The sequence below is a fragment of the Pararge aegeria genome, chromosome 13, assembly GCF_905163445.1.
Source record: "Pararge aegeria chromosome 13, ilParAegt1.1, whole genome shotgun sequence".
NCBI classification, from domain to species: Eukaryota; Metazoa; Arthropoda; class Insecta; order Lepidoptera; family Nymphalidae; genus Pararge; species Pararge aegeria.
The window spans coordinates 5,486,127-5,774,484 of NC_053192.1; the positions used below are offsets into that span (position 1 = coordinate 5,486,127).

At 36.3% G+C, this 288,358-nt stretch overlaps 15 protein-coding genes across 21 annotated transcripts; 5 read left to right on the forward strand and 10 right to left on the reverse strand.

Annotated features, from left to right (window-relative positions):
• Nucleotides 1-2,880: 2,880 nt before the first annotated feature.
• Nucleotides 2,881-4,354, forward strand: LOC120628910 (high mobility group protein D-like). Of its 2 annotated transcripts, none has more exons than XM_039897576.1 (3): nt 2,881-3,030; nt 3,130-3,270; nt 3,434-4,354. In XM_039897576.1, exons 1-3 carry the CDS (start codon nt 2,881-2,883, stop codon nt 3,503-3,505), a joined length of 363 nt encoding a protein of 120 aa, XP_039753510.1. In that variant the 3' UTR covers nt 3,506-4,354. The 2 variants fall into 2 exon arrangements, with proteins under 2 accessions (XP_039753510.1, XP_039753511.1); XM_039897577.1 differs by having other exon boundaries at nt 3,437-4,346.
• An 864-nt stretch (nt 4,355-5,218) lies between these two features.
• LOC120628995 (target of rapamycin complex subunit lst8) lies at nt 5,219-15,021 on the forward strand. 2 transcript variants are annotated; one of them, XM_039897705.1, is made up of 8 exons: nt 5,219-5,369; nt 5,454-5,530; nt 6,960-7,112; nt 7,902-7,963; nt 9,417-9,570; nt 11,068-11,258; nt 12,876-13,018; nt 13,925-15,021. In XM_039897705.1, the coding sequence occupies exons 2-8, from the start codon at nt 5,513-5,515 to the stop codon at nt 14,038-14,040; spliced, it is 837 nt and encodes a 278-aa protein (XP_039753639.1). In that variant the 5' UTR covers nt 5,219-5,369; nt 5,454-5,512; the 3' UTR covers nt 14,041-15,021. The 2 variants fall into 2 exon arrangements, with proteins under 2 accessions (XP_039753639.1, XP_039753638.1); XM_039897704.1 differs by having other exon boundaries at nt 5,219-5,530.
• Nucleotides 15,022-16,899: 1,878 nt separating this feature from the next.
• On the reverse strand, nt 16,900-31,758 carry LOC120628763 (ADP-ribosylation factor-binding protein GGA2). Its single transcript, XM_039897374.1, has 9 exons — nt 31,639-31,758; nt 31,264-31,562; nt 29,363-29,632; nt 28,282-28,492; nt 27,245-27,517; nt 26,177-26,303; nt 24,615-25,035; nt 22,930-23,091; nt 16,900-19,412 (listed from the first exon to the last, which is right to left on the reverse strand). The coding sequence occupies exons 1-9, from the start codon at nt 31,673-31,675 to the stop codon at nt 19,200-19,202; spliced, it is 2,013 nt and encodes a 670-aa protein (XP_039753308.1). The 5' UTR covers nt 31,676-31,758; the 3' UTR covers nt 16,900-19,199.
• Nucleotides 31,759-32,381: 623 nt separating this feature from the next.
• On the forward strand, nt 32,382-33,680 carry LOC120628873 (essential MCU regulator, mitochondrial). The gene has a single exon (XM_039897525.1). It carries the CDS (start codon nt 32,490-32,492, stop codon nt 32,754-32,756), a length of 267 nt encoding a protein of 88 aa, XP_039753459.1. The 5' UTR covers nt 32,382-32,489; the 3' UTR covers nt 32,757-33,680.
• LOC120628872 (protein flightless-1) lies at nt 33,100-58,894 on the reverse strand. Its single transcript, XM_039897524.1, has 23 exons — nt 58,782-58,894; nt 58,578-58,688; nt 57,931-58,169; nt 56,759-56,920; nt 55,935-56,149; nt 53,941-54,163; nt 53,431-53,672; nt 52,621-52,783; nt 49,907-50,039; nt 49,599-49,712; nt 49,034-49,216; nt 48,437-48,570; nt 47,923-48,097; nt 46,164-46,327; nt 45,201-45,327; nt 44,044-44,165; nt 41,710-41,923; nt 40,683-40,952; nt 39,890-40,002; nt 38,141-38,291; nt 37,667-37,831; nt 36,382-36,495; nt 33,100-35,571 (listed from the first exon to the last, which is right to left on the reverse strand). The coding sequence occupies exons 1-23, from the start codon at nt 58,842-58,844 to the stop codon at nt 35,437-35,439; spliced, it is 3,732 nt and encodes a 1,243-aa protein (XP_039753458.1). The 5' UTR covers nt 58,845-58,894; the 3' UTR covers nt 33,100-35,436.
• A 599-nt stretch (nt 58,895-59,493) lies between these two features.
• On the reverse strand, nt 59,494-63,268 carry LOC120628702 (mitochondrial import receptor subunit TOM22 homolog). The gene is made up of 5 exons (XM_039897271.1): nt 62,981-63,268; nt 62,681-62,740; nt 62,153-62,250; nt 60,530-60,671; nt 59,494-59,863 (listed from the first exon to the last, which is right to left on the reverse strand). The coding sequence occupies exons 1-5, from the start codon at nt 63,095-63,097 to the stop codon at nt 59,798-59,800; spliced, it is 483 nt and encodes a 160-aa protein (XP_039753205.1). The 5' UTR covers nt 63,098-63,268; the 3' UTR covers nt 59,494-59,797.
• Nucleotides 63,269-65,895: 2,627 nt separating this feature from the next.
• On the forward strand, nt 65,896-132,164 carry LOC120628621 (inositol hexakisphosphate kinase 2). Of its 3 annotated transcripts, none has more exons than XM_039897087.1 (8): nt 65,896-66,254; nt 115,445-115,615; nt 123,702-123,828; nt 125,999-126,122; nt 126,498-126,574; nt 128,039-128,214; nt 129,335-129,540; nt 130,255-132,164. In XM_039897087.1, exons 2-8 carry the CDS (start codon nt 115,478-115,480, stop codon nt 130,883-130,885), a joined length of 1,479 nt encoding a protein of 492 aa, XP_039753021.1. In that variant the 5' UTR covers nt 65,896-66,254; nt 115,445-115,477; the 3' UTR covers nt 130,886-132,164. The 3 variants fall into 3 exon arrangements, with proteins under 3 accessions (XP_039753021.1, XP_039753019.1, XP_039753020.1); XM_039897085.1 differs by lacking the exon at nt 65,896-66,254 and adding an exon at nt 98,936-99,051; XM_039897086.1 differs by lacking the exon at nt 65,896-66,254 and adding an exon at nt 100,591-100,980.
• Nucleotides 132,165-132,957: 793 nt separating this feature from the next.
• LOC120629017 (transmembrane protein 203-like) lies at nt 132,958-135,021 on the reverse strand. Of its 3 annotated transcripts, none has more exons than XM_039897741.1 (3): nt 134,793-135,021; nt 134,547-134,715; nt 133,257-133,496 (listed from the first exon to the last, which is right to left on the reverse strand). In XM_039897741.1, the coding sequence occupies exons 1-3, from the start codon at nt 134,937-134,939 to the stop codon at nt 133,387-133,389; spliced, it is 426 nt and encodes a 141-aa protein (XP_039753675.1). In that variant the 5' UTR covers nt 134,940-135,021; the 3' UTR covers nt 133,257-133,386. The 3 variants fall into 3 exon arrangements, with proteins under 3 accessions (XP_039753676.1, XP_039753675.1, XP_039753677.1); XM_039897743.1 differs by lacking the exon at nt 133,257-133,496 and adding an exon at nt 133,979-134,099; XM_039897742.1 differs by lacking the exon at nt 134,793-135,021 and having other exon boundaries at nt 132,958-133,496; nt 134,547-134,684.
• Nucleotides 135,022-135,918: 897 nt separating this feature from the next.
• Nucleotides 135,919-139,870, reverse strand: LOC120628929. Its single transcript, XM_039897610.1, has 5 exons — nt 139,816-139,870; nt 139,176-139,300; nt 138,190-138,312; nt 137,440-137,518; nt 135,919-136,644 (listed from the first exon to the last, which is right to left on the reverse strand). The coding sequence occupies exons 1-5, from the start codon at nt 139,863-139,865 to the stop codon at nt 136,491-136,493; spliced, it is 531 nt and encodes a 176-aa protein (XP_039753544.1). The 5' UTR covers nt 139,866-139,870; the 3' UTR covers nt 135,919-136,490.
• Nucleotides 139,871-145,425: 5,555 nt separating this feature from the next.
• LOC120628961 lies at nt 145,426-157,341 on the reverse strand. Its single transcript, XM_039897664.1, has 10 exons — nt 157,121-157,341; nt 156,671-156,768; nt 155,911-156,096; nt 154,487-154,601; nt 153,212-153,284; nt 150,797-150,944; nt 149,364-149,499; nt 148,326-148,478; nt 147,227-147,387; nt 145,426-146,273 (listed from the first exon to the last, which is right to left on the reverse strand). Exons 1-10 carry the CDS (start codon nt 157,208-157,210, stop codon nt 146,090-146,092), a joined length of 1,344 nt encoding a protein of 447 aa, XP_039753598.1. The 5' UTR covers nt 157,211-157,341; the 3' UTR covers nt 145,426-146,089.
• Nucleotides 157,342-159,439: 2,098 nt separating this feature from the next.
• Nucleotides 159,440-169,326, reverse strand: LOC120628871. The gene is made up of 12 exons (XM_039897523.1): nt 169,138-169,326; nt 168,183-168,256; nt 167,175-167,299; nt 165,691-165,882; nt 164,932-165,046; nt 164,413-164,464; nt 163,733-163,835; nt 162,411-162,549; nt 161,722-161,847; nt 160,312-160,469; nt 160,013-160,152; nt 159,440-159,914 (listed from the first exon to the last, which is right to left on the reverse strand). Exons 1-12 carry the CDS (start codon nt 169,280-169,282, stop codon nt 159,445-159,447), a joined length of 1,839 nt encoding a protein of 612 aa, XP_039753457.1. The 5' UTR covers nt 169,283-169,326; the 3' UTR covers nt 159,440-159,444.
• Nucleotides 169,327-169,541: 215 nt separating this feature from the next.
• Nucleotides 169,542-182,039, forward strand: LOC120628897. The gene is made up of 11 exons (XM_039897562.1): nt 169,542-169,649; nt 171,886-171,953; nt 172,582-172,691; nt 173,978-174,208; nt 176,602-176,716; nt 177,068-177,122; nt 177,878-178,001; nt 179,154-179,289; nt 179,876-180,022; nt 180,827-180,963; nt 181,808-182,039. Exons 1-11 carry the CDS (start codon nt 169,556-169,558, stop codon nt 182,019-182,021), a joined length of 1,431 nt encoding a protein of 476 aa, XP_039753496.1. The 5' UTR covers nt 169,542-169,555; the 3' UTR covers nt 182,022-182,039.
• A 1,084-nt stretch (nt 182,040-183,123) lies between these two features.
• On the reverse strand, nt 183,124-191,840 carry LOC120628783. The gene is made up of 6 exons (XM_039897402.1): nt 191,720-191,840; nt 189,036-189,160; nt 188,277-188,372; nt 187,291-187,562; nt 184,980-185,269; nt 183,124-183,226 (listed from the first exon to the last, which is right to left on the reverse strand). The coding sequence occupies exons 1-6, from the start codon at nt 191,767-191,769 to the stop codon at nt 183,124-183,126; spliced, it is 936 nt and encodes a 311-aa protein (XP_039753336.1). The 5' UTR covers nt 191,770-191,840.
• A 45,304-nt stretch (nt 191,841-237,144) lies between these two features.
• On the reverse strand, nt 237,145-237,862 carry LOC120628856 (pyrroline-5-carboxylate reductase-like). Its single transcript, XM_039897504.1, has one exon. It carries the CDS (start codon nt 237,826-237,828, stop codon nt 237,295-237,297), a length of 534 nt encoding a protein of 177 aa, XP_039753438.1. The 5' UTR covers nt 237,829-237,862; the 3' UTR covers nt 237,145-237,294.
• A 13,146-nt stretch (nt 237,863-251,008) lies between these two features.
• LOC120628784 lies at nt 251,009-253,614 on the reverse strand. The gene is made up of 2 exons (XM_039897403.1): nt 253,570-253,614; nt 251,009-252,139 (listed from the first exon to the last, which is right to left on the reverse strand). Exons 1-2 carry the CDS (start codon nt 253,612-253,614, stop codon nt 251,009-251,011), a joined length of 1,176 nt encoding a protein of 391 aa, XP_039753337.1.
• Between the last annotated feature and the right edge of the window lie 34,744 nt (nt 253,615-288,358).

Below are 288,358 nucleotides of genomic sequence, written 5' to 3' on the forward strand. Positions count from 1 at the left end.
GAAATTTTATGTTAAAAATGTTACGTAATTTTAACCTTTTTTAACCTACCATGCTTAGCTAAAAGCTGTCATTGTAAAGCTTTCAAGCATAATTGTCTCGTTACCTTAAAAAATGAGAACAACCGAATAAAATCTAAAGTATACAGAAGTATATACTATGACAAAAGTAACAACCCTAAATGATTGCAATTGCATTAACACGTGTACGTGTGTGCGTTTTAAAGAGTTTGTTCATTATTATTTTGATATCATCCACAATCTTTTTGCTGTTGCCATATTAATCTCAATAAGTTCATAGTTTATGTAAAACCTAAGCTTATAGAAAAATCCTATAAAATATTAAGGATTGAGTAAGGATTATATGTATGATAAAAAAGCTTGGATGTGAATTGCTCTAACTTAAGGCTCTTAGACCAGGGCGCGTGTGGAACCCTCCTAACTTTAGTTTTAAGTTAATGAATGCAGTTATCACCATCACTAACATTAGTTTTAACATGTTAAACGTATGAACGCTTCATAAGTGCATGTTATAAAGTCTGCAGGAATTAAAAAAAATTGAATTTGAATTTGTAATCGGTAACCCCAAATGGGGTAACAAATCTGATGTTATGGTTGACATTACATTATTTTTATGACAACTGTATACAAAAAGTTGGGGACCCAGTGTTTTATTATTATACAAATATACCGTACTATACATAGCTCAACCAGCCATTATTATTATTCGTCACCGCTTAACAATTTAGGCCCACGGATTCAACCAGACTCTGGGTCAGATAGGTTGACGTAGAGCCAGTGGTTCTAGGGCAGTATAATATCTCATTGTTTATAAACATACTCAAATATATACTTAACTTTAATAAAACATATCTTAGAGCTACGTGCGTACTTTTATTTCAAACAGTAATTTTAATATTACGTACGAATAAATTTCGATCTAAATTTGACCCTTTGGCTCATTTTATTTTAACCAAACAAATAAATTCGTTTTGTATTTTAGTCGAAAGTAATTTCAATGTCAAATAACGCTCTGTTCGAATCCACTACCCCGTTAAGGATCGATGCACTTTAGCCGCTAGGCTTGCACGGGTCTTTGACATCTAGGTGTGACGTGACGACAAACAAAAGTCAAAAACTATGCCCGCTATAGACGCACCTGAACTGAAATGTATTGTTCATGATGTCACTTTCCTACCACAGCAACCCAATTCATTATTAATTAAATTACTTTTTTATTTATTGTCAACATTAAAATGTTATCTAAGTATAACCGCAACCTGCTTTATCAGCTAACAGTAAGTATAACCTAAAACTCCAATTATGCTCTATCCTAAACAATATCATCTAACTCATTACGAGTTTATAAGTCATGGTACCTATGACTGATGTTATCTAAGAAGTAGGCAGGTAGGTACCTACCTAACGTCAGTAGATACCTAATATCTGTAAAGTCTGCGTCTAGTCAAAATCTGGATTCGTTGTCCTAACACCGTGGCATCTTCTAAACATTTATTTTGTGGTTCAATGAAGATCTAGAATGTATTTTATTGCTAACATCTTAAGTACTACACCCTTATTTATCAAGAAATAAAAACTATTTCCCAAGCTCCTCAAAATATCAAATCGTAAACAAACGCGCTCACAAACGTTGTTTTATTGGCGTCCCTTTCTCACTTCGTTTGCCGCGCTTTTTACATTTTCGAAGTAAACGTTGGCGGCATTTGAAATCTGGCGCGATTTATTTTGTGAGTCTCTCATAAGGGAAACCTAAAAGAGGCTTAAACCACGTTTTGAGATACTTCTTTAAATTAATATATGAAAAGTTGTTATGAAAAATATTGATTTGTTCATAAAGTATCATACTATGATGTTATTTTGTAGGATACAATGTTCTTTTCCTAATATTTCAATAAATAAATTTATTAAGCACAATGTACGGGGCAAAAATGCTCATTCAAACGTAAACCGTATCATAAACAGATAAGGTTGCTTATCTAATACAGATTAAAAACTACACTTTACGGATATACGTAGTACAAGATGCTTCCGTGAAATGGTGTAGTTGGTAGAATTGTGCTCGTCAGCCAATCACAGGCGACATAGATGTCGCTGTAGTAGCGACGCGAGCCGACCCCAAGCTAGCTTGCTCTGGGAACATTACTTCGAGCTCCATACATTTTCTTCTGGTTCTCTACGTCTGCAGTTTGGTTGTGTACCAGTTCAAAAATCATTTCAAAATTTTTGCCATCAGGTAAGTCTAATCAATATTCTAATATAACTAAAGTGTTTTAATAAGCTTAATTGTGATTATTAGTATGTGATTCGTGATAATATGTTTCAATCCACGTTGGAATTTTGAGTCAAACATGGCTATACGCTTCGTCTTACTTTTCATAGTACGCGTGGGTATGGGAAAGGACGCCCTATTTTAAATAATTAATTTCTCTACTCTTTTCCATTGGACGACTGAAACAGTTCTTCTACGACTTATTGTTAAATACTTTTAGATTGATTTGGTAATTATGTCATCTAAAGATAATGCGTATTTTCAACACAATATGAGAAAACAAAATGGCTCGTTCGATTGAAGCATAGGCCAGTGAACTCGTATGGGGCGATAACTAATTTCATCGATTATTATAATAAAACTAAGTTGAATTAGTGTCTTTTAGCGCATTAAAGGTTAATTATTTGTCCTGATTCATTATTTTCCTAAAATAAAGCGATAAAAACGTTTCCCGCCAAAACGCTTCTCGTGGGAAAGCTTATGGTAGCGTGGTCGCATGTTAGCTCGAAATATAATCTCCGTTGAGCTTCCTAACCTGTTGCCACGCTTTTATTAACTTAAACCATTTATTTTGTTGCAGGAAAAAAGTTAAAATGACGGACAAGCCGAAACGTCCTATGTCAGCTTACATGATTTGGCTAAACAGTGCAAGAGAACAGATCAAGTCTGAGCATCCCGGTCTCAAAGTCACCGAAATAGCCAAAAAGGGAGGTGAAATATGGAGGTCAATGAAAGACAAGAGTGTAAGTTTTATATTTATCATGATTAATATTAAACGTTTTCTCTTTCCGCTCTTTGTCCAATTTCTTTACGGGTTCATTGTTTGTGTTTTATTTATACAGGTGTGGGAAGAAAAAGCGGCAAAAGCAAAGGAGCAGTACACTAAAGACCTAGAATCATATAATGCCAATGGAGGAGGTGGTGAAGGTGGTGGCAAGAAGCCACAAAAGCGAGGAAAGAAGGGCAAGAAAGCACCTGCACCCGTGAGTATATCTCTTGTTCACCCTTTATATACAACTTAAATTTAATTTCCATTAATGGAATGAAACTTATCTTGCGCTAAGTGATACATCACTTATACCTTATCAGCCATAGATATCACTTAAGTGTAATAAACAGGTAATATGATCATCCACTTTGTTCCAGAAGGCCAAAAAGAAGAAGGAGGAGTCAGACGATGAGGATGGCGCAGAAGAGGAGGAGGAGGAAAGCGAATGATCTCCTAAACATAGGCATTTCTGTTCATATTGAATAAATTTACTGGATTTAATTTATTAACAAAGTAAAATCGGACTGACTTTCCAAAGTCTGTAATTGCATATGTTCTTAATTTTTATACGAGTATTACAGATTATTAATTCAAAGAAAATGTTTAATTAACAATTTGTATTTATGAGGATTTTGGTCGATATGATGAAATTGTTGATTATTTGACAGGTGTTATTTACTACTTATGTCTTTTGTCGTAGTATTTTATAGTGTTTAGGTTTAAGTGTGCAGAGTTTGGAAAGTTTCACCGCAGGCTAGGGTCTTTAGGGTTACCGAGCCTAAAAAAAAATAATGTTTAAGTGTTAGCATGTATACACTGGGGAATTGTACAGTTAGCCCTCCCTCGTTAAGTTCGCTGTGACTCTGGATGCTCACCTTTAAAATGTACCTTGAATGGTTTTATCAAAACTATGTCTACTACAATCCTTTTGCCGTAAAGCTGTGCTTTAAATTTGGTATGCCATAAGTATAATTTACGTCATAGATTTATTTTGCCCCACAAAGACAATAGTTTTGGTCAGACTATATCAACATGTAAAATTAGAGACAATTCCATTTGGATGTGACGGCTTATTGTTAATTAAACCTACCTCTCTCTCATTGTAAATTTCAATGCTTATAATGGTACTGTTAGGAAATTGATGTATGTTGTATTTTTAGTTATAGGTAGGTTTCAATGTGATTAGTCTCTGAAATTTTACATTTGTGTTATTTTATAAATGAGTTTTAGCATTCCTCATGTCAATACGGATTTTACATGTTCAATAAAGTAATTTCATATAAGATTCTATTTTTCAATTTGTCTTTTCATTCTTCTTTACCTTTCTATTGACTTAAAACTTAAAACACGACAAACAGCCCTCGTGTTCATGATAGCTAGTACCGATTTATTCGAAAATTATCTATTTAGGATGGTACGTAGTTATGTAAGTACTACTAATCATTGGTAAGGTATCCTTTGTTTACCTAATTGAGGTAGATATATAATTCCTGTAATCCTAATTGAAGACTTGCTATGGTCAGTTTCGGGCGGTTTTCATGACCAATCTGTACCCACGCCATTTTGTTTACGTTAAGATGATCGATACATGTACTTTTAACGTTTGATAAAGCTTCGAGTTCTAGCCTTTTTAAAATGATCGACTTATGTGCCATAGCTATTGAGAGTAATGTCCCTTCAGATTACTTACTGTGCCGTAACTTAGAGCATCGAAACACTGTCAGACGTTCTCCTCATTTTCATCGACGGAAGCTCTGTAGATTCAGATCACAGGATGCTATAGTACGTAATAGTAAGTATTGATGCTACTTATTTGTATTAAAATAAATAAAAGTAGGTATCAAAATTATTGTCTTAAGTCCTACTTGCTAAAATTAAGATAGGTGTATAATGTTGGCACTTTTTTATCGGTTACTTTATACTCTTTTTTGGCAGGTCGGCTGTAGCAAATGGAGTTAGAGGTTAAATACAATTTATTTTTGTCACAAATGTTTGTTTAAAAATAGATGTTAAAGTAAATAGAACCCAGATCTAAAATGATACTTAATAACAAAAAAAATATAAAACTTACATTGACAAAAAGTATCTTTTTGTTATTCTTAGGTTCTTAGAGTATCAACTATCATCCTCAGTGACACTAACATTTTATCTGGGGCATGGGTCTGTGATTGGCTAGTGAATGTGAAGATATCAACAAAGTCTCTGATGAAAAATTTACGAAACGGCGAAGTTTATTTTATAAAATAAAATAGCTATTAATACGCTGACTGACGCTATAAATTTACGAGACACTCGCTACGGGACTCTTTAAACGTAATTTCTTAATTAAAAAGCGAATTAATAAAATGGCTGGTGATGGAGCCGACAGTAGTGGGTCACAAGTTGCGTTGGTTACAGGAGGATATGACCATACTATAAAGTTATGGCAGGCACACAGTGGCGTTTGCTTAAGGACGATGCAGCACCCAGATTCGGTAACCTAAATATATTTAAATATTTTTAATAGTAAGTTCTGTTACCTGAAATTTTGTCAGTCTCTTTCTTTTATGGGACGCAATTAGCGTTGACACGACCGTATCGAAACTGGGAGCTACAACTGAGTTTGCTGGAACTGGTACAGGGTGCAAGTATTCCCTAAATTCAAATTTAAATTCAAATTTAAATTCAAATTTAAATTCAAATTCATTTATTTCAAGGCCTACTTTATAAGCACTTTTGAGACGTCAAGTATGTATGTTTGTAGTGACTCTACCACCAGTTCGGAAAGCAGATTCTACCGAGAAGAGCCGGCAAGAAACTCAGTAGTTGCTCTTTTCCAACATCAACATTTACAACCATTTTACTATCTTGCGGGAGATGAGAGCTCGCTGCCTCCAATCTACCTTGTCATTGAGAAATTCATCAAAAGTATAATAACCTTGCTGTACTAGATGCGTTTTTACACATTTTTTAAATGTATGCATTGGTAGGTCAAGTATTTTCTTAGGAATCATGTTGTAAAAGCGTATACTCAACCCCACAAAGGAGTTCTGCACCTTTTCGCAGACAATATGCAGATATTACTAATTTATGTTCATTTCTGGTAAGTCGATTGCCTATCACAGAGTATAAGAATTACATTAACATAGAGACCCTGGACTCAGGAACTACTCGTTGTTACCAACTAAGATCACATGGTTTAGACAATGCAATTGATTCATAGCAAAGTACAAGTTGATATCCAACAATCAATAGAAGCTTTTGAAATAAGATTTCCAACATTTTATGGAGACTAACAAGTCAGGCAGAGGAGATCTTTACCAAAAGACAGACTAAAGCCAGACACAATTATTCATTGTTATTTGTGTCTATTTTAGTTTTCAATCATTGATTTAAAAAATAATTGAAATTTCATATTTGAAATTATATATTCATATCATTATATATATATTTCTTGTGTGCGTGTGTATGCCACTTAACTCCTCCTAGACGGCTGGACTGATTTGTTGGATGGTTTAGATTCACAAATCAGCCCGACAGATGGCACTGGGGTCAGCTAGTATTCAAATACAAATATTTGAAAATTTGTAATAATAATAAATAATTTTTTATTTATGTATAATAATATTTATGTATAACAAAAAAAGGTGGGAAGATGACCTGCCAAAAGGATGGTGCAGAATAGCCAGAGACAGAGCACACTGGAGTATTCTAGAGGAGGCCTATGTCCAAGGACAGCCTGACTAAGCGAGCTGGTGTTACAATTTTTTTTAGGAATAAATATAACTAAATTAAATAATAAATTTAGTAACTAGTAGTGTATAAGCAAAAATGTATTTAGTCAGAGAATAAAGGCTATTTTTATTTTTATTTTATTTTATAATAATATAATTTTTTAATAACTTTTTTTTATCTTATTTACAGCAAGTAAACGATTTAGAAATAAATCCAAACAGCCAAATGGTTGCAGCGTGTGGGTACCAACACATCAGGATGTACGACCTTGCAAGTGCTAATCCAGATCCTGTTATGAACTTTGAGGGTGTCATTAAAAATGTGTCCAGAGTTGGATTCCAGGTAAACAGTTGCCAACAAAATTATTTTTAAATAAAAAAAAAAACCCACTTAAAAATACACCCAGGAACTAAAAAGTTACATTATTGTTGATTTTTTAATAACAGCTTAACCAATTTCGATAAAATTTAATTGGGACCACCTGGAAAGTATGCCATTTAAAACAAAAAAAGAATTTTTAAAATTTTTTCAGGCATCATCGAGCATCAGGTAACATATATAAAAAAAAAAAAAAGATTCCAACGAATTGAAAATCTCCTCCTTTTGAAGTCGGTTAAAAAAGGGAATTGATGGAAACAAACTTTAACATTATATGTATATGCAATAGAGTAGTATGTATTGTTTCCTGAGTTTGTTTCATAGACATGGAGATGGAATGATCATTACATAAGACTAGTTGTTGATGTATATGATATTCTCTGACCCTTAAGGGTCAGGGTCAGGGACAATACAAAAAACAGGACAATCTCTGAAAAATAAAAACAAAACTATTAACGTAGGAAAATTGTTGGGATAAAAAGTAGCCTATGTGCTAATCCATACTAAAATCTATCTCTGCTAAATTTCATCGAGATCTGTTTGAGTGTGAGTAACAAACATCCATCCAATTTTTTTATAATATTAGTAATGATTGATCATTCATCTGATAATGGCAGGTCTCACCTCAAAGAGTATGTATGATACTTTTTACGTTCACTATATAATAGTAAAATACGTAAATAGCCTATTTTGCATGTATATGCTCTGATTTGCATATCTACAAGTAATATAATCTAGACTTAAAAATTTTAGGAAAATGGTCAATGGATGTACACAGGCGGAGAAGATTGCACTGCAAGAATATGGGACTTAAGGTTAGTATTTATTAATTGAATAGCAGTTAACCAAGATTTTGTTCACAGGATTTCCATACACATTTTCCCTTGGTAACATATTTAGTTTAATACATTTCTTGCGAAGTCCTCTTCTTGCATAAATAAACACTGACACACACTCAAATTTGATCAAAATTGATTCAGTCTTTCTCACATTAAAAAAGGCTAGAAAACCCTATACTGAACTGTAATTCCTACAGACCTACCAAAAACAGAACAGAATTTTCAAATGCGGATTTTTGGAATGCTTTGTTTAAATAATCATTTATGTAAATTTAAAAAGATGTTCTTTAGTTATGGAAAGACACCTTAATTTTCTCAATATGTATGAATTATTATAGGTACATTTCTTATACCTAAATCAGCCCTTATGTTTTGAATATAGGGATTAACTTAGGGTGCTAGTAGAATTAATATTCATAGATACGCAATGTAGGCAAATGTCAAAATCAAATACTGGCAGTTTATTGAACCTATACTTCGGTTATAATGAGGGGCTATTTTTTTCCTTTAATAAATTATTTTATATATTTTAATATTAGATTTATAGTTGAAGCTGTGCTGTTGTTAGTTGTTGCTCTGCGAAGTTTTGCAGTATACTTAGTATTAACGCATAATAACTTCTGTTCAGACAAGGCCAAGCAATCGTTCCCGGCCTAGCCCATGCCCATTCTCGTTATACAATTAGATCATAAAGGAAGCAGTAGTTTAAAAAAAAAAAAACTTTTCCACTACAATCGTTTTTTGCTGTTGCTATCCTCTCAGGCCTCATAAACTGCATGTTATGCAGTTTTCATTATTATATAGAAAGCACTAAAAGTAGCCTTAAAAACAGCCCTTTACATATGTGGGAAAATGATGACAATACTTTTAGACCCTCCACTTTAGTAGTTAAGTAAAATAGCATCAATTGAGTCACAAAATAAAAAGGACCAGATTCACCTTATAGTGATATTATATTTGCAGATGAATGGACCAAATAATAGTTGATTGCAATTATGCGAAAATTTATAGCATATTTTCCTATGTATTTTATATGTATGAATAAGTAGCACGGCTAGCAAAGTAACAATAGATATGATTTTCGGACGGCAAATGTTATACAGATGACCTACCTGAAAAACATTAAGTTTAGCTCATTGAATTTTGAATTTTTTGAATTTTTAAGTCTTCTTTATTGGCCATCTTCTTTATTCTTTAATTAGTTATAAAATTGTTAATCAATGTTGTTTTTAGCTTATATGAATCTAAAGGTATAGAACATAGAATTAAAGTATTTAATGTATATATTTCTGTGCATTGTAAATTATTATAAATTATTGATAATCTTGAAGTAATTTTAACTTATTTATTTTGGTTATTTTCACTAGAAAGGTGTTTTGTTATTTTCTATGAAATAAAAAGAAAAGTACTTTATTTATATTATCTGTAGAGCAGGTCGGCCGTTCCAGTGCCAGCAGATATTCCAAGTGCCTGCGCCTGTAAATGCTGTAGTCCTCCACCCAGACCAGTCGCAGATCATGGTTGGGGGTCAGAGCGGCATCATACACATTTGGGATCTGAAGACCGACCACAATGAACAATTGGTACGCAATAAACAGAACATTTCGTATTTATGCATGTTGCCCAGATTTACATTACTTTAGCGTTTAGCCTTTACATTACTTCAGATTACTTTAGCAGGGCTAAAATTATATCCCCCGATTATATCCCCTGAATATCCCCTGAATATCCCTTGTCAGGGGATATAATTAATGTGTCCACCTGCAGGGCTAGCATATGCAGGAGACAAAAGTTATATCCCCCGATAATATCCCCTGATATAATTAATGTGTTTTAAGTAAGAAGCTTATCCCCGTTTATTATTACACATATATTATTATTATTTCCACTTGTGCTCTGAGAGTTGATAAAGCTGTGGGAGAAGATACATTATCCTTTCCCGGGGAGACAATTGTCTCCCACCCATGCTAGCCCGCATGTGGCTTGAGGGGGACAATGGGGGTAAACTTTTCCTTTGTCAGGTGAATACATAAATATTTTCCCTTGTCAAGGGATATAATTTTTGCTTCCTGCCTAATGTCATCAACCCATTACCAGCCCACTATAAGGCAACGGTCTCCTCTTAGAATGCAGAGGTCCACCACGCTGGCCAAGTGCGGTTTGGTAGAATTAACACGCCTTTGAGAACATTATGAACATGCAGATTTCCTCACAATATGTTCCTTTACTGTTAAATCGGCTTCTAGTTTGAATTGCTTCAATTAAAAAAATAAAGAAACTTACATACATTTAGTGCTTATTTTATCCGTCGATATTCTATAAGCTCTATTATATCCCTTTATTCTTCGAGGAGGAGGGTGCCCAGGGTTTAGTTTTCAGTTTACGAATAAGAGTTTTATTCATTAGGCTATCATATCAAAACCATGTACATATTATATATGTACGTGCCTTTATGAAAAAACAAAAAAGGATGTTTGTTACTCTAACGCAAAAATACTGCCATAAATACAACGCAATTTGACTGTAATTTAGATTGCAGAAATATTCTTCTCTAGAAAAACACAGGCTACTGTAATCCCAGAAAAAAATACGTATGTGTCTTGATGAATAACCAAAAAAGGATGTTTGTTACTCTAACGCAAAAATACTGCCATAAATACAACGCAATTTGACTGGAATTTAGATTGCAGATATATTAAACCCTGGATTAACACATAGGCTAAGTGTTATCCCGGAAAAATATATGCATGGGTTATTATGAAAAACCAAAAAAGGGCGTTTGTTACTCTTTAACGCAAACACACCTACAAAAATACTACGAAGTTTTACTGAAATTTAGAAAGCAGATAGATTATTAGATTAAAAATGTGTTTTTGTAATGGAATAGCGAGATCTTATGGAACAGGTTTTAAACTTAACAGATTTTCTCCGCCTTATCTGCTATTGTTTTATGTGAACAAATCAATTTTTATTACTACTCTTATCCCGGAAAGATTTATGAATGTTTATGAAAAACCAAAAAAACGGATCTGATTTTGACAGGTGTCGGTTTAGGAAGACGTTAAAGATGATTGAATCAGATTCCAGAAGCGGAGAGCAGTATCCAGGATATCGCGATCGACCCCGAGGGCAAGATGATGGCGGCGGTCAACAACAAAGGAAACTGCTACGTGTGGTCGCTGGGCGGTTCCCCACCACGCCCCGTGCCTCGCAAACACTTGCGGGCGCACGACAAGTATGCGCTGCGCTGCAAGTTCAGCTACGACTCCACGTGAGTGAGACTCTGGCACCGGCGTAGGCACGGTATATCTTACTCACATCCTGGGGTAGCTGGAAGAGATCTCTTATAGAGATGAGCCTTCCTTTGGTACACTTCATGTATCGTATGTTCGCAATCACAATTCATCTATATATATATAAAAGAGAAAGTGTGTGGGTATGTTCCGTATAGGCTCCGAAACGGCTGGACCGATTTCAATGAAACTTTCAAAGATTGACCTGGCGGGTAATCCTGTAAAGTTTGGTGACGATCGGAGTACTCCCATTTTTTTAACTGTCAAACTGTCAAATATAATTTTTATTTACTATGATGATATTCTATTGTTGGGTGTACATGGGTGTAGATAATGATCTTCACCCGCTCGAGAAGAGAATAGAAGAGAATAAATGATTTAATATATTGTGAGACTTAAATTAAAAATTTAATGATGTAAGTTTATTGTTTAAATAAAATAAAGCAAAATCTAGCCCGGCGAAGCGGGCTGGGTACGCTTGTGGTATATCCCTACTAATATTATAAATGTGAATGTAAGTTTGTTTGTTACGATTTCACTCAAAAACTACTTAACCGATCCTAATGAAACTTTGTACACATATTCTTGGAAGTGTTAGGTTAATATAGGAAGTAATATAGGTTACTTTTTAGCCCGACATTAAGCTTGGTTCCTTTGGGAGAGGGGATGAGTGTTTGAAGATTTTACACCATAACTCCGACAAATTATAACCCATTTAAATAATTATTTTTCTACTATAGAGTGTGTGTTTAATTAAATATAATATGTGTTTAATTTTGCCCAAACTGTGGTTGGAGATAGAGGACAGAACTCCTCAGCGGACAGCAGCAAACTTCTCATTTAAGGTTATATATATATTATATAATATTGCGATATTGAATACTATATTTTTTTTAGATCTACAACTAAATTGAATGCCACATCAAAAGCAAAATCAAACGCAGACGAAGTCGCGGGCAACAGCTAGTAAATAATAAATAAACACGGTTAAAATGAAATGAAAATACACGTTATTGTACACGAAATATAACACACAGGTACAATGGGCGGCATTATCGCTAAAAAGCGATCTCACGGTTCTAAAGGCGTGACCTTGAATCATAGTCTCGGGTCAGATTGGCAAACCGAAGAGGCTAACCCACAATACAGAATCCTCATTCAGCCATTATTGCATACAGTGAATTGTGTCCGAAAACAGAAAAGACGTCCCGAGCATGTCTCACTTCACACCCGCGGAATGTTGCTAGCTTATACTATTTTCCTTATTTTTTGGTAAACGTTTGGAACATTAGTGGTATATTAATTACCGTCAACTGATAAATGAATATAATCTATATAACATTGTTATGGAATTATTATTGAATAAATAAATAAAGAACCTTTAAACTTCAATACCAAATATGCCAAATTCTCCTGCCGATGTAGGGATGCGATACGACAAAATGCGGCACGGGCAAAAACGGCACGGCACAAAGACGACCGTTTCTAAGCGAATGAACTTTACCACCAGAAATAAAAAACCCTGGTACAGTCCTCTCAGAGACCGGGACTTAGAGCCGTTGTCGAAAACTGTAGGAATGTGCTATTCGTGGCAGGATGTTGGTGACGACCTCTGGTGACTGCTCGGCGCGTGTTTGGCGCACCAGTGACTGGACGTTGATGCGCGAGCTCCGCCATGAGAACCAGCGCTGGGTGTGGGACGCGGCCTTCACACTGGACTCCCGGTACCTCTTCACAGGTACCAATATCATATTGTACTAGATAGGTTTGTTAGAACGTGACATAACATATGCTATGCGCTGTCTTGTATAGGATGATAATTTTGGCATGTGCATGCCCGCCAAGTTTCGTATTTTTTTCGGCAAAATTTAATACAGATAATGTCGTACTTTATTAATGGGTCTACGCATCTAGAACAACCAACTATCGAAAGTCGGTTTTGAAATAAAACACATAAAACATTCAAATTTATCTAACTGTATTAATATGTATGTTTATATTAAAGTTATTTTGAATTATTTAACACGCAATTATTTGTTAAAAGAACGCATTATTTATTACATAGATGACAAATTATTTTAGTTTAAAAATAATTAGAAATCATTACACATGATGAATATTGCCCGTTGCAAATTCATAGATAGGAATCATTTAATAAAAGAAAAATGAAATATCAAATATTTTGTATCATAAATAATATTTTGACCATTCATATTATAACAACAAATGTCGTCATTACTAAATATTGGATAGAAGCAGGCGTTACGCGGTATTCCAGAATATATATTTATGCTTAATTTGCTATACTTCTCGAAAAGCAAAAAGGTTCAAATCTATGTGTAAATTATAATTTCTTCAATATTTATTTTCCACACCAAACAGATTTTCCGCTATGTACTCTCCACGCACGTTTCGCTCTGACACCGAAACATCCTCCGGAGAATAATGGTTAAAACAATTATTCATTGTAAAGTCAACATCTCAAGATCTGTTTCATGTGTAGTATAAAGATTGAAGACATTATAAATTATAAGATGCAGATTCCCTTGCTTTTCGCGGAGTATAGCAAATTAAGCTTAATTTTCATAATCTTAATTCCAAGTTTCTTTTATGCTTCTAATATCAAATAATTATGTTCTACCAGGGTCATCAGATAGCTACGCTCGACTGTGGGATCTGGAGAAAGGGACCCTGGAGCGACAGTACTGCGGGCACCAGAAACCCATCACCGCTCTCGCATTTAGGGACCAGGCTGCCTAAACTCAGTGTTGTATATAAATTATGTTGTACATACCATGATTTACTTGCGCAGATGATATTTACTTTGTTAGCAGAAAAATATATGCGTGAAATTCATCTGCTGCAGATACTGTACGTCTGTCTGCGTCTGAGACGTAACGGTAAACACATTATTATAATCGCTCCTAAGCGATGAAGCCACCCTTTGTTTTCCACCGTGTTTCTCTCTATTTTCATAACTGTGTTGTTGTGTACAAATAAAGAATTAAAATAAAAAAATATTAATGGCTACAGCTCTACACATCACAGTTCTAAAATGCGTTCAACCATATTTTTTCTTGTCGCTATATTATTTGTAATTTATAGATAAGTTATATTTTTGCGTAAAATATGTGTAATGAGCTTTTCACACACAGTTCTATTACTAAATCTTTGCGGTAGGCTTTTCACAAGATTTGCAGGATCGCAATCGAGGAGTCGTATCCGAGCATCAAAATACTGGAAATACTGAGTAAAATGCATGTAATTCTTGCTTTAAAATGGTTTCTACGCAACATCGTACCGGAACGCTAAATCGCTTCGCGGTACGTCTTTGTCGGTAGGGTGGCAACAAGCCACGACAGATGCCTCCCACCAGTCCAGCAGACCAGAAAAAAAAAATCAAATTATAAATTCACATATTTCCCCAACCGGGGATCGAACCCGAGACCTCTCGCTTAAATCCACAGCGCTCACCGCTGCGCCAGGGAAAGTCGTAAAAAAAGTTTACATTGAATTAATTGTAACGTGTGAAAGTCGGATGGATGATTTACTTTTTGAACCCTATTAATTAAATATTGATTGAAATAAGTACTGCCATGTTCTAGTTAAAATTAAGCGATAGTCCGTAAGTTTATGTAAATACCTCCTAGTTTAAAATTGGTGCATTTACTTTGTAAATATGTAAACAGAAATACATGTAAATAATTGTTTGATACAAAATATATGCTAATTACTTAGTATATTAAATATTTGTTTTATTAATTTTATATTAAGATTGATCTAGTAGTTAAAAGGTTCGACTCTGGATCACGGGTTCCAAAATGCCTATAAATTAACGAAACAGCATTTCTCACACTGTGGAAAAAACAAGAATTTCGATGTACTTTTTACATCTCATAAATTATGAAACTCACTAAACTAGCATCTCTAGATGTTTTGCCTTGAGTGATGACTGTTTTTTGCAGTAGGTATGTAGGTAGGTAGGTAACTTTTGGTACCAGATTTCACCGTAATAGAAAAAAAAATTGAGAGCGGGAACGGCGTCTATAAATAATCAATAATAAATAAGTATATAGGTACTAATAATCTAAATCTTAATGACAACATTATTTATTGTAGAAGTAATTACACATTTTGTACAGTGCAATTTTTAAAATTCACTGGAATATGCTCTTTACCGTTGGAAAGTCCTCATCCCGATGTACTTGGCGGGATATTTATATTTATCACTTCATTATTTTTATTTTCCATACAATTCGAAAAATATATAAATATAAAATATATTTAAATATCTGGAGGTGTGCTGTCAAAACTTTAATCGCTCATTTTTTGTAAACTAAAAACAATATAAATATCGTACAAAAATGGCGGGGATTCCAATAACCTACCTTTTTTTAGGGTACGATGCGTTTAGCAGGGCTAGCGCGTAAATGACAATGTTCTTTTTAATTCACACAAACACCTCGCGTAAGAATGTGGCTGTCTGTTGAGTAAATCCTTGGCAAAGATTTAAGTACTTAGTACAACATGTCATCATGATTGGTTATTAGGACATTGGGTGTTTTAATGTTGGCAATAAGCTAACAGTTGCAAAATCTTTTATAGAGGATTTAAAGTATGGGAGTATATAAAATAACGTAAGAAACATAGAAGTGACATCAGTGCACTTGTATGAATTATTGATTTAATATAATCTAGGACCTTATTATTTTTCCCCCTTTTCACCGTGAAGACCCCCCATTTGACCTTAAACGTACGCTCTTCTGATCATATGGTTGTCACCGCGTGCAGTCTTCTCGATGGGCCTTGAATATTAGAATTTTGACATCGCCGCAATAGATATAATAAAAAAAAACAACGAAGTAAGCAGATACAATTTATTCTTGAGATATTATAATATAAATAATCTATTTCAAGTCATTATAATTATTTCAATTAAGTATCCATATATTGCACAGCAACGTAATAAAATTTAAAATAAAACAAATCCTTATATCTATTATAATAGTACTTGTACACAATAAATAATTTTTTTGTGAGTTTCACTACAAATACAAACATACATTTGAACTTTTCTGTATAATACTGCAATTTCATATAAACTGCATTTTCAAAATTCAGATCTAATAGATAAAGCCCCATTGAAAATTCCTTAATTTTTCATAAGTTATTCGAATATAAACATTTACACACGTAATTTGTGACGTGGAAAGTATAAAGTTTAAAGCGATGTCAACATCATCTGGGCCCGATAAATTATTAGTAAGTAATAATAGTGGGGCAATCTTCTATTATTGGCCGTGTTTTTGGCAAATATTGTGTTTAGGGTTGCCATCCTAAATATTTAAGTACATATTGCATGTTTGAACATTTTATTTTATATTTTTGGAACGGATCGCATTGATAAAAAAAAAGTGATAATTTCGTTTAAAACGCCATGCAATACGTCAACAGTTCTCGTTTATTAGAAAATAAAGTTAAATTTATGAAGTGTCCAACATGGAGCAAGCAAAATAAATAGTTATGTAGGAAAAACACATACAGGCAACCCTAATAATAATTGTGATGTACGTTTCATTAATCGAACATATGGCAAAAAAACAAAATCGTTTTTTTCAAAAAGTAAATACAGGAATGTTTAGACCTGTTTTCAGACTAGAATCTTACGAATAAATGCAATAGTTAACATTCACATAGGTTGGTGACTATTCGGGAAAACCAAAACTTAACAAAAATGTTCAATGATTAGATTTATTTACTTTTGGTTCACCCGTAGAAATTTCACCGACATATATACTTACTAGTATTATTATTAATTACATCGATATTAAAAAGCATATGCGCCAAAGATTTCAATCAAAGAAATTGCCCTGACATGTCGATCGGTATAATATATTTAGTTTTAGGTTTAAAACGATCCCATTATGAATAGGAAACCGTTGGACAGATCTTATTATTTTCGAGTATGTTAAAGATTAATAAATGATTAATCAATTAAATAGTTTATTTTTAAATAGTTCTGTCTGATAATAATCCCCGTTCCCATAGAAACTTAGATATAAACAGTACATATACGATCATCCAATTTAATCGACATTTGCGAACAGTTAGATAAGGAACTGGATTTCGATTTATGTGGATTCCTAAAAATATATAACAAAAGCACTAAAACTGATTTAGCTGTTACATAACGTAACTACCATTTTGACCGCACCGCACAAACTCGTTGTTTTTTCGAGCGGCTGAGAACTGAATTAATATTCTTTACGCATATGACAGCAGCAGGACCGCAAAGCGTAACTAAGCCTTATTTGCGACGATCTATATTCTCACGCTGAATGTTTTGTCTCACTTTTATTTACAGCAACGTGTACTTGCAGAGCGTGTAAGGCGTTTATAAGATCGCTTACATTTCTGAAACCTGACGCTTCTGGTCTTATCTAATACTTTTTCGTAATGTCAGCGGTTAAAAATCATTGTTATTTGATTTTGATAGCCAATGGTATATTTGGAAAATAAATGTTTTTTTATTAATATTATACAGGTATATTTGGTTTATTATTTAGAGATGACTATCATTATTTTACTTAATAATTATTACCCAATAGCTAGTTGGTTGGGTCTGGGCACATCTGCGATTAAAATGTTTGATTTACGCTATATATATTGGATCAGTATACTCGCTATCCGCAGTTTTTAAATTTAAAAAATCAGAATATTCGATGGTAATGATGCAATGACTTCCATGGTACTCTATTCACTAAACTAAATCGTCAGATCGTTTATTTGAATAACTTTTAAGCTAAAAATATTTTTGCACGTCCAGCTTTGAAATATCCAAACGGAAGAGCTTTCATTTCCTTTGGTTACGGTTTGTATGACGAGATCATATTTTAGGTAAAATTAAGTGAATACACCTAATTTTAACTTCTTTAAACCACAGACCAATTTACATAACATTAAAAAGAAAGTCTTAACGCATGCACGTGACACTTTCAAGTACAAATACCAATCGAAATGTACTTCTTTTTTTCCTAGGCTTTAGGACGCGGAAAACAAGTAACTGCTATACTTTTAGAACGGCCGCCAATAAGACAAAATAAGGCCGATAGGCAAAATAAGGCGAATTTTAATCTGTACGGAAGTCGGACCTATTTATAAATCATCGTATTTTTTACTAAGACCATCAGCCAATCAAACATTCTACGTTCTGGAGCTTTCTTAAATACAACGGTGTCATAATTATTATAAAAACTGAGTACTGAAAGTACTCGAGAATATTGTACTTAAAGTGTGCGACCTCCTTCCTCCAGGTGACACCATAATATGACCTATCACATGCAGTCCAATGGACCGCAAATAGTAACTAAGCCTTATTTGCGAAAATCTCTATTCTCACTGAATGGAATGTTTTATTTCACTTTTACTGAGAACTAAATGCAGAACAAGTAAGGCGTTTATTAATAATACTCCGATAGCGCTCTGGTCTTATCTAATTCTTATTCGTTCCATGGAACATTTGCTTCGTGAATGCGACGGATTGGCTAGGAAGCGGTTGGACCTCTTGGGAGTGGCCTATCCAAAACCAGAGGATTACTGTGCCTCCAACCTAAAAGCTTCAGTCAAACTCTTAGAGTGGATTTTTGAAGCTATTTAGGGTGAGGGGGATACAAGGACCTCGCAAGGGTCGAAGTGCATCCGCTGAAGCTGGGCCTCATTACAAGATAGATAGATAGATAATTCTTATTCGTAATGTAAGCGGTTAATACAGGTTTTAAGCGTGACCGAATTTATCAGAAAAAAAAAATTGCGCTTAGTATATAATATACCTGAGCCCGGCTACATACTAAAATATTACAACCTCTTTGTTATTTGCGACCGTTCTTATAAAATATAAATATTAAATAATTTCACTCTCTCTAAATGTTTTCAAGCGGCAAATTGGGCACCTGCCCGAGTTCAGTCATGAGGTCGTTCCCGCAGGTGTACGTGATTACGAACTTGAGGTGCGGTGGTGGTGCATCTTCGGGCGCTGCCACCAGCATCAGTTGTGTGATGGCGGGTGGCGGCAGGAACGGGTTGTACGGCGGGAACGTGGTGCCCGATGGGGTTAACATTCGGACTTTGTAATCCTGAAATAAAACAAAGTTTTAACTCAAAGGGGTAACTACTCTGGAGGGGGTACCTCGGAAAATCTCAGCATTCATGAACGATGTACGAAAAAGTTTTATTAATTGTTTGGAACAGTTAGTTGAATGAAGAATTTTTGAACTTTTTAATTTATTAACCCCTGACTAACACACTTCGAACGGCTTAAACGGAAATCTGAAACTTTCGGGGGACTCGTAAACTGACTCTTGACGGATGAAAAAAATATAAAAATTCGTTTTTTTTTTTAATTTGAATTCGAAAAATATGATAATACAAACACAAAATACCACACCTCGTGTCATTTTGAACCATAGACAAGTTATTGAAAATCGGTTGGTTGGTGGTGGAATCTAATCTGTTAGTAAAAACCCCGTACCTAATTTTAACTGCCCAACTAATTTAATGGGACTAAAAATGAAATGGGGCCCGCATTTTCATTTTTATTCCCTTGAACCTTAATAATATACGCTCAGTATTTGCAATCATAACAAATTGGTAAACAAAATTAATTGCATTGATTATATTGTAACAGAGGAAGTTTTACTTTCTATGCAGATTTTTTAAACATTTGAATATAGAATTTGCTCGCCAGATATTTGCCTACCCTAAAAAAATAAACAATATTGAGGCTCATTAGGACTTGAACCCAGACTCATAGTCAGTTTAAAAAAAAACACATTTGCGAGGGAAAATAAATTGCGAAACAATTTAATTGCATTAAAATCTGTTTCAAACATGAACAGCGACAACGATAAAACTGATGAAAATATTATTGAGGCTAGCAGTTCCGACTTTCATAACTACATACAAGACGAAGTGGCGAATAGTAAAGCTCGTGTGCTAAAAGCTATCGTACAATTGACGGCACTTAAAAGTAAGATGCAATTTCTTTTATAAAACATTTATTTATCCCAAACCCAAACAACATATGGCGTAGATTTTTTCTTACCTCGCGAGCAAAATGCAGGTATTTTCCTTTTTTTTTAATTTGAAGTTGATCAACGAGTATTATTAATAGGCGAGGGTGAATCGTAGTTGATAAATCGAATATTTATATATAATATATAACATAATTTTTATTATAAACAAGCTGCTGCTATTTCTTTTATTGATAGTTCACTGCTCCCTTCTTCTATTTTTTGGTTTTTATTTTTAATGTTTGAGGATAATTAATTATTTGTACTTAGTAATAAGTATTGTATATATATTATATTATATATTTATTTAAGTAATGAAATAATTTTTTACGGGTATATGTGTATTTTCTGTATTTGTTTTCTTCGCCATTGATCCCCTAGAAGAAATCGCTATGAAGCGATAAGGCCGCAAAATTGTATACGTCTTTGTTTTGTTATACTTTTAATTTTCATGTACTTTTCATTTTTATGTAATAAAAGTAAATTCATGAATTCATAAACTAAGAGTTTATGTTACCTGAGCCCGTAAACCAGCTCGGTGGATTGAAGCTCTAAATCAACAGAATTAAGAATATCCAGAACCCTCATTCAGCCATTATTGCATGCAGTGCATTCTTTCCAAAAACAGTGAAAACGCACCGGGCACAGAATCAATTCACAAACTGTTTCATGGTACACAATTTTATGGTACACGTTTAGACCATTAGAGGTAAATTAATTACTGCCAACTGCTAAATGGAGTGGTTTATGATGCTTGATGCTTAATTGTCTGTCTGTCTGTCTAAATTCCTGTCTTTGAGTGGAGGACTGTGCCCAGGATTGGGACATTAATATATAGATGATGAAAACGTGTGGCTACTAGTTTATAAAATGAATTTGCATTTTAGTGTCAGATTTGGATGTGGAAGCGAAAAACGCAATGCTATTTCATCACGAACTCTTTTTCGACATAGAAGAATTAAAGATGTGCGTCCAAGAAGACGCTCTAGCATTTTCTAGAATCGAAGAAAGTGCAGAAGATAAACAAATGAATGGTAACACTCGAGAGGCTTCCTCTGTTCAGGATATTAATCCTGAAAACAAAATTCACTCATATTCTGATAAAAATGGACACCCCGAATAATATTTAAATAACAACTCTTATAAATAAAATTATTGACTATACCTATTAGTTTCATTTTAATCATCATTAAGAAACCATTAACCCACTAAAAGACATGGCAATGCGTTATGTTTTCCTTTATCGTTAAAGCATATTTTATTGCTCAAAACGCACGCACGCACTCCTAGAAAAATGAACTTTCCTTTTCAAAACGCACTAAAAAGTAGCTTTTAGTGCGTTTTGGAAAGAAAAGTTCACTTTTCTGGGAGTGCAATCTGATTTAAGATCGTGTCGCGTGCTGACTCTGAGTAGTTTTTTGCCACAGCACAATGGCTTACTTTCTTTATTTACTAGAACTTAGTTCTATGAGCTATCATTTACAGTGCAAGCCATTGTGCTGTGGCATGCGCTCCCAATCGACAAAAGGCAATCTACATCACTTGATATATTTAAGAAAGCTGTCAAAACATCTCTATATCTTATATTAAAGACGACTTGTAATAGTATATTTACTGTAATTAATGTATTAATGATATGTTAAAGAATATATTATCATTATTTTTTTATTTTTTTATTATATTGTGTATTATTTTATTTGTATAATCTAGATCAAATATTAGTATGTAGTTATTAGTATGTTTTTTTTTTTAAATTATGCGCAACCTGCAGTCTACTATTCTTTTGTTTTCCTTATCCTAAGTTTGCCTGGCAGAAAACGCTACAAAGCTATAAGGCCGCCTTTGCTTCTGTCTGTGTTTTTTTTATTTTTCTACTGTATTTTTTATGTGCAAATAAAGAGTATAAATAAATAAAAAAAGTTGAGAGATGCGGGCCAGGGTTTAAACTCGGCGTCCTGAAAGTGAAGCCGAAGTCGTAATCACTAGGCTGTCACCGCTTATTATAAACCTTTTTAATTTATATTAATTATTAATAAATGGTTCCCGCTAGTTTAATTTATTGATGAATCCCACGAGAACCCTCTGTTTTCGCGGACTTTTAGTCAGCTTTTTCTTCCCCAGGCCGCAATCTTCAACCTTCTAACAAAATTTTATTGATATCTTTCGGTGGTTTAGGCTTGGAAAGGTAACCGATAAAAAAAGTTTTGAACTATTAAATGAAGCATTGATACTGTTTTTTTTTATCCTAATCACTAGACTGTCCCCGCTTATTATGAATCTTTTTAATTAATATGAATTATTAATAATAAATCGTTGTTTCTCATGAACGGGTTCCCACTAGTTTAATTTATTGTTGAATCCCACGAGAACCATCTGTTTTCTCGGACTTTTGGTCAGCTTTTTCTTCCCCAGGCCGCAATCTACCTTCTAACAAATTTTATTGATATCTTTCGGTGGTTTAGTCTTGGAAAAATAACGGATAGACAAAGTTTTAAACTATGATATAGGCTCATTGATTTATGGTTGTTTTTTTGATCCTACAACTAGGATTTGAAGGGATCATAATAAAATATAGTATTACCTGTGGAACCGACGCAAGAAACTTGTAGTCCTCGATCTTGCAGCTGTTTTTGCTTGTCGTGGAAACAACTATAACGGTCACGTCCGGACGGGGTTTGTCTTTACAAAAGTGGAGCACCACTGTCATGCCCTCATTCCCCTCGTACGCTGTCAATGGGGGGACCTTGAAAAATAAGTAAAATATAACATGGCTGAGACAAATGCATCTATTGTTTATTGTTAATTTAGCAAACCATACTTTTTAAACTGCCGAAAATCTTAATATTATAGCTTTCTTTCAAAAATAGTGGGTTCAAACAAAAAAGTACTTGACTGATTTTTTTATCGTCTCAAATGAACGATATCTAAAAATTTCAACACCACATTGTTTAGTCTTATGACGTCACAAGACTGTAAACAGAGAGTCAACCAATCAATAGTGTTAGTGATCACGTGACCTTATGATTTAAAGGCCTTATACTATATTTTCTAGTTTTGTAAAATGGAATTATATTGAAAAATAATAGTCTTTAAGGATGACACCAGCACACGTGTCAAAGTCAAAGTCAAAAATATCTTTATTCAAGTAGGCCCACAGGTGGCACTTTTGATGCGTACATAAGAAGAAGCCCACAACAAACTTAGCCGGGTGTTTTTTTTTTTTTTTTTTTTTGTTATCACCATCTCACAATGTCATTTTAAATTATTAGAAGAGCAACCTGGTTAGAGCAATAATTTACACCCAAGCTTTTTTATCGTTTACGTAGTCCTTTATACTATAATAGGACTTTTCTATAAGCTTACGTTTAATACAAACTTTGAACTTTTTAAGAGACATCTCCAAGATGACAATTGGTAGTTTATTGTAGAATTGTATGCAATTTCTTTTAAACGAATTATGAATTTTATGTAACCTAGTATATTGCACTGTAAGTTTATTCTTACTTCTAATGTTTAAATTATTGCAGTCACATTTTTTCTTAAATTTAGAAATGTTTTTATGAACGTACATTAAATTTTCAAATATGTACTGACTATACACTGTCATTATTTTAAAATCTTTAAATTTATCTCTCAATGACTCTCTCGGACCCATTTTATAGATAGAACGAACAGCCCTCTTCTGCAGCACGAAAATAGTGCTAATATCAGCAGCATTACCCCAAAGTAAATGACGTGATTTGCTGACATTTTGATTTGACAAAAACAACATTGTGATACTTTAGGTTTTCATTATTACAATTTTAGATTAAATCATTACTATTCTCTTAAGGATCTGTAATAAGAAAAAAAATATATAGCTGTTTGTGATAATTTAGCTTTCTATTTGTAAAAAATGTATTAAAATCGACCCGGAAGTTTTGGAGACTTATTATACTATTAGTAATAACAAAGAAACAAATAAAATTCTTTCTTCTTTATAATATTACTATAGAAGTATAGTATTTGACGGGCGATTGGCGTAGTGGTCAGCGACCCTGCTATTTGAGTCCAAGGCTGTGGGTTCGATTCTCACAACTGGAAAATGTTTGTGTGATGAGCATGAATGGTTTTCAGTGTCTGGGTGTTTTTGTGTATATATGTATATTATTCATAAAGAATTGTCATCAGTCATCTTAGTACCCATAACACAAACTACGCTATTGGGGCGAGATGGCGATGTGTGTACTGTCATATTGTATTTATTTATTTATAGATTTAGTATACCTTGCTGGGATGAACATTCTGGAACGTCACATTTATATCGTACAATGGTCTACAAGGGACTCTCGGTGAATATTCCTCCTCTTGATTCCTGCCGGCCTTATTATCTACAAGCGTCACAGTTTTGGCATTTTCTTCTAAAGGTAGTCCTATATCTAATATATTGTCCAAAGGACTGTCCGGTTTTAAGTTAAACTTATCATTTAAAGTATTAGTTGTGGTTTTGTCATCTGAGCTTATGTCCACCATGACGTCGTCGTTCGGGGTAATCGTCTTCGAGGAATGTGCTGGTGGAGATAGCTTTTCTTCGGGCTTCGCAGTGAAGAAATCCAGATCCAGCAACGCAGTGCTGCATGTGACTTGTGCGTCATGTTTTGGTGAGGACTTTTCTAATGCGTTCATCGGGATTTTCTTCGTGTGCTTACTGCGGAAGAAGTTCCTGGAGTTACTCTTTGTTAGACAAAATAATTACTTTACTATAGCGCCCGCGTTCTGAACTGAGTCGTCGGGCCTAAAATGTCAAAAACAATAAGAATGTGCGTCACCACTTATCGATTAAATAAGTTCGCTGAATCTCGCTGCGAACTGTAATCTAATGTAGAGTATTTATTTCATGAATAGTTTTCTAAGCGCACGCCAAATAATGAATTGTATAGGCAACATTTCGCCAATTTAGCTTACATTATTACAATTTTAGGTTAGATTAGGCAGTTTCCAATCAGTGGGCCAGGATCACTTGAGGTCGCAAAGCCTTGATCTAATTTGTTTAGATTCATTAACTTAAGCTTTGTTTTAGAATAGACTATGTTCAAGCTGAGTAAACGATTAATATATTATAGTTTGTTAAATGTATGTTGTAGATTATCGATATCTACTACCTGCTACGCAAGACGCTATAGCGATCCTTATGAGTGGGAATGAGATAGACTGTACAATGATTGCCTGACGACAGAGTTTATAAAGCGGGCACTATAAAACAAAACAGCTACTCGCACTTGGTCGGATTTTAAGAAAGTTTTTTTTTGTCAAAAAGTCTGACTTCAAATATGTCGACCCAACAGAACATGACAATTGACGGCCGATTGGCGCAGTGGGCAACCACCCTTGCTTTCTGAGTCCGAGGTCCGAGGTCCGATTAACACAACTGGAAAATGTTTTCTTATGAAAATTAAGCTTAATTTACTATACTCCAAGAAAAAAAGGAAAATCTGTAAGGTGTAATTTATAATTTCTTCAATCCTTATACTCCACACCAAACAGATCTTCGGCAATGTAGGGTACATTGCCGAAGATCTGTTTAAGCAAGTTTCGCTCCGAAACTGCAGGGTTGTCAAAAGTAAACAGTTAGAATGTTTGAATTAGTTTGTATTGAAAAATAAATAAGGTTTATTTTCTTTAATACAGGTTGCTTGTGCATATATATATTGGGCACTTATTACTTGCACCCTTCAACAGTATTTCATAATTCGGTTACAAGTAGACGTTGATAATAGAGACACGAACGTGTCTTTTTGTGTGTGTACGTGCTTCGCGTATCAATGCCTTATAATTATTATGTAACTTACTTATTAAAGTGATCGACGCGTCGCACGTTATCAGGAAGTGATTCTTTCAATAGTTTCTCGCCGAGTGAATCCAATTCATTCCAACCCTCGACTTTCTTTTCCTTTTCTCCCAGCGGTTCTGCGTCGTCTTGTAAAGGAATCATAACATTAGATTAAGAGATTAGCTTTAGCAATAAGACCGCCTTTGCACACAACTGTATAATTAATTTTTTCTTCTTATATCTTGTATTATTTCCATATATATTCAATGAAATTTTCTTTTACATATATAAGCACCAAACAAAATGCCATTCCAAAGAGGTCTCTTTAAATATTTTTTTTTATTCCACCACAAGTTTAGCCCTGGACTGCCAACTAACTGGTGGTAAGTGATGATGCAGTCTAAGATGGTTTCGGGCTAACCTGTTAGGGAGTAAAGCAGCCATATTGAACCCATAAAAAAAAACTCAAGTAGTGCAAACGTGTGTGTGTGTGCAAGTGGTGCATTCACTCGTTAACTGACACTCATGATATAATCTAAATCTAATAATTCAAATCTTTCAGAATTACTCAACGTTTTCAACCCATTACCGGCCCAATACAAGATACGGGTTTTTTTCCCAACACGCTGACCAACTGCGGACTGGTAGATTTCGCTTGGCGGCATGACCTTGCAATGTATCCACGCACGTTTCGCTCCGGTTTCGGAGCGTCCTCAGGAGATGTTGACTTTACAGTGAATAATTTTTAAGTCGTCGTTAAAAATATTTGATTCATGTCTAAGAAGCCTTCAAACGACTTTGAGAACGTTATGGAGAATTCTCGTCTAAAGAAACTTCTCAATAAAGTTCTGGACTTCTGGACCCTATGCCTTAGAGTTCTTTATAAAGTGCACGTTATGGGAATCTATCAAGCATGCAGGCAGGTTTCCTCACGATGCTGACCTTCGCCTTTAAAGCAAGTGATATTTTAATTTCGTAAATTAAAAACGCACATAACTCCGAAAACTCACAAATAAGTGTGCGGGAGAACGAACTCGACCCCCCCGAGAGCCGAAGCGCTAATCACTAGGCTCACATAACTACTCACCAGTTGACATTAAATTTACAGGCTTCAGTAGTTCAGCAATATTACTGGTACTGCTGTTGTTACAAAATATATCTCCCAAATCGTCCATGGCGCGACTTGCTCCATTCTTTGGCTTTTCTTCCTCGTTCGTATGTACGTTGGATCCAGCAAAATCTAACAAACTATTCGAACTCCGCGCGTTCGATTGCTTGGATTTGAACCTCTTTTCTAAAATATACATGTTGTATTTTTCGAACACGTCTTCTATTACGTCGTTTGCGTGTAATATGTCACCTGAAATTAAAACATCTCATATACAACGTGTAAATGAAAACCGAAATAATACTTCACAGGCTTTAAGAGGTACATTATGTACTGTCTCTGAGACTAAACTTATCTGTGAAACCGAAAACCTAATAGTTTTTGTGTAAACCACTGCCATAGTTTTTACTGAATTAAATCAATCATGTGACTCCTGTCACTTTATTAGGTACGCGTCGCGTAGGTACTATGCACGTGTTGGTCTTGAATAGGTTTGTCATACGTAAACAATGGAAAAATAAATATGAGGGACGGGTGGTGACAACTTTATTATCTGCACCTACACTGCACCCATTATTTGTGACATACTAGACTGATGGTATTTTTATAATTTATTCTATTGGTGTTATAATTTATGTTAACAAATCCAATACGAAATGAAATATTATAATTAATTCAACGAATTCCTCCAAACGACTCTGAAAGTGTAAAGAGAATTGGTTTTTTTTTTGTCTCCTAGATCTGAACATTAAGTTTGCTGTTCTATTTTGAACAGTTTGGCTGATTTTTTTTTTATCAAAAGTAACGGCTTCCTTTGCGCCCACTTGGACGAGGTGTGCCACGCTATTCGTGGTTTAGTGGGGCAAGATGGAGGAGGCCTTTACCCGCAGATGGGTACACAATTAACTTGAATGCATGTTTATTATTTGTATTTTTTATTTTATTTATTTTTTGTAATTCAATGTTTAATATGTTACTTGGGATTAAATAGCATATTTATTTATTTAACAGCTTACTCAAGTTCTCAGTCTGCGTGTCACTGGAAGCCAGCCGCTGCAAAATGGGACGCTGTCTAGCACAATTGGAGAGCAGCTCGTGAATCAGTTGCTCTTCATCCGCCGAGGCATCTTGAGCATGTTCCAGCATGTCTCGCAGTAAGCCCGCGCTGTCTAATGCAGCGCTTACCTCTTGGGCCCGTCGGCTGTTTGCTTCAGTGCGCCTTTCCTCCTATATCAAATCAAATAAAAATGTATTTCGTTTTAGGAAAAGTCCTATTGTAGTTTAAAAGAGTATTTTATCGATAAAAAAGCTTGGGTGTAAATTATTGTTCTAACCAGGTTGCTCTTTTAAAAATTTTAAATGAAAATGTGAGATGGTGATAACAAAGAACGACACCCGACTAAGTTTGTTTTGCAATCCCAGCAAGCACTTCTAACTTTTTTAAGTTATGTATGTTGGATAGAGAAGCAGGCGTTACTTTGCGGAAATCCATAATATATTATGAAAATTAAGCTTAATTTTCTTTACTTCGCGAACAGCAGGAGCAGGAATGAATAATTGTTGCACTTAACAATTATTCATTGTAAGGTCAACATCCCGTTTCGGAGCGCAACTTGCGTAGAGGGTACATTGCCGAGGATCTGTTTGGTGTGGAGTATACGGATTGAAGAAAATATAAATTACACCATACAGATTCTCCTACAGTTCGCGGAGAATAGCAAATTAAGCTTAATTTTCATAAGGTTTGTATGTTTTAACTAAAAATATAACTAGCTTTAATGGTGAAGGAAAACATCGTGAGGATCGTACATGCCTGAGAGTTCTCTATAATGTTCTCAAAGGTGTGTGGAGTTCACCAATCTGCACTGGGCCAGTGTTGTGAAACTTAACCCTTCTCATTAATGAAGGAGACCCGTGCTCTGTACTGGGCCGGTAATGGGTTGATATGATGAATGTTTGTTACAGGTGTAGTAAAACTTAAATACTATGATTTAGTTCCAATATTTATTTCTGGAAATTTTTGAATTTCCCTGATTATAAAATGCCTGTACAAATAGTTAAAATAGTTGTTTTTAAAAAAAAAGCAGAGAAACTTACTTCTCGCACCATTGTTTTAATCAATCTATTTGCATGTTGGAGATCCTCTGGTTTTTTGCTCTGAAGTAATTTTTGTAACAATTTAGATCGTTCTTCATCTTCATATATAGCCACTTTAGCTTTGGGTGGAGCACTCAGCCCGTTATCCTCAGGAGGTAATGGTGGTGGTGTTTCTTTGATAACACCTTGATTTTTAAGCATATCGTAGGCAACTTTGAACTTGGTTTCCTTTGGGTACTCTATAGACCAGGCATGTAACAGTTGTAGAACCTAAATAATGAAAAGTAAATATTAATAAAACATCATTATAGTACACTCTATAAGTTACTCTTGTATTTCTGTTTTCTGCACTTTTGTGAGGTGTGTTAGTTTTTCAAGAATGCATTTTTGAAAAATATATTGCATAGGCCAAGTAAGTATATTCAGTTGAACATGCTACCAGAGATTTAGCTTTTAATACTACTAATTTGGGTAATGTGATCCCAATACCAGCATAAATTTAGATAAATTTGCATTGCCCTTCATTATGCCCATATTCAGGAGAACAGTTGGAGCCTGGTCATTGAAAATAACATGTGTTTTTAACTGCTAGCCTCATAGGAATATTATCTATAATAATGAACATGATGAAAATAAATAGTAAATTATATATTACTATTGAACAGTGTTCAACAACTCTCACACTCGTATTCACAAACATTACTTTCTTAGGTATAGGAGCAATGCTTATGATAAGTAGAGTTTTCAGTGCATTCAGTATGGTCAGCCAATCTTTTCATTTAAAAGAAACTTTGATGCATAGCAATGGACGAGCCACTGTGGTTGGTTATAGTTGTGATGTGACTTAACTCGGGCCAACTAACAGGTGTCAGTTCTTGAAAATAGTTCAAGAACTGACGCCGGGTCGTACCTATAGGAAAGTATCAATCTCAAAATCGATGAGGCCAAACCGAAGATCTAGTTGTTGATTAACTGTCCAGGCTACTTGATTATGTCTGTGCAAGTATTCGCCGTTAGCAAGATTAGAAAACCTGGAAACTATATGCCTGAGGAACTCCACAGGACTATGACACGATCGACATATGTCTAATAATGTGTTTCCGGTAGTTTCTCATCTTGATGACTTTGTCCATAATTGCACAGACAAAACCCTCTGTTTCCCCAAATAGGTCACCAAACTGTAACCGGGATACAGATGCGATTTGATCTACATCTGGCCCCGACAGGGCCTTGTAGAATCTGACAATTATTATTATTATACTATTGTGATTCTTGCTTACTGCTTTGATGAGTGTCAATTTATATTTGTTTAACAACCATTTGTATTCATTAGTTAACAAGTATTATGGTTAATGAAAGAGGCTTATCAATGAGGAAAACAGTTATTTCTGTTCTATTTAAAACCACACCTATGAACATGAATACAAACAGCAATTAATTATCAATAAATAAAATTTTATATAGAAACTAATATAATGTGTAGTATAGAAATAGATGATTAACTGTTTATAATATCAACCTTATCAATTATTATAACTCTTTATTTGTACACCACATTAAGAACTATACAAGAAAAAAAGAAACATAAAAATAGAAGTAAAATACAAAAGGTGGCCTTATTGCTTAGTAGCGATCTCTGCCAGGCAACCTTAGAATATAATACAACCAGGAAAAAAAGGAGGAGAAGTAACTGCAGGTGGTACAAAATATAAAATAAATACATACGAATACTACTAATACATAAACTAATATACACAAATACATCTAGTATATAATAAATATTAATTAATCAATGCATAAACTAAATAGATTATACACTTTTAGACCAACTTAGTACCAGTTGCACCTACAAAAGTATAACAATATTTAATGTTCTAATATGTAAACAGATTAATAGTTACCCTTTTGCGAACATCTGGAGAGGTCCTATCGGCAAAGTATTTAGGCGATACTAGCTTAATCATCTCGTTAAGAAATCGAAATTTGCCAACTTCAGCATGGAAATTAGCATCACAGCGGCGCATACATCGGTCTAACATGACTAGAGCTAGAAGTGCCTCTGTCGCATTCAAAGAATGTATGCGAGCCGCTAGTGCCTGCGCTGCAAGCTGGGGACCATCTGGAGAGTCACGCATGACGGCGCAGAACGCTTCCATAGCTGCCGCATCAGGATATGGCAGCGATTCATGTGTTGCTTTTACTGGAGAAAAACAATATGTTACTCTGAAAACTATTGTATGATATTATAATACATCAAAATTACCCGCTATACTCACAGACTAGAGCCTCCAAACTCGTAAGTATGACGTTCATTTTCGAAACTATCAATTAAATAGTTTATTTTTATTTTAACTATATTTTATTTTGCTCAATATCCAATACAAGTACATTTCCAACATTCCGAAAATGTCACTCAACTTTGACATTTGGAATTGATTAGTTTGACTTTGACACAAATGTCACAAATGTCGTCCTCAAATAAGGTGCATCCTCATAGCACGGCTAGCATGGAAAGAAGACAATTATATCCCCGGGAAAAGGATACAAATTTATCTTCTCCCACAGCTTTATCAACACTCAGAGCACTGCGCACAAGTGAAAATAATATATGTGTAATAATAAACGGGTGTTAACTTCTCCTATGCCGTGTTCCCGTGCTTTAGCAGGTGTACACCTTCATTATATTCCTTGTCAGGGGGTTTTGCTTTCTGCCCGTGCGAGCCCCTGCAGATATTAGAATCCGCATCTGTAAACAAGCTAGATAAACATAAATATTGGGTTGTCAGGGCCAGTACGGGCGGGAGATAAAAATTATATCCCCTGACTATAACCTCTGACAAGGGATATAATTAACGTGCAGGTGGGCACGGGGCTAAATCAATGGAACATGCAATAGCAGACGTTTACCTCAGTTTAATAAACGGAGGCAAACTAAAATATACACATATATTATATTATTGGGATATTATTTCCACTTGTGCGCCAGTGTTCTGGGGTCACTTGACTTTTGTAATCTGTTCCGCTGTCAATCACTCGACTCAACTCATTGTCAAATATCTGTAAAATTATTTCAGCGATTTTGTGGACAGTGCAGCTAAAAATAATTTTACATCTACAGAATACTAAAATGGCTATTTCTAGGCTGACCCGACTTGTGGTGCAGTCGAAACATATTACCAAACATGAATCAGTTATCCCACGAAGAACTGCAACAACTACTCCTACTGGCGCTATACTTCCAGAGCCAGAAAAAACGCCTTTTGGACTCCTCGGTCTTGTTTGTGCCGTCGTGCCTGGGCTATTGATTGGTGCTGCGATCAGTAAAAATATAGCCAATTTCCTTGAAGAAAATGAACTTTTTGTGCCATCTGATGATGATGACGATGATGATTAAATCACCTGATCAATTAAATTAAGCAACATGTTAAATATTTTTTAAGTCATATGATACTGGAGTTTTCGCGGGTATGTCAATAAATCAACTAGATTTGTTAATAAAAGTTTATTGTGTATAACAAAACCACATTGCAATATAGTGACTTTGTGCATGCACATTAAAATGAAGGATGTAGCCAATCATTGACACTGTTCAAACATTTTTTACTATTTCAGTTGTAAATGGTAAAAATCTAAAAGATTATTCTAAGTTCTAAACAAATAGACTTCATTTGAACTGTAAGCAGATTAAATAACATGGTTACAGAATGCTCAATAGGAATTGGCAAAATTGAAATAGGTTTTTCATAAAGGATTGTGCAAATAAAATTGGAACTTGATAGTGCCAGTACAGACTTTGTTGTACACCAAAAGCTAAATTGGCAGATCTATACATAGTGCAGTCCTTGTGTACCTGGTTAATTCAGTCACTCATGACTAATTTCCATCTGGCCAAATTGGATCGAACATACATTGCCTTTAAATTGGTGCAATCAGTAATAAAAATTTGCTTGCAATTGGTGAAGAGAACCAATCTGTACTCATCCTTAGGTACTATCAAAGTAGTTGTGCTCTGGCTTGCAGAACAAATGCAGTCTAAATACACTCAAGTGTTATTTACATTGTAAATAAATATAAATACAGTTTTTTTGTTATATATGTTAAACTACTATCAGTAATGTACAATCATCTTGACATCAATCACATTCTCTCTATCATGAAATTCATATATTTATTAGTAACTCATTTTGCAATTCTGCTATGCTAGTCAAAAGTTACTCTCAAAACCTTAGGCTATTACAATGTTTAGAAATCTCAATGCAATATTGTGCTTAGCTTAATGTAAGAATGTGTGGTGAATAAAAACATTCAGAAAATGGCATGTTCAGTCTTTGATTACTTATTATTCCACATGGTTTATTCCACTTATGGAAGACTTATGTTAGGAAGTAAACTTTTTTTATATCATCATAATATTATTCCATTTTAGTGAGGATTTCAAATAGTTATTTCTTTTTAAAAGGCATAGAAGCCTTTGATATATTGTACTGTTTAAGTTGTGCCTGATGAAATATACAAGTTAATAGTTGCTATCAGGTACACCCCAAATCCAAATTTTCAGCCAAATGTTCAAATTAGCTTTATACTCTCATTCAGAGAATATAGTTCATTTGACAATTTATTTCATTAATAAACTCTTGTTTTAACAGAATAAAGAATTTTACACCATTCCCATTGGTCAAAATCTTGTATTTTTCTAACTGAAACATCACATAAAATTAAAAAGCATTTTTAATGTATACCTTTAAAGATTACTTTTTTAAGCCTCCATTTCTCATTCCTTTTAAGGTCAATAAACTTTGCTGCAAAAAATATTAATATCTTTTATAATAACAAATGTTATCAATACAGTCATAATTTAATCATATCATGTCAGGAAAAGGTCCCGATCAATTAATATTAAGAGGCTTTCTTTACACGAATAATCTGTATCTTTAATCAGGAGAATGGAACTATTATATTTTAACATTCAAATAAAGAAAATTATTTTCTATGCGTATATTTATCACATGTAAATAAAATACTTTGATTGGGTAACAAATTGAATCAAATAGTGAATCACACTTAATAACGTAGTAAATTTTATAATATCATGTTTCAATTAAAATAAAATTGTTATTTATTTAATAATAAAAAAAAATAAAATAAAAAAGAAGCTCAGAACTAAAAGGAAATATGGCATCAGTCAAAACAAATTTGAATATAGATTAATAAAGAGAAAACAGAGTAAATGCACTTTACATTTCATTTTTAAAAAATCTGCAAAAAGTGAAATGCGATATCTGTTGATAACTGCATACTTTTGATTTAAAGACAAGTCTGAGAAGATCCAACAGAAAAAGTTATTATAGAGTCTATCATCTATTATTAACAGTTTGGATATTCATTTATTTGTTTGCATCACACCTATAGACAGATTGAGTTAGACTAAGAAAAGTTATGGCATAATAATTTAGTCAGACTTACACAGTGCGCAAGCTATTATGGAAATATAGTTTCACTAGAAACCAAAAATCAAAAATGGTTATGGCTAAAGGTAATAAAATGAACTTAAATTATTATAGGTATTAGAGATTAAGACTTAATTAAAATAAATAATTATGACACAAATACACAAAATGTGCCAAGAAATTTGAATACTTTCAATTTTATAATTTTCTCTGATTCATAATAACTCTTTAATGTTTTCGTTGTATACTATTGAACACAGGCTAAAGAAAAAAAGAATGGCTGGAGCCTCGCAAAATATCATGTTTATAAATCAGCTTACGAAAAGAACATAGCTATTGATGCTAATAAAGCAATCTCACTTGCTTGATGTTGCAGTCTTAAATGTTAGTTAATTAAATCCCTTTTCCTGGCCTGGCCTCCTGCCGGACCTTGTAAAAATAAATAAAACACAACGCTCACCTCTGCTCTAGTTAGGTCGACACAAATGCATTATTATGCTTATATTATTGAATTTATTCATTCATTCATTGGTTTATAAGGAATTTCTCAGTTTCCATCAATTCTTTTCTTTAGTCTGTGATAATGAATAATACTAATACAGTCTGTACATATAACAAATATACATATTACTCTGGAGGCCTCTTGTGCTCCCCCCAGCCGTGGAAGCACTTGGTGAACCGTCGCGACTCTTTGTCCTTGAGTGTGAGGAACAGCTTCCGAGGTCTCTCTGGTTGCATTGTTTTCATGTGTTGGATATATACCTGACAGAAAAGGTTTTAATATAGAAATATAATATGCATGTTGGTAATCCTTAGAAGAGACCTGTGTCCAGCTGTGGACGTTCTATGGTTGAGATGATGATTGATGATAATGTATGTATGTGGTGAAAACTTTGGGACGTGGCATCGCCACTTCTAAAGTCTATATCACAGCCAACCATTTAGTACTTAGTGCTACTGTCATGGTCTCCCACTTACCTAAACCAAATAAGGCGTTAAGCTATGAAGAAAGGGCCACGCGGGGGCAGCGCCATTTTTAAATTTAATGACGGTAATTGTATGGCCTTTGTCTTATAGGGAGGGCATGATGAATTGTTTAGATAGTCTCAGAGACTGTAAATAATGTACCTCTAAAGCCTCCGAAGTAATATTTCGGTTTTCATTTACACGTCGCATAAAAGATGAATTTTGGCGTAAATTATACCACAGAGTCATACAGAGATCAAACGAACCTGTCTACATAGAGCAATCCAAAGGAATCTTACTGGCCTCTATATTGTCATAATCACCACAAGATCAAAGTCGTCGTACTACTGAGTTCATACACTGGACTCTTAACACGGAAGGCGCTAGCACCGCTGGTCTAGCGAAAACTATCCGATATTTTGTACCTATTGTATTAGCCTGCCATTATCATTAATAAATCAAATTAATTTCCTCTTAAAAATGCTAGATACATACCATGTTAAAAGTGTTACTAGCCTGTCTCATGTGAAAATACTTCAGCTTTAAAAATTCTAATGGGTTTATACAATATCATTTTTAATGGTAATTTTATCGGTTAATATTTACCTGAGCTGATTTGTAGGCAAGTTTAATTTCGACTTCGGAGCACCTGGCGCCGAGCCATAGGAACACTTGCTCTCCATTGTCCAAGATCATGATGTCATCGTCGGCAAGGTCATCCTACGTGGGTAATATAAATTATTGAGATAGTGCTCACAGCGTAAGTTTTTTTGCCATTTATCCTAACTACAGTTAACAGTTACTTTACTATCATAATAACTGCATACAATGATTAATGATGGTGATCTTTATCCATATTCTTTCTCCCACATTGCAACAAACTCTTTCTTTCTCCTATAAAGTCTAGGTATGTAATTGTTAATTATTTTGAGCCCGTCGTTTTTGTTTAATTTGCGTTAATATATGTGTCTTTAGCAATATGACTCTATGTCAAATTCTGAATAGTGGCTATTTGGGACATAAATGCGCAGAAACAAAAAAAACGTGCATCAAGTTTGGTATGAAATTAAAGGACTCAAAATTCAAAACAATTCAAAATTCATTTATTTCAAGTAGGCCTAATATAAGCACTTTTGAAACGTCAAGTATGTCTGTTTCTAGTGGCTCTACCACCGGTTCGGAAGGCAGATTCTACCGAGAAGAAGCCGGCAAGAAACTCAGCAGTTGCTCTTTCCCAACATCGTTTTACAATTTAACGGTCTTTGTTTTATCTTGTGTGAGATGAAAGCGGAGCGGCTACTTTCCAGGCAACCTTGTCATTAAGAAATTCATGTATACATTCTTTAAACTTTTGTAATTGTACTCAATATTTAAATCCAATATGGCGAATATGTAGAAAGTATCTGCATGTCCTGTGTGTATATCTTATATTGGACCGACGACATGATTATGTTAACCAAGCAAATAAAGAAACTGGGCGATACCCAGCAAACGAAGCAAAACAATACATCACAGCACAAGCAAAGAACACATCCTATATAATGGCAGTCCTGTATCCATCAACTTGAGGCTAGAATTGTTAAGTCTCATGCGCCTATAACCACACCGGCAACCACATCCTACAGAGCGGAACACAGCCATGCTTAGCGGCAGAAATAAGCATGGCCGAAATTATTTTATTTTTTCTTTAATTGGAAAACCAACAGATGTAGATACTAAATAGTTAACAAAATGGTTGACTTAAAACAGTTTTCTACAGATAAGTCTTATATAAACAAGGGTACCTGATAGAACCCAGCAAAAACGCAGCAAACTATAACTAAGTGTTAAGTTTACCTAGCATGCAACGTTATGGGAATCATTATAATTTATAGATTGGTTATATAAATACCTGACAGAAGTCCGTGCACTTCTCGGACACTGTGAAGTAGCCTTTCTCGTTGGAGCATCGGAACAGCCGCGTGTAGTTGAGGTAATCGGCGTCCGAGTCGTAGGGCTTGCGGCCCGCGAGCGCTACCCAGAAGAAGTTGTCAGGCTCACTGCCTTCTGATAACACCTATTGAAAACATACATTCATAATCACCCTATTAACGTCGTACTATTGAGCACATGCTTTCTATTCCGTAGAGAGCGTTTTAGATCTATTTAATAAAAAAATCATTAAAGTTATTTCAAGTGGGTTCACTATAAGTCTGTTTGCAGCGACTGTACCACAGATATGGAAGGCAGATTCTACCGCGAAGAATTCGGTAAGAAATTGCACTCTTGCATAGAGATTTATCATAAGTTGTAATTTATTTCTATCGAGTTTTTTTTTTAGTAAGACTTGCTCATACAATTACTTATACTGCAAACGATAACTTACCTGCATACTGACCCAAGGGCTGTTGAACTTCTCATTAGCGATCTGCTCGATAAGTCTCGCACAGTCCGCGTCACTCTTACTGCCGATCCATACGTACACGATCGCGGATGACGTCTCCTTTGAACCCTCCAGGGGCACGTTCAGGATATAGCTACAAATAATATTTCAGACTTAGGAGACACATCAGGCGCAGATTTTATCAGACTAGCTCTGTCTGTTAGAGGCTTCGGCCGTGGCTAGTTACCACACTACTGACAATCTCCCTGGCGCAGCGCAGTCCGATTTTCGGCATTTTGGAATTTATCATTCTTGACGTCTAGCCTACCGATTAAGACGTGCTGATAAGAGTTTCAGCGTTACGGTACGATTTCGCGTGGAAACCAATTCTAGTAAAGGGGGTTCTAGTAAAACTGCATACCCGATGCCGGTTAGCCCGTCGCCATCTTTGTCTGCATCATGATTTATCATCAGGTGATATTGCAGTCAATGATTAACTTGTAGCGAAATAAAAATAAAGCACATTAAAAGTAACAATGAACTACAAGTTATAAATGACGATTCCTTATCGTTATCGTATCGGGGCACGTTCTCAAAATAGCTGTGAATATTTTTGAGGCTTAAAAAAACTAATCGGATGCATATTTCTTTAGGATAGCGGATTAAAAAAGTAGCAAAAAACTACTAGTAACCTCTAGCAAGGTTACAGAAACTATAAATTATAAAATAATAGCGGTATACATCGCCCGCTTACAATGTTGGTCAAACTTTCATCAGCAGTTCTGCGTAATCCAGACCCAACGCCTCGAAGCGCTTTTGCTTCGTTTGCGCTTTTCTTCTTTTTGCTCGACTCCTACGGCTGCCGTACAGCCTTTTTGCCAGTAAATTGTCGACAAAATCACATACGCGGTGCAATTAAAAAGGAGGATTTCCCTCATTAATTTATAATTATTTTCTTCTTTACTTTTAGCCTTTTTCTTGTATACCATAATATAAATAAATTAGTATTTGTGTATCATTCCAACAAAATTATATGTAAAGAAGTAACTAAGCACTTGTTTACATTGTCTTTTAACGAAACTGAAGAGTTATTACAAAAATAACTTAAAATAACGTTGCCAAAAGGTATATTTTTTTGAGACAAACTTATCACACATACTTCATTCATAATTCAGTCCATAACATTCGTTTCTTGAAATTTCTCGTAAACGCAGACGCACATATAAAAACACACACAAAAATACACTCACACGCTCACAACACACCAACATATGTAAACATACCTAAACTTTAATTATAATTATGTACATATTCTTTAGTGTTTGACTTAAAGAGCACCGACTCCCATAATAACAGGTTCTATCTATCGTCTATATATCGATAGAATTTTATCTAACTATAGATTGTTGTAACAATTGCTTTAGATCATTTAACTGATAACTAATGCGACTTTTTGTATAATACTTGTTTCTTTGTGCCAAATAAAGTATATTTATATGTAATTCACATAACAATTATTACTCGTAAAGTCAACATGCGAGCGAAATGTACGTAGAGGGTACATTGCCGAAGATCTGTTTGGTGTGGAGTATAAGGATTGAAGAAATCATAAATTATACGATACAGATTCTCCTGCTTTTCGCGGAGTATAGCAAATCAAGCTTAATTTTCATAATGAATGACGATATTATAAATTTCTAGGATTTATTAAGCCGCTCCCCCGAAAAGCATTTTCAGCGATATGAAACTTACCAGAAAGCACTATTCAGGTTGGAGGCGTCAGCCTTCACTTGTACGAGACGTGTACACAGCGCTGATCCATTGCTGCGTAGCTCAAACAGCTCAACTGCTGGTTTGCCGCTCTCCTAAACAACAAAATAAGTCTTTTATTCATCATCAACATAATATCAATCCATTACCGGCCTCCTACAGGGCACGGGTGGCCCAAAATAAGAAGGGGTTAAGACCGTATTCCACCTGCCGATGTGTTCATTGCTAGACTCTACACACCTTTGAGAACATTATGGAGAACTCTCAGGCATGCAGGTTTTCTTTCACAGTTAAAGCAGTGATATTTTAACTGATTAAAACGCACATAACTTAGAAAAGCTTGCTGGGATTCAAACCAACTGTAATCTTTATAATCTTTAAAAAAGTCCGCGAGGCTGTATGCCAACTGGTAATGAATGGTCAAGTCATTTGTTCAAAAAACACCGGTTACAATGGAAAGATGGTGTCATTCCTAACATCATATTTATCCTTATCCAATTAAATAGTTTAACAATTAAGATTGATGATGTACATCCAAATTCCTGTAAAATTAGTCAAATTTGAGCTATCATTTGGAAGTTACGACGGGTATAGAAATGCTAAAAGCAAGAAAAATGCCGCGTGCCGCCCGGACGCGTATAATATAGTTTGGAAATAAAACCGGACCCGGTAGCAGTAGGTGGCGGTGCCATTACGTTCTCGGTTTTTTGAAGATTTAAAAAAAGTTTTGTGCAGACGAAGTTGCGCGGGTCAGCTAGCACCGTTATAAACTCACCGGCTTTTGATTCCTCTTTCCATCGCGTATAATGAACCGTCTTCTGAAATGAGCCATGAACTTGAGACTCTCTTGCTGTTGGTGTGTCCGCACAACATCCAGACGCCTGCAAAGTTGTTTGAACTTCCGCTCAAGGCCAAAGGTGAAGGTGAGCCAGCCCATGTTGGGTGCGCGACGTCCTTGCCAGAAGTATACCACCCAGGAAGCGCTTTCGGCTTCTGCGTCAGCGTCTGGTTCTGTTTCATCTATACCCTCGCCTTCCTCGTCAGCCTGATTAATAAATAAATAAAGAATATATATACTACAACGATGCACACATCGCCATCTAGCGCCACAGTAAGCGTAGCTTGTGTTATGGGAACTAAGATGACTTGAATATTTTTATGAATAGCATTGGTACCTAAATACTTCTCCTTTTAGTACATAGGTCTTCTGGTGTGAAATTGGCTACCGGCCTTAAGGCAGCGAGTCCTCAGGGCCTTGCAGAAACTATGTATTATTTAAACTATATACTATTTAAACAATTCATGAGATACAACTTCTGACAGACAAACGAGCGAACAGATGGATAAAAACATTGAAGAGACAAAAGACATATGACATATAAAGTTGAGAAATAAAAAATTAACCAACGAAGTAAGGCGCCATCTAAAAATACGAAACCTGAATTCACCTGTGCGATTAGGGATGGTTAAAAAGTGTTTAAGGAACTCGTTACCTGACATTTAACAGATGAAATTAAGAAAAAGAAATGTATTTTCAATAACCTTAAATCCATACGAAAAATTAAATGTAAATGTAGGACTAGGAATCTTCTTAGATTAGATCTTACTTACTTAAGCATTGCCTTGTTCGTTAGTAAAAACGTTCATCAAAGTTGCTACATGTAAAAGATAAAGTCACTGGCCCTCGCATTTAAAATATTACTTGGTTTACGGATTACGGGATTGTTTGGGATTAAAAGTAACCTGTGAGTCATTCTAAGACAAGACTAAAATAAGTAGGTATCGTTACTCGATATACAAACCTCAGCAGGCACTACGTATCGGCAAAGGAACACGTAGCAATCGCAGCTGTAGAAGATTCCGAGCTCTTGATCGGGCAGACGAACAAAATGGCGGCCCTCGAGAACAAAAGCCTCCATGGCTTCAAGGTCTTCGTTCCACTCATCAGATAAGGTTTTTGCTTCGGCTGCTGACATCGCCGGCTGACGCGGGGTGAATAATGCTGAGAGGTCCGTTCTACGCAATAAAGAAAAGCATATTCAAATAACTGTTTTGAGGTAAGCAAAACGCTGGAGGCAAAGTTGAGAAACTATGAAACTTGGGGATCACGCGTTAACTCATGATTATTGTTACATCATATTCTGGTTTAAGATATTTATTGTTCCATAAAGGAATTTCCACTTAAATGGAACTTACAGGCTAACTTACTACTACTTAATTTACAAAAAGAGGGTAATTGTAAAAAATTACACCTTCGAGCGCACAGTAAATAAATTGTAAATTGTAAGTGGGTAGTTTTAAAGCACCATCGCATCAAAATCATATCGAAGGTCAACTGCTGACGCGAGCCGCGGCTATGTCACTGCATAGGTAACATGGATTCATCCACAACTAGATGTGACAACTGAAACTGCTACTTGGTTATTTAGTTAGGTAATTAATTTCTTTATTTCTTAGATAGAAAATAATTTTTATTTTTAAAATGTAAAGTTTAAGTTTTATTCTGAAAATGTTATTTTAGTAATTTTTTGAAGGTATTATTAAGGTGTATATTCTTGCACTCTTTAAGATTTTTAGGTAGTTTATTATATAATTGAGCACTTTCAAAAGTAATGTTTCGTTTCCCATAATTAGTTCTCGGTTGGCGTCATGTTCATCATCATTTCTACCAATGGACGTCCACTGCTGGACATAGGTATTTTGTTAGGAGTTCCACAATCCACGGTCCTGGGCCGCTTGCCTCCAGCGGCTGCAAGCGGCTAGCCTGATGTCATCGTTCCACTGCGTTAAGGGCCGACCTACGCTGCGTTTACCCGTACGGGGTCGCCATTCCAGCACTTTAAGACCCCAACGTCCATCGGTTTTCCGAGCTATGTGCCCTGCCCATTGCCACTTCAGCTTCGCAACTCGCTGAGCTATGTCGGTAACTCTGGTTCTCCTACGGATCTCCTCATTTCAGATTTGATCACGTAGAGATACTCCTAGCATAGCTCTATCCACCGCCGGCTGAGTGACTCTGACCACTTCCTAGATCCGTAAGTCATCACTGGCAACACGCACTGTTCGAAGACTAGTCTTCAGGCACTGAGGGATTTTGGATCGGTAAAAGAAGACAGATTATTATTACAATACTTAAGAAGCGGGTTCGCTGCTTGACCTCGGACCACAGCATCGATGGGACGAATATCGTAACAAAGGATGGAATTTAGTACAGAAATCAGTATGGTGGTTTTTCTAAATTCTTTATGATAGGTAATAGAAGAGAGGCTAATAATGATAAGAAAAACCACTGAATTAAGTAAGTACATACAGAAACCGTGTACACGACTAATATTGAAGCATCAAAAATAGCTCCACTTTAGATCGGTTTCTCGAGCAAGCGGTTAGTCACTTTATACCATTTAGCAGTTGACAGTAATTATTTTACCTTTAATTTTATAAGTTCTCCATAAAATGGGAAAATGGGTAACAAATTGTGACCTAGCAACATTCCGCGGGTGTAAAGTGATACGTGCGCGGGGCGTTTTCACTGTTTTTGGACACAATGCACTGCATATAATAATATAATGGCTATATGAGGATTCTGCATGTCCTTAAATTAACGAGAAAAACAATCAACAAGTTATTTAAAACTAGTAGTGTTTCGTAATTCTACACGACCATTAATTTAAATTAATACATGGCCTCACCAGTACTACTTGAATAAAGTGTTCTGTGTGTTTTCTTAGTCATTAGTCTCACAGATTTGCTCGCGTGAAATCAAGATGTTTTCAAGTATGGAAATATTTGAACAGTGGAGTAAAATTGATCTTATTTGAATTGTGCTAAAGCTGAAATTGGTCTACAATTCTTTAGCTCGGGCTTTTGCCAGAATGTTGCTGAAAACAAACATCAGAGTTATAGGATTTGAGTCTCTAACACGAGTGATATTAGGTCTTAGATTATTCGGTAATAAAGTTTAATACTTGTAAACGAGTTTTTGATTGCGACAAGCCAATCTAGTACTAAGGCTACAGGATAACTTTGGAGCTATTGGAGCTCGAGCGCAGTCAGAAGTGGCGATGTAGTTGTTCGCACGATGGCGTAAAATCCATCTTTTGGCCCTTCTTGCGAAGTTTATACAAGAATATACTTACTTTGTCTCTTGTTGTTTGGCCCAAGAAGCGAGATCGGCTCCGGTTCTCGCAACAGATTCGGCCGTACGTGTGAAGTCTACCGCAATTACCTCTTCCCAGCCGGCGAAGTAAGTTTTGAACACCTGGGTTTATTACAAAAACACTGAAATAGTGTGAGAAGTGAAACGAAAATATATTATGACCCTAAATTTTCATCTCATTTTAACAACTTAAGTTTATCTTTTTTCTTTTACAGTTGAGGAAACAGATGGCGCACCTGATGGTAGCTGGAAAACTATCGGATATAACCAACTATGACTTCTCAGACTACAAATTTCCGCTCTGTGTCCTCAACAACCTAAGGTTTAGGTTTTAAGCTTAACGTTTCTGTAATAACACCGACAACCACGTTTTGAGACCGGACCACAATGCTGCTTAGCGGCAGAAATATGCATAGCGACAGTGCTTCCCCGGAAGAACTATGACACAGAAAGTACTACTACTATACAAAATATCGCGCATAACTAAATAAAGCTTGGCCCTGTGATAACCAATATCGAGGTCTTCATACTGCATAAAATATTCGAATATACGAATTTCTATCCATCTTGTAATGAGGCCCGCTTCAGCGGATGCACTTCGACCCTCCAGGATCTTTTGTGCTCTACGAATTTAATCTGTGTGATATTTATTTGCTTAATTCATGTACATATAAATATAACAAAATTTAACAAGAAAGTGGTCTGTTACAATATTAATATTAGAAGTAAACATAATCTTGTAGTGCAGCCTAGTAAATAGGCTACATAAAATTAGTAATTCATTTAAGGGTAATTGTTTATAATTTTATAACAAATTACCAGATGAAATCCTTAAGATGTCTCTCAATAAGTTCATAGTTTATATAAAACGTAAGCTTATAGAAAAATCCTATTAAAATATTAAGGATTACATGTATGTTAAAAAAAGCTTGGGTATGAATTGCTCTAACTTGGAAGCTAAACATTAACTCGACTGTGAGATGGTGACAACAAAAAAACCTGCCTAAGATTGTTGTGGGCTCTTCTTAGACCAGGGCGCGTTTGGAAACCCTTTTTTATTTTAAATTAATATTGTAAGCATGGTTTTACGTGGATATTTTTTTTCTTTCTTTCCGAACAAGGACACTTGCTCCATACCTGTGTTTCAGTGCCCTCTTGTAGGCGTGTGACCAGAGCGTGCGGCTCTCTCGGCGCCATGCTAAAGAGCTCTTGTGCTAACTTCACAGCTGCCGCTCGAACAAGACGCGAAGATTTCTTTCCGAACCTGTATTAACAAAAAAGTCTCAAAACAATTATCTAACCTACTGTCTGAAAAAAAAAACACAATTCCCGGCTCAAGAATATCGGCGAGTCGTATGAGATGAGAACATATAATTGATGCGAGGGCCTGCATGTAAGGATTATTAGTTATGATTTCTCACTCCATCCTTCATATCTATATACTAGAATCTTACTTGCGGTGGGACGGATATCATTAAGGGTAGCTTTTATGATGCAGAAACAGTGATCGTCCCATACCTAACTTCCTGAGCCAAAATTTGTTTGTTTTTTTTTTTCCCGAATCAGTTATCTGTTCTCATCTCATACGATTCGCCGAAATTCTTGAGCAGGGAATTGTTTTTTTTCAGTCATTAAGTTAGATAATAGTTTATAAGACTACAATGTCTTATAGTTAGATAATAGTTTATAAGACTACAATGAGGTTTTGAGGCCGTAGTCGAGTGCCGTGTGGTAGACTTCACACACCTTTGAGACATTATGGAGAACTCTTAGGCATGCACGTTTCCTCACGATGTTTTCCTTTACCGTTGAAGCAAATGATATTTTAATTACTTAAAACGCACACAACTTAGAAAAGTTAGAGGTGCTTGCTGGGATTCGAACTCAGTTCCCCGAAAATGAAGCCGAAGTCCTAACCCAGTGGTTTGGAGGCTTATAGCAGCCCAGTGGGTATCACCGCTTTTGCTAGAAGCTATATCTTTAATGCTATCTAAAATAAAGAGATTTCGAGAACAAGCGGAGGCTATCACCGTTTCTGCTAGAAGCTATTTCTGTAATGCTATCTAAAATAAAGAGATTTGGAGAACAAGATATAATCACCATACGAAAAGGTCCTGATGAGCGTCAAGTATGTACACATTGCGTGTAGCGAGTATGTTCCGCGATAGAGGCCCGCCAGCCTGAGGCAGTTCTAGGTAACCCATGCCCAGCTCCACGCGGTACAGCCGAGGCGATGCCCACGTGAAGTCCTCGGGAACGTGTTCCTGATAAATATGATAATATACCTTGGTTAGTTGACAACTTTAGCATGAAGGTGTTTTGTCTTGAAATTTTTTTCAATAAATAAATATATTACTAAAATACAGACATCGCCATCTAGCCATCTAGCCATCTAGCCCCAAAGTACTAGTAGCTCAACTCTTACTTTGGGGCTGGAATGGGTACTAAAATAACTGAAGAATATTTCTATGAATTATCATATAAACCCATTACCGGCCCACTACAGGGTTCGAGTCTCCTCCCACAATGAGAAGGGGTTAAGCGGATTGGTGGACTCCACACACCTTTGAGAACATTATGTAGAACTCTCAGGCATGCAGATTTCCTCACTATGTTTTCCTTCACCGTTGAATCAACTGATATTTTAATTACTTAAAACGCATACAACTTAGAAAAGTAGGAGGTGCGTGCTGGGATTCGAACTCGCCCCCCCTACTGGGCTATCACCACTTTATGAATAGTATATGAAAATAAATACTTATGATAAATATATATAAACACCCAGACACAAAAAACCATTAATATGACCAAAATATGTGGTGTCAAAATTGACTTTCAAAATGGGCGTTCGGCAATGCGACTCATGGGCATTGGAAGAAACGAAAGTTTTTCCCTTTATATATGTGCTTTACTAAAGGAGTTTTATAATAGGTAGTAAATCTAGCAATCTCACATCATTCCAGTAATTTGGACCTTCAGATAATGTCTAAAATGGGAAGGGGTTTAATAATAAGCCTAGCTTCTTGCGATAAGCGCGCTTCTTTTGTATCCAAGATCCATAGCCAATTATCATTGTGCCAACTATCAAGTGAAATAATGGTAAACTGCTGTCTTGTCGTCAAATACAAAAAAGATTTAATGAGTTGAGTTACCTTCTACCTAATCATGATAGAAATAATTTCATAAAGTTAGATGCTTTTAAAATCCGATGGTAACTGATGGCAATAATACAAAGGCACATCATTAATGGATGTTAATTTTAGCAAATCATGCACCTTTTCTAAAGTAATATAAACATAATATAAATAAATTACAAGAATACACATATTGTCATCTAGCCCCGAAGTAAAGCGTAGCTTGTGTTATGGGTACTAAGATGCCTGATGACACATTTATTACAGCGAGGTTATTATACACTTGATGAATTTCTTAATGGGAAGGTTGCTTGGAAGCATCCGGCTCCGCTTTCATCTCTCACAAGATAGAAAAATGAATTTTAAAATGTAAAATGTAAATTGTTGATATTGGGAAAGAGCAACTGCTGAGTTTCTTGCCGGCTTCTTCTCGGTGGTAGAGTCACTACACACAGACAGACTTGACATTTCAAAAGTGTAATATAAACAAAATATAAATAAATTAATATTATTAATTATTATTATTTTTTATTATTAGGCCTACTTGAAATAAATGAATTTTGAATTTTTGAATTTTGATGAATATTGTTATTAATAACATACATAAATACTTATAATATACAGATAAACACCCAGCCACTGAAAACATTCAGGTTCATGATAAAAAGTTTTCCAGTAGGAATCGGAACACTAACTATTATTTAAACTCGTAATTTATTATTTACCTCAGGTACAAACGGTGTTTCTCCTTCATATTCGAGAATCTGTAAGAACGCCTTGGATTCCTTTCCGGGCGGCTCCGCTATGAGCTCCGCTTTGTTCTTTCTCTCTTCTTTGTTTATTTTCTCTGCGAAGAGTCGAGCTTTGGACTTTAATGTGTTTTTAGCTGTTTTGCCGTTCCTAGAAACAATATAATGTTTGTGTAGAAATTGTATTGATGTTGAGGATTTTTTCAAAACGTAATTAACAGATTTACAAACCTCCTTCCAGAAACTTTAAGAGGAAGAATATGATTGCCTGTTAAGCCATTGGTTGCCTGGAAGAGAACGCTATGTAGCGATAAGGCCGCCAAATTGTATTGTAATTGTGTGGCCGCCTTTGTGGAAAAATTTGTTGTGAAACATCTATATATATCTTACAAATTTAAACATTATTATAGCTAACGAATCAATGTGGAATTCGCTATACACTAATTTAAATATAAGTATATGTAATGGATAAATGTGGGAGTTCTCTCACCATACGTAAATGACGAGTCCGGTATCCAGCACGAAGACATATCGGGGGTCGAGCGAGGTAGCGTTGACAGCGACCGGCTCCAAGTGAATACTGCTACCGGCTCCGTGCACTCGGTATAGTCGGGTGACGTAGTGCTAGTGAGGTTACATTTAAACATTTTTTAAGGAGAATGCCTGATTTTGTATGAGATTTAGCTAGTTTCTGAGTCAAATCAACGTTAACATAATTGCTTTTTATCCTGTCACTTTATTAGGTACGAGTCGCGTAGCGTCAGTAATATGCGCGTGTCGGTCTTTTGTCTTTTACAGGGTTGTCATAAGTAAACACTTAGAATGTTTTGAATGGAAATATAAATATTGTGATTAAATATTTTTACAGGGTGATTCCTTATGAAATATACTTATGCATCCTTCAATATTATTTCGTAATTCTGTCACACGTTGTATACATATAATATCAAGATAAAAACCCTGACGTTGAAAAACATTCATGTTCATCACGCAAACAGTTTTCCAGTTGTGGTAATCGAACCCACAGCCTTGGGCAAAGAAAGCAAGGTCACTGCCCAGTGCGCCACTCGGCCGTCGATACACTTACCGGATCATCGACAGTGAAGAAGCCAGACGGTGTTCTGCTCCCATTGATGTATACCGGTGGTGTGGGGAACAATGCCAGGAATTCGGGCGATTCGTCGTCCTGTTCATGCCTTTGGGTACGCTTGGCTCCTAGCAAGTTCCGAAGATTTACCGCGTGCATTGCCGCACAGGCGCCTTTGTCTAGCTAAAATCAAAAACACAAGTCTTAAAAATAAGCTTATTTTTGCACATAATACCAAGACGCTACCGGCTACCGCTGTTTGTACGATAAGATCTTTTAAACTACCGAACGTATTTTAATTCGTTTTCAGCAGTAGATACAGCGATTCTAGAGAAAGGTTTATATGTCGTAAATATGTATATTATAGTTACAAAATTTAAAAAATTGTAATTAGATGTCTTAAAGAAACATATTTATGTGCGCTTACATTGCAAGCGCGAGCTAAACCTTACATAATAGCTTGAACTAACGTACTAAGGAATTGTATTATTGATTACTCTAAACTGCCCAACTTCAGTTTCTACATTGCGAAACGGAGACGAGAGGAGGTTTAATAAATACTTACCGTTGCTTTAGATCCGATCCAAAAGTGTATATCCCAGGATAACTGCCCTTGTTCTTCTATTGATGTTTTTAAGATTATGTAGCAATCTCCTTCGAAGAATTTCCCATGTGCCACCTGTGAATTAACAAAATTAATCATGACCTTGTGGAATCAAGAAGAATCTTTGATGATAGATCGCGCTGTCCCAGTGCGGATTGGTAGACTCCACACACCTTTCCAGGTTTCCTCACGATATTTTCCTTCATCGTTGAAGCAAATGATATTAAAATTGCTTAATTAATGGAATTAGTGCAATTAGAAAATACTACCTCGTCCACAGGAGCGGGTATAAAATTTTCTATCTCCCAAATCTGCAGGCCCGGTGTTTGTCCGGTATCCTCATCAAAGAATTCCGAATAGTCCAGCGGTGGTTTCTCCAAGCTTTCGTCCCAACGTTTAGGTCTAGTAAAAGAAAAATTATCAATCTCAGAAATCAATCCTTTAGAAAAATGAAGCAAACACTGTAAATTTCCAGATTTAAAGAGTTTCCAGATTTTTTTCATTTATCTCTTTACACGGTTCAGAATTATTGATATGAAATAGTTCACAGAAAGGTAAGTAGTTCTACAGTGAATGGTACTAACAAACTGTCGGAGAGAGAATGCGATAAACAATAAACATACACCATAGCACACATATATCAGTAAGTAAACAAGCAAACAAACAATGGATGGTACGTCATCAGCAGTGCCGGATTAACGACGTAGCAAGAGTAGCACGTGATACGGGCCCCGGATATTTAATATCGCTCATCTCTGCCTGACTGACTGACTGACTGACAGACGGACACGCACACGCACACAGACATCACCTATAGTAATATACTAAACTATTAATTACCCACAAAATTGTAACCTTTAGATAGCAAATACGTATTTTATTTAAGATACGTTTATACTAGTAGAATATTGAATTGTATTTTTACCACTTTATACTTAAGAACCCCTAGCAGATCAAGAGCTCTTTTAAAGAATTTGCTGCGGGCCCCGCGCTTGCTTAATCAGGCACTGGTCATCAGTGTTATACGCAAAGCGTTGTACATAGTTTGGAGAGTACAGAATATAATAATAATAATTAGCTTCTATATATATATAAAAGAGAAAGTGTGTGGGTATGTTCTGTATAGGCTCCGAAACGACTGGACCGATTTCAATGAAACTTTCAGGGAATCTCCGGATTGACCTGGCGAGTAATCCTGTAAAGTTTGGTGACGATCGGAGCACTCCTATTTTTCAACTGTCAAACTGTCTATTCTATTGTTGGGTGTGTACGCTCGAGAAGAGAATAGAAGATAATGAATACGTAGGGAAATAAATGATTTAATATATTATGAGACTTATATTAAAAATTTAATGATGTAAGTTTATTGTTTAAATAAAATAAAGCAAAATCTAGCCCGGCGAAACGGGCTGGGTACGCTAGTATATAATAAATTCTAACAACAACATTCAAACAAATAAAAAAAAAAGAGAAAAGAAAAACAATAATTAAAAAGTACATTGCGTCTTTAGTCAATGGGTCACCTACTCATTTTTTTATTTTTTTTTTCGACCTATTTTCAGTGTTAAATTAAAATTTTAAATAATGGAGATAGAGTTCCGGGAGTCAGGAATTTTTTAAATATTAATAGTTTATTAAATATTGGCAAAAAACGAAATGCCATTTTCTTTTCATCTTTAATTGTTTATAACTTTTGTATTTTTTAATGTGCTAATACACGCTTTTGGCACATTTTTCTAGACGTCATTCCGGATCCAATGAGCTATCGCACATCATTTTAAGAGCAGTATCTCTATTTTGTACCATTTTCAACTTGTCGACTAGACTATACCATGAGAGTAGGTACCAAGGAATACTGCAACTCTTCAGTAGGGAGTTAATATGTGCGATGTTGGACGTATAACTTCCTTTAAAATACACTTCTGCGTATAATTTAAATGTCGCTACTAGAGCTGTTATTTCGTTTCTAGCTGCATAAAGTAGCCCAGAACACTCCTTGCAAAGACCTGCCTAAAACTCCCTTCAAAATTGATTCAAACATTTCGAAGGTACGGATCAACAGACTTGAAAAATTGTTTCAGTTCTGCTTTTGAATGAATGAATACCCTTTTATTGTACCTCATAAAAATACAGGAAAAATTATAAAAAAACTAGTTTACACCAAGTATACAATTAGGCTGCTTTCTTCGTGGTTCTATATTTAATCTTATTAATGATTTTTTTTTTTTAATTATTTTATACAGCCGGTTGGCGCAGTGGGCAGCCACCCTGTTTTATGAGTCCAAGACCGTGGGTTCTATACCCACAACTGGAGAATGTTTTTCAGTGTCTGTCTGCATATTATAAGTATTTATGTGTATTATATTCATAAAAAAATATTAATCAGCTATCTAAGTACCCATAACACAAGCTACGCTTATGTAGTCATCATTCTCCTGGCGCTTTCCCTATTTGGGATCGGCCCTCCTGATACTTGTCCGATACATTAATACGGTCTAGTGACATTTCTGGCGTTAGGCCCAAAGTTTTCATGTCTTAGAATACGGTTCAATGACATTAAAACTCTGTCGTAATAGTGTATTGTCGTAGTATATAAAAAAAATAAAAATATATATAATTCACAAACCAGAACAACAATTTTTGACGGCAATCAGATTATGCATCCAACAGAGCAACACAACACTTCACAGGACATGTATTTAACTAGACCCAAAAAGTGCCTTTTCTATCAACTTTTGTCCGTAATCCGTCTTTGTCTGTAGGGCGGTAACTAGCCACGGTCAAAGCCTCCAGAAAATCGAATCCGAGACCTCCTACTTAAATTCACAGCGCTCACCGTTGCGCCGAGGAGGTCGTCGAAAACTAGTAAATTCAATAATTTAATATATTTTGGAAAACGACGTGTTTTGTTGGATAAGTGGATGAATATTGTCAACTTTTTTTTTTTTGCAAGAACTTTTGCATGCCAGACTTAGTCACTTACTTGAGTTCGCTATTGGGCTGGTCACGTAATTGATGCGCGTGTTGGGTGTTGGCTTGTTCCTGCATTCCGCGTAATATGAGGGCTGAATCTTTCTGTTCAGGTTCTGGACGACCTCTTCGCAGGCGTAGTTTCCGCGCTATAGGATCCGACTTTGCGCCTGTTACTAATTAAAAAAAACAGAGGAACAAATTATAATCTGTGGAAACAGAAAATAATGTTTAAATATCAGAATAATATTAGGAAGCTTCACTTTTAGGGGGGCTGAGTTCGAATCCCAGAACGCATCTCTAACTCTGGAAAGTTATGTGAGTTTCAAGTAGTTGAAATAACACTAGCTTCAACGGTGAAGGAAAACTTCATGCTTGAGAATTCTCCATAATGTTCTCAAAGGCGTGTGAAGTCCGCCATTCCGCACTGGGCCACCGTGGTGGATACTAAATCATTCTAATTGTGGGAGGAGACGCATCCCCTGTAATGGGCCGATATTAGTTTGATATGATGATAAGAAGTGTCAAGGTAATGATGTCATACAACCACTAGTGGGTTATCCATATTACAAGCCATAGTTCAAGCAATTTGGGTGGTTTTCCAACTGTACTAAGACAATCATATAGGATATTCATTCCAATGTATCATCATTGCTTCCAAAGCAAGTGATATTTCAATTACTTTAAACACACATAACTTAGAAAAGTTAGAGATGCGTGCTGGGATTCGAACTCTATCTCCACGAAAGGAAAGCCGAAGCATTAGCCCACTAGGTTATCAACGCTTCATATATCCTGTATAATGTAACCATAATATACTTACGATTGGGTGCATCAAGTTCGGGTGTAGCCGCGCCAGCTAGTTGCAGCTGAGTTTGCAAGGAGAAGTCTATATTGTAATACTGGAGACCAGAGCCTCGTGGACGCTCTACGGGCTTCGGTGGCATCACGAGTTCAGTGTTGCCGTGTAATTGTAAACTTTCAAGGTCACTTAGGAGATGTATCGCGTCAGGTAGCGTTATCAGCTTGTTGCAACTTAAGTTGAGCTTTTTTAGGGAGCCACATCTAAAACATTAATATTATATGGATAAATTGTAAGTGTTAAATACAAGGTGTCCCAGGGCTAATAAGGGCAATTGAATAATTGGTCAAAACTCAAAATTATTAACAAATAACCTTAAACTACAGGTCTAATCCATTTAGTTTTTTTTACTGGGTTTTCATTACAGATTCGTCATACAGATTCTCCTGCTTTTCGCGGACTATAGCAATTTAAGCTTAATTTTCATTAAAAAAAAAACCGCAAGTGTCAGTATCTTTGTAATTTATTTACCTGCACAGCCCCTCAGGTATCATCTCCAGAACATTATTGGCAGCCGAGAACACTTCCAAATTTCCCAGCTTCCCAATACCCGAAGGTATACCCTCGAAGTCCAGTTTGTTGTCATCCACATGAAGCCTTCGCAAGTTCTGCAGTTTGCACATCGAAGCTGGCAGCACGGTTAGCTTATTGCGAGACAGGTTAAGACTCTCTAGTTTCTGCCATATGTCCATAGCTACGGTAGTTTAAAAATAATTGTCAAAAATCCCGTCTTTTATGGCCAACTTAAACTTTTATTAGAACCCCAAATTTCATTATTACAGCTCAAACGGTTGTTGAGATATTAACGTCTAAAAATCTGCATTTTTTCTATTGACTGATATATTCCGCAATCAAAAACCTTACCTGCTTCCAGTTGAAATTTAGCGCACAGCTTTGGAGTTGGGTGTATACAAAGGAAATCAATGAGTTTTACGATTTCGTAAACTGCCCGCGCTTTTGCTACTATTGCTCAGCTCCTTAGGATCGCAGCGCAATGTTAAATCAATAGTTTAAAAAAGGTATAAATGTTATTGTATTTAAAGGTCTCTGTGGAAAGCAAAATCGATATATTTTGCAAACGCACATACTTTCCTCTTTTAAAGTAACAGTACAAAAAGATTACAATCAAGAGAAATATTTTACGACCTAACTAGAGAAGTTGCTTTGTTAATGCATTCCGTGTATATAAATAAAACAGTAAATTATGTAAAAACTTGATGCTAATCTGCCTTAACTGCATAGTGCAAGACCGTCATATTTGCATAAGTGAAAACGTATTAACAAAAAAAAAGTTGTTCAACAGCTTCTGATTGTTAATTACTGTGGGTATTTTACATGCGTGGATGCGTAATGTGAGTAATTAACTGCTTGTTCGCAGTGACGCGCGACAGTAGCGCTAATTTTTATGTATTGACGCTCAATTTTAACACGTTATAACTCACGTTGCGGCATTTTTTTTAAACTAGATATCGCTTGCTTCTTTCTACGTTCTGCTTGCCATAAGGGATATGACTTTCTGTTTTCAAAATGGCGGATTTGTCAACAAAGTAAGCTTAGAAATAAAAATGAAACGTGGCGCTCACGTTCCCGAAGAGGAAAATCAACCGTGTTTCTGTTATGTGCGTTCATCCTCATCATCATATCAACCTATTACCAGCCCACTATAGGGCCACGGGTCTCCTCCCACAATAAGAAGGGGTTAAGGCCGTAGTCCACCACGCTGAACCAGTTCGGATTGGTGGACTCGACGCACCTTTTATAACATTATCGAGAACTCTCATTCATGCCGGTTTCCTCACAATGTTTTCCATCACCGTTGAAGCCAATGATATTTTAATTGCTTAAAGAAACGCATATAACTTTGAAAAGTTAGAGGTGCGGTGCGTGCTGGGATTCGAAGTCCGCCCCTGTTACTATCACTGCCTTTATGTGCGTTATAAACCATTAAATTTCACTTGCTTTAGCGGTGTAGGGAAACAAATTGAGGAAACTCGAATGTCAGAGCGTTCTCCATAATGTTCACAAAACACAAAATTCCAACCAACTCGCTTTTTGCCAGTGTGGTGGACTTCTGCCTTCCCAGTCTCAGAGGACTCGTGCGCTGTAATGGGTCGATTACGATGATGATGACTACGTACAGGCATTTCAGATTACTAACGATTTATAGATGTTTTTTATATTCACCCAGTGTATTTTCAGAGGCTAGACCCACGCAAGCGTGTTTCGCGTAGCGTATTTTGCGGAAAACGCGCTTAGTGTGTTTATCCCCTAAACAATTATTTATTAGACGTACTTTGCCTTAGTTTAGCGATTCAGCCGCAGCTAGAGATTTATTTTTTTGTAGTCTTCATGTTAATCAGCCATTTGCACATTTATAACATTACAAGAGATAAAAGAGACAAGAATAGTTCACGCGGGCCGTGCTGAATGTTTTAAAGATTAAATAAAAATAACATTTTTAATACCTGAAGATATTTCCGTTATCTCATTGTCACTTAAATTAAGCCTTTTCAGATTCAGCAGCGAGTAAAGGGCGTCCGGCACTTTAGTTAAGGCATTCTTTGAGAGGTCCACATCAGACAGGTTGCACAGTGTGTCCAGTGATGTAGGCAGATTTGCGAGTGTCCTTTGTGTGTTGCGCATATGTAATGTTTCCAGGCTTTGAAGTGATGGTAACTGTCTGCAGAAAACAGGCACTTTACAGTTTTATAAATTGCATTTTAGCATATAAAAATTTTCGGAACCGACAGGATTTGAACCTGAGAATCTCTGGCAATCGCGGCCTGAGCGCTTTCACCAATTAAGCTACGGCTCTCCTACCGTCGACGCCGAAATAAGTATATGCCTTTTACAACAGTCTTATAGCGTCATCTAGTAGGAAACACTAATAAAAATAATAAAAATTATAAAACAAGCAATGTGTCATCTCTTGTTATTTTCTTCGTTTGTTTTGCGGTTAGCGTACAGTTCTACAACCAACCCAGAACAAATGTATCTCTTTCGGGCTTGACTCCTCAGTCTGCACAATTTTTTTATATTATTGCACTGAATTTTATGTTAAAAAAAAAAAAGTATTATATGAATATCCTATCCTACTACTATTATAAATTATGATTATAATGATGATGGATGTTTGTTACACTTTCACCCAAAAACTACTGAACCAATTTAACTGAATTGGAATGGAGATAGTTTATTTTTTATCCTGGAAGAGTATACAAAAAGGATTATGTGAAAAGCCAAAAAACGCGGACAAAGCAGCAGGAAAACGCTTTAGTAGTATATTTACCTTAACTGAAATAATCCAAGTGGGTTATCATTTAGTATTAGAGTCTGCAGGTTCGCCAGTCTTCTAGTCTGAGGGGGCAGAGTCTCCAGTGAATTGTTTGAGAGATCAAGAAACAATAGGTCCGTCAACTGCACAAATAGTGTTGGCGGTATGCTTTCAATCCTATAACAAAATAATCATAGTATAATTACAATCAGTATTCTATTATAGTATAATTACAAATCACATTCATGGCAATATTGGCACATAGAGAAGCAAAGTTAATCTTAGTCTCTAATTGTGTGGTGCATGGGTGTACAACTTTCGTTGTTCGTATTTAGATTAACCTTTATTCCTTTTTGTACTAACTTTCAGCAAACTATAGTTATATGAGTAAGTCTTACAACAGATTCATCTGATTAGTGATTGTTTTAATAAATGCAGATAATATGTATGGATGATATGTAGGTTGATATGAGCGAGATGAAAGCCTTTTCGTTTTTTTAAAAACCAAACTATGAGTATCATACAGTTTGCTATTTCATTAGTAAAAAAAAACCTCCATGAGGAAAACAAACTTATTTTGTCCCAAGAAGTTCATATTTGTTTATCATTTCTGTCAAGATCAATCCATCACATAAACATTTTCTGTAAGGTCTAAGAGTTGAGTATCCAAAACTGTTCTAGTTGAAGCAGTGGCGTGCACAGGATTTTTGACCAGGGTATAAAGCAGGAAGACGTCATAAAATGTAAAATACTTCGCATTTATGAGTTATACAAAAATTTTAGGGTAGGCAATGCTTTTGTGCAGCATCAGGTCAGGATTACCGTAATATTCTACTGTAATTTAATATAGGTCATCTTGACCTGAATAATGATTGTGCCTTCAACTTAATAAAACAATTGGAGCTGAGGTTAACACTTCCGCCATCCTTTCAAATTCGGTCCCTTTCTTAAACTTTTCGTAGTAATGTACATTTATGATTCAGGCAATTAGATATCACTTGCTTAAATGATCATGAGTAAACCAATGTGCCTGAAATTTTCTATAAAGGCGTGTTAAGTCTGTGCACTTGGTCAACGTGGTGGACTACAGCCTAAACAGTCCTGTGGTGGGCAGTTATGAGTCCATAATGTAGAAGCCAAATAAAAGCTATAACAGAATATTAATATTTATACTAAACTGTACTTACTTATTATGACTGAGATTCAAGACAAGCAATGATTTAGCCTTTTCTAATCCTTCGGGCACCTCTTTTAGTCTATTGTGAGAAAGGTCCAAAGTTGTCAATTCCTCTAATCTGAACAATTCAGCTGGTATACCAGAACTCTTCACATTGTTATGCCTCACATTTAATGAACGCAAACATTTTAACTCTGTCAGTTCCCCAAATAACTTCTCCAAGTTGTTATTTTTAATGGACAGATTCTCCTACAAAAAAAACCAAAACAAATCAATTGACAATGTTACTCAAAATCTCTGTGATACTGGGTTTGATTGTGATATTTTATTTCAATATTTGAGGATTAGTCATATAATCCTCAGATAGGATAAAATTTATACTCCTACTACTTCTACTACTATTTTTATGATCCTCCAGTTTTCCAATTGGCTTGTTACCACTCTTAACTTTAAAAACAACCTTTCAAGCAATTGTATAGAAACATATTGGTGCATGGGTTCAGTAAACAGTAATAACCCTTTCAGGTTAACTTTCCACTTCCTATCCTACCTCTGAAAAGTATGGAGTGACCTTAAGTACTGTCAATGAACTTGTTTATTTTGTTAGGAGTACAAAAGATTAGTGTGAATATTGTAAACAAAGTACTCTGCACTCACCAACTTCATAAGTTTCCCCAATTCTTCGGGGATTTCGTCCAAGTTAGTTTTATCTAGCCTAAGCCATTGAAGCCCAGTCATGTACCGAATGGCATCTGGGAATTTGTCACCCTGTAATTAGAATAACATTGAGGCCACATAAAATCGGAGGTTAATTAAGATAATATCACATCTCGCAGGCAACGCAATGTTACATTTACTCACACTAAAGTCATTGCAGGTAAAATCAACCCCACGAACAAATGGCAACAGCCCCGTGTTTGCCATGGCTGTAGCGTTTGAAAATATTAATTTAAAACATCCGTTTCGATTTTCGTCTGCACTCCATCAACTTTTGTGATAAAATAAAGCTGTCAGTGTCAACTGTCTTCTGTCAATTTAGTTTTTTTTTATTTCTTCCCGTAGGGAAATTGCAAAGGTATATTACCGTACAGCCAAACACGTTGTCAGTTTAAACAATATTGTCCACGGCACCGCCGCGAACAGATTATTCAAGAAAATCTCCAAACATAAAAGGGTTTCTTAGCCTTTTGTCAATGAACCCGGTAGAATCTGTTCAGTTCTACACTTAAATCTTAGAACCATAACAAATTTATGTTTAGAATAGCCTATGAACAATAGCAATAAAACATAATACTATTCGTTTTTAGACCAAACAGTTTAGATTTAATTTTTACAGAATAAGTACCATTTTCGAAACGAATTTATGAAGGTATTCTATTATAGGCTTTGGTATTTAAAACAACTCATTAACGTTATGTGAAATCGGGACTTGCCACACAAAATCAAAAAGTAAAATTGAAATAAAAATAATACCAACAATTTTAATGACTTTTATTTTTCTATGAGATGATAAACAAAACAATATCTACACTCTCAAAATATTGTAACATAATATAATGTTATACTAATCCAATTGCCATCTAAACTAAAAAAATGCTCAGGTTTATTGTCAGAAAAATAATTTACTTTGATTAACAGTTATTTCATACTTTGGACATAAAATATTAAATACATAAGTTAAAAAGATAACTTTTAGGAATTTGGATTGAAAATGCAGAAAGATCTTTCAGTTGAGATGCCAAAAGATATTAGTACCTATTATTACCTAAACTAACATTAAAGCATTCAGGCTGACATTAGAAGTTACATAACGCTCACTCAGATTACACAATAAATGGGTTTTTCTCTATAAGATAATTTTATTTGGTTTATTATAGTTATCGTGGCATGGGAGGCAAGCCAGGGGTTGGGCCTGTCATTGCAGTGTTTGTTCCGAGCAGCACCTAGAAAAGAAAACAATCTTTAATTAACTATCTACTAGCAAGCAAAAAAATATTTAGTAGTTTCTATGTGAAAGAGTAACACACCTAACTGCATGGTTACAATATCACGTAGAAACCGAGTAGGGGTATGGGTTTGATACAACTGCGACACCCTCTTAACAGGTTAGCCCCTTTTTCTAACGCACACTTTGCAAATTGAGGAACTTCCATTTACTATCATCATCATCATCATCATCATCACCCCATTACCAGCTGTAGTCTACCTCACTAGCCAAGTGTGGATTGGTAGGCCATTGAGGTCATTATGGTGAACTCTCATACAGGATTTCTTATGATGTTACCATTTAAAGCATGCAGGGGTTTAAAGCCTGTGGAGGCTCGAACTCTGTCTCCACAAAAGGAAAACGAAAGGAAAAGGATATAGTGCCCACAAGGCTATCACCATAGTCCTTCCATCTATCTATTTAAAATATTTTCCATTTTCCCTCCAAACTGATAAAGATTTGATGTTATCAAAAAAAAAAACCTTAAAAGCTAGCAACCCCAGTGGTGCTCCCTCTGATGCTAAAGATGTTCATGGGCGAATCAAATACCCAATTATTGAGCTAAAGAGCATATCATACTATTCTATTATTCACCCAATAAGAAATTGATGTCCCTACACACCTGCTTTTGTTGAGACTTCTGCATCTCTTCAACCTGTGCTCTTTCCACTTCAAAAATGACAGGTGCAAATAGGATAACTGACGAGCTTGCTACTATCCACATGACATTGCGAGACAGTTGGTAAAAACCTTTGACTCCTCCCCTGAAAATGACTATTGTTAATAAAAAAATCGAAATTCATTAGTCAATAGGAATAATAAACATAGTTCTTGTATTACTTAAAGTTGAGCTGGTAGTGAAATATTCTAAGATTAAATAAGTACTAGTGTTTATTACAAAAATACTTCAATAATATCCAAGAATTTTTAACTTTGTAGTCATCACTGCATGCATTTTAGTCTCAATTATATATATTTGTAAAAAGTAAATAATAGAAATTACAATTTCTAAATAAATTTACTCATAATTCTATCGATTTTCATTCACTCTGTAACCATTATTACACTGGACGCTGGTTGTTGTAGGCCCTTCGCCTATATGTCACCTACGGGCTACAAATGTAAAAAGTTTCGCAATAAGCCTCAAAATTGTGAGTTATACCTCCTTATCGAAACATGAAAACCTGTAAGGTAATATTTTGCATTGGACCGCCAATGCCCTGCGCTCATTTTAGATATCCTTCACATCTATGTATATATATATATAGTTGTAATATTTTAATTTTTCTTTTTTTTTAGTCTTTTTGTATTTAAGCAAACCCGGAGGTGGGCATTAATAGCTGTAACACAGTTTCTAACTAACACAGTTGTTACCGTTCCTTATTATTATTATCTGATAAGTCTGTAAGTATATGCCCCAGATACTTGAACTCTGTGATTCTCTTCAGAGAAATTCTGTTAATAGTCACTATAGGGATGTTATATATTTGACATCCTTTGCTCTTAAAATTAAAAATTTACTCTTTTTTACATTATATGTAAGTCCATGTGATGCAGCATAGGATTCACATATCTTTAGTAACTAACTCAGGAGACCCATACAGGTGTCTAACTTATTAAATTGCTACAGCCTGGCAGGGCCTCAAAGAGTGCTTAGACAAGAATGCAAATAAAATACTGATATTGGCAAGCAAAATGAAGTAATCATACTATATTAATAATCATAAGATTTAACACTGGAAATTCAAGCCCTGCATATAGCCACTTTTCCGTACCACAGTTTTTTCACAGTTTTTTCAGTACCACATGTTCATCATTTCTTTGCAGCTTAACAAGTTGCTGAATAATGTGTTTGTCACATCTGTCAATTGCTCATGTAACATATACACAGTTGACAGTACAGTATGTAATTCCAAAAATATTTATACGTCTTATGTATGTAAATAAATTTTGAGTTTAAGTTGATTAAATGGTGTTTTTTTCATTAATAATAATCGTTCATCACTAAGTAAATAAGTAATGAAACATATATAATTATAAAGAAACAACAATTCATAGTTACATCGTCCATTCAATATCAATTAGCTAAGAACACATTCTTTCAATAGCTGACGTATAATTATTTTACTTTCTATATGGTTAAAAAAAAAGTTGATTGTAAATTTATGTAAGCATTCAGCTATTAGTGTAGTCAGTTTGTGGAAACTTGTTACAATTGTTCAATTGCTGTATTTTTCAAACTCACCATGTTTTTGTTGTCACTGTGTAAGTACCGTTACGAACAAATTCAGGAAACATCTCTGTCAATCCCCATAGTCTTTCTGTCAGAGTCTCATCTGGCTCCTGAAATATCAAAATTGTACCATTCATCACAAACTTATGAGATGAGATAAGCGATCGAGAACAATGTCCTTAAAGTATTTATGATGGATCAAACCAGAAATGAGGAGATTCACAGAAGAACCAGAATTATAACCACATAACTGAATGAGCTGTGAAATTGATGCAGCCCTGGGAGGAATATATATAGGTCCTTAATGAGCTAATCGGCATCACTAATCGCTTTCATCAAAAAAAAAAAGGGGAGATCTAGTCAAATCCCTATAAACATTTACGCCCAGAAGGGGAAATCCATCAGTTGTAATGACAATGATCATTAATAAATATTTAGATATTGATCTAGCACTTATTTAGTTCATACAAGGTGTCATAAGGATGTGTCTGGTAAGGTTAGAAATCACTAAAAAGTGTATAAGAAAATAGTAATACGTACGTCGTCAAATTCTTTGAGAGCTAAGATTGGGGGTGTGATAGTACTTGGAGATGATCCAACCTGTAAGAGAAAGTTTAATAAAATTATTATTACCCGCCAATTTTAATGCATGTGTGCATATAACAGAGAAGAAGTGCTTGATAGGCGTTTGTATTTCAGCCTTTTCTCAACCAGTCTGATGAGTGATGAATTTGTAAGTGATTTCAAAGAGGTTAGAAGAGAGTGATTTAATCTAGAGAGCCATAAATATGTATGCTGACAGGGTACATTGCTGAGTTATATAAATTAGATGTTACATACTACTGGTGTGATGAACATATCCTCAGGCCTACGTTCAGGCGTATCATCCTTGCTCGCCGTCAGAGACTCCATGCCGCTGTCGTTCTGTTCGATTTCATCGGGTAACTCCATAAGCATGTTATGGATTGAAATAAAAACACTTTATGTTTAATGAATAAATGCACGTTTTATCTCACGATAAAGGAACCAAATCAAAGAACAATAATATTGCAACAGCAATGAAAAAGATTTTTTTTTATTTCGACGATTTCTGTTATCTTCTCGCGTATTCTCTTTGATAACAGATTAAAGATATAGAACACAGAAAAGATAAATAGAGTATAGATTAAACATCAATGTTGCCAAAGCTAAACTTCAGCGTACTATATATAAGGGAGTACAGGTACAGTACTCCATTATAGTACGCTGAAGTTCTAGTTTCTGGTTACTACATTACAGTGTTTTATAGGCCAGTGCATGGAGCAAAACTTGAAGAAAAAGAAAGTTTTCTTAACTACAATATAGAAGGAATATCTGTGCTAGTTACTTCCTTGTGGAGCTGTCTTGCTGGGGAAAAATAAGTCATGTGTATGATGAGGGTATGTTTTAACGAACGTTTATGAGGGGAGTGTAATATTATAGTTCATGCTTCAAATAGTTAAAGACTATTCTACACCGGCACTAACGAACGTTTTCGAGGGTGGTGTTTGTAACTACACTTTCTTGAAAAACATTTACTCCTACACTTTATTATCAATACAGCACCATATCAAAGAGGATATAAACAATGTGGCACAAATTAAATCTGTGGTTGATGCCTATATCCTAGATTTGTATTTTTTTTGGAAAGAATTGGGGATTCTGGATTTCTCTCTAGTCTGTGGCATTTGTCACTGAGATTTAAGCCATTCTTTTCACTTTACAATGGGGAAACTTCGTACATGGCGGACGCGGTTTTCTCAAATTTTTCTTTGATTTTACTGTAAACTCGTCTTGAAAAGGATTTGGTGTTGTTTATATTGAACTGTAACTTGGCCTGTCAATTTGTGCACACGTGTTAGTGAGATTCCGGTGTAATTTCGGTGTTTTATGTGAATTTACACAGCAGCAGAAATAGTTGTTATTGGTGATATTCGTATAAATCTAACCGTATTTGGTGTTGGTTAAATATTTATTATGTGTCTGTAGTTATAGTGTTTCCAGTAAAATGGATCTAGATACACCTCCTGAGCCGCCCGACCCGGGGGCATCAGCCTCGTCTCGCAAACGACAAGGAGAGGATACCAACGTATATGCGGCCAAAAAAACTATAACTGATCCTACTCAGGTAAACCCATCCGTTCAAAGCCTTTACATACATCCTTCCTTCACCGAAGGCGCCAAGTCATACTCTGACGATGATAATGGGCCTTTTATCGTCCAAGTCTCACGGGAAGTGGAGGACCCATCCTCTGGAGCGTCATTACGGGCTATAAATTTCGGTCAATTCTTGCACAAACACAAAATTGGTTCAATTATCCACGACGGCGTCAAAAATATAGGCCGCAACAAAATTACTGTAGAGTTTACTTCTGCCCAAGCTGCCAACAACTTTCTGGTTAGTCCAGTTTTGAAGTTATGCAAATATAGAGCTATAATTCCCACATACAACATAACCAGAATGGGGCTGGTGAAAGGAGTTCCCGTGGACTGGTCGATGGACGAGCTTGTTGATTCGCTAGAGCTCCCGCCTGGCTGTGGTGAGGTTCTGAAATCAAGGCGACTGAACAGAAAATCTGTCACAGAGGGTGTCATCACTTGGGTGCCTACCCAATCTGTTGTCCTAACCTTCAGGGGGCAAATGCTTCCTGCTAAGGTATATTCATACCACACCTCACTGCCAGTTGAAACATATAAACTTCCAACAATACAGTGCCAGAACTGTTGCCGTTTTGGCCACATTAAAACAATCTGCAGATCTAAGCCCAGATGCTACAGATGTGCTCAGCCCCATACAGGTGACTCATGTTTGGTCATCAAGGAATTATCTACATGTTTACACTGCTCTGGTAGTCATTTTGCTACTGATAAAGACTGCCCAGAATTCTCTAGGCAGCAATCTATTAAAATGGTCATGTCTCAGAATAATAAATCTTACATTGAAGCATCATCTCAGTTTCCTCCTGTCCGCAGGTCCTATGCTGAGATAACAAAAGAAATGTTTACTCCTACTAATGTAACTTCCTCCAAAACCTCCTACCGGCAAACAGTTTTCCGCTCTCCTCGTCCCCGAGCTCCTCTAGCAAAGGGCTACGATAAAAAAGCTGTTCAGACTATTGTCGGTGATTACTCCTCATCCCTTCCTAATGGATGCGCTCTCAACAACAATGTTGAGAACCCTCCCTCCCAAGGTAAAATGCTTGAGTTTATCTCCGAATTTCTACTTAGTATTGTCGCTCCATGTAGTGAAATTCCCTTACCGCCCAACGTTGCCAAAAACTTAAGCCAACTTTTTAAACTACTCCAAAATGGGCCCAATAACCCTGCTACAGTGGAACTGTAAAAGTTTACGTCCCAAGAAACATGAGTTAACCTTCATAATCCCACCATTCTTCCTCCCAAAGTCCCCCGTCCTTTGAGTGTTAAATGTTTTTTAATGTTTGTTTTCAGTCCTTATTGTAGATTTTTATGTAAATATATAGTAAGTAATAAAATTAAAGTATAATGTACAAAAAATATCCGTGTAAGATATATATGCATGTGTTGTCTGTGTCCTTAGGTTAAAGAGCTAACTAGCTAATAACAACTATTTCTTGGTACAAATTCAAAATTAACTTTTCATTAGTTTCACCGATCAATCTCCTTCGTGCCTTCTTCATCTACAAGACATTGGCGAAATACCTTGTGCCCAGTTGGCGCAGACAAAAGCCATAAACAAGAATTGAATTGAATTCACTTTACAATAATTTCGTTTAAAATTTCTGGAAAGCCGAAAGTGTCGGAATAAAGAACTGAGAAGTGGTATTCCAGTTCAGTTTAAGATATTTGTTTTAAAGTATGCTCATGATATTTTGTATATAGAGTTTAAATCCAAGATTACAATAAATTATTACCCTGTCCTGTCAGGCGTGCTGCTAAGTTTACATTTTACAGTGTTTCCTTTAAAGTTATATTAGAATTCAGTAAATATAAGCAAAAAATTGTTGTAACAAAATTGTGCTTGTAGTGTCGTTTGGTTGTAAAATTAACTTGTGTTTTAAGTTACGCACCGCACATCTGATCTGAAAAGTATCTGAAGTACTTCTGAAAGTTAACGGTAAGTCACTTTTAATGAAAGGTAAAATATAATAATAGATCAAGCTTACATTGGGGATGGCAGGACAGAAAAAATATCTTTACTCCATGTATTCACCATAACTAGTGATGACAAGAATCAATGGCCATTTAAGAGATGTAAAAATAAAAACACTGACCTGCCATGCCATAAGGACTATAAAGCTAAGGCTGATGTGTATGCTGTGTGTTAGCTTGGAATCTTCTCTTTATGTTAAACAGTAAATCTTATATCTACATACAAATATGCTTATTGGTTTGTTGAAATTACATGCTTTTATGTGTCACTATCAAGGCTAGTTTTGGTGAGATATAACAGGTACAGTACCTATATTTAAGGAGTATCTTTTTATCAAGTGTGGTTGTGTTTCCATTTTCTTGCAAAGGAGAAATGGTGGTGTTCTCACAGGTGGATGGGGGGAATAAACCTACAAGTAGCCTAAGTATAGAACTTGTAATGGTAGTAGCAGTACTCAGAAATGTTGTTCTTTTGTTAATTTTATCTAATCTTTGCATGCTGCCAATTGTATTGTTGGTCTAGTAGTAAGTACGTCTTATTTGTTTTCTAGGACCCTGGGTTGTCCCAATTAGGTATTGGGTTTTATGCTAAAAATATTTGTCTCCTATTCTGGTGCCTCTTGAGTTCTCACTAAGATATGGCAGTATTGTTAATCTCTGTATGTCTGTCTAAGCTCTCAATCTGCCTTCTTAAAATCGAGGCATCCTGTGCCTAGCATTGGGATATTAATTATTGAGCCAATGATTATGATGATCATAGACCTTCATCTTTTTGAAGGTCAACCTTATAGGTCAAAAAAAAAAAAGGTCTTTTTAAAATGTTTACTGTAGCATCTCAGTTATTATACAAAGGTAAATTTATTGGAAAGTATTTCTTCTTCATAATAATTATAAAAAGTATTACTTTTGTAAGACTAGGCTTTTGCACAATGGTAATTGATATAACCTCCAGGTCATCTAAACATATTATGTAGGATTAATCTTGTAGGCATATAGCAGACTAGCCGCTTTAGTACTTTCTACGGCTTATGTTAAAGGCTTTGTTTTCAATTCATTTAAACATACTCCCATATGTAATGTAAATTGTTACTATAATTTCTATAGAAAATATTTGGCAAATTTTAAAATATTTCAAATGGGTATCACATTTTAATAAAGAACATCTCTAATTACTATAATATATCTACCTTGACACACCAAATTCAAAATCTCATCTTTAGAATCAAGCCAATTGCAGGGAGTTGTTGGACATATGAACATAAGACCATGCAGTTAGAAAATCTATTAAATTTAAAGACCTCCAGTAATGGATATCCATCAGTTAGATAATGATGATATATTTTTGGAGATTGCATTGAAGAAATTCATTTGTAGAATGGGAATTTTTGCAGGTGATTCTAAACTCAAATCTTGAAGACCAGCAGCTCCTTGAAAATCATTTGATGTTTGCTCTGATTGGAGGCTATACCAGTGCTGTTTCCTAGTCCACTCTGCCCCTGAGAGACAACTCGCCAAAATTAGCATTTCAATTTGCTATACCAGTTACAAATGAAAGTTATAATGATTGTGGTCATAAACAACCTTAGAGTTACTTTAATAAGGACCTCAGAATTTGAATTGACTTGAGTTTGTTATTAAATACTATTAAATAAATGCTATTAACTGTGCAACCTTGTCTCCACAATGATTTAACAAAAACTTTATATTGTGTAAGCAAGCATATTTATTAACTTGTTTGATGACAAACAATTACATTTATTATTTGACTCACTGATGTGGAACTTTATTGTGCACAACAAAAGTCTTTTTCATTTCCTTTACACAACAATGAATATTAATTCTGCAAAAGGAATCTTTTTGTGTTATGCCAGTTCTAGTTCACTACTTATACGATAAATGCTAATATTCAAGGGCCAACTTCATAACATATTAAGTAAACATGTGAACACATTTGAATATTCATAATATGTGCAGATTCTGGAAAATAATCTGTATAAATTCACTTTTACGTACACCACAGTAATGTGATGTGACTGTTGATAGTTGGATGAACAAGTTGGTATACTCCAGTGTTTACCTAATTACTATATTGATTTTGTAATAACAATAGATGTCTCCACTAAGTTCTAGTTAGACGAATCTTAACTATAAAAATATATAGCTCTTCTGACCAGATAGATAATGAAGTCAGAGAGATAGCTTACATTATGATTTAAGAAAAAGGATCACATGTACTACCAAAATCAAATTAAATATTGTTCTCATCATTCCATTCACTAAAGCTAACTAAAGAATAAATCTGTGAGGAATTTTTATGCAAACAAAGCCACCGGTTGCAGTTTGTTTACCATAAATAAATGAGCAGAAATTGCCGACATTAAACATGTGACATACGTATCATGATGTTATCACGTGTGATGTGTTACACAATCGCATCTCGTCATATTCCTAAGTAATGCCTTGATTACACGTACCGAGTACAGTGGTGAGGCAGTTCTCTCAACCGAGTACTCTGTATAAAACACATTGCCGACTGCTTAGTCGATCGCAAACTTTTTTTTGTAGGCTACTTTTTGAAACCCAGTCGCGTTTGAACCTTCGTAGCTTTAGTTTTTATATGAATTCGGCAATTTGTTACTATCACTTCGATGGAAACAATTGTATTAATACTTTATATAGGTATATTTAAAGAAATAATGTTTTGACATTAAGATCGCAAAGAGGCGTAGAAGCTGGGCGAGATAGCCAATCGGGCTGTGTTATTTTTACTAAATCAACTGCCCACCACGCACAGGCTTGTATATATATGGTATATATGGTCTTGGTCAATATATAAGCACTCAGTGTATTTTCATACTTACATAATAGACTGACAGTCTTGCGAAGAATAGGGTAATTTCGCCTGTTTGCGTCCACTTAGTGGAGTTGTTAGGTTTAAACGTGAAAATAAAAATGTCCGTGCGGTAATTTTTAATCAAATATGGTTGTAATGTAGTCCCTATATAGTCTTGTCAAGTTTAATGCACAGTTTTGGACAACGCATCTGATGTTTTATTCTACACAGGTACAAATAGCTGAAACAGGCGATTTTCCCATTTTGCGTCCACAAAATCCAGATTGCGTCCGCCTGTGGACCAATTGGCGTCCACCTGTTCAGAAATAATTAGGAAGGGAAATAGGAAATAAAAAGGGAAGCTTGTGATTTTAATCAAAACATTTATTTAATAATTGCTGATATCATAAAAGTAAACATAAATTGCACTTCAGGATATTTTTTTTCTCCTCCAACGAACTCCATTAATAGTAATATATATTTATAATATTATTTCGAATATCATGTCGATGGCTTTATAGGATTCTATTTTACCATTTCGGTACAAAGGCTTTAAAATTGGCCAAGTGCGAATCGGACTCGCGCGTTCCGTGTTTTATTCTATTTTTTAATATTCATTGTTATAGCGGCAATAGAAATACATCATCCATGAAAATTTCAACTGTCTTACTATCACGATTAATGAGCTACAGCCTGGTGACAGACGAACAGCGAAGTCTTAGTACTAGGTTCCTGTTTTTACCCTTTGGGTAAGGAACCCTAAAAATGGAACAAAATTCAAATATTGGCAAATACATAAAATAATTTTCGTATAATAATTGTATATTTTTAGGTTAGGTAGGTTATAAAGAGTATATTTAAATAAAATTATATAAATTTTACTCTATTATTTTCGTGTGATAAAAAGATGGACGCAAAATGTTATAGGGTTTCTAATGTAGGAAAACTGTGCGTCCAAGTCTGATTTTTAACATTCATTATCTTTTTTTATATTTCTAATAATATGGACGCAAATCGGCCATCATATTATGCATGTTAATGTTGTTAAAATTGATAGGAAGTTTATATTGTTTTTACCATGTTATCGTATTTAATTAAACATCTGACTGAGAAATAGTTAGAGTAATCTGCGTCCACAGCGGACGCAAAGTGATTTTTTTATAAATTTTATGTACCAGTTCGCGTCCACCTTATATAAAGCTGTCGGTAGAAAAATATAAGCACAACCATCGTTATTCCTATAGTGTGGTTCACAATTAAGGTCTAGGGATAACAAAGTATTCTAAATTTCACATAAACACCTTAAATACTTACCGTGAAAAGTACAGCTGCTCACTATTTTTTTTACAACACATTCGCGCGTCAGCACTTGTTGGTTGCACACGCAAGATTAGTTTATTTTTCATTAAATTTGGGTTGCACGCATCTTTTGTTTGTGTGTGAGTACCTGTCTTAGGTCCGAACATCAATAGAAGCGCTCTTGTTTAGATTGGTGTGTCGGTATTGTTATTTTTCACTGTTGTAAAACAGTGTACCGTCGTTTGGACGCGAATTGGGCGTCGGACGCGAAAAGGCGAAAAGACCCTATTTAAAAAATCGAAATTACATTAAAAACGCTTACTTGCCGACGTCACATTTTCAGCCAAGTCACAGTAACGTGTAATCAAGGCATTACTGTTAGGTAAGAGATCCATTATTGATAGTTTAGCGTTATCAGCTGACATAATATGAACGTGAACTGATTGATCCAATCATTCCCACATTAACCCGATCATACTGGTTCCTTAAATGATAAGTATTATTTTCATTATAATACTGGATGCTAACTGGATTACTCAGTTATGTCCGACTATAGCGTATGGGTCTATTCACAGAATGAGACGGGTTTAAGCCACCATAATGGCTAAGTGCGGATTGGTATATTTAACACGCCTTCGAGAACACTTGAGAACTCTCAGGCATGCAGGTTTCAACACGAAGTTTTCATTGACAGCTAAAGCCAGAAGCCACATTTAATAGCTTAAAACGCATGTAGCTCAGAAAAGTTATTATTTTTGCTTTGGCCTTGCCCCTTCCTTACTTTGTTCCAAAGTATAGTGTCCCGTGTGTGTATCAAATGCAAGAAATTAATAAAATAAGTCAATCTACTCCAAAATTTCAGATCGAAAATTAAATATAAATCTGATATACTTTTCATAATGCTCCCTGTTGGGGAACAAGGATTTATATAGGGAACACTGTTATATTAGCTATTTATTATTAATTTTACTGTATTTGTTTGTACTGCGCCTAAACATTTCTACTTACAGTCGTGCGTGTCGGCGTTCATTGAAAGATTTGACAAAGTGCAAACAAAGTGATGTTTCCTGAGATTTTGTGCATACTTGTGGCGGAGTGCCAAAGTCCAAGCATTCCTGGATCAATGTTCTTATTCTAACCGTAGGACGATAATCTCTGTGACTTCGGTAATTTATCGAAGGAACGCGCAATTAAAAACACTCAATTAACTTTATAGGTTGAGGTTAAGTAGAGATTCTGTGTAAATAATAAGTAAACAATGACAAATCGGTTCATAACGGGCGTAATATTGCGGCTTGTGATGTATGTACATATATTACGTTTTCCGCAATAAATCCTCTGCGTTACGGATAATTTCGCTATAGAAGGGCAAATAAACTACGTGAGGTTTGTCCAGATATATCAAGGTCATTGTTAGGGACCTTCAGCGTACACAGATATGGTCTATGGACGCAAGTTACGCCGCTAGGTCTGTGCTATCCAATTTTGGACGCTGTCAGCAGCATTCTAATGACATACTGTTTATATGCCGAACCACCATTAAAAACAGTAACAGTAACAGTGATTTCTCTGATATTGTTTGATGACACCTCCCACTGTATCTAACTTCGTATTGTTGTGCCTCTCTGTTAACTCCGTATCATCAATTTGTCCCGTAATTGCCCCGTTCTGGGTCAGCTCTCCTTTGATGATAAAACAATAACCGTCTGGAAATGGACGCGTGGAGGCGTGTCGCGTATCGTATCCAAGCGGCGTATCGAGACCGCGTATCATGACTATCGTCTAAATGTATGCGATCATCATACACGTTGGCTTTACGGATACGGTGATCGGATGGGGCTAGTGTTACATATCTGGATCCGGCTTTTGAGGGCCTTGAATGTGATATTCATACTAACGTTATAAATGCGAAAGTATGTATGTTTGTTTGTTAGTTAGTATTTTACATGTGTTCGGCTCAACGTTCGGATCCTCATGAAATTTGGCACACATGTAGCTTAAATTCTGGAGATGGACAATATTCTATTTTGATCTCAAAAAGCTGCTGGTAGTAATTACCTCCGGGAAAAAAAGGATTTGCTGCCTGTGTATGCATGGCTTGACTGCTTAGCTTCTCTTGTTTTCTGAAGACTTCATTTTATTTCATTTTAGCGCGGCCAGAGAAAGGGTTCCTGCGGGATTTTGAAAACGTGAATTGAGTCCGTGAGCAAGTGAATCGGTTGAAACCGCGTAGGTACTTACGCGAACTTTTACCAGAAATTTTGTTAGAACTTTAATAGCCACTCCAGTTCAAGGTCCAACTTTCTAAACTCAAGTTGTATTTGAATCACAGACGGTATTACCTCACCACCCATTGGGTAATTCCTTTAGTTTCCTTCCTAGCTCCGAAACCTTCCGCGTGTCTTACTCGCACTAAGTCGGTTTTTTTTTATAAGTGGTCACTACACAGGCATTTCCTTAAGATCGTTACTCTTATTTAACAAACTTGAGATTGGGTTCAAGGTTTGTGAGAGGCAACAGAACTGACTTTAAGTGGTGTATTGTTTTGTTTTGATTTATTTCCTGGTTGCTCATCGTTTTTTTTATCTGTGGCGATCGGGCTTTTCCTTGTGACATCACCAACAAGAGGAAAAGCGATTCGCGGAATAAATGTAAACCCTTGTCATGCTTTGATGCGTTTGTCATTTGTCTTCATCGTCGAGCTGTCTGCAGAGTACTCGCTGTAATTGGTTTGAACTAATTCGCGGAAGAACGAACGTCTTCCGTGCGTTTTATGTTTTAAGCACACAGTTAAAGGTTCCCCAGCGGTCAGTTACCTTTGAATTTTATTTTATTATTTCCTTATGCCCATAAAATTTGTCGGAGGTTCGCAGAAGACACTCAAGAACTACTTAGGTCTAACTTTCTAATCACATGCACGTGCACCTACCTAACTTTACAAACATCTCGATTTTGAAACTTAATATAATATGTGACGATGTATTCTGATGTCCTGGTGATCAGACTTATGCTGTTCATTAGTTTTTTATCGCATCTTGATGGAACATTTATTACAAGAAGCATATTGTAAAAACTATTGTTCTACAACTGTTGCTAGAATCAATAGGTTTAAATTCAAATTCAAATTCAAAAAGGTTTTATTCATGTAGACCTTATCACAGGCAGTTATGAAGTGATCATACTTTTAACACGTGACACTAATGTTAGTGATGGTGTTAACTGCATTCGTTAACTTAAAACTAAACCTAGGAGGGTTCCAAAAGTGCCCTGGTCTAAGAAGAGCCCACAATAATCGTAGCCAGGTTGACAACAAACTCAGCCAGGTTAAAGAAATAACTGTATAAAGTTGTCATAACAGATGGTTAGGTGATCAGCTATGTTTATTTTTAAGGTCAAATCGGGTCACGTATTACTGTGGCAACAGCATTATGGTTACGGTCCTACAATAATATTTAAATAATAATATACACACAGGTTTAATACTCTTAGACATATAAATGTGTGCGATTATGAGTTATAACAATAATTATGATATGGTAATGTTGTAATTTTTATGGTTTTATAAATTTCATTATATAAAAGTGAATAGCTTATAAAAAATTTCGGAACCTGCGACTCTCTGGCAATCGCGGCCTGAGCGCTTTGACCACTAAGCTACGCCTCTTCCTTCTGCTGATGACGTAATTTGTATATATGCATTAATTTCAGTGTTAAAGCGACTGTAGCGCCATCTAGTAGGAAACATTATAGTTCCGATCTACTTTTTTAAAGGTGCATTTTACAATGAGATGATTATAATGGGATGTCACGTTGCTTTTTGATAATTTTTTATAGTGTTTTTACCTTATTAAGATAAGCATATGGTCCACCTGACAAGCGGAAAACCATCGCCTTCGCAGGGCATGCAAGGCAAACCTGCAAAGTGCCGTCCTGTGACCATCTACTTGAGGCGCAGGTGATATGCCTCTGTATCAGTGTAATAGCACTGAGGACCACGCCCTTCAGAACGGTACATAGACTCAGCGTTGCGACAATGCTGCTTGGCGGCAGAGATAAGGTTGGCGATCGTACTCTGTCACAAAAAGCTTAACTAGTATTAATGTTACTACTAAACTGTTTTGACACACAACAACCGAAAGTAGCTTTCAAATTTCAGAACGTGATAAAACAACTTCAATTAACGTGACTAATTTCACGTTAATTGAAGTTTTTTGTACTCAAGGTACTATAGAACACATCCCATTGCGGGAATGGGTTGTTTCCAATAGTACATCCTATAGTACCTTCTAAACTTGCCTTATATAATGTTGGTATAGTAATGTAAATGCGCAGCTGTAACGTCTTTATTGTTTATAATAAAACGTAATCATTTGTATTCATGCGCTGCTAATAGCAAGCAATGATCAATAATCATAGACTTCGCTCTGGCTGTATCTGCTGTTTCTTGAATGTTCGCTTCTATATTATTGGTCCGCCTGCTAATATCCGTACTTCCCTACTAATATTATAAATGTGAATGTAAGTTTGTTTGTTTGTTGTATTATTAATATTATAAATGTCAATGTAAGTTTGTTTGTTACGCTTTCACGCAAAAACTACTTAACTGATCCTCATGAAACTTTGTACACATATTCTGTGAAGTGTTAGAAGTAATATAGGATACTTTTTATCCCGACATTAAGCTCGGTTCCTTTGGGAGAGGGTATGAAAGTGTTTGACGACTTTACACCATAACTACGACAAATTATAACCGATTTAAATTATTATTTTTGTACTACAGAGGCTACAATATGTGTTTAATTTTGCCAAAACTTTGTGCAGATCTGATGAATGTAGTTGGAGATAGAGGACAGAACTCCTCAGCGAACAGCAGCAAACCTCTCATTTAAGGCTTAGCGATACTGAATACTTGAATGCCAATTAAATGCCACATCAAAAAACAAAATCAAACGCAGACGAAGTCGCGGGCAGCAGCTAGTACATATATAAATCTCTATATAAAGTCAAAGTCAAATATTTCTTTATTCGTTCGTGCGGTCATTGCATATAAACTATGTACCTACATAGTAGTGAATACTACTGTCGTAGACTTAAAACTAAAGCTACGAGAGTTCGAAACGCGCCCTGGTCTAAGAAGAAGCGCACAATAAATTTAGCCGGGAGATCTTTTTGTTATCACCATCTCAAATTGTCATTTTAAGTGTATTTATCTCCTTCATCGACAGCTGCTTCTTAGTTACTCCTTAGTCTCCTCCAATATGCAAAATAATTAGAACATTAATTTCTGCATTTAGAAATTTGGAAGCACCTAATCAAACTAACCTAACAAAACTACCTACTCTTTTTTTTCGCCATAAAACGACCGCAATCTATTTAATTGATGCCTCCGCATCACCGCTACACTTGCATTTGATACGGGATGCTTCGTAAACACCAAAGTATTATTTTTATTTCCTTTATATTCTTTTTGGTGTAGATAAAAGTAGAGTTTGACAGATCACTGTTGTAAGACAAAAATTAAAGCCACCGTCTATAATATTAATGTTTTTCTTTCTATATTTAATATTTTTGTCCTTGTTGTTTACTTCTCTACATTTTTATTACCCGTGGCAGTAAAAGTAATTATTTTATACCCATATCGTAAAATATTTGTTTACATAGTTGCTATCGTGCAATCACAGTTTAATTCTTTACTTGATAATACAAACATAAACATGGTTCGTCAAAAATTTCTGTCGAGTTAATATTGTTTACTGCAGTTTTACGAGGTTGAGGACATTATTTTATCTCTTGTCTTTCTTCTTTTCGATAGGATTCGTAAATAAAATCATATGTGTTTTTGTTATAACAAAGTATCATATAATAATCTTTTGTTATTAAGTTATCAGCAGCTTTAATTCCGTCACGGTATTAAATTTTATGATTTTTAGTCAGCATCATCGTAATCATATCAACCCATAACCGGCCAACTACAGGGCACGGGTCTCCTCCCACAATGAGAAGGGTTTAGGCCGTAGTCCACCACGCTCGGCCAGTGCGGATTGGGTGTCTCCACACGCCTTTGAGAACATTATGGAGAACTCTCAGGCATGCAGGTTTCCTCACGATGTTTTCCTTCACCGTTGAAGCTAGTGATATTTTAATTGCTTAAAATGCACATAACTTAGAAATACGTGCTATGGTTCGAACTCGGCCCACCGATAGTGAAACCGAAGTCCTGACCACTGAGCTATCACCGCTTCTTTATTTTAGTAGTAACACTTTATTGCACAAACAGAAATACATGATACACAAAAACGAAGACTTATGGGACAATAGAGCAATGAAAAGCACATAACTGTGTTCTTTTCTGTACCCCTGACAAAGAATATCAAAATTTGGATAGAAGCAGGCGTTGTGGAGAAGTTATTAATTACACCATACAGATTCTCCTGCTCTTCGCGGAATATAGCAAATTAAGCTTTATTTTCTTAATATATCAAAATTATATCAGTAGTAAGCGTGCCAGCGAAACAAACTAACTCGAAGTCTCATTAATTAGCTAGGATAGTAGGATAAAAATAATACTGTCTTGATTAAATAGCTGCATACATTTTAAATTGGAGTTCATTGCCAAAGGGTAGATATTTTAGATCAAAGTGGCTAGTACCTACAAGAAAACGTCAATTTCATATGTAAGGATTAGTAAGGACAATATACGGTATACAATGCCAATTCTCTTGAATATAAATCTCTTAAACTAAACTTTATTTACAAGTGTAAAAATATCTTATATGAATCATTGTGTTTAAATAGCTTTACTTCAAGCCCTGTCAATTAAGTTTAGTTTGGTATTTTGTGTAGCATAATTGCAAACATTGACTGAAATTCAGATCCATTTGATAACCAAGTGGGTTGTCGCAAGTAGAAGTGGATTAATCGCACCCTGCGTCAGGAATCAGGGCCACATTCCCAGACAAGCTGGGAAAACGCAAATGAGGAATATTGGCGACGTTCCATAATTTCGGAAGCGGAGCCGATTGACCTTATCTGGATAAAGATTTTAATCTCCCACAAGCCAAACCCTAAACAGATTAGCACGTTACCATCTTAGACTGTATCATCACTTACCAGCAGGTTAGATTGCAGTCAAGTGGTAACTTAAGAACGGAATTTAAAAAAAAGAAAAATCACCTTAGAGGTGACAAATGCTGCGGCCCTTTACCCCAAAAAAAGATTTTGACACAATTATTATTCTCGCACAAGTAACGTGAGAGATGTTGCGTCGGCCCTTTTCCCCAAAAAGAGACTCACGCACGTGCCTCTGTTTTAGATGAATAATGACAAAATTATAAAGAGCACGTTTAAACATAAAAAAAGTTCCATTTGCGCATAACTTTAAATGACTCGTTTATAACGCGTGTGGTAACCAAAAATAATATTTATTATATTATTTTGGTTCTGTAGTTCATGGCCAGCCATTTCTTTTTATATGATTAGCAGCGATACGTAGCAGTCTTGTTATATAATTGTGCTTTATCAAGAGGCGCTTCATTATCACTGCTTAGAAGAGCCTTTCAAGACTTTTAAGGCCTATTAAAAGGATTCAACTCATATTTGAAGATTCACGAGTCACGACTAGACTCAGCCTATAAACCCTTAGCTGTAAGTCGAAAGATTAATTCGATACGTAAGATCTTTAATTATATCTTGAAAACAATTTACTAATCCATAAAAAAATATCAGGACATTATATAAAATATCTGGGCCATGTCAAGTTATAGTTATCAAAAGTTTAATTATTTTCCCACTTTATAAAATTTCTGTAACAAATGTTTAGTTTTTTATAATTTTCATTAGTGTTTTTACCTACACTTGGAGGAAGTCTTATAGCGACTGTAGCATCGGCATAGCAATGTCGGCATCGACGGTAGGAGACCCGTAGCCTAATTGGTGAAAGCGCTCAGACCGCGATTGCCCGAGAGTCGCAGGTTCAAATCCTGTCGGTTCCGAAAATTTTTATATGCATTTTAAATTTATATAAATGTTTAGTTATTGTATACTTACTTAATAATCACCAAATAAAAATTATTAAGTTTTTGTCAGCAGCGGTGGTGTTATACCATACCGTGTTTGGATTTAACTTTACTCTGGCGCTTCGACATAAAGTTATAAACATCTTTAATAGATTTACTGCATAGATGGCAGAACATAACCTTTTCTTATCGTTCTGGTTTTAGTTACCTTCAAGGTATGTTATCCGATACTTTGTAGAGTCAGTAGAAATATTATCGCCTCGAACGCCTACAAGCCACACTCATGGGATATAAAAATATTGTTATTAAACACTATGTATAACTTGACTTTACGAATAGGTGCATAATAGATAAGTAATGCTGAACGCAATTTTCTATGGCTCTAAAAATAGTGCTGTGCCATTCTTATTTGCGTAGATTATTACGAAAAACTTCTTTAGGCGCGAGTAGGGAGCAACTCAGTTTTTTTTTCTGACGGAAGTAATGCTGACGTCAGACGTCTGTGTAGTTTCGCTATTTAATAAAAAAAATTGGATTGGTCGTGAGTATATGAAATATACTTACTCAGCAATATGCAGCCAGTAGCTAGGGTTGTCACAGTACGTTCTTATCCCCGTGTGCCTGCAACCATACCCTACAGACCGGAACACGAAATGCTGCTTGGCGACAGAACTATGTATGTCGCGGGCTGTGGGTAGTTCTTCCCCGGACGAGCTGTGTACAAGAAGCTAGAATACTATTATATCACTATTATAAACATAGCAACCCATTTACGGCCCACTAAAAGCACGGGTCTTCTCTCAGAATGAGAAGGGTTTCGGCCGTAGTCAACCACGCTGGCCAAGTGCGGACAGTGGCTTGCATAGAGGGTATGCACAGGGTATGCAGATGATATAAAATGAAGAAAATCTCCAGGACGAGTTATAAATAGGGTAGGCTTTTTACTACCTAACTCTTACAATGCCTGTCCTTAAGTTTTTTACAACTCGTACTGGAGTTTTTTTCATTCAATATAAATAAATAAATATACTACGACAATACACACATCGCTACCTAGCACCAATGTAAGCGTAGCTTGTGTTATGGGTTAAGAGAACTGATGAATATTTTTTTATGAATATAATACACATAAATACTTATAATATACCGATAAACACCCAGACACTGAAAAACATTCATGTTCAGCACACAAACATTTTCCAGTTGTGGGAATCGAACCCACGACCTTGGACTCAGAAAGCAGGGTCGCTGCCCACTGCGCCACTCGGCCGTCAAATTAATAATCATTATATATCATTTGCATACCCTGATCATACCCTCTATGCACGCCACTGAGTGCGGATTGGTAGATTTAACACGCCTTTGAGAACGTAATGGAGAACTCTCGGGCATGCCGGTTTCATCTCGATGTTTTCCTCCACCGTTTAAATCAAATGATACTTAAATTGCTTGAATTAAAAGCGCACAAGTTCGAAAAGTTAGTGGTTCGTGCCGGAGCTCGAACTCGGTCTCCACGAAAGAAGAGCCGAAGACTTACCCGCTAGGCTATCACCGCTTTGCAATCATTGTTTAATTATTGTGAAAAGGGGCATTAATTTTAACATGTATTTTTTTTAGTTGAGACTGTTTACAATGAAATTCGTCGAACGATTCCGATATTTTGGTATTCCATTCTTTGAATGTTATTAGAAGAATAGCACTTTATGCGTATCCTTTTGTTACAATATTTAACGACCTCCCTGGCGCAGCGGTGATAGCTGGGTTTTAAGTTGGAGGTCCTGGGTTCGATTTCCGACAGGGGCAATTTGGGAATTCATAAGTTCTGAATTTTCCTTTTGTCAGGTCTGGTGGGAGGCTTCTGCCGTGGCTAGTTATGACCCTGCCGAAAAAGACGTGTCACTAAGCAATTTAGCGTTCCAGTACGGTACGAGAGTTTCGTAGAAACCGATTAGCGGTATGCATTTAATATAACCATTGACAGGTTAGCCTATTATCATCTCAGACGGCAATGTCACTTACCACTTTGTGAGATTTGAGATCTAAGTTGTAGTGGAATTGAATAATTTAAAAAAAAAAAAACTTAAACATCTAGTTTGTATTATAAATATTTTAATAAATCGTGAGGGCACAAGACTGTTCACTGTTCATCATCAGATACGGTTCGCAATCGGAATAGCAACAACTGTAAGTTTTAAAAATAGTTAGTTTTTTTAAAAAATAAATATGTTTGTCGCTCCATAGCGTTTAACATACGAGTTCTGCCGGAATGTGTCACTCATAAAAATTCGAATAAATTTTGCGTCGCATAATTTATTCCGGTTTATTTTTATTTTGCTGTTCCCGTCAATTTGCTTGTGAATTTCGCGAGATTATGCCTCGTGTATTTGAACGAGCAGTTTGTTCAATCTGTATGTTGGCCGCGCCTTTGTCAGAAGCTATTGAATGAATTCAAATGAAAGTTGTCATGATTTGAATGAATACTACGAGGACATATAATTCTTTATGTAAGACAACATATTAGTCTATATAAAGAAAAAGTGTATATAAACCGCCGACTTACAAGAAATGGTCATAAATAAGTGTCATCTCCGTATCGTCTGCGAAAGGCGCAGAAGTCATTTGTGGGATTGTGTATACGCTATTTTGGACCTACCAATGCATTAGGTTTAAAGAATATGTTAAAAAACATTTGTTACAACGGGTTATTATACAATCGATGAATTTCTTAATGACAAGGTTGCTTGGAAGCATCCGGCTCCGCTTCATCTCTCACAAGATAGAAAAAAGAATATTGAAATGTACAATGTCAATTGTTGATGATGGAAAAGAGCAACTGCTGAGTTACTTGCCGGCTTCATCTTGGTAGAATCTGCCTTTGAACCGGTGGTAGAGTCACTACAAAGAGACAGACTTGACGTTTCAAAATTGCTTATATCATGCCTACTTGAAATAAATGAATTTTGATTTTTGATTTTTTATGCCGAAATTTAGCCCTGCAGTTCCCTTAGGTACTCTCCAGCAGACTTTCACTTAGGGCTTCGCGTGGTTAAAGTATTGCCCCATATATTATGAGGGCTTCATGAATAAGAATTGTTCAGACATTTTTTTTGGTTAACTTTTTGAATATAAATCAACTAACAATGCGATATGAGTTGAGACTGACGGATGCCAAATTCTCTTTGAAACCCATCCATTTACTGACTTGGTGTTACTAGGCCGCACGTCTTACGTTTATTATCTGTGGTCATATTTTGTACTACGAAAAAAAACTTACATTAGTCCCCGGGACGGCGTTTATCTTTACTCCTGAGGTGGTAGTGATGATAGAAATGTTGTAAATCTATAGTATAATGCATTTATCAGATTTTGTGAAGATATATTTAGTACACCTCCCCCTGTTGGAAATGTCAGGAGGTGCAAGCGCCCCCTTCTGCAACCCCCTTCCGACGCCCAAGCATGGATCGATTGATATCTGACCTTTGCAACCATTGAATGTGATCAAGTAGCTCCTGTTTAAAATACTTCGCTAATTGCAAATATATTAACTACCTTTCTCTTAGCCGAAACTATTAGTAGTAATGCGAATGCCTTAGGAATTATTTACGGTATTTGTTGTGATCAATTCAGCTTTTGCTTGTCAAACGATGTTTTTATACACTTCTGTTTAATAAAGGTACTTAGATTTAATAATACTTCACTTCCTAAAATCTAACAGTGCAAAGGATGTAACCTAATTTCATAGGTACAGCATACGCAAAGTATCCTCTTGTCAGCTTTGGCTTATCGTACGATGTTTCTATACAAGGCTGTTCCTGCAAAAGGGTAGGTAGGTACAAAATACTTTTTCGAAAGTTTAGCAAGTACAGCAAGCACATCACTTACTTAAAATCCACCAGTCTGTACAGGATATATCCTACATATCCTATGACATACGTCACAGTGTATCTTCTTTTGTTTACAGCCTAAACTGGTTAATGAACTTAATAAACTAGATGTTAGATTCGTCTTAATTTTTGAAAATTCCACTGGATTTATGACGAAACAAAATAAGGATGATATCGACCAGGAAAACATGCCAATAAAAACTTTGAAGAAAATATTATACAAAGCTTTGCTAAAACAACATACAAAATCTAGGTGTAATCCTCATGTGCCTGTATGTAATTAATTATATTCAATGTAATAAATATTATTATATTAATTACTAGCTGTTGCCTGCGGCTTCATTTGCTTTTTTTGGGTTTTCACAAGTGCCCCGGAGCCAAATTCCAGAGAAATTGGTTCAATAGTTTTTGCGATAAAGAGTAACAAACATTCATGAATCCATACAAACTTTATCAATTATAAATATTAGTTAGGATTACTAGCTATTGCCCAATTCTTCTCCCGCATTTATTTGTTTTTCTTGAAATGTATCTAATGGTTGTATAAAATTTTATGTCGGGAAAATTTCCCGATGGAAAATGTATCCCATAGCCGTCTGCAGGATGCAAACTATAGATATATATGTTTAAAATCTCAAAAATATTAGTTAAACAGAGTGTGCTATTTTCAATTCTGCGGGTAATTTTAACCTGCAGCTTTTCAGGGATAAATATTATCCTATGTCAATCTTTGAGAGTCAAGGAACTTGTTTTTAAAATTCCATTAAGATTGATTCTACGGTTCAACCAAACATAGGTTACAAACAAATAAACAGATGCACTTTCACATTTATAATACTTAAGTATGGATTTCATTTTTTATTATGATTATAAGCACGAGATGCGCAATGAATTTCACATAAAGTGCACTATTTCCGTCATTATCGCTTACCAGTTATAAAGCGGCCTGGCGCCCGTGCTTCGCTATTTATTGCTTTTCTTTGGAAATCTGCCAGATGTTGGTGGACGGCGATACGAAAGTGCTTCGCGCCAAAGAAAGTCAAAGTTCGATGGCATGGATTGCATTATAAGAAAAAAATGTGCTAATTTCTTTTTAAACTCCGTATTTATAGGATTTTGCTGTTGCACTCGTTAAGAGATTTTGAAGCAAAGCAAGTTTCGAAGCAATACAAAGGCCACTTTGCCCAAAAGCTGCAATAGGTTCAGAATTCCTTTGTAGGGTTGAATATACGCTTTTATAACATAACCAGCTGTTGCGGTTTTTCATTAATCCTGCGGGATCCGTACACTTTCGCGGGATAAAAAGCCTGCCTATGTGTTAATCCAGGGTACAATCTATCTCTATTCCAAAATTCAATCAAATTCTTTCAGTACTTTCGCGTGAAAGCATAAAATACATTCATATATCCATACAAACTTTCGCGTTTATAATATTAGTAGGATTTCCAAACCGGTGGTCGCTACAAACATAGAGTTGAAATTACAAAAATGTTTACAAAGTTGAAATAAATTACATTTTTGAATTTTTGCATCGTTGCATCTAAAACTTGAAAATATTAAAATCATCCCCAGGGCGGCAGCAGACCGATTCTGTATCTTAGTAGATACAAAATTTACCTAGCCACTATGGAAAGTTAATATCAGAATGCAAAATATGAATTTAATAGGTGGTGGCAACATTGTACAAAGTCTAGCTAAAATTGGTGTCAACTGAGATGCAGAATCGTCCTACTGGCTCTGTAAATGTTTGCATTATTTATGATAACCACTAATGTTTCTGCTTTTATTTTAAATTAAAGACCCCAAAAATTGGCTTTCCAATAACACAGAAAAAACGATAAATTCGCATTAAATCTAAGTCAGGCCATTTTAAGAGGTATTAAGGCTTCCGATCACAAAATATTAAGTGTTATGAAACAGGAGTATCACATAGCATACGAGTCAGAGTTACAACAATATTGTTACAAGATGCATACTCTGTTATCAAACCCCACTATCAACAACGCTTTTTGTATAAAGAAAGTCGAAATAGGAACATTAACGATACGTACTCGTACCGTATGGTTCTTTCTTGTTATGGTTTCTGAGATGGCAGCATCAAACACACGTCAACGTGAAGTAATATTTTGATTTTCATGTACACGTTGTATGGTCGATCCATAGTTCGGATATAATAAGGTCATTAATTTTCTCTCAGGGGAAGCTAAAAATTACTCACTGAATATCGCTAAACAGGTTGCTCAAGAACGATGGCATAACCTTTCTCATACACATTATCATGCTCTGATGCTACCCGGACCGATGAATTATTTCGTTTTTAATTCAATTCAGGGTAAAAATTACATCTAATTCAATTGTAAATGTTGCAATAGCTAAAATATGTACCTTTAACAAACAACGTTCACTGAGTTAATATTAGATTAAGATTAGATTTAGATAAGATAATCCCTCACGATTTATTTATAGTCCGGAATATCTGTTTTGATATGAATCCGTGGAATTGTACCTTACATTATGACACACTGTGACGTGCTTGTTTATGAACGAAATTCTTATCAATCAAATGACAGGATTAGTGGGGCAATAGTTGTAAATTTTACGGAAAGATAGTTTGTTTACTCATTTTGTGATAAAATTCTTAAGCGCGAGTTTTTATTAGACAGGAAAGTTTTTAGTGAATGATCGAAATAAGCAATTGGGGATTCGGGCTGTCTTTTTTTATCCGGACATTACAACAAAACTTTTGCTCGGGTGAAAATTTTTCCGATCTTGTATACGCTGCCAGACATTCCTTAGAATAAAAAGAGATTTATTAACTATCTTTTAAGACCCATATTAGTGTCATAAATTCAAGTGACCGACTTGTTTTTATGACAGATCTATTTATGTTCTTTTATAGGATTCTCAACCTTATAAATAGAAAAAGAACGTAAACGGTTGAGTTATAGATACAAAATTTTTCAGGATCACAATTTTTTTTTTATAAATGCAATAATTCTAAATTGCACAAAATTGTCCTTGCGTTTTCAAATAAAAGAGTCAAACAATGAATTATTAATAATTTTAGTTTTTTTGTCTGTCGATTTATTATTCTGCTAACCTCCTACCTGAGCACAACTAAGTTAGTTATAGGTAAAGCTAACTTGTTATTGAAGTTGAAGCTCGATGACTGGCGTCGTATTGTCTGATATGCGGATAATGTTATTCTACAGACTACAAAGTAGGAGACATTCAAGCGGCCGCTGACGTCATCACTGCGTGACGACCTACGCACTACCCAAGGTCGAGGCCTCTCTCCAATAAACTTGACATTAGACACGCCTTTTAAACCTTTCATGATAAATATGTTTTATTTTCAAAAAATCGCTAAACGCTCATGTTTATTTTACATTCTTACCTAATTTTATCATCATCATATCGTTCGATAATTGACGTCCACTGCTGGACTTGGGTCTTTTGTAGGGAGTTCCATTACATGTTAATGAGACGATGAATTAAACGAGAAAATATAAAAATACAAAAAGCTATGTGTCATCGCTTTTTTTTAAAGTAATAAACGTACACTGGACCGACTGAAAGAAACAATTCTTTTTATAACTAAATTGAATGCAACACGTCACAAATGCGGACGAAGTCGCGGGTAAAAAATAAACAGCTAGCAATAAATAATGCTTAAATACTAATTTTGAGCATCGGGAGCTCTGCATACGATGGCTTATTGGCAAAGCACTTAAAGACCGATATTGCCGGAAAGATGCTGGTTCAAATCCTGCATATTCCGAAATATGCATTAGAAATAAAAAATATATCATTGAAAAGTAGACTCTCGAATTGTGTTCGTGGAAATCAAATTTTATTACGATTATATTTTCATTTCTACGTATCGTTAATCAGCGCAGTAAATCGGTTGTTTCACAATATAACAATTCCAATAAATGACGTAAATTTTATTTTCCAATTTTTCTCGCATCATGGTCCTATATTATGGTAAATGGTAATTAATATAAATAATGCGTAGTCGTTATTTCTTGTTTCGTCGGTAAGGGTTAGTATTTTCGATACAAAACTGATTAGGTTTTTCTGCCAAATAATTTGTAGTGCCACTACGGATACAGGAAATCCACCCCATGCATCGCAGAGTACGTAAAGCATCATCAGTCTCAGTTATTGTGCCAGAACCCATTGAAGCAACATGGGGAGTTCTAACTCTATATCCCTCTATCCTATAAGAGAGTTTTTTTATCGTAAGAAAATATTCATGCATACTTCTCCGCCACAGGGACGCGAAGAAGTTATATCGGTTATATTAAAAAATAATAATAAAAAGCATCAGTAAATCTGATTTTACGGAGAAGAACCCGGCAAGAAACTCAGCGGTTTTTCTTGTCGACAATATATCGCATTCATTCATCTATCTTGTGTGGCATTTTCTTTTTATTTATTAACTTTTCCTTTTCTACTCTACTTTCTACTAATTCAAATTAGAATTCAAAAATTCTTCATTCCCGTAGGCTTATCACAGGCACTTATGAAGCGTTCATCATATAATATGCATACATAATTGTGTGGTTATTGTGACAGGTACGTTCGCCAACATAAACCTACAGCTACGAGGGTTACAAACGCGCACTGGTCGAAGAAAAGTCCACAACAAACTTAGCTGGGTATTTTGGTTATCACCATCTCACAGTTAATTACTATTTAGCTGTGTAAGAACAATACCTACCCCAGCTTTTTAATGTTTAAGCTATTGAGAGACATATCAGAGATTTCATACGGTGGTAATTTGTTATATATACAATCCTTTTAATGCACAGCGTTTTTATTACTTCTAATATTCATATTGTTACAGTCCATTTTCTTTTTAGACTAACACTTCCATGTGTTCCAACTCGTCATCTGCTAGCTGGGTAACGGGAACGCTTTTGCGCACAAAAGCAACCCAACGAGGGGAATTCTCTGAGAGTTGTCTATCCAAGTAGGACTCAGGATTCCTCTGGCATTAGGGGGCCAGCATGCTCCAATGGCAGCCGGTTCCCTTGGCAAATATATTTAATTTGGCATACAAGCTTTGGGTAGAACTGTCTCTGGTTACGCAATGCGGCACTTGAAAAATTGGGAAAAGTAATGGAATGTATTTTATCAGGCACTCTTTTATAATTTATATAGAAAACGGGTAGGCGTTTGAAAGGGCCGATGTTTTCCGATAATTACGTATAAATTGTGTGGGATGCTTTGTCAGAGGGAATTTATTTTAGTCTCCCGACACGTTGAAGCATCCAGCTTAGTCACGTGTGACGAATGACAAAGCCTTTCTATTTGCTGAATGGTAATAGTGTAGTGTAGGTAATTGATATGTAAAAGAACACAGATGATTCTTCATTCTTGATGATGATTCAAAATGCGTTATTTGTTTATTTCTTAGTACGAGTATATAATATTTCTCCACCCGTCCGCACTGGCCCGGCGTTTTGGACTACGGCCGTAACCCATTCTCCATTGTGGAAGGAGACCCGTGCCCTGTAATGGGTGGATTTCATGATGATGATGATGATGATATAATATTTAAAGTTTACGTTAATTACATTCCTTATTAGTCCTGTTAGTTCGCATAGTAAAAGTACTTATATTATCCCCTATATCATAGTTGTATTGAGTACAAGAATGGTACTTTATATTAGGAAAAAAAAGTTTCCAAAGTGATCTGTTATCTAAGTCTACGTCACAATTGAAGGGAATAGGATTCATGATATTGTATTTTATTAATTTGGCCTCGAAGTTGTCGGGAGAGTAGCAGGTTACGCAATGCGGCACTTGTGAAACGCCCCTGAGAAACTTGCTCCTAGTTTGTATGTGTTCTTGGATGAAAACGACTCTTAATTTTCCCCAAAACTTATTATTAATAAGACCAAAAAAGACAATGTAATAGTGGATGAAACAAGGTCAGGTGAGTTCTTGAGCTACAAAGATATATCTAGGGATTTGTTTGCTGAACCCATTTGAAAACAGAGCGAAAAGGACGCTATACTGCCAGCAGCAGAGTACCTACTATGAATTCAAAAGACAAACGGCCATGACATCTAGATGTCATGTCCGTGATCATATCAAAGCTAGGGCACTGTCCAATATGTCCTATAATATTCTCTTGAATAGGCCATAGAAAAACAAAACCCATCAGGGAACCACTGCGAAGTGTATTTAAGTTGTTATGATTTACTCATGTTCGTTAAGGCGCTCCGTCGTTTGTCATACAATATCGTTATCAAATAGTCCCCTGAAATTGTCAGAAATAATTATATATTATATTATTAATTAATACCGCAATCGGCTGAAATCGGACGGGGACATATTGTAGGAGGCAAAAAATACTTGCATCAAATAGGAAATCTCCTCCTTTTAGAATACTGTGTAAAGACTTGGAGTTTTAAAAGGGTAGGCGTTTGAAAAGGTTGACCTCGTTCAGAATCGTGTGGGATGCACTAAGGGTAAAAGGCGTGGGTGTAGGCCGTTGGGTTATTGTAGCTAAGACTTATGTGGGCGTTGGTGCATTTAAAATTCTTGTACTCGTATAAATTTTCCGACGGCCTGGCAGTGTTTGTACAGATTAAAAGGATATGATTTTAGCCTTGCAAACATTTATTTTAACAACGTTCAGTTTGTATATAGACGATATTATTATCGGATGCAGTTGTGAAATATGACCTGCCGGAAGATTTAACCAATAATACTTTACATGAAGTTATGAACATCGTTTTTTTTTATTTTGCCCAATTTCTAGCCGCTCCGCTTTCATCTCTCACAAGATAGAAGAATAAATTTTAAAATGTATAATGTAATTTTTTTATATTGGAAAAGCGCAACTGCTGAGTTTCTTGCTGGCTTCTTCTCGGTAGAATCTGCCTTCCGAACCGGTGGTAGAGTAACTACACACAGACTTGATGTTTCAAAAGTGCTTATATTAGGCCTACTTGAATTTAAATGAATTTAATTTTTTGGAAAATACCTGTACCTGCATTAGTTTGTTTATGCCTAGTTTTCGTGATTGATCAATAGATTTTGCTGTTCGCTGTTCGTGGTATAAGAATCGGAGTATAAATGTTCAAACAACTCTCGAATTAACAAGTATGAGGTTTACACGTACGTTTTGGTTGAATGTTCGCTTTATATCATAATCTGTTTGATGGGTCAAATTCAGTAGGGTTTTTTTTTCATTCAAGGTTTTTAACCCTCATAAGTCGCTACAAACCGTAGTTTTAAATATTTAAAAAGTTATCATTGATTTTACTACTGCAACTACATTCATATGTATTCATATGTATTCATATGTATTTGAGTATCCAATCCTCTTCTGAACCGAAATGCGAAAAACACAGCTTTAAATATTTCAAAGGTTAGCCTCGCTTTCCTTTCTCAGAGTGCCGCGCGGCGCTACAAAAGGAAAGCTTGTCCTACTTTTCTTTATTCACAATGTTTCGCACATTTTCCTTATGTAACGTAGGTTAGTTTCAGGAAATTATATATTATCCTTACTTTCAGCGAAAAGATATTTTGGTATTTATTTATACTCTACAAATAGTTTACCAGACAGTAATTGAGAGATGGTGATATTTATTATTATTGGTTATAGAGTCTATTTTCATTAATGATTTCATTTCCGTGATTATTTATCGTATTTTGCTTAGCATCTTGAGGGGCCATCGTCAATATTTATTATTTTTTAATCGTATATCTATCATTATTGTTATTTTTTATAACTAACCTTGAGTTATTTCGGATACACGTGGTTCTATTGCACAAGAGTCTATGTATAATATTTTTAACCATTTATAACGTCTAGTACGTTAGTACCCTTGCGTATGAGTCGATCGAGGAGCTAGAACAGATCTGATGCTAACATCATAATCATCATGGCTAGCTATGTATCTACTATTATTTACTTGGTATACTAATTTAGTAAGTTGTCATTGTTTTAGTTGATAAAACATACAGCCATCCATACATTCATCAATCCTCACAAACTTTACCATTTTGTTTAATCCGTTCAGTAGTTTTCACGTTATGCCCGGACTGACGGACAGAAAAATTAAATAAAAAAAATCTTTTTGGACTCATTATCTATTATAAGGCATCCCCTGGTCAACATTTTTTTTAAATATATTAAATGTACAGAAATCTTCCAGTTACTGTTTTATTACAAGCATAGATAGATAGGGATCTAAAAGTTTTATCAAAAACCGACAAGTGTTTTGAAATATCTAAAGTACCTACTTAATACGTAAAAAATCTGACACTCCACAGTAAATTTTTTTATAATGTTTTAGCAGTAATGTTGCCATAACATAAAACACGCTACTTAATCTATTTTAGAAAAAAATATTTAAAATTCAAGGTGGTTAAAATACCCGCCATGATATTTAGAGTTCAGTTGCTACCTGCACTTTCGTTCTCTGGAACATTTCGATTTATATGCCCATGTTATTTTATCGGCCCCTTTAACTATCAAAATTTAAAAAACCAGTCAACAAAAGTTAGCCTATGCGCTTTTCCAGACTCAGAGATCCATTGTAGCACTTCTGGCATTTTTCCGTTTTTTTTTTAAAGTAAAAATTGACGGACCAAGCAAATGACCCGCCTGATGCTAATAGGAAAACAATCGCCTATGATTAGACCAACACTTCGTGATTCGTGGGGCATGTAAGGTAGACAGCCTGCAACGAGCCGCCCTGTGTCCGTCAAACTGAGGCGTAGGTGTTAAGCCTCATGCGCCCGTAATTCAAATTCAAAATTTCTTTATTCATGTAGGCCTATCACAGGCACTTATGAAGCGTTCATACATATATATTTACATTATTGTAAGGGGATGGTGATAACTTCGTACGCCACTTTAAACCTAAAGCTACGAGGGTTCCAAACGCGCCCTGGTCTAAGAAGAGTCCACAACACCACTCCACTTTTTTTTTTTGTTATCACCATCTCACAGCTTATTTATATTAAGCTATGAAGCTAGAGCAATTCATACCCAAGCTTTTTTATCGTTCAAGTAATCCTTAATATTATAATAGGGTTTTTCTGTAAGCTTACGTTTTATATAAACTTTGAACTTATTGAGAGACATCTCAAAGATTTCATTTGGTATTTTTTTATAAACACGGGCATCCACGCCGTACAGGACGAAACGAAATAATGGAAACGGAACGGTATTTGCGTGGTGTTACCTGGTACAAGGTGCTATCTGAAAATCAGCGCTGTATGCACCCACCCGCATGCAGCACATGCTGAGCTGGCACCTTTTTTATAGGTTGTGCCACACATAACATATGACGTGGTGTCGTGAATATTGTAATGTGTGGCCAGTGGCGTGCACTTCATACTTGCACAGAAACACTGCATACCCAAATTATTTTATACAACTCGTATTGGAGGGAAATTTTTCCATTTTATGCCATGTATCTGCTTTATGCATACCCTGGTCGAAATCCCTGTGCACGCCACTGTGTGTGGCGCAATGTAAAAAAAAAATTCCTTCTTTTTCGTACTTCCCGGAACGAGCTGTCACAAGTAGACTTTACTACTACTAAAGTACTAAGTAACAAACGTCCATCAAAACTTTCCCATTTATAGTATTAAAAAAATAGTTAGTTTAGTAGATTATTTTTTAAACATAGTATAGAAGAATAGATATGAAATCGCGCTTGAAGAGGTAATAACTAATAACAGAATTGCGCTTTAGATCAATAGCATAGAAACTCTGGATTTTTTGGCACAAAAGTTTAGCCTCTGTCACTCTCGGATCCAAAAACTATCTCTACGCAAAAAAAAACCGCATGCCGATTTGTTTTTCTGCTGCAGCTTGCTCGAAGTGGAAACGTTTGCATTTATAACATAAGGATTGTTATAATTAGGATTTTTATTAGCAAGAGTACCACTGTAAAGAAGTGTAGGTTGTGAATCGTAATTTTTTATCAACTAGCAAAAAAATAAAACACTTCACATTTATCACAATCCATACCTAATGGATTTTTTATTATTTTATCCTCATCATAATACCTACAATAGTAGTAGCAGAGTGCTCAAGACGGATTAAAAATATATTGGCTGTTTTTATTGGCTAGCGATCGTACCTAACGACAAATGTATGATTTCGAGCCACAAATAAATTGTATACACTATAAAGATGTATATTATACTCTATGTAGGTAACTAGCGGTTTCCCGCGTCTTCGTCCATGAACTTCGGATTTCCCATACGTAAGGTTATTAAATGCAAAAAAAGGATTTTGAAAGGACTTTTCGCGTTCTGACTAATAAACCTTCAGCCCCGTTTGAGGGTTGGAAAATACGAGTATAAAAATTTTAAAAACCCACGACTTTCAATAGTAATTCACAGTGTACATTGTTGTACTAGACCAAGTCTTTCATTTGATACCCATATTGAGGGAGTTGTGAAAAATATGTAATCCGCCATTTTGTGCCGGCTTTATCATTACTCTATATAAAATCTCTTTTGTCGACCTCTCCTGACAGGGCGAAATCATTACATCGGGGATATTTTTTGTCTCCTGCCGGTGCTAGCCTAGGTGGGTCACTCAATTATTACTATTATATTGACAGCCGTTTGGCGCAGTGGGCAGCGGCCCCGTTTTGGTTGTGTGATGAACATGAATGTTTTTCAGTGTCTGGGTGTTTATCTGAATATTATAAGTATTTATGTATATTATTTATAGAAAATATTCATCAGTCATCTTAGTACCCATACCACAAGCTACGCTTACTTTGGGGCTAGTATTGTCGTGGTATATTTATTTATTTGTTTACTATGAAAAAAAAAAACAAGTCTGGTAAAAAGAGAAATAAAACCTTGAATTTGGCTCAATTGTTTTATTTCATTTCTATTCTTTCAGTCATAATTGGGTAATGCTTGTCTGAATCGGAACGAAAATAATGAAGTTAAGTTGGAACAACAGTCGCTGATTGTAAATATTTTCTGGGTCGTTGATCTTTTGAGGAGTGTAAAAATACAAACTGAAGGTAACATAATGGAATATTTCGTGGAGAATTTCTTTATCCTTAGTATTTTTTGCGCATTTCTCAGCGTGTAGGATTATAAATACCTAACCTAGATCGCATTTAATAAAACTGGGGAAAACAGTGACGAAATTTTTAGATAGATTGTCGATAAATATCTCCGCTGGCGCCACTTACGTTGCAAGAGCTAACACATAATAATATTCCAGTGAGTCACATTCCAGGTCGCGCTCAAAAACGCTAATAAATTAAAGTTTATGAAATACTCGCCTACGAGTTCCTCTCTACCTATAGAGAGGAACTCGTAGGCGAGTACTGCGAGAGACTAACGCAGTTCCTCTCTACCTATAGAGAGGAACTGCGTTAGTCTAGTGGGTAAGGCGTCAGCTTTCCTTTCGGGGGTACCGAGATCGATCACCGGTTTGGTCAAGTTACCTTTTCAGAGTTAGGTATGTGCTTGCTTGAACGGTGCAGGAAAACATCGTGAGGAACTTCATGCCTTAGAGTGCTTCATAATGTTCTCAAAGGCGTGTGAAGTCTACCAATCCGCATTTTGACTACCACCGTTGTTGACTACGGCTTCCCGTCCCCTGTAGTGGCCCGCTAGTGGGTTGATTATAAATACCAGAACCATGGTACGCTTGCATAAGATGGCACGCGAATGAAAATTTTGGGCACAAAAAAATTGTTGAAAATAACTGATATTTATGAAGTCCAGATCTTCAGGGCTTATAAAGGTTGATTCGCTGCAATCTGCTATGACCAGATATATTTTTTAATAGATAGAATATATTTTTTACTGGGACATCACACCACCACACAGAGATCTGTGTGGTGGTGTGATCTTAGAAACTACGTATTTTTCCAGCACGCAGCAATTTAACTCGAATACTGGAGCATTACTATTCACTCACTCACTTTTTCACGGGCTCACTCACTCATTCATTCGCTGGCAAAAATATAGTATTTTTTTCACCGAATGTATTTGTAAGTCCCCTATTTTCTTAAAAAAAAAAGTCCTATTTCCGTCTTTAGAATATAAGTTATCGGTTAAGTAACAAATGCAGACACTGTCGCATTTATAATATTAGTCTGGATATTCCATGTGTATCAATGTTGTGATGTTCTGCTTTGTGTTGTCAATTATAATGTTGTATATTTTTTTTTTATACATAGACCAGCGCTTGACTGCAATCACACCATATGGTAAGTGATGATGCTGCCTAAGGTGGAGAGCGCTTGCCTAGAAGATGCCTTTTCAGTCTTTGTTCAAAGGTAGGTGCCTACATTATAAGTGGTAGACCATAGGTTCAAGTAGCCCATCCTGGTGCAGTGCTAAGCGCTGTGGTCTCGGATTCGATCCCTGGCGGGGTCAATTTGGAATTTATAATTTCGGAACTTTCTTAAGTCTGGTCTGGTGGAAGCTTACGGCTGTGGTTAGCAACCACCCTGCAGACAAAACCGTGCCGCCAAATTTATTATCGTACCGGTACGTATTTGCGTAGAAATTAAGTATGGATATAACTCTATTACCCCCAACAGGTTAGCCCGCTATCCTCTTAGATTGCATCATCACTTACCACCGGGTGTCATAGCAATTTTCATATCTACATATTATCATCAATAGCCTACAATAGTCCGCTACGGGAATATAGGCCTCTCCCAACGGAGGGTTTGCCCAAAATTACGGCACTGGGGAGACGGGTTGGTGAGACCAATAGTAGTACTGACGTCGTCAGTACGACATCCGCGGGAAGTGGAGGGATGGTAACAACTGTACTCTGATCTGCCGTAAGCGGTGACGGCATATAAATATTATCACCATCATCATCACAACAACCCACTGCCGGCGCAGTACAGACCACGGGTCTCCTCCTACAATTAGAAGGGATAAAGACTGTAGTCCACCATGCTGGCCCAGTGCCGATTGGTGAGGAAACCGGCATGCCTGAGAGTTCTACATAATGTTCTCAAAGGTTTGTGGAGTCCACCAATCGGCACTGGGCCAGCATGGTGGACTCCACACACCTTTGAGAACATTATGAAGAACTCTCAAGCATGCAGGTTTCCTCACGATGCTCTCTTTCACCGTTGAAGCAAGTGATATTTTAATTACTTTAAACGCAAAGAACTTGGAAAAGTTCGAGTTGCGAGCTGGGATTCGAACTCGGCCCCCCGAGGGTGAAGCCGAGCTGCTACCCAATGCGCAATCACCGCTTCATATATACATATAATAAGATCAGGTAACTCGTAAAAGTCCGAAGAGAACTTTAGTTTAGTCACTTTAATTAGCAGCAGGGCATTTATGGCCGCCTGCCAATATGATACTGAGGAATTCAGTAACAACTAAAGATTTGTCATCTCCTGTTTCCAGTTATTAAACTGCTGGCCTATAAACAGGTGCCGACGTTACAGAAACAGGGCCACTACTCCCAACCTTGTGTAATGTTACTTTGTCATCATCATCATTATTGAATGGGTTCATAATACCTTGGCTCCTCTTCAAGAAGCACTCGGCGACAGCAGGGACCCTGGGAGCAGGCCGCCCAGGGCCTGCTAAGCCGCTGGAGTGAGCTCGGCTGGCTGGAGTGATCAAGCGGGGAGCCACATCAGCGGCCACTCGGTTCAGGCAAACCAAGTACTGAGACAGGCCCAGGAACAGCAGATGGGTCCATAATAATGATGAGCAGCAGAGTTTATCCTCTTAAAAGGGGAATGGTTTAGGACGTAGTCCACCACGCTGTCTAAGTGCGTGCAAGAACTCTCAGGCATGTAGGACTACTAACGATGTTTTCCTATACCATTAAAGCAAGTAATTAACTAACTTAAAGCGAAAGCAGAATATAAACAAAGAGTTATATGGGCCTCTGTATTGCTGCGAATTATACGGCATCATCTTCCTCAGCCATTAATGCCCTGCGGCTAGATAAAAAGCCAGGACTGTATGACACCGCCGCCGCTATGTGTCGCCCACACTCGTTATACGGTGTTTCTTATACACCTATTTACTAAAAATCACCTGTCAAACGTACATGTATTTCTCGTAATAGAAATGGGGTTCTCTGGTTACTGAATGGGTTTTGGTCATCATATTGTATATATTATAAAGCAATGCTATTTTTCTCGGTATAAAGTAGGTATCTCTCTTAATATTATACAAAAACTTATGTTTAAACGCCATATATCAGATTATTTTTCCCCCTAACGTTTTTGTTAAGGAGTTACTTTTATTATTTACATTTTAAACACTTTATTTAGGTGACCAATGGCGAATGTCGAACGGTTTATTACCTAGTTGCTTCGAAAATCTATTTAACTGCTAAGCTCCGAATAATATGTTATTGATGTAATTATATTATGATATGATATTAGTATATCAAAGTATTAATATAAAAAGATAAGCTGATCTTGCGTGGCACGCGATTCCATATCTAGATTTTCCCTGATAACTTGACGGCTAATTTATGATTTCTATTTTGTGTGCTTAGTGTTATCGACTTGTTCATGTTGTCATGGTGAATTGTTCAATTCAATTCAATTCTTGTTTATGGCTTTTGTCTGTGCCAACTGGGCACAAGGTACTTCGCCAATGTCTTGTAGATGAAGAAGGCACGAAGGAGATTGATCGGTGAAACTAATGAAAAGTTAATTTTGAATATGACCAAGAAATAGTTGTTATTAGCTAGTTAGCTCTTTAACCTAAGGCAGCACAGACAACACATGCATATATATCTAACACGGATATTTTTTGTACATTATACTTTAATTTTATTACTTACTATATATTTACATAAAAATCTACAATAAGGACTGAAACAAACATTAAAAAACATTTAACACTCAAAGGACGGGGGACTTTGGGAGGAAGAACGTCATAGAGGGGATAGGTAAGTTTGGGACAGTTAAAAATAATATGAGTTATAGTGCCCTCATCCAAGCCACACTCACAGATGGAGTTGTCCATGGTGAATTGTATTCTAGAATATAACACAAATGATAATAAACTGGCAACTGCGAGTCAGATTCGCGGAATGAGAATTGGGTTCCCGGGAAGGACACCTTAAATGAAATTCATTTAGATAGAAAACATACAACTTTGACTTTCTTATGTCCGTTTTCACTAACGACGAACAAGGCGATGCTTAAGAAAGTAACGCCTAATCAAATACGATTCCTAGGCATAAATTTACCTGTCACCAATCTATTTTCACTTGGCCACTCATATTCACTCATATAACCTAACTTGTCTGTGGTTCTTACCACAGAGTGTGGTATTTTGTGTTTGTAGCATTATATTTTTCATTTCATTTCTTATATGGATTTAAGGTAAAAAAAAAACCGTATTTATATTTTTTTATTCGTCAAGTGTCACTTTACGATTCCCTTAAATTTACAATCCACCGAATCGGTGTCGTAACTTTAGACGATGCCTAACGTCGTTAGACATACAGAAGAGTTCGTGAAAAGGTTTTTTTTATCTAGGAATCACCTAAACAACTAGGCATCCGATTCCTAGGTTTAGTGAAAACGGGCAATTAAACATCAAGTTTCGTCTTCAAGTCTCACTGACCTCTATTATATTATAGATAATACAGGTCATTGTCAAGTCCCCATACCAAGAGTGCAAGAAGAAGAAGTTCGGTAACTCTTCCGCCTTGGACCTAGTGATTCGTGATCCACATCAATTCATTATTTCAGGGCTTTCAGGCCAGTGCATCTATCGTTTCGTTCATTTTGATTTAACACTTGTCATTTTTATTAAAATATGCCTTAAAAACTACTTCGTTGCAGCTTTTGTATGAAGCGCTTTAACTTTTAATTGCTTACTCGTGTTACCCACTTCTTTTAGAATTATCTTGGACACATGTTTGCCTTGTTGCATACAATAATAGTGATATATCATATGGTTATACTAATAAGACTTTATACTCTTCAGAGTAGTACCGAATCACAGTTTAAGTCAATTGTGTAATAAATAAATTTTTATTTTAATAATAAGGATGTTTTATTATGAAACAACTAGCTAATGCCAGCTTTCTTCGGCCGCGTTTATTATGGTATTTTCAAATCTCTTGGGAGAACCGTTGGTTTTCCTGGGATAAAAAGCCATCCTTTCAACTTACTCTTTGGCTAAAGTCAAGTTGATGTTTTGCTTAGCTAACTTTGGCATATAAAATGAAAGTAAGGATTAATATAGGATGTTTTTTTGCGATCTTTTCCTCTATATATATCAACCTCACTCGTTCAGACGGTTCCCCCCAGTTATTCTAATCGTCCGTATTACGCTTCACCTGAATCGTAGCCTCAGGTCAGTTATAGTTCTGCCAACCAAATTACTGTCAGTAGCTGAAGGTTTTCTCCGTAGTGTTGCCAAAGGTTCCGTGTGTTATTTCACTATTAAATATTATGTAAATTACCATCGTTGCCACAATAATTTTGTTTTGTTTAATTGCGTCATTTTAAAATGCCATCAATCAATACTATTTGTTGTGAACGTAGATTGTCGATTTATCGTTGTTATTTGCAATTGGGCACAAAGAGCTGTAGAGGTTTTATCTTATCGATGTATCTGCACAGTGCACAGGGCTCAGTGCGATGGTGTAGATTTTAAACGATGTTGCTCTCGAGTGCGCGCCGCACGTCTCTACAAACGATAGCTAAAGCGGAAAACGAATTCGCGATCAATTCTCGACAAAACTCAGATCAGGTACGATATATTCAAAAATTCTTATAAATCTAGTTTCTTGTATTTCTGTGTTCATTTATTACAAATTTATGCTTTATCAATCATCAATTGCCTAAAACAGTCCACTGCTGAACAAAATAACATTTTTGCTCACAACGATACAAATTCGTTTGTATTGTTGTAAATAATAAATCCAAAAGTCATTATGACCATATAAAAACCTTTTTAATGAAACGAATACTAATTATAGATATTAAGTCATATTCGTTTATAGATAATACTGTTAATATACATTTCGATAAATAGATAAGGGTTTTGTATCTGTTAAATCAAGTTATACTAATTTTGAAATCGTTTAAAGGTACTGATGATTATCCTAAAGGCTTTTTATTATATATGTATACTTAACGTAATTAATTTTGACATGTAAATGTGTTATTTTAAAAATCTATTTTTTAGAAATCTACCGGTTATGTTTCTGTATAGCATCGATAAATAATCTAAAAACTGATTGATTGAGCTTTTACATTATCGCCTAAGGTTGTTTTTATCGTTTTCGCTAATTCATTTTATGATGGAATAGGTATAAATAATATTATGGGTACTACAATTTTTTTCATAATAAAACAGCTCTTGTTAGTTGATAAAACTATAATTTTTGTATCATTGTCATTTTATTTAAAATAGCAGTTTTACTAGTTGAACATCAAATGTTTAACATGGAGTCTTTATCAGCTCTACAAAATCTCTGTTGTTCAGAATATCTTATTTGCTCACCAATATGCATTGGGGTAGCTAAGCTTTATACCCTCTCACCAACGCCGGAAGAGACCTGTACAGTAATAAAGGCTGATGATGATTTTAAAGTTCTAGGATGTCTCAATGATGAATTTGAGTTTGTGGCAAAAGCAAAGGCTCGTTCAAAAGTATTACTAGCCGCAGATGATCAGATGAGATCCAAGTAGGTTCGAGTAGCTTCGGGAGTATCTGGAACAATTCGTATATGCTGTATGATTTATCAATAAAATGCTGATCAATCATATAAAGAATTAAAAATGCTTACAAATGTTATAGTTTGTAGTCACGAGAAGCAAGCAAGCAAGCTAAGAAATTGAGGACCTGAGTGTGCCTTATATATGATATACAATTTTACATCTATTCTAGCTGCTTTTGTTTTAGAACAAAGAACATTTTATGTGTATTTGGGACATACAATAGACATTGTTCAGTCAGTGTATAATAATAACACATACAAACTCTGTTTCGAAACCAAATCATCTTTTACATTATGTAGTGGTTCGTTTTGCTAGCAGTTAATAAAAATAAATAACAGTAATTATATTGCTATCGTATGCTTGTTTGGCCTTGCACTTATCTTTGCCCAAGAACTAGTTGATCAAGCGTCAAGCGGTGAGATTGTTTGAGGTCATAGGGTTCATTCACGTCATTCACGGGAGCGAACAGGTACCTCGGTCCAGGGAGTGCTATGAGGGCGAGAGAATGATGGCTGACGGTTTGCCCCGGCGAGCGTACTCCGTATCAATGTGTGCGCCTCCGACTCACGGTCACACCGTGCCACACAGCTGCAGTGAACATTGATTCGTGGTTCGCGACTCGTCTCAGTCACTAGTGCGCAACGCTGCGAGAAACAAGTGCTTCAACGCTGCGTATCACTTTATTTTGACTTCTTTTTTTATGCAAATCTTGGGTTAAAAAGAGAATCCAGTTCTCAATTGCTAATGTATTTAATTGTGAGCGCGATTTAGCAGCCATTGTTAACTGATTCTAAAGTCTCGGGAGCTGTGTCTGGTCGATCGGTTGATTCCTGTGTTGAGTAACTGACTGTTAGTTGCTGTGTTTGTGATTTTGATATAAACTGAGAATTTTCATCGCGAACGTGTTCCACTTTGGGATTTCACCACGAGCGGACTCAAGGAAGTTTATAGTCAAGTAAGTTATGACGTCATGAATGGACTTACTATACTACAGTTCGTATATGTGTGTATGTTGTTTTAGATTATTGTTATGGTGGCAATTAACTTCTTTTTTTACAATATGCATGATATACTTCACGCTTTTGTAGTTTCATGTTTTTTTGTCTGTATTGTTGTTACGTTGGCGATTTTGGATTATGAATTCGCGATTTGTGTTAGCGATAGATGCTTTGCAGTTTCGCTATATTTCTATGGCTCTCTTATCTCCATCAACTTTTTATTTCAATTTGAATTGCAAATAGGTACATTTATTTGCATACGTGCATGTACGGCTTATCAATATATTACATTAATTATTTTTCTAGAATGATAAGTAAACAATGGAATAGTTGCATATTTATATCAATTATTTTGTTTCTTATTATAATAGGTAGTTTTTTTGGAAAACCTCTTATCTTTATCAAACAACAGCTTGATTTAATCTCCGACATATTAAAACTTCAGCCAGAAACGTCATAATATATTTCATTCAATGTTGAATATTGTCCTTACTAAAATCTGTCTTACACATATTTTAAAAGATAATCCAGAGAGAAAGTTTTATTAAGTTATTAAAATTTTATGAAAATTTTCTAAAACTATGAAAATATCTGAATTGCTTATAATTTATATAATTTTTTATAGCTTGTCCTGCACCGTACTTTGTTTTCGCCTCAAAATAAACAAAACATAAACGTAATATGGTAATATGTACCAGTAAAGCATAATGCGTGTCATGGTAAGTTAACCAACGAACCTACGTCATCGCTGTTAATTAAGAATTCATTTTATTCAATAATTGAAGATAACGTAGAATTTTATCGTTTTCTAATTAAAAAAGTTGTTTTTTTATATTTCTTACATTAGGCTTGCACGGTTAATATGATTATCTAATTAAACATTAACCGAAGGTCACGATTTACGCAAAATCTGTTAACTCATTTTGTGTACGTTGGTACTTGAAATCTTCGAGACAGCTAGCCTCTACAGCCATCAACCTTGTCGCCTTTGACATTGTAACAAATTCCATGTTTAATGTTATCAAATTCTGAAGTACAAACATCCAGTGAATTTTTATTTAAATATAAATAAAGTTTACCTCGATCAGGAATCATTTTTCTCACTTTACAAATATATTTTCATATCATTGTTAGTGCCAACAAACTTTATAGATTTCCGGAGTAAGAATTCTGTGTCTGTCTGAATTATAAAACTCGTTTGCATGATCTGTTGTCATGCGGCTTCGAAGTCAGTTTCCCTGTGTTAACCCTGATAATAATATCGGTATAATACCGGAAGTTGCTTAGGCTGTTAATTTTGATACCTATTTTATTATGATTTACCTGTTCCTGGTACCTGGTTTTGCCTACATTGGAGGCATTATCATTAAAATTGGAGTTAAGGCCAATTTTTATGTAGAGTACGTATATTGTCTGCAATTAAGTATAGTAAGAATCTTTTGTATAGTAAGGATTATTTTTCAACGAAGATTTTGGATAACCAAAATAAAAAATTAAATAAGACATCTTTTAACGTTTTTTTAACATCTATCTAATCAGCAAATAGTTTCTATTTATTTCGATGAAAAGCATTTGCTTATTGGATTCGATTTAATGAATTTCATAAGAAGTTTGGGCGCTGATACAAAATCTATTCAATAAATAAGAAATATGTTGAACTTCGTGACCCACTCTACCGAAACTTTGAAAGTGTGTTTTGAGTAGATAAATATTTATAAGTCACATAGTATTCCGTCGCGCACGCTCTCCGATGTTCTTTTATCTTTGACTACTGGTTTTTATACGTTCAAGGGCGTTGCTGCCGGTATTTGTTAGTCTTTTCAATTCTTAGAATTCTCTCACAATATCTATGTATGTTGTTTGTATGAATTTGATAATCAACATCACACACATCACATTAAAAGTAGAGTTGAATTTGGAGACTAAAATAAACCTTATAGCTGTGGATATCGATTTGAAAAGCTACAATGGAAGCGTCGTATCATGCCTCACTGGGTTCTCTATTTTTAATTTGTAAAACTTAACCTTTAACTTTTCTAACTGAACTATAGTTATTGAATGACCTTTATTGCAATACTACTACACTATATTCATATCATGTCTTGTATAATATTGAATGTCATCTTTCATTCATTTGTGTTATAGTTATCCATAAATAATGTAGTCCCATCTACCGTCCCGTATAAGTAGCTCTGTCTTAGTAACAAGATGTAAAAATAAATAAATAGTGGTGGTCTCGCACACCGTTTAGGCATAAATTTAGCGGCTTTCTGCAATTGTATTAACTAATATTAAATTACCTTATTATAACTATCACATACGTTACTCATCGAAAAATATAACGATATTTTTGGACCACAAACTACTCACGACGATTCGTAGAGAGTGCAGAGAGTAAAGCAATTTGTAATTAAGGGAATAATTTAATTCGTTTCAACTTTTTATCTGTAATTCGCAATTCGGGGCGTGTGTGCCTTCTCTGGGTGCGTAATGTGCTTCTCCAGGTGTCGTAATACTGCAGATCAATAGTAGAGAAAATCATATCCCGGAATTTAAGAATATACTTTTATCTATTCAGAAAGCACTCAGCAGTGCTCTAAGGTGCTTCTTCTTTGAAGATAAAGTGATAGAGTCAAATTCATTGTCGCCAATATTGTGATTAATTATATATACTGACTAATAGCCGTTAAGAACACCTCCTTGTCCATAAGTGGTATTGTCCGTTAGTGACCGTACCAAAAAACATAGATCTTAGTGAACGGCATCCGTAAGTTTAGCGTTTTATACATTACTAGAAGACTTAATAATTGTACCAACTGTTGTTGTGGCAGTTAGTAGTGAGAACATTTTGAATCGCAAATAGTGAAAGTGTCGAAGCGGGCCGCGACCTGCGACGACGACGCCACAAAACAGCACCACCTTGTGTCGCAAGACGATCGTCCGAGGAGCTCTAGAAAGCTCGTGGAATATTCCGTTACGAATGCAGCGTTGAGTTGGTACGCTGTGATTCTATGAAATAATATGCTAGCGTATTTCCCGATCATATGCATCAGTATTTATTTATATCGCGTTAAGCGCAAATGTGATTTAGAAATTGATTTCATACAAATAAATCCAAACGAATATCGTTTTAATGTGGAGACATTGAAATTGTACAATGTAAGCTTTTATGCTCAAGTAGACACAAAGTCACACAAAGCCACAACTGGAAAATTTTTGTGTGATGAATATGAATGTTTTTCAGTGTCTGGGTGTTCATATGTATATTATAAGTATTAATGTATATTATTCATAAAAATATTTATCAGTCATCTTAGTACCCATAACACAAGCTACGCTTAATTTGGGGCTAGATTGCGATGTGTGTATTGTCGTAGTATATTTATTTATTAATTTAAGTCAAAATGTCTGCTATATTCCTATTTTGAATTTCTGGCAAGGTTAGTCTTCTTTTTCGTAAGTAGGTAGTTGTGGCACGTGAGGACACATAAATTAGTTCGGGTTTAGTGTTTTTTATGGGATAATTAACGCTGGCACACATTTGGCATAAAGAAGTAGCACGTGTTACAACGTGATATCATAACACTGCTTTCGAATTTACGTTCTGTATGAGCTACCTTAATACAAGTTTTAATAACAGACATAAACTTGCGCGTCCAATTCAATAGTTTTCAGTAAAATTGATTCACGGAATGCACCCATAATAAGTTTTACCTTCAATAAATTTTACCAAGAAACACTATTGCATTTTTCACTTAGGAGTGGTCTAGGATTACTAATTAGTATGCCTAGAACACTCAATCACTTAAGTGTTCTTTGTGTTCAGTGTTCAAGAGCACTCCATGTATTATTAGTATTGTATTTTTATCATTGTTCCTTAATTGTAATTGGTTCTGACATAGGGCTTTCAATTTTCTTACTACCTAAGGAAGCCACCGAGTGACAAAACCATTTCCCAGCATTGTAACTAGATGGCGCTCTTTCGATTCTATACAAATCGTATTCAAGTTTCACGCGATCGAATAGGTAAACGTAGGCTGACATCATGATAGTGCTACTGCCATTAGTAGAATTAAAGTTGTATAAGGATTATTAGTTAGTGAGTTGTACTCTCAACGAACCAACTTTCTTTTTAATCCTCGGCTTTCGAAGACTCCTCACTAAAAATTCTAATAAAGTATTATAATATGGTCTTACAATACGATGAGTTAGAATCAAATGAATATATAAATATTATAAATGCGAAAATGTATCTGATTTTGATTAAATTTTGTATCCTAGAGACGGACAAAGTATACTAACGGTTTCCGAGAGATTCGATTCAAAAACCGAAATAAAAGCCGACGAAGTCGCGGCAAATTTTTAAATAGTCAGTAAGTTTGGTTCGCAACAATTAGTAATCCAGCACTCTACAGACTATCGAAGGCTGATTTATTCATTACTTTGAGTCGAGGTCGAATGTTCCAATCAGGAGCCTTAACTAGTTACCGTGCACAAAATTAGAACATGAGGGCGTTAGGTTTACTAATATATCGATCGGATATTATTGAACGACCTACCTGAGTATTATGCAAATCTTTTTTTTTTTGTTATTATCTTCATTAGTTTCCATTGACTACCGCCAGTTCAAGCTCAAGGTGAAGTTCTTTATTTAATTAAGCGTAGGTTGAACATTGCTCTTTGTTCTACACTCTGTAGTGCATTGGCCAAGAAGTCGTAAACAATACTTTGTCGTATATCTGCCGCTCTTTCTAAACTATGAAAAAAAAAAAAAATGCCGCCCAGTGTACAACACAATACACTGTATTTGGCAATTTTAAAAGAAATAAGCGTATTTTTTTTAGATTTTACAAGCACCGTTATGCTATTGTAATTGTGTATTCGTTGACATGAATGAAATTGATGAGTAAACTCTTGGCAGCAGTCCCTTCCATTGAATTAGTTAAGGTAGCGTTTGGCTTCTGCAAATCTCAATTTTAGATACGATTTAATGTCGAAATTACGGGTTGAGATTACATCATGTTAACCCTTTACCGGCTCTCTAAAGGGTAATGGGTCTCCTCCCACAGTAACAAAGGTTTAGGCTGTCGTCGATCATGCTGGCTCAGTGCGGATTGGTCGACTCCAGAGGCCTTGGAAATTATGGAGAACTTTCAGCCATGCAGGTATCCTCACGATATTTTCCTTTACCGTTGGAGCAACTGATATTTTAATTGCTTAGATCGCATATAACTCAGAAAAGTTTGAGGTGTGTGCTGGGGTTCTAACTTCGTCCCCTGAAATTGAAGCTGAAGTACTACTGCGCTTTCACGTAATAAATGCAAATGTGTGTTTGGATTGTTATATTTGTCTGTTACCTTAGTTCCGCTATATAACTGCAATAACTTTGATGAAAGGGATTTTTATAGCTTGCATCTTGGAAATGGATACAGGCTACTTTTTATGCTAGAATCGCATTAGGGTAACGTTACTGCGATATTTAAAAAAAAGCGTTTGTTACCTGTATGTGACTTCGCAGCTAACTGTCATTTTAAAAGTAGATTTTTTATTAACTGATTTTCAGACTGGCCCGCATCTGAAAAAGTAGCTCTACCTACGTTTCTTACGCGTTTATATCGGAAACCGAAAACAGAAAGACATGGATAAAATCGCGCATGTCGCGGTCAATAGCTAAAATTATATATTTTCTGTGGCATGTCGTCATGAGATATTTTCTTAATTTTTAGGCTTTTGCTTTACGACTATTATGCCTAATGGAAAGCAAAGAGGTTCAAGCTGGAATTTAAAAACATGGCTTTTTCATTCAGATACATTTTTTGTGAATGTTAGTATTGACAATGAACGGTAACCCACTTATCTTATCAGATCCGTGCTTTTTAATTTGCACACACGAAATTATTAATTTTCCGTCAGGGTTATTATTGCATTGTTTGTGGTAGTGTCTTCAGCATTAATACATAGATATTGTTCATTTAATTGACGTATAAAATAAAATATCCACTTTCATCAAAGTTTCGTACGTGGTGATCACCTTGGTTTTAATAGCTCGTTTTGAACTTTAATGAATGTAATGACGTAAAATATTTTAATTTAACTTCTAGGTAAATAGAGAGTTTTAGGTAAATAAACATATTATTAAACCGCGAATACGTTTATTTGGAGCAAGCTACGATTTCGTATCTCGTACGTTACTAAGCAACACATGCCAGTAATGCTCCCGACCTAGTAACCTAAAGTTGACCTATTTCCACCGTCAACTCACACCTCGATTAAACGTGTAACACCAATTTTGTTTTTAAAATTCGATATTTTTTTTAATAGAGCAGCTGTTGTTTCAGGTGGGAACGATCTTGCCTGAAATAGTTATATGGTTTGCGACAACAACGCGTTGGTACGTTTTATTCGAAAATACGAGAATAGTCTCGACTGTCAAATTCGGTCAAGGTGTAAACAATCTGAACATTAAACTTCGAGCTTCGCATGTATCTTATGTAACAACGTTGATAAGATCGTCTTAAACTAAGTTTTTGCGCCAACACATTTATTGGCATCAATCACAGCAATAAACATACTTATCTGGAAATACACAAGCATCGTAATAAAACATACGCCGTCTGTAACGTCAATCAAGTTCACTGAAACATCGTTTAATGTTTCAAGGGTCCTTTAATCAAGGTTTTGTATCGAAGATTATGTACTCATAGTAAATCTTTAGTTCAATTTATTATTGTGTTTATTACGAAAATTCTTCAGTAAACTTAGGTAGGAATAGTTCAATTGACTTATTAATTAATAAGAAATAAACACATTATTTGACTAAACCTTATAAAATATTTCTTTCCGAAATAAAGTTAAAAATATTTCAAGTTATACAAAAAAGTTTCTATTGTTGTACCAAGATTTTTTAACCGAGGAGTGTCTAAAATAGTGTGACTTAGATTCAATATTGACATTTCGCTTTCTCTACGTTATTTAGGAACAAATCCATGTACAGGTTCATTAGATTACCTAACTCCTAAAACAACATTCACTAGTTTCGTCCATCATTTTCCAACCTACAATTGTCCTTGGTTCACATCACCTTTCAAAAAACATGTATCATTATTATTAACAGCTTTATAAAAGTAATTTTTTGTATGACTATGCTTGCTTTATTGCGAATTACGTTAGTCATATTATTAGTGTGAGCTTACAATTGATTTGGCGCCAAGAGGTTTCCCTTAATTATGCAATTTCCCTTGTATTCATCATCAGATATCTGCTTAAATATTCTTCTTATTTTACCTACATGGAAAAATTCAAACTAATGTGTAGTACGTGACACAATAATGTGTGTTAGATTCATGTCAATTATCTAGTATATATATATTGATTTGAAGTCAACAACCAACGCATTCTACAAAATGTATTTATTAGATCCTTTGTTTCGTTATCGTCGGTTGGATTTATTTAGGTATTGCCCCTCTATCTGTTTGTACCGAACGTTAAATGCTTTTGTTATGAAAACGTGTAATGAAGTGCGTTTATAAATAAAGGGCGTCTGGACAATTTCCTATCTTTATTTAGTTTGTGAGCTTATCTCCTTACTAAATTCTATTTGTTTCTTTATTTTTGTTTGATTTAAAGCTTTATTAGTATAAGATTCATAAAATTTTTGCAAACATTTTCAATTTATATATTTTATGTTTCCTATAAGCGTTGGCCAAATTATACATATAAAATAATAAAAGATTCATACTATAATATAATGTCGAATAAGATTATACAATTTATAAGGTATTTGCTCTATAAAGATAAACTCTACCAGTTATGTCACAACTGGCCCCAAAAAGTAGATAATATCAGTAGTATTCAATGACACTAATAGTTTGTAGACGTTTGAGTTGGACGTTGGAAGATACTTCTTCTAGACAGTCCAAACTGGTTCTCGTTGGTTAGATATCGTATTATTATTAGTAGTGACCATTTACTCGTTATCTACATAATATAGCTCCTAAATTTATAAGTATCTCTTACTATGCTCAAATTTTGTGTGCTGATTACAAATAATTATTAATAATTTATTTTAACTTTCATGCAACACCATCCAGGTGAAATTACTTTTCCTTTATTTATTTTTTTGATAATCTAATTCGTTATATTTGCAATCTAAGAATTTTTATTAAAACACTTCAATTATTGTAGTTGATACTTATTTGCTATTGGCATTTATAAAATTGTATCTTTGGCTGTGCGGTCTAAATTTGTAATCTATTTTTGCTGCTATGTTTGTTGATTCTGACGTAAGGACGTCGTGTTGTTTTTTGGTTTGCTGGGGAAGTCGCAACTGGCCGGCTAGGGCGGGGCCTCGCGTCACACAAATAAATCTTTCGGGAGAGCATTCGCTCGCTTCTAATTTGGTGACGACGTTGCTTGGCGTCGGCACACTACATTCGCCACGTAACATCCGTTCACATCAACGAGTTCTACGTCACGGGCGCACGTTTAGTATGTAAAACGTCAATCAATATTTGTGGGTGTTCCTCCGTGTTATCACAACAACCTTATTATTGTAATTTTGTTTTTAGACCATTTGAAATAGCTTGATTTCTATTTCCGTTTACAATGTTGATCGCAGATTTTCGGCTTAAAATAAATGCATAGTGTTATGACCGTAGCGGAAATGTCACAGAATTCGCGTGGGTTGCATATTTTGTTATTGTATCTGATTTATTATAAAGTCATTTTTAACGATTTTTTTCCTCGTCTGTTCAGTCCTTACATGAAAAGATATCGAAGATCAAACAAGATGGTTTGTTCTCGTGTTCTTTATCATCATTTAATATATTGTTAAACCTTTTGATGTGGTTTGTAAAATAATTATCACGGTATCCTCCGAGCAGTTCTTTAATAATATTATTTTGAAGGGTACCGGCCATGAAGGGGTTCGTCGTGAGCACGTTAAGCCTTCTTAGGCATTAATAGGCTCAGAATGCCTCGTTTTTTTTATCTTTTTCTCAGTCTGTCGGTCGCCCGTTAGTAGCTGTGTCATCGACCGCCTGATGACCGTCTGAGGACCGTACCATAACTAGTTCTTCTGTGTATGAAACCTGTGTTGAATCTTATGTATCAATTAGTACGTTTGAAGTAGGTACCTTAAAGGGGCTACATTGAAATCAATTGCTGTATAATTGAATCCATACAAGCCTAGCGGAATTAATGTAAAAACGTGCTACTCTTGCGTCAGCTTGATGTTTACCCCCTTTTGTCGCAACTGCTTGCATGTCTCTGCTGATTGGGTAATTATTAATTAGACCTACGTATAACTGTTATTTTAATTACCTTTTAGCTGTTGCTCGCGTCTTCTTTTGCACAGAATTTCTAATATCGCGTTTATCATGGTATAAAACAACCTGAAACTCCTTTTAGTCCTTGTTCTAACAATAGAAAAAGTATTGTATATTATTGTAATAGTGAATTCTTCTGTCGCATATTCTCCCATCCATATCAGTGAAGTGTCTACACTTGGGTACTAATCTAGCTGAACATAAATTTCTAAATTAAGCTAACAGGTCTTAATTTTGTGGTATCCTTTTCACAACGCTTCCTGTTGAAAAACCACAGATAATATTAGGATACTTGATAATGTTAAATGAACTAGGTATTATCATGAAGCTACTATTGCCATTGCAGAATATAATCCTTCCCGAGAGATCGCCACCATACACGGTTCTCCACCTTTCCTTTGCAGCCTATATGAAAGGATGTTTGCGTATTAGAGCACATCTGCCCCAACTTCTTAAAAAATATACCCGATGAGTCACAGAAATTGTAAATACTATACTTCCAAGTGGCTTAAGACGCTGTCCTATACTGATACGGAAAATATCGTCACTTCAAATTAAAGCCACTAACTTTGCAGATCTTGCTTGCAAAACATACTCAAAAATACGCAACACTCACACGTACATACACATACGAAAACACACAAACACACACGCACGCGCGCACACTCATACACACACACACACACATACACAAACACACTGTCGCAAACGTACGCATACACGAACACGTTCATTATAAAATTGAAAATTGTATTGTTTTAGTTGTAATATTTAAATTTTTCTTTGTTTTAGTCTTTTTGTATTTAAGCAAACCCGGAGGTGGGCGTTAATAGTTGTAACACAGTTTTTAACTAACACAGTAAATGAGACACAATAAAGACATATTATTATATTATAGATATATAACGTCAACCAATCCATAGACCAGCCCTTTTGTTTTGCTATTGTTTATGGCTATGTCGAAGATTATGGTCCTTCTAATGATTGGGATTTAAAAAAAGCTATGAATTTAGTTGAAGAAGTTTGTGCACAGCCAAATAAGCACCAATGTGTTCACCTATTTTAATAGAATAGGACAGAGGTAGATACAACCGTATTCTTATCATACTATACTACATTGTGTGGGTTGCAAATATAAACAACAAGACATGGCGCCAAATAACTGACTTAATGTATTATATATTATAAATAAATATTGGAAATCAATATTTAAAATGTACAACAAATAATACTCGTAGTACTATATTCTTCGAACAACACGGCACGTGTTAGAATGAAGTATCCAGTAAGTAGTTTTAAATAAATTGCTGTCTTAATTAGATGGATAGATATAGAGTTATATTAAATTATATCTGGGTATATTTTCACTAACTGCCCTATTAGTCTGGAGTGGAGTATGGACCTAGACCGAGGTGTTGCTATTGCAAGTTGTTAGTAAAATTATTCTTCTAAGAAATGATGAAATACAATCTGTATCCTTAGTACTACATTTATTAATATCTTTATCATCAAAGTAAAACAGATAAGAGTCTCTTTAGGTCCTAATGACACTTATCATAGTCGTAAAACCTGTACTTCTGATTTTTGTTTTACATACGTTCTGTTTTGCGCTTTAAAACAATCCGAATAAGATCAATTTTACCACGATGTTCAAGTGTACCATACCTGAAAACGACACCTCGATTGCGAGCGCGCAAATCTACTGAGGCTAGAGGTATGCAGCTTGCACTACCCCCTTGAGTCGGAGAACATGTTAAACATTTTTTCTCACAATTTTTCCCCCATTCTCCCATTTTATGGTGAACGCTTAGAACATTAGAGTTAAATTATTACCGTCAACTGTTAAATGGTATGAAGTGATAAATCGTTAGTTCGAGAAACAGATTCTATAGTGGAGTGGTTTATGATTCTTCAATAATAGCGAAGCTACTGGTCTCTCTTGAACCGTAGTTGAACATGTTAGCCATTAACCAACGAGGCAGCTTGATATCGTAATTTAATTCCATTGCAAAACAGTATGTTAAGGTTTTATGAACGTATTGTGCAATAAACATAAGTACCAGGTAAATACCTATATTAATATAGATGCTTGCCTCGGCCGTTCAATATTAACTTTAATTTCCATAACATCAAAATTCAAGTTCACAACAATTGATGTTTGTGCTTGAAGGTGATAATTTTTTTCATGCTCGCTAAAAATAGATATGGATCGTATGATTCTTGCATTAGTACATTCGACATCCGACTGATAAACCTTATCTCAATACAAACGCACTTAAATGTTCGAAGAACCGCCTTAATTTGCGTTGACAAATAAGTCAGTAAAAAATTCAAAATTCTATTATTTCAAGTAATTTATAAGCATTTTTGAACGGTCTAGGATGTCTGTTTGGAGTGTCATTAAGAAATTCATCAAATGTTCAGTGACCTGTAATAAATGTGTTTTAACACATTGTTTAAATATATGCATGGGTAGATCCATAATTACCTTAGGAATCATGTTGTAAAAGCGTATACTCAACCCCACAAAGGAGTTCGCACACGATATGCATATAATAGTCAATCGAAGATGCCGTCGTCATTCGTATTTTCGATTTGTTGATGCGTATCAAAGCACAAACGCTATAGTAAAATAGACATGATGGAACTGTAAACCAATTCCAAATAGGGTAGCAACTGATTTTCACTTAGCAAACATGTCGCTAAAATCACTGGCTGTAGAGATGTGTTAGAATTTGAGCTTTAAAACTAGGTAGATAAATATAATTTTACTCTGATATTACATTGTTTGCTTACTCGATAACGAGTATACTATTTCAAGCGTGTATTTGTAACCCCCTTGCTAATAAACTGTTGCATATGTACTCGCTAAGCAGCTATACAACGTTTATTAGTAAGGCCTTAGCCTTAGTTCTATTCACTATTATATATTGTACTTATCTTAAGTATTTTCTAGTAACAAAAGTAGAAACACAAAAAGTGAAACATTTCAGTTACTAAGAGGAATATGTGCAATGCAAATTTTTCTACTTTATACTACGTACATAAACTTAGAAGTTTAACAGCATTAACGGTACCTAACGGTAATTATTTTCGCTGCAAGAATAAGATTTATTCAATTAGCACAATTGTGTTATCTAATTATCCAAGTATACAAATGTAAACTAGTTATTTATAACTAGTAGCGGCTGGTATAATCTTATGTAGAGTCTCTAGGTTATAAACCTTTCTAGTTATTTACAAAACGTAAGGTAACGTAAACAATATGGGTTTTTTTCCCGGGACCTCATTCCATTTGGGAATAGATTATTTCTGGGTGTTCTCTGATCCGGTGGAAGACTTCTTCTTTGTCATTTACCTACCTACCGTCAAATCGTCATTTAATATAACTGCAGTCATAACCCCTAACCGTTAGCTCGTTTCACTTTCCATCAGCCTTAGTACAAGATTCTGCCCGCTCGCAATCGATTATTCGTTGTACTCATTGAAGAGTCGTTAATCGCGTACTATAGTTTTTTAACTGGTAAAGTGCAGGCAAATTTGAGCTTTAAAACAATAAGTATAAGATACATTTTACTCTGATGTTCAAGCGTTATTATACTCGAAAACGACTCCTTGATTGCGAGCAGGCAAATCTTGCACGCCTTTAGTACAAGATTGACAGATGAGATTTAAGTCTAGGGCTAACTAGTTAAAAAAAATCTTATCGACGTTTAGTATATTTATTGTTCTTTAGCATATTATGTCCAAGCTAAGAAAGTACCCGGGTCGTAAGAGCGATTACGTAACATGAGTGTAGTTGATCATCTGGTGCATTTCAAGATAAGGCATGCTGGTTAATTAATCAACAACGTTACGATCTAATTTGGAGCCACTGTTACGGTAGGGCGCGGTTGGGCAGTCGCCCAGAATATAACTAGAGGATTTCTATAATATCATGATTGATCTTTTATTACTATTGCTAAAGTACTAATAGCCCTATAAATAATACAACTGTCCATTGTGCAACTTCCTTTTCTGGTATCTGATTGCTTTCGAGGTGTATCGCCAGCAGAAGACTATTCTATTCAGATAGTATTGTGTCTGCGTTTTGATATCCTTTTAATAATTTAAAAATAATAAATAGAAAAGTCAGTAAATTAGTCCACCAATCTGCATTGGGCCAGCGGACTACGGCCTTAACCCCCTGCCCTTGTAGGAGGAGACCCGTGCTCTGTAGTGGACCGGTAATTGGTTGATGTGCTGATGAAGTACCTAACGCATGATTCTTCAGTCAGAATCACGCAAATTTTCATGATCTTATGATCAAAATTTAAAATAATTGGTCAAAGATTATAAAAATGTATATCATGCACAAATGAATTATAACTATTAATGCGATGATAAAAAAAAAAAAAATACATGTGTTTTTAATTTGAGCAATTGAAATATCACTTGGTGATGGAAAAATTTCGTGTGTAAACCTGATGGCTTATAGTCCTGATAGAACTAAGGGCTACCCCTTTCTCATTCTGAGAGGAGAGCCGTGCCTGTAATGGTTTGATGATGTTGATCTTTTATGAACGTGCCACTTTTTGTTGTTTGACAGCCGATTGGCGCAGTGCGCAGCGATGCTGCTTTCTGAGTCCAAGGCTGTGGGTTCGATTCCCACACTGGAAAATGTTTGTGTGCTGAACATGAATATTTTTTCAGTGTCCGGTTGTTTGTATATTACAAGTATTTATGTATATTTTTCATTAAAAAAAATATTCATCAGTCATCTAAGTACCTTACCCATAACACAAGCTACGCTTGCCTAATTTGGGGCTAGATGTCGATGTGTGTAGTGTCGTAGTATTTTTTGTATTCCACTACAAGTTAGTCCCTGACTGCAACCTCACTTGGCAGTAAGTGATGCTGCATTCCAAGATGGCAGCGGGCCTAATGGTTAGGAAGTATGGCAGTCATACCCCTTTTAGGTTTCTACGCGAACACTAAATCACTTAGCAGAACGTCTTTGTCCGTAAGGTGGTAACTAGCCCCGACAAAAGCCGCCTACAGACCAGACAAAGTATATTTCTTTATGTATTTATATTTATTTATGTTGTTGTTCCAGGTGGACAGCGGCGGCGGTGGCTCTGCCGAAGTAATGGTGTACTCGCTCGGCTGGGGCATGGGGGAGCCGGAGCGGCGCGCGGTGGATCGCAAGCGCGCGCAGCCGCCCGTCGCACACACGCTCTCGCCCGACGACGGGCACGAGGTGGACGTGCTACCGCTACACAATCAGGTAAGCTAGCGCTGTTGGCTCTGCTACATGACTTGTCCATGCAGGAGGGGTCACCGAAGAGATGTAAGCTTCCTAAATTATGTTGAAGTATACACAAGTATACTTTATAAGGAATCACCCTGTAAAAATATTATCAATCAAAAGAAGCATTTTTTTTTTGTTTTTCCATATAAACTAATTCAAAACTTTCTAAGTGTTTACTTGTTCTTATGCTTTTATATGTATATGTACAAACAAACTATGATAGTTTAATCGGTTTCATTCTGAGAAAACGTTACGTGGGATACCTGCAGCTACACATTACAAAATACAAAAAAACGATCAATGTCTAAACATACACTGATTACACTAACGTCCTTAACTTAAAAAATACATCCGTGTGATCACTTCTTTTATTAAATTTGACATTAAAAACACAATACCACATTAAGGAATGAAAAAATAATTTAAGAAAAACAGATTTTAAAGAAATCACTCGCACTGGGCCCGAATGTCAATTCTCGTGTAATAAGCGCATCACTAGTTAGCGTTAATCTGCACGAAACTAATACTAGCCACTATGTAACGATTGCGAATATCGTAAAGCGTAGTTACAAGTTCGGTGCAGTTGTTATATGGCATTGTCAAACAGTTGACCATACAATGTCTTATTTACGCCAACTCCAGTGACTCGCAATTACCTAAAAGCACTTATATATCCACACTTACGAGGCACCCTATTAAAGATAAGAGATCGACACGTGCATAGTACCTACGGCTACGCGTCGCGTACCTAATAAAGTGACAGGAGTCAAATGATTTTAATTTTGCATGTGATGTTAGGGCTGTATCTTATTTCTTTCAGTAAAAACTATGGCAGAGGTTTATTCCAAAACTATTAGGCTTTCGGTTACACAGATAAGTCTCAGAGACCGTAAATAATGTACTTCTAAAGCCTTCGAAGTATTATTTCGTATAACATTTAAATGAGATCAATTTTACCTACTTGCATTAGGCAAATAAGAATTACTTCCAAATTTCGTGTGAGGAAAAGGTAGAAGCAGTTTAAACGGGATCGAGGTTAAGTGTTTTTAGAGATTTCCCTCAGTTTTATCAAATCTCCGTGAAAGCCCGTCGTGAAAGCCCGTTACTTAATTTGACCCTCAGTGATTTCATATGATAAATTAGGTTTTGAGATCTCGTGTTTACTTACGTTAGTGACGTTTAGACCATTGAGCAGTTTTTGAGCTGTGATGGATTCTATCGTTGCCTTTAGAACAAAATTTTTAAAGCAAAAGCACAGCTGCAACTTAAAGGTATTAAAAGTTTTGCAACAAATTCTGTTGCAATAAATTGTTTGGGAAATGTAGCAGTGAGATAGGATTTTAAAGCTAGGTTGTAATATGGTATTGCTCGAAAATTATTACTTATTTCTGCTTATCAGCTATATGGTTAGATTGTGGTATGATACTCGTTATGATATCACCAACTGAATTAATTTATGATACGAGCATAATGACTGCCCGGCTTGCGGTTAGTTCAGTTGAGTTATTATCATTTTAATGCTTTTGTAATCCATGTTACTTCTTAACCGTTTATGTATTTTAAATTTATTATTAACGAATTATTTATTGCTTTTGTTTCAATACTCTCACTAACGACTTCAAGTGTAACTCTAAATTATAACATAATTTTAATGAGTTTTTAAATGTCTTTTACTGTTATTTACCCTTATGTGTATTATTATTCGATAGGTTGTTTATTCAAAAAAAAAAAAAACATTTATTTCAAGTAGGCCTAATATAAGCACTTTTGAAACGTCAAGTCTGTCTGTGTGTAGTGACTCTACCATCGGGTCGAAAGGCAGATTCTACCGAGAAGAAACCGACAAGAAAATCAGCAGTTGCTCTTTTCCAATATCAACAATTTACATTTTACATTTTAAAATTCATTTTTCTATCTTGTGAGAGATGAAAGCGGAACCGGATGCTTCCAAGCAACCATGTCATTAAGAAATTCATCAATTGTATAGTAACCTCACTGTAATAAATGTGTTTTAACACATTCTTTAAACTTGTGCGTTGGGTCCAAAATTACTTTAAGAATCAAGTTATTAAAGCGTATACTCAATCCCACAAATGACTTCTGCACTTTTCGCAGATGCAGATGTCACTAATTTATGACCATTTCTTGTAAGTCGACTGCTTATATCCACTTTTTGTTTATATAGACTAATATGTTGTCTTACAAATACTATATTGTTTTAAATATATTGTGATTATACCTATTTCTTTAATTTTTTTACGGATTGATTCACGTGATTTAAGTTTATATATTGACGGTACAGCTCTTTTCTGCAATATATCAGCAGCTTTGCCCCATAATAGGATCCCGTAAGACATCACACTATGAAAATGCGCAAAGTAAACAAGTCTTGCTGTTTCAACGTCGTATTATATTGGATAGGTTTCAGTTCATGACGGTTTTAATTAAGTTTGATGCATTTAACCTCAGTTAAATGCATTTAATAATCCATGATAAGTGCTCAGACGTTCATGTCTATTATGTGGTATCGATTTTAATCATGATAGTAAGTTTCATTAAATTATACGGTTCCTAGAATATCAATCAGTAAGTGGACTTACTATAGCTACCTTGAGACATAATTGCATTCTCAAATTGTACTGCATTAGTCATTACGATGGTTACGGTCGGTCTGAAGTATTTTACCTGTTGGCACTAAATTTTATTTGTCTATTTATGCATATGCGGATATTTTGTGAAGAAACCTATAGTATTGATCTTTTTCTTCTCGTTTTATAAAAGTTCCTAATCTCTGCTGCATTTACTAGTTAATATTTTAGAGGATACTTCTGTTTATATGTTTCGGTATTTAAAAAGCCTGTTGGATAACGCGCTGGAACTACTCTAGTCAAAACTTAGACTAGTTTTTTTGCAGTTTCATACAACTATAGCTTTAGTATAAGTTTTTGTCGATCGTAATCGAGGTTTGGTTTTCGAGTAGCGAAATACTTTAACATTGTAGTAAAATAGCATTGTTTTAAAGTTCAAAATTGTCTATAATTCTTCAGTTCAGGATTTTGATAGAACACGACGAGTTTAACTTTGGGTGGGTGCGACTAATGATTGGAGGAGGCCCCTAGGTGAGATGATGTTGCACGGTAGGACTTTTCCACAGTGGTTTTCTTTGATATACTCAACCATATTAACCAATGATACTACAATAACCGGTGAGTTGAAGAGCGAATGCCTTCGAGCTAACATCTATACGCTTTGTTCAATAACAAAGGGACTTCTATGATACGTATGTAATGCATAATCAGTAATCGTGGCATGCTGCAAATGCCATGCCATTATCGTAGCTACCAATGGCTAATTGGCGCACGAGTGACGGATTACGGACACGGTATAAATGACTCGATAGGAAAACTGATGTAATAAATTCCATCTACAATTTCTTAAGGTTGCGTGCGTCAAGTGTCTCTGTACTTATACGCGTATGCAGTGAAACTTTCTAGGTTTATATTCATATACTAAGTGGCGTGCACTTCATACATGCATAAAAGCACTGCATACCCTAAACTTGATATATATCTAGAGCAGGAGGATTTTTGCCGTTTCATGTCATTTTCCTGCTGTATGCATACCCTGGTAAGAAACCAAGTGTACTTCACCGCATATACTCCAGTGCTTGTGCTATTGTACAATATCTTAGTAATATAGGGTATGCCGATTTATAGCTAACCAATTTATCTATGGTCACTATACGCCGAATCTCTAATTAAATTATTTTTTCAAGGTAAGCGTCTTCCATCAAATACCTAGCGTAGTCAAAACTTCGTTTAAAGTTTCAACATAAAATAGTAAATTGTAGTTTAGTATGATTTTTTTTGCATTTACATTTATTTTTATAAACTAATAATTATTGGATAGTAGTAGGCGTTACTTTGCCGAAATCCATTATATATTATGAAAATTAAGCTTAATTTGCTAGAGTCCTAAACAGTTAACAATTATTCATTGTAAAGTCAACCAGGATGCTCCGGTTTCGGAGCGAAACGTGCGTAGAGGGTACATTGCCGCAGATCTGTTTGGTGTGGAGTGTAAGGATTGAAGAAATTATAAATTACACCATACAGATTCTCCTGCTTTTTTTTGTATTTAATTAATGTAATTATAACTTTTAAGTACTTAGTAACAAAATAATTACTTAACATATTGTCAACATAATGACCTATTCTCATAGTTGACCACTTGCCAATAAATTAGCAGCGTTAATTAACGTGTATCTTTAACCGGTTACATTATTTTCGTCACCTTCACTATATTTTATCGTAAACAATTTTTTTCTATTTCTTTTTTCGCTATTATTGTTCTTATTGTTACAAATAAATACAAAAAAAGCGTGAAATTTTGTAATCTGTGATATTGCAAAACTAACTTTGTTTGCTTAGAAGTTTATTGCTGATTACTAATAAACCGCTATTTAGAGATTTAGATTCATTATTCCCTCGGTAATTACTCGTATTCAAAGTATCTTGTTTTCTAAGTATGTATGTTTCACGTATTTTTGTAGAAAAAGTGATTAAGATACGAAGGTAGAGCTCATTTTGCGGATGCAGGACAAGTATGAAAATTTAAAAAAAATGTCAGAAGGTTTTACATTAGCACGGTAGCCCAGCAAGACTAGCATGGGCAGGAGACATATTTGTCACCGGGGAAAGGATAAAAGTTAATTTTCTCCCACAGCTTTATCAAATTTCCGAGGATTGGCGCATCTTAAATAAAATACGTATAACAATAACCGGGGGTAACCTTCTATTTCCTGATAGCGTATTTTAGCAGGTGGTTAATTTTATCCCTCTTTGGTAGGGCTAGCACAGGCAGGGGACAATAATTATATGCCCTGACAAGGGATATAACGTGTCCACCTGTTAAAGCACGGGAACGTTTATTATTACACATATATTATTTGGATATTATTTCCACTTGTGCGCCAGTGCTCTGAGAGTCTACTCTCAATAGCATAGGCAGGGGATGTAATTGAGGGATATAATTTTTAATAGAGATTTGTCTCCACGGGGGAAGGACAAAAAATTATCTCCCAAATAACATACGTATAATAAGTATTGAGGGGGTTCCCCTGTAACCTATTGCCGTGCTTTGGCAGGTGACCCCGTCAACTTTATCCATAGTCAGGGGATTTAATCGAGGGGCATAGCTTTTCTCCTGTCCATGAAAGCCGTGCAGGTGTAGGTTGGACTACACTATACCGCGTATTCACTAGTCAGGCGAGGTCAACAACACCAGCTAAACTTTTTTCACGGTCGTTTGTTATTTGATCGCCGAGCCGAATGTGTATCCACTGCATTGCCTTCCGAACGCGCGTTACCAGGGGCTCCGACCGCAATCGTATTTAACTGTTTTTTTTACAAGCGTTGTATATCTTCCCTCTCGCTTATATTTGGTTGTATCCTTATGGCGAAAGAGTATTATACCTTTCATTAAAACGTCTTGTCTCTCGCATCGTAACTGGGTTGCGCTTAGATTCCGAGACCCAACAACTTTTTCTTGTTTATCAACGTTAAATCAACAAGCAGCCACGCTCTTTGTAGATTTTATAAAAGTACATTATTTGCTGTTTATAAAATTTTAAGGTCACCGCGCTGTTTTATTACCGGCCATCCATACTATCCATACTAATATTATAAATGCGAAAGTGTGTCTGTTTGTCTTTACGTTACGCCGTATACATGATACCAATCGACTTGTGTTTGGGAATAGAGTTAGTTTAAAGGACGAAGAGTTAACATAGGCTACTTTTTATACCAGGAAAACAAACGTTTCCCACGTAAAAAACCGTAACCAACGCGGACAATAGTGTGTTGTTTGTTTTTTTGTCCTTGCCTATCCAAAAATAGAATTTAGTTAGAAGGACGGAGAGTAACATACACTACTTTTGATCCTTGGAAAACATCGGAGTCCCTAGGATGGTTCACACACAGGTCCTACTTTCACTTCCTAATTAATAGAACGAGATAGTGGCCACGGCTTGGCTCAAGTTAACTTCGATTTGAATGATAAGTTGAAATTGAATACAAATTTCAACTTAATAAAACAATTCAAATTCAGGAGCATTAGACGCATAGGAGGCGGTACACATAGACCCACCAGGCCGATGCCCTCGAACCGACTTTCTGTGCCCAGCAGTGGCAGGTTTAGGTGGCAAATTTCAAACATATATTTCCTCACAGGCGATGAATTTTTAAAGATCTTTTCTTATCGGTCGTCTAAGTTATAATAGATATCTATGTGCCAAATTTCAGCATGATCCATCTAGTTGTTTGAGCTTTGCGTCGATAGATAATTCAGCCCGGCCCCTTATAAATATGCAGATGACGATCTCTCTGGCGCAGTGGTGGGCGCTAATGTCTTATAAGTGGAGGTCCCGGATTCGATTAAAAAAAAAATTGCTCTGGTTGTAAGCTTTGGCCGTGGCTAGTTACCAAGGCTAGGGGAAGGCAGTTGTATTGAAACAATTACCCTCATTTCTACGCGGCATCGTACCGGAACGCTAAATCCGAAGCAAGTGGGAGGCACTTTACAAAATTGGCTTGTTGTTTGTTGTTTTTTTTATAATAATCTACTCTATAATCATATTAGGCTATTTACGAATGAAAAGATTGGCCAATTTGGGTGACGTCCTTCGAATCCGGTTTAGATTTGTCACATAATATTTGCTTATTAAATATGCCTCAACCTTTCTTATCGGGCAATCCATAAAACTAAAACAGAGATTACCAAAACGAGATAAGACTCGTAAAATAATAAGAAACAACACACTTGGTAAACCATGTTATCGCATTTCCTAAAACATATAAAAAATTCTAATTTAAACTAACTTTGTAATAATAAAACTATTTCTACAAGGAAAATTGTGAAAGCACTACTTTTAATTTATTTTAATTTAGTTATGTTTGATATTTACATACAAAAAATCCGTAGCAGCCCAGTGGTTACGAATTCAGCCTTTCTTTCAGGGGGTTACTGAGTTCGATTCTCAAAACGCACCTCGAACTTTTTTTAAGTCACGGGCGCTTCAGGAAATAAAATATCACTTGCTTATTTGCAACGGTGAAGGAAAACATCGTGAGGAAATCTCAACCTAAAATCTCAACCTAAGGTTGAGATATCTCCATAATGCTCTTAAGAGCGTGTAGGTAGTGTACAAATTTACACTGGACCAAGGTGGATTAATTTGAAACCATTGGTGGTGGGCTCTTGAGATCTCATCTTTAAATTTGAATTTTTATATTGATGACGATGATGATGCAAACAGCCGTATAAGCATTGTAAACAAAATTAAGAGCAATTACCAAATGCCACTAATATGTAAGACAGTATAATGCGTAAATCCCACCTGGGTGTTATGGCAGTGACGCTACTGTGGAAATGGCTTGTAACAAAAACTGCGTAGCGCTAGTAAGGCGTGACGCATTTAGTCTGTAAACAAAAGATACATACTTTTTATAAATACGAAAGACCATTGAAAAATTTTCCACACAAATACTACTGGACCAGTTTCACAAAAATTTGGAATGGACATAGATTATACACTCGAATAGAACACGGGTTAAAAATGTACGCTTCCCATTAGTTTTATGAAAAACCAAAAATAAGCGGTCAAAGCCGCGGGCAACAGCTCGTGTTAAAGACAATGTTCGATTATATTTTGCCAGAACACCTCTTTGAAGGGTTCGGCAACGACCAGGCTGCGGATGGCCCGCTATACATTGGTGGGACAAAACCTTGACTGTAGTGCGGTGAATACGTACGTTGCCGAATTATCGCCTGTAGGTTCTTCGAGATACTAAAAATAAAATAAAAAAATCTGTATAGCAGTTTGCTAGCTCCATCGCAATGCTTTGACTTACCCAGTGTTTGCCATGCCAAACAGAATCGTATCGCGTCATATAATTACATACTTATATTTTCCTCACATGTCAGATTATGTACCAAAGCCACGTCGTTTGTTCAGACTTTCGGTGAATGTAAATTTTAAACTGAATTGTTGATGCGTTAACAGGTGGGCGGGCACACCAGACTGCTAGTTCTCAACGACAGTACGGTGATCAAGCCCCTCAACATACGCGAGCTGCATTTCTACCAGAACATTCCCGAGGACATCCAGGATTTCGTTCCCCGCTACAAAGGTAAGCATCACCTCATACTATAGTTTGAGTTGAAGCGTTTGCTCGGTACCTACGCTTTTAATTTTTTTCGCTGAATGCCATCATTTTCGTTCATTGCATCAATCATAATAATTTCAATTTTTTTAATAATTATTTATAATCGATGTCTCTCCTTTTTTATATTTATTTAGTCTTCAATTAGTTATTTGTTATTGCATTTTCGAGCACTAAGGAAGTTATCGCTTTTTTTTTTATTATTTCGTTTTCATCATTGCGCTATTATGTTGTTTATTAATTCAATGTTATCGAAATAGATTGTCATGTGTACTTTTTATCAAATCGTACGATTTGATAATGATGCGTCATAGAAAACATGTGCCGTGACACGATCGTATCGACGCAATAATTGTTACATCTTTATATGCGCATACGATATGATAATAAATGCGTCAAGTGTGGACAAGGGGATAATGTGATTGAAATGTTGTTCTAAATTAACTGTCCTTATTGCTCACGTGATCATTTCAATGGGATGCGAAAGAGATGTATGGATGGGAACTACAAACCCGCCGGCCGCTAGATGAACTAGATATGTGTTCCGCTAATAGTATTTCAAATAAATAATTGTGAAAGTCGAGTGTTACGCGTGAAATCGCACGGAATGCTTATATTACGAGTAGTCTTCCGTGCGATTTGACGTTAAGAAAGCTCAACGAATAAGTAGATATCTAGACTGCAGTAATGTACAAACAAGTAATAATGCAAAATAGTGGACGTATGAGTAACTAATTAAACGATTTTTTTTTTTTTTACTTTTATTATATTATTATTTTATGTAATACTTTCAATTTCGCTCAAAAAGTACAATTAACATTAAATTTAAATCCGTAAATGAAGTCTAACTAATAATATAAGCGTTTAAAGTCTTGCGAATTTGAAGAAAAATATCAAAGCATTCTAAGGCACAAGTAAATAGGTCTCCCTCGTAAAAGGAAAAATCAAAAAAGGGTCAAAAGATGTGGCTTCGAAAACCCTAAAAGATTATAACTTTCTAGAACTACCTATTTTTCCGTTATTAAAATATATTAATTTAGAGGAGATATGTATTGTATGGATCCCTTGTAAATAAAATAAATATGAATTAAATTAAATATGTTACTGGAGTTAGCTAGTGCAAGACGTCGTAAGATGGAAGCAAAATTATTATATTCAGATTACAGAGTAAAAATTAGGTCACGCATTGATCAAAGACAGCATGTTTATATTTTGTCAGGCTAGCAGACAAAAACATGCCGCAAAGCGACTTACAGTTTCGGTACGATGTCGCGTGGAAACCGATTAGGGGTATTTTAATATAACTGCCATACTAACAGGTTAGCCCGTTACAAGTTGTGTCAGTATTATACCATCAGGTGAGATTGCAGTCAAGGGTTAACTTGTAGTGAAATAAAAAAAAAGTTTATTAGTGTAACTCTAGTTTTACACAAGTTGGGTGCTTGTATTAGGGCCGAGGGCATGCTAGGGGCGTGCTCGGGGCGGGCGGATGGCGGGTTTGGTCGCGAGAGCAGGAACGCAAGCGGGTCAGGGGTCAGGAACACAATATTAGTTTCCTTGTTGTCGCAAGGGTTGCGGCGCTGCGGCGGGCGGAGCGACGCCGGCGGCTCACCACACTACCGCCCCTAATAGAGCCCTAGCGGTAATTTTACATTATGGGTTTGTAAACCTTTACTTAAACCTACACCCACTACACCCTCAGGCGATCACATACAACGGCATACTCAACACACGACACGACAAACAATAACATCGACTTCACACACACACACTTACAGTGACTCAGGACAAAAGATATACAAACCCTTTTTTGAAATTACGTTAACGATAATGTTCTCACTTTTCATTAATATTTAACGCTGGAAACTTGCAAACTAGTAAGTAAAAATACAAATACTACATTTGTAGCTAGTTCTTAGTAAATTGTTGTGCTCAGTGTAAACCTCACTTGTGATGTTATGTCGCGTTGCATTCACTCTGCCAATATGAATTTACTTAGCTAACTTAACGTCACCATATTAAATGTTATCAATAACTGATTGGTTTTCAAGACTTTATATTTCAATCGTTTTGAAATCTGACGGCAGTTTTAGTGTTAAGTTGGACGCGACACTGATGAGTCGGCCGTTTGTTGCAGGCGTGATGCAGGCCTCTAACACGGGAGGCACGAAATTGGACAAGCGGTACTCGCCATGTTTCCGCGACGAGAACGGGCGCAAGGCGTCGCTGGGCGGCAAACGCAAGCGCGACGACGTGTTCAAGTGCGTATCCGACGCGCCGCGCGCTTCGCCATAAGGCGTTTACTCCTCGACACTTGTCATGTGTCCTTTATCATATTTCAGAAACTATGACGTACGCCGGACCGGCAACCCGACGTCGCCATTAATTCATACCATCGCAATACTTACATGACTATCCCACTAACTCGCGAGTCGCGAGCGATGCACGACAAATGACACGGCGTGCGCGAGCCTCCCTATGTGACTTGCGTCGTGGAGTCGTGGTAATGATACAGTTTGTTGCAACCTAACAATATAACCGATAACGTCAGCTCTTTGTTTCAATCAGCCTTATATGATAACCGTAGCTTCTAGCGCGTACGCAGTCACACTTGACCGTCTCCTTTCCTGTTGCAGATTTAAAGTGCACCGTAACGGCAATGCTAACGAGGTGCTTAAGAGCATTGCGCACATGGACAATTCAAATAAGCAATGTAAGTCAATATTTTACTAGACTATACGCATTCATATTTTCCGACTATTACATTATCTATATTGGTTCACATTGCAAGGTGTGCAAGTTTATTTGTCTGCATACTGCGGCAATAATTTCCATTTTCTCATATTGTTGTCTTTAACATATACGTCGAATAGAATAGGACATAGAAAGATTCCTTGTACGACACCCGAATAATATAGTTATGTCTTTGACTTAAAGAACTACTTCTGACTAAGGAGATCATGGAAAATACCCTAAGGGCTTGGGACTGAATATGACGTGTTGATAGTCATAAGTTATTGTGCACGCGAAACCATAGACACCGAATGATGATTGTACGTAGACTTAACGTTGACAAGTCAAGAGCAGCTGTGTGTATGAATCAAATCAAAATTCATTTCAAGTAGACGCACGTTATAGGCATTATGTTACACAAAATCTGCAAATCAGCAAGTTAAAAAGTATACTAACTGTATGCCTTTAGGAAATACATTTTATTGTACTTTGGAATTATAAATTCTATAATAATTGACTGGAATTTTATTAAATATAAAGTTAATATCATTTTAATGTTAGGTAGGCCAAAAGTAACGAAGAGTAATTCCCATCTACCGGACCGTTTCATAACTAAGACTTGATAAAAATGGAATATACTGCCACCAGCTGTAAAATAAATAATAAATATATACTCTACCAACGTTATGGACCAAGAAGCCGGTTAGAAACTCAATTCAACATCAACACCTTCTCCAACATCAACATTATAATTACACTAGCAAATTATTCTTTTATAGTAATAATTTTGGAGCAATCAGTTGGCCCACCTGATGGTAAATCGAAAACCATAGCCTATAAACAGAGCAACACCTTCGAAGGGCGTGCAAGGATCACGTCCTCTAAATTGCCGCACTGTATATCAACCTGAAGCGTAGGTGTTAAGCCAACGACGCCCTTCAGACCGAAACACAGCAATGCTGCTGCAGTAATAAGCATGCATAGCATAGTATATTAATTATTGTTTTTAAACGTAAGCTTATAGAAAAGTCCTGTTATAGTATTAAGGACTACGTCAACGATAAAAATGCTTGGGTGTAAACTATTGCTCTAACCAGGTTGCTTTTTAAAGGACAATGGGAGATGGTGATAACAAAAAAAAATAACAACCGACTAAGATTGTTGTGGGCTTCTTCTTAGACCAGGGCGCGTTTGGAACCCTCGTAGCTTTAGTTTTAAGTTGACGAATTTATTTATCGCCATCAACACACTCCTATGTCATATTTTACATGTAATTTACGCATCAAAAGTGCCATCTATGTGCCTATTTGAATAAAGAAATATTTGACTTTGACTTTGACATGCCGATGGCACTTCCCCGGACGAGCTATGCTACAAAAAGCTCTAGTACTACTTAAATAAGAGGTTATATAATATTATATGTAATTGGTTATGCTTGGTCCAGATTTCCTGATGATGGAGAACATAACGTCGTCGTACCGGCGGCCGTGCGTGCTGGACCTCAAGATGGGCACGCGCCAGCACGGCGACGATGCAAGCGCTGAGAAGCGCACCAAACAGATCGCCAAGTGTGCCGCTAGCACATCCGCTACGCTGGGCGTCCGTCTCTGCGGCATGCAGGTACGTGTTGGATATTAGGTAGTGTGGCCAGTGGCGTGCACTTCATACTTGCGCAAAAGCACTGCGTACGCTTAAATTTTTGTACAACTCATAAATGCGAGGGATTTTTCCATTTGATGGCATCTTCCTTCTTTATGCATACCCTGGTCTAACCAAACTAGATTGCGACACAGGAATCAACCCCACATCGAGTTATCGAAATTCCACATATAAGAGCTATATATATATAACTTCCGACCTAGGACTACGAGCACAAAATTAGCTCGGAGGGAGGTATTCCTATTGTATCCGTCGAGCGCATCACCATAGCTCCCGTGTAGTGGTTATCTATTAGGGTGATTGTCATCAACAACGGCGAGTAAATCTCAAATCGCAAGTACTCAACTACGCTTAGCAAAAGGTAGCCCTTATGGCAGTTACTGGAAGTTAATACAAACCTCAGTGCCTTCAGAAAAAATTGTCAACTCGTGAGCCTAAGAATGAACTTGGGCAACGGTACGATTGTTTCTCATGTTTCTTTCTGCACCATCCTGCACTTAATTGCTGAGTACTCTGCACTCGAAGATGCAGTATAATATCTTACTTCGAGGTCCAAAAGAAACTCGGATGGGCAGTTCTAAAAAAAAATCGTGATAACTTTTCTTAGGAATCACAAATAAGGTCGCTAGCAATCGGTTTAATAAAAAGCTCAGCTAGCGTTTGAGCGTGCTATTCTTGGACTCCGGAGTATGTCTATGAAGTGAGGAGACGAGCTAGAACTACCAAAGCTGGAATGGCGATGTGCTCGAAAGCTCGAACGAACGGTATAAATTTGAATTAAGAGGTATTAAGAGTTTCGAATCCGCAGAGTTGGTAAATAGACAACTTCAAAACTGTCGCAGGTGTCACAAGCGGCACAAGTCCGGAATTTAGAAATCTTTAAATAAAGAGATCTCTATGTCCAGCAGATGACACCAATCGGTCGGATATTATGACGATAGTAGTGACAGATACTGCAAAATTATTAGTCATTTCCCGTCGCTTCATTAATTGCTGCTTGCTAAAGACTGCTTCTTCACAGTACACAGGTTATGAGTTCGCGGAAGTATCAGTCAGGCCTTTAACAAAGCACTGTTTCCAGGTGTACATGCCGGAGAAGGGTGCGTGCGTTCGGCGCGACAAGTACTGGGGTCGCGCGTTGTCCGAGAGCGGACTGCGGGAAGCCCTGCGGGACTTCTTCGCGGCCGGCGGAGGACTTCGCGCGCGTGTCGTAAAGCGCGTACTTCGTGACCTTGAGGCTTTAGGCCGCGCCATCGCAAAGCAGACCAGCTACCGGTTCTACTCCACGTAAGTACAGCGAGTTCATTTTTTATACCAGTAGAAGTGGTGGTTGATGTAGCAGTCTAAGATGGTAGCGGCTAACATGCACGTCTTTTGATTAGGTCAAGGAAGCTATGGCGTCGCATACACTAACCTCATAATTGTATGTTGTTGTAACATGGTCTGTAATGGATATGGCTATATATCCATTGCTTGCCGAGTGATATGCTATGCTTTCTTAGCACGCACGAGCGACCATGTTCTTGTGACCTGCATCACATATTGTATTCGCCAATTATATGAGGTTAGTGTGCTCTGAATAATTACGTGATCAAATCAGAAATGAGGTGAATTTTTAAAGCCTCCAAATAACCTAGTAATAAAGCTTAGGAAGATTAGCGTTAGCGTTGCACGTGAAAATTTACACATTAACTGACACGGTAAAAGAAGTAGAATTTAGAAATTCCTACAAGAGTTCCATGTCCAGCAGTGGGTGTTCATCGGTTGATTTGATATTGAGATGAATCTGTCCTAATCAGACTCAATGTGGCATGCTTTGGCGTGTAAACTTACGCATATGCATTTCTTTTGTTATTATTTTTTTCATTGATACGGTAATGATACACGGTATATTATTATCTTAAGGGATTTATCTCGTCGGATCAGTGCATCGTGGAACTTCTGGAATCTAGTTCAATTTACTTGTCAGTATTGAGTCGCTAACACATTGGGTGCTTGCAGGTCGCTGCTCATAGTGTACGAGGGCGACGTGCCGTGCTCGCTGCCGGCGGACGAGGCCAGCGGCGGCGCGTCGGAGTACGAGGCCGACGCGTCCGCCTCGTCGTCGTCCGCGCCCTCGCCCGGCCACTTCGACATGTCCACGCTGCACGACGAGATATCCGGCGACGCGCGCCCGCCCGCGCCCTTCGTGCACTCCGAGGAGACCATGGGCGGCTACGAGGAGGGCGACGAGGCCGCCGCGCCCGCGCGCTCCGCGCACCCGCCCAGCCCCGACTCGGCCGACAGCTGGATGGCGTACTCGTCCACCAGCAGCGAGTCGTGGCGCCACGAGCCCGAGGCAGAGAGCGAGGCGGCGGCCGAGGCGAGCGGCAAGCGCGCGCGCACGCGGCCCGCATGGCGCGCGCCCGCCGCGCCGCCGCCGCCCGCGCCCCGCGCCGCGCCGCCCCCGCCCGACGAGCGCGTGGACATCCGCATGATCGACTTCGCGCACACGGCGTACGCGGCCGCCGAGGCGGAGTCGCCGCTGGCCACGGCCACGCCGCACCACGGGCCCGACTGCGGCTTCCTCACGGGCGTGGACTCGCTCAAGCGGCTGCTCGGCGAGATCCTGCACCCGCAGCCCTACAGTTAATGAGGCCGCCGCCGCGCCCGCCCCGGCCGAGTTCACTTCGCGAATGAATTAAATTTCCTTGAAAAATTTGAATATTCGACTGAGATGTCTCCTATCGGTAGTGGTGGAATTTATAACGCAGATGCGCCGGGCGGCCGCGTCGAGTGGACGAACGCAGGGTACTCTTGTTTCGCCCGTCGCGCGGCCGACGTGAGGCGACCCCTCCCCTTGAGTGGCCGCGTAGCGGTCGCCGCACTTAGTGAATGTTGGCGGTACAAAATACGTTAATTTTAAAGTAAATTTATTATAATTTCGAAGGGACCCAGTAGCTAGTCTAAAGTGTATTTTAAGTATTACTTTTAAGTTATTCCAGATTGACGTGCTTTTGTATTATATCCCCTTGGTTAATTTCACTGGTCTTATTGGCCGATCGAAAAAGAATTTTCTTACAGAATCAAGTAGACATTCCCTGTCATTGTTAGTTAGTTTGGTTTATTGCTTGGATGATAATTGCATCAATTGGTTAAGAGTGTGATATTCTGTTTTGCATTTAAAATCCTAACTTGTATTAATTAAATTGACATAATGAAAACGCAGTTATAAAACCAAAGTAGATTACATAAACAGTTTGTTGAAAAATTCTATAATTGACTTGCAAATACTTTTTTGTTTGTCAATGTTGTAAAACAATTGTTATTTTTATTTTGCTACCATATTTCGGATTACACCTATAGACATTTTGTAATATTGTGTAATATAAAGAATAAAAAAAATATTATATTGAAATATAAGCAGTATTATTAGAGTTTGTGTGACAGGTTTAAGTTTTGTTTATACCTTGATTTGAACTTGGCATGGGTGCTAGTATGTAATACACTGCCAAGATGAGTGAAATGGACACTATATGTACTTTGGAGTCTGCTACATGGGATATTATAATAGCTATTTGGACGGAAGCTGTAACATTTTCAGCCAGTCCGGGTGTTATGTGACAGCCAGTGTAATCAACTAGCTTACACTTGAGTACAGCTCGGCCAAAGTGTAAGCGCTTATCATTATTGGCGAGGTCACAACTTTTCAAAACAAAAAATTATATATATAGTTTTAAGGTCTTCAAAAGTATAGATTATTTATATTTCTTCATTATTTTAAACTTGTTTTGCAATGAAAACAACACTAAGTAGGAATTCGCACTGAGGTGTCTGATGTTAAAAAGTTGTGACCCTGCTACTAATGTTAACCAACATTCATTTGTGCTGTTCGTCACATGTTTGTTACTATTTTTTAATTGTGGGATAAATTTATAAACAGTACCTGGTTTATTTAGGATGCTAGGTTGTATTATAAATTATCATTTACGTCTGTTATTTTAAATAACTGTATGACACTATTTTGTTATATAAATTTTAAGTGTAAAATATTTTTTTTTTGTTTCATTTATAATAATAATTAGCACTATCTAAATGTAATAAAAGTATTTTGACCCAAGTATTAGTTTTATTTTTGATTAAACTTATGCTCTATTAACTCCAAGAACACTAACCTTCCTCTTAACAGAAACACTCGGGAATTGACACTCAGGAGGACTTGTGATCTATAGTTAATCCTAACAACTAGACAAACAAGGTCAACTACCTTGTTGGTTTTCAGTTTTGTATATCTAAATTGGCGCATCGAAAAAATAAATTGAAAGGTTAACAATTGTGGGGCATTTTTAATAAGTACATCAAACTTTTCTTTTGCTGTTTTTGACACTTTTTTTATCAAATTGAAAATACATCTTTTGGGTTTCTTAATGCTCATAAGTGCTTGACGTCTTGTCTGAGCACTGCACAAAGTATAGCTTATGTATGAAGGAATTTCCAGTAAGCAATACATTAATCAAACTGTTGTTGGTATTGTAGTCTGTATTTAAAAACCTTTCCAAAGAATAAGAAATAAATAAAAAAATTAAAAAAAATATACATGTATTTTGTGTTAAAGATAATTTAGAAAATTATATTTGTTTTTGTGACAATGCTCCTGTATATTTATAATATAAAAACAAATTGCTTTATATCCCATATATCTTTATTAAAGAAAAGTAAGACAGAAACATAACAATCTGTTTATTGATGTAACTGACAAGCTCTTACAGCTATAAGTTGTAATAAAATAAACAGTGGTGCAAAAACTTCACTATATTCAATTGCAGAGTCGCCTTGGAGCTTTCTACACAATAAGAACTTAAAGACAAATGTTAGACCTAAAAATATACAACTCCATGATACTCTATACAGGGAAGCCTTGTATGAGACTTCTAAAGTCATTCGTATACATACTATACAGCAAAAGTATGCATTCATAGCATCACTTACAAATAATGGGGCAAATATTGTCCACCATGCACTGTTCACAATACCATCAATCTTGAGAGCTAGCAGTGCAGTGAATATAGCAATTGTAATCAAATTTATCCATATTTCAAAAACTGTGAGCCCTAACCACTGCACAATCTCGTTCAGTGTGAAAAACATTATTGTTTATTTATTGGCCCCAAGCACTGCATTCCTGAATATCCTTATGTGAACTGATGATGAATGTCTGACTTGAGCACCAAAGTCAACATCATCAGTCAGTGGTTCCAGATCATCTGTCAAAGAATAGTTTAATGAAGAATCATGTTGATGAATAACTATGAAGACTTTTATAAAGTTTATGTGGTAAAAGGTGCACCTGGATTGTAGGACTGTTGGAGTCATTGGGGTCTTAAGTGGAGTGGAAACTCAGTCTGGACAATGCTGCATCAATATAACAAATCACATTATCATAAAAGTTGCAGGGGGCCGCTAGACACAAGTGGCTTATCTATCTTGGTTATTAAATAACATGTTTAAATTTTCTGTAAGACATATTTACATAAAATTCACTATAATATGGAACTTAACTTTTTTGAACAATTTATAATGTACATCAGTTTTTCATGATATGTGACTCCTAATATGTGAAAAAACAATTAACTTATATTTGACCAACTTTTCATGTCCCTCTCAATAAAACCTCCTCATATAAAACTGATGCTGACAAGCTAATGGCCCACCGGATGGTAAGTGTAAAATCATTGTATATAAACAAAACAACACTTAGCAGGTCATGCAGAAACCTAAGTGCTACCTTGTGTCCATTAAACTGACGAAAGGAGTTAAGTTTGTTTTTTTATTACAGGCACTTTTTTATCACCAGTGAACCGATAAAACTGAAAAATTTAATGAAACAAACAATAAGTTTCTAATACGAACCCTTAAGATATTAAATAATTAGTAAATATGTTCTTTGTACTAAGTAGGTACTGATTTGTGGTTAGTATTGTTTTAACTTCTAAATTGGTAGCACCGCGTAGGTAGCACTTAATTACAAATAGATCTAAACTGACCAGTAATTTACCCCATCGTACCGAATAGTAACGTCAAGGAATCTAGTTTACTGATACAGTAAAAGCCTGTTTGCCTGTAATATCAATGAACACTGGTTACCATGACCTTCAGCCGGACCCCAACAATTCTGCTTGGCGGCAGATACTAGGCAAGGCGATAGTACTTCCCCGGACAAGGTCAATCACAAAAAGCTCCACTACTAGTAAAATCATTTACCCGGAGATAGCAGGCATCCCCTTAACAAGTACAAACAATTAATTATTACTTACCGATAAGATCTACCGTCCCTGTGTTTACTTCAATCTGACATGTCCCCGAAAATAACAATTCCAATTGCAGGGCTAAGTTACAACATCTTTGTATAGCTGCTCCTAAACCATGCAATATAATTTCCTTCTCGCCCTTAGATAAAAGATCGCAGCATTTTTCGAGCTGGGCCTAAAGCAATACCAACATATTATCAAGAATGTTTAAGTTTTCAAGTTTTTAGTAACGAATCTTTAAAATGAGGTTACCTTGAAATTAGTCTTTTTGGTTACAAATATAACATTTTCTCCTTCAACAGGTCGCAATGGTAACCTCTTTTTAATAGCATATTTCTTATTTGGTAGGCGTTTAGGATTTCTTTGATCTTTCTTTTTCGCAATATTTTCATCTCCCATATTGCGTCCACAGATTAAACTTAAAGATTTTGTGTCAACTTAACTGTCAAATTAAAAATACTAATCAGACCTCTACCCTTACGAAAAGCCATAAATCAAAAGAAGAAGAAGACCTCTACCCTCCATAAATCAGCCACAGAGACACACATATATATAGGTATTATTCATTTAAAACACGGAAAGTATTTCCGGTTCCCTATTTACCTAATGGCGATTATAATATAATATAATAATAAAAAATAGCCCGGCGGAATTAGAATTAACACGCACGGTTTACTGGCATACTTACAGGTGCTTTTAATCAGGTAAAAAAGGTAGAGGTTTTTCTATCATTTGGTCAAAGAGGATCAAAGATTAAGCGAAAAGTATAGTTTGGTAGAAAAGACTATAACCGGAGATTTATTATATTTATACCCGGCGAGCGTTTTTACGGGAAGAATTAAAAAAATATATAATTTGCAATTTAAATTAACGAAATCTTTAATTTCTGCAAAAATAATTAGGGGAGTATCTACTATATCCATTTTTTTTTGGATATAGTAGATACTCCCGTAAAACCCGAACATCACGGGCAGTTTTTCAAAATTAATCATTCTACCTATTGACGGTGTAGATTCACTATCTTTTGCATGTCGAAGTCTCCTTCTAATTTTGCATTTTTACATTTTGCTTGTGCTGTTCAAATACTCAGCTAAAGCCGCAGAAGCAGCAGGTGCATTGCGCTCGGGCCCGGCTCAGCCTGGCAACGTGATGCAATCTATCGGCAGAGCTGTGTTGTACACAGAGTCGCGCGAAGAGACGTCGGCAACCCGCCTTAGTCGAATAACAATGCAACCATAGACAACTACAATTTGACAGCGTTTGATTCTCTGCAGATTAACTATACAACTACTGTTACGAAATTAGGTTTGAATTGATTTTTGTGTAGCTGGTATTAATTTACTTAATAATTATTGTAAGAGCAATGAAACGAACACAATTTTTTACACCGAAAATGTTTTATTTTGTCGAGATCATCTTTCACACTGACCTCTCAATACAACTGGACTGGCGTTCGTCCCCATTTGAAGCGCCACATAAAGATAGGAGTAGGTACCTTTTCAGTCCCTGAACACTCTTATTACCTACAGCGCCAACAAAGCAATTGTAGATTCAAACAGAGGGGTACGAGAAATCTATCAAATCTTTCTTTAATCTAATTATAGCTTCCGTACGAGTTTCATTTTACAATAGTGATTGTTTACGTGTGAAATTTCAATTTATTAAATGTATATTTATGGGAATAATAAATTCTCATGCTTGGCCATCGGTCCCAGCGTCAAAAACCAGCATAAATCCTTCTCAAACCTCAACCATTTTTAGCGGCCTCGCGCATTGGTGTCATTTGCCTGCGCTGCGTCCTTCGACAAGCTCATGAATAAGGATTTACGTGTGTCGAACTTTTCGAGCGTACACCTATGAATCCAGTATAGAGTATAGCGGAACTATTTATGAGTACTACGCACGATACTTTAATTTCTAGATACAATATGTTGCAAAAGGTGGTGACTTCTATGCAGCTGCTGGAATAGGCGGTTCGGTGCTGTTTAGTGGACGTAGAAATGGTTCCGATGTGGAGGTAGTGTTCCTCGAGCGGCGAAATCTGCCTATCAGTCTCCGCGTCAGTTCTTTTTCACTTTGTGATAATTCTGGTTCTTTAGGTGGCCTGAAATGTTGTGACGTTAAAATTACATTACTTAAACCTAAACCTAAACCTTCGAGGGTTTACAACGCGCCCTGGTCTAAGAAGAGCCCACAACAAACTTAGGCGGGTAATGTTATTTCTTAAGTTATATATACTATAGTTCCAGTTTTTGAATTATAGTATAGTTCAACGGATACATACCACGATAATATTCTGGATCTGTCGATATTTCGACCCACGACGGGACTGCGTAGGTACGAGATGTCATGTCATGGGACATTTCGTACATACTACGACAACTATATTAAAGAAATGTTAATTAACCAAGAAAATCTTAGTTTAAAATCTTTAATTGGGTAATGTTATGTTATCACCATGAAAAGAGTATGTGTTGGGTATTTAAATACAACAATTGACTAAGTATTTGGTAATGATTACTGTTTTAATTTAAAGAAAATTGAACGATTGCGTCTTCGTGGTATACCTAGCATATATGACACAGATATTGGTTTTAACCTATCGATATTTTAATACTTCTGTTTTATCGTGTATACCTAAGTACTCGAAAAAACACCTCGTGACTATGAGATTGAATCATTGTTTTGTTTGCACTGTGCGTACATTCAAAGGTCAAATGAAGATGCTAGTTGCTACACAATAAGTTTATGGCTCTATTATAGCGATTCACATGCACAAACTTACACGTGTAAATTCGATTTCAAGTCATTACAATATTAGATTAATTTGTCATTTTTTCTAACTATGTTATTGCATTAGGTAAGGATACTTAATTAAGAAATATAAGAAATAAGTAACCTTTCTGTTTCAAGAAACACAACTGGAGTTTCAGATGTCTCCAAGTAAACGTTTTCGCCTGGGCTTCTAGTTTGGTATACTTCTGCAAAAATCCATTACATACGTATGTTTAGGCATTTATTCAGTCAAGTCATAGTCAACTCATAACCGCGCCTTACTCATAGTAAACATATAACGTCTAACAGGAATACGAAACAATATTGAAGGATGCATAAGTATATTTCATAAGGAATCACCCTGTAAAAATATTAAAACAAAAGAAACATATTTATTTTTCCATACAAACGAATTCATAACATTCTTAGTATTTACTAGCGTGTCGATCTTTTATCTTCAATATTATATTGTCATATATATTATTCAATATAAAAAAAATACTCATTTAATATTATTCAATATTGTATGTCATATATAATATTGAAGATAAAAGACCGACACACGCATAGTACCTACGTTACGCGTCGCGTACCTAATAAAGTGACAGAAGTCACATGGTTTTAATTTGGCATGTCGTGTTAGGGCTGTATCTGATTGCAAATTGTCGCCCCTTGTCCACAAATCTGAGGCTTAGGGAATAAGTCAAAAATGCCTGTTATTACTCGGGCAACCAAGCCTTTCAGGCCGGAGTACAGCTGCTTGGCGGATGAATGAGCCTTGATGATGCTTGCTCCTATAATAATTGCAGTAATGATGCTTGCTCCTTTACTAATTGCAGAAGATGGAAATAAGAAACTCTAAGTTTGTACTTACCGATAAGAGGTTCCGGTGCGGACCGCTTCTCAGATCGGTTGACTGCAACCAGTCGTACAACTGGTCGATCATCGCCGCCAGCTCGTCTCAATATCGAAGGTTCTGTCGTAGTTCTGGACGTCACTATTAATAAAACACATTTTTATAAATATTTCGAGTTCCATAGTAGACTATGGAACTAGTAGACTATGGTGCTGTCCTTAGATGTAGAACTGAGTGTCAAGTATGATTGCGTTAAAGTTAAGACTTTAAGTAGGATTTATATGACAACGTTGTACGTACAGGTAAATGTTATCATAGACAAAAGTTGTCGATGAATAGGTTCTAATTAATCGTTATTAGGGTAGGATCCTAGGTCTGAAAATCTGTTTGGTGCGGAGAATAAAAATTGAAGAAATTATAAATTACTTACATCTTACAAATCCCCCTGCTTTTCGCGGAGCCAATTAAGATTTATGTTTTTATTGCATATAATGGAATTCCGTAAAATAACGATTTTCTTGTAAAATAACGAAATTCTATCCAATATCAGTATTCCATTTCAAAGTAGGTACTAGGGAGCCTTGTATACAGGGTTACATACAAAATACCAGAAAGCTCTCGGCCTTGTGGTTCCTAGCATTAAAGCTAACAACTTTTGTTCTACGACTTTTCAAAAATTCAGTATTGATTTATTTCATACAAAAAATAATACTTACATCATGTTTTTTTTGTAAAGTCAACACTGAAGTGTGAAACGAAATACATGTCAAACCGCTGCGAGCACGCACGATAGAGACGTGGTCCGCGCGCCGGTGCCCATGATACATTTCATAGTTACCAACTAGTAGAGTCTAAGTAAAATATTGAAATTTTGAATAGTTTACAAATTATCAAGTTAAAAAAAAAGGCGTAGAACAAAAGTTCTTAGTTTTAATGTAAACAATTACAGGCCGAGAGCTTTCTGGTTTATTTTATTTTACCCTGTATATTGGTTACACACTTACATGCGAAAGAAGCAAGTTCCTTTTGCGCATAATGATATCCAACTGATATGCCGTACACCATCAGCACGATGATCACAAACATCATCAGCATCAGCAGAAAAGCGCAGCAGGTCCATGTTAGCACTCTGAACTCACAAAATATGAAGATTAGGTTTAAAACGAGTTGGAGTGTTTTTTTTAAAACACAACAAGCGAAAGACATCGCAATTTTATTTGTTTGTATCGCATGTTTGATTTGTCAGTTTTTCCCTGAATGAAATGTGAACTGTGTAATTGCGAACAGGGGCTCTCAACCTTAGGCGCACTTAAAAGTTAAGAAATTTGTTACGGCGCCCGCGCTTTGACTTAGCCAGTTAAAATAATTAGGTACTTGTGAGTTATGAAGTAAGGCGTAAATAAAAATCCTGATGAAACTAATAAAACCATAATACTACCCTAAAATGGGACGGCTGAGCTTGGTGATCTCAATACAATTTTTCAGTGTGGGCCAAGCCGTGACACCGCTGCACCAAAACTATCTAAAAATAATTTTCCTTAATTTTTCTGATGTACAGAAGGAGCGCCTCGTGGTACGCCTCTGTACTTTCTACGGCGCCCAGGTTGAGAAGCCCTGGTGAATAACATAGAAGCAAGGTCTTACCTTTCAATACAGAAGACAAAAGAACAAAATATGGACTGTAGTAAGCCCATGCTTTGCAACTTTTTAACACCTGAAAGTCATAATTTTACATCATAATAATTCATATTGTAACAATTATCCGAGCCCACTGTTGTTTCGATGGTAAGGATTAAACTTTGTATACAACGTGTAACCGAATTACGAAAAACTGTTGAAGGGTGCATATAGATATTTCAGTATTCCATTTAAATCATATTTTTATTTCCATACAAACTAATTCAAAACTTTCTAAGTGTTTACTTATGACAACCCTATTGAAGATAAAAGACCGAAACGCGCATAGTGCGAACGCTACGCGATGCGTACCAAATAAAGTGACAGGAGTCACTTGATTTTATTTTGCATGTGATGTTAGGGCTGTATATGATATATTTCAGTAAAAAGTATGGCAGTGGTGTACTCAATAATTCGGTTTTCAGTAAATGAAAACCGAATTATTGAGTATAAGATATATATAGCGTATAAGATAAGCCTTTGGAATCAATCTGGCCAGATCGATTTAGCTAACAGATAATCACAAGGGCTTTCGTACGAAGTTAAAAGATTAATCAATCTACTCAATCCTAAATCTTCAGATATCCTTTTTCTATTGTTCGCTGTAGATAATAGCTTTAGTAAATATATTTCGGATGATATGAATGGTCTATGGGCCTCATAAGAAGGCTCCGAGCAGGCGATGGAGAGAGCTATGCTTGCAGTATCTCTTCGAGATCAAATCAGAAATGAGGAGATAGCTCAGAGAACGGATGGACGTTGGGACCCAAGAAGCTGGAATGGCGATCCCAGACTGGTAAACGTAGCGTCGGTTGGCGCCCAAGTACTAGACAGACGACATCTAGCACGTCGCAGGGACTTGAGCGGCACTTTGGAACACAAACTGCGAAATTTGGAAATCCCTCCAAATCCCTATGTCTAGAAGTGGACGTGTATCGGTTGACATGGTTTACATAGTCTAATACCGAACCTAACCAATCGTCCACCTTGTATTGCTGAATGAGGGTTCTATATGTTCTTTAATCTGTGATTAACGCGTTCTTTGGTTCTTACTCACAAACTTCGCAGTTGTATTTATAGAAACCTAAGTTGACATAAATGTGCTTACAAAATTTATCAATCAACAGATATTTGTAGATTACTAGTATCAAAATTGCACTGTTAGCTTAATAATTTCGTGCAAAGGTAAATTAAAAACGAGTGTCTATCAAATAAGGTCAATAAAAAAGATCACAAATATAATGCAAAGTACATATTTTGAAAACTAACGTTGAATGTCATGTTGAAGTCACCTGGTAAAGAAGATTTTACTTATTCTTCGGCCAGTGTTAGTTTGATTGCAAAACATTGCAATTTAGACAAGTATATCGACGAGATGATGACTGAGGAAAACATAAAACATCCACAGTTCGTATGAGTATTTTAAAAGTAAGTATTAAAATCGTTCCTTAGTCGTTCACTCTTGACAGAGTGGTCGTGGTTGACGATGATACATTTTCTTTGGCTACAGCAGCCCCGCGATGCGGCTCCACTTGTTACGATCTTCAGCGTTTCGGGAACATTGGACTATGGAGGTTTGTGTTGCAGCTTTATTAGGTCTGTCCAACGCGTGGGTGATCGACCGCGTGACCGTTTGCCTTCCACTTTTCTCTGGACAACGAGTCGTTCCATGGAGTGTTTACACCTATTTATATGTCCTAAGAACTTGAGGCATTAAAACACAGCTACTATTTTAAATCCCGCCCGCGTTTTTTACAAATCCTGTGGGAACCGTTTGTTTTCTTGGAATAAGAAGTAGCCTCTGTCTATATAAACTAACTCTATGGCAAAAATCAAGTTGATTGGTTGCTTATTTAGGGCGTGAAGGAAAGACTAACAAACAAACACACTATCGCATTTATAAAATTAGTTAGGATTGTTAAAGTCTCGTTAGACCAACGAGGCTTAGTAACAACTATCATGAGTTAGTTTTTGGTTCGAACGCACGCGGGTCGAAAATTAATAGGACCTGCATTGGAGCAGCGTGGTTGGTCCATGCTCTAAAACCGTCTCGCCTATGAGAGGAGAGGCCTTTGCTCTGCAGTGGGACGCTAATAGGCTGCAGATGACTAAAAGGCTCTCCGGCAGCACGGCAAGATCAGGTACCGAATGCCTGAAGCCTATGGCCACAGATGGCCACACGTTCGTAGCCTCTTAAAGAGGGTAGATCTAAGGTCATCATCATCACTTCCAACGATTGATGTCCACTGCTGGACATAGGTCTCTTGTAAGGAGCTTCAAAATCCACGGTCCCAGGACGCTTGTTTCCAGCGGCTCCCAGAGACTCGTTTGTCCGACCACCTCGTTGCGGCCCACCAACGCTGCGTTTACCTGTCCAGGGTAGCAATTCCAGAACCTTGGGACCCCAATCTGAGGTAATGCTCATAAATACTGTCTTGAAAGATTACTTTTAGGTATACCTAGTAGGTGCAAGATGCGATCGCAGCTTCAGAAGTACCTACTGAAGGCGTCAGTTCTTAAACAAACACCTTGTTTAAGGTTTTGTACAAAAATTGTTAAAAGCTAAAGTATTCAATAAAAACTAAGATTTAACAGCGATTATGAACTTTATTTGACAACAGTTACAATAAAATACAAATACAACAGTCTCAAAATAAGGCACAACCAATATAATGCGTTTCAAAATTTCGCCTAAGAGGATGGAAGGAATACAGTCGTAATTTATATATTTTACAAAATAATAAATAATGCTTTATTTTTTAATTACCATACCTAAATGCGATGATACACAAAATATATACCCAACTACGTATGTATATCCAAGATTTCCGCAAAGAAAAGTTTGCATAAAATCAATCAGTATGGTATATCCAGACAAATAAGATCAAGAGGGAATAAAAAATTGTGCCATTCGGTCGGTCTCATCAGTAATCTGTCCAGTATCGAATAATGGCCCTTAGCAGATGGGAAACATCGAAGGCTTAAAGTATAATGAAAATATTCAGCTCTCTTAAAAGAAAAAAATATGCTTTATTTGTAAATCCTATGAATGGCAAGTTCGATTTGAAGCCTACGTTACTTCTTCTCTCGCGTTCTGATGCCACATTAGATGTTTCAAATGAAAAAAGAATGTTCTTATATCTTGTCTATAACAGGAGCGTATAGACCTTCATTGTTTCGGAAACAGCCTTAACATTTGTATACTGTTCCCTTGTGTGCACAATATGCCTGAACACAACAAACTAAAAACTCAAAAACTTAACGGTAGAGCTGACCTAGGACCCGTAAAACCTGCCTTGATATATCTGGATAGATCCTTGAATATAATTGGATACATCGCGCGACCAAATAGTGACTATACCCACAGTTTTCATTGCAGCGTGGTGTCATTCTCTCACAAATTTAAAAAGCAAAGCTGCCGTTTACTATCTCGCTTGCTAATAAAATATGCGGTTGCAAAGTTGCGCAATGTTCTTTCGAATGTCCAATTCTTCATAACAGTAGCCTTAATACAAGATTTGCTCGCTTTTAATCGAGGTGTCGTTTTCGAGTATTAAACTCTGTATCATCAAAGTAAAATGGACCATCCAGTATCTACCAAATTCAGTTCTTCTGACTATAGTTTAAAAACATTCTGTTAAAAGCGCGAACTTAAGAATTGTAGACAACTTTGAGCTATAACACCATGTAAATAACATCCATTTTACTCCAACGTTCAAGTATTCCATACTCGAAAATGACTCCTTGATCTGGAGCGAGCAAATCTTGTACTAAGGCTACAGATACAGAGAAAATATTGCATAGCTATCCTTCTATTTTAAGGGATGTAACAGCGTCAACGGGGGATGATGCCAACACGAAAGTTCGCCATGAGAAGAGCTCCATGGTATGTCGGGGGTAAGGGGGGAAATCACCTAATGAGTGCCTCCAGCAAGGCTCGAACATCGACTAGTGTCGACTTTTCGGACTACTGGACTTTGGATTAAAGTACACGAACGCCCTCGTGACTGTGGTAAGAATGTAAGAACCCACGTCCGTATGACGTAAGAAATCGGGGCCTAGTTTTATATATAATCACCAGCGATACAGCGTTTATTATATATAATCAGCTTTTTGCTGAGTTGAGTTGATTTCCTATATACTCAAGGGGTAAGGACCCTTTTTTTTATTTAACGATAGGCCGTTTGGCGATAATCATGCCTGCTAAAGCAATGATGGGGTAAAGGTTGGAGCACGCTTGCCTACAGAATGTTTATTCACTCTGGCCTTGAAGGTACTCAAGTTGTACATGGCAGGAAACACAGTTGCCGGGAGGCCGTTCTACATCCTAGCGGCGTACCGCTAGGATGTAGAACGGCCTCGTGATACGTATATCAGAAACGTGGATAAAAAAACGTTTCGTGCGTGTTGATTGAATATCAACTAGATTAGGATGCTACCGATCAAGGCGTCCGCTGTTCTGTGGTAGAACGGAGACGGGGGAACAAGGTTTTGAAGTTCCTAAGCACACTTACCAAAGTATATCCCGTAATAATGATGTAAGAAATCGGGGCCCGATTGTATAACTAAATATTAAGGCATGTGTAATAAGCAAATAGTGAATCAGTTTTTTGTTGAGTTTATTGGACTCTTTATATACTCTCTATACATAAATTATATTCGACTTCTTAGCTTCTTCACTTTGTGCGGAAATGAGAGACGTACCCACCCACGTATCAACCCACCCACACGGCACCAAGCCACAAAGAGAAACTGCATTTTAGATTGTATTTATAAAATTAAACTTAATTAAAGTTATATTACTTGATAAGGTAACACAAAAAGGTACTACACAACAAAAGTTGAATGTAGTTACATTTAAAGATTGCTTCGATTGACATACTTACATAAAAAATAAACAGTAAATAAACACATCCACAGCTAAAATTACAACATACAAATTGCTTTTATACAAAAACTTACACTATTTACATACCGTAAATAATTTCAATAACATAAAAATCAACAAGACAAAACGAGTATAATCTTTTTAATATCAAACTTTAATTTATTATGGGTGTGAATGTTTTTTGTGATTTTATATTGCTTTTTGTTTTCATTTCGAATTCGTTATCAGAAATATTCAGTTTAAACTTGTTTCCATTCATTCTAATTCAGATACAGACGGACCGCTGTAACAAATGAATTATAAAAGCAGTGCCATTTTAAACTAAGCAAAATAAATACAACCACAACTAAAATAAAATATTTTAAAATAAACGATAAATTTAGTACCCAAATTTTTTGTCCAATAAATTCTTATAAATCTAAGAAATGCTGCTGTTGGTTTGGCCAACCCTTTTGTAACACAGATAGCTTCTGAGCGTAATCCTCAGCAGTTCCTAAAGTTGCGTTGCTTGATTGTGAGCTCTAATATTATAATGTTAGGTTACTGTTTTCCTTGCAGCAGTTCCTAACGGGGCGTAGCTCGATTGTGAACTCTAATATTATGACGATAGGTTACTGTTTTCTTTGCAGCACTTCTTAACGGTGCGTAGCTTTTGATATCGAATCCTATGAGAATAGGTTAGTTTTCCTTGCAGCTGTTGCACAGACAGTGCGGTGTGCAAGTTAATTTTGAGTTCTAATGCTATGCTCATAAGTTACTGTTTATGTTGCAGCAGTTCCTAACGGTGCGTAGCTTGATTATGAGCTCTAATCTTATGACCGTTACTGTTTTCCTTGCAGCAGTTCCAACAGCGTTACAAAGGCAGTGTGGAGTGCAGCTTAATTTTCAGTTTTAATCTTATGCACATAAGTTATTGTTTTGTCGCAGCAGTTCCTATCAGTGTGTAGCTTGATTTTGAGCTCTAATCTAATGAGGATAGGTTACAGCTTCGTTTGCAGCTGTTCCTAACGGTGTGTAGCGTGATTATGAGCTCGTAACATATGGAAATAGCTCATTGTTTTCCATGTAGCAATTCCTAACGGTGCGTAGCTTGATTTTGAGCACTAATCTAATGAGCATAAGTTACTGTTTCCCATGCAGCTGTTCCCACAGCTCTAGCTAAGACAGTGCAGTGTGTAGCTTGATTTTAATTTTTTATCTAATGAGCATTTGTTACAGTTTTCTTTGCAGGAGTTCCTACCGGTGAGTAGCTTGATTTTGAGCTCTAATCTAATCAGCATAAGTTACAGTTTTCTTGGCAGCAGTTCCTAACGGGTTGTAGCGCGATTTTGAGCTTTAACATATGGTCATAGCTTACTGTTTTCCATGTAGCAGTTCCCACAGCTGTAGCTCTGACAGCGCTGTATGTAGCTCGTGTTGTAGCTGGGCGGAGAGAGCGGGCGCGGCGTGTGCGACAGCGGCGCCGCGCGTCCACGCTCGCACCACGCCTGTCATCCCACTTAGCGGACCCAGACCGCTTATGTGTAGATCCATGCCGCTGAGGAGATAAAACTCCATAAAACTCCAACTCCAGCTTGCAGGTAATTTTGCAATTATTTTTAGGATGCAAAACAAGTTTAATTTAATATAGAAATGAATTTAATTCGTAACTTATTTGAATTTCACAATAATACTAACAAAATGAATTATTATTGTTTTTAACATAAGTTGTGCTAACTTCATTGGTTTATGTGATATAGAAATACGGCATTACTCTTATGCGTAAAGTTATGCGCAAAATGAGTATATTTTTAAAATATTAAACTCTAATATTTATTTGTGAATATTTTTTGTTATTTTAAATGGCTTCCTGTTTTTTTTTATTTTTATTTAAAACTCCTGAAGTCCACGAACTAAGTTTACAAATTATTGTCTAATAAATTTATTAATAGCTTGCAACTCTCTCTACATGGTCTGTTTGGTGTGTATTGTATTTACTGTAAATCTAATTGAGACCCTACTTATTTTTTTTTTAATTCGGTTTAAAAGAGGAAATATCCTTTTATTTTATATCTCTTCCAGAAGGGAGGTTCATATTCTATATGAAATAATGCCTAAGTATGAAATGTTGTTACACCTTAAGTTATAAATATATAAATTAATTCTACTCTTTTATTGGCAGGGCTGTTAATAAGAACTCAAAAGAAAAGTTGTTATCGATACTTGCTACTGAAAGAGTCAGTATGTTATATAGAGTCCCGTCCCACTCAACTGCACAAATTTTTCATAGTAATAAAATTGATGGACCAAGCTGGTAAGTGGACACCCATCGCGTATAATATGAGCAACACTTTGCAAAGCCAGGAACACGTCATGTACCTGTAATTACATTGGCAACTACACCCTTTAGATCGGACCAGATCAATGCTGGTTGGCGCAGAAATAAGTATAGCAATAGAACTTTTCCATACAAGCACTCAAATGATGATGAAAAAATATATAATCACTTACTCCATATACTGGACTCTAAGGTCGTCCAATTGAGCGTACGGCTCCCAGCGAGTGAGTCCAACACTGATAGCCATGTGTATCGCGTTGTTGCTTAAGGCGGCTTCCACGCGCCCCGTGCATGATACACCCATGGCTTTAATACGGTATTCATCGTAGCCGATCTATAAGATATTGACGAGTATTAGAAATAAATAAAACTTTTATTCCACATAATAATTATTTTATACAAAAACTCTCGAATTTTATATAGTGTACAATATTCTACTAGTCAAACCTTTTCATTTGATACCCATGCGTTGTGGAAAAAAAGGTAATTCGCTAAGATCACTCCCGACTAATTTACCCTTCAAATAAAAAAAAAAACAAAATCAAAAACGGTTCATACATTCGGGCAATACAATGCCACAAACAGACACATACACACGCACACACACGAAGTCACGCACAGCCACATACAAACCCGCACGCACGCCGCACGCACGCACGTACATACACCCTGTTACACCCCGTCCCTTTGTGTCGTATTCGTTAAAAGTAAAACATTACAACAGCAACATAAATCAAGCAAAAGCTATAGCACTTCCATGACAATATTGCAGAATGGATTAATTTAACGGTACTAAAATAAAAACATAATTAACAATATACGGGCGGGGCGGGGCACATAGCTCGGAGAACCGATGGACGTTGGGGTCGTAAGGTGCTGGAATGGCGACCCCGCACCGGTAAACGCAGCGTAGGTCGGCCCCAAACGAGGTGGACAGATGACATCAGGAGAGTAGCTGGGAGCCGTTGGAGGCAAGCGGCCCAGGACCGTGCATTGTGGAACTCCCTACAAAAGACCTATGTCCAGCAGTGGACGTCAATTGGTAGAGATGATGATGATGATGATAACAATATAAACCAGACCTTGCTGTTTCTACGCTTAGACTTGAAGTTGACTCTATCTCGTTCATAACAGTGGTGCTATGGCGAGGAACCAATAGGATGAAGATATTTCGCGCGTGTGGTTGTGATTGGTCAACATTTTTACGCACCACCCGAAATACATTTGGGCAGGCACATCGATGTATTAATCATTTAGTTTAGTCGTACCAACCTGTAAGTCTTTTATCCTCAGTGTAACGTGAAAGCTGGTCTTCATGGGGTCAGGTCGTGTAACGCTTACGTCATTGATCCGGTTGACGGTAGCCAAATTCTTCACCCAACCCGTATCGGTCTCCAATTTGCCTATTAACGATATTGATCCTATCTGAAATTCGTTTAACGATAAGCGACTGAATATCAATTACAAGTAAGTCTTTGACTACAGTCTCACCTGGTGATAGACTCATATCCCTTTTAATTGGTTTCTACGTGACATCGAAAATAAATATATAGTCAAATTATTGCAAATTCAAATTCAAAATTTCTTTATTCATGTAGGCCTATCACAGGCGTTCAAACATATTTGGTTACATAATTGTAACGGGATGGTGATAACTTCGTTCGCCAATTTAAATCTAAAGCTACGAGGGTTCCAAACGCGCCCTGGTCTAAGAAGAGCCCACAACAAACTTTACGGGGTAATTTTATTTTTAAATTTAATTAAAAGCAATTCACACCCAAGCTTTTTTATCGTTTAAGTAATCCTTAATATTATAATAGGATTTTTCTGCAAGTCTTTTCAGTCTGTCTGTCTGTGTGTGTCTGTTGCAAAGTAATAAGTCCACCAATCTGTACTGGGCCAGCGTGGTGGACTACAGCTTAAACCCTTCTCAGTGTGGGATGAGACTCGTGCCCTGTTGTGGGCCGGCCGGTAATGGGTTTATATGAAGATGATGATGGACAATTTCGATAGTAGCGATTTTCAAAATCATCATGATATATATTTTGAACCATCCAATCTTAACGAAGACAATATTTTAAGAGACTCCAGGTTTTTTTTTACCGAAGCATCAACCGAAGAAGTAGCATCGGAATTTGCTCATAATTGGCTTTTGTTAAACGTTTGTAAAACAAAAATCAGAAGTACAGGATTTGCGACTCTAAGACGCGTGACATTAGGTGCATTTTAATTTGACAATACAGAGTTTGATATGCCAAAACGACTCTTCGATTGCGAGGTAGCAAATCTTGTACTAAACAGTAAGCATACCTTGTGCATAAAAGTAGCGTGAAGCGGTGGTAGATCGAGCACCTCTCGGCACGTTTGTAACAACGTTCTTCTCATATTGATAAGCACCATGTCCACTACTCTGTTGCCGTTCTGCGCTAACTGGTCCACCATTGAGCTGTGAAAGAAGAATCATTTTAGCTATAGTTACTGATTATCATAAGCCCAGTTAATGTCCCACTGAAGAGGCAAAGGTCTCCTGTCTTATATACAACGTGTAAATGAAAACAGAAATAATACTTAACAGGCTTTAGAGGTACCTTATGTACTGTCTCTGAGACTTATCTGCAACCGAAAACCTAATAGTTTTTGAGTAAACCACTGCCATAGATTTTACTGAAAGAAATCAGTTACAGCCTTTGCAAAATTAAAATAATTTTATTCCTACCTGTCACTTTACCACTAAAGTGACAGGAATAAAATGATTTTAATTACGCGTAGCGTCGGTACTATGTGCGTGGAGGTCTTTTATCATCAATAGGGTTGTCATAAGTAAACACTTGTAAACAATGTTTTGAATTTAATAGTTTTGAAAGTAAATATGCTCCTTTCGATTTAATATTTTACAGGCTTTGATTCCTTATGAAATATACTTATGCGTCTTTCTATATTATTTTGTAATTCTGTTACACGTTGTATATATATCTTTATATATATATATTTCTTGTGTGCGTGTGTATGTCACTGAACTCCTCCTAGACGGCTGGACTGATTTCAATGAATTTTTCGGTATGCGTTTAGGTGGCATCCTGGGTGTCAGCTAGTAGTAGTATATATATATATATATATATATATATATATATATATATTTTAATAGTTACAATTGTCGGACCAAGGAGCACGCGAAATGCCGCCCTGTGTTCATCAATTTGACGAGCTCTGTCACAAAAGCTCTACTACTACGGAGATATGTGTGAGAGTTCCCCAGTTCCCCATTTAATGGTAAACGTTTAGAACATTATAGGTAAATTCATTGTCAATTGCTAAATGAATGAAGTGACTAACTGCCAAGAAACACTAATAAACTGGAGTGGTTTTCGATGCTTCGTTATTAGTCGTGTACACGGATTCTGTATGTTCTTAATTCTATGAAGGAATAGCAGTTTAGGTACTAGGTTTGCACCACTAATGACTTGTTGTTGTGACACGAACTCTAAATAAAAAATCCCCATTTTATTGTAAACGTTTAAAACATTATAGATAAAATAATGACTGCCAACTGATAAATTAATGGAGTGACTAACTGCCTGTTTAAGAAACACTACTAAATTGGAGTGGTTTTCTATGTTTCAAAATTAGTCCTTTACACGGTTTCTGTTTGTTCTTAATTGTATGAAGGAATAGCAGTTTAAGTATTAGGTTTGGACCACTAATGACATGATGTTATGACATCGATTTATTGTTTTTGCTATTACCTGTAAGCTTCAAGCATACTAGGGTTGCAGCACATAACTTCAGACACGCTGGTGGCTTGGCGCAGTACTTGACCCAAATGCCTCTGTAGCTTCTGCCGCAGTAACGCGAACAGGGACAGAGATATTGACGCGGTGAGAGGTAAGTCGTCTGTAAGGAATTATTTCATCTATTTATTTATTTATTTATTACTAGCTATTGCCCACGACTTCGTCTGCGTTTGATTTTCTTTATTGATGTTGCACTAAATTTAGTTGTAGTTCTAAAAAATTAAAGTATTCAGTATCGCTAAGCCTTCAATGAGGGGTTTGCTGCTGTCCGCTGAGAAGTTCTCTCATCTATCTCCAACCACAGTTTGGGCAAAATTAAACACATATATAACCTCTATAGTGCAAAAATATTTTTTTAAATAAATAAATATACTACGATATGGTGTAAAATCATCAAACACTCATCCCCTCTCCCAAAGGAACCGAGCTTAATGTCGGGATAAAAAGTATCCTATATTACTTCTAACACTTCCAAGAATATGTGTACAGAGTTTCGTGAGAATCGGTTAAGTAGTTTTTGCGTGAAAGCGTAACAAACAAACTTACATTCACATTGATAATATTAGTAGGGAAGTAAGGATAAGGATAGGGATTTATGTATCATAAATTGTGATTGTGAACATAAGATACATGAAGTGTACAAAGGAAAGCTCATCTCTATAAAAGATCTCTTCCAGCTACCCCAGGATGTGAATAACATGACTTAATTGTGGTTTAGGTCAAATAAAGATACGATATTGGACGGCCGATTGGCGCAGTTTGCAGCGACCCTGCTTTGAGTCCAAGGCCGTGGGTTCGATTCCCACTACTGGAAAATGATTGTGTGATGAGCATGAATGTTTTTCAGTGTCTGGGTGTTTATATGTATAATGCTATTTATTTATGTATATTATTCATAAAAATATTCATCAGTCATCTTAGCACCCATAACACAAGCTACGCTTACTTTGGGGCTAGATTACAAATACAAGATGACCTCCAACACAAATTGGTGAATTACATTCTTTTTTTAAAATCCCCTGTACATCAGTATCGATAAATTAACCGACTTGACTAGTAGAATGATGTACACTACAATGAAAGTCAGGGGTTTTTTAAATATTACATTTATATTGGATAGAAGCAAGGCGTTACTTTGCGGAAATCCATGATATATCATGAAAATTAAGCCTAATTTGCTATACTCCGCGAAAAGCAGGAGTATCTGTATGGTGTAATTTATTATTTCTTCAATCCTTATATTCCAAACCAAACGGCAATGTACCCTCTACGAACGTTTCGCTCCGAAACCATCCTCAGGTGATGTTGACTTTACAATGAATAATTGTTAAGTCAACAAACAGATTCTCCTGCTTTTCGCGGAGTACAGCAAATTAGGCTTAATTTTCATCATGTGTTACATTTATAAACAAAAAAGTTCTACCAAGCCTTTAAAAATGTAGAGGAATTTGAGTTTCAGAACAAGAAAAATAAGTTACATTTTGTATTATTATAAATTGGTTATCTTTATTGCCGGTGTGATACGAGATTACTAATGCTATTAATGATAAGCGACGTTTTTTACTTTTAGATTCGATTTCAATTAGTCACTATCGAATGTGGGTAATTAAAAGCGACTGTTAAAATATAATTTGTTACGCAACGTTAGAATACTAACGTAATTATACACATATACTAACTTAATTACTAGGTTGGTACCAGGCACCGGATCTATGAGACCATCTCATCTCATAGATTGAAGGTTATATCCACCATTGAGCCATTACCCAACCTACTACAGGGAACGGGTCTCCTCTTAAAATGAGAAGGGTTTGAGTCACGCCGTAGGGTCTACCACACATAGCGCGGGAGCCCCAACAATCGGTTGGGGTTGTTGGTAGACGTCCAGAAGGTGTACAACGGTTTCCCCGGGCGTGTAACAAAGCAAACAAAAGGGACATGCCGTGGTGGCACCCCCGGTTATGTGGGGGACCCCCCCCCCCTTTTGGAGGGGGGAGTCCCGCATAACCTCCGTCCTGCCTGCTGGTCGGAGGTAGCAATAAAGCTTTCCACCACGCCAAAAAAATACACTGGTCCGGTGCGGATTGGTAGACTTCACACGCCTTTGAGAACATTATGGAGAACTCAGGCATGCAAGGTTTCCTTACGATGTTTTCCTTCACCATTTGAAGCAAGTGATATTTAAATTGCTTAAACTAGAACGCACATAACTCCAAAAAGTCGGTGGTGTGTGCCGAGGCTCGAACTCCGTCTCCACGAATGGAAAGCCGAAGCCTTACCCACTAGGTTATCACCTCTTATTTAATGTACATGCATGCGAGTGCAAATGATATTATATTTATGCACAGATTATAAGTTATAACATACCTATATGTTTTGCTAACTGCTCAGTAGTCGTGAATTCATAGCCACCTCCCCTTTGCGGCGATGGCCAGGACAACTGAAAATTTTATATATAGATAGGCACATAAATTATGTATATTAAAAGCGATCAAACTTGTACGCATAAATGCGCTTGTAAGGAATACTCTATGTATTTCGGGACAAAGTAGAATGGTGTCAGAATGGTGTTAGAATAAAATCAATAAATGATCAACATACTTTAACAGAGTGTTGCTTGTTTTATTTTGATGGCTGATTGGCGCAGTGTGCAGCGACTCTGCTTTCTGAGTCCAAGGCCGTGGGTTCGATTCCCACAACTATATTATTAGTATTTATGTATATTATTCATAAAGATATTCATTAGTCATCTTAGTACCCATAACACAAGCTACGCTTACTTTGGGACTAGATGGCGATGTGTTTAATGTCGTAGTATATATATATTTTCATGTCATTTAATTCGGGTTCAATTGTTACCTCAATCAGAAGAATAATTTATCTGTTTATTTCTTTATTTACTAGCTGTCCCGGCGAATTTCGTAACGCGGATGTTTTTTTTTTTGATGAATGTTATATTTCAATACTTATACAGAGAAATCTAAAAAAATAATATCATATAAATTGGTCCAGCCGTTCTTGAGTTATAAATGGTGTAACTAACACAACTTCCTTTTATATATAGATAGATTTAGAGCACTAACAACATGCATATTACACGTTTTTAAACAACTTTGTGTGCTAACACACACAAAAACATGGACTGATATGCACGTCAATTAAAAGTGCATTGCACCGCACCTAGCATTGACAAAGCGTTATGTAAACTTAATTTCACATAAAATTTAACAAAAAATTTAACTCATAAGTATTCGGTGAGTTGAATAATAAGTCCATTGGTAAAACAAGGTTTAACAAATTAGTTTATTTGTTGAAAGTGTTAACTAAGATTATATATCACGACTTCCTTACCTAACTAGTTAAAAAAATCTTTTACGCTTGTTTACCTTTGTGAATACTATCTTACTACATTATTAAGGAACCAAAATTGTAGACCAATGAAATTAGACCCAAAACCCTGACTCATGCCACGAATGAAGTAATTTTAATACACTTTTATATATGGCTTCACTGTTATGAATATATTACGTATATTTTGGAGACATACACAGTATTTTTCCTTGAGTAAAAAAAAACAAGTCTGTCTCTACCTAACGAGGAAGGGCAAGAAGAAGAACCAGAAGAAGAAGATAAAAAAGTTACCTTAACAAGCACTTCATCGTGATTGAATTCTATCCCAGGATTAACATATGAAAAGGCATCATCTTCTAGAACCAAGCCAACACTGACATCAGCAGTCATGTTCGATAAAGTCATACTGTAATAAAAAAATACATGTAAATATTTGTAAATCGCAAATTCAACAAATTATTATCATCTCACTACAATTGGAAATTCCTTCATAGCTTTCTTCTTTAAATAAAGTATTGACTTTTATATGCGAAATAAGTTTGAACAATTAACTTATTATCATATTATTATGTAACAGTATAGCTATAGATGTCGACTTGAAATTCAGTTTTTAACAAATCGCGCGGGAACAATGGATTTTTCTGGGATAAAAGCAGCCTGTGTGCTAATTTGGAGGGAATAATCTATATTCATTCCAAATTTCAGTTCAAATTCGTCCAGTAGTTTTTGTGTAACCAAGATCTATACATCCTCACAGGACGTTTCTTAACTATCATATTAGTAGGGTAACATAAAAGTGTATGCTTAAATTAACGATTGGTATCTGCCGAATTCCAACTAGAAACCTTATATAAAGAGCTATTGTTTGATGTAGGAGGCTACCTAAGAACATTAGTTTTTGTCTAGTAGGAGGCTTCGGCCGTGGCTAGTTACCATTCCACCAACAATGACTGTATAAATATTATTAGTTAATAACAAAGAACAAACCTTTTAAATCCTCAATTCGTAAGACCTATTAGAACAAATTATTATGTTAGAGACTAGGTCTATAATCTTATCTTATAATGTTCCAAATGAATGAACACTAGCTTCCTTCTCTCAGCATGTCACAGGTGTAATAACATTCGCTCTAATATGTATATGGGAAACTTTTCCAAGCGGCACTGTATAAATTATATGAATTAATACTTTTATTGTTCGTTGTTCAAAAAGTAAAGAAAACGGAAAGCTATCACACCACATCATACACAATTTGGTGGCCTTATAGCAACGTAGCAATCCTTTCCAGTCAACCATTGCTGTATAAAAAATAAATACAATTATGATATAGAACTTTCAAACACAAACAATGTAGCCTAACTTCACTGTTTACTGTGTAGTCATCAGTAGCCTAAAACAATGCACTGCTGGACTAAAGATCTTTCCCAATGGGAGTTTTTGTTATAATCATCACACTAGCTAGATAGCTTGGAGATCACAGTAGTTGGTACATGCAGAGAACGATGCTGCCCATTCTCTGTTAGTCATGTTGTACAACACCTGCAGTAAGATGAGGGCTTGCAACAACTCCAATCTGCCGTCACCACACGACACTGTGTAGTTACTGGCATTTAGTGGTATTCTATTCATACAACAATCATTGCCTGCCAAAAAAGATTTTAACAAGCATTTGCGAGCCTCTAGTAAGTTTTATTAAATTACAAGTTTGTACTTACAGAAGATGTCCTTCAGCCATCACTGGTATGAGGTTGAATAGATTTTCATTAAATGCACTATACAGTCCTTTAACATTGACTTCACCAAGAGAACAACGTAATGTGAGTGCCATTGATTTCAAGTCCAATGATACAGCTTGCATATGGAATGTTGGATGCCTGACAAGTTCTAGCCTAGAGAGGTTTCTGTAAAAGAGATTGTAACTTTTATTTGATCTTTAGTCCAGCAGTGCATTGTTTGACGGCCAACTGGCGCAGTCGGCAGCGACCCTGCTTTCTTTGTCCAAGGCTGTGGGTTCGATTCCCTCAACAACATGAATGTTTTTCAGTGTCTGGGTGTTTATTTGTATATTATTCATAAAAAAATATTCAACAGTAATCTTAGTATCCATAACACAAGCTACGCTTACTTTGGGGCTAGATGGCAATGTGTTGATTGTCATAGTATATTTATTCATATGCAAAAATTAATAAAGGCATCTTAAGGATCTGCAATGTTAATACGTTGAAGTCTCATGGATACAACATAGTACTTTACTTCCTTGTTTGTGTATTAAACACAGCACAAAGATATATGGCTTATACTAATGTAAGTACCTTAAAATTTACAGTGTATAAGCTTCTGCTAGGTTCGCTTTTTCTTGCCTTCCTTACTTTCTTCACTTACCATCAGGCCAAGAGAAAATATTAGTGGCTTGGCAGTGAATTTATGTCAGTAAGGACATTTACTAATTGACCAGAGATTTAATTTTTTACTTACACTTGGGTATTTTTGGCAAAGTATGAGGTGTCTTCTAGAGTATCAGCCTTAATTTGTTCTCCATTCTTAGTTTGCTGTAGAGCAACATTAGTAAAACTCTGAAAAACAAATCCAAGAATAAAATACGGCAGTGATTATGAAACTATAACAGAGTAAATGACAAATAGATATGGCTCTTAATAGAGAAAGAAAGTATATTATAGATTTGGAACTCAATATCTATAGATTTATGCCTATAAACAGTAATAAAACCACTAAATAAAAAGATAAAGTAATAAGAAATAGTTAAAATCGAAAAATTTTCGTAAAACGAAATCATTAGTTTCACTTAATTCCACTAAAGTATATAAGCCCCAATTTTCATTGATATACTGGAAAATAAGCTCCGACAACCCTGCTCTACTGCATTCTCATAATCCAAATAAACTAACGATATAAAATTTTATTTACTCTTTTGATAACGTCTTGAAGGTTTGGCTGCACTTTGGTCAGAAGGTTTGAGAGCTCCAGCTCTATATCAACAAGCTCTTCCTCGGTCATCTTGGCGTGAACATTACTTTGCTTTATACGTGCTTGTTTTGTCTCAAGAATACTCAATAAAATGTTAATAATATAAAATATTATCGAAGGTTCCGAAACATATTGTTGCCACTGTGCCACATCTGTCAAGTGACAACACAAATTGACATAATTTAAATGACGTTTGGATAAATGACAGTTTTTTGAAAACTTGTCAGTGTCAATTGCGACTTTTAGCTTTGGCCTAAGAACAATGATTATAAAACTTTGGGACTATGTTTTAACTTTTCATTAGTTTCACCACTCAATCTCCTTTGTGCCTTCTCCATCTACAAGACATTGGCGAAGTACCTTGTGCCCAGTTGGCAGAGACAAAAGCCATAAACAAAAATTTAATTTAATTAAAACTTTGGCGGAAAGTATACAAAGATAAAGAACCATTATGCCAGTCAATTAGTAGACGAACTCTTGAATGATGTGTCCCTAAATGTGTACAAAGAATAAGATTAATTAGAGTAGGTGGATAGCACTACTTTTCGGGTATAAGAACTTCTTAAATGGGTACACAAAATTAAATATTATTAGCTTAACACCCCTATAATTGACCACCTTGCTTTCTGAGTCCAAGACCGTGGGTTCAATGCCCACAACTGGAAAAACTTTGTGTGATGAACGTGAATGTTTTTTAATGGCTGAGTGTTTATATTTTAAGTAAATATTATAAGTATATATTTATATTATTCATAAAAATATTAAGCTGTCATCTTAGTACCCATAATACAAATAATTACTTTGGGGCTAGATGGCGATGTGTGTATTGTTGGCGGCAGTCAAAATTGTAACAATGCAACTTTGCTGCAGAAATAAGTGGTGTACGTCGGTCGAGCTATGTCACAAAAAGCTGTACTATGTAGGTACTAATAAATACAGATAACATGGTTTACGGGTTATATTAATTTTGAAATGAGAACCTATCTACTCTAGCTGTTTCTCGGACTCTACCTACTACTGGTTCAGAAATAATATGAGTTTCTACGTCTGGATGTCTCAGATCTCCGAAACGGCTGCACCGGTTTGGGGGGATGTTTTGTGAGTTTTTAAAAAAACCAAAAGAAACGCGGAGCAAGTCGCTGGCAACGGCGAGTTCAATGTAGGCATAAGTGTTTATTTAAATCCACACCTACCATTTATTAATTTTAATGAGTCTGACATAAGATACTTTCAGTGAATTTAATAATACCTTAGGGAATCTACATTAAATTATATTTACTTATTTTATCTCCCTAGGTACGAATTAAACATACCTACTTGAAAACGGAAAATAACAAGTGGTCTCCCACCAGTCTCACCAGGCAGGGGTCGACTTTGACGGTGAAATTGCCATATTCCCTATTTCTTTCTATTCTCCCATTTACTTTTAGGGAAAAACATTCCCCAACGCCATTAAGGCTACCGCAAAGACACTGCTGCGAACAGCGAGGACCTACATATGGGGCAAGGCTCCTTAATGGCTTACCCACACACCTAGTGCAATTTACACGGGTATTTTTTAGTATAGTCACACTACTACTTTATTATTAAAGGTTGATTTTGGAGCAACTTCCATAGATCCGTCCGCTGTTCTTTGAGATAGGTAGGAATAAGGGCGAATGCATCTGCTAAAATAGGATTTTATGAAATCAGACGATAAAAGAGTTGGAAGGTTACATGAAAGGGTCAGTGAAGTTACAGATATGAAAATCAGAATTTTTAGGTTTATAGTTTTGGAATACCTATATGATCAATTTCTGAAAATCATCCCTAATTAGTGTTAGAATTGGGAATGGATGTTTGTGTGGTGATCACTTTATTATCAAGTCTAAAACTTAAAACTGGAAATGTCGATTGTCTCTAAGAGAAGGTAAAATGCAGGTTTAGGTAATCTTCCAACCAACTTAAGTTAGCAGGAGCTATGCGAAAACCCAAAAGAGGCTAAAATGGGAGTTTGAAACTTGCATGGAAGGTATGTTTGCAATAAGTTGAGATAGGACTATTTTATTTTACTAAGTTTTTAGTTTTAAGCACTAAATGTTTAATTGTTTAGGACTAAAAAGCTAAACTTTTGAAACGTCAATCTGTTTGTAGTGACTCTACCACCGGTTCGAAAGGCAGACTCCGCCGACTCCTTCATTGTTCTTTTTCAACATTAAAATAAGAAATAGCCAGTACAATTATTTATTACTTTTTACTTTACTTTATCTTTATTTTGTTTTTAATTATGTAGTTAAACGTTTGCTCTGTTTCTTTTCTAGTTTTCTTGAAACAGAACGTTTGTACGAGGGCTTCCTTTCAATGAATTTCTTTTTATCTTCATCCGTCCAATTTCCTAGAAGTCCAGGTAGTATAATGTTTGGGATGTAGGGCTTAATGTCTGTATTATTATAATCATTTAGGTTCTTATCATTTCCGTTTTGTTCCTTCGAAAGTTCTTCGTTGCTACGCAGTGCACTATTGTCCCAATTATTGTAATGTTTTTTATAGTCTTCTTGTGGTTCTTGATACAATATATTTTGTTTATCATTTTCATCAAAATCTTCTGTTAAATTTTTACCTGTAGTAACTATAATATCGTCTATATTTGTAGTTTCTGTTTCAGTACGTTTATTTGGTGCAGGTAAACTTTTTTTGTCTTCATTGGAATGGCTGGCATTTACTTCTGCTTCCATATATGGGGCAAGTAGTGGGACTGGAAAAAAAATGCACGAAATCTCATATATAGGGAAAGTTTGGTCGCACAAAAAAACGTAGTCCATTATTTAACAAGTTGACGGTATTCTTACGTACTGCATCGATCCAATGTCCCGAGCATTTGTATGTTGTGCATCAAGGTGTTGGACATAATAGCAATGATATGATGCTCCAGCATGTATTTAAAGTTCGATATCATCCTGCTCGCTGGTCCTTCCATAGTTAGAGTCTCCGGTCTGAATCATACGAAAAAAATGAAGTTAAATTTAAGTATATATATATAAACCTATAATGAAATCTACTAATGATACAGGTGTTTGCATCTGAGAGTTATTAAATTCGTTTTTTTTTATTTATTTTAATGTTGAGTTCTTAACTTCATGTCTGCTACATACTTTGCCTGCTCCAAAAAGGTGAAACTTAGATCAACTGCTTCTGGATGTTTGGTCAAGGAGAGCGCCATGTGTGCAGTCAGCTCATCCGCTGTCAGGGTCAACACACCAGTCACTGGCGGCAGCCCCGATTTAAGCACTGCCTCGTATCTATAGCTTAGCTGAAACAAAATAAAATAAATTGCAGGATTAAATGAAACGCGATTATGTGTCCTATAACCTAAATTATGTCAAAAAACCTTTGTTTTTTAGGTTAAATGAAAAATACCACAAAGCTCTGTGCCTTGTAGTTAACTAACAACAAAATTCAGTATTAATTTATTTCATCCTAAAAAATAAATCATGTTATTTTTGTAAAGTCACATTACATTGTGAAACAAAATACTTGCCCCTGTTGCCAAACCACTGCGAGAATGCACGATGAAGTCGTAATTCGCACGCTGTTGCCGATGTTACATTACAGAGTAGTAACAAGTATCTATGTAAAATATTGAATATTTCTCAGACTATCGAGTCTAAAAAAAGTCGTAGAAAAAAGATTGAATACACTTTTATTGTACACCAAAGAAAAAAAAGTAGTTACAAAGTGGTGGCCTTATCGCTATATAGCGATTTCTTCCAGGCAACCAATGGCGTAAAAGGAAAAAACATAGAAAAGAGGTAGGTGGTGCAATAAATAAGATTTAAAAATTATACAAATATATAAATATAAATAAAATATATATATATATATATATATATATATGAATATATCTATAATATATATATATAAATATAGATTGTTAGATTGTTAGTTTTAATGTAAAGAACTACAGTCCGAGAGCTTTCTGGTATTTTTTATTTAACCCTGTTATTGCGGAAAACCTATTACTATTTAATCTAATAATAATATGCCGTGTGGTGGCTGTTACCACCCTGCTCCGATGGGTGTCGTACGAGGCGACTGAGGGATTAAAACGGGGAACGGGCAGTAGTGATCGTGGACACAGTTGTGTTGGGAGAGTTAAGTCCAGCAATGTGTTGTTATAGGCTATTAATGAAGATGACGTAATGATAACGCTTTTCAAGGAAGTCAAGAAGTATGTTGTTTATTATTGCAATATGTATAATCATAATATGTATCTACTATAAATATACTAAGTATGTTAAGAATTTATTACCATGTAGTCCATTTTAAAATATTTTAATTTAAGGTCTACATTTTATTGCCGCACCGACCTGTTTCTTAACTTTCTCTCCAAAGGTTGTCAGGGAGAGATAGCTTTAGCGATAAGACCGCCTTTGCACGCCAAGAAATGCCCAGCCCAGCAATAGTTTTTAAGTTCCTGTGCCGTTTCGTTTTCTTTGTATTATGTATATATTGTATATGCAATAAATAATTCAAACAAACATCCAAGTAGTCAAAGATCTTACTTTCAAACTGCTGAAGCTGACAACCGTATCAACAGTGCGCACGTTATTATTTTTCGTGCCGGTAGTGACGGAGCGTCTGTAAATACTGTCTAGACCACGCAACACTCCATCTTTTAGCGATACTTCCTGCAAAATATAAAAGTTTTAATTAATGGCGCTAACAAATAAGCAATGTTGATCAAGTTGACAACCCATTACTGGCCCACTACAGGGTAGGGTTTTGTCTTGAGAATGAAAAGTCCTAAAGGGTTCATGGCCTAAAAAATCGACTTCAGAATTAAATGCCAAAAACAAACTTACACAAAAAACTACTTAAAAACAAAAAGAATTTCGCAAAACCGTTTATAACTGCCGTGTTGGCCTATTGGCTACTAGGTCCTGGATTCGAATATCGCACCGGACCAACAAGTTTTAGGTATTGTTTTAAGTGTTAACAAGAATTTAATACCAGCCCGGAGTCAAGAATTTGGCAGTAGGTGGTGGTTTGGGGCAGCGTGGTGGATCTTTGCTCTAAAACCGTCGCTCCTCTCCTCCTCTTTCCTCATCCTCGCAATGGGATGATAATAGGATGCATTTTATAAATGACGGAGTTATGCCCGAACAACCCAATTGATAACATCTTCCTTCTTGAGTGAAGTCGGCAAAAACGAATAGTAGGGAGTGAGTTTTATACAATGGATTTCATTTACCGCAACACTCATACTATGTATTTCGAAGGTAGGTAGGTAGACGGCATTAGCGTTTATTTCGCCCAGTCTTTCGATCACTTTGTTTATCGCTTTGTCTGCATACTGATTGAGCGCCATTGTTTTTTTCTGATTATACTTTCTGTAATGAAAGACATTTCAAAATATCTATTCGAGAAAGTTAGATCAATTTTATGGCTGACCGTACACTGTTTTGTTACACGATCTATTTTTCAATGGCTACTTGGAGACGTTGAGGCTACCTTATTTAGTAGGTGGCCGCCGCCACAAAATGGTGGAAAACATATTTTTAACCACTTCTTCAATATGGTTATCAAATGAAAGAGCTGGACTAGTAAAATCGTATATACTATAGCTGTTCTTAGAGTATGAGTACCTTCAAATCAAGAGTGAATAGGCATCTTCATCCAGGATGGTGGCTACAGAATAATGGCGAATTACATTTTGTTTCACAGCTCCTCAATATCTAATGAAAGGTCTTAACTAGTAGAATAATTACTATTACTAGTAAGTACACTGTAATGAAAGTAGGGGGTTTATTAAATTTTTAATTTATAGTCATAGATTACGTAGGCCGCTATTGGCCTGCTCACAAAAAGTCAAAGTACCATTAGTAATCATTCTTATTATACCGAACTAGTTTGAACAGATGTTCCAGAGATATACCCCTATGTGATTATGAAAAGTAATGGATATATTGATAACAATCAACGTATAGATAATTATTTCAGTTTTCATACAATGGTAATCTAAAATAAATTGACAACCTTTACTCATTTAAATGACTTGAAAATACATTAGCACTTGTATGTGCGCCAATTAACTAATCCCACTAATATTATAATTCGTATTTATAATATTGGTAGAATTAGTAGAATTTTATTTTTAGATAGGTTTGTGAGGATGGATGGATAGATGTTTGTTACTCTCTCACGCCAAAATTACTGAATTTTGAAATAGAAATAGAGTATACCCTGAAATAACACATATACTGCTTTTTATCCCGGGAAAATTTACGGTTCGTAGGATTTATGAACAACCAAAAAACCGAGTACGAATCCGCGGGCAACAGCTGGTTACCCACAATTGTTTAAAAAATCTTGCCTTCAAGATGTGTATAGTACCTAGTCTCCCTTTGAATGTAGTAGAAGAAAGTTATGTTATATTAATCCTACCAACAAAATTGCTCTTTTACCTGAATAGTTGAAGGTCAGTCTTTCGTATCTAGGTATGTCATGGAATCCCACTACGTAACTAAGTTAGATGGTGAACATTAAAAGTTGTAATATTTTTAATTAACATACTCGAACTCAGCATCTTCAGCAGCGACGTAGTACATCAGATAGTCGTTGAAATAATCCTTCAACCATTTGTCCAAGTCCACTTTCAATCTGTCCATGAATACATCTGCATAATAAATCAATAAATAAGTATAGCATTGCGTACAGCGTACAGCGTACTGTGAAGAATGAAATTAAATGAAAATAATCTCGAAAGTTACACGGAAAGAAACAAGAAATATGTTAATGCAAAAATGATGAACCAAATGCGTCTTTATGGCTAAATAGCGATGTTCACCACGCAACCAAGCAAAATATCGGAACATAATCGGAAGCGCGTTTGCCATAAATATGCCAGATAAATCATACCTTGAGTACATTTAAGGCACTTCCTAATCCTACTTAGGAAGTGAGGATAAAAAGTTTTAGTTCTGCACTATACTACAGCTAAAAGGTACTACCTATCCTATAGGTGATGTTAGCATGAAGCGTTTAAGGTCGACACTTTGATGAAGCTGAAATTGAATTCTTCCTAAGTCTTACTTGAGAAGTTTGGTCGTCACTTGAGTTATTGATCGTCCGTCTTTACTGGTCTAGTTCTACCTTCGCTAGAAGGACTATATCCTTCTTTAAGGCCCTATCTAGCAAAATTTTAGCAACACTATACTAGACTGTCTAATAAATATAATGCGTGTCTCACCTACCAATGTTTTTACGTTCCAGTGATACTGAATGTGAAGAGGCTTTGTTAGGAAACTGAAAATAAAGAAATTTGTTGTATCGGTAATAATTTAAGGAGGTAAATATTATTGCCTTCAGCTGTATCCATATGAAGCAGTGCTAAGTGGCAGACTGAAATTCACGTTGGTACTTAGCTCTGTTTTCTTAATGGCCCTCTAAAACGCGTCACATTGACAACGAATAAAAATTATTCACCGCAAAGATGTATAGCTACTATTGTAGCTCCTTCATCTGAATTCACCATTCAAGATTCAATTTTGCACAACTTTCTATGTTCTCGTGTATTCGAGTAGTCATAAAGGTTGTAACCAGTGGCGTGCCAAGAATTTCGGACCAGGGTGGCATAAAGCAGGAATATCGCATAAAAGGAAAAAAAAACATTCTTCGAAACGAGTTTTATTTTATTATATATTTTTTTAGATAATATATGTTCGTGTCAGCAATTCCTGCTCATGTTTATTCAGATAAAAAAATATATTTACCATCATCCGTACTTCGTCCAAATCGATCTCGGAAATAATCAGCTCGACGTATAATCTGTTCTTCAAAAGACGGTACCGCCCCTCCATCTTGTATCTCACGTTTTTTAATAAAAGTCTTAAAACAATATGTAGGTATAACTGATGTGTAAATTATGCTCAAAATGAAATAATTAATTAGTAATCAAAACGTTCGTGTCAACTAGGGTAATTAAAATTCTTTCACAGAGAAGATTTTGCTTGTATAATAGCGATGGAGACAAATTATTTTTTTCAGCAATTTCTTTCTTAATAAATTAATTAATTAATAATTTGCATTCCGAGATTGAGAGCGGTGATAGCCAGATTTTCTGAGTTTTTATTTTAAGTAAATAAAATATACTACACTAGCTTCAACGGTGAAGGAAAACATCGTGGGGAAACCTGCATGCCTGAGAGTCCTACATAATGTTCTCAAAGGTATGTGGAGACCACCAAAAACTCTCTGCGGTAGGAGACTGGTGATGGTAATGGGTTGATGTTATGATTTTGTTTAACCATAAAGTTTGCGGGTCGAAGGCCCGTCGGTTCAGCATAACATGGATGACTAAACAAATATAACAACAATATTTTGTGGTGGCGGATATCTTGGACCGTTTTTCACCAATCAAAGCTATAACACTCCCGACTCATTCACCTTTCAAAGGAATGAACAAAATCAAAATCGGAAATGAATTTAATTAAAATAATCTAGAGAATAACTGCCATCCATTAGCTACTTACTCAACTTGCCCGAACGTGGGGTCATAGGAAAGGATACCAGGTTTATTCAAGATATTGGTGAAGTCATAGGAGCCGAAGAGATGTAGGTCGTTCAGCGTGATGTGGGCTTTCATCTTCAGCTCACCCAGGTCGCTGTTCAGACTTGTTATACGGAACGTAGTATTGTTGCGTAGCTTCATGCGGTGAAAGAAGCTAAAATATATTGTCTATTTTTTCAAAACATTTCAAATTATTATATATATTATTAATCGTTGAATTCCCAAGTTAGAGGGACGACAACTAAAACAATTAGGTACATTTACATTCAATTTGGCATTTCGGCTACAAGAATATGGATTCAGAGTCGGTTATCCTACTATTAAACAGAGATTCTAGCGAAAATAAGATTTACCTTTATTTTTGTGTAAACTTAATATTAATTAAAATAAGGTCGAGAAGAATATGATCCAGCCATTAGTTACTTACTCAACTTGTCCGAACGTGGGGCTATAGGATAGTTTCATTGGCCATTTCCCAACCCTATCACTAAAATCCACCACATTACATCATATCGTGAAATTAAAAGTGCTCATTAACCATAGCTCAATATTAGGCTGTTTTTTCACAAGAGATAAGGTAAGCTATGTAGATATATATAGTAACCACTATTAACTTTTACTCGGCCTTAAGTGATTTAACATTAAAAAAATATTGTGTTACTTCTTTAGGCGCGTTGAGCACCTTTTTGGTAAACAAAAGTCATGAAACTCGCGTCATCGTCACCTAACCTCGTCATGTTTTCCAAGGTTTGTTTGTTGTTTTCGTCTGGCTACTAGATTAACGGATTAATATAATTGGGCTTAAAGTACAAAGAAATACAGTATTAATTTATATTGAAGATGTAGGGGAGATCTTTTATTAAAATGAAAAGTTTTTCAATCAAAAAATAATTATCTAATTTGTTTGCCAGTAATCTCTACAAGTATACAAATAACATATTGTATCAATTTTAATATAAACTTATGCTTTGGATTTTTATATTCACAAACTTAGTATTTTGTTTCATATAGGAATGCTCTGGCAAAGCTCTTCTTATAATGAATACAACTTTTTCTCCCGAATTCATTAGTCATGGCTTTGGAAGCTAACAGACCTTAGCAGGGTTTTGCTAGTTTACAGCCCGTAAAAGTTAATAATCTCTATGTATAAAATTTGTAATCTCTCAGTTATAGAGTTGTTTCCGAATATCGAAATATAAACTTCAACAGCCAGGTGTTCTTGCGGAATGTTTGTAAAATAAAAGCCAGCAGTACAGAATTTGCGAATCTAAAACAAGCTACATTAGGTATAATGAATCCGTACCTGGAACCGTACATTTTCCCGGGATAAATACATATAGGCAGGGTATAATCCTTAATTCAAAAATTATGTCAAATTGGTTCAGTAGTTTTTGTGTGAAAGAGTAACAAACATCCATCCATCCATCCAAGAAAGGGAATACTAACAGGAGAGATTTAGGCAGCTTCATCATACAATATCCACCGAGGTTGATGCCAGCCGGTATGAGGTTTTCGTCACCTTGCGCCGCGTGAATAGCTCGCTCGGCTTTACCTCGATTTTTCACCAACTTCTGTCAGTAAATATACTTAATACTTATACTGGTTAGTTCAATTATAATTATATCTAATTTTCTTACGAAACACTTTTTGCCGAAGGTCAGTGGTGAACGCTGTAATCTTTTAAAAGGGAGGTCACAGCTACGAACTCCGCCACGGGCGATTTGGTAATTTATTATTTTTCTGAATTTTCTCTCGCTTGGTCTGTCGAAGCCTCCCACCAGACAAACATAATTAAGTTGATAATAGAATTTAATAAGTAATTAAAAAGTATGTGTCCCTTTCGGGAGCCAACCCTGAGTGCTGTCCCGTCATCGTAGTAATTAGAATGGACTGTCACAATTGAATGCGTATGCAAAACTTTATATATGTGCTCTTAGCCGTTGAGAAGTCCCTTGTCGAAAGGCAACGCTTAGTCCCCAACCGATGTCGTGTGGTACTGCTGTCACAAACACAAAGGGTTACGCCATCTTCCGTGATGCAAAACGAGTCGATTTTACTGACGAGACGCGCTTATAGAATGTTTCACATAAAAAAAATCCGATCCACTCCCGACCAAGTCTGTCTCGTGTAAAAAGTTAAAAGTTTTATAACAGAAACTTGATGTCAAGTTAAAAGTAAGTATGGTACTTTATTTTGCAACTATTCAATAGTACCATACTTACAGACGGATAATATTTTAATGTCTGTCTATATTTGCTACTGAAAGATGGCTAAAACTTATATAAATAAAACTGTAACTGAACTTTAGTCGTAAAGTCTCAGAATATAGATTTTAAAATTCATGAAGCTTACTAAACTTTATGTTAGTCCGATTCAACGGATGATATACAGGTTTTATAGGAGCAACGCCGTGTCGCTGTTTTGTATAGGTTTGGGTATAAAAGGATAACTTACAAGAAGCATATCTTTATCAAAATTATTGTCTCTTGCCATAGCGTTGTAATTATTTTTGACTTCAGCATATTGTTCTGAAAATAAACGATATTTTTAACTAAGAAAATTAAAAAAAAGAGGTAAGCTTAGCACATGATTATTCATTAGACGACTACTCAATCACACTTGATTAAAATTGAAAACCTAATCATTGAAACAGGTTTATTATAACAGGCCTTATAACTTGTCAATTATTTATTTTGCATTGCTGAGAGATCGTGGATCACTTTATTTATTTTTTATGTTTATAGACGAGTGCTTGACCGCAATCACACCTGATGGAAAGCGATGATGCAGCCTAAGGCGGAGCGCGCTTGCCTAGAAGATGCCTTTTCACTCTTGATTTGAAGGTACTCATATTGTAGGGAAAATGGAAGCTGGAAGGGCATTCCAGATCGGTGCAGATCAGAAACGAAAACCGCAGGCTATGAGGGATCAAAACGCGTTTAAGAAGCAGTTGAAAATTCAAATTCAATTCAAATTGAATCTGAAAGATTTGGTAACTTAATAAACTATGGCGAGAATTCTATTAGTAACAGAAACATAGCCATAGACATCTTGTTCAGAAGTCGTGTTTTTCATTTTCTACATGAAAAGTGTGTTTTGTGAAATAAGTAACACTGAACACTGTACGAATTTGAATAACGATATATTGAAGTTGTTTAAATTCTTTTCTTTACTGAGCAGCCTTGTGAAATCTACAAGTTATTTTTTAAACTTTTTTATAGTTTTAAGCTAGTAGTTATTTTGACCGCTTTCACACACTAAACAATGGTTTCTTTTCATAGAGACGGTTTTTCCTTTTTTCACGTACAATGTCGTATTAACGTACGTAATAACTACTTCAGAGAAGTAGGTACGCATACGGAAAAATAAAAACTAAAAGGGATAGAATAAGTCAATTTATAAAAATTACCATCTAATTTATCCATAACATCGAAGTGTTCCTCGACATCGTAACTTTTCCAGCAATCATTGCAGTAAACAATATTTTCGAAAAGTGAAAAAAGAACGAAAACTGTTTTTATCCGTACATGCAATATAATATCTCTCCGCAACATTTTAATTAAACGATTCGATGTTATGGTTTCTTTCACTAAATAAATGTTAGTTCATCAAATGAAAAATTAATTAAAAAAATTCACTCAGTTATAATTTTCAATTTTCATCGCAAAATGCAAGCCTTTATACCATACGAGTAAAGTTAAAAGAAGTTATTGAATCAAGCAATTTCATGGTTGATCAACTAATTAATTAATGTAAAGCTTTGAAATATGTTTTGCATATTTATATTTCACCGTTCTTATTAATAGTGTGGTTTAGTTAAGAGTAAGATGAAAATTAAATCGTGTATTGTAATCTTTTGGTTGACTGCTACTGTCGATTCATCAAGCATAGAAGACAAAGTAAAAGACTACTTTCATAGTGGTAAGAATTTAATACTAACTTTTCACAGAGTGGTTAAAGATTTCTGGAGCGATTTCCAATCTAGTAACCGTACTACCATTTTGTAAAACGAAGTTCTTCAGTAATTCCTTCACCTTTAAAGCAATTATGCTCTGGGACAATCTGCCTGCTGAAATCCGTGGAAGTAGTTCCCTTCCGATATTTAAGAATCGTCTGAAGGACTACTACCTCTCTTTGAGTGATGGAATTTGAAGTAGATTCTTTATATTATTTTTTATTTTTTTAAACTGTGTGTTAAAATCTACTTATATATATAATGTTTGTTATATAATTAAATTTATTATGTATATTTTTTTGTATTTATATATTACGTATATTTATTTAAATTATATATGTATTTGTATCTTTACATTTTGGTATTTATGTATATCTATCAACACTCTTGGCACTATCCCGTTCTCTTGCTGTAAGTCCTATCTACAAAGATTGCCTGTAAGAGATTGCTTGCAGCAATAAGGCCGCCTTTGCATGTCTACATTGTGTACTGTATACTCCTTACTGTTTCTTTTCCTGTATGTTATACGTGCAATAAAGTGTTTCTTCTTCTTGTATTTGCCTTGAAATCAAGATAATTATGGTTGAACCATTGTTTAAAAGATAATGTATTTTAATGTATAGGCTTTATACTTTGAGTCTGTCCGTTCATTTATAAAGCAAACTTTAGTGAGGAGAAGCTGTTAATAAATGAATTTTTGTTTTAATTTTTACGTAATCATTTTATCTTGTGTTCACATAGAACCGAAGCTGCGCTTTGACTCTTATTTAAAAAAAGTATCATATCTTATTCCGCTATTTCAAAACGATTTCCTTATTTATTTATAAATTCTACAGTATTTTGAGGTAGGTAATTACAACATGCTTTACTTTCAGATGAAATTCTTATTCCAGTGAAAAATTTTTAGTTACAATTATATATGGATAAAGAATTGATGTGTACCTAACGTGACCATACGTCGCTTTGGGCGGGACTGTTAAGTTTTTAGGCTCTCTGTCTTGATGTCCTCAGCAAGAAAGAAAAGTCGTTTATTCATCATTATCAATAGTAACTCTATTATAAATCATTTATTTATTTAAATAAATAAACAAATGAATAAATAAGTGAGCTCCGAGTGAGCTTCTGAAATTTAAACCCGATATTTTAAAAGAGATTTGATACGTAGTCATATCAAAGGCTTTAGACCATCTTTGAAGTCATTTAGGCGTAGTAACACAGGTTACATGTAATACAACCTTAGGACAATGTTCTTTGTAAATAAAATAATAAATTTTATGTACTTAGTAGATATAGATAAAAGTGGCGATAGCGCATTGGGTAGGAGCTCGACTTCACTTTCGGGGGGCTGAATTCGAATCCCAGTACATAATGTTCTCAACGGTGTGTGGAGTCCACCAATCCGCACTGGGCCAGCGTGGTGGACTGGTGGACGTGGTGGACCCGTGCTCTGTAGTGGGCCGGTAATGGGTTGATTCAATGATGATGATGATGATGTGATAATGCCGTAATCGTAAATATCCCCTGCGCTCAAACTAGATACTTCTCCAAGTCAGTCAGACTCTTATTCTTTACGAGTCCCGCGGGAACTGACGGTCTCCCTGGAGATTTTCCTAAGTACCTAATTTAATCAAGATTTTTTTTAAGTATAGTTCAACGGGTACATACCACGATAATATTTTGGATTTGTCGATATTTCGACCCAGTTTCATGGATCGTGGTCACGACGGGACTGCGTTGGTACGAGATGTCAAGTTGGATGTCACGGGCAGAATCTGACTACCCGCTTTCGTGTTCTTTTTCTTCTTCTTTTGATTTATGGCTTTTCGTAGTGCCAAAACAGCACAATGTACTTTGCCAGTGTCAAGTAGCTTTCGTGTTCTTTTTGTCGGTATTTCACGAACTGTTCGACACACTACACTGACAACGTCACTTTTAAATTGAGAAGCTGTACGGTACGATGCTTTCTTTCATAATTCTACCACTGGGTAGTTGAACTATACGTAAGTTAGAAATGTTGATTAACCACGAAAATCTTAGTTTAAAATCTTTAATCAAGAAGTCCATAACTTTAATTTATCTTTAATAATTCTCTCGGCGCACGCCCCATAATGAATTTTATTTGCAAAAGTTTGCTACTTGAAGCTATATAATTCCAATTTTCTTAAATTAAGATTTTTTTACGTGTAATATCTTTATTTTTAGATGTATTCAAGGCAATTCAAAAGCACTGGCGAGTACACAGACACTCTTTCGAGAATGCTATACTTTTGGTACGTAAAGTTGTTGCCAATATTATGTAGGTGGAAACTACCTGGAACCGTGAGATATCATCCATAACTTAAAAACTCATAACACTTACAATGGAATCACTATATCGAATCAGATCCGCTCTGATTCGATATAGTGATTCTGAAAGCAATTGTTAAATGTGTCCATCCTTGTTAATGTTATAAATGCAAAAGTGTTTGTTTGTTCGTCTTTTAAGCCGTAACTCAGCAACCAATCAACTTCATTTTTCGCGTAGAGCTAGTTGAAGGAACGGAGAGTATCATTAGCTATTTTAAATATTAGTTTATTCCTGAAAAACGAACGGTTCCCACGGGATCTGCAAAAATCCGTAATAAACGCGGACAATGAACGCATGCAACCGCCTAGCATTTTAGAAACTAGCTGTCACGGCGAACTGCGTAACGCGGATCATTTTTTTTTGATGAATGTTATATTTTAATACTTATTACTCATTCCGGTCTAAGAGGAATCCAAAAATCAAATATCATAAAAATTGGTCCAGCCGTTCTTGAGTTATAAATGGTGTAACTAACACAACTTTCTTTTATATATATAGATAGTTGTATGCACATTGGTTTCCTAATAAATAAATAATAAATAAACTTATAGGCAATAAAAGACAGTTATGGGAACCGTGGAATGAATATATATGTAAGGCGTTCGGCAGATGCCCAAAGATTATGTACCGGTTTATATGGATCTGACAATGTTATAGAGCGGTAAGTAAACTTCATGGGGGTAAATATTTTTGTTGTAATATTTTACGTTTTAGAAACTGTAAGTATACGGGCGAAGTTGCGCCATAACTAAGGCACCAATCAACTTGATTTTTGGTAATGAGTAAGTTAAAACTGCTCTAAATAAAATACTAAAACCTCTTTTCCAATATCCTTTTCGAACTTCCACCAAAAAATCTATATATAGTAATACTAAAATATTGAACATTCATCAATTATATAATATATGTATATAAAGCACGTGCATCTTTATTAGAAAATCAATGAACAAAACAATCCACACTAATATCTCTTTCACAATAAAGAAAAAAAAAAATCGTCGAGCCAGTTTCCTTACCTTACCTAGAACTAGAACAAATTATGGTAAAAAATCCCTTACCTTTGAAGGCGCCAAATTTCATACCTATACCTATAAAAAATGTTAACTCAAAACTAAATTAGCTTCTTTTATATTAAGTAATACCAATAGTCTAATGGCGGAGTATATTATTATAGAAAATTAAGTTTCCTATGTAAGTGACTTAGGTCTTTTTATGGGAATAAATGTCGTTAAACCTAATTTAAAAGGATATAGAGTATCATAAGCTACTTTTTTTTTTTTTTAATATACTACGACAATACACACATCGCCTCTAGCCCCAAAGTAAGCGTAGCTTGGGTTATGAGTTCTAAGATGACTGATGGATGGTGATATTTCTATGAATAATATACATATAAAATCCCAGGCACTGAAAAACATTTATATTCATCACACAAACATTTTAGAGTTGGGAATCTAACGCACGGCCTTGGACTCAGAAAGCAGAGCCGCTGCCCACAGCGCCAATCGGCAGTATATTATTTTATCCCAGAAATATAAACTGTTCCATGTGATGTAATTTGTAAAATAAGGTAATAAACAGGGACGAAGACAATAAGTTAAAGTTATGTACTTCTTGATTAAAGTAAGTATTATGCCTCTGTAAAAATTCTAGGACAACCGACAGTTTCCGCGGCATTTGTAAGGAATCGTAATTAACGCGAAGTCGCATGGAACGGCTAGTGGAAAATAAGAAAACACATAGAGAAGTATCTAGTTTGAGCGGAGGGGAGATTTTACGGCATTACCGCATACGTTTGATGAAAACGCGTTGCAGAGAACGGTCACTATTATAGATGCTGTTTGAAACCTTATTTTTTGTTTATTCGGGTTAGCCGGTTAGGAGTATGGTAGTTATGATAATACCCAGACCGTGAGGTGGTTATTTTTTAATATGATTACTTTTTAGGCTGTTGATAGATCCAAGTCTGACGAGTTTGCCACACCTTATCATGCCAGAGGTAACATTCGCGTTGGCATCCAACTTTCTACGAATGGAAGCCGGTCTCAGTAAAATGATATTGGAAGCCAAATATATACTGTTCAGAAATCAATCTGATGTTGTGTACTCGGCTGAAGAGCAGACAGTGCGGAAATCGCCTTTCAGTTATGTACAGTTGCAACCTTATGGAGAGTTGGCGTAAGTTATTCATCATTACTCGTCTAAAGTCTAACTAAACTTCTATCTAGTATATAGTATAAAGTCTAGTAAACTTTTCTTGGTGAGCAATCTGATTTAAGATCGTGCCGTGCGCTGACGCTGAGTATGCCTTATAATAAGACAAAATTTTACAAGCTTTCCTTTAGCGTACGAGCTGTGGATTTGTGGAATGCGCTTCCAATGAGCATACGACGATCCAAATCACTGGCGATATTTATAAAAGGAGTTAAGGCCCATTATAATGTCAACGACTTTTAATAGCGTTTATACTTTATATACTTACTCATTTATGTTAAAGTATTTAAATTTGTAAGTGTTGTTATTATATATATTCGTGTATTTTAATATTTATTTTTTAATTATATTATATACTTTGATCTATTTGTGTGCACTACTTTATGTAGGTATGTAGTTTTTCGCATGTATGTATTTTAAAATTTGTACCACCAGCATTCTGACATTCACACGCAGAGATCGATATTAAGCGATAAGGCCGCCTTTTGTATTCTACTTCTTTCGATATGTTTCTGTTTTTATTATATTTTATATATATTAATGTTGTGGTATAGGTACAAATAAAGAGTTTAGTAATAAAGGCGTATAATTTTATGGTTTTTTTGGCCAAGCAGATGGCCCACCTTATAGTAAGTGGAAAAGCTATAAACAGAGCAACACTTCAAGGGCATGCAAGGAGCACGTCCTGCAACATGCCGCCATTTGACCTTCAATTTGAAGCGAAGGTGTTAAGCCTCATGTGGCTGTAATTACACTAGCAACAAAGCCCTTCAGACCAGAACACAGCATTGCAACAATGAATGAATGAATGAATGATTAGATATTATTAGAACAATATATTTGTTACACTACTTACTACTTATTGTTAAGATTGTATTACTATAGAGGTACATATTTATGTTCATTTTATTATGTATATTTATTTATTTTATTAATTTTTATGTGTGTGTTTTCTATTATCGCTTTCACCAAGGGTTGTCTGTAAGAGATTGCTTTTGCAATAAGGCCGCCTTTGCACACAATTGTATTTAACTTTTCTTTTTTTTTATTGTCTTTATTTTTACCTATTTTTTTTCTTTTCATGTGTGTTTCTTGTGTTGTTTCTAAGTTTGTGCAATAAAGTATTCTAAATAAAATAAATAAATAAATGATTTATTTATTTCTCTATATTACTTAAATAAGTACAATATAATTGCAACAATGCTGCTTAGCGGCAGAAATAAGCATGATGATAAACCTTCCCCGGACGAGCTCGGTCACAAAAAAGCTATACTACTGAGAATTTTATTAGAAGATATATAATTTTTTAAGTTATAAAAATGTAAACTTTAATTTGACATTCGCCTTGGAGCGTATATAAATATAAAATAATAAAAAGTATAAGCATTTGTTTACTATTAAAATTCAAATAAAAATAAATGATAATTATTCATTTGTAGGCACTAGCACATAATAAGACAAAGTTATTAAAATAACTGAAAAATACAATTGATTGTTGGAATAATAAAATCTAAACTATATTTCACTTACCTTATTGAGATATATTTCGGACTAAAAGTGTAAGGAATCTCTCCGAATGCTGCCCATCCGAAAAGGATTGAGCGGCTTACAGTTTTCTTAAAATTAAACCTACCAAAATGGATTTAGTGACCTATTTGTATTATATTCGTCTACAATTTCGAGTGCAGAGCTCAACTACTTCGTAAAATCCGTTCAATATATAAATGTTTACTTTGATATATTTCGTGTGATTTAACGTAGACTTTACAAATACAAAGATTTTCTATTTAAAAATTAGGCGTATTGGATACAAGCAGGCGTTACTTTACGGAAATCCATGATATATTATGAAATTTAAGCTTAATTTTCTATACTCCGCGCAAAGCAGGGGAATATGTATGGCGTAACTTATAACTTCTTCAATCCTTATACTCCACACCAATCAGATCTTCGGAAATGTACCCTCTACGCACGTTTCGCTCCAGAACCGGCGCATCCTCAGAAGATGTTGACTTTACAATGAAGACTGCTGTGAAATTATGTAGGAGGTCCCGAGTTCGATTGCGGGCAGGGGCAATTTGGGCATTTATAATTTCTGAATTTTCTCTGTTCCGGTTTGGTACGAGGCATTGGCCCATCGGACGTCCGCTGTGCGATTTAGTGTTCCGGTGCGATATCTCGTGGAAACGGGTTAGGGATATGACTACCATACTTCCTATCAGGTTAGCCGGCTACCATCTTAGACTGCATCATCACTGAAAAAAAATCACGAATGATTGGTATACAAGTAAATTTATATCTTTAGTAGGTATTCATAAATAAGTCAATGCTGTTTTCAATACAATTATTTTCCTTAGAATCGTCGCTGAGGACTGCACGATAGACGGTTATGTGCTTGCCAAATTAAGCGGAATGACAATTAACTTGGGTCACGACTCGTTTCGAGTTAAGAATTGTAAATTTAGTGTTGAGGTATGTACCTATGTCATTATATAAAGATATAAGTAGTAGACGATAGTAACATATTAATCAATGGCCAGATATGCTATCTGGCCATCTATATATATAAAAGAAAGTTGCGTTAGTTTCACCATTTATAACTCAAGAACGGCTGGACCAATTTTTATGATATTAGATTTTTTGGATTTCTCTTAGGACCGGAATAGTAAGTACTATTCACCAAAATAAAAAAAAATATCCGCGGTACGAAGTTCGCCGGGACAGCTAGTTTTTAATATTTTTAGTTTTTACCTATAATATTAGTCTTATAGGTAAATCTGTTTATTATTGTCGTTAGTTTTTTAAACTTTATATTGTTTTCAGATTTCTGCAAAACAACAGCCGCCGATCATAGCACCCTATTTTACTGTGGAACAGAGTATGTCATTAAATAAGTATATTGTGGAGTAGGTAATATTTAAAGTTAATTTAAGCAATAAAATATCACTTTCTTTAACGGTAAAGGAAAACATAGTGAGAAAATTTGCATGCCTGAGAGCTCTCCATCATGTCTTGAACACCAAACCGCGCTTGGCCGGCGTGGTGGACTAGAGCCTAGCTCCTTCTCAGAATGAATTCTGATTCATCAACAAGCCATAAAAAAAAATTACACTCTTAAACATAACTGTCGATAGTACCAACATAGAAACATTTTACTAGCCAGCAGTTCAAGAGTGCGTTCTTTTATACTTTGAATGAATGAATAAATAAATATACTTTCATTGCACGCCACAAAAAGTACATAAAAAAGAAAAGTATAACAAAACAACGTATACAATTTGGCGGCCTTACCGGTTCATAGCGATTTCTTACAGGCAACCAATGACGAAGATAGAATATACAGAAAATAGTAAGGTGGGGCATATATACATACATATAATAATAAAATAAATATTCTACTTACTCTATATACAAAATATAAGTTTATTTATTTTTTTAAATATTTGTTTTACAGATATAACCTAAAATAAACTATGTAAAACTAAATAAAATCTAAAACGTCTTCGAAGCCATCGCAGCGAGGCACAGTTCCTAAGATGCAGCATTGCCCCTTTGGATGGCCAAACTAATTTGTTGGACTCTCTATATGTTATATAATATTCTAAATACTTTCTATTTCGTCTTGTTTTAAAGCTAAACAGTTGCAATATTTGCTGAGTAGACCGATACGTGCCGAATTGATGCCGAAACTTCAAGCAGCGGTGTTTAGTTTTATCAATACATCGCTCGTGTTCGGAGATTATTTACCTAAATTTCGGTAAGACTCATGGGTTTTCAAGGTGAGGCCAAAACAAAGTTTTCAAATTCACGACCAAGCTGAGCTCTCAAGACACACTGGTCTGAATAAGTCTGTTTAATTTTGTTTCAATCCAGATCGGTTAATCACAAGATAATGATTTCAAATATTTTGAATGTAAAAATTAATTGAAAATTGAATGATGTAAGGCAATGATTACTTCAAGAAACAAATCCCACTTCTGACAACATGGTGAATTTAATGAAAATTTACTTTATTGAGAAACTGACCACAGACAAAATAAGAAATTCGCCTTTGTACCCAGCTTTAGCTTTAGTGTAAGCTGTATAAGTTTATAATTCAGTTGTTAAACTCTTTTAACAACTGAATTATAAACTTATACAGCATAATGCAGCCTCCTCCTGCATACCTGAGAGTTCTCTATAATGTTCTCAAAAGCGTGTGAAGACTACCAATCCGCACATGGCCAGCGATGGCCTACGCTTCTTATCGTTACGCTGTAGTCGGCTGGTAAGAGGTTGATAACAATGATGATGACAATTATGATAATGTGATGAAATGATAATGCCTGGACCGACGACTTGATGTGACCTAGGAGACATGGCGTCGAAATACGCTAAATTATAACTCAAAATCAAAGTCAAAAGTCAAAAATATCTTTATTCAAGTAGGTCCATAGATGGCACTACTTATTCGGTGGTATTGAGAATTTATAATAAGAAAAAGCCAATAGTTTACAATTTCTAGACAAATGTAGCCAATTGAAATTTCTCATTTGCCGCCTGTATACAGCGCGCCTCTGCGAGTCGTTCGATGTTGTCTGCCTACCTATACAAACACCGCGTTTTCCGGCGCGTGATTTAGGATCTCAGCGTACATCGGCTCTCAGAGCTCTGTGTGCCCCATTGATTGCCAAAAAACATTACGAATTTATTTGAAGTCAGGTATATAATATAAGCACTATGGAGAAGACAAAACCCGGACACCGGATAAGGAGGCAGATTCTACGGAAAAGGAGCCGGCTAATTCTCAGCAGCTGCTCATTTGCGTCATTTCTAAAATTTTCATTTTCAAAACTAATTACTAGTTTACTTCCAAGTCGAGGTTAAAAAACTGCCTACGTACACATTTACAACATTTTAATTGTTTCAGGGAATATCAAAATAATATATTTAAGGAGACGTCGAAATACGTCAATGACATTGCGATAGCTCTTGATAACAAAACGGTTGAGAAAAATTTGGCGACACTGGATGCTGAGTCAGTTAGCCTAACTTGGAAATCTAAGGTAGAGTTTTGGAAATGTGATACTCTGCTGCAAACTTAATCCTTTTTAACCTCCGGCAAAAGAAACGTATGTTACCCTGTTCACCTCACTGCGATGTTGGATTTGTGGATCTCCGAGCTATGTATATTTTTTCACAGCTAGTTTTTTATTTTTTCTAATTAAACACACATAAAACATAAGATAATCGTTGCAGATTGGCACCGAAGACAAACAATTGCGGTTTTCTCGGTGCTTTTATACTAACAATTTTGAAGTATTTGTTTTATTTGATAAATAAAAAAATAAACATATGTTCATCTTCCACGGCCTATTGCCACTTCAACTTCGCGACTCGTTGAGTTACATCGGTAACTCTGGTTCTTTTACAGATTTTGCCACGTAGAAATCTATTCCAAGAATAACTCTTTCTCACGCCCATAGTTTCGGAGCCATAAGTGAGTACCGGCAATTAAATAAGTTTCCTTCTACGGTACGGAACCTTTAGTGTGCAAGTCTTACTCTCACTTGGCCGGTTTTGTTTTTATCAATGACTCAATTTCCAAGCTAGTTGGAGAAAATAATATTAAATGAGAGTTTTTATTTCAAGTGCCCAGAAGAATTTTGCTCTGGTGATATCGCTGTTGACAATGTTACAGTACATGGGTTGGATACACTATACTCATCTCACACAGGCGGTCCATATAAGATGCAGTCCGCAAGAATAACGGAATCATTAAGATTTAACTCGTTGATGGTAACGTTGCTTATTCTTTTTTACACATCATATTAATCCGTTACCAGCCCACCGCAGGGCACGAGTCTTTTTCCACAATTAGAAGAGGTTAAGGCCTTAGTCCATCACGCTAGCCCAGTGCGGATTGGTGGACTCCGCTCACCTTTGAGAACATTATGGAGAACTCTCAGGCATGCAGGTTTCCTCACGATGTTTTCCTTCACCGTTGAAGCAAGTGATATTTTTATCGCTTAAAACGCACATAACTTAGAAAAGTCAGAGGTGCGTGCTGGGATTCGAACTCGGCCCTCCAAATATGAAGTCGAAGTCCTACCCAAAGGGCTATCATCGCATTGCTGTTTTTTTTTTAAATCATCATTAACTTTATTACATGTAATAAATGTGTGACCGTAAACTGGAACTCGATAAACCCAAATATCGATTTGTAATTATTATTTATGCTAATTACTTGACATTCGATACAGACACCTAACAGGCAAGTATATATTTTTGCAAAAACAATATCGAACGTCAATGTTTCTCTTTTATCAAAGTATAGTGTATTAGAGCTATGGTTTTTTCAGTGCACAAAATGTATGTGTAAATTAAGATCTAGTTAAACCTCCATTAAGTTATCAGCCAGCATTGCAAAACAGCGAATATTCATAAATAACAAAATAATAAAGAATAGTCGTCTTCTTATATCTCTGCACAGTGAGCATAGCATTTTATACCCCGGTCATATCCACTAACGAGGGATAAAACTTACTTGTCTAACTGCCAACGCACACTATCAGCGAAAAGGTGAAGCTTAATTTGTGACAGGTTCGAGGAAGCACAACTTTCGGCAACGAAACCGCGCTAGAAAATCATGATTTTGTAACTGAAATCCACGACGTTTCGGTGGACTTTGCAATTGACTTGGAAAGGCGGGAGGCAAGATTCGAAGTTGTCATCTGGAGGTAAAAAATTTTAATCAAATACAACTAAAATCCAAAAAATTCATGTAGGTGTCTAAACTCCAGTCAGCGTAGAAGTATACCGATCCATTATAAATTTAAATTAGTTATACTGGCAGAACCAGCACTAACTGTAAGAAACGTACACCCGGTCATGTGGAAACCAGAATAGGTAAAAAACTAATTGTACCACAAAAACAGAATTACTTTGATGATTGGACAACAACATTTCTTGACCCAGCCCGTTTAACAACCTCCCTGCCGAGTTCTTAAACTCAGTAAACAGTAACTCTTAAGAAAGGGTCCGATAATACGTACAACGGATGGTTCCTGACCAACCAAGTGCGGAAACGGCCCAGGAACAGAAGACAGAGGAAAGGTCAAAAAAGTAACATCGTACAGGTTGATAAATCTCTTGTCAGTAGGAACGTATTTGTCTCCTGCTCGGAGAAGACAGCGCTCGAGAGCTGATGCTAACCACGCTTATTCACCTGCTCAATAGCCCCAGATGAAGGGACATCAGGGTCAAGAACGGTCTGACGGGGACTAGCATTAATGTTTTTTAGTGCCTGGGTGTTTATACGTATATTCGAGGTATTTATGTATATTATTCATTAAAAAAATATTCATCAGTCATCTCAGTACCCATAACACAAGCTACGCTTACTTTGGGGCTAAGTGGCGATGTGTGAATTGTCTTAGTATATTTATTAAAAAAAAAAAATTGACAGAAGCTCGCGATTCTTTAGTCTACATATCTAGTATGTACGAATAGAGAAATATCATTTAATGCAATGATATTAAATCAATGATTTAATTAACTAATTAAGGCATGTATTTTTTTCAGATCATTTGAGTTCTCGATCATTGGAATGGAAGAACACAAAAGAAATCGTAAAACTTTAAACGCCTTTGTACACGGATACTTAGTAAACACACTACCTATTTTAATTAATAATCATTTAAATAATATGTATAGCAGATTAAATAGCGCTCAGCCTTTATTATCGAAGACGACAAATTGTGACTGCAGTAATGATCATAAAAATTTAAAATCTTAAAAAAAAAGAGTGCGTGCCGGCAGAATTGAAAATAATAACTGTGTTTATATAATCTTTATTGTTTATAATGCCTTTTCAATATATAATACTAGCTGTTGCCCGCGACTTCTGCTGCGTTTGATTTTGTATTTTGATGTGGCATTAAATTTCCATTCAAGTATTTAGTATCGCTAAGCCTTAAATGTGGGGTTTGCTGCTGTCCGCTGAGGAGTTCTGTCCAAAATTAAACACATATTATAACCTCTATAGTACAAAAATAATTATTTAAATCGGTTATAATTTGTCGGAGTTATGGTCTAAAATCGTCAAACAATTTTATCCGCTCTCCCAAAGGAACCAAGCTTAATGTCGGGATAAAAAGTATCCTATATTACTTGTAACACTTCCAAGAATATGTGTACAAAGTTTCATGAGGATCGGTTAAGTAGTTTTTGCGTGAAAGCGTTACAAACAAGCTTACATAGACATTTATATTATTAGTAGGGATAGGGATAGGGATTAGCACGATAAACCGCTAACTACACGTACTAATCTCACAATGTAAACCAAATAATTGTTAAAATAATAATTATTACGTACCAATAATAACTAAACTAGCCCAGTGGGAAGGACTTCGACTTTACTTTAGTGCGGGCGAGTTCGAATCCCAGCACGCACCTCTGACATTTCTAAGTTATGTGCGTTTTAAGCAATTATAATATCACTTTCTTCATCAACCGTAAAGGATATCATCGTGAGGAAACCTGCATACCTGGGAGTTCTCCATAATGTTCTCAAAGGTGTCTGAAGTCCACCTTTCCGCACTAGTCCAGGCTCCAGCGTGGTAGACGACCAGCAGTGGCGTGCACTTAATACACGTACAAAAGCACTGCATACCCTAAAATTTATACATAGCCCGTATAAGATGAGGATTTTTGCCATTTTATGCATGTTTCCCGCTGTCTGCTGTTCTGAATTTGAATTTGAATATGCATACCCTGGTAAGAAGCCCAGTTCACGTCACTGACGACAAGGTGGGCTTGAACTGTTATTAACACAATTGAATAAAACTACAAAGCTATGAAAATTGGTAAACCAAGATATTATGTATTTTCTTATTTTATTACACGGCTTTATAAACACCGTTGTCTTCATCCACATCCAATGAGTATTCCATTATGATTGGCTTCGGAGATGAACCCCAGGGGCGTATTGTTATTAATCTTCTGTGAATTAAAAAAAGGTATTATTATTATTATTTCGAAGTTTTGACTAGTATAAATGCGATATGCACATGTCTAGGATGGTAGCAGGTTTTCCGTTTAGGTGTATGATGTTATGTTTGACCCATAATACCCCTAATTGGTTTCTACGCGGCATCGTATTGGACCACAAAATCGCTTGGCATCACGTCATTGTCGGGAGGGATGTTATTGTCGGTAGGCTTGTCATCTTCGGTAGGGTGGCTCGAACCTAACAGGTGAATATTGAGAAAAAAAACCCAAATATAGAGTATATTTGGGTTTTTTTTTCTCAATATTTTGGGATTAGAAACTGAGACCTCCCATTTATTGGACTACCGTGCTCATCACTGCGGCAAGGCTGAGTGAAAGAAATGGGGAATTAAACCCATGTTCCTGTGTTGGGTTGAGTGACTAGATATCATCATTTATTTATTTTATTTATACTCTTTACTTGCTCACAAATAAAAATGCAGAAGAAGAATAAAAAAAACACAGACCGAAGAAGTATACAAAAGGCGGCCTTATCGCTTCGTAGCGATCTCTTCCAGGCAACCTGGTGTTATCAGGCATGGTTATCCTTTTGTTTTCCTTATCCTAAGGAAAACAAAAGGATAACATACTGCAGGTTGTGCATATTAAAAAAATACATACTAATAACTATATACTAATACTTGAACTAGATTAAACAAATAAAATAAAAGATAAAATAATAAATATTAAAAATAATAATAATAATAAACTAATATATACTTTAACATATCATAAATATATTAATAACAGTAATTACTAATACAAGTCGTCTTTAATGTAAACTTTATTGGTTTTGACAGCTTTCTTTAATATATAAAGTGACATGGACTGCCTTATGTCGATTGGGAGCGCATTCCACAGCTCTATGGCTGGCACTGTAAACGAGTGCTCATAGAACTTAGTTCTATGAAAAGGCATACTCAGAGTCAGCGCGCGACACGATCTTAAATCGGATTGCACTCCCAAAAGTGACTCCTTAAGATAAGAAGGAGTTTTTTAATGGAAATAATACCTGTGTATTATCTTTATATATATATTTCTTGTGTGCGTGTGTATGTCACTGAACTCCTCCTAGACGGCTGGACCGATTTGAATGAATTTTTTGGTATATGTTTGGGTGGCACCCTGGATGGTTTAGATTCACAAATAAGCCCGACAGATGGCGCTGGGGTCCGCTAGTTTTATTTTAAAACTCATGATGATGCTTCTGTATTGTTACAGAAGCATCAGCATTACCAGCTCACTACAGGACACGGTCGTCCTACAATGAGTAAGGGTGACTAGATATAATGTTATTATTATCCAGAATGACTTGGACGTCGCTCCCTTTTCTGTTAACAAATTCAATTTGATCACAAAGTTAGTTGAAGTGTTACTAAAGGATAAAGGTATTTAAATAATGGTGCTAAATAAAATTAGTTCTGGTCTTCGCATACGTTGTACATAGACCTACAAACTAAACAAAATTGACGTGTCTAAAAATAGTGCTATACTTTTACAGTATGAAAAAGACAGCACTACTTTTAGATCTATCAATTTAATTTAGTTTCAAGAATCGGCACCTATCGACTCTTAAATTAAATGTACAAAACGCAGTACCTGCTATTATCTTCATTTGAGTAAGAACACCATACCTAGCAATGTTGTATACAGTTAAAATAAAAAAAAAAGCATTTTAAAAAAAGTATTTTCAATATTGTTTTACCTAGTAGGATTATCTTCATGCTGTGTTCTGATATCTGGTGTAGCTATCGTTTTCCTCTCTATCACTTCAAGTTCTGTAATGTTCATGTCAGTTCTGAGACCTATATCAGGTTTATCATCGTACTCTTCAACTGAATCCCTGGGTTCTGGGACGATATTTGAAACGGGCTCAAACATTCTCATTACTATTTCCGAGGAGCCACTTTGTAGTAATGACGTAGAGATGTATGGATTTGTAAGGTTTGAAACTTGACGTGGCGATGACGATGTGAGTTTGTAGAAAATACTACCCTATAACGAAACAAAATGGGCTGAAAAAATTATGACAAACATTAAATTCAGTCCAGAAATACGGCTCGAGGTTATGCAAGCGTTTAATTCGCTGATTAGAAGGAAATGTCATTACATAACCTCAAAACGAGAAATTTGCTCAACACATCAGGTGTTCTTCTTCTTTTCTTCTTCTTTCATTTTATGATTTAGGTAAGCATTTGTACATGGAATTCAAGTTTTATTCAATTAAAAATTATGTGCCAGACTGTTTAAGTATGGAAGCATGTATAAAGAATTAATCATACTTATAGTTTTAAGTGCAGTAAAATTTCATGCATGAATGGTGATTCTTGCAAAAATTCAATATGTCCGGCAGTTTCAAGTTTGCTATCGTCTAGACGGGAAACCATTCTTATACTCGTTTTACTTGAATTTATGACGGAATAAACTAAGCACTGGAAAGGATTTTAAATTCTTAAAATGTTTTTGATTTTTATTAGTGTTCAAATTTAATAAACGGAAAGTGCCGTTGCTAATTCAGCATCAATTCTTATACGTTGTTCAATCATATTTACAATTTATTGTTGTTCTATGACTGTGTTTCTTGCGTATGTTTTTAACCTTATCACTATCAACCCATTAACGGCTGACTACAGGGCACGTCTCCTCTGAGAGTGGCAAGGGTTTAGGCCATAGTCCACTAAGCTGGCCAAGTGCGGCTTGGTAGACTTCACTAGCATTTGAGAGCGTTATGAAGAACTTTCAGGCATGAAGGTTTCCGTCATGTTGTTTCCTTTAGCGCTAGTGATATTTTAAATACTTAGATTAAAAACGCACGTAACTCCGAAAAGTTGATAAATGTTACAGTAAATTTATAAAGTGGGTAAATAAAACTTTTATAAACTTTTGATAACTATAAATTCATATTTGCCCGATATTTATGTTAACGACATTGAGTTGGTGGGTATTTTAATATAAATACGACTGCATTATCGACGCACCGCAGTCCTACATGGACTCGAACGATGCAAAGATACCTCCCGGTGTCTTAGTCGTTTAACATATGCGTGCCGGGGATTGAACTCGGTCCCCTCAAAAGGATAGCCGAGGCCTTACCCACGATGCATCTCACATAGTTACTTATTACCTCAACAGCATGTTATTTCTTACCGCCGTACACGATAAAGTTAAATTTTCGAAGCGAATAAACTCGAGTTGCTCCAGCAAGGGAAGAATCTTTATTCGTAAATTTTGCCACACATTCCAATATTTTAAGCTGTAGGGGATTATGAAAACGCTTCCATTTTTGTGCTTTTAATTACAAATGGGTGCCAACGCATTCTTATTAAAAGTTTGTTTTTTTGTAATGAGTAGACATGAAAATTACTTAACTGATTTTAATAATTCTTTTAGCATTACAAAGCTTGTTTATTCTGAAGTGGCATAGGCTACTTAATTCCAGAAATAATAAGATTTAAGCTTTGAATAAATATATTAGAAGAGAAAGCCATTAGAAAAACGTTCGTGATCTTTTTAATCAATAAGCCAAAATGGTATTTTAGCAAAAGTATTTAGAGTAGTTTTTTCTTTATTAAATTGTTAAAATATAATTTATGGCATAAAATGTTAATCTTACAAAAAAAGAGGCAGTTTATTATCAAGATATAATTGAGATAACCCTTGCTATTAACAGCATGATAAATTTGACTGTGTAGTTTTTCATTTTCTCCTTGATCGTGAAATAAATATAAAAAGGGACGTGTGCGAGGGTCTATGAGGGACTAAGATATCCGCGTGGTCAATATAAAATTCCGTTACGAACCTTAGCTAAAGCGGGGAACAGCGTTCTTCGTCCGCGTTAATTACGGTTTTTTTACAAATCCCGTAGGAACCGTTTATTTCTTTGGCAGTCTATGTCTTAATCGAGGGTATAATCTATCTCCATTCCAAAATTTAGTCAAATTGGTTCAGTGGTTTTGCGTGGTTAATCCATACAAACTTTCGCATTTATAATATAAGTAAGCATTATATTAACCTACCTTGGGAACATTCACTAGCTGGCTTGAATCGACAAAGGCCCTTTGGCTAGAATAATTTCGCTTATCCTGGTTCTTGTTCCACTGTCCCAAAACAGGATCATCTTCAGATGGATCTACTCGTTGATAATGTTTGTCGTTTTGCTCTGCAACGACGATATTGTTTCTGCTGTCCGAGTATTTTGTGAGTTTCTCTGCGTATTTTCTGATTTCCTGGTCTTTCTCCCATTGCCCCGAGAGGGAATCATCTCCATGCGGTACTTCTTGTTGATATTCTAATTTGAGATAAGAGGGGAATGCTTTAAAGATCACTAAGTTATACTTATAATTTGAATTATATGTTGACATGTGTGTACATAATATACATATTTGATTCAAAATTTATTTGTTCTTGTAGGCCTATCACAGGCACTTGTGAAGCATTCATATATATATGTTTACATTATTGTAAGGGGATGTTGATAACTTCTATCGTCAACTTAAACCTAAAGCTACTAGGGTTCCAAACGCGCACCTGAAGAGCCCACAACAAACTTAGCCTGGTAATTTTTTTGTTATCAGATCTTACAGTTAATTAATATTAAGCTATGAAGTTAGGTAATTCTTAATATTGTAATAGGATTTTTCTGTAAGCTTACGTTTTATATAAACTTTGAATTTATTGAGAGACATCTCAAAGATTTCATTCGGTAATTTGTTATATAATAAAAAACAATATAAGCAATTTTATAAATTATACCACATTCAATTAATCTGTAGCATTTTCTTGTCACATCTTTAGTTGCAGTGAAGCGATCGCTATGAAACGATAAGGCTTCATAATTGTAACTTCTACCTTAACGCGGTATTTATTGTTTTTGTATTTGTTGAATTTTATCAACATGTGTTTCCATTCATTTATACTGCCCTTCCAACACTATTTGTCATCGCCGTTAGGGTGCCGCAATTCACTGTATGGACCGGCCGTTAGTCAAACAGACTAGACGTACCGTCATCGTTGTCACCACTCCTTCTGCTATTCTTTGTGTACAAGTCTGGTTTGTCATAAAACTGACCTCGACGCATGTACACACTTACATCAGATCCTGCAACGTGCAACACTTTGAATTGAATACATTAACGGTATACATTAGTAGTATTAGAATCAAACAAAATTATTTTATATGTATTAAAATTAAACTTTTTTTCTGATCAAGCTGAAAACTATACTAGCTATCTTTACGCAAAATTAAAATCGGTGTAGCAGTCGAGACGGATATTGGTAAAAAAGAAACATACAAACGAACAGATTTGTAAAATTAGTAGGTAGGTATTGATGCCAAATTGAGTACGTATGTTAGTTACATGTAACATTTTAGATTTAAAAATAAAGGTTTGACTGTGTACACTTTCAATTGTAAATCTCAAATCAAAAATCTCAAATTTTAATGTGTTGTTAACAAAGTTTAACTTGGTTATTCTTGTATATAACTCGGTTATGGTGGTATAAATTCTAACGCGTGTACTTAAAAACACGCACGTTTCCTTTTTTTTAAGCAAGAATGTAATGTATGTTACTCTTCGTCCTTTCAACTAACTCTATGCCAAAAATCAAGTTGATTGATTGCTTAGTTAAAGCGTAAAAGAAGGACAAACAAAATCTTTTGCATTTATAATGTTAGTAAGGATTGAAGGCCTTGGAAAAGGAATGGCTCTAGCGGGAACAACTACATAGTAGGTTAACTATGCAATACAACCAACATACTAACTTGTGAGAACAATGTACTCAGCTAAGCAGTAATTGTAGCCGTAAGCAATTCCAGCTATGATAGCGACGCCCAGTCCACAGCACACAGCGTATGCCAACCAGCATGAGAGGAAAAAAGTTAGTATCCTGTGAGCGGAAAATGTAAAATAACTTAAGAATTTAAAAACACCCCGACTTTCAATAAAAATGTACATTATTCTGCTAGTCAAGCCCATTCATTGATACCAATATTGAGAGAGTTTTGAAAAAAATGTTATTTGCGATATTGTGCCATATTCGGCTTGGATTTGAAATTTGTCATTGTGTTTAGTATTTTACCAGTCAAGCAAGCCCTTATATTTTATACACGTATTGAGGGAGGTGGGAAAAAATAGGTAATCCGCAATTTTGGGGCGGCGGCCATCTTGGACTTTTATATAACTAATAACAATCCCAACTAATTCACCTTTCTAATATAAAAAAAAATCAAAATCGGTTCATCCGTTCGGGAAATACGTAGTCACAGACTCACACATAATAATACAAGCGGACCCTCGCGACTTCGTCCGCGTATGAGTCAATCGAGAAGCTAGAATAGATGTGATGCCTAACATCATAATCCTCGTGAGCATATAATAGAAAAAAAAAACAAAATTCATTTAATTCAAGTAGACCTAATATAAGTACTTTTGAAACGTCAAGTCAAGAGAAGTACCTCTATCAACACATTCATTAAAAAGTATGGTAAGAGGCAATAACGTAGGTACATAATGTTAGATATTACTATTACAGACATACCCCTGTTTTTTCATATCAACATATCACCTGTTTTTTTCTGTTTCAACAACTTAAAATTCTTTATTATATTACATGCAGATATATGTTAAAAATTAAACAAAACGTTGCACTCATTAACGTAGTTCCTCAATAAACTCTGAGCTGCAGTAGGTGAAGAATTTAGTGAATCAGTTAACAAAATAGGAACATTCTGAAAAAGTTTTCAAAGGTACTTGCAACCTCACTGTCGGCGGCAACTTTATTATCAATAATAATTAGTTCAAAGTTAACGTGGCGAGATTTAGCTTTCCCAGCTTCATTATTAACAATTTTCCAGGTTGTTTGTACTTTGTTATCCGATTTTATTATTGACGCTGGGTAACTTTGATTTCATTTTGGGTTTATAAAAAAATACCCGTTACAAATTAACATTCAAATAATAAAACCTACGCTGCAAAAATATTACCAAAACATAGTCAATATCAATAATAGTTTGGTTCATAATTAATTCACTGGAATTTGAATCACTGAATTCCGATTTAACGAATCCGTTTCAATATTTTTCGGGGGTAGACATTATTTTAAAATAGTCAATCTAATAATGGATCAACAAGAGAGCGGATAACCCAATTACAGTTTAATTTATCGAACTGATGCTTGTGCTCTAGATAATAATATTTTAGTTCGACGATTTTTTTTAAATTGAATAACATCAAAATATTTAATGGTATGTGACAAAGCTGTAAGTTTTTTTCTTAATCATCTGACGGGTCTAGCTGAATGTAAGTAAAAAACCTATAAATAGACCAACACTTCAACAACTCTACAAATTGCTATCCCGTTTTCATCAACTTGAGGAGAAGGTGTTAAATATTGAATGAATGAATACACTTTTATTGTACACCAAAGAGAGATCAAGAGAGTACAATTTGGTGGCCTTATCGCTACATAGCGATTTCTTCCAGGCAACCAATGGCGTAAAATGAAAGAACATTCAACATCATCAGACATAGGTCTTTTGTAGGGAGTTTCAAAATACACGATCCTGGGTTGCTTGTTACTAGCGGCTCCCAGCGACTCGCTTGGTGTCATCTGTCCACTTACTTTGGGACCTACCTGAGTTTACCGGTGCGGGGTCGCCATTCTAACGTCCATCGTTTCTCCGAACTACGTGCCCCGCAAATTACCCCTCGCTTTGCCACTCGCTGAGCTATATTGGTAACTCTTATAGTTTTTCTGCAGATCACCTCATTTTTAATATGATCACGTAGAAATGCTCCTAGCATAGCTCCCTTCATCGACCACTGACTCAGAGTCAGTGAGGCCATTCTATGAGGCCCAAGCGATCACGTTTCAGATCCGTAAGTCATTACTAAGTCAACACACGCTCTCTTTGAAGACTTTGGTCTTCGTTAAATAGTACATGTCTGTAAATACGCCATTCAGACCATTATACAGTACTGATACTTGGCAGCAGACATAAAAATGGCTTTCAACGACAAGTTGTGGCATAAAAAGCTATCCTACTACTAGACTATCATCTTAGAGCTCACATTATTTTACTATGTATGTCACTTATTTAGCAAACAATACAATTAAAATATCACTTGCTTTAACGGTGAAGGAAACATCTTGAAGAAATCTATATACCTGAGAATTTTCCATTACGTTTTTACTGCGTGTGAAGCCTACCAATCCGCACTTGGCCAGCGTGGTAGACTACAGCAAAAACTCTTCTTGTACTGAGAGTAGCCCGGTGCCCTGCAGTGGTAATTGACCCAAAGAGGATATAAACACTATAACTTGTCGCCAGGTGTGTGGATTGTGTACAGAAAAGGCTTTAAATGTTACATCCTCAATAGTTAGTGCTTTTTCTACTAGCGTTAAGTGTACATAATGAAACTAATTATTAAGAGTTCTTCTACTTACCTTTGAATTAAATCCAAGGTCCATGTAAAACAACTGCATAAGTAGCACATAACCCAAACTTCACTGATAATAGCCGTTAACAAGGATCATGCTACTAAGTCTTCGATAAATTATTTTAATGGTTTCTTCAGAGCAATGAATTATCTCTGTAAAAAAGAGTGTAATCTAGAAAATGTATAACATTACTTATCTAGGCACATACATTTTAAGGCCGAGCCATAGGCAAGGGATTATAATAGTTTATGGACTTCTCCGGTAGAGAGGTAGACTACACATCATGTTTGCTGAAAAATGCTGCCTTAAAGGAAAGAACTTTGAAAACAGACTTTACGGAAATATTTTATCATAGTCTGCTTTCAGGATTTTGTAATTTCCGTCTTCTTTCTTTTAAGAGTAGACCGTAACTGTTACAGTCGTAATGCTGTGGTGCTGCAACACAGCTGAGAAGGTGACCCATTGACCACAATGACGACTTACATTTGAATGAGGTTTTTTTGAAGTTTCTTTTTTCTCTCTGATCTTTTTTAAATGATTTGTATACCGTAACTGTTACAGTCGTAATGCTGTGGTGCTGCAACACAGCTGAGAAGGTGACCCATTGACCACAATGACGACTTACATTTTAATGAGGTTTTTTTGAAGTTTCTTTTTTCTCTCTGATCTTTTTTAAATGATTTGTATATTGCTCCAAGAATTGTGGTCATTAAAACTTCTAATTATTATTTTAATAGTCATGACTAGTGACCTAAGTAAAGTCACCGACTGATATGAATTAAGAACAGCGTGTGTGTGCTTAAGTTAATAGCATAACCTTGAAAACGTTTTAGTTTAAGCACCACACATTTCAGCATTAAGCTCCTAATGTTTGTTTACCGAATCTGTTAAAAGACATTAATTAAAGTTTTGGAATTTGTTACTCCGCGAATGCAGATGTTCAATTTTACAAATTGCGATAATTTGTAACGTTCAACTGCGGGAACCTGAGAAACAGTGTCGATTATAGGCTGTTAGTTACGTCTATGAAACGAAGTTAGTTGAGTTAGGGCAAGGCCACACTGGTGCATGCAACTTGCATCCTGCACACGACCACTAAAAAGAAAGCGCGTTTGACAATACACTATTTTTTTAATTTATTTTGCTCAATATTTATTTTACACAATATCTGACGGGCGCCAAAGTCATTTTTGATCCTCCTTTATTTTTATACCGTTTTGTTATTTTTTAAAAGTGAAGGAAATCAAGGAAAAGTAAAGGATTATTATAGAAAAAAGATGTACTCGTACCTATCTAAGTAAACCTGAAATCGGTATAAGTCCTAATTATAAATATAGAACTCATGGTATTTTAGTAATTTTTCGCTATAGGAACTAAAAAGTTACACGATTGTTCGCAAGCCTTTGGGTAAAATTTACGACTGCCTTCCTTAAGCTCAAAGTAAACATTTTTCTTATTTGCCTTACCGAAAAAAAAACAAGTGCGTTGTAGTAATTAAAAACAAATCATAAAACTTGAAAGACAGATTTCAGAGATTCTCTTTGTAAATTTTTTTTTTAATTATATTTAAAAAAAATACTTTACACTAAACAGTAATGAAAATATTAAATTCATTTATTTTAAGTAGGCTTACTCTAGCACTTTTAAAAGCCTCTAGTCTGTCTATCTGTAGTGCCTACACCACCGGTTCGGCAAGTTCTACCGAGAGCCGAAAGAGCCGAAAGCCGACAAGAATCTCGGCAAAGAAGAGCTTTTCCAAAATAAATTTGTAAATTGTAATAATTAAAAGATTAATTTCATTTTGACACCAATTTACAATACATTCAATTTTCTATCTTGAACGATAAAAACTGATTTCTAAGTTAAGTATATAAAAAAAAAATCCTGTGCAATTTATTCACACTCGGCGGAAGTGTAATTTCCAAAAAGTAGAATACGAGAGATTGAGGTGGATGTAGAGTATCAGAACTATTAGGATAAATGTAAGGTTTATTATTAAGTTTCCATGGTAACTAGAATAGGTGCAAAATGTATAATGTTTTCTATCTCACTCTCTCCTATACATTTATGTGTTTGTTTCTTTATCTAGATATTATTCGGTTTCGTTTGTAAGTGTAACTTAAATAGGAAAAAAACCGATAAAATGGTATTTATTTTACACATTTTTGTATTTGTAAATAAATAAATATAAATAATTATAAATATACTACGACAATACACACATCGCCATCTAGCTCCAAAGTAAGCTTAACTTGTGTTGTGGGTACTAAGATAGATGTTGAATATTTTTATGAATATAATATTCATAAATACTTATATACAGATAAACACCCAGACACTGAAAAACAATCATGTTCATCACACAAACATTTTCCAGTTGTGGGAATCGAACCCACGACCTAGGACTCAGAAAGTAGGGTCGCTGCCCACTGCGCCAGTCGGCCGTCAAATTTGTGTCCCTTACCCGTCGTTTTTTCCGTTGCATCCGGTTTGAAATCACAACGATTCTAAAGAAATTTCACTTCAAAAAATTGTTACTTATTCCTAACCCCGGTTGCATTAACACCCTCTAACTAAGCTCCGTTAAACCCTGATCTACCAAAGTTTTAACCAGTCTTCATGTGGTTGTAATAAAAATACTTGACCTCGCACAAGAACCTTTGTAAATTCAAGTATCACTGCTGACAGAGACTTATCACGGGTATTGTGCTCGGTAGGCTGCACAGAGTAAAGAAAGCTAGAGATGAGCCACTGCGTATCAACTGACCGCCATATGCCCAGCGGGCTTATTAAGACGTTTTCATATATTTATATTATCATCCTTCTTTCATCACCATCATCATATCAACCCTTAACCGGCCTACAGAGCACGGGTCTCCTCCCACAGTTAGAGTAAGGCCGTAGTCACAAGGCCTATTGCGGGTTGGTGGACTCCACACGCGTTTGAAACGTTATACCTATAGAACTATTAGGAATGTAGGTTTACGATGTTTTCCTTCACCGTTCAAGCAAGTGATATTTTAATTCCTTATAACGCATATGACTAGAAATACACAATAATATAATACAATACAATATAGTGGACCCCCGGTAGTCCGACAAACATTTTGCAGGTCAGTGTCGAACTATCGAATTCGTCATTCGAAATGGATCCAATGATAAGATTCTTTATACATACATATTATATATACATATGTACATATATGTACTCTGAAATACTAATTATACTTCATTATGTATGTCAAATAATAATCAAAAACTATGAATCAATTATGTAGTTTAAAAAGCGTGCAAATATTCATCAATTTTTTTTTGTTTAACAGTTTAACGGATTACAGGGGGCGCCGGATTAGACAGGGGCCGGACTACCGGGGGTCCACTGTAGTTAGAAAGTGAAGTCAAAGTCCTACCCACCTATCACCACTACTAATCCTACTTTACAAGAGAACAACCCTAGTAAAGTAGCCAATCTGTGAGCATTGGCGTGCGCTTTATACATGCACAAAAGCACTGCCTACCCTAAAATGTATATACAACTCTTATAGCAGGAGAATTTTAGCAGTTTCATGCAATTTTCCAGCTGTATGCATACCCTGGTAAGAAACCCAGTGCACGTCGATGTCTGTAAGACTGATATGACTTAGTTAATTCCCCACGGCTGGACACTGGCCACCTCTCCTCAAAGAGAGGTTGCTAAAGCAAACATCTAACATACTGCAACATTTACGGGTTGGTGGGCTCGTTGCTTAAAAAGCGCGAATGAAACTTTTCATTAGTCTTTGGAAGTTCGATTTTATCCTTTACTTTTTGAACACTAAAATGTCCTTCTCGCCGTACGAACCGCTATATTGAAGCGTGGTGGATTGAAGAATCATCCCTTTTTCTTAGAACTACATCCAGAAGCTGTTGTACATTAATTATAGAGTTAATGAGTTCTAATTTAACAAGAATGCAGGCTAGTGCAGTTAGAAATACAGTATTCATAGTGTTTGGTGAATGACATATAACGAAAAGATGTTTTATCCTGAAGTAAGTTTTAAAATAAAACCCGTGTCTCAGGGTGCTCGCTCTGCTCCGTATACAATTATCTATCTAAATAATGAAAACAAAATACCTATAATTTAACATGCTAATAATGCAAACATCTGTGTGTTTATACTCGACACGTATGTGTATGCGTGTGTGTATTTTATTTTTGTAAAGGTACTCTAATTTTGCAACTTTAATAATTTCTCGGTATCGTCGTAATTTAAATTGTTTAGCCACATAGTAAACGCAGCATATAACATGGTTTAGTAAATGGCAGCTATTTTAAGGAATTAATAAAAGGTGGGTCGCTATGTCCATCTTTATTATGGAAGTATGCTCAGCAGTGGGATATATTCTGTCAGACAATGTGAACTTTGAGGGCGCTTGTACATCCTCGTACAATTATTTATCGGTCATATTTTTCTATATTTCTGTTGAACTGCTAAACTTCGCAGACTAGGAATATAGAAAAGTATGAAGGTGTCAGATTATGGAAATTTGAAATCTTTTTCTATTTAAACTACAGGGAACCTAGAGAAACTGCATTCGATTGGTGAAGCTAACGAGGCCGGACAAAAGAACTGAAATAGATTACTGAAGTTTGTTAAAAGTAAGGTCGATTTGAGAAAAGGGATTTTTTTATCTACTTGCCTGGTTCTTAAGTATGGAACGCAACGCGCTCGAATACGGATGGGTGGCTTTAACTGATTATACTACCGCGCCGCGAATAACATAGTTTAGAAATAAAATTAGACCTGGTAGGTAGCACTGCAATTCGTTTCTAGGTATTTTTAAGATATTAAAACCTCTAATAACCGATTCGGTGCAGACGAAGTTGCGCGGATCAGCTAGTTTTCCGATAAATTTCCGTCTCACTTTATTTGTTGTTGAGATATTGCACGCAACAGATAGAAAGTTATTTGCCTAATCTAATAATAATTTGCTTTAAGGTATTATGAAAACCGGATTAATATTTATTTTTAATGTGTCAAATGTCAGTTTACGGGTTCCTTAAACATTACGCACCGCCGAATCGGTATTGAAACTTTAGCTGGCGGCTAACGTTGGATATCATCTAAGAGTTTGTGAAACGTTTTTTCTCTCTACCCATCACTTAAAGATTATAGACATCCGATTTAAGGGCCTAAATATCTTTTCTTACTCAGTTTTAATAGGTTTCCTACATAGCTGAGTGGGGTTTAGAGCTAACACCTTCCTGTTATTATTATCAAATGTTAGCACGCAATTTCATATTTCCCCGGAGATGTCTTCGAAATATCTCCGCAATCGACAGATTAAAGCTTTGCACGGAGCTGCTTTGTTGCTATTAATAGAGTTTTTTGTTATAATATACACACCTAAAGACCACATACACGTATACAATTAATAAACACAAAGAAAGGAAAAAAAAGACGAGGAAAACCCTATAATTGGACAATTATCAAGATTATTTCTATGACAATTAACACAGATAAATAAGTTTTTTTTATAGTTAAACGTTAGGCAATCAAGTCTTATAAAGGTTACCTGATCCTATGCAAAGGTTTTTTGAAAATAATGATTGGCAGTGGGCAAGGCACATAGTTCGGAGAACCGATGGACATTGAGGTCCCAAGGTGGAAGGCGACCCCGCACCGGTAAACGCAGCGTTGGTCGGCCCTGGACAGGACAGGACGGGACGGGACGGGACGGAACGGGCTGGAACGGAACGGAACGGAACGGGACGGAACGGAACAGAACAGATTTATTTTTTTATTCCACTTTGAATAAAAATTAGCATCATCAATTAATATCCCATATTTGGTCGCAGGCTATTAAATGGCCTTTATAAAAAGGCTTTAATAGAGTGATAACTTTGTACGCACGATTTGTCCTACAATATTCTTGACAGGAACACATTCTGACTTTGTAGGCAAAATGCTGTAATCTGATGCCACGTTGGTTAGGCCATTAAAAAGGTAGGGCTTGTATGTGACATACAAACAATAAATATGTATGCTGTGTGGGAATGACACCACATGGTTACACATGTTAATTCTTTGCCTCTGCCAGCTCGGAATTACACCGTTTTGTGAGCGTAAAACAAATATTGTGGCCGTTTTTGGGAATTCGTTTGAAGTCCCCTCTATTGTACTATACCTACTCTGGCTGCCGTCGTTTCATTTTTTACGTGGGAATTGAGGGCACTGTATAGTGACTCATATTTTACTATTTTTTCGATAATAATAATTATCTAATGTAATTCTATAAAAATATTGAACTATATAGATAGAACTGTATTGCAATAAAACAAACAAGACACGAAAATACAGAATGTCGGTGTGTAATGCAAGATATCACTAAAAGTGATAGTTTAAAGAAACCTTAGCGTGCGTAGCCTTTAAGGGGTTAAGAACTATTAATAAATAAAGAGTCTCCGAAAGGTTTCATTGGCGGTCGAAGACATTCATGCTTGATAGCTCACTACGAGTTCTCCACCGAGAATCTGATATAAATAGACCACATTGACAGACCGCCAGTCAGTTGACCTGGAGTATTGAAACTAGAAACATCTCAGAAGTCTTTCGTCAGACCCACACCATGGGCTACGACTACCTTAAAATGGTGGAAAAGCACGACCGGGGGCGTTGGAGACGGGCGCTGACCAGCACACAAGTTCATCTCTGTCTCAGAACATAAGGCAGTGTTCTTATTTCGCGCCTCGTCACCCAGTGGGACACGATCGATCGGCGTTGTTTCAGCATGACGCGCCGAACACCTTCAACACATCAAAGACAGAAAATATAACATAAAAATATTACCATAAATGAACGAGCAACATTATACCAAGAATAATTTCATACCTGTTAGAAACGCCCACTAAGTAGACGAACGACAACCAGCGATTCACGACCGTGAGACAGAAACCGTGGTGTGGAAGTCCTACCGAAAAACCTATGTCCAGCAGAAGATATAGCTTGAATGATAGTAATTACGATTATTTTATAGGAATGAATGGACTACAAGTATTAGTGCGTAGAAATCCACCTATGTGCTTCAGAGAGAAGGTAAAGCCGACGTCGGTTGTCATTTGTATTAATAAATAATTAGTAATTAATTATATTATTTTAAAGTTAGTCAACCCGGATCAGACTGAAAGGATCTGAACCCTCTATTCTATTAGAGAGGTGCCTGTACCCAACAGTGAAACACTAATAAGCCGATGATAAACGAGGGCGTATGTTTTAGAAAACATCTGCGTTTATTTACCACACCAAAAATATTGAAGCCTCATAAATGCCACATAACGCACAAGAGATTTAACAGCCATAATTTAATAGGGATGAATTTATTACGAACAGTTTTATCCCTCCCGGGCGGTAAGATGAAAGTTACGGAATACCGCAAGCGATATTATTCCCAGTGTTCTAGTATTTATATAAACGAGTAATTTAGTTTACGGAACTGCATCCAGCTATTCATAATTTATAATGTGTGTTTTTATGAAAGTAATTTCTAAATTATTAACGTTCTCATAACTATAAAATCAATTTAAATTTTACCTCCAAAATTTAAATAAAAACCATTTGGATAAAATATTTCATAAATCAGAAATTCGCTTCACAATTTGTTTATAAAATATGACATGTAATACAAATAAGTAAAGTCGCGTCATCATTTTATTTTGTAAAAACAGATTACATTAAATAATTATTAACGTACTGATTATATTCTCTTTGGTTATAATATAAAGTTTCTCTGTTTTAGCTGATCTTTATATTTGAATAACGTATTGTTTGTATACTCATAAAATGCTTTCCTCGTATCTGTCTTTTTTCTTCTCAGCTAGCATAGGCAGGAGACAAAAATCCCCCGATTATAAAATTATATCCCCTGATATGAATACATTACCTGAAAAGGGATAAAATTTACGTTTCAAACATTTAATTTACTTTACAAATCCCGTGAGAACCGTTTGTTGTACCGACTGGGATAAAAGCCTACGTTATTCTCAGTTCTTTCCGTTAACTCTATGCCAAAAATCAGTTGGACTGGTTACTTGGTTAGGGCGTAAAGTAAGGACAAACAATCAGCCAAAAAACATACGTTCGCATTTATAATATTTCATTACAAATGCGAAATATACATTTATTACATTTTCATTTATTTTATTAATGATATCCAAAAACCAGATCTGTGCGGTTACGTACCACACTGGTATATAATCTGTTTGTGTATGTCGCATGTTATACAGGATTTATCAGGATTTTGCGGATTACAGCAAATAAGTTCAGTATTAATTGCGAAACATGCTAAATACAAACTAACGGGGCAGCCTTATTATTGAGGCAATACAGCATAGTATATAAATAAAATAAATAAATAACTCGTGTACCTTCTACTTGGCAAGCCCTTTATTTTAAATCACCATTTTTGGATTTGAAATACTCTATCGTATACTTTGCAGTATTCTTTAGCATACTTTGTAGTATTCTTCTATTCAAGCCCTGTCATTGGTATCCATATAGATAGAGTTTTTAAAAAATATGTTGGTAATCCGCCATTTTGTTACGGCGGTCATTATGGACCGATTTTCATCAAATACACTAGCTAGTTGCACTTATGACTAATTCACCTTAAACAAGATGCCACAGCATACACACACATACACACCATGCACGCACTTACACGGACATACACACACATACACAAACACAGGATACGTCAAACTTATAACACCTTATGACAACTTTACACGTGTGAAAGTGCTTATGAACGGTATATTTTGTACTGTTTAATATTATCTAGTATTATTTCAATAATATTAATTACCATGGCATTACCCTATTTGACCTTCAAATATGGTTACACAGCTGATGGTTGTAACAACGTACATTTCTAAGGACAGGTACTAAAAGTAACTTAATAGAAATTTGGGGAATACAAATTTTTCTTTGTTATGAATGCTGTAGTTCCGCATAGGCATATAGTAGAACTATATAAGTAAAAGAAATCAAAAATTCGCATTCGAAGCGCAATAATATATAAGTATACATACAAAAAAATACAGCGGAAAATATTGTGTTGTTATTAAGTAAATAACTGAACATTGGCATTGGAACTTTTCCCCCTTAAAGTGCATATCCAATATTAAGTAGTCAACGCCAGGCGACGCGACCAAAAAATATAAACATAAATTATTTCAGCAATCTTACGAAAATACGCTGTTAGAAATTTTGACAGTAACAGTTAATTATACTTAAATCACATGTATTATAAACAATCTTGACAAAACATGAGTTTTATGTGAAAAACCGCGACGATGAAAATGTAATATCATATAATGTACACTTGTTTTATAATCACGTTAAAGACAGTTGCGTCTCTGCCAAGAATTCTCACGCGATTGTCACCAATTGTTTATGTTTCCTACAAAAAAAATTGAAACAATAGGTAAACTAAGAAAGAATCACGAGGTGTTCTGCTTCTGGTTCTCAGTTAGTATCTGTATGCCATTGGTGGTGCACGTTTTTCCGCCCGCCCAACGTATCACGCCGCGCCGTCAAACTCCGGTCGTGTTTCGAGCCAAAAAAACAAACTTTGAATTAAATTAAACTTAATTAAACTATCCAAGTGAAAGTGAAGTGCGATTTATTTATAAAGGATTGCTTCAAGATTTTATTCCAAGGTAAATAATCGTTTTAAAAAATTTAATTATCTTCAGAAAAGTCAGATTTCCACGTGTGTTGATCTTAAATTAAAGATAATTGTTAAGTTTTATTTGTCTAAATCTAAATAATAACTAATAATTTTATTCACAAAAAATTAAACTATTTGGCTGCAAAAATAAATTAGTAGTTCCGGTTTAAAAAATCTTTACGGTGCTATTATTTCAATTAACTGTTGGAAGTTGCTTTAAATTAGCAAATGAATTTATTACTGTTTTCGGTTACGGGTTTTGATCTCGTAATTTTTAGCAACTAAGATTTCATACTTATACTGAAGATATAAAGTTTTTAGTTTTGTTACACGATTGTTAAACTGATTTATGCCCTATCGGTGGGCATAAATCAGTTAATCGTAAGCTTATTTATTTCAAAGGGGATAAATTGATCTTAGATCTATCAAGCTTTTCTAAAGTGAGTAGGGGATCTGTACTGGGCTTCAGTAAAGGACTCTTTGTTTAGTACCGCAACAGACAAATTTGACGTCAATTTTATCTACTAAGTAGGCCAACTTAAAAAAAAAGTGATTTTTTAATCCTCTTTGATGTATGGATATTTGGCATAGTTCGACCTCCAAAGTCAGTTATACCTATCCAATTACTGACTTGGGTCAGCGAGCAACATAAATGGTATATAGCAAAACCAATCTTGTCATAAGTTTGTACAGATATTATTGCATACGGAGATAGACATTGTATGATTTTAAGCCCGGCAAAATAAACTTAACTCATACGTGATAACAAAAACTCGTACGGGAGCTTACTCACTTATAATAAGAATTCAAAGGGACGAATCCTGTACATTTTATTTTTTGAAAATTTCAAAGGGTACCTATCAATTTTTATAAAATTTTATCTGTCTGGCCGTGCATCACGTAGAACCCGCTTAAGAGATTTGAATGACATTTGGAACTTCCTTATAGGACACAGGATACGTTCTGTGATCTGATGAATATTATTAGAGATGGAAGTACAGAACTCTTAAGAAGGCAGGAGTAAGAAAAGGCAGCAGTAAATCTCTCACTAAAGGCTTAACTATACTGAACACATACAGTGTTTCCACATATATTATTTTTGTGATAGAGCTCATCCAGAGATATACCACCAATTTTTATTTCTGCCGCTAAGCAGCATTGTTGCTTTGCTGTGTCCCGGTCAAGGGCGTGATGTCGGTGTAGTTAGAAGCACATGAGGCTTAACACTTACGCCAGCTTCATGGACACTGGGCGGCACGTTGCAGGACGTGTTCCTTGCATGCCCTGCGGATTGTTGCTGCATCGGGTGGGCCTTTCAACTATAAGTATGAAAAAAAAACTGAAGACTCCGAGACCGTCATGTGCCACTGGCAATGTTCGCGTGATTGCAGGTTTTAAAGAGCTAGAACAAATATATTATTCACGAACAGCTCAGTCGTTTATGGAAGTATGAATGTCGTTTTGAAAGAAGCTGAATCGAAGCAAATTTTACTATCTGTACCTACTGCTGTATCTGTAAAAAAATCTTTACGTTAGGAAGCTGATTTATCGAGCAAGGCTGAAGATTTTGTAGTAGTACGTTACCTCCCGTAATTTCGGGTACAGCTAGTGTCTATAAACTAAGTTTAGACGGCCGACTGGCGCAGTGGGCAGCGACCCTGCTCTCTGAGTCCTAGGCCGTGGGTTCGATTCCCACAACTGGAAAATGTTTGGGTGAAGAAAATGATTGTTTTTCAGTGTCTGGGTATCTGTATATTTATAGGTATTTATGTGTATTATTTTCATAAAAATATTCAACAGCTACCTACCCATAACACAAGCTACGCTTACTTTGGGGCTAGATAGCGATGTTTGTATTGTCGTAGTATATAGCAATAGTAAGTAACATTAAATATAGAGACAACCCTCGATTTAAAGTGTGGAATTAACGATAATACATTCAGTGTTTGTAAACAGCAAAAGTATAACGCTATGAATAAAATAACATTTTCAACATACTTCCACAGTCCACAATCGTAGGCCAGTTCACGAAACTCATTTCATAAATTAGTAATAACATTAATACCGCTTTCCTTCGTGCTCAACGCGCCTATGTGTAAAAGCTTACCGCTCTGCCCCTGAATAAAATATGCTGAAGCCGTGAGCCGAGTCAAGGGTCACAAAACAATTTCTGTTTGTTGTACGTACATAATGAAGCAGCACTTCTGAATGTTTGGTATTCGGTCTGTTAGCGTAGCATAACATAGGTGCTGAATTATACTCGCGAGACGAATTAAATAAGTCGGCCGTGTTCTTGTAGTGGCTATTTCAGCTAGCAATTAACTTATTTTTTAAAATATAATATAAAAACCATGCAGTCTTAGATAGAGTGCGCTTGTTGAGATTACTTAAAAAAAAATCTAGACGGCAGATTTTTTTATTTAGGTAATCTTAATTTTATGATTGTAAAAACATGAAAAACGGAAACACAAATATAGGTGAGGTGTGTAAATATTAGATCCTTACATTCGAAATTGGTGTTTCGTAGTTATACTCGGGAGACGAATTTAATAAGTCGACCGTGTTATTGTAGTCGCTATTTCAGCTAGGAATTAACCTTTTTAAAATTATAATATAAAGCAGCGCTTGGTTGCAGTACCTTTGATAGTAAATATAAAGTAATTATTGATTGAGTGCGCTCGATTAGATTACCTTATTAAAAATAATATAGACGAAATTTTTTTTTTTAATTTGGGTACCCTTCATTTTAAGGTTGTAAAAACATAAGAACGGAGACACGAATATAGGACTATTGAAATTGGCGTTTTGTAAGGGAGGGACATGCAGCCGTTTTTTTTAATTATAATACATTTGTCATCTCATAGGTAGTTTATTTACTAAAACAGACAAAAGACACATGAACAAATGTACAAAAGACATTTGGACGGGAATCAATAAAATTTTTGAAGGCTCTGTGGACTTCGCCATCGGAGTTGAATTTTTTAGCTTGCAAGTATTTTATTCATATTTCGAAAAAATGAATAGTAATCAGTTTGAGCAAGGTCTGAGGAGTACGGTGGATGTCTAAGACATTCATATTGATAGCTCCTCTAATTTGGTACCCGTCAGTTGTGCAGCGTGTGTGCAAACAAAACGCACTGTGTTTTCTTTTGCAACACCGCCGCCATACACATCATTAATCCTTCGAGCCATTTCTGCATTACTGGTGCCACGATGGAACTCGTACTCGATAAACGATATATTTCAAGTTTTCCATTTTGTAAACTGAGTGACGCAAAGAAAAAATAAACCACAAGAAGAAAATGGAAATGAACTAGGGTTTTCAAAACACAAAAGCATGAGTAAATATTTGTATAATAAATAAATAATAATAATAATAATAAATGAAAACTTTTAATTCAGGCCAAATACCCATATGACAAAAATGACAAAAATTAAAACAAAAATACAAAAAATACTGTGAAGATAAGCAAATATGTGCAGACTACGATCTTAAATCAAATTAAAATTGCAAATAATACAAAATAAAATTAAACCAATATTAAAATTTAAATTTTTTATAAATATTAAACTACAATTACAAATTTCTAAAACTAAAAATATTAAATATAAATTTGAAATTGGAATTCCTCACCAATGAGTAGATATTTGACATACAAGTGACCAGTACAACAACGCCAAGTTAGGACCTTATACTTCGCACGTATCATCACTATCACATAATCAGTATTTTCACATTCTTTAATTTATAAACCATAGACAAAAATTTATTGCAGCAAAACTGTACTATAGTAATTATTTATATTTTATTAATTAAAAATTACCTAGAGGGCTGTTTGTCGTCGAAAACACATTCCCCCCAGTCCTGGGCTTAGCACTCTTCTCCAACGGTATACCCGTTGCGACGCGTATTGCAGGCATCTTTAGCAGCCCCGACTTCGTAGGCACGTCTACAATTTGCACGAAGATCTGGTATGGAGTATAAAGGTTCAAGAAAATATAAATTACACTATACAATTTCTCCTGCTTATCTCGAAGTACAGCAAATTAAGCTTAACTTTCATAGAAACAGTGTTTAAATGCCTAGAAAACACTAAAGTCTTACTGCATAATATAACGTTTGTAGAGCGTACTACAGACGTTACATACGTAGCTTGTTATACAAGAGCAACTAGTCAACGACCTTCCGGGCACTGCAATCTACGCTACGGCCTTATTAGTGAGAGGTCATGAGTTAAATTCCCGGCCCTGGACAACTTTGGACCTCATAATATAAAATTTGGTTTAGTTCAGTTTGGTGGTGGGTAAAGTTACGACTATTTACAAATTCACAGGCAAAGACGTGACGTTTTTTCTTCGTTGGTCAAGACACTAGTGGTTGACATGGTTAACTATGGATCACGATGTCCTAGGTTTGATTCCCGAGTTAGGCTAAGAGTTTGTATTGGATTGTTATGTAAAAAAAACCCGGAGTTAGAAAATTCGGAGTGCCTATTTCCGTTCCTCGGAGGACATTATTTAAATTAAAAATATTGTTGATTAATCATTAGATATAAATAATTGTATCACAATAAAAAAAATCAAAACAGATCAACAAAAACTAAACAAGAATTTTAACAAAGAGATCAAAACAGAATAACAATAAAAATCAAAATAATTCAATGATAAAATTAAAACTTTTAATTTGCTTAAAATACAAGATTCCAAAGAGTTTGCGAGTAAAGCTCTAAGGATTAAATTAAAAGTAAATTACTAAAATAGCTTAGAAGCAATAATAATTTTGTACTATCATCGTACGAAATTATTGTTTATGGTAAGGTAAGTAGGTATGCTTATGTCCCTTGAGACTGTACGTGTTATTACTCTATTTTCGCTATCCCGAGCATTTCATAGGTTCTCTCAAATAAATAGGTTATTTAGTTATACGCTGCTGTTAGATTATGAGCCTTTGTATGCCTTTCCATGTATGTTATGAGATATTAGATCTTTACATACGAAATTAGCGTTTTGTTACGGAGGAACATAAAGTAGTTTTTTTTTAATATGATATATTTATTTAATTAAGGTATATACTATTGCTATCTCATAGGTTTACTACATTACATTACATTACATTGAGTTTTACTAAAAAAAAGGAATTTATGGTTTTATCAAAAGCAAAAGTGAAACTTTTTTCACATTATAGACATTTAAAATTTTCGGAATAATATTCCATCAAGGGTATACAAATCGCTTCATCAATCTTAAATATATACTTGGAAAATAGGAATGATAACTAATAATTTTATTGAACTCAGTGTTTTAGAGTACGACATACATAATAAATACTTCACAATTATTTAGATGATATACACATATTAAATAACTGAAAACAATATTTTATTATCGTTTAGTCATTTTGATCCGTTTTTCAATTATTTTCAATCATTCTATTATCAATTCCATCTTCATCATGAGTTTCACAGTTTACAAATGTTACCAATATTTTTTGGCGCCTGTCACTTTACCCGCACTCCGCGGCTGACCGTCACGCGACATGCGACACACAGTCGAAAAAGTCTGAGACGAGGTAATAAAAGTTTCACTTAAAAAAAATCGCCCGAATCAATAAAATCTTCGAAGGCTCTTGGGCGCTTGAGATTGCCCCATTGGAGCAAGGTCCGGGGAGTTCGGTGAATGTCTTTTGTGTGTTCTTTCTAAATTTTAATTTAATTTGGTAGCCCTCTGTTGGGCAGTGTGTGGTCTAGCGTTGTCCTGAAGCAGCATATGCCTAGAGCGATTTACCAGCTTCGGTTGTTTAGCAGCTAGCTTTTCCATCATGGTTTGCAGTTGAGTTCATCGTAATAGTCTAGCCAGATTTAAGAAAACTGTAGTGAACGACACCGGTACTAGTCCACCAGACGCTCACAAGTATTTTCGCTTGGGGCAGGATTTGGCTGGTTCGCCAGGGTTCAACCATTTTGATGAGCGTTTCCGAGTTCATATGTAAAGTCCTAATTTTGAGTCTGCTTCACTCTTGCCTGTTATGCAAATAAATAGGTTCTACAGGATCTCAATTTGGGAACATCCAGTGAGGCGATATGTTTCATTATCTTTCGCACGTCGCGTAGTTTCGTTTTGTAATTGGCGTTGTCCAAACCAGTGCCTAGAAGAGCATGTTAAGTCGGTATATGTGATGAAAATTGAAACCCACCAACTCGTTTTAAATCACTGGACGATGCTTTGTGCTTAGCAATATGATATATTTCTAGAAAAATAATGAAATGTAAACTGAGTTGCGGCAAACGCGTGCGGTATACTGGCGAAATGCTTGACATCCATATAGATACTTGTCAAATACTGATGTTCCATTTGAATACAGTTTGAATACGAATTTTAGCGAGTGCACAATTGGTTCAATCGAGGTAACTTTACGAGTTATGTTCACGCGATATTTGGGCGAGGTATGTTTTACATTGTACGATATTAGATATATTATTTTGTCTATTACCTACCTACTAACTTATTACTAGCTATTTCCCGCTGTATCACTCGAGTTAATTTAGATTTATAACGAAATTTTATAAGTGTGTTTGGTTTGGGCAGATCAGAATACAGTTGTCACCACTCGTGTGGCGTGCGATTCGTACATTCGTAAAAGCACTGCTCCAAAAATGTTTTGATTATTTTTGATTGAATCTTCCTGTTTTATGACTATTATGGTCAAAAACTATATGCACGACATTGTCACCACCCATTCTTCCAACGGGTGTCGCACAGGTCAACTAGGGGAATATAACAAAAAACGGGCAGCAGCGTCTTTTGTGCTACTGCGATCATCAACCCTCCCCTTGGGCGAGGCCTTTTTTGATAATGATAGGTTAAGAAGTGCATACTCTTAGACGTAAACTTACCACTCGACGTCTAGTGCTAACCGCGCAATCGAGCGCCATAGACGAAATTCCCGAATTTGTTTCTTTTATCTCCTGACATATTCATCCAAGAAGCGGTGATAGCCCAATGGGCAGGACTTCGACTTCACTTTCGAGGGGCTGAGTTCGAATCCCAGCACGCACCACTTACTTTTCTAAGTTATGTGCGGTTTAAGCAATTAAAATATCACTAGCTTCAACAGTGAAGGAAAATCATCGTGAGGAACTTGCAAGCCTGAGAGTTCTCGAAAGGTGTGTGGAGTCCACCAATCCGCACTGGACCAGCGTGGTGGACTACGGCTTTAACCCCTTCTCATTGTGGGAGGAGACCCGTGACTTGTAGTGGGCCGGTAATGTGTTGATATGATGATGATGACATGCATCCAAATAACATGCTGTTAAGGGCAACACTTACATGATTGTGTGGAGTTCGTGATCCGTAGTTCAATATGTTATCCCCTAGATGAATACATAACAATATCATCTCAGCTTCCATTATGTCCCACTGCATTGCATAGATCTCCCGTAGTGTAATATATTTATAACAATATAGTATTTGTAAGACAACATATTAGTCTTTATAAAAAAAAAGTGGACATAAATAGTCGACTTACAATAAATGGTCATAAATTAGTGTCATCTGCATATCGTCTGCGTAAGGTACAGGGATCATTTGTGGGATTGAGTATACGCTTTTATAATATGATTCCTAAGGTGATTTTGGACCTGCCAATGCACAAGTTTAAAGAATTTGTTAAAACACATTTATTACAGCGAGGTTACTATACAATTGATGAATTTTTTAATGACAAGGTTGCTTGGAAGCATCCGGCTCCGCTTTCAGCTCTCACAAGATAGAAAAATGAATGTTAAAATGCAAAATGTAAATTGTTGATGTTGGAAAAGAGCAACTGCTGAGTTTCTTGCCGGCTTCTTCTCGGTAGAATCTGCTTTCAGAACCGGTGGTAGAATCACTACAAACAGACAGACTTGACGTTTCAAAAGTGCTTATATTAGGCCTATTTGAAATAAATGAATTTTGAATTTTGAATTTGAATAAACACGGTGCTTATTAGTAACTACTAATAAATTTTCGCCTAGGGAGCTTTTTGTAGTAGAGCTTGTCCAGGGAAGCTGAGATTGATGGATCCTCGGTGGAACATTCCTTTTCCTTTTTTGTTTTTCTTATCCTAAGGTTGTCTGGAAGAGATCGCTACGAAGCGATAAGGCCGCCTTTTGTATACTTCTTCAGTCTGTGTTTTTTTTATTATTCTTCTGTATTTTTATTTGTGTGCAAATAAGGAGTCTGCCTAAAATATAAACATTGGATTGTTTGTATCATTGATGAATTGATACTGGATAGCACATTGTGGGACGTGTTCCTTGTGGCACAGTGACACTGTTTATAGGCGATAGTTTGTTTTACAAACCATCAGCTGGGACATCTGTTTGTTCCATAAATTATAACGATAAAGAAAACACGTTAAACACTGAACCAACGAGGCACCGTTCTAGTACTAAAGGGTAATGATAATATATAGGCCAGGTTGAACGTAAAAATACTGTTTCCTATAAAGGTTATATGATCCTGGTAGTCATAGCGGCCCCGCCTCATGTATTTATGAGAGCGGTATACGGACAGAAGCTATTAAAGGTAAATTCCATTAGTCCCCACCCGTTGATGTCTACTGAATCTGTGTCGTTAAAGCAGACATAGTTTGTGAAGCGCGATTCTAACCGCAATTTCGCGAGTATTGCACTTCGAATCTACTTGCAACTGAGTTGTTGCGGTCAGGTTTGTAAGTCCTCTAGAGCCAGCACAAGTTAAATAATAGTTTCATCCGTGTTTTTTAATAGGGAGCTATTTCTAAAACGATATACTGGTATATAAGATAAGACAAGCGAACGGCCAATCTTATTTTGGCTGCTCGCTTATTTTTGCACACTCATGTGTAATATCTTAAGTACAATCAATTATATTAATTTTTTTTCTTATGGATATCTTGATGTAAATAATAAAAAAAAAAAAAATAGAGTATATCAATGCATTCAATTGAGTTTAATTTAAAAGGTTTTTAAGTTTTTTAAGTGTATGGTTCTCGCTCCAGAGACAGGCGATTATAACTGCGACTCAGTCTTGCACTATAGCAGTATTATCGAATTTGGGTTTCATGATACATGCTCGCCTTATTATGTTTTATTTTTAATTTACTGTGTAACTGTTAATTGAAATTAACTTATTCTTACTATTATTATTATTATTTTCTGGACTCCTATTGTTACTATCTATTTGGTAAAGCAGTAGGTACTTGATCGACTTCGAGTTTTGAATGTCCCACAGCTGGGCATAGCTGTCTTTTCTTTTAAGAGGATTGAGAACTCAGTTCTCCCACACTGTTGCATTGAAGGTTGCTTGGCATATAATATTATTATAAGAAGTAAGTAGTATCTACTACGATAGTAATAAATTGATGGATTACTGTGCTCAGTACGTCTCGGGTATGGGGAGAGTACTCAACTTCTTGATAGGAAAACTCAAAACGTTACAGTTTTAGTAGTAATATACCTTCTGTGACAAAGCTCGTCCGGGGTAGTACCTACTACCTCGTAGCCGATGTATTTACGAGCATTTGACGGTCGATTGACGCAGTGACCCTGCTTTGGGCAGTGAGTCCAAGGCTGTGGGTTCGATTCCCACAACTGGAAAATGTTTGTATGACAAAGGTGAATCTCTTAAAAGTATTTATGTATATTATAAATTTGACAGCCGACTGGCGCAGTGGGCAGCGATCATACTTTCTGAGTCCATAGCCGTGGGTTCGATTTCCACAACTGGAACATGTTCGTGTGATGAACATGAATGTTTTTCAGTGTATGGGTGTTTATCTGTATATTATAAGTATTTATGTATATCATTTATAAAAATATTCATCAGTCATCTTAGTACTCATAACACAAGCTACGCTTACATTGGGGATAGATGGCGATGTGTGTATTGTCGTAGTATATTTAATTTATTTTATTTTTATTTATTTATAAATAAGTTCATCAGTTTTCGTAGTACCCATAACACAAGCTAGGCTTACTTTGGGGCTAGATGGCGATGTATTTATTTAAAAAAAAATGCAAACACAAATGTACAGAGGGCGGTTCTTCCTACAAGCCTTCCTTCTTACACGCCCTACAAAATGTTGCTTATTATACTGACGATGGTTTTCCATTTACCATAAGGAGTAGCATATGCTTAGTCCTTCAATTATTACTATTAAACAAATGCTTTTAAACGACCCGAGAATCGAACCTACACATGCTAAACACTAGACCAACGAGTCATAGAGGTAGTCAGGGGGCATCATAACAACATCAACCCATTAAGTACCGGCAGACTACAAGGTACCCGTGCCTCTCCTTCCACAATGAGAAATGGTTAAGGGCGTAGTCCACCACGCTGGCCCATTGCGGATTGCTGGACTCCACACACCTTTGAGAATATTATGGAGAATTCTCAGGCAACCGTTGAATCAAGTGATATTTGTGCTTAAAAAGACAACATAACTTAGAAAAGATGTGCGTGCTGGGATTAAAACTCGGCTCCCCGAATGTGAAGTCGAACAGGACGCGTTTGGAACCTTCGTAGCTTTAGTTTTAAGTTTACGAGTATGGTTATCGCCGGCATCTCACTACCGTGTAATTCTATGTACCCATAAATAGTGCCATCTATGGGCCTACTTGAATAAAGATATTTTCGAATTTGACTTTGAACTCCTACACACTGGGTGTCTACCACCGGTAGTAGAGATATTATATAATTTTAAAAGTCTATGCGACGTATTTTATTATCTAATCGTCTACAGAAGACTTGAGATGAATAGCCACATTGTTACATGCAGACAGCGAGTCGCCTGAAGACGGTTTTAAGCACCATCCTACAATAGCTCTCAGCGAATATAGTTTAATTGCACAACGAGTTAAGGGTGGCCTAGTAGCGATAGTACTAATCAGTCGATTGTGCTTATTTATCTTATTTATTTATTTATTTATTTAAGAGCACTAACAACATGCATATTACACGTTTTTTAAAACATAGGACACACACGAACACATGGACTGATATGCACGTCAATGACAAGTGCACATAGCATTGACAAAGCGTCATATAAACTTAATTTGCAAAAAAAAATAAAAATTTAACACAAAATTTAACTCACCGATAAATGTTCGGTGAGTTTTTTTCTAAAAGCTGTGGGTGAGTCATGTCATCTTGATACAAGTCTGGAAGAAATCGTAAGAATCAAGAGTTGCGAATGAATTGGCCATTCTGTACACCGTGGTAGTGAGGTGATTTTTTTTTTAATATTAATAGCGGGCAAACGAGCAAGTGGGTCACCTGATGGTAAGTGATCACCGCCGCCCATAAACATCTGCAGCACCGGAGGAGCCACCGATGCGTTGCCGGCTTTTAAGGAATTTGTTTATCCGCCCTTTGAATAACCCTAGATTGAATTTTGTGTTTACGAATAGGCGGCGAGATGCCTGAAGATGGGCTTAAGACACCCTTATATAATTGCAGGACATGTAAAGAAAGTGTGGCCGGGTAGCAACAGCATAAATCATTCGGTTGTGCCTATTTATCTGGATACAAGTCAGGAAGATATCGTAAGCATCAAGAGGTCTAAATTGATTGGTCTTTATTCCCGTGGCAGTGGGGTAATATTTTTTTATACCTAAGTAGTAGTAATTGACGGACAAAGCCCAATTTGACTCACCAAATTTTTATATACTAATAATAGATGGCCCACGTCATGTAAGTAAATCGCCTATGCTCTTCTGTACATCGTGGCTTGAATAAATTGGTCATTATCTGTACATCGTGCTAGTGAAGTTATTTTTATCGTGTTTATGAATAGATGCATTATCATACAAAGGCGAGATGCCTGGAGATGTGTTTAAAATACCCTTATAAAGTTAAATTGCAGAACATGTAAAGTAAGTGTGACCGGATAGCGATAGCACAAATTAGCCGGCTGTTCCTCACCAAATTTTTATATACTAATAATAGATGGCCCACGTCATGTGAGTAAATCGCCTATGCTCTAACTTCATAGCTTAATATTAATTAACTGTGTGGTGGTAATAACAAAAAAAATAACTTAGCTAAGTTTGTAGTGGCTCTTCTTAGACCAGGGCGCATTTGGAAGCCTTGTAGCTTTAGGTTTAAGTTGGCGAACGAAGTTATCATCATCCCGTTACAGTTATGTAAACATATATGTATGAACGCTTCATAAGTGCCTGCGATAGGCCTACATGAATAAAGAAATTTTGATTTTATAAAAAGTGCAATGCTTTACAGGGCATGCAAGGAGCTCGTCCTGCAACTAGCCACCCTGTGCCCATTAATAGGTGGGCCCATTAATAGGCGTAGGTGTTAAGCCGCATGTGTCTGTAATAACGCCGGCAAGCACGCCAAACGGAACCAATCGGAACCGGTTCGAACCGGAACACAGTATTGCAACAATGCTGCTTAGCGGCAGAAATAAGCGACAGTACTTTACCAAGCTTTTCTCTTTAAAGCTCTACTACTATTGAAATGCTCATGGTATGCTCATGTATAGGTACATTGTTACGTATAAACAGTCAAGGTAGGGTTTCCAGTACAAAAAAATCTAAATTCCGGAGAAATTCCGGAGTCTTGATGAGATTTCCTGACTTTCTTATAAATTTAATATTAATGTTGATAAACTTAGTGTTTATGAATAAACGAAGCAAATTTTCAAATTTTTCCTGCGCGTGTGGACTTTATGACTGTGAACGAGACCGGGGGGAAGGGGTGAGGTGAGGGGAAGCGCCTCTATTCTCCATCCGCCCGCGCTCGCTATAACATGTCAGTGCATTACATGTAGAAATTCCGGACGGTTTAGACTTTCTACCCGCATTCCGGACGAAGATCTGTATTACCGGATATGTCCGGACAATCCCGGACGTATGGCAACAATACCTGAAAGCGGTCAAGCATCAACCTACAATGTGAATATAAGATAATTGCACAACAAGAGATGGTTGTGTGGCCTAGTTGCGACTGTACAAATCCTTATTGTGCCGGCTTAGCTTGGAAGTCTTGATCAAATCGTAAGTATCCAGAGAACACAATTAATTGGTCTCTGCCCAGTGAACACTATTTTAACGTATTATATGCTATGGCATTATATGCATTATATGCTATGGCATATAATACGTTAAAATAATGTTCTCAGGACAGAGACCAATAAATTGCTTCCTCTTGATACTTTCGACTTGGTCCAAGTTAAGCCGGCGCAATAAAGCCACACAACCCTCACATGAAATTATGGATCTATCTTAACATATCATAATATCTTTAGATATAATCCATAACTCCATGTGCCGTATGGTGACGGTAGATCAGAACAGTGTTGCTACCATCCCACTACTTTCTACGGTCGTCGTAAGAGTATTATAGCAGTGTACGGGCAGCAGCGTCTTCTATGCTACTACTACCTTCTACTCTGATCATCAACCCGTCTGATCAGCGTAATGATTATAGGCAATCCTTCGCGTTGGAAAAGGCAGGGGATTGTTTATGCCATTGATGAATTATTTCAGACAGCCTACCAATTTAATTTAATTTATTTATAACAGACAACAAAAAAGTCATTCTCGGGTTAGTAATAATAGTAACATAACACTGTGTAAAGACTTATCTATTTAGCAACAATGAAAGTAAATAAATTTATATACCTACTATAGTCGTAAAAATGTAATAGGCCCGTTTTGACATTTGTGCAAGACCATAGAATGTAACTTGGAACGAAACTGAAAGAAACAAAAAAATAAAAATCAATTACATACAGTGTTTTAAAAAATACGTAAATTTTTTTGGGACGTTAAATAATACGAAAGAATCTATCGCGAGTATTCTTTTTGCGCTTACTTCATAGTAGCATGCAATTTATAATTGTTGCGAAACGTTCCGAAAACAGTTACGTTCTCAGTCTTTTTTTTTTTTATACTAGAGCTGTAACCATTTTTTTACTGAATATCGAAATTATATATTGTGTAGTTATTTTTACTGCAACGAATGAGCTTGGTTCTCAAAATGGGTTCTAAATAATGAGTCTGAGTTGATGTATCTGACCAAGCGGCACATGACTGAAGCGTCCCCGCGCGCACTGCGCAGTTTTTCGTTCCTCATCTTGTAAAGTTGACTGTGCGCTCGTTTAAGTTTGATATATATTGTTTACTTTTACGTTAACTATGGCTCTTCTATTTTGGACATTAATTTAAACATAGTGATTTGACTCGATTTTTGTGTTTGTTTTTATATAGTACTAACTCTGTTTCAACATGTTGAAAAGTGGACGTATAATCAACAGCCAGTTACGCGTATTGGTTGTGAAGTTAAAGGAATACTTTGAACGAATTAACACTTTACAATACATAATAATATCAATCCAGTACTGATACAAACTTGAATTGATTTATCGTGAGTATCGAGTACAGAGTCTTATGGTTCCATAACTAGTTACGTCGCGATGACAAATGTCAAAACGGGCCTATTATATTTTTACGACTATAGTATTCCGGTTGATAGTCAATTCCTGTTACAAAGTTTTGCGATCACAATATATACTAATAAATAATTATAAGATTTCCATCCAACATATTTTTTGGTTTGTATTTAAATATATTACGTTTTGAATAAGCCCACTTAACACATTTTTCTTTTAATATGCGGTTTACGCAGTTGACGCCGCAATGAGTTAGTATTTGTACTATGTCGGGGTTTAAATAAATATACTACGACAAGACACACATCGCCACCTATCCCCAAAGTAAGCGTAGCTTGTGTTATGGGTACTAAGATGACTGATGAATATTTTTATGAATTATATATATATATAAATACTTAGAAAATACATATAAACACCCAGACACTGAAAAACACTTAACGCTCATCACACAAACATTTTCCAGTTGTGGGAATCGAACCCACGGCCTTGTACTCAGAAAGCAGGGTCGCTGCCCACTGCGCCAGTCGGCTTTGTAAACCCAAATAAAGAAATAAATAAAAGAGAGGAAAAATTAATAATTATGTTAGTATCTTATAACTTACAACATCGAGTCCTCTGACAAAGTATAATAATGGGAAGACTGTACATTTGACCAGCAATTAAAAGCAGGATGCTTTTGCTCCCAAGCGCCCTGTTTAGCAGCGATGCGGTTTTCTTAAGCCAGATGGCGTCGAAGCCATCCGTTAGATTTCCACAACCCACCCTGAACGAACTATTGTATTGGACCCGCAGAGCGCTGTGAGCCTTCTGCGTGTACCTGAACCACAGGCTCGCCGTGTATAAGGATGTACAGCATACGCTTTGAACAGTTAAATCTGTACATGTCTGTACTTTCTGTGTTCATTACGTCAAATGAGTCGAACTCACCTTGACAATCGATAGTTCTTTTTTCAAATTAATATTTGCCTGTATCTTTGCCCCGGATCATATCGGTATTAAGCTAATATTTTCATTCTCATTATGAAGGAAGGTTTTAAGCATAAACCTATAATAGCTCCTAGCAAATATAGTTTAATCGCATAATAAGCGAGTGCAGTGTGGCCTAGTCGTGAAAGCTCAAATCTATTGATTGAGAATCAAGAGCTCCGAATTAACTTGCCTATATCTTTGTCCCTATGCTACGGAGAGCACTAAACTAATATCATCGTTCCCTGGAAACTTTTTATTATTTCTATCATTTATTCTTTTTCATATCTTTTTTTGAATTCTTAACAATTCTTAAAAAAAATTATAAAAAAAAACACCCACCGCCGCTTGCGGGGCTATTGAATTTCCAAGCAACCGGCGGTCAGGGCTCCAGAGTAAGGAACCTCCTCACAATACGCGCCGTTTCATTATTATTATAATATTATATTATTCTAAATATAAGTCTTTTTAAAGAATACCCCTCTTATACGTGTATTTTATTAAGTTCGAGCGAATTTCTCTGCAATATCAGTGCCTTGCCTTGCCTAACTCTTAAGTGCATCAACTTTGAAGGTCACCTATCACAAAAAATGAGTCAAATATTCTTAAGCATCGATATATCATACGAAAGCTTTTTGGACCTAAAATTCTTTCCATGTCACTTCTCCTCTCGCAAAGAAGAGGGGGTATTAGAGCATAAACTCACCACGCTGCTCTAATGGGGATTGGTGAGCTTTAACAAGTATTGTCAATTTTTTTTTTATAATAACCGGGACCGACGGCGTAACGTGCTTTTCTAATACCGAGATACTGAGAATTCTTTAACAGAGAAAACCAACTTTTTGCCCTACCCGGGATTCGAATCCAGAAACTCGTGATTCGTGGTTAAACATGCAAACGTCTAGACCGAGCAGTTCTTTCAATTTAGTTTGAAAAAACAACAATAGACTTTACCTTACAAGCAATGGTAATAAGTTCTCCTTCACGAAACTTCTACAATTTGTAATTTCGTAGCTTTTTCGTACTAGACTTGATTCGAAGCAAACAACAGATTTTTGCTTCCGTTTTCTCAACGCATAGTTTCAATTTTAATAGCTAAGGCACTTTTATATAGCTATTCGAATATATAAGTTGTCAGAATCGATAAAAGAAATTAATCTTTCGTTATAGAAGAGAAAATAGCACGTGTGGCTATTAGTACCAAGATTGTTTTTTTTTTTTGAAAGGTCAATTACCCGGGAATGTTCTTAGCTGTGTTTGATGAAAATCGGTTCAAGATAGACGCCGCCACAAAATGGCGGATTACATATTTTTTACAACTCCACAACACACAACTTGGGTATCAATATATTATAATAATAATTAAATTGAATATTTCAATGAATTTTGTAGCGTGAAGTGAGCGCTGCCTATGAGTTCTATCGTGCATTAATTAATGACAAGTTTGCTTGGAAGCATCCGGCTCCGCTTTCATCCCTCACAAGATGGAAAAATGAATAATAAAATGTAAATTGTTGATGTTGGGAAAGAGCAACTGCTGAGTTTCTTGCCGGCTTCTTCTCGGTAGAATCTGCCTTCCGAACCGGTGGTAGAGTCACTACAAACAGACATACTTGACGTTTCAAAAGTGCTTATATTAGGCCTATTGAAATAAAAACAATATCGTCAACAACAGCCTCAGCCCCAAATATTTTTTGTAAAAACTAGAATCTATGTTACTAATAGGTTTTAAATATTTTCTAGGTAGCTATTTGTTTTCACCATTCCTGTAGCCCAGTTTAAAATTTTAACGTACAGTATCTAGATAGAGTTTTTTCATTTATAGATCTTATATTGTTATATAGTTTTGTATAGTTTCTATGTGTTTTTATAAGGGTCTCGTTGCCAAACACAAACAATGAAAAAAATAAGTCAAAAATAGCTTATCTCTTATGGGATCTTATAGATCTCCCCTAGATCTATCACAGACATTCTTTAGAGTAATTATGTGGTACATTTTTGGGCTTTTGACATGAATTTTTCTACGTTAAAGATTAACATGAAAGTGGGTTAAAGTGTACCTTTATTTGAGCATCACCCACATACACCCACAATTTCACCCACGCATACTTAGTGTCAAAGAGTGCGGAGCAACCTGAGCGTAACAGTTCTAAGCTCTGCAAGTTATGTCGGTAAGATTAGTGGCATTTTATGTTCTACCCAGACATGTGAACTGTGAAATGTAGAAGTTATAAAGTTTAGCAGAGTGGAACAACGTGTCTGCCTCCCATCTTTATTGTGTTATGACTCGTAGCGTGATATTAAATTGTCTGCTTAACATCATACTACGAACATTCCTCAAGAATTTGGCTATATTATCTAGAGATAAGCGCGTTCACACAAACAAAAAACGATTGATAGCGTAGAGTTTCTGAAATCCATATCTTCCCCTGCTGAATTCGTTAGACCCTGGTAATCATATAATAATATACTATATAATAATTCTAAAAAATCCTATCTTGCTCAACGAATACACTCTTAAAAATTTTAAGTTTACACTTTTATAGTTATACATACAAAATATTGAAAAGAGACAGATAATTCGGATTCACGGATATACACTTCAATTTTATTCATTTTTATAAATGCAGTAAATATTGGCCAATAAACACGACGCTTCTTACAAAATATAGACAACTCATAATGGGAAAACTTTAACGAAGAAGTAACTGAAAGTTTACGTTCAAAGTATTTGTTCAATTTATTTGCGGTGGAAACAAGGTCCTGTTTGTTCAAGTTTGAAGCATATAATGCTTTCAAAGTTTCTAATAAGCTTGTGTTGCTTGCGGTGTTTTTGAAACATTGTTATTATTTATATTGCGGTTTTTAAGAGGCCAATAAATAGTTCGCTAGAACTAATAATGTCACAATCTTACTCACTGGAATACAAGGTATTGATAGGTCTAACTTAGGTCTAACTAGCACATGTAGATTCACATTGTGGAATTAGGTTTTTTTTTTTAATATTTAAATAGTAGGTTCAGTGTATATAGTCTCTCCGTCCTTATCTAAGTTTACCCTCTTCTTCTCTTCTATCTCTCTCTCTCTCTTCGAGAACTCTTTCCGAGAGCCAGCCTGATTAAGCCTTAGAATAAAAACCTGCTTAAATTATTTATTATGTAATGAGAAATTTTGATACAAATTTAAACGAATCAACGAGATAAGTTCTGTAAATGTTTTCTATTCTTAATTAAGCAAATAATTACGAGTATTCTGGAATCTAGGTCAAAACTGGAAATTGTAAAGTTTTTATGATCCTTTTTCACACATTCACGATATATTCGCTACCAACGGTTAGAAGGTTCGATTACGTATCACAAGGTACGAGGTTCGTTTTCAAGGTCGGGCCTAAATTTATGGCCAGTGATATCCTAATAGGTTTAACACTTCATACCCCTTCTTGCATTCTTGTACATAAAAACGCATATGCTTTTACTGAAAATAATAAAATATCACTTAATTCAACGAGAATTTTTTGTATTCCTTGTTTTCGCTGCAACGCCGTAGCAAAATTGCGATGCCGTAGCAGCATTAACTTCGTGAACTTCATGTTGTCGTACGTTACTAGAGCGTTTGTTGCGCAAGAACATTTTTTCTGTTTACAAACAAAACGAGACTCTTCTTTCGCGAACCAAATATTCAATCGCGAGTACTTTAGGAATTTGTTTTTAAGGACTAATCCATTGATATCAATGGATAAGTCCTTAAAAACAAATTTGTTTGTATCGTAACTAATCGAAGAGTTATGTTTTGCTTCCGTGAACATTTGCAAACTGCCTGGGACTCGCAAGGCAAATGCTCCCGGTATGTCCAGCCATCCCTCTACCTACCTTTTCGTTTTATTTTTAGTTTTCCTAATCCCAAGGTTGCGTGGCTGCCTAGCGATAAGGCCGCCTTTTGTATCCTACTACGTGTTTGAAGTGTCTGTTCTTTTTAATTTTCTGAACTTGATGTGGAGTGCAATTAACTCTTTATTTGTATGTATAAATATTAAACAAATAACTACTGCCCATTATAAAAATGTGGTGGGATTTTCCCTAAGCCCTCCTCATTAATCGACGGCCGACTGGCGCAGTGGGCAGCGGCCCTGCTTTCTGAGTCCAAGGCCGTGTGTTCGATTCCCATGTTTTTCAGTGTCTGGCTGTTTATCTTTATATTATAAGTATTTATGTATATTATTCATAAAAATATTCATCAGTCATCTTAGTACCCATAACACGAGGTATAACATCGCATTCTTTGGTGCTAGATGGCGATGTGTGTATTGTCGTAGTATATTTATTTATTTATTTATTCAATCTGGGAGGAGACTCGTGCCCTGTAGTGGGTCGGCAACGCGTTGATCATCTTGAACCAATTAAATATGTATGAAATCGCAAACCAATTCGTTTAAATAATAATATTCATTTTAAGCTCCGACATAAGTTACGTTCCTGTAAATTTTCAATAAGCAGCTGGAAAATGGAAAGAGATTTTCGTTACACCATTTGAATAATAAAGCGGGGTTCAAACAGGGTTCAAACAGGGTTCAAAGGCGGTTAATTGAATAACTTGGGTCTCCAAGGCAGCTTGTTAAGTTTGAGGGCTTTATGTACGTAAAAATCACAAAACATGATATTAGGATTTACAATAATCATATAATTTAAAAAGTAAAAAACTGCGATTTTCAATATAGTTAAAAACTATTACTAGACAAGCCGCTTGTGGTGGCGGCCATCTTTGATTTTAAATTTGACCATACTATTCTACTAGGCAAACCCTTTCATTTGATATGAGGAGCAGTTGCAACTGTATTCTGATCGGTCTAATCGTCATCACGCCACAACAATCTGTTTCCGTTATATATAAAAGAAAAAAAAACACACAATTATGATATAGTTGGGAATTTTGAAAAGACGTTGCCTAGATTTTTCTATTACATCCAGTAAGCCAAACGTTAAAGCGGCGTATATTGAAATTCTGTTTATATTCGTTGATCGCATATGCGACTTCGCGACAATTTTTACACCCCATAAAAGTTTAAGCTATATAAAATTCATGACCGGTTCATATTTTGGTCGATCTTATAGGTAAAGGCATGGTAAAGGCTATTTCTGTGCGTTTCGACCTTCAGACGTCATTAATGAGCGTAATGTATTTATTGATTTACTGTTTCCTTTGAGCACGTCCATTGTGGTTTATGATTATGTGTGTTACGAAAAATAGCTTTAGACGTGTACGCCACCTGGTGCTAATGGCTTATGATTGCCCATAATCAAAAATACTTACATGTAGCTATTTGAGCCAGAAAATTTAAAGTGAATAGGCATCGCTACCAGTTACCTACTGCTTTCACCAACCCGTCTGCTCAACGTGGTTATTAGGGACAAACCCTCCCCTTGGGAGAGGCCTATAGTCCAGCAGTGGACTCTTATAGGCTATTGATGATGATGATCATCTACGTATATATGTAAAAGAGAAGCGGCGATAGTCGTAGTTAGAACTTCGGCCTTCCTTTCGGGGCAACTTAAATATAAAATAAATAAATATACGACGACAATACACGAATCGCCATCTCGCCCCAAAGTAAGCGTTACGTTACGTTACGTTACGTGTTACGGATACTAAAATGACTGATGAATATTTTTTTATGAATGACTGAAAAACATCTATGTTCATCGCACAAACATTTTCCAGTTGTGGGTATCGCTTTCTGACTCCAAGGCCGTGCCTTGGAGTCAGAAAGCAGGGTCGCTGCCCACTGCGCCAATCGTCCGTCTCGACTTAGTTCAATCCTTGCACGACCTCCTAACTTTTCGGAGCTAGGTGCGTTTATAGCATTTAAATAGAATCCGAGAACATGAAAAACTCCCAAGGATGCAAGGTTTCCTTCAACGTTGTAGCAAATGATTTTTAATTTCTTCCAACGCATCAAACTCCGAAAAGTGGGAGGTGCGTGCCGAGGATCGAAATTGGTCCCCAGAACAGGAAGCCGAAGTCTTACTCACTAGACTATCGCTATTTCAGTGTTCACTGAAACCAATTTTTCTTATCTCACTTGTCGAGAAAATAGACAAGCTCAGTACGCTCCCCAGTGACGTCGGTATAAATAGATGTGTTTTAGTGAAAATCGATGCAATTTTAGTATAGCAATGCGAACTCTCAGCACTGCACGGCCCGGTGACACGCTAACCTTGGCACGGCACATCGATCACATATTAAACATGTTTGCGTGACATTTTTTCTTTCCATTGCAGCTAGGCTGAGGTAAACAATATTTTCTTTGCACGCTTTCATATCGTATCTACTTCAAATTACGACGGAGGCCAAATTTTCAGTTACATGTTTTGGTCCAGTTGTCTACGAATGGAATTACTAAAATGTTGATGTGTTATCATCATCATCATCAACTCATCACAAGCTAACTACAGACCGCGGGTCTCCTCTCAGAATGGTTTACCGTTGTCTATGACGCGGTCCCGGTGTGGTTTAGAAGACTTCACATACCTTAGAGAACAGTACGGGGAACACTCAGGCATGCAGGTTACCTCAAGATGTTTTCCTTCACCGTAGTGATAGAGAGTTGCGTTCCGGTTATCGTCGATCTCGGTTCTTTCGAAAGGGAAGCCGGAGCATTTCCAACTAGGATATCACAGCTTCCCGCTGCCACGTACTCAACTACCAACTACCTCTATGCGAAAAACTTGTTGATCTTTTATTCAGTGAAGCACAAAAACAATACTATCCCATTAGAACTGTACCTTTTCCTGGAATGCAAAGTAGCCCACTGTGATAATAAAGACTTTAATCTATCGCTGTGCTAAATTATTTCCATTCCGTTCTGTCAGCAGTTCTAGTGTGATTGAGTATCAAACATTATATATAACTTAAACTGTACAAACTTTGGCATTTATAATTAGTATAGAAGTAGATATGTATTTTTTTCATTCCACTACAATTTAAGTCTAAAATGGTTGCGGGCTAACCTGTTAAGGAGTTAACAGGTAGTTAGTCATACCCCTAATGGGGTTTTTTCATGTAGACCTACCATCACAGGCAGTTATGAAGTTTTAATTCATATATTAGTACCATTATACGGAGGTGATGGTGATAACTACATTCGTTTACTTGAAACTAAACCTAGGAGGTATCTTCTAAACAAGCGCGTCCCATCTAAGGCCACACTTTTCATCAGGTGAGATTGTAGTCAAGCGCTAGTCTATTACAGTTACAAAAAAAGGAGCCCTGGTCTAAGAGCCCACTAAAAACTTACGTCATAAACGTATAAACGTCGTTTAGAAACATGGAACATCTTTTTAAGTACACAAACGAGGGTTTGGTTTTTCTCTAACAGATTTATTATGAGCATCTGTGTAGAGCTTACAACGTACATGTTTAAATATAAGGGCCTATTATGTGTAACGTCCGCCCATCCGATAATAGGATTAAGAAAAATACGGATCAGACTTCCGTGTTTTATGCATAAGTCATGGAAGTAACTGCCTCGTGGGCCTAGTGGTGGTGAACAAGCTCACAAGTCACGAGGGACATGAGTTTATGAACAGGTATTGGGTTCAAGGTGGTACTTTGTACCAGCATGAAGCTTGGCAATTGGCGGTCTTTAATGCCTCGCAAAGCACGTTAAACCTTCAGTCTTGCGTCTCATCTCTTTCCGGTCGAGTCGGATCTACCTTCCCATCCGACCATGGGATTGAGAGAATAGAATGTGCAACTGTGCACCGTAAAATCTCCCGCGTAGTTGGAAAATCTCTCTGGAGATTTACCAAACTTGCTAAAATCGTTCTCTTCTGGGAAACTGTTTGTGAGTGGTAATGGAAGGAATAATACCTACTTGCAGTACGAATGTTCATATTAGTAGGTCCATCACATAACATCAAACCATTACCGGCCCACTACAGAATACGGGTCTCCTTCCACAATGAGAAGAGGTTAAGCCCGTAGTCCACCACGCTGGCCCAGTGCGGATTGGTGGACTCCACATACCATTGAGAACATTATAAATAAATAAATAAACTCTCAGGCAAGGTTTCCTCACGATGTTTTCCTTCAGCGTTCAAGCAATATGTTAATTACTTAAAACGCACATAACTTAGAAAAGGAGGTGGTTAGAGGTGCGTGCTGGGATTCGATCGAACTAGCCCCCCGAAGGTGAAGTCGAGCTCCTACTCAATGCGCTATCACTCTATCAGCCGTGGTATAATTACCTATTATTATTAGGTAATAGGTATTAATAGCCCGGCTGAGTAATTGACAACCTACACCATTAAACATGTAATTGGTATACGAGTTTTACGCCGATGATGTTGAAGGCCTACTGGCGCAGTGGTCAGCGCTGTGGTGCTGTGATTATGAGTCGCGTTGGATTTCCAGCATTTTTTCATTAATTGAGAAATTATAATTTCAAATATTTTTTTTGGTCTGGTATGGTGAGAGGCTTCGGCCGTGGCTACTTACCACCCTGCCATAAAATATAACTCCTAATATACCACTAACAGCAGTGGCGTGCATAGAGGGTATGCACAGGGTATGCAGATGATATAAAGTGAAGAAAATCTCCAGTACGAGTTACAAATATTTAAGGGTAGGCTTTTTATTACCCAAACAATGCCTATCCTTAGGTTTTTTATAACTCGCTTTGGAGATTTTCTTCATTTTATATCATCTGCATACCATGTGCATACCCTATATGCACGCCACTGACTAACAGGTTAGCTCGCTTCAATCTTAGACCACCAGCGGGCTAGCACAGGCAGGAGACCAAAATTATATACCCCGATTATATCCCCTGACAGATTTAATTAACGTGTCCATCTGCTAAATCACGGAAACATGGAATAGGAGAAGTTTACCCTCGTTTATTATTACACATATATTATGGTGTGGTGTTTCCACTTGTTTCCACATGATCTTAAAGTTGTAAAACTGTGGGAGAAGATAAATTTTGATTCTTTTCCCGGGGAGATGAATATCTCTTGCCCATGCTAGCCGTGCTGGTAAGATTAGAGTCAAGGGCCAATTTGTCATCATCATCATCATCATCAGCCTACCGACCGACCCACTTCAAAAAAGGTTCTCTTCTCAGAAGAGCAAGGTTTTGTTCGTAGATCACGCTGTACAAGTGCAGATTGGAATAGTCTTCAATAAAAAAGTTTCGGGAATCAGCTTGTATTGATATATCACACGCACGTGACTGGAACGTTATATGACGCCGTAATGTTACGTGATCTCATTGTGATATTTAATACTCGAACTTGTTCTCATTAGGTCGTGAAACGTGAATCTGACACTGTAACCTAGAGAACGTGTCACCTACGCAGTAGTGCGTCTAGAACAGACATTAGCGACGAAATGCATTCTCGTTCATTGGTTTGAAATATGTTCCTATATGTATTGCAAGAGGGCAAGAGGGGGGTCACCTACTCGTTGGACAGATATGGTGACATCGTTGACCCAGACAACTGTGGTGGAATGCTTCCGACACGCTACCAACCGCCAAAAGTGGAGAAGACTCGCGCGGGAAGCCGTAAAATCCAATGACGCCATGGAATTCATCTCAGCAGCCAAGACCACTCTGCCAAGAGTGCACGACTAAGAAGAGAGAAGAAGATGTATCTATTATAGAAGTCTTTATTTCACATGAAAAAAAAACAAATCAAAGAAAATAAATAAATATATATGCGCAAAGGTGGCCTTATCGCTTGAAGCGATCTCCTCCAGACAAACTTTGGTTGATGAAGCATGTTTGGTACGGAAAACGAAATAGTGCAACATTCAATTTGAAAATAAATAAATCTAGGAAGTTCTATTGTAAATCAGAAATTGTGAGCGATTACACAATCCAATTGCGACACCTGGTCTAGAACTAGTTAATTTTTTCTATAAATCAGAAAGAAATGGTTTGTGTAGTTATTACTAATTAGCTAGCTACGATATATAAAACGTTTTATAAGCACTTGTTTATTGTTACGTGGTCTGATTGAGACAGCAGATAAGCGAGCTTTTTCTCACTACGCTGTGAAACGTAAACCTGACATTGAAACGTAGACAGCTGGTCTCCTACGCGACGGGTTTAGAACAGACGCGTTTACATTAGCAACGAATCAAGTTTATAGGTTTCTGTTTTAAAATATGTATCTAACCAGTGGCGTGCATATAGGGTATGCAGATGACATAATATGGAGAAAATATCCAGTACGAGCCATAAATACTTAAGGGTAGGCTTTTTATTAACTCTTACTATTCTTAAGTTTATTATAAATGATATTAGAGATTATTTTCATTTTATATCATCTACCCGCTTAGGGCATACTCTGTACATACCCTGTATGCACGCCACTGTAGCTAACTATATGTAGTTGAACATAGTAGTAGATCTTTTTGCGACATAGCTCTTCCGGGGAAGCACCTACTACCGTCTTCCTCTGTTCTTGACAATATTATTCTGTTTCATACTGTATGTACCTATCTACGAAAAACTGTGGCAATCCAGAAAATGTAAACGACGCGAAGTTTCAATCACAACTTATTAACTAGTATCGATTTTGATGCATGGTTTATTAGCACGTGATTCGTATTGTTACACCACCATTCAATTGGGACACCAGTTCTAGTAGCTAGGAATTTCTACTGTGAAACAGAAAGAGTTTGTATGCAAAGTTGCAGTCATTTCTCAGCTAGATGTCACACACACATACACGTTGTAAAAAAAAGATAAAATGATTACTAGCGCCATTTCTCTGTTCTATAGAATCAGCAAACTCCTCAGCGTTGAGTTTGCTAATCCTATGTTTCCGTATCCCTTGTTGTCACCGACGTATCCCAAAGGATTAGCCAGGATACAAACTGTCAAAAGTTACTTTTTAGAAGAATAAGAAATGTCCAAAAACAAAGTGTCACCGACTAAGTAGCTCATAATGTTTTAGTAGCCGCTGCTGGTCGATAGTTGGTTTGATCTCGTTTGTCTAATAACTTATGTTATAATCTATCATTCTTTATATTGCATGTAGCTATAGCTACTCTGTTGGAGGCTTATAATCCTTACTAAAGTGGACATAAACAGTCGACTTACAAGAAATGGTCATAAATTAGTGTCATCTGCATATCGTCTGCGTAAGGTACAGGGATCATTTGTGGGATTGAGTATACGCTTTTATAATATGATTCCTAAGGTTATTTTGGACCTGCCAATGCACAAGTTTAAAGAATTTGTTAAAACACATTTATTAGAGCGAGGTTACTATACAATTGATGAATTTTTTAATGACAAGGTTGCTTGGAAGCATCCGGCTCCGCTTTCAGCTCTCACAAGATAGAAAAATGAATGTTAAAATACAAAATGTAAATTGTTGATGTTGGAAAAGAGTTGCTTTACACGCACTTGTTGGTTGTTAAGTGGTCTGCTGAGACAGCCGATATGTACTCGAACTTGTTCTCATTAGATCGTGAAACTTAAACCAGACATTGTAACCTAGACCAAGTGTTGCCTACGCCGTAGTAGAACATACGGATATACATTAGCAACAGAATGAAGTCGCTAAAACGCCTGAGCCGAGGTTCGGCCTCACATTAGGCGCCCACATTAGGCCGACGATCCCTTCGCTTCTTCCAGCCTTAGGACTCAAACTCTTCCTCGCTTCTTCAGAGCCTCATTAAACAAGCTGTTACGCTGTTAAAATCATTAGTGTTAATCAGCTAAACACAATCCTAAAAAAAAAAAGGTTGTCCTAAATGTGTTAGTTCATTGTATTGAAATATGTACCTGTATGGATCTAGGAGGTCCTACTGTTAACCAGATTGATGCGAAGTTTTAATCACTATATTTTTATAGGTTTTAATGCATCGTTTATTATCACGTCGTCCATATCGTTACGCGATCTCTAGGTCTTGAAACATAAACCTGACATTGTAACTGAGACAGCTTGTCGCCTGCACTGCGTATATAGAACAGATGCGTTTACATTAGCGACGGATCAAATTACTAGTAGGTTGCTTTTGAAATGGCAAGGTTTTGCCGCCGATTTAGCGTAACCGTAAATTCTTTCTTCCAAAAGAAGGTTTTAGATTTCTCGGTTACGCTTTTTCGGCGGTAAAGGATTGCTTCATACGAAATGAGGAACGAAAAATTTGTGGAAAGCTTCTAATTCACTCATTGATTGATTTTAAAACACTTCAGACACGATCCTTCGGCGATCTAGAAAGGAAATTTTACACAAAGGTTACCTTTATTATGTATACAAGGAATTAGTCAGTTTAGTCTACCAATTCACGATGGCCAAGAGCGGATTGGGAGACTTCAGACGCTTTTGAGAACAATGTGGAGAACTCTTAAGGATACAGGTTGCATTATGATGTTTTCATTAACTGTTATAGCAAGTAATATTTAATGGCCTAAAACGCACGTAATATTTCCGAAAAGAGGTGCTTACCTCGCATCGAATGTTACGTGTCCTACAGTTATTTTTGTCATCCAAACCCTGGCATAAAACACCTTGAGCCAATCGTTCGCTACCTCAAGTATATCATCACATTAATTAGCTTGCGGAATATCACCACTTTATTAAATGTCGAGAATAGAATTACAAAAGAATAAAATCGATAATTTTATTTCATCAATCCGAAGGCCAAATCAAAAATAACCTTCACAGTTCGCCTACACACAAAAATATTAAACGGTCATTAATTTTTATATTACCGCGACTTTCATGGTTTCGTGGGGTGTGAAACGTGTATTTTGGGAAACGTGATCCACCTACTTACGAAATTTACATGAAAAATATCAAAAAAAGTAACAAGCACATATTTTGTAACGACTCACTCAATGCTACGCAACGCAACGCGTGTTGAGGCAACTAGCGTTCTGAACCCTCGTATAGTTTTAACTTTACGAATGTAGCTATCATTTCAAAAAAAATGTACATAATTTATCCAACGTACGCATCAATAGTGCCATCTACAGGCCTATTTTAACAAAGATACACTAGCGGACCCGCGCGACTTTGTCCGCGAATAAGCCGACTTAAAAAAATATTCGTATGTTGCCGCGGACAGTATTATAGAACTTTAAAGAAACAACAATTCCAACAATTCCGATATACTTATTACGTACTTCCGTCGTGGCGTAACGCTTACCGTTCACGCATCGCACGCATCCGAATCTCTCAAAAAGGATATTTTTTGCCCGAGATTCCAATACAAATGAATCCTAGCTAGATCGATTTATCGGCCCCGAAACCCCCTATATACTAAATTTCATGAAAACGTTGGAGCCGATTCCGAGATTTCAATTATATATATACAAGAATGGCTCGTTTTTTAGATATAAGATTTAAATTTGACTTTAAAATATTATATTATTAATTGACTTTGACTTTGATATAGTTTTATCGATATTTTTTTATAGTAACATATCAAATTAATGTTTATAACCATTTACACCACTTAACTAGAGTAAGAATCTCATCAAGAACATAAGAAGTTAAGTAAAACCATTTTGCAACTTTAATATATAAAAAGTGTAATTCGATACTCCATCTGTCAAAGGTTTTGTGTGAGATAAATTATGTTTAAAACAATAACGGTTATGATTTGCTTTCAACTGAAAAGTTTAAGCACTTTGGAATTGAATTTGTTTTGTGGAATCAGGCAAAGATAACTTTGCAAATCCAATCCAGTTTCCGTTCGCGACCTTGTCTCCTTGGACTTGAATTGAAACACAGATATAAAAAAAAAATGTTAGTCAAATACAAAAAAAACAGCCATTATGCATAAAGTACGTTATTCCTGCCGGAGCTTTTGAATTGTACGGGATAAAATTCAGCCTTTTTGTGAATTCAGACAATCCATCTTTTTTCTAAATTTCAGAACAGTTATTATAGCGTGAAGAAGTAACAAACCCCTATATTATTCTTCATAATCGACACATTAGCGTCCAACAGGGTACGGGTTCTCAGAACAAGAAGGGTTTCGGTCGTACGCTGGCCTAGTTCGGTTTAGTAAATTTAACAGGCCTTTGAAACGCCGATATTATTTTGACAATACTTCTTCTTGTGATTTCATTACTTGTGCTTTTTTTCTATATGTATTCCAGTAAATCTAAACTACACCGACGAAATCCCAGCCTAAAGGTGCTTCTTTAAATATCCTTCGGTCTGTTGCTGCCTGAATGAATGAAAAACCAATAAACTCGCTTTCTCAAACGCAAACCGTCATAGCTATATCTATTTTCTATACCTACATGCCTACTGTTAGAATATTCTGTAATAATAAAAATGCTAGACGGTAGCCCGATGCGGTATCAGTTTTCAGATGCAAATGGATTGATCATGTTACTCGTTACGGATGACCCAGAATAAAAATAGGGATGAATATTTTTCATATACCTTTTAGTATACGAGTAATTAGCATACGTTCAATATTGCTTTTACCATTCTGTAAATTAGCACAAGCCGTAATAGCTTAGTGGTTGGGGCTTTGGCTTCCCCTTCCAAGTAACCCAGTTCGCTCCCCGGCACGCATCTCTATCGACTAAAAGACGCGTGCCCAGTAGTGGGCTGGTAAGTTGGTAATGATGAATGATGAAATTAGCACAGTTTAAATTGTGAATGACTGTTCTACTGATGATGAATAATGACAAGGTTGCTTGGTAGCATCCAGCTCCGCTTTCATCTCTCACACGATAGAAAAATGAATGTTAATATGTAAAACGTAAATCATTGATTTTGAGAAAGAGCAACTGCTGAGTTTCTTGCCGGCTTCTTCGCGGTAGAATCTGCCTTCCGAACCGGTGGTAGAGTCACTACACACAGGCGGACTTGACGTTTCAAATGTGCTTATGTTACGCCTACTTGAAATAAATGAATTTTGTTTTTTTTTCAAGAACAACCCATTTGAATTCGTTTCTTACTTGTCGACCCTCGTGGAGTGATGAGCTCTGTTGTCTTACAAGTGGGAAAGCCCAATTTCCGGCAGGGGCAGTTTGGGAATTTTAAATTTTTAAATCTCTGGTCTGGGTCTAATGGAGGGCTTCGGCCGATATTACCGAAAAGGAGAACCACAATTCGCAAAGCAGTTTAGGCATTCCAGTACGATGCCGCGGAAGAACCGATAAAGATAGGTATGGGTATACGACTGTCATCCTCCAAGTAGGTTATCCCGCTACCATCATAGACTGCGAAGTTTATAAAAAACTTAATAAAATGATATATTAGCCCTTTGACAAAATTAAATATATATATTAGGGCAGCGACAGTGCTTTCCTAATCCAAGGCTGTAAATTCGATTCTCACACTTAGAAAATGAACATGAATGCTTTTCAGTGCCTGGGTATTTATCCGTATATTATAAGCATTTATGTACAATGTGTTATTTATAAAAATATTCATCAGTTATCTTAGTACCCCTAACACAAGCTACTCTTACTTTGGGGCTAGATGGCGATGTGTAAGACTTACGTTTTACAAACGATACGAATACTGCCACACATTCTAAGAAAAAGATAAAAGTAATGACAAGAATGAATATGTATTAAAGGGATTTGGTAGGCTTTCTTTGCCTCCAACAGATTTATTGCTAGCATACGCGGAGAGCTTTCAGAATAGCTACACACTTAAACATAAGAGCCCATTATAAATGGCCGTGTCATAAGAAGGAATCAAGGATTTACAGTGTGTAGGTTAAGAGGCATTTGCACCACTTGTACTAACGAACGAAAATAAGTATACAAGTGCAAGTGCAACAACTATAATAACCCATGGTTTAACTTTCTTAACTCATGTAAATTCTCGAGTAAAACTCGTGTGGCGTGATAAAATTAAAATCGAACAATGTGATCAAACGTCTAACAGCGCCATTTTTTAAAACGAAGCTTCTTTTTTTTTTTGTATAATGTTTTTAACATTTGGTGTGCGATGTTAATATATAAAACGGGTACTAAAAATAATTGACAATTGCTTTTAAAAATCCCGACTGGGTACTCTTGCGGGTAAAAGGAAGTCGGAACCATTGCTCAACTGTAATACGGAGTAGTAGTATCTAGGAGAGCACTGCTTCACTTGGCTATCATAACCTAGTATCAAGTGATGTCAGAAACTTTCCACCACCGTTGTATATAGATTTAGACTTTTTTTAAACTTTACCGTCTGTACAAATTCTGGGGATTACAAATTGGTGCAAATTAGTTTTAACTGCACTGAAAAAAAGTTAGAAAGTATTTTTTTTTGAAGAACTACTATTATTACGAAACAAAAAAAAATCCAACGATCTTTTATTCATCATCATCATCATCAGCCATTGTGCGTCCACTGCTGAACATAGGCCTCTTTCAAGCAGCGCCAACTTTTCCTATTTTCGGCTTTCCTCATCCAGTCGATGCCTGCCACTTTTCGGAGGTCGTCGCTCCATCTAGTAGGGGGGCGTCCGACACTCCGTTTACCGACACGCGGTCTCCACTCGAGAACCTTTCGACTCCAACGTCCATCGGTCCTCCGACAAACGTGACCAGCCCACTGCCACTTTAGTACGCTAACACGAAAGGCTATGTCAGTTACTTTAGTTCTTTGGCGAATCACTTCGTTACGGATCTTATCCCTCAAAGAAATACCAAGCATAGCTCTTTCCATAGCACGCTGAGCGACTTGAAGTTTGTGAATTAGCCTCGCTGTCAGTGTCCACGTTTCGGCACCGTAAGTCATGACCGGCAGGACGCACTGATCGAAAACTTTTGTCTTCAGGCATTGCGGTATGGGTGACGAGAAGACTCGGCGGAGTTTGCCGAACGCTCCCCAGCCCAGCTGTATTCTTCTATCGATCTCCTTCTCGAAACTGTTTCTATCCAACTGAACGATTTGTCCAAGATATGTATATTCTTTAACAGTTTCGAGAATAGACCCATCGACAGTGACTTGCCCCGGAACGATCAGATTATTAAGCATAATCTTGGTCTTGTCCAAGTTCATCCGGAGGCCGACATTTTGCGAGGCAGCATGAAGGCCATCGATCATTTGTTGAAGCTCCTGCAGCGAACCCGCGATGATAACGATATCATCTGCAAATCGAAGATGTGAAATAAGCTCACCATTTATATTTATGCCATGTCCTTTCCAATCTAGCGTTTTGAAGACATCTTCCAAAGCATTTGAAAATAGCTTAGGAGACAGGATATCTCCTTGTCTCACCCCGCGATGCAATTGGATAGGTCTTGTAAACGCGCCTTGTACTTGGACAGACATAACAGCTGCGCTATACAAGCATTTCAGCACCTCGATGTAACGCCAGTCTACTTGGGATCGCTGCAGGGATTCCACAATTGCCCAGGTTTCGATTGAGTCAAACGCTTTCTCATAATCCACGAATGCAAGACACAGAGGCTGGTTGTACTCGTTGGACTTCTGTAGAATTTGCCTCAACGTGTGTATGTGGTCTAGAGTACTGTATCCACTCCGAAACCCTGCCTGCTCCGGCGGCTGGAAATCATCGAGCCTACGTGACAACCGGTTCGTGATGACCCTTGAAAACAACTTATAGATGTGGCTTAGGAGCGAGATAGGACGGTAGTTCTTGAGGAGTGTTTTGTCACCCTTTTTAAAAAACAAAACTACTATGCTCCTATTCCACGCCTTCGGAGTTCTCCCATTCTGAATAACAGAATCAAAAAGCCTCTGTAGCTCCTTAAGTAATGGCGTACCTCCAGCTTTTATTAGCTCTGAGGTGATTCCATCTTCACCTGGGGCTTTTCCATTTTTTTGTTGTTTCAGGGCCAAAACGATCTCATCCAAACTTACCTCGGGAAGATCGTCAGTAAAGTGGCGGGTTAGCTTGGCTCTGGGATCTTGGTTGCATTCCTCTGGCTGAGGAACTTGGGACTCATATAGTCGACCGTAAAAGTCTTCTATCTCAGCAAGTATATCTGGCTTAGTGCTAACAATTCTACTACTTGAAGTCTTCAGCTTAGTCATTTGGCTTCTTCCAAGACTTTGTGTAAATACCTTGGACCCCCTGTTTTCCTCTATAGCTTTTTGTATGTTTTGAGTATTTAGGCACCGGAGATCTCTACGTATAGATTTTTTTGTTTTTCTATTAATGGCTCGTTGTTCTGCCTGACTTTTAAATACATTTCCACGCCTCTCTTTCATAAGCTGAAGAGTCTCATCTGAGAGCTTAGACTTTTTGCCCATACGCCTTGTACCACAGAACTTATAGCCTTCTTCCCGTATGATATTTGCAACTGTTTCAAAATCCTCGTCAATATTGCTTAAAGGTTCCAGAGCTTGAAATCTGTTTGTTAGTTCCATCTGAAAGCGATCTGAGCCAGCCTGGGTCTGAAACATTGTAGGCCGGAGTGAAGACTTCATCAAACGTTTCCTTTCCAGCTTATAATCGATATTTAGAGTGCCTCGAACAAGTCGGTGATCGCTTCCTGTATTAAACCTACTGATCACAGAAACATCTCTAAATATATAGCGTTTATCCGTTATAATGAAGTCTATTTCATTTTTGGTTATGTTATCCGGGCTTTTCCAAGTCCACTTTCTGTGTGGCCTTTTCTTGAAAAACGAGTTCATCAAGAACAAACTGTTCATCTCAAGAAAATTTACCATCATCTGGCCCCTGTGGTTTCTGCTCCCATACCCATGCTGACCCAAAACAAATTCGGGACCGCTCTGTGTGCCGACTTTTGCATTAAAGTCTCCCATTATAACGCTGAAGTGGGCCTTAGTGGTGTGGTTTAAGGCTTTATAAATATCATCGTACATAATTTCGACTTCGGTATCCGAGTGTGATGAAGTTGGAGCGTACACTTGTACAACCTTCAAAGAGTATCTTTTGGTGAGTCTAATTATAAGATACGCTACCCTTGACGATACACTGGATATCTCTACAACGTTATCAATGAGGACCTTATTGACGAGGAATCCGACGCCACCATGAGATGGGCTGTCTCCTTGTCGATAGTAGAACACGTGTCCTGATTCTAGAGTTGTAGTATCCTCCCCCTCTCTACGGACTTCACTTAACCCCAGAATATGCCATCTTACATTTTTCAGTTCTTCCTCGAGTTCTGCGATGCTTTCATCGAGCCTTAGTGTCCTTCCGTTGTACGTCGCCAAGGTCAGTTGTTTTTGGTAGCCGGCTTTTACCCGGAGATTCTTAGCACCCCCTGCCCCACCATCCCCTCGACCGCTACCAGAGTCGGAAGAAGTGGGGCCGCCGGGAACTAGGGGCCTATTTTTTGTTGTGCTACTCATAAGGATAATGCCCTAATCACCACGCTGGGCAGGCGGGTTGGTGATCGCAGCACTAGACTTGATTGCGCTGATATCGCTGCTGCCCGACATCGGCAACTGTCATTTTTTCAAGTCTAGCTAGTTTAGTTTAATGGTTATCCCGCCACTAGTCGGCCGCCAGAGCCTCGTTCGTCAGTCAGCAGGTGGTACCACGAGCAGGTGAGGTTGGCATTTGGAGTGTCTAGATGAAAGTGCACTCCCTTACCTCCCCCACAATGATACACATAAATACTTATAATATACAGATAAACACCCAGACACTGAAAAATATTCATGTTGATCACACAAACATGTTCCAGTTCCAGTTGTGGGAATCGAATCCATGGACTCAGAAAGCAGGGTCGCTGCCCACTGCGCCAATTTAGGTATTTTAACTAAATAAACAAAAACACGTTTTAAGGGTTGCAAATCTTAAAAATCCCTTATAGTAAGACTTCGTCAATCGTTCACAGCCAATTATTTCACTAACTAAATTCACCTGAAATTTTGTATAGTTGTAAATAAAAGTGGGCCAACATTATTTGAATAAAAAAAAATACAAAAAACACTGTTACTTGCCCAAACAAGTTTGTTTTGAAGTTATTAGGATTAATAGAACTTGACGTGAACCCTACAGGAAAAATATAATCATGTCTCTAATATAACAGCTAGCATAGCCAGTGGCGTGCATAGAAGGTATGCACAGGGTATGCGGACGATACAAAATGAAGAAAATATCCAGTACGAGTTAGAAATACCTGAGGGTAGGCTTTTTATAACTCTTACAATGCCTATCCTTGAGTTTTTTACAACTCGTACCGGAGACTTTCCTCACTTTATATTATCTGCATACCCTGTGCATATCTTCTATGCACGCCAATGAGCATAGTTTAGTTATCAGCAAAAAAATCTACAAACAAAGTTAGTCATGCTGCTCATTGAGAAAAGGTTATAATAAATTTTTATTCCTTACGTTATTTGCAGTTTTTCTTTAATGCTTCACGAATAAGATATCGAGTATTGAAGACGTATAATTGCAGTCATGTGATTGAAATAAAAAACCTTAAAAAAAATAAGAATTTTAAAATTCGGTAACGTTTCAATTAAGATCTAGACATAGACAAAGGGTTAATAATCACTTGCAAAAATAAAATTACCCAATGTCGTAATATTTACTTCTTTCCCATTTCTCTAGTTTTCTCTACAGCCGCTTCGATGGCGTTGATCATTGTGGCTCTCAATTTTCCATTCTCTAGAGCAGTGACACCACAAATGGTGCACCCACCGGGTGAACAAACTTCATCCTTCAACAAGCCGGGATGCTTTCCACTCTGCAGTACCATTTGACCGCTACCGGCCACCATCTGAGCAGCATGCCTTAACGCCATTGCACGAGGTACACCTTCCTTGACTGCGCCGTCCGCAAGAGCTTCTATTACTATGTATATAAAAGCAGGACCACACCCTGTGAGGACACCCAGAGAGTCCATAAGTTTTTCAGGAATCTTTTCTACAACTCCACACCCTTGCAATAAATTTTCTAGTAGCCTGCACTGTTCCTGTGTTATGCTATTGTCTATTGCATATATACAGGATCCAGCACCTACTGTCATTGGTATGTTGGGCAGTATACGGATCACATTTGATATTATGGGCAATTGTTTCAGAACCTTATGCACTTGTTCAATAGGAGTTCCTGCCAACATGGAAATAAATAATACATTTTTGGAAGAAGGTGTTACAGTACATCTTTTATTATTTTACGTAAATTAATGAGTAATTTACGTAAACCAATATTTGCACTATAAGATACTGTGTGAATTACAGGTTCTTCATTATAATAATAACGAGGATTAGGATTAACGAGTATTACAAAGGAAGAATAAATAGACAACCTGCATGCCTGAGATTTCTCTACTATGCTCTCAAGGACGAGTGAAGTCTAGCAACCCGTACTTCGACAGCTTGGTGCCTTAACCCTTCTAATTCGTATAGTCTTCTATTACAATTAGATACCGTGTAGTGGAATGATAATGGGTCGATGATGATAATGATGACCTATACCAAGCGGATGGAGACTAATTGCCTCTATATTAAACTGGTCTTCCATAAAACTAATATATTTAAAGCTCTGTATGTGAAAATGAAAATGAATGCGGCCAATGTGTACGTACGTCTAGTGTATGTACACAATAGAAAAATAAAAAATTGTATATAACTTGAAAAGTTACGGGATTAGCTAACAATCTCCTTAGGAATTCAAATTAACCTTCTTAAGAAATATGAAGAGATAAAACTCACTTTATAGCATTACATAAACAATATTCATTCGAAGTTCTTAACTTCTTGGTCCATCGATATAGGCTTCAGCGGCAAGCAGACACACTGTCTTGTAATGAGTAAGTTAGTGAGACAATAGTTGGATATGCAAAAATAAAAAAAAGATTAAAATTTGCAGGTGAGTTCTTTATAACTTGACTAATTAGTGATAAAAATGATTGTCGGGCTAACATTCCAAGGCGCAGCCAGATTCGATTTATATTGTTACGTGATAATTACTCCAAGGATCTCGCGCACTAGTAGCAACTATCTACACCAGTCTGTTACAACTTTCAGTCGAGTAATTATTACTCAGACTTACCTCTATGTATTTTCGGTGCTGTTTATATATATAAATATACTAGACGTTTCCAGCCCGCTTCGCTGGGCGAATTGAAAAAGGAAATAAATTAAATTTTATGTTTCATTTTTATTTATTTTTTTCATATTTTTATTATTCTCCTTTTTTTTTATTTGTGTATGAACATAAATAGGCCCCGCGGATAGAACTGTAAGCATCGATATTGTTTAGACTTACTCAAATTCCAAATTCCATCGATTTAGCCTGTATCTTTCATCCAGGTGATTTTTCTCACTAATATTCATTGTAACTTTCAATGTGCAATCATTATAACATTTCCGTGCCTTTCTTCCAAAAATTAATAATAATTGACATGAAGAAAAAAATTTGAAATGAGCATTGAAAGTTTAAGTTAAAGTCATTGCAAGTCTCATATGTGAAGTTGAAATCTGTCTAGGTTCAAGTGCGACGAATTTTCTGTTAACTCTTATAGAAAATTAATTGTGCATGTTTTTTATGAATTCTATTGGAATAAGTAACTAAATTTCTTTTCCACATCTCATGTGCTTGGAAAATGCATTCATTTTAATCTGTTACATTTCCGCGATCCCGCAATAAAAGAATTCGTCGGTTATGTAGTCTGCAAAAGTAAAATGAATGTAAAATTCTTAGTCCGTTGATTGGATAGCTACATGTTAAGTTAAGTTTTTGAAACCTCTCAATGACTTTTTCTCCGCTGCCAAAAAGACGATTGTTGTAAGGAAATACACGAATATCCCTACATACACGAAGGTCCCCACCAAATTTGGAGTCTGTAGAAGTTACAGGTTAGAAATAAAAATTTTAGATTTTAACACCCACCCCCGCAATTCCTGTCGGAAGTAGACTTTATTGAAATCCATTTTGAGATGTTCTTTATGTGAATAATAAAAGATTCGTACCATATTTAGAATTTTTAGAAGCTATATTTCGAAATTGAAATTTTTTATTGTTAACACCCACCCCCGCGAACCTTATTGGAGGTGATTCATTGTAAAATCCGCTCGAAGATCATTTTTATATTACATATAGAACACTCTCACTAAATTTGGAGTCTATAGGAGCTATCGCTTGGAAATTGAAAATTTTCATTGTTAACGCCCCCGCAATCTTCTTTGGGGTGGGATATCGTAAAATTTGTTCATAAATCATTTTTACATCACTTATAGAAAATTCCTACAAAATTTGGAGCTTGTAGGAGCTTTAGCTGGAAAATTAAAAATATTAATTGTTAATACCCACCCCCGCAACCCCCTGTGGGGTGAGCTATCGTAAAATTCGTTCATAGCCTATTTCTACACCTCTTACAGAAGATTCCTACCAAATTTGAAGTCTATAGGAGCTATAGTTTAAAAACGGGAATTATTCATTGTTAACGCCCCCGCAATCCCCTTTGGGGAATGAATTTCTTAAAATCTATTCATAGCTGACCTCTACATAGCAAAAGTAATATTCCTACCAAGTTTCACGTTTCTAAGTCTTATGGTTCAAGAGATTTCGTGGTGAGTGACTATATAGATGGGAATTCTTCGATTATCTTCGAAATTTTTAACTTTTTATCGGGCTTTTTTAAAATTTTCTTACATAAAAAACTTTCTCCTGACAATTCTGAAGATAAAAAAAAGCCCAATTGGTTCAGCCGTTCTCCACTACCGTGAGTAGATTCTTAGCTGAATGTAAAAAACCATAATCCGTTTAATACACTCTGTTGAAATCCATGAAAACAAAAGAATCAAGAGAAAATGCTTATCTTTTGTTTTTATTAGCGGGATAAATGTTCATAAAAGTAAAACAGCAATAAAAAAATGAAGGAATGTTGGAATTCAAAAAATAGATAGCCATAAACCATCTAGGAAAAATTTTGCATCGAATGGTGGTAGTTTCATGTCGATACGATCAGTGGTTTAGGCGTGGTTGAGCCTCAAACGAAGACCATTTTCATTATATATATATAGATATAAAATATACACTACGAAAATTCACACATCGCCATCTAGTCCCTAAGCTACGCTTAGCTTGTGTTATGGGTACTTAGATGACTGATGAATATTTTTATGAATATTATACATAAATACTTATAATATACATATAAATACCCAGACACTGAAAAACTTTCATGTTCATCACACAAACATTTTCCTGCTGTGTAAATCGAACCCACGGCCTTGGACTCAGAAAGCAGGGTCGCTGCCCACTGCGCCAATCTGTTATGGTGTCCCCTGAGACAAGATCTATCTACTTATTATTTAGATTAAACCGAAACTGACAAGTGTCAAAGACCAATGGATGCAAGCTAGAATTTATGGAGCTTAGGCCAATTCGGAGACTAAACTCAATACCAACTCGGAATGCACCTGAATGTCTAGGAACCGTTCCGATCGTTCGTAGTGGTGAACAATGGCGAGGTGTTTATAGGCTAAAATAGGTTTGTTTAATTTACTACAATAATACCTACTTTTTGCGAATAGTTAACGCACTGGAATACGCGTCCCACTAGACCAAGCTACCGAGAATTACAAAATCAAAAGAATTAATATTAGTTTCACGGAATATCATCACTATCTCGAAAATACATTAAAAAATACCGAAATTTTCTTTTAATAAGCCGGCTGAACCCATAATAATATGCGACATACGTATTTGTAACGACAGCTACAAAACCAGATTTAGAGCCTATGACATCGCGTTCGGCAGAGGATACGCAATGCAAAGTAATAGTCTTAGTTTCTTATTTCATTAAATGTTAGCTGGTTTAATGCGCCCTCAATCGGTATTAGCGTAGTGGTTAGGACTTCGGCCTTATTTTGCGGAGGCTTAGCTCAAATCCCAGCAAGCATCTCTAACTTTTCTAAGTTATGTGCAATTAAAATATCACTTGCTTTAACGGTAAAGGAAAATCGTGAGGTAATCTGCATGCCTGAGAGTTCTCCATAATGTTCTCAAATGAGTGTTGATTGCAGTAGACTGGGACTAGGACTATGAAGATATATGAAGGGCTTATTCTTATTGTGGGAAGAGACCCATGCCCTATAGTGGGACGATAATGCGTTGATATGAAGATGATGATTGCGGCCTTCTAGTGCGCGAGATCCCTTACCTATAGCTATTAAATAAATCACTTTTGACCTAATGAGGTAATATTTCTGCGGACGATGCTTTGCTAAATTAGAACAGAAGTCTTTATTAGTGGGTATCTAATACGTCTTATTACGTGAGCGCTTTATCAATGCCGGGACATTGATTTGTGGGAAATTTACAGAGCTACTCTGCTTGATTGGAAAAACTGATTTGCACATGACCATACTCCAAGGGTTGGCAGTGGCGTACCACTGGGTGCAGCAAAATATTTTTTAACATGTAATTGACGGTCTAAACAATTTAGCAGATGGCCCGCCGGATGGAATTGGAGGTGGGAAACCATAAAAAAAACAAATTAAAAAATATTTTTTGTAAGCGCTTTTAAAACATCAAGTCTCTCTGTTTGTAGTGACTCTGTGGTCCGGAACTGATTCTACCGGGAAGAAGTATGCAAAAAACTCATAAGTTGCTCTTTATCAACATCATAATTTTTAAAATAATTATTACTCTTTTTTGCAATTTTATAAATTAATAAATGATAGATTATAATAATTATGGGACTATTGGATTAATCCGAATGTATAATGAATTTAATTATTTAATTTAATTCAGTTCAATTGTATTAAATATATATGCAATAAAAATAATAAGCTAATATGCTTTATGATAAGCTATAAATTCTAGATTTAATTAAATTTTATTTAGTTTCATAGAATTCAGTTGTATTTAATATCATCGTATTTTATTTTATTTTTCTGTATTTTATTTAATTGTATAATATATAGTACAGCTGTTGCCCGCGGCTTGGTACGCGGTTTTTTGGTTTTTCATGATTCCTGCGGGAACCGTACATTTTCCCGGGATAAAAAGAAGCCTATGTAATCCAGGGTATAATCTATTTCAATTCCAAAATTCAGTTAAATTGGTTCTGTAGTTTTTGCGTGAAAGAGTAACAAACCATTAATCCATCCATTCATCCATCCTTACAAACTTTTGCATTTATAATATTATAAGGATTATTATTATTTTTGGATTTTTTTTTCTTATGTTTAATTTAGCAAAGGTTCTGACTATGCCTTTACACAGATTTAAGGTTATTCTTTAATTACGTCTATCTGTTAATGTACATGAAAGCCAGTTAATAAATTAATAATGAATACTGAAGTAGAATCGCCTCTTGGCTATAAAAAGACCAATTCAAGGAACGTCCTACAAATTAACGTGAAATCAATCAAATATAAGAGCACTTCAGTTCTAATTATAACTTAAATATAGATATTATCAAGTGATCATAAACAGAGTAAATGGCTATAGTGTTTGTTTAAATGTAATAATTCTAACAAAACCAATCTAATGACGTGATGGTATGGGGTAAACCATCGACTAAAACAGAGCAATACTCCGCAGTTCATGCTAGGTACACGTCCTATAACTGCCCTGTGTCCATACACCTAAGGTCTAATGTGCCTGTCAATACACTAGCAACCATGTACTTTATATTTATATTTAATATTTAATATTTAAAATGACATTTGTTAGTAATTATCAATTTATTTGTATTCTTTGACATGTGCCCATAGAAACTTAATTGTAATTTATTATTTTTTTTATTTATTGTATTGTGTTATTATAAACATTGTTATTGCCAATATCTTAATTGTACCTAGTAGTAACAAATTAAAATTTTAAACACTACCCTGACAACAATTTGCATGCTAATGCAACTAATTTGGCGTGGCACAGTTAAGATCTGCATATATTTTATTTTTCCTGTAACACCTCTTTACCTGTATCAGCAAATAAATAAAATTGAATTGATTTGATTTTATAACATAGTTATGCTGCTAGGCAGAAAGCTCTGTCACAAAAACTTCCCCTTACAATAAAAGTAATCTATTTCTTGGCGACGTGGGGTGAATGTTATACTAATTCATGGTCCCGGATTCGATCCCGGCCGAGGTAAATTTGGAAATTTATAATTTATAAATTTTCTCTGGTCTGATCTGGTAGAATGGTAACTTGCCTCGGCTGAAGCTTCCCTGGTTACCATACCGACAAAGATTAAATAGATAACTAAATCACTTTATTAATGCGCACTGAAACTACCACATCTCATCAACATCATCATTTCAGCCCATTACCGGCCCACTACAGGGCACGGGTCTCTTCCGAAAATGAGAAAGGATTAAGGCCGTAGTCCACCACGCTGGCCCAATGCGGTTTGATGGACTCCACACACCTTTGAGAACATTTTGTAGGAATCCAGGCATGCAGGTTTCCTCAACGGTGAACGGTATTTTAAAATTTAAATAAACTTAAAACGCACATAATTTAGAAAAGTTAGAGGTGCGTGTTGGGATTCGAACTTGGCCCCCCGAAAGTAAAGTCGAGCTCCTACCACACACATTTACCACCACCACATCTATCATAACCCTAATAGGTTAGCCAGTTACCATCTTAGACTGCATTATCAATTACCAGCAAGTGAGATTGCAATCAAGGCCTGGCTTGTATAGGAATTAAAATCAACATTACAAGTTAGTACTCTATTCTAACTAGAACAAGCCATAATAACTATTCATTTTGTAAAAGCTGTTTATTTCTCATTTGTAATGAGGTTATGACATTAAACGACAACCCTACGCTAAATTAGGTCGGAGTAGTATTGAGCCCTGACAATTGCTTATAATTCTACAGAGTTGCTGCTTAACGAACAAAAAGGCATTGTAGTACACACAGCACACTGCTGCAAGGTCCGCTAGAGGCTATGATTTCCTCTACGGTTTTGATACTTAGGTATAACTTAGTATAAAAACCGTAGGAGGTGCACAAACATTTTTTATCGGCCAACAACAACATTTTTTATTTATTTTTGTCGGCCGATTGGCGCAGTGGGCAGCGACCCTGCTTTCTGAGTCCAAGGCCGTGGGTTCGATTCCCACAACTGGACAATATTTGTGGATTTACATGAAAGTTTCCAGTGTCTGGGTGTTTATCTATATATTATAAGTATTTATGTATATTATTCATAAAAATTATTCATCAGTTATCTTAGAACCCATAACACAAGCTACGCTTACTTTGGGACTAGATGGCGATGTGTGTATTGTCGTAGTATATTTATTTATTTATTTATTTATTTTTTAAAGTAATAACTGACGGACCAAGCCAATGGCCTAACCTAGTGGAAAATCATTCCCTATAAACCGAGCAACACTTCACACAAATTACAGCCCTGTGTACGTAGGTATTAACACCTACAGACACACGGCGGCGAATTGTAGGACCCGTTAGCCTTGTGTGCCTGTAATTACGTGGGCAGACTGGAAAACAGCAATGAAGCTTAGCGGCAGAAATAAGCATGGCGGTAGTACTGTCGCGTACGAGTTTTGTCACGGAGTGCTCTACTACTACATGTACCTGTACACAGGTAGCCACGCCCTTCAGACTGGAACACAGATTTTTTTTTAAATATATACACAAGTGCTTGACTGCAATCACACCTGAGATGGGGCGCGCTTGCCTAGAAGATGCACCTTTGTTTTGAAGGTACCTAGATTATAGGTATCAGGGAAGACGGAAGATAGGAAAGCATTCCAGGCCTTTGCGATGCGGATCTGAAAGGAAGAAGCAAAACGAAGCAAAACTTGTAGAATAGCAGCTAGACAGGCCACCTTGCTAGGAGTTCAAGACTTTGAAGTCTACTGACTACAAGGTCGTTGCCAATGAGTCTCTTAGTACAACGATCCACCGAATCGAAAGCATCGAGCTGGTACTTGGCAGAGCCATCCCATAAATGGCTGCAGTGCATTGTGATGCTTAGCTGCAGAAATAAGCATGGCGTTAGAACTTCCGTGCACGAGTTTGGTCACAGAAAGCTCTACTACGAAAAAAGTTGGTTTAAAGTCATCCATATTTCTTCGACGCAACCAATGCAGCTTATTATAAACCGCAGTTTCTTGCGAGTCTTGCAGTAGTGTGCGATCAACTTAAGAGATACAAAAGCTTTCTGTTAAACATCGTTAACAAAAGCTATGTAGCTGCTAGCCTTTAATTAATGTTTTGCAAGAGGTGGGTAATTGTACGTTTGGGTTTTAACATTTACTTTGTTGTTTTTACCCTAGCCAGTGTTTTAGAGTAACGTACGTTTACCATATTCTTTACGCTATCTGCTATCTTGGAAGGGTAAAGTAGCTTTTTAAAGACCTCATATCATGGGATTTTATAAGCAAGGTAAATATTTATTGTTATGTAAACGCTTGTGAGGTATCAAAAGTGCCTGAACTCGTTTATTTTTTTTTGATTTGCTATTGTGAGCGATTTAGAATATTCTATGATATTACAAACTGTAAACTGTAACTGTACTTGCCCTACTCCCTCTTAGTATTTCTGTAATATTTACCAAAGAAAAACTAAATCTTTTGTGGTAAATTTTTTGAAATTGATCCCATAAAGGGTCCATTTTTCCGCTACCTATTTTCTCTGAGTCTTCAAGTACTGCGTTAAAACTTTTACCACAAAAAATAAATCTTATTATTATTATTATCATTTAATTTTTATTGCAGAAAGGAGCTGTACGATTAACGTATAAACTTAATCATGCGAATTTCTCCGTGAGAAATTTTATATATATTTAACCTGGGGATGCTGTATAATCGATACCGAGTCCAAAACAGATTTTTATTTAATATTTATCTGTCTGTCGGTCTGTCTGTCTGTTTGTCTGTCTGTCTGTCTGTCCGGGCATCACGTGAAAACTACTGAACGGATTTAAATAAAATTTAGCATAGTGGTAGCTGGTATTCCGGGTCAACATATAGGATACTTTTTGTCCCGATAAACAATAAGTTCCCTCCGGGAAACGGGATGAGGATTTTTATCAATTTTACTATTACATACAATTTTACTATAACATAGCTCCGTTAAATTTGAACCGATTTTAATGACTCTTTTTTATTTGAAAATGTATACTATCAAGCATGTATTGTCTAATTTTATTGTATATAATTTAGGACCTATCAATGCATAAGTTTAAAGAATATGTTAAAACACATTTATTACAGCGAGGTTACTATACAATTGATGAATTTCTTAATGAGAAGTTTGCTTGGAAGCATCCGGCTCCGCTTTCATCTCTGAAATGAATGTTAAAATGTAGAATTTAAATAGTTGATGTTGGAAAAGAGCAATTTCTGAGTTTCTTCTCAGTAGAGCAATTTCTGCCTTCCGAACCGGTGGTAGATTCACTACAAACAGACAGACTTGACGTTGCAAAAGTGCTTATAGGTATTAGGCCTACTTGAGATAAATGAATTTTGAATTTTCATTTATTCCCACTGTCTTGAAACTGTGTCTAGATTCCACCTATAATTATTTTTGGTTTTTATTCGCCCCAACACTTCTTCTTCTTCTTCTTCTGTTCCTGGGCCTTTTCCGCACTTGGTTGGTCTGGGACCGTCCGTTGTACGTATGGCCACTGATGCGGCTCCCCGCTGGATCACTCCAGCCAGCCGAGCTCGCTCCAAAAGCTTAGCAGGCCGCCCAGGTCGCCGAGTGCTTCATGGAGTGTTGCTGAGGAGCCAAGGTGTGCTGCGCGTTGTTCTGCTACTCCGTTGCATTGGAGCATTACGTGTATCGGTGTTTCCTCCGCCTCCATGCATGCTCTGCAGAGAGGGCTGTCAGTTATACCTAAAATGGAAAGGTGTTTGTTTAGTGGGCAGTGCCCTGTTATCATACCTACAACTGTCCTTAGTTTAGGTCGATTCAGTTGTAGTAATTTTGTTGTTAGTCGTGGGTTGAGAACTGGTACGGCCTCCTTCGTGTGTTTGCACTCTTTTGTTTTTGACCATAGTACCGAGTGTGATGTTTGCGTCTGGTTGTGGAGCCATGTTTTGTATTCAGTGAAGGGTATGGGTATGATGGGTTCCGGTCCAGCTACCCTTAGTGATGCTGCCTGACGCGCTAATTCGTCGGCTGCGTCGTTTCCTCTGTTTCCGTTGTGACCTCGTATCCATTTTAGGGTTACTCTGTTGGATTTTGATAGGGCTTGTAGGTTCTTGTGACAGTCAAGTATGAGTTTTGATGTTGTTGTGTGTTTGGTTAAGGCTTTTAGTACAGCTTGACTGTCACTGTTTATGTTGATGCTGAAGCCTTTTACCTTTCTGTTTAGCATGGCTATGACTGCTGTTGTTATGCCCACGCACTCCGCTTGGAAGACGGAGTTGTTCTTACCAAGCGGCTGGGCAATGTTTATGTTAAGCTCCGGGCAGTATATCCCCGCTCCAGTGCCTGAGTTTGTTTTTGATCCGTCGGTGTAGACCTCTATTACGACGGTGTCAGCTTTGTCTGTTTTTCCTCCTTCAGCGGCTACTTTATAGTGCCTGTCTAGCACATAGTGTTTCCGCGTCTTGTCACATATCCAGTCTAGTTGTGGGCATTTATTAATTTCTTTTGATAGTATCCTTGTATGTCCTATGTTTGTATCCTTCCACAGAACGTAAGCCCTCAGTCTAAGGGCTGCAAGTGTGGCTTCCTCTTTAATGTGTAGGTGTAGTGGTGGTATGCATAATATAGCTTCCAGCGCAGTGGTTGGCGTTGTGCTCATGCAGCCTGTGATAGCTAGGCACGCTTGACGTTGGAATTTTTGTAGTTCTAGTTGGGTTGTCGCAAGGAGTGTTCTCGGCCACCATATCAGTGAGGCGTAGTTTAGTGAGCTCCTGACGACTGCTAAGTACAACCATTTCATGATGTATGGTTTAAGCCCCCAGGTTTTTCCTGCCATGCGTTTGCATTGGCTGAGGATGATCGTTGATTTTTGGATTTTTGTATCTATATGTGTCTTCCAGTTTAGTTTGGAGTCCATCGTTACTCCGAGGTACTTTACCTCGGTTGATAGTTTTAGGCTTGTTTTAAACAGTGTTGGTGTTTTTGGAAATTGTGGCTTCCTTTTGTTGGTAAATAATACGAGTTCTGTCTTTTTCGGGTTAACCGTAAGTTCATTTTCCCTGCACCACTGTTCTAGCAGTTTCAGTGCGTTTTGCATTATTGAATTTAGGGTGTTTTCTTGCTTTCCACTTATGAGGATAGTGATGTCATCGGCATATCCTATGGTGAGGAAACCGTTTTTGTTCATTTTTGTTATTAGGTCGTCAACTACCAGGTTCCATAGGATGGGGGAAAGGACCCCTCCTTGTGGGCACCCTTTAGCTACAATACCCTTGGTTGTTCCATTAAAGTCCAGTTGGATGACCCTAAATTCTAGTAGGGCTCTAATCCAAGCTCTTAGTGTGTCCGGTACTTTATGTCTCGCAAGAGCTAAGTCTATGCTCTTGAATGTTGTTTTGTCGAAAGCTCCTTCTATGTCTATAAAAGCCCCGAGAGTCGAGAGTTTGTTTTCCAGGTCGTGTTCTATTTTGCTTACAACAGAGTGCAGAGCTGTTTCTGTTGATTTACCCGTGCAGTAAGCGTGTTGATTTTGGTTTATAGGTATGTGCTTCAGTGTTCCGTCCCGGAGGTATCTATCTCCGAGTCTTTCTAGGGTTTTTAGTAGAAAAGATGTTAGGCTAATAGGTCTGAATGATTTGGGTTGTGTGTAGTCGCTTTTACCTGGTTTGGGTAAGAATACTACTTTTACCTCCCTCCATGTTAGCGGTATGTATCTATGTGCTAAGCATGCTCTAAAGATTTCTGCTAGCCATGGTATGAGTTGTTCTTTGCCCCATTGTAGGAGGGCGGGGAAAATGTGATCTGTACCTGCAGATTTGAAAGGGTGAAAGGATTCGATAGCCCAACAGACCCTTTCATATGTCACAATGTTGTTTGCTATTTCCCAGTCTGCTTTTGTTGGTGTCGTGTTGTTTTCTTCCCACACTGGTTTGTCGACAATCTTACAGCCTGGGAAGTGGGTTTCGATAAGTGTCTCACTCACTTCTTTGTCGTTTTTAGTGTAGTTCCCGTCTTGTTTCTTTAAAGATCCGATGGTGCGGATATTGTCCCTTGACAGGATTTTCCTTATGCGGTTTGCATTATCGTAGTTTTCTATGCTCGTGCAGAAATGTTGCCAGGATTTGACAGTTTTCTGTTGCACAAGTTTTTTGTATTGAGATTGAGCCTCTTTGAACTTGTCCCAATCTGCGTCTTTCCTGGTGTTCTTTGCTCTGTTGAATAGGTGCCTTAACCTTTGTCTTTTTCTCTCCAGGTCGGGGCCCCACCAACTGTGTTTTGGTGCATGTTTTGTTTTTTGTATTCTTAGTGGGCATGCTTTTTCGTAGCATGTTGTTATGTGTTTTGTTATTTGTTCTACATTTTGGTCTATTTGCATCGTTCCCTTTATTTTGAGTTTGTTGTTGTACATTGTGTCTCCCTTTATAAGAGTTTTGTATTTCTCTCTGTTTGTTTTTCTGGGATTTCTCCCAGGAGTTTCTTGCGGTTTAATCAGATCCAGTTCAAAGCTTATTCGCCTATGGTCGGAGAGTGTGAGCTCTTCGCACACGTGCCAGTTTTTTATTTGGTCTGATATGTTGTTTGACGCTAGAGTAAGATCAATAATCGTCTGGTATCTACTTGAAACAAAAGTCGGTTCTGAACCTTTGTTAAGAATGTTTAGGTTAGTGGTTAGCAAGTATGAAACTAGTTGCTCACCTCTTTTGTTGTTTGTTTTACTTCCCCATAGGATGTGGTGTGCGTTGCTGTCGACCGAGATAATCAGATCGGTGTCGTCTTCTTCACATTGTTTTATAAGGTCCATCACCTCTTTTGTAGGTATTTCGCCTTCTATGGGTAGGTACAGCGAAGCCAGGACAAGTGGTCTGGCCGCTGCAACTGTCCCTTGTTTTCTTCCGTTCTGTATTCTTACTGCCGTTAGATCTCTGTAACAGTAATGTGTTAGTAGTGTCGCTGTTAAACAGCGAGGTATGTATATACATGTTCTAGGTTGTTCCTGCAGGCTGTTGTAGTACAACTTACCATTACAGCTGCCGAAACCGCATATGTTTTGGGCCCTTACCCACGGCTCTTGGATTAGGGCGATGGTATCGGTCTCAACCTCCAGCTGTCCTCGTAGTGTGGCCGTTGCTAGTTGTTTGTGCTGGAGGTTGGTTTGTATTATTTTTATGTTGTCGTACGTGGTGTATTATAATGGATTGGAGTTGTTAAAGGTCGGCCTCAGGGGCCCATCCTTTTAGCAACTCTTGTATCCTCGCCTCGTTTGCATTCTCGTCATCGTCAGTCTCAGTCTCGGCCACCCCCTCCCATGGTGTCATGTTTGATGGGTGGTTAGTCCCGGTCTCCATTTCTATCGCGTCGATATCCTCGGAGGCGTTTTCAACGGAGGGTCCGGGCGCAGTGGCTTTGAGGTTTGTTGTCGCTGTGTCATTTTTCGTTTCTGGCTCCGGGGTCTTCTTAGGCGGTACGTCGCTGAGTCCTTCGCCGTCGAAGAACCGGATATAGATAGATCCGGTGGAGTAAGAGACTCTCCTTCCCTTGGCCAGGATGTCTTCGACCTGCTCCGTGGGTATTCCTAGGACTAGAAACACTCCCGGAGGGTTGCTGTTTGTTCTTTTATATGTGTACAGGGTCCACGACGAGACCTTGTACCAGGGGTTTTGGAGGGACAGCATTTGTTGGAGTATTGCTATCTCCTCCGTGAAGTCAGGCACGTATAGTGCTGACCTAATCCGCACTGGTATGTCGGCCTGCCTTATGAGCGTGAGCCCCGTGCCCTCCCTTGGCGACTTCAATCGAGGTACGATTTCTTGGAGCCAAGAGAGGGCTTTGTCGTCGTAACACCACAGTTTCAGCACTCCTTCGTTGAGAAAAGCTTTCCCTACAAAGGATGGGGCATATGGTGTCGTTCCTGGCGCTGGTTTTCTGAGGCAGATAGCGAGGATCTCTTTTTGGATTTGACCCTGGACGCTATTTGCCTCTGGTTGGGTCATGTCGCTTCTGGGCACTAGGGTGACGGCCACACTTAGGTGTGGTTGGGTCACTCTCGCGTAAGAGTCCCTTGTGCGCGTTTGTCTGTCTGTCCGTGGTCTTTTGTATTCTCCCCGGGGCGAGATGGTGTCGTCAAGCCTATCCCTTTTCAGGGACTGGCTTGTCGACGTTCCGGGGTTCCCGCTCATGTCACCGGTCTCACCACTGCTCCGCCCTCTCCAGTACGCATTCGACCGGTGGGCGACAGGGTGTGGCCGGCGTTGAGCAGGAGTGTTGGTCGATGTTTGTTTTTGGGGCAAGTCACGATTGGATTCCGGTCGGGACACGCCCGCAGATGCGTCCGTGCCCTGTGCCCCAACACTTGTTATTTCATGAAAATATTCCGCAGGGGCCTGTCAGAAGGGGGCAAAAATGCCGGGGCAAGCGGGTAAGAACTCGAACAATGTTTGACTGATCATGACCTTTATTTAAGGTCCTGTGAAGACTTACTAAGGTAAATTTGTGTGGGTTGTTTCTTCATGGTAATAACAGAGCTCGGAATTAATTATACACTCGAGTTTTACGTCGTCAGCATTAAACTAACACAGTGAGCTGTTTTAAGGTTTATTTCTTATTAACGCTTTTTAAGACACCGGTAGATAATAATAAGCGTAAACTTTATATTCGTCGTTCGTTCGTCGTTCGTTCGTCGTATCGGTTGAAGCGGTGATATAGCCTAGTAGGTGAGGCTTTGGCTTTCACTTCGTGGAGACCGAGTTCGAGCCCCGGCACCTCTGACTTTTCGAAGTTAATTTCATTTTTAATTTAAACAATTTAAATATAGCTTTCTTTAAACGGTGAAGGTAAACATCGTGATGAAACCGGAATGCCAGAGAGTTCTCCATAATGTGCCTAACGCCTTGAGAAGTCTATCAATTCGCACTTGGCAAGCGTGGCAGAATACGGCCTGAACCCTTCTCGATCTGAGAGGAGACCTATGCACTGTAGTGGACCGAAAATGAGTTGATGATGATTGTACTTTATATTCAAGTCATCACCCTCAAAGCCTTATAACAGATCTTTTGTAGGGATTTCTATTCGCCATGTGCCGCTTTTATCCAGTGACTTCCTGCGGCTCTTTTTATGACATCTGGCCAACGTGGGGGGTCTACCAAAACTGCGTTTTTTCAGTGCGCGGTCGCCACTCCAGCACCTTGGGACCCCAACGTCCATCGGTTCTCCGATCTTTGTGCCCCGCTCATTGCCATTTCAGCTTTTCGCCTGGTTGAGTTATATCGGCAACTCTAGTTGAACGGATCTCCTCATTTCTGATTTGATCACGCAGAGATATTCCAAGAAATCCAATCATAGCTCTGTCCATCGCCCGCTGAGTGGCTTTTTGAGCCGGCTGCGTGACCTAAAGGGTCATCAGATTTATATTTATATTTAGATTTATATTTTTGACGGCCGACTGGCGCAGTGGGCAGCGACCCTGCTTTCTGAGTCCAAGGCCGTGGGTTCGATTCCCACAACTGGAAAATGTTTGTGTGATGAGCATTAAGTGTTTTTCAGTGTCTGGGTGTTTATATGTATTTTCTAAGTATTTATGTATATATAATTCATAAAAATATTCATCAGTCATCTTAGTACCCATAACACAAGCTACGCTTACTTTGGGGCTAGGTGGCGATGTGTGTATTGTCGTAGTATATTTATTTATTTATTTATTTATTTATTTATTTATATTTTTTTTTACTTAGATATATATCAAATTACGGACGACTGTAAGCACACTCACTTCAAATGCAACGGAAACATTATAAATGACTCCATCGCCTGACATTCTGCAACGCTAAATGCAAATTGAATATTTTTCTCGTTTTCCATCATTAGTGGTGTAGGAAACGATTACACAGGCTTTGTTAGTTATTAAAAATAGTGCAAGGTCGTGGATTCGATTCGCAAAACTGGAAAATGTTTGTGTGATGAACCTGAATGTTTTTCAGTGTCTGGGTGTTTATTTATGTATATTATTAATAAAAATATTCATCAGTCATCTTAGTACCCATAGCACAAGCTACGCTTACTTTGGAGCTGGATGGCTATGTGTGTATTGTGATAGTATATTTATTATTATAAGCATTAGAATACGATCTTTCGTCTTGCATGTCTGTGCTCTAGAGATAGGACACCAGGTTTCAGCAGTGGGGTGTTAAATGGATATAAGCTATAAGTCGGTATGGTTTGTGAAAGCCTTTTAATTGTAAATAATATATCGGAATGACATTGGCTTCTCATGTTATATTATAAGTGCGTGAAGTAAGGCTAAGCAAGTTAATAAGCATTAGAATCACGACCTTTCGTCACGCTTGCCTCTTCATTGGCCGGCATGCAAAATTCAAGCGACAATGTCGCGGTCGCAACGCTAGCTGCAAATCTAAGATTTATGAATATTGTTGGATGCGACATACGTATTTATGAATGACTCCAAAAAAGGTTGTTTGTTTTTGCATGTACGTAACGCGTTTACTTCTTTTTCTTCTTCTTTCCCCTGGAGCTTAGCAGGCCGCCCAGGTCGCCAAATGGTAACGCGATTGCGTTCACAGTCAGAAAGATCTGACTGTGAGCTAAAATTGCTGGTAGAATCTGGAGAAGAAAGTCAATAACAAATAATTAATGCGAAACCTAGGGAAGGATGTCCGGAATCAACTATTATATCATTACATTATACTACGATACATAAACACCACCAACATAATTTAGTGCACGCACTATAATTCAACTTAACTCCATATAAAAAATATAAATATTTTATCTAAGTAAAATATACCCATGTAATACAATATACACACATAGGTATATTTATAAGACAACATTTGGGAAATTTGGATTGGGAAACCTTAGTGCATTTGTATTATTACAAATTATACATTTTATAATTTGTAATGCTAAACTAACTTATAATTTCAGTAATAAAGGTTATTTCATTTGATTTAATTTGAACGCGATCACTCCACCAATGGGGAAAGGATATTCCATTAGGTCCGCCTAGAGGGTGCCAAACGTTTGCTGCAAACTATCATTCAATTTCCTTACAATTCGTAATTTTCGTTACATTTTTTGATGTATAAAATGTTGCATCGTTGTGTATTAATGAGCTAAGCAAGACTGGAATTGGCTGCTCTCTTGATGGCACCATGGTCAATTATCTGAGCTTTGCAGACGATATTGTCTTGCTGAGCCCATTAGTGCTCTAAGGAAGCTCCTCAAAACGTGCGAGACATATTTTGCGTCACATGGGAAGTTCCCATCCCATCCTCGTTTATAATGGGAAGAAGAGTAAGCTACTTGAGTTTAAGTGCAAAGGACAAGCTGTGGCATTCCTCCTGTTGCAATGACATCACATGTTTCAATAAAATAACATAAATGAAAGCAAACAATACACATATTAATAAGTTATTTTATACATACTGAGTGAAAACCACAGACTTATAACCACAGACTGGTGAAAACTGACAAGTTACTAACCCAAACGTTCTCGGCTATTTCTCGACCTAAAAGTTTTAAGTAATCTTAATTTTTTTTTGGAGTAATAACTGATCTTAACTCATGGTAAGTGGAAAACTATCGCCTATAAACAGCAGAACACTTCAGCCGCAGGGTATTCGAGGAGCACGTCCTGCAACATGACGCCCTTTGTCTACCAATTTGAGGCGAAAGGTGTTTAGCCTCATGTGCCTGTAATTACAATGTCATCCACACCCTTCAGACCGGAACACAGCATTGCTGCTTAGCGGCAGAAATGAGCATGGCAACAGTGCCCCGGACGAGCTCTGTCACAAAAGCAATAAATGAATAAATAGAGGTAATGGGTACATTTTATCGAAATTGATTCAGCGCCTTTTACAAAAATCAAAAAAATTAAATTGATGTATAGTCCCTTATTATTTTTCGTACGAGTTCGTATAGAATGATGGATTGCATTATATTTTTTTCGGTTTGACATCAAGGAAAGAAAATGAGAAAGTAAACATTACATTGGGTTCCAATGAATCCTTGAAATAATCACAGTATGCTTAGTTGCAATCAATCTTAAAGAAAGGTACTAAATAATAACCAATTATGTTGAAAGGAAAATAAATTGTGAGTTGTCCTTTCCTGGAACAAAAAAGAAAACAGTAAAACGTAAAAACGGAAAGCGGAAAAACAAAACATTTAACGCTCCAGTATTTCCATTTTTTATATGTAACGGTTGATGGTGTTGTGAAAGAAAATCATGTATAAAATCTTACTATTGTGATGTCACCAACATAAATTTTGAGCGTGAATAGTACGAGTACTAAAAACTACATTTACTATCGTTAGCTTTGAATCAATAGCTAACTTTCATGGGTAGGTGGAGTGGTCCTACGGATGAGCTTCCTTTTAGCTACAACGACCACAATAGCTTTGTTTTTCAAAAATTACGCGGTGACAGCTATCCTATCGCCATAGGGTCCCCAATTGTTTTAGTTAGGGTATTCTTTTCGCAAACTAGAATTTAAGTTTTATTATTACAGGAATACTAGTACTAATCTTTTGCGCGTGGTGTCCTAGTACATCATTTCAGATTGACCTTTCATAAAATAATAATTTTACTAAGAATAAACGGAATTATTTAGTTTTATTTTAGTACGTAGTTTATCTTATGTTATGTTTGTTTATAAATATGGTAATAAGTTAATAAATAAATTAAATAAACTAAATCAAACGAAACTTGCGGTCTCCAGAACCAAATTTCTTCTAGCTTGACAACGCGACCTTGCTTATCGATTTAACTGACGAGCAGGTCAAGTATAGATTTATATTTGGAACATGAACTACGTGATTTAACAATTCATGAAATATGAACCTCTATTAAACCATTCGTGACCTTGTATTGTATATTGATTAAAAATAAAAATAACTGTTTATTGTTGTTATTATTTCTTTTAAAAGCATGTTTCTATTCTTATAACATCTGTTAGTATAAAAACCTATAAACTTGTAAATGTAATTTTGTACACTCTTAAAACATAAAACATAAAACTCATTTATGTTTGGATGTTCGTTACTCTTTCACGCCAGCATGGCTTAACTGTTTTGGTTGATATTCAGATGTGATATGTCATAGCCTGTATCCCAAAAAGTTCGGAAGTTCCCGAAGGAACAACTATAAAGCATAACTATAAAGCATGAACAAATAACACGCAGACAATAGTTAAATAAGCACGACAAAAGCTAGTTATAACTTGAAGAGTTAAGAAAGTGGATATAGTTAATAAACAAGCATTATATAACAAAGGTTATATAAACAAGCTATGGTATTAATTTCTCAAACTGGATGCTCTTACTTAGTTTTAAGTGACACTGTGAGATAATGATATCGAAAGCTACGAAACAGGTAAGTTACTCTTACCTTCTTCTTAGACTAGGAAGCGTTTGAAACCTTAGTTAAGTTGTTCCGTAATACAGAGCAATGATGCAAATAAATATGTATAAACTGAGCCTTTAACTTTATTAGAAATTTCTTAAGAGTTTTCTGTTCAATAAAAATTTACTTATAGGATTTCACCTAAACTTACGTAACATAATTATAAGTATTTCGAAAAGTGTGTTACCAGTAGCTTTTATACAAGATTTATTCAGTAGCTTTCGTAGAACTCCCTGGCGCAACGTTGAGTGCTGTGAATTTTGGGCGCAGGGGCAATTTGGGAATTCTTAATTTCTGAATTTTCTCTTGTCTGGTCTAGTGGGAGGCTTTAGCCGTGGCTAGTTACCACCCTACCGACAAATACCTGCCGCTAAGCGATTTATGTGGCTGTGCTATGTCGCGTAAAACCCATTTGGGGTATGACTACCATACTCCCTATCAGGATAACCATCTTAGACTGCATCATCACTTACCATCAGTCGAGATTGCAGTGAAGGGCTAACTTGTAGAAGAATAAAAAAAAAATTGCTCGCTCGCAATCAAGGAGTTGTTTTCGAGTATTAAACTCTGTATCGGTAAAGAAAAATGAACCTAATTTCACTCTAAGAAAAGTCGTAAAGCCTTTACTTCTAATTTTGTTTAAACAAACGTTCTGTCAAAAGCCCCAGCTAAAGGATTTTAGGCAAATTTTAACTTTAAGTCAATGCCAATAAAATCCATTTTACTCTGATGTTCAAGTAGTGTTCGTAACGTCAAAGGAGTTCAGTGACACACGCACACAAGAAATATATATATAAAGACATACTTATAATATAGCTGTAAGATTTCTGTACATTTAATATATTTTTGTATATCTGAATTGTCGGATTTGTTTCTTTAAAGTCCTAAATACAGTCCACGACAACATACGTCTATTTCTTGAAGTTGACTCATTAGCGGTTGAAGTCGCGAGGGTCCACTAGTCAAAAAAAAAACTAGGGAATGAATAAATGAACACTTATATTGTACACCACATAAAAATAACACAAACAATTATAAGTAACTAGTTTACACATACTATACCTATAGGTAGTATGGATAAAGAAAAAAAACTTTATGTAATGAAACGAAATCTTTGAAAATCATGATAAAAAACATATGGCCGTAATACAGTACGATTGAATGGAATCAATTAAACAAACAGAATAGAAAAATCGAGAAATAACGTAAGAATTGCGTAACCATGGTTATCCGTGGGGGATTTGATATATAATAAATCTTCGGAGCTTTGAAATGTTGACGAAGCTGTCTGCTACTACAAAGGCGGGATTAGGAGCGCAAGATGCCTCGCAATAAACATAACAATGTAAAGCACGAGTAATTTTCGTAGACGTTGAGAGAATATATCATGATAACAAATTTCTATGTACCTACTACGTATAATAAAAAATTTAAACCAAAAAAAACCCACAGATAACAAATGAAATAAAAACTAAAATGCAAAAAACAAATATTTACTACGACATTTTTAAAGCAGTGCTAAGAAAAATGTAAAACTTTCTAGAACCTAGTAAATTCTCTCCTAATATCCATCCTAATACATATTTGAATTCAAAATTTAAAAAATTCAAAATTCATTTATTTCAAGTTGTACAAGCACTTTGAAACGTCAAGTCTGTCTATGTGTAGTGACTACCACCAGTTCGAAAGGCAGATTCTACCGAGAAGAAGCCAACATCAACAATTTACATTTTAACATACATTTTTCTATCTTGTTAGAGGTGAAAGCGGAGTTGGATGCTTCCAAGCAACCTTGTCATTAAGAAATTCATCAATTGAATGTAATTAATATACCACTTGCTTTAACGGTAAAGGAAAACATTGTGAGGAAACCTGCATGCCTGTAAGTTCTCCTTAATGTTCTCAAAGGCGTGTAGAGTTCACTGGGCCATCATGGTGGCCAGTCTTAACCCGTTCTCATTGGGATAGGAGATCCGTGCCTTGTACTGGGCTGGTAATGGTTGATATGATGCTGATGATTATACAAAGCAAATAATAAAAATAAAAAAAAAACTGTAGGCCTGTAATAATTTTAACAAAAATGACAATATCTTACAATTACTTCCCTACCCTTCCAAACCCGGGATTCGTAGTTATACATTCTAACCACTAGACTAACGAGGTTACAATATCGCATGCAGCGAACTTCAAAGAAATATAACTTAATACACAAGCTAAACTTTATTCGCTTACAAGTATGCCATTGAACGAAATATGCTCTGCACTCCTTTAGATATTCAATGCATTTCTTTGTGCAATTGGAGCATGCTAAGGAGCTTCTAACTTCTACAAAAGATGCAAAATGAGATAGAAATTGTCAGTAGAGGGAGAGTTTTTAATGCGGACCAAATAGTATCCAACTACACTGTATCTATCCGTATAGTTGGACAGATACAGTGTATTAAGAAGAAATTTTGATGACCTCCGTGGCGCAGCGGTGAGCTCTGTGAATTTAAGTAAGAAGTCCTGGGTTCGATTCCCGGCAAAGGTAATTTGGGAATTTGAAATTTCTGAATTTTCTCTGGTCTGGTCTGGTGGGAGGCTTTGGCTGTGGCTAGTTCCCACCCTACCGGCAAAGACGTGCCGGTAAGCGTTTTAGTGTTCCGGTGAGCTGTCGCGTAGAAACCAATTAGTTATATTGGTTGCAATACTCCCTAACAGTTAAGCCCGCTACCATATTAGACTGCATCATCACTTTCCAACACGTGAGATTGCAGTCAAGCTAACTTGAAGTGGAATAAAAAAATAAAATAGAAAAATTATTACAAAATCGCTACTAAAGTATTACGTTTTAGAAAATATGCAGCGGCGGTCTTTTTCCTTAAGAAATCTCTTCCAGACAAACCTTGGAGAAAGTAATTAAAGATTAAAAAAGGGAAGCGGCATGACATCAAATATGCTCTCTATACTACACGTGCTAGATAACACGCAGGAAATAAAAGTATTTTATAAACCATGGTTTTATTATGTTACTACTTATATAAACTATATTTTCGATTTTACTACAATTCGATAGTACGGTATACTGAGGCAATATATTAAACTATGTATACGGTATAAATCTTAATTTTTTTTTGATTGGTGCACGTTACTTGATAAACTAAAATAACGCAAAAATAAAGTATGTTATTGACTCGAGTGCTCTTTCTCTAGAGTAGTACCAGAGCGATAGAGAGAGAGTGGACCAGTGAGCTTACAACAGTGACATATTAAGTCAATGCCCCAGGCCGTCAGGGCATAAAAATCTTCAGGCGTGCATGTGTTTTTCACCAAGCACCAAGTTTCATGGAATTAATTTGAAAAATGACAGATCTACATATAAAATTTCTGGCACTGGCCAAACACTAGGGGTAAAACTTAAAAACAAAAATCTTAACCTCTCGTGTGCTCAGAGAATGTTTTTACAAAATTAAACTACGTTCAGCCATTTAAGCTGTAGGTTGTCGCGCAGAAGTTTCAGTGATAAGGGGGGATAAGTTATTTTTGTATGTCAACATCTTAAAAGGGGAAAACGTAATTTACTTAGCGGTAGCATCTTTGTTTGTAGCTTGTCGTGGCACATAAAGTCTCCCACTTACCAGAGATTGACATGAGTGACAGCTCGTCCGGGGAAATACTAGCCGAGCTAATTTCTGCCGACAGCCAGCATTAAATAAATAAATATACTACGACAATACACACTTCGCCATCTAACCCCAAAGTAAGCGCCAAGCTGTTATGGGTACTAAGATGACTGATCAATATTTTAATGAATAATATACATAAATACTTATAATACTGGGTGTATTATGACACTGAAAAACATTCACGTTCATCACACAAACATTTTTCCAGTTGTGGGAATCGAACACACGACCTTAGGCCCAGAAAGCAGGGTCGCTGCCCACTGCGCCAATCAGCTGTGCTGTGTTCCGGTCTGAAGGGCGTTGTTGCCGGTGTGATTACTTACGAGTACATGCACGTAAGTTAAGGGACAAAGGGCGGTAAAACGTGTTCCTTGCATGACATGAGAAGTGTTACTTTGTTTAAATGCGATGACTCTCCAATTAGCATCACATGGTTTATTTGCTTGATGATCATCATCACCAACCCTTTACCGGCCCACTACAGGGTACGGGTCTCCTCCCACAATGAGAAGGGGTTAAGGCCGTAGTCCACCACACTAGCCCAGTGCAGATCGGTGGACTCCACACATTTTTGAGAACATTATGGAGAACTCTAAGGCAAGTTTCTGCACGATGTTTTCCTTCCCCTTGAAGCTAGTTATAATTGTTTAAACGCTCATAACTTAAAGTAAGAGGTGCGTGTTGGGAACTTTGTCCCTCGGAAGTAAAGTGGAAGTCTACCCACTAAGCTATCACCGCTTCAATATCTATCTGCTTGATAATTAATTCTATTCAAAAAAATAATGCCGGGAATCGGACCTTGGGCATATAGTTCACGAGATCACATGCTTACCGCTATGCCAGAGGTCTTAAAAATGGTAAGGTATTAAGGAACTCTGTAACCTTAATATTACCTTAATTAGTATAAACATTGAGTTGTCAAGTGTAAAGTCAATTATAAAGTTAATAATTACAAATGCCACCACAAAGTGTAAATGAGATGGTGCAAAGAGCAATTTAAAGTTTCAGTCATGCTGAAGTGACCAGAAAGGTTTTTACTCAGGGCGAATTTTTGCGTTTTCAACCGACCTTCATGTTTTTAGGGTTTCGCGCTGAATTCATAAAAACATCTTTTTATTATTTGGCTTGACTGCCCATCCATCTTCATATATTAGTAGCTATCGACTTGAAATGTTTAAATAGTTATTCAACTTAGTTTTCATTGCAAAGAAGAAGATAAAAGAGATTAAAATTAACAGTATCTTCATCAATATGCTTCATTTCATATTCTTAAAAAGATTTTATATATTTTTTTAAGCTACATGAAAATGCATAAAATAATTATCTATATTATACTTTTATCAACATATGGATTTTTTAAATTCCTAACGATGGTATCTTTTGGAATCTCAATATTTCATACTTTCATTACTAGATAATATTACATAATATTTTAGCGTCTCCCTACGAGTAGTTTATCTTATACTTTTTTGGATACTTAGCTAAACATTAGCACGCTCGCAAACGTGGAGTCGCTTTCGCGGATGAAAACATATTACCCTGATAGCCAAATGGACCTAATGCCACTAGTCTTAGCGTTACTAATTCTATACTTTTGATTTTTATTTTATCAAAGCACTTGCAAAAGAAATGTGCTTTAAAACATTCACGATAACTTCCATTTCAATACGACGTTCCAGCAACTCGATATTTGAAAACGAATCTACAGTTGCAAGTGTACTAATCTCGTAGTGAGGGTACTAAATAAGTTACAGATAATCTAGTTTTGATCGTTGTTAAAACTAGACTTTAAATCCGCTAGTACGCTGTCTCTACAATATTTTCTATTTCTACGTGTTGAAATTCTCTAAGCTAACAGAATTTGCGAGGCGAGATGGAGCAGAGCGAGGTAGAGAGAATTAAAATATAATTTTCTTACAAATTTGTGCAAGTACGTAAAATGAAACTATGTTCTTTATTTATTTCGAACACTTTATTAAACTTTTAGATATTGCTCGCGTTCTTAGTCGTTATTATGGGGTTTTTATAAATTCCGTCTGTTACCATCGTCTTTTGTCGTATGACATCATGGCGGATTTTTTGAAATCTTTTTATTTTCATCACACTTCTCTCCATACTCCTTTGACAAAATTTGATTTTATTATTTATGCGATAGGTGTATTTCCAGGTTTGGCAAGCATAAGCGATTATTACTCCTAAAGATTAAAATGGCGATGGGCAGGCCACATAGCTAGCTAGCTAGGATGGTTGACGACCGTTGGACAATAAGGCTGACGTCATGTCAGGTCCTGCAGGCCATAGAAAGGTAGGCAGACCCGGACCGCATGCAAGATGGTCCGACGATATCGCTAAAGTTGCCGGCATAAACTGGATGAAAGTATCCAAGGATAGCGACCGGTTGTCATCTCTGGAGGGGGCCTTTACCCTCGTATGAGAAGGGTTCTTGCTAGAAGTTATATAACACCAGATAATAGTTATTAATTCTCTTAAATGCAATTTAGAACCACTTGTTATTTTTTATTCATTTACTTTGTATTTAATGTTTTCACGTAAAATCATAATATGTATTGCAATGTTATCTATATATTGTAAGCAAGAATTAAATTGCTTTTTTATTTTATTTTTATATTTATTTATAAATTCAGTGGGAATCGTTTGTTTTCTACTAAGTAGCCTATGTTACTCTCCGCCCTTTCAACTAAATCTATGCCGAAAAATAAATCGATTGGTTGCAGACGGGTTGATGATCGCAGTAGTTGGTAGTGGAAACCGTATATAAATAAATAAATAAATAAATACACTACGACAATACACACATCGCCATCTAGCCCCAAAGTAAGCGTAGCTTGTGTTATGGGTACTGAGATGACTGATGAATATTTTTATGAATAATATACATAAATATTAATAATATATAAATAAACAACCATGACCATGAATATTTTTCAGTGTCTGGGACACTGAAAAATATTCATGGTCATCACACAAACATTTTCCAGTTGTGGGAATCGAACCCACGGCCATGGACTCAGAAAGCAGGGTCGCTGCCTCCTGCGCCAGTCGGCCGTCAACTTATATTCCCTTACTCGTCACGTATGACACCCGCAGGAAGAGGGGTGGTGACTGGTGACAACTGTATTCTGGTCTGCCGTCACCACACGCTTTCGCTATCAGTAAAGAGGTATGAATGCGAAACCGATCTGGACAAATCTTTAACTGAACTTGGGATGAAATTCATATGAAGCTTGCATCTTGGAGACAGCCAGAGGTTACTTATTTTCCTAGGAAAATAAACCATTCAATTGTAGCTAAAACATAACTAGTATAATTTGGTATGTTTTAGCTACAATTTGAAATGCTAACTTTATTATGCAAGTTCTATTTGCAAAAAGTAATAAGGCCTAACAGGGATATTAATGTCTAAATCCACTCGCCATTTTCAGCTGGGCAAATAAATCTATTATGGAAAAGACCGCTCTCAAAGGAATGGTAAAAGGGATCCAAAACATGTACCTATTGTGTTAGATATTTGGCAGTAAGATCACGTATCTGCTGGAAAATGATTTTCATCGCGTTCTACTTTAGCAAATTTCGTAAGTTAACCCGGTTATTCTATCAGTGTCCCAGTTAATCTGTCTAATAACATAGTTAAAAGATAAAAAAACGAATAGAATGAAATTTGTAGTTTGTGTAATAAGATGTATCCTATATCGCGGGCCAGCGGCGCGGTGCGGCGGTGTTATAAATTCAATCAATTACGATCGTTTCATGCAGCTGAATAGGTATTTAATTTAATCATTTAATCATTCAAAAATGGGGTAACAGGAAACCGTCAAAATAAATAAGCTTTAATACTATACTAGATTTAGAGAAGTTATAATTTTAAATGGCATGAGGTAAATTATTCAGTGTTCATATAAAACTTCCCTAAAATGGTATAATCGATGAACACTGCCTACCTGCAACTCGCTTATCTGTCCACCTTGTGTCTCTACCTCCAGCACCTTGGACACACATGTATGTCCATCGGTTCTCCGAGCTATGCCCCGCCCATTGACACTATAGCTTCGCGACTCGTTGAGTCTCTAATTCTGGTTCTGTTGTAGTTTTCCTAATTTGTGACTTGATCACGTAGATTGCATGCGGTCCATTGTGTTCGAAAACAATGAAAACACCCCACAAACGTCTCACTTTACACCCGCGGAATGTTGGTAGCAGGTAAAATAATTACTGTCAACTGCTAAATGGAATGACGTGATTAACCGCCTGTTAGAGAAACGCTACTATAGTGGGGTGGTTTTTGATGCTTCAATATTAGTCGTGTACACGGTTTCTGTATGTTCTTCATTCTGAGACAAAAAAAGTGTATTTCATTCATTCAAACTTTATTATTAGCGGAGGTAGAGCTAGTTTAATAGTACTAGTTACAGATGATATAAGGGTTGTGGTTCGGGGAGAAAGTTGTTCTGCGATGCAATTAACGCGACCGCGCTCCGGTTAATTCGTTTATTTGTTTCTCCACAATGTAGTTATTCGCAAAATGGTCACAGCCAAAGAGCCCAATTAAACTTGTACTCACGACTTTTGAAGATCTCATAACCTAGTATAACATCACCCTGCTTTTGCTTTTTGTTTTTAAGGAAACTACTCTCCTTCGGAAGCGGTGATAGCCAGTGGGTAGGAGTTTGACTTCACTTCGGGGGCACATCTAACTTCTCTAAGTTATGTGCGTTTTAAGTAATGAAAATATCACTTGCTTAAACGGTGACGGAAAATCTCGTTAGGAAACCGGCATTCCTTAACATTATGTAGAACTCTAAATAATGTTCTCAAAGGTTTGTGGAGTCCACCAATCCGCACTGGACCAGCGTGGTGGACTAAGGACTAAGGCCTTAACTCCTGATTGTAAGAGGAGACCCGTGCCCTGTAGTGTTGCGATAACGGTTGATTTGATGGTTATGATGATGACTCTCCATCCTTACTAATATTATAAAGCAAAAGTGTCTTTGTTTGTCTGTCCATCCTTAAAGTCCTAACTTAGTACCGTTACAAAACTACAGTCCGCGGTAGAATGTGTGATATACTAACTAGTTAAGAGTCAGATACTAACCCACACCATGGCCGAATTGAATTTAATAAAATATTCAACTTTAAGCACATCAATGTCAATAAAAATTAAAATGTTGTAGGTACGAGAATTTATTAAAGTAGGGATAAGTTGTATGAGCTGTATGATACAAAACCATTTAATAAGACTCCATTTTTAGCCTCTTACTTTAGTACTCTTTATAAAGAATATGATATTTACAATCGACTTACCGGAAACGGACATAAATTAGAGTCACTTCAAACAGACATACTTGACGTTTCAAAAATGCTTATAAAGTAGGCTTACTTGAAATGAAAATTTTTTTTTTTTTTTTTTTAATTTTGTATTCAATTATATGTGGGTAATAGTATTCCTTGTTTTTATGTATAACGATAAATAAATAAAAATTAAATTGGAACCCTTGTCCTTAGTAAAAGTATTTGGTTAAACAAAAGCAACCTGGAGTAATAAATTTCATTAGAAGCGAAGGTAAAGCTCGTTTAATGGTACAAGTAACAGATGAGATGGGGAGTCGTGGAGAAAGTTGCTCTGCGATGCAATTAACAAGACCGCGCTGCGGTTAATTCGTTTACTTGTTTCTCCACAATGTAGGCAAAGACATTTGTGAAGTGCACAGTCAAAGTGCCTTATTAGACTTGCGACTGGGAAATTATGCCCGTTTTCACTTACGACGATCAAAGAAATGCCTAAGTAAGTAACACATATTGGAGAGAAGCAGGCGTTACTTTGCGCCGGCAATGTACCCTGCCGGCAATGTATCCACGCACAAAACCGGAGCATCCTCGGTAGGTGTTAACTTTACAATGAATATTAAGTTCATTGTAACGTCAACATCTTCTGAAACATGCGTACATTGCCGAAGATCTGTACGGTGAGGAGTATAAGAGTTGATGAAATTATAAATTACACCATACAGATTCTCCTGCTTTTCGGCCAGTGTAGCAAATTAAGCTTCATTTTCATAATATAATATAGTAGCGCTTAATCAAACCAGATTCCCAGGCATTCATATAACCTACTTTGTCTATGGTTCTTGCCACAAGGTCTGGAATTTTGTGTTTGTATTAACATATTTTTCATTATTCAAAATTTAAAAATTAAAAATAGGTTATAAAAAACTTTTCATACTTAATAAATGCAACATTATAAACGAACATTTATTTGTTAGGTACCAAGGCAATGGCTCAACAGTTCAAACGATACTGATGAAAGTTCGTGAGAAAAACAGCATCAAAAAAAAACACAAACACTTGCATCCTGGAATAGCATAGAATATAAATAAATAAATATAAATATTAAATAAATATAAATATTAAATAAATATTTATTACCCGAAATCTTAGACACAACTTAGATTACAACGGGAGTAAAAAAAACATAATTGTAACACGAATGAAGAAGTTGTACTCTACATGAGCTCTGCAACCACGATATGTACAGTACTTTTTACATATTTTTAGCTTCAGAAGCTTGTAGTAAAATAATTATTTAAGATTTCATGGATGCCCCGCCCCATCTTATAAAATAAGAAAACCTTTTACTATATTGTTTAGACTTAAGATTTTTTTATATTATTTATTTTTTTTATAAGCTCATGTTGCGCCAAAGATGCTTCAAAACTTTCATTACTCATACTAAAAGTTTTGAAGGATCTTTGTGGAATGGTAGGAAGAGTTGTTTTTTTTTCGGTTTGTGTCTAGGTGCTTACACCTTGTATTCACCCCTCATGATTTTAACAGCGTAACTGGGGCTTGTCATGAGGCTTTGCCAGGAAGAGTCTGAAACCTAGGGCTCGCGGAAGGGCTAGGCCTACCGTAGGGCTGAGGACGCCTCATGTGAAGCCGAGCTCGGTTCAGGCGACATATATGCGTTGGGCGTTGTATATGTCGGTAGAGGCACGCCGCACAAAACCTCAGGAATCTTATTAATGACTAGTTATATGGACATAAGGTCTACTTTTAAAATCGGTTAGAAACTGCTTAGAGTACATACAATAGCTTTTATGCCTTTCAAAATCATAAAGCCCCAGAGTGAAGCGATATGTAGGTGACATTCCCTAAATAAGATCTTTCCCTCAAGCACGACTGCGTCTGAACGTGTCATCTAACATGACACTTAATTTGTTTCTCAGAAATAATAAATAATATCTTACTCTGAACTGATTTCGGTTATGCTGACAACACTTTTAGATGGGTTCTGAAATGTTGTTGGAAAACACTCATGTATCAGATAGAATTGCTTTTTTAAAAACTTGTCAATTTCATGGCTTCGAATAAAGAACGACATGGCCTTTTGCGAATGCTCGTACAGAGTGAAGGAAGTTTTCTTTGAGCTGATAGATTTGAGGAATCTTGCAGAGGGGATAATATACTTATTATAATTTTTAAATATGATGCTAAGAACTCAATAACATGATATCTCAATTATTAATTATCAATTATTAATAAAAGTGTGACATTAAATTCTAATTCTATAATTATTGTTAATCAAAAATATTCTTATGTTTTAAGTTGACAAATTCTAATATTTTGATTGTATTTTTCCTTTTTTTCGTTTAGTTCTTAGTTGACATATTTTAATATTCAAATCAATTGTAATAATAAATTTTAATTTGGATAAAAAATTTAAATTGAGTAAAAAATAAAAAAAAAATCGACGTTTTTTACTGCAATGCCCCGGCGGGGCGTCATGTCTCTTATGTATGTGCATGTAGCAATTTGTAAACAATAAACAATAATAAAAAACGATTAGATTTTGTATTAGTAGTAGTAGCTTTCTTTGACAGAGCTCGTCCGGGGAAGTACTATAGCCATGCTTAGCTCGCCTCTAAGCAGCATTGTTGGAAAGCTGTGTTTCAGTCTGAAGGGCGTGGTTGCCGGTGCGAGACACATGAGGCTTAACACGCCTCCAATTGATGGACACATGATGGTGGCATGTGTTGGACGTGCTCCTTGCATGCCGTGTGAAGTGATGCTCTGTTTATAGGCGATTGTTTTCTACTTACCAAGTTACCATCAGGTGTGCCATCTGCTTGGTCTGTCAATTATAACAATAGAAACGAAAAACCGTAATTTAGTCAAACATAATAAATGTTTTATTCGCTGTGAATAACTCCATAGTTTTTTTTTGCTTGTATCCTTATTGAGCAGCACTCATCACTCTAAGAGCCATTCGGTTTATTTTAATTATTTTAACATAGCACATAGCTCGGAGAACGGAGGACGTTTGGGTCCCAAGGTGAATTGCCAGCCCCGCACTGCTAAAAGCAGCGTAGGTCGACCCCCAACGAGGTGGACAGACGATATCAAGCGCGTCGCAGGTAGCCGCTGGATGCAAGCGGAACTAAATCGTGAAATAGGTGACTCCCTACAAAAGAACTATGTCCAGCAGTAAACATCTAACGATTCATATGACGATGATGATGATGAATTAGATAAATAAATATAATAAATAATAAATATACTACGACAATACACACATCGACATCTAGCCCCAAAGTAAGCGTAGCTTGTGTTATGGGTACTGAGATAGCTGATGAATATTTTTTTTATGAATATAATACACATAAATACTTATAATATCAATAAACACCCAGACACTGTAAAACATTCATGTTCATCACACAAACACTCTCCAGTTGTGGGAATCGAACCCACGGCCTTGGACTCAGAAAGCAGGGTCGCTGCCCACTGCGCCACTCGGCCGATAAATAGAGCTTAAAACGATTAACGGGTTAGTTGGGTTGGGTAAGGCTGTGTTAAACCCCTCTAGACTACCTCGCTTCCAATTAATTATAACAAAAGCTTGGAATATACAGTCTATCGAATTTCAGTGCACCCTAGATGCTTCAAGTGGTGTACTTTATTGCACTCGTAATACGAACAGACTTCAGAGCTTAAAGTCTTTACCGGTCCATTAGCAACGAATTCCACTATTAACGGCACTCGATCGTTAAGGATTTCTAAACTTCACGGAAAATATTTCTTCCACGATTTTAGACTATATTTTTCATTTGTTTTAAGACTATTTTCAATCAGATTTTTAATTATAAAATTAAAAATCTTGCATATACTTTTCTGTCCTGACTGAAAAAAATAATTAAAGGCCTTTTGTTTTATTATTTTCTAGTGGAAACCAGCAAAATCCGAATGAGATTTAAAAAACCGTAACCCGTAACCAGAAACCAAGCTGCAGTCAAAGTTAGATGCAATTTAAAGTCAGAATAACAAATTTATGGATAAAACTTGAAAATGGAATACTTTTCTGCAAACTTTTAACCTATATTTAACCCGCCGGGAGAAGTTCAAAACTTATTATGGACCCCAAAGTCGGTAACTCATTCATTTAGTGACTAATCCCATAATGTCTTATCAGCACTTAAAAGTACCCTTGAAAGGTCTCGTTACAGTGAATTATTATACAAAATAAAATAAAATAAACATACTACGACAATACACACATCGCCATCTAGTCCCCAAAGTAAGCGCAGCCGCATGTGTTATGGGCACTAAGATAACTAACTGATGAATATTGTTTTTTATGAATAATATACATAAATACTTATAATACACATACTCGTATAAACAGCCAGACACTGAAAAACATTAATGTTCATCACAAAAACATTTTTCAGTTGTGGGAATCGAACCCACGGCCTTGACTTAGAAAGCAGGGTCGCAGCCCACTGCGCCAATCGGCCGTCAAGTAAAAAATATAGAATATATATGCCCTTCTATCGTGAGGTAGGTTTACTCCACCCTTTCGTCCAAAAGTCGTCAAATATTTTACAGTCCCGCTCTAAAATCTTTATTGTACAATAAACATTTAATGGGAAAAGTACTTTATGCATAAATTGTTGTAATTAAAAATTAAATGGAAATCAAAACTTTTAATCCTTCAGTACAGTGAGATTCAACATTCATTTACTTGAGTTAGAATCTCTTAGCATTTGCCAAAACCATAAGGAGTATGTTTTTCTTTGGATTGTGTTTTTAAATTGCTCTATAAAGTACCTACTGCCAATATCATAGGCATAAATATACCGATTTCAGTAGGTTTTATGTAACTTGAGCATTTTCTTTGGAAAACCGTTCATCACCATCATCATCACATCAACCCACCACCGGCCTACCACAGAGCACGGGTCTCCTTTTACAATGAGAAGGGATTAAGGCCGTAGTCCACCACGCTGGCCCAGTGCGGATTTGCAGACTCCACAAACCTCTGAGAACATTTTGTAGGAATCCAGGTATGCAGGTTTCCTCACGATGTTTTCCTTCACCGTTGAAGCAAGTGATATTTTAATTACTTAAAACGCACATAACTTAGAAAAGTTAGAGGTGCGTGCTGGGATTTAAACTCGGCCCCCCGAAACGAAAATAGTATTGTCAGGTAAAACTGATAATAAAGCCCACGTTTGGCCACTGGAACTATACAATAATAACTGTTATACTGGTTGCCCTAATATTATGCTATACAGTAGGTAAGCGATTTATGCTCGTCAAAATAAAGGAGCTGATGGTGAAGTTTACGGAGAACTTCCAAACCATTAACGTATTCCGGAAAACCAATATTTTGTAAAATTTTACGAGTGGTTGACATTTGGGCCTTATAATTTAGATATTATTTCAAAAATACCCACTAACTGACTTTGTAAAACAACTAAAAAGCAATAAATACATACTAAATTTTTTTTAAGTCGGTGCCAAGTAAAATGTAAAAAAATACGAGACACTTTCCATGCTAGGTATATAAAAGGAAACCGTATACAAAGTATATCTATGCTTAGTATTTTTCAATTTTACTTGGCATCGACTTAAAATGCTGTAGAAAATTTTTAGTGTCACTTTGTTGGGTGGGTAACTAACCTAACCTAAGAGTCTCTACGAGAGAGGTATTGGCCGAGCACTGAGATATAATAAGCCGAAGATAGTGATTTCCGTACCGTTGTGCTGTAAGTACATGTTAACTACCCTAGGGTTATCCTGAGAGTAGCAATACAAATTTCAGACTCTCAATGGTTGTTTTAACTACCTGTTAATAATATTTTAAAGAAAACCTAGACAATAGACCTCTTGATAACTCGATGGGGGTGAAAACGTGAACATTTGGCAGAGCAGTCACGTTCCGCCAACGGCACGTGTTAAAAATTAATTAAGAACGCTCATTTCGCGATAAGGTTTGCAGTATAGCGTGAAATAACCTAGTTGCCAATCAACCGATTAGTTGATTGGCACGTTTCGGTCAGTTAAGCGGCATGATCATAGTCAGTCGCATGCATAGAGGGTATGCAGATATCTTATTTGGTCTTTACCTTTTACCTGTGCTAAAAGATTTATCCGGCTCGAAGGACCAAGAATGTATGAAGTACTATATAGTAGCAGTATTATAAAACATATTGATTGTTCATCGGTTTGAATTTAGTAAAGGGTATTCATAAAAGGGTTATGGTTATCTTAAAGCTGGAATATAAAAAAACTACTGAGTATTCTAGACCTAGATTCACTTAGATTTTATTCTACTTCCTTTTAAACTTTATTAAATGACAGGCGATGTTCTGAGCTATATTAAAATTCCTGACCCAACTTGCCACATACAGAGCTTCCTTAATTAGTTTTCATTGTGGATGACACCAATTTTACAAATTCTGGCTTGCTTCAAAGACAAGATTTTCAATTAAAGCAGGTACGAAGCAGGTACTTACTACGACATCAAGTTCTTAGTGCATGCTTAGGTATACATAAGGTATTTTCATTTGGTTTCCGGCAGTGTTTATATTCCTTTTGAACTTCCAGAAGGAGGATTTCCCGAGAGTTATGAATTCAACTTATTGAAATTTCCTTCGGCTATGTTTCTCTATAATGCTTAAATTTTTTCATCACATCAACCCATTACAGGGCACGGGTATCCTTCCATAATGAGAAAGGCCGTAGTCCACCACGCTGGCCCAGTGCGGATTGGTGGACGCCACACACCTTTGAGATAATTATGTAGAACTCTCAGGTATGCAAGTTTCCTCACGATGTTTTCCGTTCAAGCAAGTGATATTTCAATAATTTATAACGTACATAACTTTGAAAAGATAGAGGTGCGTGCTGGGATTCGAACTCGTTCCCCCGAAAGTTAAGTCGAGCTCCCACGAGGCGAGACCCAACGCACTATCGCCGCTTCAAACAGAACCGATAAATTTTATAATTGGGACTTATTTCCACTAGAGTATCACATTAATATAGTCCCACTGACTGGTGAACTAAAGATGTTGCTGGTATTTTTTTATTATTACAAATTATCCGTTTATAAGAAAACTGTAGCTGTTGCCTAATTTATTACGGTGTTTTACAGATCCCGTGGAAACCGTGTTACTGCATTGGATAAAAAGTAATCTTTCAATCAACTCTGTGCCAAATATGAAGTTGTTGGGATGCTTAATAAGGGCGTAAAGGAAAGACGATTTAACAAACAAATAACACATTAATAAACGTATTTTTGTGTGCTTTGCAAACCCTTTTTTCATAGTACTAATTAGCGGACCAAGTAGATGGCCGACGTGATGGTATACCTATCACCTACAAACAGAACCGTTCTTCGAAGATCATGCCAGGAACAAACCCTGCAATGTTTCGCCCTCTGTCCATCAACCTGAGGCAAAGGTGTTAAGCCTCATGTGCAGTGGCGTGCACTTCATACATGCACAAAAGCACTGCATACCCAAATTATTTTACATACTATATTTTACATAATTATTTTACATAATTTGTGCATACTCTGGTAAAAAAAACCCTGTGCACGCCACTGCTCATGTGACTTTAATACCGGTAACCACGCCCTTCAGACCGGAATACAGCATTGCAAGAATGTTGCTTTTCGGCAAAAAAAAGCATTGCGGTAGTACTTACCCGGACCAGCTCTGTCACAAAAAGTTCTAGTACTACAACGAGTCATAAAAAGTCGAGCTTTTTGTTACAGAGCTGGTCCGGGACCTTAAGAGATCGTTTAAATTAATGTACTACTGACGGAGTTGTATTATTTATACAAAATGCTGGAGAGAAGCAGGCGTTACTTTGCGGAAATCCATGTATATTATCAAAATTATGCTTTTTTTTGCTATACTCCGCTAAAAGCAGGAGAATCACGTTGCTCTACGAAATGTTAGAGGGTACATTGCCGAAGATCTGTTTTGTGTGGTGTATAAGGATCGAAGAAATTATGAATTACACATTACAGATTCTCCTGCTTTTCGCAGAGTAGGTATAGCAAATTAAGCTTAATTTTCATAATACAAAATCCTATTAGCGCAGCCGTAATCGAATAAATAAACAAAAAGACACATTTTCGCATTTACAATATTAGTATACATAGTATGGTCATTAATTATTTTATCTCGCCTCCATGTAGCCTAAGTTGGTATTTGTTTCTTTGCCAATTCGTTTATTTAATGTGTGTTACTGTGTGAACATGCAAAAATGGAACAATAAAGTAGATAGGTATAAAGAAGCGCGAACTCCGTGTGTGCCACAATTTTCACTTTTCACCTGTTAATATATTTCATTCGAAGGTATTGAGGCTACCTTTATTAACTTCGACTCTACCATTGATATACAGAAATAAATTGTATGGACTCAACCTGAATCTTCTGTGTATATTAAACAATAAGGTGACTGACTGACTGAGTAAACAGTTACGCACTGCTCAAACCCTTGGATGAATCTGTCTAAAATTTGGCATAAAGATTAAAGATAGCTATTCTGACATAGACAACCGTTAAGAAGTCATTTTGAAAATTTCTCCCCTAAGGGGGCAAAACATGGGTTTCAAATTTGTATGAAATTAGCTAAGCTAAGCTGTGGTGCAAAAGGTCGTGGAGTTTTGTACAGATGTGTTAATAGGATTATAATACAACAACTGTATCAGATCTTAACAAATATCATTTTAATCAATGATTTGAAGATAATTTAGTAAAATTAATGATCAAATACAAGTATTGAAAATAGTACTTAAATAAAGAACAGTAATTGTTTACGTCGGGTGGGCTCGCGCAGACGCGTTTCACGCGTTTTAGACACGTTTCATAAATTTTACTTTTGTACGCGAGCTAATGCGTACCATATGTCCCATCGCCCATCAGCTGCCAATATGTAGCTCTGAATGTGATTGGTCAAGAGCGTGATAAAACCGCAGGCCAGTGCTGCGTTTAATTACTCGACTACAGAAGGGTAATGTCTTTTTCATCACACTTGCTAGTAACGTGGTTCTTATTGCAGTGCTTCATGGCTCATAATAATGTTATTAAACACGCGTGTTTTTCTCCTTGACATTACCGCACTCTTTTTTATGATAAACCGATTACGTTTAGTTTGTGCCTCACTAAAATTTATATGTATGAAGATGAAGCATTCTTAATTTAACCACAGTTTATTTTTTTAATATTTTTGAAATTTTCGCATTCAAAAGTAGAAGGTACAAATTTTCGTCAATAAATTAATAATTGTTCTTCAGTGTTATTATGATGATTAACAAACATTAAATTCTATCACTTTTATATAATGATTTAAGTAGAAAACATGAAAATATAAGCTTAATTTTATTAGCGACAGCCGATTGGCGCGTGGATACGACGCTTTCTGAGTCCAAGGATGTGGGTTCGATTCCCACAACTGGAAAATTTTTGTGCTTAGCATGAATGTTATCCAGTGTCTAGGTGTTTATCTGTATATTATAAGAATTTATGTATATTATATATAATATCAAGCGATCCGATTTGGTATCGACCAAACAGTGGAAAAATCTGAAAGCCCAGAAATTTTCAGGGAATACACGGTTGTGGTCATCATGAACGACGCTGTTCGGAGCAGACGGTATTTCCTTCACGAGCTTTACTTCTCCTTACTGACAGATAGCCTGGTACACGCATGCAAGAGGCCGGTCACAGCGGATTTATTTTTTCATCAGTTGATCGATTTAGGGACATTGGCCACGGAACAAGGAGGTTCTCTATAAAGTCGTTTTCTCGCCGATTAAATGATTACTACACATGTATAATTACTGCATATGTATAATTATTGCGAAATTACAGTAACTTGCATTACAGCAGCGAATTGGGTTTAAATTCTAAATCCTTCCCTCGTATGAGAGAGAAGGATAACCCAACAATGGGATGATGTTGATGATATTGAGCACACAGGAAGTGATCATAACAAAACTTTACTTTTAGCAAAAATATAGAAGGAACTTCAATAAATCTACTATCTATACTTATAATAAAACCGGCCTGTCGCATCAGTATATGAAATAACAGGAGCCAATATTCTCTATTGAAGCCAAGTTACTGCCCAATAAACGCTCCTTTATAGGCAGTAGCTAATAAATTCTCTCCGTCACTTCGCTGTGAATTCCTTCGCTTTATACAAATACTATTGGATTCATTTAAACGAATACAGACTGACTGAAAATATTGCTGTAGCGCGGCTGCGAGACACAAACTTCCATTTCTTATTACATTTTTGTTCTAACCTTACTTCGGCCGTTGGAAATAATCCGGTTAATAAACTGGGAAGCAGCAACGTAAATTCGCCTTTCGAAAATTTAGTGCTTAAATGAATAACATTTTAATAATAATTCCCTTTTATAAATAAATCATGTAAAAGGCTACACGTAGATATTGTTTTTAAATCATTAAGTACCTTGAAAGATAGTCGAGAGTAAATTGAAAATTCCCTGAAAAATAATCCGAGAGTAAATAGAGAAAATAACCTGAACAAAACCGCAAAACACTCGAATATTCACGACTACATTCAGCGAAAACCCTTTTGAGCCTATCTAGTAGCCAACTAAAAAAAATCTCAGCTGGAAGACATAATAAGAGTGTAGAATGAGAGCCGTAGGTTAGTCGTAAAGCGCTGAGGCACGATTTCCAGAGAATCGCAGGTTCAATATCTGTCAGTTCCGAAATTTTTATATTAATTTAAATTTTGATATTTCCTCTAAGTGTTGGTAAAAATACTTTACTAAAAATTATAATAAGAGTGATTCAGGCCGACGGAAGCAGCGTAATTATAAGGTATGTCGGAAAACAGAAGAGAGAATCAGAACAGAAGGATGGATATGGGATATATATACTATTTTGTACCATTGGCTACTTTTTCAATCGACTTGAAAAAAAGGTGGAGGTTCTCAATACTACTGAATGTTTTTTTTTTGTTGTATAATTGTTACTCGATTACTCCACAAATTATAAACCGATTTTGATGATTAATTTTTTGTTTGGTAAGTTATACTTTTAGATGTAGTGCCATTTTAATTTGGTGAAGATTTATTGGAGGGATCTTAGAGAAATCGAGAGAGGTGTGCTAATATTTTCTATAGCAATTTGAGTATTATTTAAAGGAACTCGTGCCACTTCTTTTAATAAGCACCATAAAGTCAAGTAGACGTTATGATGAAGCCTATGGATGGCCACCGGAACAATACAATAATTAGTATTACACAGGTTGCGGTTCGATTGTCATATATGGCTTCTAAGCAATTTATGCTCCTCACAATAAAAAAGCTGTGGGTAGTTCGGAGAACTCCTAAACCATCAACACGCCGGCCCCGCTAAAAGCAATATCTTTTAAAGAGTTATGAGCAGTTGATATTTGGCTTTTCTAACTTAGATTGCAAACTACCAACTAAAAGCGTAAAAAAAAAAAAATACAAAAAAGAACCGACTTTGTTAAACAACTTAAAGGAAAGAAATAAGTATTTTCTAAAACTTGTAAAATGACAAGGTAAGTACTTTCCTTGTAAGGTAGGTACTATAAACTTAGTAATTTTATATTTCACTTGGCACCGACTTAAAAATGTTGTAGAAAATATTCATTATTTCCTTTTAGTTGTTTAACAAAGTCGGTTTTTTTATGATCACGTTATATTTAGGTACTGTTATTTAAGTGATAAAAACATAATCATATCGATAGAAAACTTAAAAAATTTTAAATTCGTAACAGCGAAGGTGTTACTTTAGTTGTTCGGTGTACAATTCAGCGCAGCAAAATAATTCTCACCTACAAATTACAGACAACCCTACTTGTGAAAATATTCGTGACATTAGCGACAGAATACGACAGATATTGAACGTAAAAAGGCTATCAAAAATCTAATTATAGTCTCCCGCTGGCAGCTGTCTTCGAACTATTTTTACTTCGTAACCAACTAGTGAGGGAAAAGTACAGAGAAAAAAAGACGATCTCATTAGCGCGGTGTAATCTGTGGCTTTATACTGGGACTGGATTCGATTCCCGGAAGGAATGAACTATGGAAAAGGCGCTCAGACACGATGCTACTTATAAACCGGTCGGGATTTTAGGTTTATAAATAAATAATTATCAATATATTACGACAAAAGACACACCGCCATCTAGCCCTAAAGCAAGCGTATGTATTATGGGTAGGTACTAAATAAATAAATATATAAATAAATATACTACGACAATACACACATCGCCATCTAGCCCCAAATTAAGCGTAGCTTGTATTATGGGTACTGAGATAGCTGATGAATATTTTTGTGTTGTTTTATGAATATAATACAATAAATAATTATAATATACAGATAAACACCCAGACACTGAAAAACATTCATATTCATTACACAAACATTTTCCAGTTGTGGGAATCGAACCCACGACCTTGGACTCAGATATCAGGTTCGCTGCCCACTGCGCCACTCGGCCGTCAAAGTAAAGGAAGATGACTGATGAATTATGTATGAATAATATATTTATAATATACAGATAAAAACCCAGACACTGACAAAAAATTAGTTTAATAATCTAAAATACATCCTATTCTAGGTTAGCTTGCTTCCATCTTATAGTGCACCCACTTACCAGGTAATCGAATCAACACATACATCGTTTACCATTTTCAAACGAAAACCATGACGATATATGTGTCCAGCGCAAGAACGAAATAACAAAACACTAGTGTGTTTTGTTTTACAATTTTTGTTATTATAATTTGTATTTCGTTCGCTGTTATAATGACTGTTTATAGGCACTATGTCATAATAGAAACTGTCATTTCAAAATAGATAGATAGATAGATAGATATACACGACAATGCACACATCGCCATCTAGCCCCAAAGTGAGCGTACCTTGTGTTATGAGTACTAAGATGACTGATGAATATTTTTATGAATAATATACATAAATACTTATAAAATACATATAAACACCCAGACACTGAAGAACATTTATGCTCATCACACAAACATTTTCCAGCTGTGGGAATCGAACCCACGGCCTTGGACTCCGAAACCAGGGTCGCTGCCCACTGCGCCACTTGGCCGTCAAAAATAATCCTGTTATAAGTGTAGCAGTAATCCTGTGGGTTTACTTCCATCTCCAATCCAAGGATAATGAAAAACAATAGCATCAACAATATTAAAATTATATTATTTTTACCAAGATATAAAAGAGACGTTGATAACGCAGCTGACGCCAAAGCTTGCCTTGATTGCAATTCTAATTAAGGATATATGCTAGATAAAATATAATTATAATATGGATGACTCATTAACTTCGTTCCACATAAAGAACACCATCTGTTGAAAGTGATCCGAAGTGGCAATTCCCCGCCCACGAAAGAGTTCACTTTTTCTTTCTACTATTTTTTAATAGCCGTTTGGCGCAGCGGGCAGCGTCCCTGCTTTCTGAGTCCAAGGCCGTGGGTTCGATTCCCAGAACCCGAAAAAGTCTGTGTGATGATCATGAATGTTTTTCAGGTTCTCGGTGGTTATATGTATCTTATAAGTATTTATGTATATTATTCATAAAAATATTCATCAGTCATCTTAGTACCCATAACCTTAATAACCAAAGCTACGCTTACTTTGGAGCTAGAAGGAAATGTGTGTAGTGTCGTAGTATATTTATTTATTTATATTATTTAGATACGGACAACTTTTTCGACACTTTTCTCACATTTTCGAAAAGGCCTCAAAAACCGTATAGAGGCGCAATAATCGGAAAAATTTATATAATATAGGTTTAACCACACTACACTACATTACACACATCGCCATCTAGCCCCAAAGTAAGCGTAGCTTGTGTTTTTTGTACTGAGATGACTGTTGAATATTGTAATGAGTAACATACATAAATACTTATAATATACAGATAAACACCCAGACACTGAAAAAAATAATCCTAAAATACATTCGTATTCATCACACCTACATTTTCCAGTTGTGGTGATTGAACCCACAGTCTTTTACTCAGAAAGCAGGGTCACTGCCCACTGCGTTAATAAACCGTCAGTAATTAGTAAAGTATTAAATCAATACCTAGAAATTTCTGCACTTTTACCTTAAAAGTACCTACTCAATTATTTCCAGAGGTCAAAATTTAGCTGAGCCGAACAAAGGTACCAAAAAAATTATTTACCAAACAGACGATATCACATTTGTAATATTAGTGAGGATTCAGCCAATTGAATTCCACTTTCCTCATACCCATGCACTGAGCACATACTAACCTACGTGATAGATTCAATGGAACCTATTGGAAAGCATTAGAACGAATGCATCGTTTATGAGACTCGTATTGCATTTTATCACGACTCTCCTATACCGACTATGATTACCATCACTGGTCTTATTATTCATTTTATGTAACAGTCTTTAGTAATTATTATTAGTTTAAATATAGATCATTGTCAATTTTAGTTAAACAAACTGAACAGAAATCCATCAATCAGATCCTCATCAAATTTGAATTGCATTAACTATACGGTAAACCCTTTGAAAAGAAAAAAAATTGGTTGTCTGTAAAGTCGGCTTACTGACGATAGTTGAACGTGACAACGTCGCAAGAAAATACTGATGGAATAGTTGCATTTTACAAAGGAAAATTTTATTTTATTTGTTTGATAGATATTATCGTTGCTATAAACAATTGACACCACATTCACTTTTCACTGCACTTCATCCTTGCCGGAAACATTTAAATGTATTATTGTATAGAAGCTGTCCACGCGGACGCATCGCTCACTCAAGTAGGAGAGAGACAGATGTCGAACGCGGAGGCCGACTGTGCCTCTTTGTCGCTCGCTCCGCGCTCTCGCTTGCACTTCGAGCCTTGAATGGAACGCCTCAGAGCGAGGTAACGCCGCAAACTTCATGTTTCGGCGTGCTCAAACTTCGTGCGTGCTCCATCGAATTATAAGACGTTGTTACGTCAAAAATAATCATTCAAATCAATTGAGATTTCACAGAGATTTGAAATTACATCGCTCAAGAAAATGTACCTCGAATTAATAGGCTACAATCTTCAGAAACGCGTAACGATGTTTAAAAAGCGCAGAAACCGCAAGAGGCCACCGGGAGAAGCTAGTTTCTGATGAAACTAGCTTCTCCCGGTGGTTTCAGCAGCGTTGCTAATCGTCGTTGATACTAAAAAACGATTGAACATGATTGGAGTAGTTAAGGTAAAAGTGCAGAATATTCTAGGTATTTTTAGTTATATATAGATTTAACATGTTAATATTTATTGACGGCTTATGGGCGCAGTGGGCAGTGACCCTACTTTCTGAGTCCAAGGCTGTGGGTGCGATTCCCAAAATGTGTTTTAGTGTCTGGGTGTATATCTGCATATTATAAGTATATCTGTTTATTATTCATAAAAATATTCATCAGTTTTCACACAACCTACGCTTCTTTGGGGCTAGATGTAATAAATGCGCGTATTGTCGTAGTACACTTATTTATTTATTAAAGTGCTGCGACCTAGACCCCAAATACCATAGTATTCCTCAAGGCTAAATTATATAAAAAGCCAGTGTCTTTTGAAACTTAGCGATTATTGCGCCCCTACACGGTTTTTAGGCCTTTGCGATAATGTGCGAAAAAGTGTCCAAAAATAAATTATGTAACATTAATAGTTTTCTCAGCGAATTCCAAGTAATATATTTTATATGAAAGGTTTTATTACCTCGGGTTACATTATTGCAATTTTCCTACGAATCTCAATTTTTGTTTCAAAATAACTATATACTATAGCCCATATTACTTTGTAATAGTTGACTTTATTTTAGCGAAGAAATGGTTAAAATCTGTCCAATACTTTCGGAACCTACAAACAAACATACATAAAATCTTTCACCTTTATAATATTAGTAGGTATAAATATAGACAAGTGCATTACACAAAAAATATAATATACAGATCGTCACTGGTTAGCAATTGGACGCAAACTTATACAAGACCGATTAATGTCCTTCTATATGCCGTTACAAAAATCGATACACCATTAATTGCTACCGTAATTTCGGTGGAAGGTATTAAATATTGAAACTGCTAGGGGCCTTTTGACAGTGATAGTCTCGTAGACACAGCCACTTTTGAGTTACTTTTAAACATTTTATTATCTTACAATCGAATTTTACTCAGACGTTACTTATTAGGTCTGTAACGAAGACTTAGAGTCTACAGAGCATATTTAAGGTAACTGGGTAGCTAAGATCTTGAGGGGTAAAGACTTGTTTGTCTTTGTTGTTCAGTTGCTTCTACTAGACACACACGGATTGACATAAAAACCGTTCAGCGTAAGAAACTAGATATGTTGTCAGTGTTATACAAAATTATTATTAATAATTTTCCCCGCCAAGTGAAGTGTATAAAGCCATACATGCTTTATACACTTCACTTTTAATTTCAAAAAGGTATATCCAAGCTAAAGTGAGGTTGAGGATCTCACAAATTAGGCTTGGGGCTAGACAAGGTTATTAAATGTAAAAAAGTTTTTAAAAATCCAACTGGTAGTTCAAGATATTAGTTCTTTCATAAACACACATAGACAAACAAACTCCAGCTTGACTTTATGGATAGATAGTATAGATATAGATTTAACTAAGGTTACGATGATCGATCCTTCACCAAATACGTCTAATAGTCAATACCTACAAAATTTTATGTACGCCTCGATGGGTTTTTCTTTGCAAGGTCGCAGAAAATTGACTATAATGTTACGATGACATCTATTGACGTTAAGTACTTTACATAATGGCAACTTGAACGTTATCATTCTAAAAGTGTACTTTCCGTTCGATTTTGAGTGCTTTTACTTTTATTGTTATTTTACTTAGTTTAGGGCCGAAATGTTACATTATCGGTTATACTCGTTTTATTTCATTACAAGTTATAACTTGACTGCAATCTCACTTTTTTGGTAAGATTGATTTTCTCCTGATAGTGAGATGTCGACTTAAAATGAACATTGTAAAGTCAACATCTCCGATGTCGGAGCGAAAAGTGCGCAGAGAGTAAGTAAATTGTGGAAGATCTGTATGAGTATAAACATTGGAGTAATTATGAATAACACTGTATAGATTTACCAGTTTTACGCGGAACATAGCAAATTAAGCTTCATGTTCATTGTATATCAAGGAAATCCGCAAGTAGCGCCTGCTTCTCTCCAATATACATTTTATAATTATCATTACTAAACCTTTACTGGCCGTAGTCCAACATGCTGCGCATGTGCGTGTTTGTAGACTTCGCAAACCTTTGAGAACATTATGGAGAACTCTCAGGCTAGCAGGTTTCCACGCGATGTTTTCCTTCACCGTTCTCCCCGAAAGGGAAGCTGAAATCTTACCGACTTTCCACCCACGGTTCAATTCATTATCTTTTCTTAGCTGGAGGATTCAACCAAACGTACTCGAATATATGCCTGTTTACCTCGTATAAATAATTTGTCACAGAAGCAAAACATACCGAGAAATCCAGCACACCTCGGAAGGAATTTCCTTGGATATGTTTAATTCGCTTACCTGCGTCGAGGGGGAATTTAAATTAGATTACGACTATATTCGTTCCGACATGGCTCCACTTGTTTCGTATATTATACAACGTGTGACAGAAATACGAAATAACATTGAAGGATGCGTAATAATATTACATAAAAAACACCCTGTTAAAATATCAAATAAAAAAAGCATCTTAATTTTTCCATATAATCGAATTCAAAATAGTCTAAGTGTTTACTTATAACAACCCTATTGAGGATAAAAGACCGACGCGCGATTTGTACCTACGCTGCGCGACACGTACCTATTAAAGTGAAAGGAGTTAGTTACATGATTTTAATTTTGCATGTGATGTTAGGGTTGTATCCGATTTCTTTCGGTAAAAACCATTACAGTGTTATAATCCAAAACTATTAGGTTTTCGGTTTCACAGATAAGTTTCAGAGACACTACATAGTTAGTAGCTTTAGAGGTACATTGCCTCTAAAGCGTAAGAAGTGTTATTTCGGTTTTCATTTACACGTTGCATATAATTGTGCAGCAGTGAGTACTGTGTGCTTTACAGGAAATTTGATTCCCGGCTCAGGAAAAAATATTTTTGAATTTGCTCAGGTCTCGTCATGTGGGAAGCTTCAGTAGCCGCTAGTATCCACACTAAGACATACAATTAAGTTTTCTAAAAGCGAGTGCGATGACGAAGTGATTCTAGAAACCGATGATAGAAACGGTTCAATGAGTTGCCTTTAAGTTAGTGGATTAAGTTAATTTAATTTGTAATTTTTATTGTCACTAATCATTAGGTCCAACTATTGGACTTTAATTCAAATAAAAATAAAAAGATACGATGGAATTTAAACTCCTATAAATACTTAATCACAGGCAAAAAATAATAATAAAATAATTGAGAAGTAAAGTGTGTTAAGACTTTAAGGTTTCCATAAAGCCGAATATGAATTATGCTAGTTGTTGTGTGCGGGCTTAATGCATTTTCTGATTTGTTACTATTGTCTATTATATCAATTATGTGTTTGCTAAAGCCTCCATATCTATATATATCTCCAGTTAAACTCGTCAACGGTAGTTTCATTCGGAAACGTGAGCGCTAACGCGCGCGTAGTTTGCTACTAGTTGAGTACAAAACTACTTGTCAGTCACTACATGACTGCTTTCAGTTCCAGACTATTCCACTATTGACTAAAATACATATTTTCAACCAGAGTACCAGTCAAACAATTTCTTAATACATATCCCACAGGTTTAAATTCTTACAACTCGAGCTTTAGGCTATTTGCATGCAAGACACTTGCACAGTGTAAACACGCCCTTAATGATTGCATGACTGCTTGCAGCAAGACTGACTGAAACATTTCAATTACAAAGACTACTGTTATCTTAGACTGCAATATAAAGCATCACCAAATGCTATTTACTTTTCATTCTTTCATAAAATTTAAATTCGAGTGAAATTTAATTCAACTGCACTGCACTCGAGATATTTATGTTCAGCTCTTAGAAATAATAACTTGGGGAAGCATATCCCTAGGTTTCGGATAGATGAGGTTGGGAATAGGATAGCACTGCTAAATACAATCTGCCATTCATGCTTATGGAATGGATTCAAACGATAGTAACATATTAAATCAATGATAATGATTGTTTAATTTGGGCGAAAGAATGCAGACTTTTTTTCTCTTTTGTGTTCTATAAAACGTGCGGACATTTTTTTTAAGCAATTAAAGCTCAATTGGAATTGTGCTATAATTTACATTTAGGTAATTAAAATAAAGCGGAGTTTGTGATTATTTTTTTGACCTTCGTTGGAAAACCACGAATAAATTTGACGTTTCTCTGTGTGTGTGAGTGTGTGTATGTGTGTGTATGTGTGTGTGTGTGTGTTTGTGTTTGTAGCATCGGTGCGGCCGCACGAATGTTCTGATATTGATTGTGTTTTCGTTTTTTGTTTTGCTTGAAAGGACAATTAGTCGAGAATGTTCTTAGCAATTGTTTGATGAAAATGGGTCCAAGATAGCCGCCGCCCAAAAATGGAGGACTACATATTGTTTCATAACTGAACCACTATGGGTATCAAATAAAAATGCTTGAATAGTAGAATAATGAATACTACTTTGAAAGCCGGGGGTTTTTAACTTTGAATTAATATTATTCACTCATAATGAACGTCCCAGAGTTTACCATAAACATATCATTTTTGCGACAAACGGACATATATTATTCCAAAATAATCGCATATATTGTCATACAACTGCCTACGGGTAGGTTGACCCAAACATTTAAATCACAAACACCACTAAAATATAAAAAAGCATCTCGAAATCTATTTTCATTCTGCTTTCATTTACATTTCACTTAAAATATACCGGAGTAAGGAGTTATATATTTTAAACCACAACTACTTTCGAGATGTTTGTTTTCAGCGATAATAAATTAAACTCGTAAATATAACAAAAGCTGCAGTGATTATTATTGTAAGAATGAATTTCTCTTAGTATGAGACACAAAGCTCGAGCACAGTACGGTCTCGGTCAAAGAGTCGGTTTCGATGGTCGAAACTCTGTAACGTCAGAGTTAAGGTTCTTTATTTTCTTTGAAGCGGTGATAGTGGTGGGGTAGGAATTCGACTTAATTTTCGGGGGGCTGAGTTCGAATCACAGCAAGCACTTAAAAAAGTTAAGAGGTGCGTGCTTTTTAAGCAATTAAAACATCCCTTGCTCCAACGGCAGAGGAAAACATCGTAAGGAAACCTGCATCCCTGAGAATTTTCCATAATGTTATCAAAGGTGTCCGGAGTCTACCAATCCGCCGACGTGGTGGACTAAGTACAGGTGGAGTAAGATCATTCTTTTAAGCTTTCATTTCTCACTGTGGGACCCGTGCTCTGAAATAATGGCCAACTGAGGATTCTGTATATTTTAAATCTGTGTACGTACATATATATATATAATATAATGAAAGGACAGTTACATAAATGTTCAGCACGAACCTGGTCTGCAAGATCTTGAATGTCTTTTTGTCGTGTGCTATGGAAATATTCACCAGGTCTTTTATTTCCATAGCTAAGCACTGGTGGGCACGTTCAAGCGATATCTCTAAGCGAAATATGCCTCGAATTTACGTAGTGAGATACGGATGGGAGCGTAAAGAGTTAGCACATTTTACCACATCTGGTACTCCTACTACTTAGTGGAAAAGCTAATATTGCCTCCGCTCACTGCTTAGCTGTCTGGCGCATCTGTACGGCTAGCATGGGACTAACAGGAGACAATTATCTCCCCGGGGAAAGTTTCAGAGCACTGGCGCATAAGCGAAAATAATATCTCAATAAAATATGCGTAATTATAAACGGGTGGAAACTTCCCCTATTCCATGTTCCCGTGCTTTAGTAGGTGGACACACTAATTATTGTTAGGCGATACAATCGGGGGTTATAATTTTTTTCTCCTGTCTGTGCTAGAGCTTTCCCTGCTTGTCTTAGACTAAGAGGACCGTGGAAAAGTACATTAGATGTGGGCAAGTATAAAGAAGCAATTAAAAAAAGGTTTGTTTGTTTGTTTTTAAGTCTTTATTGCACACACACATTTTATATAAATTAAACACAAATAGAGAAGAAACTTAAAATAATAAAAATAAAATAGAGCGTGCAAAGGCGGTCTTATCACTAAAGCGATCTCTTCCAGACAACCTTTGACGTTAGGAAAAAAAAAAACGAAGGAACGGGTTGGTGCAGCAATTTAAGTATAAAAATTTATATTTATATATATACAAAATAATTTTAATAAACAACTTACTCATAAATTCTTATACTACATACATATTATACATAATATATATAAGTATATACATATTTAAGCAATAAAGGTTTTAGTTTATTTCGAATAAATGCCCATGGAAAAATGGTTAACTCGAATAAATCCCCATGAAAAGTAGGTTAACTCGGGGATAATTAACAAAAAGGTTGATTTTTAACTCTGACAACGAAATTCAACATTTTTTAACAATTTCAAATAATCAAGTTTTGAACATACTTACGGATATGAAAAGGCTATGTTTTCTCTTTCTTTACTCATAGATATACATACTATACGGGGTATGGGCTGTATGAAACCACAGGAAATAACTAATTCCATTTCCACACGTATGAAATATTCATAGTTATAATGGGGCTGTATTAAACCACGGGAAATTTCAAATTTCACACGTATAAATTCATGGACAGTTTATAAAGAGTACCCAATAAATACTTTAAAGCCATCACAAGAGTTTTACGGATATCATGACGCCAAATAATTGAGTATCAAGTTTATGTTTTGTGGCTATCCACGATCGTTTGTCTCGGGGAAATAATTAAGAAAAGTCGCCATTAATTTTATGGGCGGTGTTTTCACCATCACGTCATAATTAAGCTGATATTATTAAATTTTTTACTCTCGTCTTATACTTTTACTATAGTAAAATAGTTAATGAATTCATTATATTTGGTCATCCTTAGTTAATTGCTGGGAGCCTAAGCACATATACTGCAGTATGGCGCTGAATCTAAGAGTTATTGTATCTAT

What these genes read in the sequence shown, in the direction of transcription:
- LOC120628910 (XM_039897576.1), top strand. Translation starts at nt 2,881, where the DNA reads ATGACGGACAAGCCGAAACGTCCTATGTCAGCTTACATGATTTGGCTA. An exon ending in GGTCAATGAAAGACAAGAGT is followed by an intron (nt 3,031 to 3,129) that starts GTAAGTTTTATA and finishes TTATTTATACAG; the next exon opens with GTGTGGGAAGAAAAAGCGGC. An exon ending in GCAAGAAAGCACCTGCACCC is followed by an intron (nt 3,271 to 3,433) that starts GTGAGTATATCT and finishes ACTTTGTTCCAG; the next exon opens with AAGGCCAAAAAGAAGAAGGA.
- LOC120628995 (XM_039897704.1), top strand. Translation starts at nt 5,402, where the DNA reads ATGGCTGGTGATGGAGCCGACAGTAGTGGGTCACAAGTTGCGTTGGTT. An exon ending in CGATGCAGCACCCAGATTCG is followed by an intron (nt 5,531 to 6,959) that starts GTAACCTAAATA and finishes TCTTATTTACAG; the next exon opens with CAAGTAAACGATTTAGAAAT. An exon ending in CTCCCGGTACCTCTTCACAG is followed by an intron (nt 13,019 to 13,924) that starts GTACCAATATCA and finishes ATGTTCTACCAG; the next exon opens with GGTCATCAGATAGCTACGCT.
- LOC120628763 (XM_039897374.1), bottom strand. Translation starts at nt 31,675, where the DNA reads ATGAACGTCATACTTACGAGTTTGGAGGCTCTAGTCT. An exon ending in CTCCAGATGTTCGCAAAAGG is followed by an intron (nt 29,633 to 31,263) that starts GTAACTATTAAT and finishes TTCATTATTTAG; the next exon opens with GTTCTACAACTGTTACATGC. An exon ending in AGAATGTTCATCCCAGCAAG is followed by an intron (nt 23,092 to 24,614) that starts GTATACTAAATC and finishes TTATTTTTCAAG; the next exon opens with GTCCCCCCATTGACAGCGTA.
- LOC120628873 (XM_039897525.1), top strand. Translation starts at nt 32,490, where the DNA reads ATGGCTATTTCTAGGCTGACCCGACTTGTGGTGCAGTCGAAACATATT.
- LOC120628872 (XM_039897524.1), bottom strand. Translation starts at nt 58,844, where the DNA reads ATGGCAAACACGGGGCTGTTGCCATTTGTTCGTGGGGTTGATTTTACC. An exon ending in TTACCTGCAATGACTTTAGT is followed by an intron (nt 58,689 to 58,781) that starts GTGAGTAAATGT and finishes TTCTAATTACAG; the next exon opens with GGTGACAAATTCCCAGATGC. An exon ending in GCCCTTGGGTCAGTATGCAG is followed by an intron (nt 37,832 to 38,140) that starts GTAAGTTATCGT and finishes TGTTTTCAATAG; the next exon opens with GTGTTATCAGAAGGCAGTGA.
- LOC120628702 (XM_039897271.1), bottom strand. Translation starts at nt 63,097, where the DNA reads ATGCTTATGGAGTTACCCGATGAAATCGAACAGAACGACAGCGGCATG. An exon ending in ATATGTTCATCACACCAGTA is followed by an intron (nt 62,741 to 62,980) that starts GTATGTAACATC and finishes TTTCTCTTACAG; the next exon opens with GTTGGATCATCTCCAAGTAC. An exon ending in AGAAGTCTCAACAAAAGCAG is followed by an intron (nt 59,864 to 60,529) that starts GTGTGTAGGGAC and finishes TTTCTTTTCTAG; the next exon opens with GTGCTGCTCGGAACAAACAC.
- LOC120628621 (XM_039897085.1), top strand. Translation starts at nt 98,959, where the DNA reads ATGTTGCTCTCGAGTGCGCGCCGCACGTCTCTACAAACGATAGCTAAA. An exon ending in AAGCGCGACGACGTGTTCAA is followed by an intron (nt 126,123 to 126,497) that starts GTGCGTATCCGA and finishes TTCCTGTTGCAG; the next exon opens with ATTTAAAGTGCACCGTAACG. An exon ending in AGCTACCGGTTCTACTCCAC is followed by an intron (nt 129,541 to 130,254) that starts GTAAGTACAGCG and finishes GGGTGCTTGCAG; the next exon opens with GTCGCTGCTCATAGTGTACG.
- LOC120629017 (XM_039897741.1), bottom strand. Translation starts at nt 134,939, where the DNA reads ATGGGAGATGAAAATATTGCGAAAAAGAAAGATCAAAGAAATCCTAAA. An exon ending in CCAAAAAGACTAATTTCAAG is followed by an intron (nt 134,716 to 134,792) that starts GTAACCTCATTT and finishes GTATTGCTTTAG; the next exon opens with GCCCAGCTCGAAAAATGCTG. An exon ending in AGGGACGGTAGATCTTATCG is followed by an intron (nt 133,497 to 134,546) that starts GTAAGTAATAAT and finishes ATTCTTTGACAG; the next exon opens with ATGATCTGGAACCACTGACT.
- LOC120628929 (XM_039897610.1), bottom strand. Translation starts at nt 139,865, where the DNA reads ATGGGCTTACTACAGTCCATATTTTGTTCTTTTGTCTTCTGTATTGAA. An exon ending in TTTGTCTTCTGTATTGAAAG is followed by an intron (nt 139,301 to 139,815) that starts GTAAGACCTTGC and finishes TTGTGAGTTCAG; the next exon opens with AGTGCTAACATGGACCTGCT. An exon ending in GTGTTTCTTGAAACAGAAAG is followed by an intron (nt 136,645 to 137,439) that starts GTTACTTATTTC and finishes ACAACATTTCAG; the next exon opens with GCCACCTAAAGAACCAGAAT.
- LOC120628961 (XM_039897664.1), bottom strand. Translation starts at nt 157,210, where the DNA reads ATGACCGAGGAAGAGCTTGTTGATATAGAGCTGGAGCTCTCAAACCTT. An exon ending in TTCAAGACGTTATCAAAAGA is followed by an intron (nt 156,769 to 157,120) that starts GTAAATAAAATT and finishes TTTGTTTTTCAG; the next exon opens with AGTTTTACTAATGTTGCTCT. An exon ending in ACGCTACTTTTATGCACAAG is followed by an intron (nt 148,479 to 149,363) that starts GTATGCTTACTG and finishes AACGAATTTCAG; the next exon opens with ATAGGATCAATATCGTTAAT.
- LOC120628871 (XM_039897523.1), bottom strand. Translation starts at nt 169,282, where the DNA reads ATGTTGCGGAGAGATATTATATTGCATGTACGGATAAAAACAGTTTTC. An exon ending in AAGCTGCCTAAATCTCTCCT is followed by an intron (nt 165,883 to 167,174) that starts GTTAGTATTCCC and finishes AATATATTTTAG; the next exon opens with CTTCTTTCACCGCATGAAGC. An exon ending in TACATAGTATGAGTGTTGCG is followed by an intron (nt 161,848 to 162,410) that starts GTAAATGAAATC and finishes TATATTTTGCAG; the next exon opens with GAAGTATCGCTAAAAGATGG.
- LOC120628897 (XM_039897562.1), top strand. Translation starts at nt 169,556, where the DNA reads ATGAAAATTAAATCGTGTATTGTAATCTTTTGGTTGACTGCTACTGTC. An exon ending in CTATTTTACTGTGGAACAGA is followed by an intron (nt 177,123 to 177,877) that starts GTATGTCATTAA and finishes CTTGTTTTAAAG; the next exon opens with CTAAACAGTTGCAATATTTG. An exon ending in GATTATTTACCTAAATTTCG is followed by an intron (nt 178,002 to 179,153) that starts GTAAGACTCATG and finishes TAATTGTTTCAG; the next exon opens with GGAATATCAAAATAATATAT.
- LOC120628783 (XM_039897402.1), bottom strand. Translation starts at nt 191,769, where the DNA reads ATGTGCTACTTATGCAGTTGTTTTACATGGACCTTGGATTTAATTCAA. An exon ending in ACCTTGGATTTAATTCAAAG is followed by an intron (nt 189,161 to 191,719) that starts GTAAGTAGAAGA and finishes TTCCGCTCACAG; the next exon opens with GATACTAACTTTTTTCCTCT. An exon ending in TGAGTACATTGTTCTCACAA is followed by an intron (nt 188,373 to 189,035) that starts GTTAGTATGTTG and finishes TGCACGTTGCAG; the next exon opens with GATCTGATGTAAGTGTGTAC.
- LOC120628856 (XM_039897504.1), bottom strand. Translation starts at nt 237,828, where the DNA reads ATGTTGGCAGGAACTCCTATTGAACAAGTGCATAAGGTTCTGAAACAA.
- LOC120628784 (XM_039897403.1), bottom strand. Translation starts at nt 253,614, where the DNA reads ATGTCAGGCGATGGAGTCATTTATAATGTTTCCGTTGCATTTGAA. An exon ending in ATGTTTCCGTTGCATTTGAA is followed by an intron (nt 252,140 to 253,569) that starts GTGAGTGTGCTT and finishes GTTGGGGCACAG; the next exon opens with GGCACGGACGCATCTGCGGG.